This window comes from Colius striatus, chromosome 7, assembly GCF_028858725.1.
Source record: "Colius striatus isolate bColStr4 chromosome 7, bColStr4.1.hap1, whole genome shotgun sequence".
Classification (NCBI taxonomy): domain Eukaryota; kingdom Metazoa; phylum Chordata; class Aves; order Coliiformes; family Coliidae; genus Colius; species Colius striatus.
In genome coordinates this window covers 30,796,115-31,016,135 of record NC_084765.1, presented here as the reverse complement: position 1 = coordinate 31,016,135, position 220,021 = coordinate 30,796,115, and the positions used below count along the sequence as shown (strand labels likewise).

General features: G+C 46.3%; 3 protein-coding genes and 1 long non-coding RNA gene across 4 annotated transcripts; 2 read left to right on the top strand and 2 right to left on the bottom strand.

Annotated features, from left to right (window-relative positions):
- Nucleotides 1-1,520: 1,520 nt before the first annotated feature.
- On the bottom strand, nucleotides 1,521-43,617 carry LOC133625716 (uncharacterized). Its single transcript, XR_009819030.1, has 3 exons — nucleotides 43,521-43,617; nucleotides 2,309-2,426; nucleotides 1,521-1,695 (listed from the first exon to the last, which is right to left on the bottom strand). It is a non-coding gene; the product is annotated as an uncharacterized LOC133625716 (long non-coding RNA).
- Nucleotides 7,680-44,036, top strand: ALDH1A3 (aldehyde dehydrogenase 1 family member A3). The gene is made up of 13 exons (XM_061999298.1): nucleotides 7,680-7,781; nucleotides 11,369-11,473; nucleotides 17,511-17,651; nucleotides 19,817-19,946; nucleotides 21,212-21,273; nucleotides 23,992-24,120; nucleotides 26,519-26,632; nucleotides 29,762-29,864; nucleotides 30,841-31,025; nucleotides 36,097-36,261; nucleotides 38,444-38,601; nucleotides 39,736-39,810; nucleotides 41,503-44,036. Exons 1-13 carry the CDS (start codon nucleotides 7,680-7,682, stop codon nucleotides 41,573-41,575), a joined length of 1,542 nt encoding a protein of 513 aa, XP_061855282.1. The 3' UTR covers nucleotides 41,576-44,036.
- Nucleotides 44,037-46,595: 2,559 nt separating this feature from the next.
- LRRK1 (leucine rich repeat kinase 1) lies at nucleotides 46,596-128,778 on the top strand. The gene is made up of 34 exons (XM_062000178.1): nucleotides 46,596-46,697; nucleotides 49,954-50,172; nucleotides 69,034-69,197; nucleotides 70,043-70,214; nucleotides 72,468-72,650; nucleotides 73,274-73,422; nucleotides 81,830-82,056; nucleotides 82,566-82,693; nucleotides 82,935-83,098; nucleotides 83,799-83,936; nucleotides 87,636-87,748; nucleotides 88,807-88,883; nucleotides 92,145-92,274; nucleotides 92,809-92,921; nucleotides 93,799-94,013; nucleotides 96,043-96,207; nucleotides 98,244-98,416; nucleotides 100,243-100,363; nucleotides 100,629-100,788; nucleotides 101,440-101,716; nucleotides 104,701-104,872; nucleotides 106,285-106,448; nucleotides 107,462-107,601; nucleotides 109,290-109,539; nucleotides 110,934-111,100; nucleotides 112,156-112,353; nucleotides 113,031-113,308; nucleotides 114,161-114,355; nucleotides 115,102-115,253; nucleotides 116,796-116,913; nucleotides 118,173-118,289; nucleotides 123,519-124,354; nucleotides 124,852-124,953; nucleotides 127,334-128,778. Exons 2-34 carry the CDS (start codon nucleotides 50,106-50,108, stop codon nucleotides 127,509-127,511), a joined length of 6,003 nt encoding a protein of 2,000 aa, XP_061856162.1. The 5' UTR covers nucleotides 46,596-46,697; nucleotides 49,954-50,105; the 3' UTR covers nucleotides 127,512-128,778.
- Nucleotides 128,779-136,911: 8,133 nt separating this feature from the next.
- Nucleotides 136,912-213,151, bottom strand: CHSY1 (chondroitin sulfate synthase 1). The gene is made up of 3 exons (XM_061999580.1): nucleotides 212,889-213,151; nucleotides 203,810-204,305; nucleotides 136,912-140,358 (listed from the first exon to the last, which is right to left on the bottom strand). The coding sequence occupies exons 1-3, from the start codon at nucleotides 213,149-213,151 to the stop codon at nucleotides 138,766-138,768; spliced, it is 2,352 nt and encodes a 783-aa protein (XP_061855564.1). The 3' UTR covers nucleotides 136,912-138,765.
- Nucleotides 213,152-220,021: the final 6,870 nt, after the last annotated feature.

The window sequence follows — 220,021 nt, the reverse complement described above, 5'->3', positions numbered from 1 at the left end:
GGGGTGTTGCACGCCGAGGGCCCCTAATGAGGGCCCGGCGCTGGCTCTTCATTAACGGGCCTGCCATGCATGCTTGCAAACCTGGGTGGGTTTTTTTCTGTGCCCCCAGATTTGTCTGTCCCCCTGCCTCGCTGCTAGAGGAAGCGGAAGGGACACAATGTCACCTATTGTGCTGCTCACTCCTTTACTAAGGGGACAGGGATGGGACCCCACAGCCCGGGGTCGTGGGTGCTGACCTGGTGTGAAAGAGCCCAGCGGACATGTGCCATGAATTGGTTTGTTCCGCTGTGGTCGAGGTATGTTGAAACCTTGTGAAGTCAGTACCTCCAAAGTTAGGAGAGCAGTTTTCCAACTCCATGTTCAAACAGCTGAATTGGACTCAAAAGGTGCAAAAGAGAGGGATTGTGCAAAGACTAAACACACACAAAGAAAAAGCACCTTGTACAGGTAAAGCCTATAAAAACAACCTCACCACAGTGTTCACATTTCATATGGCTGGCACAATGCTTTGTCCAAGATAAAGTATTTATGTTCTGTTGCAACAAGTCCACATCACTTTATCCCCACTGGGTCTGCCTGGGATCTGCCCCACGGCTATTTTAAAACGTGCTGTGAATAACAGTTCCTTACCCTTGATAGAACTGGGAGACTTGCCTTTTTGTTGTTGTTGGGGTGGGGTTTTTTTGTGCAAGTAGACATAAAGGCTCTGATCTGGCAAATGCTCTGTGCTGAAGTCATCTGTGAGGAGCTCTGTGAAGTCATCTGGGACTGCTCATGTTAAGCCCGTGTGAGTTTGCAGGATTAAGGCCCAAGAAGGCATCTTCCTTAAGAATATTTGTTTACCTGCTCTGTTCTATGTTTTCTAGATCCACAACTGTGCCCTGCAAAACCATTTCTCTGGGAAGACCTGAAGTGGCTGGTGTCAGCTGGGCACAGCTCACAAGTGGTGTTACAAAGCCAACCGATTCTTCCCATAAACAGAAATTGTTTGTGAGGGTTTGATTCGGGAAGACGTTACAGCATCAGGCCCTTTGCACTGCAAACTGCTCAGCTGTGCAGGCTGGTGTGTACTGAGGCGTTAATGCAGAATTGTTGGGCATTGGGCCCAGAACAGATGTGATGATGAGTGAGAGAGGGAGAGAAGGAGCAGAAGAAGAAAGCACATTTTAGGGTCCTCAATTCCTGAGTAGGACTCCCAAAGCCTGGGCACTGGCCCCAAATGCCTCTTATCAAGAGAAAGTAGGAAGCAACATGATCTGCTGAGACAACAAACATATTTGGTTTGGGTTTTTTTTTCATTAGCCAATCCTGCAAACAATAGCTGTTTGTAGGCAAATAACCCTCAGGTCTGCCTGGCCAGATCAAGGCAGGGAGGGGTTCCCATCAGCTCCGCCGCGCCAGACGCGCTGCATGGTTTGGAGTGAAACAGGTCCTTGAACTTCTTCACAGCATAGCCACTATCTCAGCAGGTTATCGTGCACTTGTCTCTGTTCCTGCTCCCACTCTCCTGTCTTCCAGTGCTAGATCTGGTGGGAAGAAGTGAAGGCAAGAGGAAACAGAAGTTGTTTTCATCCAGGAGGCTTCAAAAGTGTTCAGCTGTTTGTTATTTCCTCACCATTAACTTTTCCAACTGAGTTTTGGAGCCCTGCAAGCCAAAGGGAAGGCCAGTCCTTGAGCACATTCACAGACTAATACCTGTGATAAGCATGAGAAAATTAATTAGACTGAGGATTTTGCTTCACTACGTAATTACAGTGCAAAGTATGAAAAGGCTGTGCTTTGTCTGGAGCCACTACAGTCCTGGTTTGCATGGTGAGGTCATGTTTAGAATTAGAAATGCTTACACCTTGCAGTGTCTCATGTTGCTTCTCTTTACCTTTACTGGCAGATTTTGTAGAGGTGGAGAGGAACAGGAGAAGAAACGCTTCTTCAGTCCCAGGTGTGACAAAGTGGGGCTTTAACCTACAGGGCATGTGAAGAGTGATGCAAATACTGGGAGAGGGCTGAGATCATGGGATGAGACTGCTTCAAACTCCTCTCTCTCTATATATATATGTATATCTCAAACTCCAAGATATATCCAATTCTCCACTAATACCGTTCAGCAGAGCCCAAGTAAGGTTGGATTAACTGAAACAAGCCCTAAATAATACCCACGATTTCCAAAGAGCCTTTAGCACAGTCTGATCTTTAAGCTTGGTTTTTAAAGGCATCTCTCTGGATCCCAATCCTTCTGAAATCACGTGTGAATACTTTGATAAACTGAGTAGAAATTGTCTTGGTATGAAATAGCAGACTTTTACATTACCTTTGTGTCATTTGCAATGCCTTTTCCAGCTGAAGGCAGCAGTTTGATTATCACCATTTCTCTTGTTCTGTAGGGTAGCTGATCAGGTTTGTCTTCAATGAACTCACCAAAAACCTGTCTAAAAGCCAAACTTTTAAGCAGCTGTAATTACCATGAGATAGCTACATCATTGTCTAGACATGCAAATAACCAAATAGGTTCTTTAGATACTAAATAGTTTCTTCCAATGGGTACCTAAGGGACAGTTTGTCCACCTTTGTATTCTCTGTGCCTGGAATAAAGCTGCCAGCCTGGTATGAGTGGATCAGGCTGAGGGAGCTCACTAGACCCCGTTTGTTTCTGGGATCTGGAATAGATCTTGGGATCTTTCAGCCAGAAAATAGTTGGAAAAAACAAACCAAAACCAACACCCGCAGGCAAAGCACCACCTCCCTGCTTTCAAACAGCCAGCCCATGTTAATTAAACAGTCCACTGCTGCTACTAGGGAGCCTGTAAAAGGCCAATCATGTCATAGTTCAAAACAACCCATCTTTCTGCTAACCCATATCGTGGCCAATTGATCAAGACTGATCAAATGAAGGATTTCTTAAGATTTCTTAGAGAACTGAACACAAACCATAGAAAACTACACCCTGGAAACAAAGTTACAGGAACAGTAAGTTCGCAGTCTGACACCCACAGAACAATAAGAAGATTCCCAGAGAGCAATGCTTTATCTGGGAGTTTAGGTGGGACATCTTCAGATCCAGCCTGTTGGACAATTACTGCTGTAGCTGAGGTCGTGGGAGCTGAGCTCCCAACTCCTCTCATCTAAAGTCCTCAGGCTGTAAGTGACTCACATTGGGAATCCAAAATTGTGAAGACTCTTTACTGAATTCATTGCTGCCTGCCTTCCTCCCTCACTGATAATACAGGGTCAGCATCCTCTCAGAATTCCTGGAAAAGGAGCTGCCTCCTGTGAAACACTCATGGAAAAACCACACAGAAATGAATAATTCTGTGCCCAAAGCACAGTTTGAATAACAGGCAGTAAAAAGCCCCATCACTGCACGTTAAACAAGAGGAGAATAAATCACGAGGGGAGCTGCCGTCTCAGGAGCAGTGACCATTGCCAGTGCAGAGCGAGGGCGGTGCCTGGAGGAAAAGGGAATGGATAACTCAGTTACAGCTCATCAGGATGCACAAAACAGGGTGAATTCTGATCATTCTGAGCTGTTGAATGCTGGAGTGTACAGCCCCAGTAGCTTTACAGAGTATGTTGTTTCACACACATATTTATGTTTGCATGTGCTTCAGGGTGTATGCCAAATAATCAGAATAAGCTTTGGCTTTGTGCCATGTTAACTGCTCTACGCAGCTACGGGACTTCTGGTCGGTTCAAGGCAGAGGTTGAGGTCTAGATGCAAAACATTATTGAAATATCAACTGGCCAACTTGTATAGTAGCTCACAATGGCTGTGCTACTGCTGGCTGGGCAAACCATGGTCCTGGAGGTGAACATGTGCCCCACTGGCAAATCTGTCTTCATCCCTTGGGAAGGATGCCAAAGTTGTCCAGAGCTGTCATGCTCTCAGGTGACCAGGAGATGTTTTCACTCATCCTTTGGATACAGCCTCCTGTACTCCCAGTGTGGAGCCAAGATGTACAACATGTATCCAGGAGCAGAGTGTATTTGGAGGAGGAGTTACCACCAGCAATAGTCTTTTCATTATCATTAAATGAGATGAGTAAGTCAGAGAGATTAATTCCTTGGCAGATTGGGAGACAGCTACGTCATAGCATTTACACATCCTGTGACTGCTCTGGGCACAGACAGACTGGCACAGAAAAGTGTGGCCAGGTCCAATTCATGGTGGCAGATTTCAGAGTGTACGTGTCTGACCCAACAGAGGAAAGGCAATCTTTGTGCTGGCAGGGAAGAGCTGATGTACTCCCAGTCTAGCAACTTGCTGTGAGATATGGCTCTGCAGAGAAGCCCAGCACCAGGGAACTCACAGGGAACTCAGCGCAGCAGGTTGAGGATACATATTGCAGACATCTCTGCAGACACTGCTGCAGCAGTAGAATGTAACAGAATGACTCAGTAGTAATGTGACCTCTCATTAGCAGATGCTTTTTCTCTTGCTTCTGTTTCTGACACATTTATCAACTGTTACAAACTTAGGTAAATCCCTTTTTTTTTCATGGAGGCGTGGCCCTCCTGGAGCATGGGAGTGTGATGAAACTTGTTCTCTCACTTGTTCTGATCAGAGCTCTGCTGTAGCTTCTAGGGCATCTCCCACTGAGCCCATCATTCAGCAGTCTGGAGGAGCGAGAGTTTCCACCTCTGTGGGTCTGACACAAGCACCCAGGAGAGAGGACATATCTCCTGAGGCTGATGGGGTTGTTCCCATTTAAGGTAGGACTGAGTTTGCCCAACAAGAGACTGATCAGTTTCTGCAAAACTCTGGTGGAACATTTTGTTACTGTTCTCGTGACGTTACATGGGGAAACATTGCATACAGCCTTGGATATTGGTTAATTGTTTCAGCTCATTCATATGTCACTGACTCACAATTCATTCGATTCATACGGCCCATCTTCTACATCCCCAAACCCTGTACGTGGAACTTTTGCCTGACATGTATCTCGCTTCACACCAACATCAACTCAAAGAAGCAATAATGCCTAACATAATTTTCCAAGGAATGTCTTGTAAGAAATCTTCCTCATGAGAGATAAGAGACGAGGTCATTCCATACAAGACAACTCATTGGAATGACTCTTTAGATGCTGCTTGTTCTGGAACTTCTTATTCATCTTTCTCCTTGTCCAGATATGTTGTCCTCTAATTACAAGAGCACTTTCCACTTCAGCTGAATGTTTCTGTGGGCAAAATACAGATAGAAATGGATAAAGTCTAGGAACACCCTGTCACCTCTGTAACTATTTCCTCCTTGCTCCCTGATACTTAAAGCATCAAATTCCTGCCCATAGCATGCCACAATGGTACATATTGGTAAAACCAGAAACAGCAAATCACTAGAGGTGTAAAATGGATCAGTGGCCGTGTCCTTCCAAAAAAAACCAGACAGAAATGTCTGACTCAGACTAGGAATATGTTGGGATTTGGTTTGGAGATTCTTACAGCTTTGATGCTTTTGTAGCTTTTGTGGGAAATACCAACGGAACAGTTAAATATGCATTGCTTTATTTCTTTGATGCTGACGTTGCATGCAAGGATACTGCCATAAATCATGTATTAGTGAAGCACCTTCCTATCTGAAGAGATGTTTCATCTTGCAACTGCCAGGTATGTTGAGTCCTTTAGTATTGACAATTCAATATAAATCAGTTAAGTGCTTTGTGTGGCCAAGATCTGTAGGTTGTGAGGTGGGGGGGGAAATCTTCCTTTGTGTTATCCACAGCTCTCAGGAACCAAGCACCATCAGACAGGTTTTTACCTGGACAAAGGACTTCCAAAAACATCCTTCAAGGAAGTGGGAGCTGATTCATCAATGATACTTTCTCTTCTGAGTCAGCACTAGCTCATATGCCGCTATGATATCACAGGCTATCTGCCTTTGGAAGTGACGAGTATTTTTAAGCCTTCTAACAGCAAAGTGCTGACTATTGCTGGGGATTACAGATTCTGTGAAACATTTTGTAAGATAACTTCTGGCATCTTTCCATTTGTTATATGAAAAATATGTTGTATTATCGTCCGTGTGGGGGTGGGTGTCAGGGTGCTCTTAGTGTCCTGGCCCCCAGCCTGCAAAGACTTACACATATTTTATTCAGCATGAAGTTAAGCAATACATAATGAACTTGTTCAGGCACAGAGCCCAAATCTGTCACTTTAGACATGTTCCATATCCTTTAGGACTTCTTGAAAGACAGCCTCTTTCTCGATGCTCATAATACGCTACTAAGAACAAGGTGCTGGAGGTTGACTTTGTGTGAACACAAGTATATTGGTTATCACTATAGAAAGTTTCAGCTGGTCCTGCCTCCATAGGCTAAAGTCCTTTGACTTGGACAAACAAACTGAGGTTGTCAAACTAGTCCCAGACTCATGTATGCACACGAGATGAAGAGGAGCTGCAGTCAGCCACACAGCAGACATTGAATGTAACGCTTCTTCCCTCTCTTCCTGAACAGCTCTGAGAGGTTCTGCAGAGGCACGGAGCGAATGACAAGAGGTAGCAGGTTGGGGTAAGGAAGTCAGGGCATCAAGAATAGCAGAAACATGCCATTGTAGCTGGAGGTAGAAGGTGTAACATGACAAGGGAGACAAGGGCCTTCCAGACAGTCCACTGACTGAAGACCATGCATAGAGAGAATGAGAGTGTTCCTGTGGAGACCCCTGCAAGCCCTCCCTTGTGACTGACTTCTGGGTAGGTGCTGGTGGAATGCAGAGGTGGAAGAGAGCAGAGGGCACATCCTCCCACACCTCTCCCTTTGGGAGAGGCCAGGGTGGCTGCTCTGCTCCCTAAAACCCAGATGGCTACAAGGTCCCCTCCTTCCCTCTCCTTTGCCAGGAGAGAGTCCACAACCCAGTCACTTCTGAACTCTGAGGAGAGCTGTGTGTGGAGCCCATGGAGAGCCCTGTGGGTGGCCTTGAGTGGAGCCCTGAGATAAGTTGTGTGAGGAGTCCTGCAGAGAGCCTTGAAGGTGACCCTGAGGGTAGAGCTGGGGGGAGCCTGGTGGGGAGCCATGCAGTGCGCTCCATGAGGACTCCTGAGGATGGCTCTGAGTGGAGCCCTATGGAGAGCCGTGTAGGGAGCCCCATGAGGACCCCTGAGGGTGTTGCTGAGGATGTCACTGAGGGGAGCCCAGTGGGGAGCCCTGTGGGTGGCCCTGAGGGGAACTGTATATGGAGCTCGGTGAGGAGCCATGAGGGTGTTGCTGAGGGTGTCACTGCAAGTGTCGCTGAGGAGAGCTCAGTGGGGAGCCCTGTGGGTGGCCCTGAGGGGAACTGTGTATGGAGCTCGGTGAGGAGCCATGAGGGTGTTGCTGAGGGTGTCGCTGCGAGTGGCGCTGAGGAGAGCTCAGTGGGAAGCCCTGTGGGTAGCTCTGAGGGGAATCGTGTAGGAAGCTCGGGAGGAGCCGTGAGGGTGTCGCTGAGGGAGCCGCCGAGGGCAGCCGCCCGGCGCAGCCCGCTGGCGCCCCCGCGACGGGCCGGCGGCTGCCGCGCGTCGGCAGGGCAGCGCCGCCCGTTACCTGCGGGCCGCGGCCGCGCGACGGGGCGGGGCGGGGGCGGGGCGCGAGGCGGGGCGGGGCGGGGCGGCGGCCAATGAGGGCGGGCGGCGGCGGCCGGCGCGCGCCGCTCTTAAGGCGGCCCGGCGCGCTGTCAGCGGCAGAGGGCGGCGCGGGCTCGACGGCGCGGCTATGGCCGCTCTCAATGGCTCTGTGGAGAACGGGCAGCCCGACAGGAAAGTGCCGCCGCCGATGCCGCGGCCCCTGCGGAGCCTGGAGGTGAAGTACACCAAGGTGAGCTGGCGAGGGGATGCGGGCAGCGGGTTTCACTGTGGCGTTGTTGGGGCTTGGTGGAGCCCGGCTGTTGGTGAGGTGGTGGCTTTTTGGGATAAGGTTTTCTCCCTCACTGTCGTTTTTCTCTTTATTTCTTTTTTTTCCTCCTGCTTTAGTCAGTAAGCTTATAGGGATGTAAGTGTGGTTGAGTGGCCGGAGCAAGCAGGTGGTTGGAACATTTCTAGGGGAGCTGCTGTTGTCCCAGTTCCTCAAATCCAAGAAACCAACTTTTTTTTTTTAGGGGAAAAAAGGCCACCAAGCCACTGGCCTATTTGCCCCTGGGCACCTCTCCCTGGCTGTGTGGCAGGCCCTGGTGCTGATCAGTGGCAGGCCTGTGGTGTGAGGGCTGCGGTGCCACACTGGCCTGTCCTCTCCCTGTCACCCTGATGGCCCTCTTCCCAAGCAGCTATCACAAACCCACTCAGTAAATGCTTTTGGCATCACGTTAGCACTCAGCGAAATCGGATTTGTGTGGGGTGAACCCAGGCAGAGGTGAGAAGGCATTTATCCCTGAGAAAGACATTTGCTTGTGTTGCATTCAACTGTCCTTGACCTGGTGTGAAGCTCCGGTGTGGTGGGATGGGACCCTGCTGGGAGTGAGGTTCAGTGCCAGGGGTCAGCTTGGGTCCTGCTGAATACAGAGAATGTGGAGGGGAGATGGAGTCATGCAGGACTTGTGAAAGGGTTCAGTGATGGGACTGGGACTACCCTGCAGCTCCCAAAGAGGAGCAGGGGTTGTGCACATCTTGTTGGTGGCTCGTTGTCCCATCAGGGCTCCTCCATGGCTTCCCCATGGGATGAAGAGTCAGGCCCGTGCAAACTCACACCTCTGCAGACTCCATCCATCTTCCCTTTAAACAACAATCCTTCCTAGCCTTTCGGGTATTATCAAAGAGCTTGATAACTCTGTCCCTCAGAGGTGAAGCTGGTGTTGGTGTGGAGCTGAGCACTGCTGCAGGAATCCCTGCTCCCTAACACAGCCATAGCTCTGCGATAGCCGAGTCGCTTTGTGTTCCACAACAGCCTGACCCGCTGTCTTGCGCAGTGGGGGGAAAGTATCCTGGCTGGTTATGCTGCCAGACAGCCTTGAATGCCATAATTTGAACTATGTGACTGAAATAAAAGAGCTGGAGGGGCTGAACGAGCATATTAATTACTGTTACATTTCTTATTAAGTATTTTTTTAAAGAGTAAAAAACAGAACTTGCTGTTCCCTCCCTCGCAGGGAGAGGAGTAAACAGCAATAGCTTGTCCAGAGAGGTGTTGATTTGAGTTATGCATCCAAAGTACTGAAACAGATTAGCAATTAGTGGTAATCACTGGACTAGATTAACTTTTAGCATCCCGAATTTATCTACTTTTTCTTTATAAGATAAACTTGTCACTTAGCAGCAGATTGGATCTGCAGCTGCTGATTGCAGAATGGCGTAAGGCTGCACAAACAGCGCTTTCCCGCATCCAAAATGGACACGGCCATTAGAGCTCTTCTTAAACATCCAAATGTTCTGGTTTTTGTTACTTTTATTGTTGTGAACACTTTTAAATACTCCTTGGGGATCTGATCTTGCAGCCATGTATGTTTTAAATACACCCGGATTTTATCCTCCAGAGTTTTGCTGGAGACTCTGTGCACTGAAGGTATCAAGGTAGTCTCTTAAAAGTGGAAACTAGTGTTAATTAAAAGCGTGAATTCAGCATTTGATCTGATGCTCCTGGTGCATCTAAAGAAATAATGAGCAGTAGTTAGTTTTCATAAAACTGTGAGGGGTTTTCTGCAAGCTCTGAGTTTCACCAGATGTTTACAGCTGACAGCACGCTTTGCTTAGCAGAGTCTTTTCTTTTCAGTTCTACCAGTTATGAGTCTGGGGGAGAGGAAGAATGCTCAACAAAGATCTTACTTATAGAGCAGCTTAATGCTTGTCATGGATGTGAGATGGAAGCGATCTGTCCACAATTCCATGTTTCAAATCCTGGGCATGAAGCATGAAGGGTTTATACGCTGTTCTGTTCAATTTCAAGTCCTGGCACCAAAGACTCAGGCTGTGTGGTGTGATTCCCAGAATGATGCCAGCATATATGTTACATTTAAAGCAGACTGATTTTGTCACTCTTGTGTTTTACTACTTATATGAACATTACTTTCCCTTCCCAGCCTGTTCACATAGAATTAATGTTGAATGTGGAGGGGAAAAAAAACCCTGTATCCTTCCCCAAACCTTAGTTTGTGAGCTGATGCAGTAACTTCACAATTCCTGTCATATCTCCCACACTTATGAGGTGACTCTTTCCTTAGTGAAACAAAGGAATACTTAAGTTAAAATGTATAAATACTGAATTGCAGCACTTGGATATTAGAGGTAGCTTGGGAGCATTGGTGTGAAGTCACTTAATATTTCTCTCATTGTATTTTTTGCTTGTGACTTCACGTGACAGCTTGTCAAAACCACCCTGTTCTCTGCCTGTCTGAAACAGGTGGCTCCAAAAGTGCAGCTTCTCTGCAAGTTACTTCTCAGGTGCTTCCTGCAGAAATAGTCAAGGGGAAACTCCTGTAGGAAGAAATAAAAGTAGCCCAGGGAAAGAAAACCATGACCCAAAGCAGTGGGAATTCCAAATGTAAGGGATGCAACGTTAATCTCCTGGTGGTGTGTAGAGACTCATAAACAAGATTGCAAATGTGGACAACTTCCAAGTAAAAGTACTAGCTTGCAGCCATTAACAGGCTACTAATAAAGATTACTTCATCTAATCTTACTTAAAGGATATTTATAAAATACAACACTGCCAAGTTAGATCACAGTGTGATTAAGATGCATGTTGAATCAATTAATTGTATATAGGTATCCATGGTCTGTTTACAGTGAGTAACAACACTCTAGTATTTAATGCATTTTCAGTTACGCAACGCAGGGACTGTTTGTTCTTGCTCTGGAAATTCAATGTTTTGAAACACTTAAATCTTGTCACAGATGACTCCAAGTGACGTGGGAGGCTTGATCTAGCCTGTGACAAGGCATGGTGGGGTAGGACTGAGCCTTTCGACGCTGTCTCCTTTGGACAGCGCTGTGCAAGGGTGGAGGGCACGTCATGGAAGTAGCCCAGGGCAGGATACAAACAACCAAGTAACATTGTACGCTGGCATTTCATTTGTGGAGTGTAACAAGGGGCTCCTTTTGCTTCAACCATGTGCATTTCTCTTGGTGTCTGCTGGCTGTTCCCATGGAGATGTATTTCAAAAACTGTCTGTTTCTCATTGCCAGATGATGGTGCTATACTGTGTGGGCCCTATCCTCTGTCTTCCTCTTGCTCAAAACTGATGGGGTGTGTGATGGGTTTTTTTGTCTGTTCTCTGGCTCAGGTTTTAGATTGGATAAATGCTGTCTGTATCACAAACAGTCTCTCAGAGAGACTGAACGTGCTTGGCTCTGCCATCAATGGAAATTGAAGAGCCTCAGGACCTTTGAGGAGTACTTGTGGATTTATTTTGTATTGCCTACATTAGGGGTTTTTTCTTTCTCCTCTCCATCCCACTCCCCTTGCTCTCTCTTCAGATATTTATTAACAATGAATGGCACGAGTCTACCAGTGGAAAGAAGTTTCCCACCTACAACCCTTCAACCCTGGAGAAAATTTGTGATATTGAGGAAGGAGACAAGGTAAGTGTTACTGGAAAAGCAATGCAAGAGACAGTTTCCAAGGGACTCCCTTTTGTAGGGAAGCACACAGAGGAAAAGCTGGGTTTTAATGTACATCTGGACAGAGAGTGAACTGGAGGCTTGGGACACTAGATGTGCAGCTCAAGAATTACACAGGATGGGTGGGATCAAGCCTGTCCAACTTGGCAGAGTTACTTTCCCTAGTAGGAACTGCCTGCTGAACAGAGGAATGAGACTCAACATCATTCTTGTGTTATAGACTGGAAGAAAAAGCCAACCTGAGGAAACAGCAGTGAGGTGTATGCACATCCCTGGCAGAACTAAGGCCTTGTGTTGGGAGTGGTTCATACTCAAGCTGCTTGGCAGCCCATTGGAGACACTGAACTGAAGCTCGACCTTTTAAACACAATCAACAAATAATCTGAGTGCTCAGGGAAATTTAAGCTCAGTCATGCACTTTCTTCTAGAGATGTAGTGCTGCTTTTCCAACTGATATCATGGGTTCTGGCCTCCTGCACAAGGGTGGCGAATCTCAGTTAAAACTAAACCAGTATCACTAAACTTCCTTAGTAGTCCCTGGCCCCGGTGTGCTGTGCAGTAGCCTGGAACACAGTTGCTTGAGTTTGGTAACAGTCTGAGGTGAGGAACAATCAGATGTGATGTTTGTTGGCCAGAACAGCCCATTTGTGATGAGCTAACTGGCCTGATCTATGGGAAAGAGCTGGCCCAAGAGCTGGGTTTTTGCAGTGTGTCACAAGGAAGTGATTCACAACTGCCCTGTTCTACCAGGGCTTTGGCTGCTTGTTGCTGTGGGCAGCAAGTGATGGGCAGGGTAGGCATTTTTGCCCATACTAAGGTGTCTTTTGCTTAAATACTAAGCTTGTCCAGCACTTGAGGCCAAATGCCTGGTTTACAGCTGGGTAGCTGCTTTGGATGTCTCTTGCTAGTAGGAGTGATACTAATTGAGTTGGGGCAATATGACCTCTGATATTATACTATGTACAGAGCCTGACCCTTCTAGAGATGGGAGCAAACTTGCTTGGCCAGCCTCCAGCCTGCAAGAAAACCGTGTAAGGTAGCTGTTCTCTTTAGATGGCACTAATACAGCCTCAGAGACAGATTGCCATAGGGGATCTGTGCCTCCATGAGGCAATTACAGACTGAGGCAGAACCAGACATGTAACTTCCTTATTCTGACTGGGTAGGACACAACTATGTTTAATTGCAGTGGCATGTAAACAGTGGAGTTGAAGTTAACTCTGATGCAACTGTATTTTGCTAGGCAGAATCCATGATGTTGTTATTGTTCCCTGAGCTAAGTGTCTCCTCAAGCAGTTACAGAGCATTACATGAGTGTTTCAAGCCTGCTTCTTATAACTTGGTTAAAATTATTCTGCAGAGCTAAAAGGCCAGTTTTGCAGCTTGCCGCCTTGAGACTTGTCCCTGCCTGAATTCAAGGGTAACTGATTAGCTGAAAGGCTTCTAGCTTGCAGGAGAGTTACTGTAAACCCTTCCTTGGGGTCAGTCAGTGGAGCCCATTGCCTGTAGATGTTCAGCATAGGTGGCTGACTCCTTCCTTGGTACATAGAGTAGGCAAGAATGTGAGCTGCACCTTGGGTGCTGAAAGCCTCTTCTTTCACTGCTTTGCATCACAATCACACTTTAAAAACAATTTCTTTTTCTCCAGTGAAGTTTTTGTGAGGATTAGACCTGCATCTGGATTAGTTAGAAGGCAGAGTCATGGGTGAGAGGCATCTCAGCTGTTTGGCTACTTGTGACACTTGACCAAGTCTCTGGCAAACTGAATCCCCTGGAGACTTCCTTTGCTGTGGTTGAACATCATCTCCTAGGTTTGTAACTCTGCTTTGTTGGAGTTACTACAGAGCAGTGGTGAGTTGTGTTTGGTGGTGCTTTCCATTGCCTTGTGCCCATGTGTCACCATACTTTGCCGTGCTGGTCAGTACCACTGCAGGAGTGGTAGTTCCTGGTACTGTCTCTGCCTTCAGCTTCACTGTGCCAGGCCTGGATCTTCCTTCAGAGCAAGCTGGGAGCAAGACTCTGCATCCTGAGCCCCGAACCTGCCCCTCCCTTGCTGTCCAGAGTGTGTTTTCCTTAGGCTGCACATGAGGGGTGGGAATTTGGCAGCTGATACCTCAGCGATGACAGTTTAGTCTGGTGCTGAAACTTGGCCAATGCTTTATGAGGCTAGGAGCAAAGGTTTTGTTTGTTCTTCAGTGACAGAATTGAAGATAGAATTGCCCTTGATGGCATATTTGGGGAATAAAGGAAAGTCTTATGTGGGGAAAAAAGCAGTAGGAATAAAATGGCAAATACTTCTACTAGATGTTTGGAGGTTTTGTGCCTCCCAAATAATGACTTGGTGTCCAACTGTTTGCCAAGTTGATAATGGAAAAGGAATAGTCTTCTTTATTAGACTTCTGCTCTCTGCAAAAAGTACAGCCACACAGAACTTCTACCCTGTCTTGGTGTTACCATTTGAAGGCAAAAATACTTGTTCCATTGTCATTTCTGTGGTGCTGTCAATAACATCTGAAGAAAGGCTTTCTTCTAGAAGCTTGCTCACATCTATGTAAGGCAGGGGGAAGATGCTCCTTCCTCAAAGGAGGGACCAGCTCAGCTGGCTGCCACAGACCATGGGCAGCAGGTCTCCAACTGTGACTTGAGCAGACTTGATGCTGTGGAGCATCTGTCATGATCACTTCTAAGCAGTTCACTTTCCCATGTGGATCTCTGAAGGACTGTAAGAAGGTTTTTGTCTGCAGTCATCCTGCCCTCCTAGGATTGCAGTGGCAGGCTGAGGTGAGAGGCTGCAGGAATATTGTTCACCACAGCAGACTTGTGATGTCCTCAATAAGTTTCAGACACTTTGGGCTGTTAAGATGCTGTTCTGTAGCTATTTTGAACTTGGGCTCAGAAGTTAGAGCAATGCATAGACCTTTTGCAGGGGAGCAGGCGTGGGAACCTCCTCTAATTGAGAAACTGTCACGTGCTCATGCCCTGTGCCGTTCCAAAGATGCCGCTCAAATCTCACCTGCATGAGTTCCTGTGTGCCCTACTCTAGGAGGTCCTGCTCTGGCAGGTGGGTTGCACTGGATGAGCTTTCGAGGTCCCTTCCAACCCTTAAGATTGTGTGATATTTTTTTTTTTTGTGATCTTTGGAGGCATTTTTAAGAAGTTAGTAACTGAGTTGAAGAAAGATGGTCTCCACTGGTGTGCACCATCCCTGACACGTCTGTTTACTGGCCAAACCAAAGCAGTGTTGTGAACACTGAGCCTGAAGCAGAGCAAGATGTTTTTTGCAAGTGTTCTGCACACTCACAGAGCCAGTGGGGTGATGGTCTCTGCTCTGCAGCCTGCTGCTGAGGCAGGAGAGAGGAAAAAGGAGCAGGATAGAAATGGAGCAGCAACAAGCAACACTTGAAGTAGAGGAGGAGGGTGAAGGAGACAGTTCAGAGCAAAGAATGGTGTGAGTTTGTTCAGGGGAAAATGGCATGTGATTGTGTAACTTGGGGTTGTATCATAATGCAAACATCTGAGGTGGGTATGGAGGTTTGCAGGCACTTCCCAATGCTGCAATGCTTTACTTTGCAATCTTAATATCCTTTTAGTGGTGCTTTTTATGTAGTAGTAAATCAGTTTAGATCAGAACTGAGCACTAGGATGCACCAACCCCCTCCTTTGTGGTTTCGTGTACCACAGCCTGTCCCTGGCACCTTGACAGGTACGAGTCTGTCACGCATTGTGCCTACCTATTGCAACATGCCTGCAATGAACATGCCATTCAGACTCCCTTAATGCCTAGTCATAACAGGATGGATTAAGAATGGCATTTCAGCCTTCCTGAAGAATTTCCTTGTTTTTGCTGGTCTCTCAGGCCTATTGAGGCTGTGCAGGCTCACAAGATCTCACTTGGTGGTGCTACCCCTGAGGGTGTTTTGGGAAAGGTTCTTTGCTTGTTCTTTGCTGTGGCTGCAGTCTCCAAGCTGCTGTGTATACCCAGCATGTCTGAGAAGAGAATAGAGTGAAGACAACTAGTACATGCAGGAGCTGCAGCAGGAACCAGGTGCTCCCACGTTTAGAGGATGGGGAAGATCTGGGCATCCTCTGAAGTCCTCTGCTCACACAGCCACCACATCCCTGTTCCTGTGGGTGACACAGTGGTGGGAAGTCCTTCAGTACCAAGGGCATGCTATGTTGTGGCCTGTGCCACTGTAGACCCAATGCTCTGCACATCAGTGCTCCCAGCCTGGTCACAGAAGCTAATTAATTGCTGCTAAGGGAAGACTTGTTCAAACCTGACACACTTCTCATGTTTCTTTGTCTGTTCTGTCACATAAAACATTACTTTCTTTCAGCTCAAGTTTTCATTCCAGCAGGCAGGATGGGGAGAATACCTAAGCATGCAGTGGCTGGTGGTGCCTTCTGGCTCTTGTGTTGTGCCAGTTTGAGTCCAGATCAGCTCAAGTGAAGCAAACCATTGTGAAGGCCCCTTCTGCCTGTGGGTGCTGGGCCCCAGGCAGGACGTGCCTGCGCACAGCAACTGCTTCCTACCTCTGCCTCGCCAGCACCCTCGCTTGACCAGAGCCATTCTTTACAGTGGCTTCCCCATCCATGCCCTTCCAAAAGGGTGGGCTTCTTTTCCTGGCAGTGTGGGTCAGGCTGTTTAAAAGCTGAGTAATCTTTTCTATAAAGAGGAGCCAAATGTAGCATAAGGTGCCATTTCAGTGGATGATGACTTGCTGTTTTCTCCATGAACTCTTGCTGTAAGAAGTCAACACATCTCCCCATAACATTTTTCTTGGTTGAGCACCACAGATTTCCCCTGGAGGGAGGAACAGCCAGACCTTGTTGGATCAGTGCAGATGTTTACTTCATAATTGTATCCAGACAAGACTTGAGATAAGATATAAATGAGAGCAACTGGTGAAGTGCTATGAGGGATGATCAAGGCCTGAAACCCTCCCTCCTCTCCCACCCCCTTGAGCCACATATTGTGGTGAGGTGCAAATTCTTCATCAGCTGAAGTGAGGCCTGGGCTGTGCCAGACATTACGTAGAGCAGGATTCTGTCCAAAGCCAGGGTGAGGTATGTTTTATGTATGCTTGGGGTACAGTGGATGCTGATGGCAGTGTTCCCATTGACTTCAGTGGGTCAGGAGGTTGCCCTTTGCTTTACTCTTTTCTTTTTTTTTTTTTTTTTTTTTATCAATCTATGTGGGAAGGAGAAAGGAGATCAGGGCATACTGTGACCAGAGCAAATACTTGAAGTTTCTCTTGTTGAGGGGAATGGTGTGAGGAGAGAGGGAATTCACTGCCTGCCTGAGTAGTAACTTAGGTAAACATTGTTCCAGAGCATGGTAAATCAACTGGGAGATGGAGAGAGTGGCATAAGTCTGTGTAGGTGGAATGGCTTTGTCATAGCCCTGAACAACAAAGCCCTTCTAACTTGGTAGAAGCGTTCTGGAAGATCTAGGATCTAAGGGAGCTTTTTTTTAGTGTGATAACTGCTACTTGTGTGGGTTCCAGTGGGACTGAGTGGTGGGATCTGAACTGGGATTGTTCTCATGGGTAAAACCATGATCTTTGTCATGAAGGACTTTCCTTCCTGTGCTTGTTCAGAGGAGGATGATTCATGCAGGCCAATGGCCTGCCACACTTAGGGAAGCTGTAAGGGGAAGAGAATTGGTATTTTACTTCTTCATTCAGTGTCATTTAAATCCTATATCAGCAGAAACGTGATTCTGGATTATTGTACAAACAAATGAGTTGCATAAGGTTACCTCTGAAAGACCCTATTGGTACTCTGAGCTCAAGGTTGTTTATGAGCTCAGGACAAACCCAAGACTTATTGCAGATTTGAGTCCAAATCCAGAAGATGAAGTGATTTTTTTTTTTCTGAGACAACTTGGTTTTAGCCACCACAGCATCATCTAGGAAGCAGCCTGATGGGGTTTCTGTGTCATTGTCCAAATCCTTCCTTGTAACCTAATAGTTCCTTGTGTATGTGCCTGTTCTAGCCTGACGTGGACAATGCTGTGGAAGCAGCAAAGGCAGCATTCCAGAGAGGGTCTCCATGGAGACAGATGGATGCCCTCAGCAGAGGACAACTCCTGCACAAGCTGGCTGATCTTCTTGAGCGAGACAGAGTCATCCTAGCAGTAAGTACTGCAAGCAAGCAGTGATGAACCAGCAACAGTTGGCTGCTAACTCAGCTCCAACCCTCTGTTTTTGCTGTATCCGTATCTGCCTAATGTTTTTCTTATCTCTCCCTTTATAAGGGGCAGAAGTAGCCATGTGGGAGTCATGGCTTATCTTCCTCATTCTGCAGGATGATTTCAAAGGTCTTAGAAGAAGCCTGTTAGTTCTTTTATTTGACTCCTCCAAAACTTTAGCTAGTTATTGAAGTTATTAGAGATATTCATATTTAATTTTTCAAAGCAATAAACATTTTTTTTCTTATTGTCTCCCAGTTGTTACCTTAAAACCCAACAACACAAAACCACAAAAAGCCCAAAACAACCAACTAAAAAAAATCCCCCACAAACCCAAATCATGACAACTGACTGTGCCCTTCTTCATTATAAAAATGCAAGGCCAGTTTGACTTCTTAGCACGTTGCTTCCCCCTAAAATCTGGAAAGAGAATCTTGCTGGATGTCATCCAAAGTTTAAAGTGTGAGTGGAAACTGCTTCTTTCCCTGCTGAATGTACTGGCTCAGAAAAATCCCTCTATAGCTGTGAAGCTGTGTTAACTTGGACTTCTGCACTGAAGAACTAATAATTGTCTAACCTGTCCTGGTGCAGAACAAGGGAAGCAGGACCCAAGTTAAAATGTGCTTTAGATTCTATGGGCATTGGATATCTTTCCCAATTGCACCCACAGATCCTAGCATCTCTCAGCTGAGAGCTGCTGTCAGTCCACATCTAAGATCTTGGACCTGAGCATTTACCCATTCATTGCTGCACTTTGGCTCCCCTTACCTTCAGAGGAAGGGCGTTTATGATGTTCAGTGCTCTTAGATGTGTTTAAGTTCCTGAGCTGATGTTCCACAGAGGTCAGTAGGAGTTAACATACATGGGATGTGCTTAGGAGCCTATACATGAATGACTATTTTCAACTAGTTCTCTTTCTCCAACACTATGTCTCAAACACATGACAGCTTCCAGTTGCAAGAGGACAAAACCAAAAAATCCAGGTCTGCAGGCAGCCTGGACAGCAACCAAAAGGAGGAAAAAAAAAGGTGTATTATGTTAATATGTCTTGTTTGTTTTCTTCTCCCTTTTTAGTGTGACTTCAGATGACCTTCCTTTTGCCATAAACAAGGACCCTCACTCTAAGCTTTCTCTTGTCTTTCTGATCTGGGAGAGCTTGTCTGGTGTTGTTTTCACTGCAGAAAACCAGCCATAGCTGCCTTGGCTGCATGCTCAGTCATGACTTGGAAGAATCAGTTGTTTTAGCAGACATTAGGAGTCGATAACAGTCCTAGTCATTCCAAGGGGAATGTCTGTTTGAGCACTGTTTGGACCCTAATATCTGTGGAAGATGACAGGGTATGACTTCATATGTAAACAAAGATGTTTCAATCTACCAAGGGAGAGTCCTTCCTTTATGCATGTGCTGGCTGTTTGCACCAATATCCCATTTAATGACCTGAGTACAGAACAAAGCACTCACTGAGGTAATGTCCACAACAGTGAGAAGGACACAGGCTGAGATTGGACTTCATTTAGAGCCACTCAGCATCAGTGCAGCTTTAATAGAGCAACTTCTTTCAGCCTTAGTCTCAGCACAGAGCTGGGACCAAAGGTTACTTTACCAGAACCTCTGTAAGAAAGGTGGTTTCTGTCATCCTGTGGACAAAAAGAGGCTTTTCAGAGGTCAGGCTTAGGGCTGTAAAGTAGAAGTTTACAGAAGTTAAAGGAAAGTGTGGCTGACTGATTTCAGTGACACCATCTGGAATCCAGAATATCTGTGTTGAAGGGTCAGTCAGGGTGCATTTGTGACACTGACCAGTTTCTGAGCAGTGCCCCAGACCATAGCCCTGTATCTCACCCACAGCCACCTTCAGAGGGCTTCCAGAAGATGTGCTTTCATTGCAGTCTCAGAACAAAGCAGCTGCTGTACACACCAGGGTTATTAGCTCTAGTCTCCCTTCTACCTTATTTGTATTAACAAGCTCATTCCTTAAATACAAAGGGAAAAAAAGAAACCCTGTGTGTGTAGCACAAGGCAAAATAAAGTCAAGAAAGAGCTCCTCTAAAAGCTTTTCTTAAGTAAAACCCCTTCATTTGTCTGACAAGGTGTGTAATTTGGTTTTTTCCAGACCCTGGAAACAATGGACACAGGAAAACCTTTTCTGCAGGCTTATTTCATTGACCTGGAAGGCTGTATAAAAACACTCCGATATTATGCTGGATGGGCTGATAAAATTCAGGGCAGAACCATCCCAGTGGGTAAGTTCCTTCAGAGCTGGGATGGGATCAGGCTTGAGGAGATGGGAGGAAGGTAAGGCTGATGGGAGGGAGATTCATGGAAAGGCTGGCTTCTGAAAACCTGCAAAAATAGCCTGTATTTCCTTTCTGTCTTAGGATGTGTTTTAGGTAGGTGTGTTTCAGGATTTAAACTAATGGGAGAACAATGGGAATGCCTGGATGGATCTCTGAAAAATAAGGGATGGGCTCTATTGTTGCTTTTTTAACAGGGAAACCTTTTTGGGTTTAAATTCAGATAAATTCTTGGAGAAAAATACCCCACACCTAATGAATGAAATTCCCTACAGTATGTCACTGAAATGAATGGAATCAGTTAAGGACAGAAGTTTCTAGGGACAATTATATGAAGGCAGCAAAGCTTGTGCTGTCCTAGATGCTACAGGGAGAACAAGTTAAGATAATAGATGTCCCTGTGGTATGATGAGCTGCATGGTATATTTTCCAAATCAGCCTGTTTTGTCCCTGCACACGGGTGGTTGCTGAGGCTGTATGAAGGACAGGCACTGCAGACAAGAATCAGTCACCAGAGGAAGGGCTCTCATGGGCTGAACTAGTGCAGTCTGTTCAGGCAGCAAAGGGAGCAATGTCAGTCATATAAACCGAGATCTGTGACCCTCATTCAGGGTAATGTGGAGCTTGTCCTGATTTGAGATCACTTCCAAAAGCTATAATGAGAAATGTTCGTGTCCCATGTTAGATCTTCCCAAAGAAACTAGGTCTTCAGCCAGAATGAATTTGTAAGGCAAATATCCTTCCTGCTTTCTCTTATTTTAAGATGAATGGTATAACTTTAGTCCCAGAGTTTCATCTTTTTGTGATTTCTTCCCAGAAGTGCAATTCCCATTACAGTGAATATGATCCTGTACGAAATAGCTTTAAAAACTCTTCCCCTCAGGGGCACAAGTGCTTTGCTTCTTTCAGTGAGACACAATCTGAATGAAATTTGTGCTTACTCTTCGGTGTGGTAGGGAGTTATCTTCCCCTTTGCTTCAACACTGGGAGTTTGCAGAAGGAATTGAACCCCTTTTGAGCTGACACAAGACCTAGTCTTAAATAGATCTTCATCTGCCCTGTTCCAGAGCCATGAGTTAAGATGAACAGATACAGAGTTCTTTGTCTAATATGGTTTTAGTTCTGTCTCCAAGCTGTTAGTGTGCAGTTGTCTTAGATTCCTTCTGAAGAAGCAAGGATTTTGACTCTTGTCTGCTGTTATTCTTGCCTTGCAGATGAAAATTTTGTGTGTTTCACCAGGCATGAACCAATGGGTGTCTGTGGAGCTATAACCCCAGTAAGTAGCAGTGATGGTGCCCTGCATCTCCCTTAGAACTGGAAGAAGTACACATGCACTCCCCATTTTTTACTGCAGCCATTTGCTTCCTAGTGATGTCCAGCTGTTCTGCAGTGAACTCCCATGGCAGTTGCCTGATGTAGTTTCTTGGTTTACCCCCATGCCAATTGCTCTTGGCAACACAGTCTGCTGCAGTGGAAGGGTGGATCTCCTAATCAGATGCTCTGTTCCTCTCTAAGGCTGACACCAGTCACCAGAGACCAGTCAGAGCTCTCTGACTCTTGCATTGCTGGGACAACCATCTTGTCATTACACATGTTAGCTTTTTGCTGCCTAGTGCTGGTGCATAGTTTTGAGTTTTAAATCATATCCATTATTAATAACTCCTGGCTGTTCTCTGAGCTTTCTGTGATTAAATCTCACTGAGCAGCATTTTCTTTTCCTTGAGATCTCATTCTCTGCTGAGGGGACAGCCTGGCTAGTTCTTGGAATACCTCCAGTGTTAGTGTGTGCTATTTGCTCTGTTTAAACAGACAGACAGGAAGACTTTACAGCAACATGGGAGACATAATTTGTTCCTGTCTGGTTGTAAAATGCTTTGAATTCGGTGTCCTACAAGCCAAGAGGCAAATGGTGGTGTGCCAAGATTCCCACTTTGAATACTTGGGTCAATAAGAATCCATGGAAGACTTTGACCTTTGGGATAAGGTTGTGGGAGAGACTGAAAGAAGAACATGTTGGGTACTAGATTTGCTCGACCCTGGGAATACCAGGTCTGGACCAGCTCCCAAAGATATTGGTGAAGCTTTGCTTTTCCCTTCAGCAGAACTGAGCTTTCATCCCCAGTGATAAGGTGATATGGTCTTTTTAGCAATGTCAGAGTGAGGCAAAGTGGGAGATGGTCTTTACTAGTCGTGACATTTAGCTTGATGACTTCTGCACAGCTTTTCTGGCTGACCAAGCAGTGTGACTGCTTGTGTGCAACTACAGTTTATGATTTGAGATCAAAACATCAGGTTCCTCACACTGTCCACCAATTAAAAGGCACTTCCCTGTCACGCTCAGTCACCTTTGACACTCAACAATGTTTTGGAAACTATCCCTTTAAAAGCCTATATGTAGGATGCTCTGAAGGCATAAGGAGATACAGTGGGACTTCTAATATTTCAGATTGACCCTACATCAGCAATAAATACAGCAGAAATCAAAACAAACCAAATTCGACTCAAGTTCAACACTGTGTTTGTAAAAAGGATGACTGGGGTCCACAAAACCACATCTGTCTTTGGTTTACTTAGAACAAATCCCCTTCATTATTTTTCTCCCCAGTTTGATCTCTAACACCATCAATCTGTGGGTTTGTGTATTCTTACTTGATCTGAAGAGATTCTGTCCCTGTTCTGCATATGTCTCCGTAGGCCAATTAACAGTCCTTTCTTTTTTCTGTGTCTTGAGTCTATTTAAACCACAGTTCTTAGAAACTGCAGCATATGACTGAGCTTTATCCTAAGGTGATGTCATGAGGCAGCCCTGGAGCCCTTATACTGTTACTTTCACCAGCCCTGCTGCAGCAGAAAGCTCCTGATGGAGTTATGTCACTCTCTGGAAGTGTAGAAAAGTAGTGGATGGATGGCTCAAGGTGCAAAGTCAGGCCTTCAAGAAGGCTTAGGAGAAAAAGACAAATGGGCAAGTCATGGGATGTGGCTATTGGAGAAAAGCACTGAAACAAAACGGGTCTGGGAAAGAGCGAGAGGCAAGTTGAAGAACAGCACAACTAAATTCTGCTTTGTCTTGGGGCTGCTGAGTTATAGTGGAACTCATCTCTTAAAAGCTACACTACTAATTGATTTGTAAGTGTGAAGTTGTGGATTCCTGACATATTTGGCTTCTTTGTTGACAGCTAAAGGCCCTTGGCTTGAGTCTTGACAAGAAGTCCCCTTACTGTTGGCCTGCTTCCACCTTCCCTAAAGCAGCATTAATTATTTTTAATGAAGAAATCCTTTCTGCTGCCAAATGACCTTTCTGCGATTCAGTGTGAGCTAGATTTTCCACTTCTTGCTTAGTCTCCAAGATCTGCAAATACACATGACCATGAAAGAGATTAGCTCAGAGGAAACTGATGTGGACTGCTTCCTAATTCCAAAGAAGAAAACTAATTGGAAAGGAGCAATTTACAATTTGAAGGGAGTATAAGGCCTCCCCTGGATTTCTGTGACTGAACAACCCACTGCAGTTTCCTAGTTATAAACCTGGACTTGAATGGTCTTGTCCAACTCCTAACTACTCAGCCAATACCTAACAAAGAAGAGTGAGGTTTTTTAAACAGGCAGTTGCACCCTGTAATTCCCCCATGCAAGGACCCTGTACAAAAGTGGTGTATCAGGACACTGCCTCCAACACAATTTCTGTGAGCAGCCAAAATCCTGTCCAAAGTATGATCAAACTCTTGTAAAGAATGAGTTCACATCATGCAGAAGTTTGTCCAACAGACGTGATTAGCTTGAGGACTGCCAGCAATGTTTGGTATCTCAGGGGGAAATCAAGGAAGTTATACTCAGTAGTCCAAGCAAACACAGTATTACAAGCAGCCACTTCTCTGTGTGGCTGTCCTCCCAGTTGCTTCTTTCTCCCTGGGCTGTGTGAAGGTGGGGGAAGTGCTGTATGGAAGTGAGTAGGTGGCTGTGCCACTCTGATCTGACCAGCTTTGTGTTCTTGCAGTGGAACTTCCCATTGTTAATGCTGGTTTGGAAGATGGCACCAGCACTGTGCTGTGGAAACACTTTGGTTATTAAGCCAGCTGAACAAACCCCTCTCACGTCGCTGTACATTGGCTCACTGGTCAAGGAGGTAAGGAAACGTGAACTAGGTGCTGCTCTTTAACATCATGAACAAGACTGCATTTTGAATTGTCTATGGAGATTTGAAGGTTTGAAATAAGTATAAACCTCACAGAGGAAAGTGAGAACAACCTCTGTCTTCAGTCTTTTCTTACAAAAGCCTTCATGACTGGCAGTGGCTGTGTGGCAGGTAGCAAAGATCACAAAACCTACCCGTTTTTCTCTTTTCTCAGGAAGAAACAGAAACCAAAAAAATGGTGCTTTTATTCCTCAGCCATGTCTTCCTGCCTCCCAAATGAGGGAAAAGCTACAGCTCAGTTTTGTTAGACAATGAGACAGAAATGAGTGTAATTAGACAACAGTGTTGCGCATGTACCATCCTGAAGTGGGATAATTCAACCAAGGCAGAGTGCCATGGCAAAGAATTCTTCATCATTTCTGTGGTTCATACAACACATTAGCTGTGTCTGGCCTGTTAAGCTAACTCAGTGCTGACATAAAGGGGAGATCATGGGTTGGGACTTCAAAAGGATGGTTCAGGGCTTGTCAGATAGGAGCTCAGTTGCCTTCAGATCTATTTTTCATACAGAGGTGGTGAGAGGTACACAGGACCTTCCAGCACTGCTCACTATGGCAGCTTCCTGTGTCTACATACGTGATTAATTGTGAGGTAAACTAAAAGTGTTGCAAATACACTTTTGCCTTTCAGTCTGTTAGACTCAGTCAAATGATAACTCTGATTTTGCCTGTTCTTGGGAGAAAATAGATGGATGTGTTAATAACTGACACTTGGGGCTTCCCATTAGCAAAAGCTGTGGCAAAAATACCACCAGTCAAGTACTTCCTGCAGTGAATTGACTGAAGATTACACAAGATGAGCGAGCACAGGGTGTAGTTTGCATGACTTCCAGTTAGCCCTGCCACAGCACTGCTTTTTTTCTCTCTGCCATACAGCTCCCTAAACACAAACATTGCATTGTGCCCCCTAAAAAACCCCCATTCAATTCTGGTGAAATTAACTTTCTGAGCTAAAACTCTAAGCTGCCCATGTCTCACAGTTGTCCTTCAGGGCAGAAGTGTAATTAGAGCAGAATAATTTTATTTGAGGATGCTCTTTTTCTCCCCCCCCCAAATCACCTACATTCTTTGCAGTCTTTTAGAAGAATAAAACTCCTCTTAGTCTTCAAAAGGCAGCAGAAGATGTTCACACGCAAGCAAAGCTATGTGTTATGTTCAATGAAATAATTTGGGGCTGACCAAAACAGTTTGGCTTTCATTTTTGCTGAAAAATAGAAAAAAAAAAACCCAAACATTTTGGCTCAGGGTGACCTAAACCAGTTTTTTTTTGCTTCCTTGTGGCTTTGCTGCTGAACTCCAAACACCATTATTTGCACAGTTTGACGCAGTTCTTCTTAACCTCATTAGCCAAGATGCAGACTCTATTAAACTCACTTTTACAATGGGCACATCCATATAAACCAGACTGCCCTTCCAATTTATGAAAAGAAAAAACAAGGGGAAAAAGAAGTCTGAAGAAGAGAACTTATGGCAAGATACCACATCAGGAATTACTTCCTCTTTTTTCTTTTGCTGCATTAGGAAAGAGCTACTGCATTCATTGAGATTTTATATTAGAAAGCTGCCAGAAATGAAATGAGCATTTAATATCCTGCAATTCTGCTGTTAGATAATGCAGGGAAAAGAGCCTTGTGCAGCCAGTAGTGAAGGGAGGGCTAGCCTAGAAGACCATAATCCTTGAAACTCTAGTTTCAGGTAGTAAAAGGAGGCCACTAAGTGCCACACTTCTCACTAGGATTTCACCTGAAGTTTTACCATTTGTCTCTTTTGTCAAAATTACTGGTTGGCTAATCTAGGCTGTAAATGTGGTGGAAACTGGCATAAGTCTGTTACCATCTGCTTTTGTATTCCTGTTTTATTAGCCCCATCATCTAGTGAGGTTTTACTGACTTCTTAATCCCTCTGGCCCCTGAAGAACCACAAATGTCAACCTTTGTTCAAAACAAACTTTCATTCAGTTACCCCTTGGCTCCAGCTGCACAGCAGTAGCTGGGGGCCAAGTTTGGCCAAAAGACTCACTTTCTTTTGACTTGAAACTGGGACTCCTCCAAGAATTCTTACTGAAACTTGGCATTTCCTAAGGATGGCTGTTACTTTCACCCACGTCTCCTCCAGCTGGTAGCATGCAGCCATGTTACTGCAAAACCTGCAAAGCTGTGAGGTCTCTGCTATGGGCTCCTTGTCTGCAACTCACAATTTTTAATTGCAAGGTATATAGTACAACTAATTCGGGCTTCCTGAGAACTGAAGTGCAGCTCTCAGGAGTGCAAGATCAGCTCCAGAGTGCTCAAAATCTTTCTCTACAGAGCTATATTTAACCTCTGTTTTAGGTGGGCTTCCCTCCAGGTGTGGTGAACATTGTGCCAGGCTATGGCCCCACAGCTGGAGCTGCTATTTCTACCCATCACAGCATTGACAAAATTGCCTTTACTGGATCAACAAAGGTAGGTGATGGATTTATCATAAAACACCTGGTGCTGCTCTTTGCATTCTCTCCGAAACTGCCACCCATGTATGACTGGACCAAGCAAATGTCAATGATTTGTTTATCACCAACACCATCACATTCCATGTGACAGGTTTTCTCAGAACTCTGTGGGATTTGTCTAATTCAGGTCTTTGTGCTTGTGATAATCTCAGATCTCTGTAAGCTGAGTTTTGCCAAACTGCCACATTTCTGTAAGAACTGTAAGTAAGAGATGCTCTGACACCAGGTAAGACACTACAGCAGAGGCTGGCAGTGACTTTACATTGTGTCATTGACCTGCTGGAGCTTCTGGGCATGTTTGCCTGCCAGTCCTGCCCTGCAACTGGAAAACATGTCAGTCAGAGCCCTGAACAATTCTTCCTCAGCTTTAGTTACCTCTGAGGAAACAGGACTTAAATAAAAACATGGCCCTGTGCCCAAGGCTTCCTCTGCTGACGTGGATGGGATTAACATTTGAGCTTCTTTTGAGACCTGCACAGTAAAACACCTTCTATTTGGTTTTTTTTTCCTGTAAATAGCTACACTGCTTTGCTTGAAAGACTTCTGCACTATCAGACACCTACAGCCATCTTCTTCTGTACCTATGTGGGGGAAGGAGCACGTGGCTTGGCCTAACCCCTGGAATTGAGCACAACTATGACACACAAACATATTTGTCTCCAGTAATCACTGCTGAAAATTCTCAAACAAAAGCTTGCTTAGAAATCTGGAATTTTTTCCACTTACTGCTCCACATTTTTCTTGCAATATATACACAGCCCCTGAAGAGAGGCACTGTCCCGAAAAGGGAAATGCTGACCACTGATGGCTGCAGCTGAGGCACATGCAGTCTCTTTTATTTCTTGGAGTAACGTTATTCTTTTTTGAGCATTCGCCAAATTCATCCCTTCTTAAGTCTGTCCTCATAGTTACAGAGTGTGAGCTAAATGTATAACGCCGACAAATTACCTTGAATGGTCTTTTTTTGGTCGGTAAAGGCAACTCACTGAACACGGACAAGCTGCTGAATTTAACAACACTACCATCTAGTGGCTGCGTGTACGTGCTGACTGCTCCCCTTATCCCACAGGAGAAGGTGTGTTAAGCCTCTGTTTCTGCGTAGGGATGATGGGAACAAACACAAAGGCAGTAAAGTAAAAGCTCACAACGACTTTTTACTCTCTGGACAGTTGGTCTAATCTAGGAGTTTACTCAGTTATGTGCTTTTCTCCAAATCTGAGATCAGAAGCTTTTAGCCCAGCTGAGACTCTGACTGTGTGAAAACAAGAGGGCTTACAGACTCATCCAGCCCACATGGATCTGTTTGGGTTTTTAATGAAAAAGGAGTATCCAATGGATTAGGGGCAGAAGGAAAATCTCAGCTGCTGGAGCCTGTAGGCAAAAAAGCTCCTATAGATGCTTGTCTTCCTAATCCATGGGTGCACAGGACACACCGAGGGAGACAGATCCTTTGCTAATGCATGTGTAATTTAGAAGTGTTTTCTTCCCCCTCCACCCATCTGTGAGTTCAGCTGCATCTCTGCAGTATTTGCAACATAATACTACTGTTTCTGAGCCAGGAAGTAAAGCTAATTCAAAATACATTTTGACTTGGTTGTTAATCTCCAGCTTGGGCTTAGTGCCAGCCTGAACATACTGACCTTAAACTCCACAAGAATTTCCCCCTCAGTTTACTAATTGACTCCTCTCTGGACAGCTAGCTTGTAGTAATGCTTCTTAAGAAGCTATGTGTATCTGCAGCATGATGCATTCCAAACCCACCTAGATGAGTTCCTGTGTGACCTACTCTAAGTGGTCCTGCTCTGGCAAAGGGGTTGCACTGGATGATCTTTCGAGGTCCCTTCCCACCGTTAAGATTCTGTGATGCATCACTTATTTCTGCTGTCTCTAGGACTAGGCTGCTGAGTGACAGGAGATGATTGTACTGCTAGGAATCTTGATGGAGTTACAAAGGCAAAGCATGAGAAATGCAGACCTATAACTGTCTTCCAGCTGCCCCACACTTTCCTTGCTCACTATTCCATTCCAGGCTAACAGTGTTTTTAGGCAGAAATGAAACTGAGATTGCCACATGCAAAGGCAAAACACAAGAAAACCAGTTACAAACAGAGGAAATTCAAATGTAAGGTCACACTTTATAAAAATAACCTGACTTAACAATTGAAGCTCCCAAGCAGGGAGCTTTAACCCACAGTGTTGCTAACAAAATCAGATCACTAAATGGTTCTGGTGCTTCATTTATGCTCTGCTTGTGTGGAATTCCTTTTTTTTAAATGGAAAGGTAAATTGCTGTTTTAGTGCTACCAGTGTAAAAAAGAAATAGCACAGTCAGGCAGAACTCAGGGGAAAACATTTGGTATGAAATAATTTTTCACGGGGGGGAAAGAAAACCCACCTTGGTTTGACATTGGTTAAATTCTGGAAGCAGAGTAAATCCTTCCCTTCAGGAGAAGGTGGCCAGATAAATGACACCAGATGGTTAGAGCAGGTTCCTGGGCAGAAAGTGTCACAGCAGAGTTGACCAGAGATTGTGTGTTGACATCCTTAGAAGGAACATCTCAGCTACTCTTGCACAGGGAGCAGCCCAGCTTAAACTGTCAGGAAGAAGTAGCTTTCTCCTCAGTGTCAAAATCTTTCCATGGTTTTCTGGTCTGGAAGTGGTGACGGATAGGAACAGTGACTTTTTATTTCCTCAGCAAGATCTGCTCTAAAGAGTTGAATTCCCAGGTTTAAAAGTAAAACCAACAAACCTTGGAGCCCTGCTGATTGCTCACAAGTTTGCACTGGGTGAGAAATGCCTTGTTCTGCAGCTCTGGCTGGCAGATAACTGCAGGAGACAGTTCCTGTAGCTCTCACACGGCCCACCCTTTCAGATCTGCCTACACTGAACATGAACTCTTGGGCTGGTTTTGACCCAGTGCATCACAGCAGTAGGAAGCCCAAACCATTCAAGAGTGCTATCCCTGACTTCTACCTGCTTCAGCCACCCACCAGGCTCTTCTACCCTTATCATCGCGCTTGACACACCCAGTTAAGACTTTCAGGGGAAACAGCTCATGTCTGTCCTTGTGTCTCAATGCTCCAGGTTGGAAAACTGATCAAGGAAGCTGCTTCTAAAAGCAATCTCAAAAGAGTGACATTAGAGCTTGGAGGGAAAAACCCCTGCATTGTGTGTGCAGATGCAGACTGTAAGTATTGGCTGCCGTGTTTATTTGGAGCGTGGTGCTTTTTGTCTGTCTCTGCCATCCTTTGGCAGATAGCAGAGCTGGTGTTTGCCCCCATATCCACCCCAAAGGCTGGAGGGAGACCCTGCCCAAGAGCAGGATGCAGTTCTGCTGCTCTGGAGCTCTTGCCCAGCACAGTGACCATTCCTACAGTGAATGAGCAGACCATTGTTCTGTTGCTTTCCCTGGGGATGGCTGCAGTTACAGAGAAATCTTTCATTTCTGCGTTCCTGCTGTTGTGGTGCTTTCTTTTCAGTTGGCACTATTGCAGAGCCTGAGCCAAGCAGTGGGGAAAGCAGTTTTCTAAAATGCAGCCCCTCTACAGGCATTCCAGTGACAGTGGAGTTTTCTAGGACTTAATCTAATCCACTTTCCACCCCTGTCCTGGGAGTCTGCAGGGCTCGTTTTGCATGTTTTGCTGTGACTTAGGTGCGTTAGTGAGAGCACTGGGAGGAACATGTAACCTGTGACCACCAAAGGGGTTGGAAAATCCTATTTGGCTTGAGGAAAATATTCTCCAAGCTTCTGCACAGCAGAGGTTGAAAGCTGGAAGTATTTGAGCCATCTGCTTATAGGGAGCATTGCAAAGAAGGGCATGCTGCTTTCTAACCAAGCACTAACGAAACTAGGCATCTAGGAATCCACTTCTGAATTCTCACGGCAAAGAAAAACTGGTTACTGCCTTCAGTGAGTCTTTGTGGAAGAAAATTTCAGGAGCTATGGCAAACTAGACCTTGAGACCAAAGGCAGGAAGCAGAGTGGAAAGAATAAGAGATCTGCTTTGGGGGCAATCTGAGGCATTCCGAGTGCCTTCCGTGGGTGTGGGCCATTGTCAGCGTTTTTATGGAGGCTTTTGAAAGAGAAAGGACAAAAACCCCAAGTCTGGAAACACTGAAAGACTGAATGTGGTAACCCTTTTCCTTCCTGGGCCACGTTGCAGTGGACTTGGCAGTGGAATGTGCCCATCAAGGCGTGTTCTTCAACCAAGGGCAGTGCTGCACGGCAGCCTCGCGCGTGTTTGTGGAGGAGCAGATATACCCCGAGTTCGTCAGGCGCAGCGTGGAGTACGCCAAGAAGAGGCTCGTCGGGGACCCCTTTGATGCCAGGACTGAACAAGGGCCCCAGGTAACTGTGTGCATGAGAACAGTTGTTGTTTGGCTTTTGGTTATACTTCTTTTGGTTGGATTTTTCCTTGTGTAAATATTATCCTTCTGAGCACGGTCCCAGCAGAAGTGCCGAGGGGTGAGTCATGGACCAGGGCTGCACTTTTCTCTCTATTTTAAATATCAATTAATCACAACTGTTGAAATGTTATGTTGTAATGTGTTGGGGTTTTTTTTAAGCACAAATGTATTTAATTCACTTGTTATACAACTTTGTGGAAGGGGCTGTCTCCCTGCTACAGTAATATAAAGCATGTTGCAGTGAGCAATAGCGATGCACAGAAGAGTGCAGCTGTGGGAATGGCCATTCAGCTACTTGACTGTGTTGGTGACGACAAGTAGTTAGAGCCCAGGCACTCCTGAGTCCTCACTTTCCTGCTACTTCTCCCTTTCTGATCCTTTGGAGAAGTTTCAGCTGAATTAGGAGGAAGCACCATGCTAAGCCATATGTGTCAATGCCCTTCCAGACCCTTTCCAGACCCTTCCTCCTATATTTTAGTCTGAGCTGTGGTGGAGAGCTCTGGCAGAAAATGAACCTTGGGTCAGATCTTCTCACAGGACTGTAGTTTGCTACCGAAAATAGAGAGGGAATCCCAGAAGTCTATAGCCTAGGCCTCCTGTTTTCAGTACCGCACTGTGAGTTTTTCTTCTTTGCTCCTATATAGGATCCCTCAGAGAAAGGATGGCTGTGAGGACAGCCTTCTCTTATCTGGATCTAGGGCCATTTACACATGATTTATGCAAGACAAAACTCCATTGCATGTCCTCATGCATGGGGAATAAGATGATATACATTCCCTCTTCCCACTGGGGCTACATCTATCTCTGTAACTTGCCTAGAATGAGATTTCAAACTGCTCATCAATCTGAGGAAAACAATCCCATGCTGGAACTTTCTTCAAGAGAGATAAGCTGACCCTCAAAGGGCTTTTTTCAAAAAGGGCTGCTGTTTCAAGGGCTGCTGTTACCTTTCGTTAAGGGCTGTCAGCTTTTCAGGTTTGTTTGTTGTTTGGTTTAGTTTTGGGTTGTTTTTAATATAACATCATCCTAAATTTTATCCAGCAGTAGCAGTAAATGACCTACATTTATAGCTAGTCCCTCCAGACCATCTTCACCTGGCTGCTCTGACAGAGACCATTAATTTCATGAGAACAACTCCCTGAAATCACAGGGAGTAGTTGTGAAATTTAAAGGGTGAAACACTGCAGTGAGCTGAACATGTAGAACTGGGCTGTTTATTTCAGTTCCTCCATGCTCTCAGCTCTTGCCAGCCTGTCAGAGCTCTTGCCAGCCTGTTAGAGCACTTCCCAGTGAGCACTATGGCAGAGCTCCTCTAGTGTCTCTGGCTTAAGGGACACTCTTTGCATACTGAGCTGTAATTAGGGGTGACAGTCAGAATAGCCATGTCTGGCCACTTTTTAAGTATGGCACATCTGTCCTCTCTCTCTGTTCTGGCTTACCTGTTCCACTTACAGACAGCAGAGACAGCACACCTGGACTTCTGTGCATGCAACTGTCAAGCCCAAGATGGGAAGGTGTTGAGAGAGTGGGAGGAAACTGTTAGTCCCAAAGCTTTCATGTGGCTACTGGTTCAAAGGAACAACCACTTCCCCTGCAGCTATGGTTGCTTGCTCTCTGGAGCCTGTGCTGTTAGATGCAACACACTTCAAGCAGAAGAGAGAAATGATGCAGTGTCACAAAGGCTTTAAATACCTCCAAAAGAGGCAAAGATTCACACCTGCCCACAAGTTACTGTTCAAACATGAAGCTTCCAGATCAAATTTTTCCTCTGTTCCTGAAGTAACATACTCTGCTGTGAGGGATTTTTTTTTTAGCTTGGACTGATGGATTAGGGAAGAAACACAAGGAAAAATAACCTGTCTTCCTCCTCTTAGTCAATCTGAGTAGCTGCTGAGACAACCTGGAGCATGACAGCATGGGGTGACAGACAATACTGTTCCACAAGAACTCAAAGTTGATATAAGCTAGCCCTGGAAAAGTGGTCCTGTGTGCAGCTGTTTGTCCCTAGATTGCACTGCACTTGTGAACTAGATTGGGGAACTGGCTGACAAAGGTCTAATCCAGCATTTTTGGAAGTGAGGGAGAGAGGTTTTACTCAGGTCAGTTCCCTGATGTGTATTACTGTGCACTGGCATGGATGCTTGTGGCATGGATGTGGGAAAAAAGGACCGTGTCAGCTGCAGTATTGGGTTGTGCTGATATAAACTGCACTGCTCTCATCAAAATTAGGTCAAATTTAGACAGAAATGTGGCATGCTTCTGATGAGACTCCTCCAAAACTCACAAATGTCTGACTGTTGGCTGGCTGGAATTCAAAGGCCACCACAAGAAACCTGAGGGGTGATGAGGACTGTTTGAGTGCCAACCTCAGATGCAAACCAGGGGCATTTTTAAACTTTGGATTCCTCTGAGCTGTATCACAGGAAGGAATAAAACAAATCTGCACAGATGGCAAACTGGTTAACCAGTGCATTATACAGCTGTGAACAGCAGACTGGTTAGATGAGACTAATGTCCTGGAGGACTGGTATAGGGATTAGATTAGAACAAAACTAGAGTAGTTTTGTTATCATAGGACCCCAGATACTGGGATTTGAGGGCTGTAAGACCCCGGTCTAGAGGATTAAAGTAAGAACTAAGGCTGCCTCATGGCACTTCACAGCCAGTAGCTATTCAGCTCAAAACCTATTGTTTGATTGTTAAGGTGGTGAATATTTTCCTTAGACTTTAGGTGTTTGTATACTGAAGTGTAAAAGTAAAGTATGTGAGTAGAAAGAGTCTGTGTCCAACAGTCTCTGGGGTTATTCTGTAGCATTGCAAATGCTACCTTTGGAAAAGGAAGAACTGCTCCTTGCACTCTTGACTTAAATGAAGCAAGATAGGAAGATTTGGGGGCTCTTAGATTTCCAGCACTGCACTAATCCTTGGAAGCCTTCTTCTCCTTTGAATTAACTGGACAAATAACACAATTTGCTCAGATCATGTGTTTTTAATAGAAGCTAATGCTTGAACCATAAATAATGGTGGAGTAGGGGGCAGAATTTAAACAAGCCTTGCAAGCTCTAGTTACAATGACAAACAGTTCCACCCTTGCATGTCATTATTTTACAAATGTTTTCTTTCCCCAGTGTCTTTTCATCTAACTGTAGTTTGCTTTGCAACAAGTTACAGCTGTATAAATATCCTTGTTTTGTTTTCTGTGATGTGAAGTGGCTTAACTGGATTGGTCTGGATCACAGACGTGCCAGGATGGAAAACCCTTGCAGTTATTTTCAACTTATTTACATTTGGCAACTAAGCAACCAGATAAACAGACAATATAGATGACACCTGCCAAACTTGGTGGGTGACACTCTGGATCCTCTATGAGGGCACACATTTCCTTGTGTAGTAGCATGTGTCAGGTGTTTTCTTGGGTAGCATCTTAACACATGAGAGAACATGAGCACTTAGTACAAGCTGTCCACAGTGCATCTGATATGCACATCTGTGGGGCAGGAGATGTGCTGGTCTCTCTTTTTGCTGTGCACCAGAAGTACCCCAAGGACACCCTCCTGAAGCTTTGATATTTGTCTAAAAGCATGAAAATTTGGATTGTGTGTGGCCAGGATTAACTAGGGACAGGATACAGTCTGTAATCTGGAAGAGTCCAGTGTGGAACACTCCATGTAAACAGCCCCACTGGCAAGTGGCCCTGCTGAAGTAAAACCAGATGCCTAGGGGAAGGGTATTGAAACCAGTGCAAGCATCTGGAGCTATCTGGCATTCAGAATAGGCTGCCAGGACACCTTGAACCACTGAGTGGAGACCCTTATTTAATCACCTCAGTGACTTTGTCAAGTTTGTGTTAGTTAGTTTGACTTTTTAAAAGCATCTCCATAAGTCTTTTGCCATCTGCAGTGTGCTATAATGAGGGGTTTCATCACTTAATTAGGCACCATGCAAATAGCCACATCTGTGTGTTTGAAACCTGACAGGACCCACAGTCCACTGCTGCATGTGGAGCTCAAAAGGATCGGTGCTGACCAGAAGTGCTGTGAGCTTCTGCATCTCTTCCCGGCACATGACCCGCTGTGCTTGTGGAGGATGTGATGTCTTCCCCAAGTCCTGGTGCAGGGCTTCACAACTGTGTGACTTCAGTGCCCTGAAACTGGACTGGCCTTTTCCCCACCTCTACCTAAACCCTGTGTTTAAAGGCTAATAACACAACAGCACTCAGTGCTTGTGATTACTGTGTGTTTAGGTGTAGGGGGGGAGGAGCTGGACAAGGTTGGTAGTTAAAAGTGAAGATATGGCTCCCAGTCCAGAGAACCAAAAATGCTGGGATGGTTCTGGTGTCTCAGATCTGTGAAAGATGACTCTGACTGTGTGGCTTCAGTGCAGTAGTTGTTCTGAAGTCACCCCGCTAACAGAGCATATGTTTGAGGCTGCTCATGTAGCATGTGTGTGGGGAAGGGGACAGAGGCAAAGCTTGCTGCATTCTTCCAGCTGGGGACAGGTAGCTGAGGCTGAACTGCACGTCACAGCAAAGTCAATTGCTGAATGTCCCTCCTTTGCACTGACACTGTTGCTGGCCAGAACTCTTGCCCAGATGATTGAGGTTGCCAGCCCAGCAAAACCCATCTCAGGCTGTCCTCATGGTGCTCCTGAGAGAAGTGAGTGCACAGAGAAGTCCCAGAACTGCAGTGAAGTGAGCTGTGGGAGTGTGTATATCCAGGACACAGAGGAAAGGAACATAGGGAGACCCCCTCCATGTGGCAGCAAGCTATTAGATCGCATGAAACTGTCACAGGTAACTTCACCTTCTGTTTTCTGTGGCTGAGCGTTATCTCTGCATCCTGACTTCCAGCCTGCTTATTGCCTGACTGCCATATCACAGAATGAGATGTAAACTTGCCTGGTCTGATAGCGCCCTGCAAATGTACCCCTGGGCCACATACCGTGACTTTGGTCTCCAAAACAGCGATAATAAAGGTGCTGCTGTCTGTTTCTTTGCTTTTTGTGTCTGACAGATTGACCAAAAACAGTTTGATAAAATCCTGGAGCTGATAGAAAGTGGGAAGAAAGAAGGGGCTAAGCTGGAGTGTGGGGGCCTTGCCATTGAAGACAGAGGCCTGTTCATAAAGCCCACTGTGTTTTCAGAGGTCACTGACAACATGCGTATCGCCAAAGAGGAGGTACAGTACAAGTCACCTGAACCTTTACATGCATTTGCCACTGCCAATGGAAAAGAGGTATGGTTCTGGTTTCAAGTGAAAGCCTGAGAGGAGAAGTTTTCCTTATTTTACTTAATTCAGGGTCCTAACAACTGCCTAATGGTGAAACCCATTCTACTAGGGAAGTATCAGCAAGGTGAGCTTCAATCTAGAGTGTATGTTCATGTGAGGGAATGGTGAGAGGAGAAGGGAGAGAGCAGAACAGGGAAAAAAATCTGCCAAAATGTTTTGTGCAATTAATGGGTGTCTGTCTGACAGCCCTTTCTAATGCCTTGCTGCTTTCCCCCATTTTGTTTGCTTCTCCTAAAGGGAAGCAGCTGTGTGAGTGTACTCACTGGGCAATGACAAGTCTAGATAAAAGGAGAGTAGATAAAGCTACCCTAAAGCTTTTGGGTCTCATTTCAGAGGAACTTCATATAATGCCAAAGGCAAACATATGCCTTACCTAGGTTCAGCTCCTATAAATGCTGCTTCTGAATAAGATATAGTGGTGATGGAGGGCTTTCTCCCTGAATCCTTGATTTTAAACATAAATAACTGAACAAAACCAACTGAAACCATGGCAAGCTGGAGCAATTCTGTACACTTTTTGCCCTGAAGTTTGAAGGTTTTCTGAAGACAAAGTTAAGCTCTCCCACTCTACATAGAAGGATGGTTGTGTGTACTCTTAGGCACCTCTTGCTGAGTGGACTTGAAATTGCTCAGCTGTGGTACATGCTGATTCAAGTGACAGAGGACAGTACAATGTGTGTTCTTGCTCCATTACTTTGTAAAAAAAAGAGTTGCTTTACTGCAGAAAGGTGGGACAAGAACTCTGGCACCTGAAGCTGGTGAGGAGGGAAGAAATGGCTGTGCTATACTGCCACTGAAGAACTTTTCTCACGTAGCCTTAGTGTCTGAAATAATCCCAGATTCTGTTCTCATGGTGAAATCCCCTGAAGCTGACCATTTCTTTCCTACATAAAAGCATGGCCAAAGCCAGCAAAGTGCAGATCTAATCCTCTGGCTTTCATTATTCATATGCAGAAAAACTGAACAAGCTGCATGTGATTAGATCCTGTGATAGTCCTTTGAAATGGAAGTTAATTTACTTTTCATCATGTTCCCCAGTGGAAAAGAAGTAGTTGCCAAAGTCTAACTGGCACTTGTGTTTTATAATTTAGATGAGTCCTTTTTATGGGGCTGTGTGCTGTTCACTCCTGGCAAAATGTTTAGATGTCTCAGATCTGCCACAGAATCTCTAAGGAACCTGGGAAAGATATCAGTCAGTCTAAGCATGAGTTACCTTCTAAAAATAGAGGGAATAAGAGCTGAAAATCCCATGACGGGCCTTTTTTTTTCACGGACTGACTCCAGATCCCAAGTCATGATTCACAAAGCTTATCCAGTTTCATTCATTTGCAGTTTTGTTCATCCTTTGCCTAGGATCAAGGCTGCAGTTAAGTACCTGGAACCACTAAACCAAAGAAATTCAGAAACACATGAGCTTATAGGCCAGGCAAACTGCTTAGCCTGGCCCTAAAGATGGCACAAGTGAGACTGTATCTCACCTTCAGTGGGGATTTATTGTACTGCAAGACCATGCAGGCCAGAGAAGGGCCCCACCTTTGATACTGTACTTAATGAAAGATGCCACCTCAGAAGTTGGGAAGTATTGTGTATGCTGGCTGCCTTTATACTGGCAACCTGGGCAGCCAAGTTTGTGGTCAGGTAAATGCAGTGCATGCAAATAAACTGGCTACAAGGGCAAAATCAGAGTTAAAACCAAGGGAGAAAACTTGCAATGCTTGAAATATATTAATTATTGAGTATACTCAACTTCTGAGTTCAAAGGGGAACAGTAAATGGGGTAAGGATGAATCATCTGAAACTTCTCCAGATCTGACTCTGCTTGTTTGGACTGTTACAGTTGATCTGTTAGTTGTTGGGTCTGAGTATATATTAACTCTTGTAGCACATCATTTTACTTCCTTTGGAGTCAGTTTCATTAGCAGTTTTTAAGAGACTCTATCAATGACTTCTAGTAGACTAGGATATAACACTGTAAATGTAACACCCTAACAAAGGATCTGATTCTGATTACTGCAAAATTACCATGATTAGCAAAGGCTTTCCTGTACTAATGCTTCATTGACATGTGCAGATTTTTGGGCCAGTTCAGCCAATTATGAAATTCAAGAGTATAGAAGAGGTCATAAGAAGAGCCAACAGTACTGAGTATGGGCTCACAGCTGCAGTGTTCACAAAGAATCTGGACAGAGCTTTTACGTTGGCTTCTGCCCTGCAATCAGGAACTGTCTGGTAAGCAGTGTGGGACCAGGGGATGGGCTGGGGTTTTGTTTGCTGGGAGGGCAGAGGGATGTACGATTTGGAATCACCTATAAGTGCTGGAGGTAAGATGTATTAGTAGTCTGCATAAATTCTAGATATTCCTCTCAGGAGCAACCTCCATTCATCAAAATAAAGTGGTGAGGACCAGACAGTCTAGCAAGAATTGGACTGTTTGTTTGTTCATTCAATCGATCTGGAAAACTCTGACCATGTAGAGGTTGTAGGAAGTTCCACCAAACATGATGCCTTTCTGAGTCCTGTACGTAGAGAAAAAAGCAGTGCCCGTGATCATCGGGTAGCATCAAGTGGGGTCTTGGGTGCGCAAATCGGTGTGGGCAGTAGATGGCAGCACAGCACTGGCACAAACAGAAGCACCGAGTTTTGCTTATGAAATTTTTTTTCTATCAGAATAATTTTAAAGCTGGAATCCTCTTTTTTTTCCCCCCCACTCAAGATGGTAACTTCATCTGGTGTCTGATTTGGATGCAGACAGAGTATTGATTTCAAAAGCTGATGCCAGAAGAATCTGCCTCTGATTATGTAACATTTACATCAAAATGGGATGTTGGGCTTTGAGGGATACATGAAGGTGCAGTCAGTCCTACAGCACCGAACCATCAGTCATTTGATCTTACTGACATGCTGAGGAAGCATCTGCATTAGCCTTTTCTACCTATTGTCTATAGAAATGGGGGTAGCACTTCCATTTTACTGCAATGCAATTGTCTAATGCAGTCCAACTGTTTTCTACACCTGGAAGTGGATGGTAGGCGCTTGTGAATGTTTAGACAGCTTTCTGTGTAAACATTTTTCCTTCAGAGTGTGCTCCATTAAACTGAGGAATAGGATGGACTATTTATTTCAAGTGCAGCATAAAGTCCAGCTCAGGCATGATTGCCTTAGCTATTAGAGACTATTGAGTCAGACTGAGTGCCATTCTCATGTTTTCTGTTTCTGCAGTAAAATAACATTCTATTCTTACATCTGATTTCTTAAGTGAATGAACTGTATAAAGAGAAAAGAGATTTCAGCATTTTTTTTTGTCATCATCTTGCTTCTCCTTGGCACTGAATTGTCTTTTTACAATTGTTGTTTCTCTTGTAGGATCAACTGTTACAATGCTCTCTATGCACAGGCTCCTTTTGGTGGCTTTAAAATGTCAGGCAATGGCAGAGAACTGTAAGTTTTGCTCAATATTTTGGTTATATGTGTCAGTGAATGCAACAACAGTTGTGTCTTGGTGAAAATACTGTTGTATTTGCTTGAAAAACTATCAGGTTTTGCAAGGCCCATGAAGATGATAGAGTGCAGCATCTGCCTTGTGATGAAAGGCTGAGGGAGCTGGGGCTCTTGAGCTTGGAGAAGTGGAGACTGAGGGGTGACTTTATGAATGTTTACAAATCCAGAAAGGGTGGATGTGAGGAGGCTGGAGCCAGGCTGTGCTCAGTGATGGCCAATGACAGGACAAGGGGCAACAGGGACAAGCTGGAACAGAAGAGGTTCCAAAGAAACACAAGGCAAAACTTGTTCCCTGTTGAGGTGAGGGAGCACTGGAAGGGGCTGCCCAGATGGGCTGTGGAGTCTCCTTCTCTGGAGACGTTCAAACCCAGCTGGATGAGTTCCTGTGTGACCTACTCTAGGTGGTCCTGCTCTGGCAGAGGGGTTGCACTGGATGAGCTTTTGAGGTCCCTTCCAACCCTTAACATTCTGTGATCCTGTGCTTCTGTAAGCCAGTACAGCATGGATGTAAAAGCACAGATGTGAAAACATGGCTGGTGCCTTCAGAAGTACTTTCATCTGTTTTATAAGCTCCTAGTAACTCCAGTTCAGTCAATTCCACTTAAAAGCATTTTTCCTTACTAGTTACATTCTTAGATCAAGGGAGAATAAGTATGGCCCCTTTGCTGGGGACACTGGCATCCACCCCTAACCTCCTCCATCTTTACATGGTGGTATCTGGGCCTCCCTTGACTGCTGGATCATTGCTGGACCTCTTTCCACCTCTAACTTTCTGATGTTGGAGCTAGAACAACAAAGAATGATCTCCAAGATCATTCTATTTCACATCTTCCAAGTTTGCTACTAAATTACAGAAAGACCCCCTGTCCCCAGCCTGAGCTGTTGCAGCGTGGCTACCAGGGATCCCAGGTCTAATTAGTTACAAACACAGACATTTTAGACCAAGGTTATCCTGTAAGTTAGAGGTAGAGCTGAGTAATTGACTTAAATCTTCATTTTCCTCTTGTATAGAAGAGGGATCTGTATATTGAGACCTTATGGTTTACTTTGCCTGACTGCCTGGCTAAATAAAGGCTATCAGGGGTTTATCCCTTGGGTAAGGCATGGGAATAGAGCCAGTTTCCACCAACCAAGACATAATGCAGTTGTAGGGTCCATCATCAGTATGGGTTTCTAGAGCAACTGTGCTCTCTTGATTATATGTTATCTTGTTGACAGCAGCTCCCTTTCAGTGAGAAAGAGACTTTGATTGCTGTCTAAGCACTGATAACTATGTTTATGTGGACATTTCTTCTATGGGTTCTCACAATAGCACTCAGTTTTCACTACACAGAGTCACAAGGTGTCATCTTGGGATGGATTACCATGACCAGAAGCATCCCATGTTTCTTTTACCACAAGGTGTGGTTGTGTGTACTTATGTGCATGTTCTTAGCAATTAATAGAAGTGGTGGGCCAGACTGATAGCTGGTGTAAGCTAGTTCACACCTCATTCTAATGGCCTGATGTCATCTACAGCAGCTGCCTATCAGTGGTTAAAATGCACTCATGTAGAAATCCCTTATCTTAGGGAAGGACACACTAACATGCTACAATTGTTTGTCCCTTTCCCTCCTCTCTCTTCTTTTCCAGTGGTGAATATGCTTTGGCAGAATATACTGAAGTGAAAACAGTCACCATTAAACTCTCCCAGAAGAGTCCATGAGAACAGAAGGCCTAAAATGCTGACACTCTGAATGTGACACGTGGGGAATGTGTTCAGAGCAAGGGGGAGGGGAGGGGTAGAAGGAAAATGGAACCACCTAACTTTATTCCTCTAGAAACACTGAATCTACTGGACTTCTTTTTGTCAACTGGCTCTTCAAAAACAGAGTGAACTGATCCTGCTGGCAGCACAGCACACACTTGTACTGTACAAGTCCCTGGCTGTACTTCTGTCTGCTACCTGTGACTAAAATGCTGCTTGGTCACAGTGTCTGCAGGACATCTGCTTTCAAACCATACCCCTGAAGAACACGGACATCAGTGGCACGTTAGAGAGACTTCTGGTGCCATCAGCATGGACTGTTAAACACCTTCAGAGACATCAGGGTTTCACTTCCCATAAATGGACTTGAGTGGGAGGGTTGCTCCAACTTGGCTGAAGTTGGCAGAGGTTGTGTGTAGCCTGCAGCTGGAGTTTGGAATGGGAGTGCTTTCAGGCTTTCATGGAAGGGTGTGTAAAGAAATTCTCTTTGAAAGAGCTGTCTTGATCTCTCTAAAGATTTGCATTCCCATCTTGGTGATATTCTAGCCCTGAGTGAGATCTGTGGGAGTTTCCTAGAGGCCTCCTTTGGGGCCAGTATTTCACTTGACAGAGCAAGACTTTAAAATGTCCTTGGAACCTGGTGTTTTGGTGTGCATATATTACACATGCTGCAAACACAAGTTACTGGCTTGCTAACCCTTCTGGCTCCAAATGAGTCACAATTGTGTCTCAAACCTTCACTGTAGCACTTTCCACAAGAGGATTTTGCACTGTACTTACCATAATGACACCAAGTTGAATGCTAAGCATGTAGCATGGAGATATCCCCCAGAAAACATCCCACACCAGTCCTCCCAATCCAGGGGAGGGAGCAGAAGAGCTGCAAGAAGCTGTCCTGCTCTCTCTTTGTAACTTTCAGGCTTTGTGATCATCTCTTCATATTTTTTTTGAGCCAGAGCTACAATTTTGAGAGTAAACCTTAGAAGCTCTTCTCATTGCTTCTTCATCCCATATGAATGTAGCTGAAACATAAATCTCTGGAAGTACAGTATGAAAAAGCAGGTGCTCCCAAGCACACACTGAGTACTAAAGATGTGGGTGTAGTGACTAGTTGCCATGGAATAAGCTACAGCTGGACTTAAATGTGTCAGCAGCTTTGCAGTAATTTCCTCCTGACTGCTGTCATCTTGTGGCAAGCACAGAGTCGCTGATCCTTCACTGAGAAACGAACTGCCTTGAATTGTCCCTTGCTTACAACTGTTTAAGCATGCAGGTAGATGAATAGCATCCATGGAGTGGCCATCACACCAAGTTCATGCCTTAGTAACTACAGTAACTTCTTTCCCAGACTTAGCTATGAGATTATCAAGAAGACAGTTCAGTTCTATCTTCAGTTCCTGGGTTCGCTACTTTCCCTCCTCCTCCTCCTGATTCTGTACTGGAGAACCACTGGCAAGCATATGAAACGTTCCCCATCTGCAGGAGCTGTGAGTACGTAGGGGTTAGTGGTGTCAGCTTGTTAGGAAGCTGAGCTGATCTCACTGGGCTTGTCCTCTGAGGGCAAACGGATCGAGGTTCCTACAGCATATCAACAGATCTCTGTGGAGCACCGGTAAAGATTGCTGCCTGGAGTTTTCCAGATGCCAGGACATGAACCAGAAATGCAGGTCTAACCTCTATTCTCTGCTGCAAGCAAGGATTTGACCAGTACCTTCCTTTGCTCAGACATATACCCAGTTGGTAACAAGTTCTGTTGCCTGAGTGGACTTTTTTTCAGAGGAGGAAGGAAGGTGGGTGGCGATAAGTAAGGAAAAAGTTTGCATGAGCCTAAACTTCCTTATTAGTTAGTTAGCAAAGGTTGAAACTGCACTTCAACACTGCTTAACTTCTTAAAATGACATACCTCCAACAGCTGTGTGTAACTAGGTGCCTGTCCTCCCATGGATACGTGAGACAGGTGAATCTCCCCGTCCAGTGAAGAAAATGTCCTCCCTTCCCCATGAAAGGACAAATGGGAACGTTGTAAATAACTTTCTGTTTCTGTAAACACTTCAGAGCACAAACATCCTCTCAGACAAACATTTTACTTTTGCCTAGTGGGTGGTTTGCTAGGCTGCAGTCAGTAGGGAGGTCAGGCAAACAGTAAAAGGCTGGTTATCTTGACATATCTCTATATTTTTATCAACAGTGGTTGAAACAAATCATCTGAGATTCTTAAAATCCTAGTATTGTGGCTTTACATGTATGATATCTATTTCACCTCTCTTTCCCCCCATTATCAAGTTTTTTAAAGGTCAAATGTATCTCTTATTGTATAAATCAGGGTTTGACTCTACACACTGAATTTTCTAAGTTATGTAACATTAGACACTAACTTTGAAAGAACCCCTTAGAGGGTATATATCCTTTCATTGCACAGTAAGGCTTTCATATGAAATACTACTTTTTTTTTTTAAAGGAAAACCCAAACAAAAAAGAACTATATTTATAATTTAGGAGACAGTTAAGCTAATGTATTTTTATAGCTAAAGGTACATGAAAATGCTATGTTTAAACATCATGTATATATATTTAGACTATGGGTATCTCTCTTTTTTTGTCATAGTTCTTGTTCCTAATAAATGTTTAACTTTGTGAAATGGTTTCTAAATGCTATGTACTGATATTGCTCAGAAAGGAAGGTGGGGGAAGCAGGAAATATCTATTGACTTCACTCATTTTCACAGAGGAGTAACCTTTCAATTTGCACTGACTAGTGCTTTAAGATAATTCCAGCCCCTCTAATGCACATGGTAAGACCCTTTCCATCAGTAAGCAGCTTCCACTTAACTCAGTCCCGTCACTGCTTTTTATTTCACTCTGAATTGGGCCTGTTGTGTCAATAAAAATAAACACTGGAAAGGGTTATGGTTTCACACTTCTAAACTGAAATGGCCCTATACTGCTGTAGTTACAGAGACCTCTTCTTCCAACAGCATTCTGTCTCTTCCCCTTGCTTCAGTGGTAGTCCCCAAACAGAAACATGCACTGGGGTCACCAGTGACAACATGATTTCCTTTGCCACCTTGCAGAAGGGAGGGCAGAGTGTGCGTTTGCTTGTGTGTTTCTGGGGTTTCAGTATCTCACAGGGGGACTGGGAAGAAATCTGAACTTGGATTCATCTCTGCAATTTGTGAAGAATTGGCCTGTTTTGAAAAAGTGCCAAAGTGTGGTCAGGGCTCTCCACATAAAAGCTGGAGTGTGTATCTGATGTAAGTTGTGCCATTTACAGTATGTGGAGGGAGGAGGAGAGCAGGGGCAAACACAGCTGCTTCTAGTTCAATGTCCAATGGATCTTTTAAGGTCTTCTGAGGTGAGCCTCAAAATGGAGAACTTGAAGGGACTGGCCAGATGAGGCTTCCTGCCTTTGTCTGGTTGCTCCTTCAACAAACCCATTTAAGACATGTCCATCACTAGTCTGACTGATAGATGCATTCCCATCCCTTGTCTATTAACTCTCTTTCCATCCCATACAAGTGTGAGAAATACCTGTCATCTCCCTACACAGGCCAAGCCAAAATCCATGAATTTGCTACTTGCTAACAGCATCGCTCAGAAGCTTTGGGACTTAACAGGGGGAAGGCTGGAGATACAAAGGAATTACTGTGAGTGGCATAGGCAAGGGAGACAATAAGCCAGGAAGAGTGGGATGAGGTTTGAGGGAAAAGAAGAAAGCTAAATAATTTAGCTTGAATGTGTGGAGAAATTCTTGCCAGAGGAAGTTAAAGTCTCTATCAAAATAAAGGAGGGGGAAAAAAGAGTTGTTTTAGTGGAATTCAAAATGATTGAGCTAAAAAAAACTGTAAAAGGTCTGGCTAAGAGCCAGGCTGTGAGGCATAAAAGACAGCAGGCTGGTAAGAGGTGGAAAGGATGTTAAACCAGGTAACACTACTATGGTTACAGCTAAAAGCAGATTAATGGGAACCTGAACACAGGTAAAAGCACCAGTAAAGATCCATCCTCTCTGTGTCTCCATAATCACATCAAAGCAGCACTCTAGGCAAATGGCTTTTTCCATCCTTGAGATCCATTTCATCGTACGGACCAGGGAAGAAAAAATACTATCTGTATGTAATTTACCGAATCGTTACTAATAACAAAGCAAAAAGCACACAGAAATGGCCTTTTCTTGGTAAGTCCAATGGGTGGGAAAAATAAAGCAGTACCAGGCTTTTGAGAGGTTTGTGGTACCTGGAGATGAAGAGGTACAGGGAAAAGATGTGGACAATGCCAACGTGCCAGCTGGAGCACAGCCTGTTAACACCTTTGGAAGAAAGGGGGCAACCTTGCCTTGCCTTTCCCAAGAGGAGTAAAACACGGCTTCCATCCGGGGGAAGGAGCAACTTTCAAAGAAGGAACTCTTGGATGGGCTCTGTTGTTGGTAAAGCCAGGCCTCTGTTGAGAAGTGATGCTGAGATGGGCACCGTGCCACGGGCCTCGGCCAGCCTGGTGCCCAAGCCTGAGGAGCTACATGGCGAAGGGCCCTGAGGGTAAGGCCATCCAGACAGCCCGCTGTAGCCGAGAGGCTCCTGCAAGCCCCAAAACTCCCACTGTCTGGTTTTTCCTAAAACACTAATAAAGTCAAAGAGTGTAAGGCCACGGAGGGGCTGTCTGGGGAGCAGGCGGATGCTGCCGGACGAGTTGGGAGGCAGCCCAGGAAAGGAGCTGCCCTGTCCCTCACGGCTCTCCCTCACGTCCCCCTCAGCGGGACGGGCTCCATGGACTGCCCCAGGGAGGACGGCGAGGGGCCGTGCGAAGCCTGCGGCCAGCGGCCCGTCACCTTCAGCCGTCCCCGGCACGACGCAGCCGCTGCCCGTGGCCAGAGCCCGGCGGGGGCCCCGCGAGGCGCCGGGCGGGCCTTCAGCGGCCGCCGGGCCCGGTGGCGGAGGAGGCGTCGCGCCGTTGCCCCGCTCCTTTTCCTTCCTCCCTCCGCCTCCCGCCCAGCAGAGCGAGGCAGGCGGGCAGCCGGCGCCGGAGGAGGAGGAGAAGGAGGCGGCGGCAGCGCGGCCGCACGGACCCCGCCAGCCCCGGGACGCAGGAGGTACCGTGGCTTTGCTGCCGCTTCGGCCTGGCCGCCCCGCGGGCACCTGCCCCGCCGTGAGGGCAGGCGGCCGGGTGGGGTCTGCTGGGGCACGGCGCGGTTTTCATGTGGAGAACGCGGGTGAAGAAAGGTGTTTTTTTTAAGTAAAAATAAAAGTTGGGAGGGAAGTTTGTGTGGCAGCGGGCTCGGCGGGTGCTGCTTGCCCCGGCCCGGGCAGGCGGGAGAGCGGCTGCCCCAGCCCAGCTGCCCCAGAAAACACTCGAGACTCGCCCTAAGGAAAAACTCGTTTTTATGTAAGCGGGGCCGCGGGCCGGGCTGGGAGCGCTTCCCTCCGGGCTCCCCGGCCCCGACCCTGGCTGCGGGTGGCTGCCCCGGCCCCAGCGGGGTTCCTGGCACGGCCGCAGCCCATTGCCTGCACTGACAGACAAGCGGCAACCGAAAAGTGGCTGGACAGGATTATGAGACTCCTTGAATCGGCGTGAAATGCCTCGTTTCTCCTCATCCGGCGGCTGTAGTGCAGGGAAAAGGGGTCTGTTTCGCTGCTTTCCACGCGGGGCTCAGAAAAGGACGGAGGATGCGTCTGCCGCCGAGCAGGGCTGTCCCAGGGCGGGCCGCTTCGCTTCCAGCGCAGCCTTCGCCTTGTGCGATGGCAGATGAGCCCGCAGCACAGCCCCAGCCCGACGGCGTCGTGGGCCTCTCTAGACTCGTGGTAATACCCATTACAGCACCAAGCCCCAGGTGGGCTTCTCAGAAACAGGTGGTTTTGAGGAAAGAACCGAAGTTTTGGCAGGTTTCTGGTGAATTGGGAAGCAGTCTCGGGCAAACTATGGTGTTTCTGGGTGCTTTGCTGCATTTAGGCATGATGCACAGACTGGATGGGCTGGCAAAGTGGGAAGGAAACGCTCAGGATGATACAGGCACAGTCAGATGTGCTGGGATGCTGTCAGTGGCAGGTCTCAGGAGGGAAACCGGGAGTGTGTGCACACAGGTGTACATGGTCCTCCTCCTCCTGAGATTCTGCAGAGCCTGTAGGCTCCCTGTTCCTAAAACAAGTTAAGATACATTTGCACATGTTACAGTTGAGTGTATTTTGCTTAAGGTGAAAGCGCTGTAGGGGGTATTATGTACACAAATATCCTGAGATATGGAAACACTGCTTCCATGAGTGCTGTGTGGCAATAACACACATGGCTACAGCTTTTAGCATCTTGCTTGAAGTTAAAGGGAACTGATTCTCAAAACCACATTATTATTATTTTTCCTGAAAGTTTTTTCTTTTTGGTATGTATCAGGAGAGTTTCAGCCTAGGATATAAGCTGAGTAGAAAGCTAAAAGTCAGGAGTGGGATGGTTTTCAAGCTGCTGTGGTCCACGCTGACCCTCATTCGGTGTTTCTTGTGCAGTTGCTGAGTGCACACGATGTAACCCCATCACACAGCAAGGAAATGCCTCGGAAGCCGGCATCTGATAAAAAGAAATAGGCTGTTGGTTTTTACATGGGGAAGTATTCTTGCTGTAGCTGCTCAGTGCATTTTTAGCAAGGGTGCAGGGGAAGCAGCTGCTGGAAGCATCACATCCCCTCCATTTTCAGAGTTAACAGTCTGGACAGCTTTTGAGAGCCCTGAGAGCCTCCCTGACAGCTCTCCGTGGGGTATCACATCCACTACGTGACAGAGGTCCCAGCACAGCAGCCGTGCCTGCCAGCACGGCCGAGGGAAGCTTGGCTCCTGGCTGACTGCTGGGAGCCCAGCATGTTCCACTGCAGAATCCAGTCCTCTACCAGCATGGGTGGTTCACAGGTTTCTGGGCTTAGGGACCCTCTCCATCTCAGTCTTTTGCAGCAGCCCACAGCCTCCCTTCCTTGTATGAGTGAAAGCTGCCAAACTCAGCTTCTTCCAGGTGCCCAGCTGCTGCTGCTTTGGGGTGTGAGAGCTGCCAGGGCCTGACCTGGTAGACGAGCTGCTGCTGTGGTCTGTGGTGTGGGAGGGAGGGATGCTCTGTAGCTCAGGCATCTGCATCCATCTGGAGTTGCAGCCATCCTGTTGGCAAGGGAGATGTTTAGCTGTGGCTTGTGTGTGAAAGTGCTTGCATGGAGCCTGGCCTAGATCTCTCAGTCCATGTCATTATTTCCAGTGTGGCACCCAGATTATTTTTCATGCATGATATTGCATGCAGTGATTTTTAAGGTTGTCAGCCAATGGTTAAAACCCTATGTAACGAGGGAAGGGCAGAAAGCTTCCTGGAGAGTGGTGATAAATCAGTGTGGTTTTCTCTCTCCTTGGCCTTTGATCGCAGCTCAGGAAGCCAACTCTGGCTTGGGACAGTTTGACCGAAGCGGGAGATGGGTTGTGTACTTTGCTGAATTAGAGCCTCTAATCAAAACTTAAGCATCAAGAACCAGACATGAGAAAAACTAGTAATAGTCAAAGGTGGGGGGAGGCACGTCGTTACATCTGAGAGGCATTTACTGACTGAAACTGAAAGCAGAAAATGAAGGAGTGCTGAAGTTGTTTGGGCACAAGCTGCAAATTCACCTGTTGTTTTAACCACTGCAGAAGATGCATTAAAAGGGAAAGTTACAGGTGTGCAGCTTTGAAGAGAGAAGGAATTGAAAATGCCTTGGGAGACTGAGCTGTGCAGTTTTCTGCTGGCTGGTGTGCAAGACAGTTCTGAAAAGGCCGAGTTTTAAGAGCTACTAAGGGCCTGATTTGCCTCCCTGAACATGTTTGAAGCAGCTAGGATAGAAGAGTTCTCTGAAAGGAATGGGAAAAGGACAACGGAGCAGGTGTGTTTCTCTCTGCCCTCTGTTCTGCAGAGGGTTGTCCCAGTAACCACATCAGTCTGTTTCAGTTTCTCACAGTGGAGTTTTAAAAGAGCTGCGGTCTCCTTTGTGGATGGGGACAGTTTGGAGGTTGCATTTAGGATTTTTCCAGATGGTTTCAGTGCTCTGCCTTTACACCAGCTTGTGAGAATCTGAAACTGCAGCTGTGACCCCTGCTTACTCCCCACACCCTCCGCCCAAAGACTGAGCAGAGAAAAACCGTGAACGTTACCTTTCTGTAGGGCAGACATTGTTGGATTCCTCTGCTAATTCACATTTTACTCTTACCAAAGCTATGGTGAATATAATTGTATTTACAGCATGATAAGTGCATTTCTGCAGAGTAGATTTAGACAGCTGTGTTAGGAGAGGAATAAGCATCTTGCATTTTCTGTGCTAGAGTGATTAATTTGCTTTGCTGTTTCTTTTTAAACAGAGTACCTGATGTTTCTTTGGGATGGTGCTTACTAGCAGCCGCTCTGCTCCTGCGTGTGCTCGACGGGGATCATTCAGCTTCCACAACACTATTCCATTTTAAGTGCTGCTGCAGAAAGTTTGTCTGTTGGATCTTCACAGCTGCAACCCAGAATGTACTGGTGTGTGGGAACAGAGGGATCCGCTGTTTGCAGAGAGAGCAACATGGATCCACAGGATGGTAAATAGGAGGATCTCTTTCCTTTCCCGTTCAGATGGGGAGCAAAAAGTTTTAAGAGAACTCTGTGGCCAGCTGCCATCGAGTTCCAAGGCAATTTAAGTACATGAAAGTTCTTTGAGTGATTTGAGCCCTGATCTTTGCAGATTTGCGGTATAGAACAAGGAATTCTGCTGCCAAGGAGAATGATGTTAACTATTCAGGTGATAAGAATAGCATTCCTCTGATTCTCCCCACAGGCCTACAGAATTAGTCAATATATGTTTCATGTCTCACCAGCTCCTAAATATGTTTTACAAGATCTGTGCTTTCTCCGTGTGTGAATGCAAATATATTCCCAGCCACTGATGCAGTATGTGTTCAGGCTATGAAAGCTGCTAAAATCAGACATCATTTCTCAGGCTGAACAGATATTAACCTGCTCCAGTTTCACTGTCAGCTTTGATTTGGAGGCTTGCAGTAATTTATTTTGGGGCTAGATTAGAAAGTCAGTGTTTGTGTGAGGTAATGAATCCATGGGTGGCAATTTCCCTTTCAGAAGGGACATATGCTTCAGGTTGCTTCCTGTTAATTTCTTTTTCTGAGCAGCCAAATGATTTTTGGATGATTTTCATTGCTGAAACCCTCAGCTCCTAGGCACTGCTGCATTTCCCTGAGTCAAAACCCAGTTATGTTTCTGCCATCGAGAAATAGCCTTCTGGTTCTTGTATAACGGTGTTCCCCCCTTGCAACAAGCGCTTCATTAGGAGGCAGCATCTGCGTTCTAAGTGTGGGATGAAGGTGTGTTTGACGCCTTGTAGTGAGTAAGCAGGCTTCATAGAAGCTAATGTTTTTGCAACCTTATTTTGGGTTTTATCAGCAACTATGAAGCATAAGCTGATAGTTTATTCAGAGGCTGCCTTATCTTGTCTGAAGACGTTTCTCACCAGCGTCACTGGGAGATCTGGGAACTCTTTCCTTTCTCTGTACGTATTCTGCTTGTTTTGTGGTACTGATTTTACTGCTTGTTTTTGCTGTTGTTAATTAGTGTTGTATCAATTCTATAATTATCAGGAGCATTTGGTTATTGAACAGAATGTTTAAATTCTGTCTTCTGAGTTTCTCTCTGGAAGGAATTACCTTCCCTTGAATACTAAGCTACAAACCATGAGAAGAATTTTAATCTGTGTTAGTGATTCCCAGTGTTAAGAATTGCTACATTTTTGTTTTGTAGTAGTGATTTGATAAGTTTTTCTCATTGTTTAAAGATGCAGTAGATAAATACATTAATTTATGAGTGAATAATGACTGAAAAGTGAAAAAGGTATGTTTTCTATATTGTGAGTTCGGATTTTCTTCTGAGAACTTCATTACATGTTTCTGTTATGTAAATATATTCAGTTAAACTGATTAACTGAAAGCATGCTGGTTTAACTCTTCTGTACTTACGTGTCTGGGTTATTTTCTTTGATAAACAGCACTGAAAGACTGGCAAAGGGATCCTAGGAAGGCTTAAGATCCAGGGCTGCCCTAGTGGATTTGCTCTTTCTAATCGTTCAGTACCTCTACGAACTCAGTTTTATTTTGGGATTGTTTGAGTCCTGTCAGGAATAATTGTCATTAGCTAGCTGGTCCACTCCCTGAGTTAGCTGGTCCTTGTTCTGCATTTGGATCCTATTACAGGGCACAAAGGCAAGAATGCAGTGACTCATTCAGCCTCCACGTTTGAACCTATTGTGTACACGCATTTATTAGCGATCTAGCTGCATCCTCCCGCCTCCGTCCAACAGGAACCACTGGGAAGGGGACTGACATCACTGATCATTTCTTTAATGCAGACAACCTCCTTTTTTGAGGCAGGAGGGAGAGATGTGTGGCTGTGAGGGGTTTGACAATCAGTGCCGCGGTGCTCACGGCTCCAGGATGGGTCAGTGGCATCAGTGCGGCTGGTGCAGTGCTGGAGGCGCTTGCAGCGGGTACCACATGCACTCAGTGCCTCCATCACTTCCTTAACATTTGTAGGGCTTTTTATTTTCCTGACAGCTATACCCTTGGTGAGGTCTTCACGTGGAGAATAGGTTCACAGCATCAGTGACACTGGTTAGCAAATGTAACATGCGATGCAGGGGCTCACCTCACTCTTCATGTCTCCTCTGCTATTCCTCCTGGCTGTGGCAATGATGTTGCCTGGATCTCAGCAGAATGCTCGCTTACCCTGAGAGCAGGCGATATGTGTTGCAGAACTGGACCCTGTGTACCCTCAGGGGATGGTGCTGGGCTTGACTTTATGGTGCTGGCCGAGTACTCCCTGGTCCACAGAGAAGATTTGTCACTGAAGTACAGAACCGTGCTCTGTTTTGGGTGCAGTCAGCATCTCCTTTGCCTCCTCAAACACTGCTTCCCCTCTCCTAGATTTGTTCATCCCATCCTAATTAGAAGCAGCAGCGCAGAGCTACGGGGGTGGCTGCAGTCTCTTAGGAAGCACGGGTTCTGAGGGTTTTTTAAACTTGGTTAAAGAGCTCTACATAATGTAATGGAGGTGACATAATATGAACCTTGTAGGAAATACAATGGAAGCCCGAATATATCACGAGTGCCTGGAACACAATGGAGATTCATCTCCTTTCTACAGACTGCTTGTTTTCTTTGCATCTCGTGATATTTTACAGACAGAATTTAATTCTTAGATGAATTTCTAGGAGCTGGTTCAGAAAAGATGTAGAAAAGCAATCACTGTCTTCTGAACTGTAAGGGTACTTGTGTTAACGAGCTTATCACGCTCTTATTGAGGATTTTATTCCAAGTCCCAGAGCGTTCAAGATGCCACTTGCGTGTGTCTCGGAGGTGGAATTGGATTATCCTTCAAACATAGCAGAGGGTGTCTCTTCTCTCCTGCTAAATCTAGAAATGAGCACTGAAAAGGGGTGTTATGTTGTAATGTATATAATATTGCATAATTAGGAGCAATGATGCCAGTAAGAGCTGTTTGAAATGTTATAGGAGCTTTACAGATATTAACTAAATGGAGCTGCTTAACTTCTTTTGAGGCAAATCTGTTTTAAGCTGGTGACTTTCAGCCATCCAAGATGCACAGACAGATGTATGCAGTACACCTGGAAAAGAGACCTAAATAATAAAATGAGGGAGCAAACAACTAACCGGAATATAATGACCTGAGTTGGCATTTGGAGCGGCCCAGAGGCTCTTAAAGCTGTTCTTCAGAAGTGCCATGGTAACCCTGCAGCTCACAGGGCTTTATATTTTATCAGAAAGAAGCTACCCACAATGGTAAGGACCTTTCCAACCCTGTCTGAGCTCAGTACTGACTCAGAGGGAAAGCTGCTGCATGCACTGCCGCTTCCTGAGTGGTAGAAAAGTCTCCAGAGCAAGTAAGAACAGTGTAACTGGAAGAGTTAGAGACATTTTTAACAAGAAGGACTACTCAGGAGCTAGTGCAACTTTATATGGAAAGTTTCACAACGGATTCACTGGTGACAGCTTGAGGTTAGCTAATAGCAACCGAGGGAGTTTATTCTCCTCGGGCAGCACTATGCATCCATCATCGCTGCCCCCTTTGCATGAGGGCAGCACGTTTGTAAATGTGGCTGAGGCCTTCGTTGTAGGGCAGCAGTCTGAGGAGGAAAAGGGATGGAAACTCTCACAGACTCTGCCCTTGCTTTGCGTTTTGTACTGACTGGATAACCCAAGCCTTCCAGGCTGTTGGTCTGGCAGTGTGAAATCCACTTAATACAAGCCTACAGGAAAAACCCAATTTCTATCTAGCAATAAAAGCAGGCAGAGCTCACCTGCTGCTGGATGTGGATGTACGTGGCCTCCAGGTGAGATCTTTGCTGACCTTTGCTCATAGCTCTGCACAGTTGATTTTATTGCCTTCAAGGTGAAGGGCAGGAACTTGCAGTTGGTAGCGTGAAGATCTTTGCTTATAAATCCTTCCTGCTGAATAGAGGAGGAAGGGAAAGCCAGTGTTGGTAGCACCACTGATATCAACTTTGTTCCTCATGAATTCATCATGTAAACTTTAAAATCTTTACATCAGCTGTGCCATGGGGCTAGGGCCAGCAGCTAGGTCTTGGGGCCCATTGACTTAGCCCTGCCTGTGGCACATTGTGCTGTGTAATGGGGACAGAGAGTACTCGTACTCTCTCCTGCCTTTTCCATCCACACATTACCCTGTAGTAACATTACCCTGAGCCTGCTACGAGCAGCATGGCAGCGAGAAGGACAAGGAGAGCATCTGGGAGGTGATCTGAGAGTGCTAGAGTGCTCTCAAATGTGTTGGTTGCTTGAAGTTCTGTATAATCAGACTAAATGAGCTTTGAAGGTTTTCTGGTTTTCTTCCTGCTTATTAAGCTATGAGTTAATTTGAGTCCAAACAGCAAATTGAAAGTATTCCTACAAGCAAAAGAGAAAAAATAAAGGCAAAATATAAACCAGGTGTCTTTTATGAGTTAGGCTTACTGCATAATGCCCTGCAGAAGGAGAAGTAGGAAATGCTGGGCAGGAATAGGAAGTACACTAGTAAAGCAGCAATAGGCTTGTATTTTTAAACATATTTAAATACACACTTCATACAGAAGTGGTGCAATCTCACATGGGACCAAAAGCTACTGCGGAAGGCTGGTCTGCAGCAGAGCTGCATGTGGTTAAGCTGACTCTCCTGTGCAGGCTGTGGCATTGCAGCATCTCACCAAACCCAGCCTGAAGTTCTGAAAAGGGCAATGAATGGCAGAGTGTTCACAATTAGGTGCACGATTTAAAACACTCTGAACTGATTTTCAGTCTGGATACTGAGTGCTTCTCTTCAGACTTGTCCTTAGAAGGTGTCTCTTGTGTTTTGAAACAGAGGCATCCAGAAGAACTATTTGCTTCTAAAATCACCTTCTTGTGTCTGTGCAAAATAAGAGGTTGGTTTGTGGGTGCTGCATCCCTCTGGAATCAAGGAGATACAAAGGAGCACTTAGACCTTAGGAATGGCAGGACCACCTTTTTCTTGATAAACATCATCGAAGACAGACTGCTTTTGAACTTGAGGGCTGCAGCAAGGAGGACAGAGCTGCTGGTAGTGCCAGCGATATGGTGCAGACCTTGTGCAGCTAATTGAGCAGAGTCAGCCTGACAGGCAGCTTGATTTACAGACAGGAGTAAAACATGGCTCTTTATCTGAGCTGGGCCTGGCATTATCTGCTGCTATACAGCTTTATTTTTCCACCTACAAGTTAAAATGTTTGTATTTGTGGTGTATTAAAATGTAACTTATGATAGCTCTATCAAGAAGCCTAGAAGAAAAGCAAAGATAAGGTGATAAAGTAGTAAAGAAAATCCTTTGCCCTTAGAACCTGTACACAGGGACTTTTTAACAACATTACTAGTGTGTGATGATAAGGTAGCTCTCAGGTGAGGGCTGACACTGTGGGCATAGAAAACCCTTGTCATCTGTTTCAGTGGGAAAAAGCAATTGATAGTGTTCACACCAACTCAGCCCATAATTGATTTATTGTTTTGTCAGCAATGTTGCAGGTAATTTTATGCTTGCATTATAGAAAGTGCTATGAATTTATTTTCTTTTTATCCTCTCCAAAGCCTATGGGGGCCTTATCCAAAACCCATTAGTCTTTGCACTGACATAACAGCCTTGGGATCAGATCTTCAGGGATCCTTACAGCATTAAGGCTGCAGTTTGTTTGGTTTTCATTTCTCAGATCAATAAACGGGCTGCCAGGGCTCTGCTTGGTAGAATGCAGCAAACTAGGAGAAAATGTTTGCATTGCAGATGAGAGTGTGGGGGATGGATTTTATACAGTTCAGCTCCTAGTCTGCTGTATAGGTGAAGTCAGTCTCTTAATAGGTTGTTTCAGATTTTACATCAAGTGAGGCTGTTACTTAATTCCTTTCCTTAAACCAAGTCTATGTGCTCATTAGTGGGTCAGCAATTGCTGATTTGCATGATTATGTATCACCACAGCAGCAGTCCTTTTATGTAAGCTGCTGATAGTTGCACAACAGAAGTGTGTCCATGTTTTGAATTTGTGCCTTGCTCTTCCTTAGAGGGGGGGGACTTAACAAAAGAAGTTAAGTATTAGGAAAGGCCCTTGACCTACAGAAAGACCTCCTACAGTCAGAGAGGCTCTGGGGGTTGGCAGTTTCAGGTTTAAAAACAACAACAAAGTGTGCTTTCAGAAATTACAGCCAGCCCTTAAAATATGTACAGCTACATGCTGTCAAACTCAGTGAGACTGAGTGTCTCAAACAGGGTCAGCAAAGACATATTCAGACTTCACTGAAATATGACAGTTGAAAAAGATTCCTGTTGGACATGAGAAGAGCTCATGCAGTAAAATCTGAGGAGTTAAGACTGCAGTGTTTGCAGTCCCTCCTAGTATAAGAATTAGTCACCCTGTGCATGCTAGAAGAGAGGGTGAAAGCCAGTCCCAGATGGGTTGTGGAGTCTCCTTCTCTGGAGACATTCCAACCCACCTGGATGGTTCCTGTGTGACCTACTCTAGGTGGCCCTGCTCTGGCAGAGGGGTTGTACTGGATGAGCTTTTGAGGTCTTTTCCAACCCTTAAGATTCTATGATTCTGTGTTTTTTGCAGGGCCACCTGTAGGTGCTGGTGAAGCTTTCCTGAGCCCGAGCTCAGGATCCCACCACAGCTACTTGTGGGATGTGTTGCTCCAGGCAGGCAGGGCTTGGGCTCTGCCAGGAAATTGCACAGAGCACTGGGAAATCTGGTGCAGGTCCTCTCTTTTTTTTGATTCTCCCTCTCTGGTTGAGGATGGTGTCAGAGCTATGGTGAGCTTCAGGAACTTGTCAGTCACAAACGCTGTGTTGTATCACCCAGGGGTGAGGGAGAGGGTCAGTCTGCTACAGGAAGGACAGGATGAAGGCGAAGGGTGAAAGGGGCCGGGACCTGGGCTTGGGAGCTGGGAGAGCAGCCTAATTTCATTTCAAATAACCAATACGTGCCTCTAAAGCAATGGCATTTCAGATACTGCTGTGAAAAGCTCAATCCCAGGCCATCCACAAGTCCTTTTCTGTGCATAGTTGAAAATCATGGAAAAATAACGAACCAAAGCAGTGATTCAAACAAAAAGTCTGGATAAATTTAGCTCAAGTATTCTTGGTATGTTTGTGGTCGCTGTGGAAATTACATCACTGCTTGTTTTAACAATCAGAATGTCTCTTGGAAAATGGGCATGGCTACTCAAGAAGAGCTCAAAAAACTCTTTTAAAAGCATGTATGCCTTTGGAATTGCTTCACCTGTAGTTAGTTGGTTTCGAGTTTATTTGTTTTATTCCCATCTTGGCTAAGGAGTATTTTGACTAGAGGTTATTGCTGCTTAATTGAAAAGCCACGAAGTTTAGAGCTGATACACTCTGCAGTTTGATTATCTACTTCACATAAAAGTTCTGTCTGGGGAGTAAGGTTCAAAAAGAGTGGTGGTAATTGCTGAAGACAAGACCTCCTCCAGAATATGCCTGCATGTCTTTCTGTCTTGCACATCAAAGAGCCTTTGAAAATGCTTTTATTTTTGCATCAAACAAGAAGGGTTTTTTTTTTTGGAAACACTAATAGACAAGATCCTTTTTCAGATCTCAAATGTAGCTTGAAAAACAAAAAAAGTCTAGGTCCTTAAGTAGGCTTCTAATCATGGTCACCATTCCCTGATGTTTTGCACCTTGAACCTTTTACATGATGGCAAGGTGGGAGTAAAAGCTATCAAATCAAAGTCACTTGCATGGATTGTGCCAGCTTCTCAAATGCAGTGGATCAGAGTTCATTATAGGTGATGGGAAGGGGATGAAATGTGCCTTGCCTGGTTTTGCTGTCTCTACCATGGAACAACCACCAATGCTGTGGGCTGCAGTGAGTTCACAGCGTGTACCTTTGTTGGAACCAAGCATCCTGCCAGGCAGAGTCCTTGCCCTCTCTTCTCTGAAATGAATCCTGATATTCCCAGGCATCGGGAAGGCAAAAGGGAAATACCTCCCCATTCTCCCTCTCTGAAAATGCAGGCACATCTGCTGCCTGTAGGTTTTACAACAACTGAGGGAAGGTTTGATGCTTTTTTGGTAGTCCCCATTAAAGTTTTGGCAGCACATCACTGTGCAGCCTGATTCAAGACCAACGCTATCTTGGCCAACAGCAGAGGTTCTCTTCTTCTCCAGACACAGCTGTTAAGGTAATCATCCCTCTGAGATACCGTGTCCCAGAAAGCAACATGTTGGAGGATCTGCTCCTGCTCCTGTGGAAGCTGGTGGAAGTGCTCACGTTAAGTTCAGCAGACGCTGGAGTGGAGCCTCACTTTCTCCACTGGTTTGATTTGTTTTCTTTTCCAGACTATCATATTCATCTCTTTCCTCTGATGCTCTTCTGCTGTTGCCAAATAGACCATTCAGCTCTCTCGATGCCAACCATATCCAATGTCTTGATTGCATTTTCTTCTCCACTGCATGCAACACTTTTATCTAAACTAGAATTGTTGTTGTCTTGGTGATAAATGAGAAGTGAGGTTAGCAAAGAATAAGGTATTTTATTAGATTAGCAGATGCAGTTAAAGAAGCACATTGAACTGTGGCTAACATTTACTGAGCTTGAGTTTTGCTGCATGGAGCATTTACCCCCTCAAACCTTCTGAGAGGCTTCATCTCTTACATGAGTCTACTTTCTTCTAGTTCTATCAGTTTGTTTAATGAAAGATATTCTCTCTTTCTACAGATTTCCCTCCAGGTAGCCTGTGAAGGTATTGTCTTCTCAGTTGTAATGACTGTTAGTGCTTGATAGCCGGGTTAACTTGTGCACACGTGTAGCATGGGAATGTAGGCTGTAGGACTGGAGTATGTGGATCAGTGTCCTGGTGTCACACTCCCAAACCTCATGCAAGGCCTGTTTCAAACTAATTGTCTTGTGGGTTGCTTCTGTTTGTTCTAGAAGATTGCTCCAAAGCCTCATTTCTCCAACATTTTTAACTTTCTTCTAATTGGCAGCCAAAATGTATTCATACCCTGTACATAAATAGCTCTTCTTTCCCCACGTCTCTCTCTGGATGTATTTATAGACAATACTCCCATCCCCATACAGCTTTCATTTTTCCAGGCTCCACAAGCCAAGCTCTTTTCATCTGTAGTCTTGTAATTAGATTCTCCCTCTCTTCGATTCGTCTTCTCCACCTCTTCCAGATTCTGTTAATCTTCCTTGAAGATGATAAATGGGAGTCATGAAAGGTATTTTATGCATCTTTTTAATGTTGCTTTCCCTTTTTTACCTCGTCTCTGGCCAGTCTTTCCAAGGTCTTCTTATGTCCAGGATCTGTAAGAGACCTGTTGTGCTCCTTGGGGAAGAGCAAAGGGGCACCAGTGGCCATGCAGGTGACAGCAGCTACCCAGGGCTCCAGCCATGTGATGGAGGGATGGAGAGTTGGGCTTGTTGCTGTGTCCCAGGGGGACCCAATGGAGCAGCTATGAGCTTCATCCTTCTCTTTCATCAGCTTTCTTTGAAAGCCCCATTGAGGCTTCTCTTCTTCAGTAGCAGCTGTGGAGTTTCCTGGGGCTGGAGAGACAGATGTTGGCTGCTGCTTTGCTGTTATTTTTGACCAGCAGTTGGAGCATTGTAAGTGCGTTTTCCATTTAGGAGCCTGTTTACATATGTTATTAAAGTGAAACATGAGCTTAGGAGCTGCTTTTCTCAGTTCAGACCTTTGATGGAGCCAGTGTTGGACTCAGAAGAGACGTGTGCAGAGACCTTGGGCCTGTCCACTCCTCACACGCAGGGGGAGATTCTCCTTGCACTCTTCCCAATGTAGTCTCTCATAGCTGAGGCTAAAAGGCTTTGCTTCTTTCAGAAGACACTTTATGTGTAAGTTGGAGCTAGCAGAAGGGAACTGGCCATGACTTGGTGCATCCCTAATTTGCTCTAGAAGAGTGTAGAGCAAATTGTTTCTTTGAAAGAGAAGAAACATTGAGGCATGGAGTTTTCCCCCTCTGATGAAAGCTCAAGCATTAGGGGAAAAGGAAAAGTTTCAAAAGAAACCAAAGTTATCCATGAAGTTTTTCTTTTATGGAGTTTCAGATGAAATCCAATCTTGGTTTGGTTTTGTAGCTATAATGTTTGATTCAGTTGGACAAGGATGGTCTCACTAGAGACACCTTTCATCATTTAATAGGCCTCTCTTTCCAGTCGTGCCTGGAAATGAACATGAAGAAAATCCAAAAGCAGAGTCATACTTCTGCAGGCTTGATGTATATCTTCCAATTTAAAATTTGGAAAGCAAGAGTGGCAGAGCTGGCCTTGCATGCAAAAGCATATTTCTGAATGATTCAAGCTGTAGGACTGGAACCAAATCACTGAGGCCAAAACACAAAAATAGAAACTTTCACTTAGAGCTGAGTCATTTGTATTTTCAATACAGCAATTGGCTCTTGGGCCATTTGGAACTCTCATGGATCTCAGTCTCTTTCCTTTGGTGGATGTTGCACTTAGGGAAATGGTCTAGTGGTTGATCCTTTGCACCCCGAAGAGGGGAAGGATGCAGAGTGTCCCCATCTATGTGAGAGCCAGCCTTTGCCCAGTGCTTCCCAGAGCTCATCCTTACCCCATTCCTGCCCTGCCCAAAGGCTAGTACTGTGTCTGCCAGGGATGATGGTGCCTTCCTGAGGCAATATGACCACTGAGAAATGATGCTCTGAGTGCTCCTAGAGTTTGAAAGAGATAACTATGTGCCCATGAAGCTGCTCAGGCCCAACTCAGGGGAGAGAGTAAAACCATCATAGATCTGGAGGAGAGAAACAGGAGGAGGCAGCAGTCTTGTGTTTGCTGTCAGCTGCTGCCATTTGTTCAAGATGTGGAGATTGTCGTGGTGTTACCCATTGCAGCTAAGGAAGCTTTATAAGCAGAGAGGGTGAAAGTAAAGGTGGATGTGAAGCACTGAGAGCCTTCTGTGCCAGTATGCATGACTGGGCAGGGATTTGTGCATGGTTTATCATGACACAAGAGGCTGTCTGCAGCCCCTGGAGTCCAGGTGGGAGGAAGGGGTACTCAGCATGGTGCCGATGGCTGCCTCTGCTCTGACTCTGCTGAGAATCATGATCCTGCTGCCCGTCTTCCATCAGGTATAGCCCAGGGCAGTGGAAGTGGTGTGTGCACTTAGAAAACATCCAGTGGGGAGCATCATGTCTAAGGCAGAGCTTTTCTTTTGCAGAGTGCAAGTGAAGAGCCACGTCCCAGGCAGTCACATGCAGTAGCCCATGTTCCTTTTCTGTGGATAGCTACAGGTATCATCAGTGACCCTGAAGCTATCTCATGCTTTCCAGTGTGATTTGCACACTGACATGATGGGTTTGCTCCGACAGCCATATTCCAGTGTGTAATTCTCTGTGCTCCCTCTGACCTTGCCTTGTAATGGCTTTATGTAGGCTCTTTTGTCCTTCAGCAAAGAATAACCAGCTAGGTTTCATCTTAGCTTCTTGGCCAATACAAATAATTTCCAGAATCCCAGAGATCTGGGAGGCACACACACAAATGCATGAGCCTGCTCAGCACTGGCAGAGCTTCTCAGCACTAACTCAGTGCTGGCTCTGGCAGGCAGACAGACAGCTTCACACAGCCATTCAGGCATCTGTGATACTGCCCACTGATGACTGCTGAGTATCAGTGTTAATGGTATTTGAAGCTTTTCTGTCCCCTTTCCCCCTATTATCCTGGATGATGGAGAAAGCATTGTGTAAGTGTGGAGCTAAAGCCTTTGGAGGCATCTGGTTTTTGTAACTCAGTTCTGGAGCCCGTTAAAAAGGCAGCAGCCCAGTGTGTTTTTCCATCCAAGACTTAATATTTTCCTTTCAAGTTTGCATTAGCAAATGCTTTTCTTTTTCCCCTTGCAGGTTAAGAATGCTTCTAAATAGAACATTTCCAATGGCTCTGGTGATAATTGGTCACTTTGCACAGCTGTACCTAAAATTGTCAGCATGTCCTTTCCAAGGTGCTGTATGCTTGCTGGAAAATGTTGAATGCAGATCAGCACTTTGCATGCATGGTACTGGCACATCAACAAGTTAAACATCATTCCAGATTATGTAATAATAGTGAAAAAGGTCCCCTCAATACAGGATTTTTGTCTTTGGAGCATTCTTCTGTGTTTCAGGTCTGGTCTTTTGTAGAGTTACAATGAGCATTGATTATAAGCTGTATTATAAATGTTGGTGTCTTTTGTACTCAATACATCATCTTTTCCACTGCCTTGGCAGGCAGATTTTAGTGTAGAGCTGCTCCTTTCATTAACTAAAATAATGGATGTTTGGGTGAAATGCAACCACAAAAAAAAACAGGCAGAAAAGTGTGTGGAGGGTTCCCAGTGTCCTGAGAAGCTGGCACGTCTCACTTGTTGTAAAGAGATACTAATCAGGGTCAGAGGGACATGGCCCAGTTCTGGCGTGGTCCTTCCAGTGAGGATGCTGAATCTGCCAGATAAACTATCCTCTTATCTCTTGGTGGATTTCACAGAATCCCAGAATGGTGGGGGTGTGAAGGGCCCTGCAGAGCTCCTCCAGCCCAGCCCCCTGCTAAAGCAGGTTCCCCTCGCTCAGGGGGCACAGGAACTTGTCCAGGTGGGTTTGGAAACCTCCCGAGAAGGAGCCTCCACACTCTCCCTGTGCAGCCTGGGCCAGGCCTCCCTCACCTCAGCACCAAAGGAATTTCTCCTTGTTGTTGCAGTGGAACTTTTTGTGTTCCTGTGACCCCTCGTCCTGTCACTGGGCACCAGATCAAAAAGGAAAACGTTATTTGCCATAACTTTCCATCCTTGTTACCTCACAGTGGAGTTTCTAAGTGATTCTGTCCAGTTTTGAGTCTTGCTGGAGACAGTTTTGTAGCAGAATGGCTTGAGCCGTATGTATTTTGCCTAAATCTGAGCACAAGGTGCAATAGATCCCAGGGTTCTTGCTGCAGGACCTTCCTTTGAGTGATACTGGGCCAAGTCCTGGCTGTGGGGCCATATGGACTGAAGGCACGTGGGCAGATGGAGGGAACAACCTCCCTCCTGGGGACAGACCGTGGTCCCTGACTATTGTTTAAGAAATGAATGAATGAAATGAATAATATAAATCTTTTAACTTTTTTAACAAATGAAACCCTGTTTTGAAGTGTCAGCTAATTAGAGGAGTACCAAAGGTATCTTTGTTTCATGAATCATTTTGACTGACTTGGGCTGACAGTTAAATTTATTTATTTTTTAATTAAAGAACCCACACTTTTGGATTTTTCCTCCTGGGTTGGGGTGGGAATTATTCTTCAATATGTCAGGGATTTCTATAGGATTGAAAATGTTTTCTTCCCCATCCAAGTGGAGAGTGCAATGCAGGACAAATCCATCATCCTTAGAAATCACCAGAGGCCTCCTGTTGGCTGCTGTTGAGTTTATTAATCTGAAGTTTTTCAAAGCAACAGAAGACACATGAGTGTGTTACAGAGGCTCAGAAATAACGTGGCTTGCTGTTCTTTTTGCAAACCAAGCTCTGCCAGAGCTTCTGTGGAGTAGTATTGAAAAATGTTCAGCGACGCTCGTGAGCTTTCAGGTGTTTGAGGGGATTGGCTTTAAATATTCAGCATAATTTAACCCTCATCTCCATCCCATATTTTTTGTTTGCTCTGTGGCAGCACTCAGAAGTCAAAATGGCACAGATCAAGCTGGTAAAGGTTAGCTGTAGCCATCTGGTGCTGTTGAGGAATTAATGTCTGAGCTGAGCCCACAGAAGCAGCCTCCCTGCCCACCCCCCATCCTCAGATCCTCTCTGAACCAGAGGCTTGGATTTCACTGTAATGGGACATGGAGATGAAAATCACTGTCAAGGCTAAAATGTAGTAGTTAATTCAGACAAAGAAGCAGCCAGCCAGCCAAAAGACATTACATCCAGTGGCTGCCATACGAGCTGCTCGTGCTGAAGCAGAGGTGGCCGGCTCACAGACCAAGGAATTAATGACTTAATTGAGCATCGCTGGATGGGATGGTGTGTTAAAGTCATCACCTTGGTTTGCTCCTGTCTCTGGAAATACCTACACACATTATGACAAGGTCAGTAGCAGTTTTAAAGTGTTATTATAGTCCTGGTTTGGAGTAAGTTAGCTTCTTGCCCTGTTTTATCCTATTGTAAGCATCTCATTTATGTCTTTCTCTGCTAAATAAAGATATCCTAGTTAGCTGCCTGAGAACTCCTTGCTTTGTCAAAGGGACTCATGTAGTACTTAAACATTCAGTGAGATTATGTGTCAGAGACAGGAATGCAGTGATTTGGGATAGAAAGATAATAGTGAGATTATGTGTCAGAGACAGGAATGCAGTGATTTGGGATAGAAAGATAATAATTATACGGTGTCCTGTTTGGTTATGCAGCCATTTGCTGATTCACAGCATTGACCTACAGACCCTCAGCTTTTTGCTAAAATGCCATACTGTCTGTTTAGAAATGTCAGATATTTTTCCTACTTGCTGTTAACAAGGCCTGAGACTGGCACTAACTATATGTATCTCTGAAATACTCATCGTACTCCTTATTATTAATAAGACTTATTTGTGGTTTGTGTCTTTGAGCTGGGGCAGCAATCTGTTGCACTTTAAAATTTGTACTTGTGTAACCTTTGAATGGCAATAAAATATCACTGCTATTTTTATTGATAATTGCTGTTTCCTTTGGAATAAAATTAGTCTCGCCCTTAGCTTTTGTAAAAGGCTGTTACTGCACAGGGAAGCTTAAAGGCTGCTTCCAAACTATAAATCCTTGAAATCAAAAGTGGGACATATTTCTAAAGTTAGTAGTTTGACACAGGCTGGTGTGTGAGGAATGGATAAAGGATGCATTTTCAACATCAGCAGATGCCTCCTGTTTTCCTTTTACAAGCAGCTATTGGTTTGCTCACAGTCCTTGATTAGAAATCAAGTCAAGAAAAGAAGCCATAGATAAGTTAAACTACTAAGATGCAGAGATAGGGGGCTGAATGATAGGGAGTAAACCCCATGGCCTGATTTTCATTGGCATTCAGACATGAGAGAGAAATGAACCCACAGGACATCACCTCAGGTCAAACAGACTTCATTTATCTGCAAGCTCAGAAGAGAGGTGCTGATTTGCAACAGTGGTTTTAGAGGAGTCTGTGAATGGGTGTCTGAGAGCTGCTGGAGTTTATAGTACTGTTTTGTTAGAGGAATATCCAACAAGTACTGCTAGAATATCTTAACTTGCTGTGCTGTATTGCACATAGCAGTGTGCATTGTCAAACAGTAATGCAGATTCTGTTGTGCAAGGTGCAGAAGCCAGTTCCTAAATCTGTGCAATCTAAGAATTAAAAGCACTTTCTTAGATCCAGGCTTAAACCCTCAAGCATGTTGCAAGAACAAGTCCAAAAATAGAGATCCAACATTATTCAGCTCCAGTATTACTCTCCCATCACGTTGTTCAAGGCTCGATGCAAGTGAGGTGACCCTATTTTGAAAGCCACAAAGAGCTCAAGTAAAGAGTATGAGATTTGTAAGGCTAAAACCATAGGCAGAATTTCTTTGGATTTCAGCCCAGATTTTTGCTACAAATGACTGCTGCATGTATTGGCAAAGCTTTATTCCCAGCCTACATGAATGCCAGGGCTGATGATAGTTCAGTCATGCATCTATCTTGTCTTTAGGCAGTAGAATGTAATTTTCCTCTTTTTTTTCCCCTACTGGTGAGTATAAATTAAGCTTATAAAAGCTTCTTATTTTCTATTTTATTTTAGAAGTCAATCTCCAATTTCTTAAGTCAACAGGAAGCCTTCTGTGAATCGGGTAATTTGGCTGGCAAGATGCTTAGCTTTGCAACTGCTGGGCTTCTGTGGTGTTTTTGGGAACTTAGGATTAGATGGCTCACCTTCTCTCATTTAACCTTTGAAAGCTCAAGTTAACTTTGACAGAATCATGTGAGAACAGCTATAGGTTGAGAGCAAGCTTTTTTATCCCTCGGTATCTCACCAGTTTTGCTCTTTTCAGGCCCGTAATTAGTTCAGTTTCAGCAGCTTTTTTCCTCCAGCGTTAGGCAAGAGGTCAGTTTACTCTGTAGAACACAATCACAGAAGTTTTAATGACAAGTCACATAAGAAACTTGGGTAATGAGCAGCATTATCTGTCTACCAAGAGTATTTAAATATATTATTGGTTTCAAACAGCAGAACTGCCCAGATTTCTTATGTTCAATGAGATTTTCATTGTTTTCTACTCAGGGGATGTTCAACTGTTCAAAAATGGGCAGTTTTGGTTAGATCAATAAAAATTTGCCTAAGACAAGACTGAAATTGAGTTTAAGGACCAAAGTTAATATCTGGAAGACTCTGATTAAACAGTCAGCTAACTCTAGGAACACGTAAATTCCATGAAGCCACACATTTCTGACTTTCCCATTCCAGGAGAGGCCAGAAGTCTTGTCACACGTGAGCAGATTGCAATGGTTGGTGGCCAGCTCACGTCTCCAAACAGTGGGGATGGTAGCAGTGGTTCTAACTAAACCATTACACTTCAAAGGGCTTAAGAAATTTTGAGGGGGCCAAAAATGTAAGAGGAAGCATGACACATTAGCCAAGTAGTTTTGTGAAGTAGTCGTTTGGTAAAACGCAGAAGCGGTCTGGGGATGAAGGTCTAGCTTGTGGAGTTCCTCCTTCCCTCAGTTACAACATTGTGGTCCTCCTATGCTCCCTGGCCAACTGATTTGGTAGTCCTCACTGCACAGGGGTGTAATACCAGTAGGAGAGGTGAAAAATGGTCCTGTGAGGAGAGCTCTGGTGTGCAAGGTTCATGAGAGGCTGACTGTAGACCTCTCTAATCGATAGGGAATTGACACTAGGAGCTGCCAGATCCCGAATGAATTCTCTGACCTGAGATACTCATCCCTTTGCCTTCCCTGGCCATGATTTAAGAAGAAAGAAAGAAGACCCTGCTCAGTACTTTGATAGAAAGGATGTGACTTTACATGTTGTATGGCTGCAGATGTGGGTCTTGAATGATAGTCCCTAAAATCAGGATTGAGGCTGGAAGGAAGTAAAATTTGTCCCTCCTTTCAGTGTTGTTTTAGGAACCAGATTAAAGTTGCTGTGCTCTATCTGCCCCAATTTGCAGCACTTCCTGCACAGCTTTCCAGCTGTTTTGTATCTCCAATGTGAGACATTTTTTCCTCCAAGGGGAATTTCAGTGCTTCTCTCTAGGTTCAGGATTTCATCACAGGGCACCGAGTGTGGGAAGCTGCATGTTCCAGTAACTGCAGTGTTTGCTTGAATCTCTACTTCTTGATTTTTCTTACACTAGTTCTGAATTTGTGAGACTGGAGAACTATTTTGCTTTGAAGTTCTCTCTTCTAGCAACCTTTAAACAGTTACTTGCCTAAGAATCATTTGCATTCCTACCTTTGGTGTCAATTAAAAAGAGAATTAAATCATATGCAGTATTCTTAGAGATCCCTTATAGGTGTGTGGTCTGCTCTAAAAGACTGGACAAAATACTGGTTTGATTATTTTCCCATGTACCTCCTAAAAATACAGAATTATGAAGGCACTGCACTTAGCAAGAACTCAGAGATGCTGTTTCTTATGCAGTAATTTAACACCATGTTCATCTGCTTTGATTTCTGCTGCTTGTCCTTCACGTGTTCTGCATCATCTGAGAAAGGTTATTGTTGTGAGCTCAGTTTTAGTGGCACGAATCTCTGGAGCCATCTCCAATGTCTGAGTGATTTGAGCTTCATTTAAATAATTGATGAGAAGTGTTGGTGAGACTCTACTGGTGATTCAGACTGCTTTATTCAAAGATATTTATCGACAGCTGCAGATTGGTCCAAAATAACTCTTTTTTTCAGGCTCTGCTAGACAAGACTCTGCATGACGTGTCTATTTCAAAGGAAATCCTTCTTAACATAGGTGAAAATCTGTGTGTTTAAGGGCTTTATTCAATAAGTTGCAAATAAGCAATAATAATCAATGATGATTAGCAGGGGGAAAAAAAATATGAAACAGCTTCTTTTCAAGTGAAAAGTGCTTCTTTTCTCTGTCTTGCATGTTGTTCAGGAGTGGACCTGAGCATCTTAGTCCTAATTCAGTGGCTTTCCTGCAGCTTTCCCAGTCATGGTAGATGGGGGCATGTGAGACTTCATGGCTGCCTCTTTGTTAGCCACTCACCACAAGCCTCTTCTCTTAATGCCTTGCAGTTTTTAATCTTTGACATGTAAAAGCTCTTCTGGCTCCTAAGGGTATTTTAAAACAAAGGAGATTCTCCAAGATTGATCAGGGTAACACTGGGCATCCTGCATATCTTTTTACACTTATTTCACACAGTAAAAATATTCCCATTTTCTTTTACATTCATTGAAGTGTATAAAGCTTTGGTTGAAGGTGCTGGAGAAGTACAGTTAGGCTGCTGTCGGGAGGTGAAGTGTGGCTAAAGCAAGGCTAATAATCCCAGAACTGCTTTGCAGGTCATGCAGACTCTTTGCATCTCCAGAAGTACCACAAGTGCCAGTGTAGTGTAAGTCCGTGTGTTCCCTGGCTGCTGGCACAGGAGGTCGTGTGGCAGGTTTGTGCAGAGCTGAGCTCCCACACTGTCCTGTGGAAACCACCTCTGGGACCAATTGGGGAACTCACTGTCCCTTTTAGTTTCATGTCCCTGTTTGAAAGGACTTCAACATGTTATCACTTTATCAGGCAACTGGGTGTTCAGTTCTCTGCCTCTTCTTTTAATTGTGTACAGTAAATATTCCACTGAACATAATTCACCTCCTTTTTTTGGTGTCAGGCTGCACTGACATTGCAGCTGTCCATTTGTCATGAACAGGTTCTTCTTCCTGACCCCTCTTCTCTAATTTTGCTGCAGGAACTGTGGACATGGGTGGCAAACAGTCCACAGCTGGTGAAGTTTCCATAATTCAGACACCTGTGACGGAAAGCATTCAGGATGCTTACAAAGCTGGAGACACTAGTAAGGCCCAAGAGTTGATTAAGTTGTCGTGTGAGGAGACTGCACTGCAAGTGGAAAAGGTAGGATTAGGTTACTGCTCTCTCTCAAATTTTATTTGGAGAGAAACCAAAAATGCCAAGCTGTTGTCTTCCATCATTTCTCATGCAGAAAATACATTCAGTTCTGGATACATTCTACTGGTGCTGAAGTGTCCCAGACATCAGTGGTTGTGTGGGGCACTTCAGAAACACAGAAGCAATATTCAGTAGTGATATTTGCCCTTGAAAATGCTGATCAGAAAGAAAACCAGCATATGTAGGAACAGGAGGCTTCGTGAGCAGGGGTGCTGGTGCTGTGGTCACTAAAACAGGGAAATACATCTTTCCCCATTAAAAGGAAGCAGTTTATAGACTTAGCAAAAAATGTATTCCCCCATTAGTGCAAAGATGGTTAATGGTCCCCTGGGAAGATTTTGCTGCTTGTGTTTGGAAATAGATCCTTTGCACCAGCCTCTGCCTTTAAAGCCCTCATTCTGAGCCTGCTTTTTGCACAGAGTTTATCTTGGTGTTTGGGAAAGTACCTTTGTGCCAAGTCCAGGCATATTGACCATCTCCAAAACAGGAGATACTACATCTCATAGCAGAGCTTTGTAAGTGCCTTTTCTCTTGGCCCATGAAAAATGTGTTTGCACTCACCATTCCATGCCTTGGTAAAGCCATAAAAAAAGCCTTTAAAACAAAAAAGGAACAAACTAGGATAATTAATGATTATAATGGCTAGTAGTCTTTATGGCAGTCTCAGTTAACCACCATAACAGTGAGTATGCATTTGCTTGGACAGAAAGTAATAGGTAGCTCTGGAAGTGCTCTCCTTCTCTACCCACTCCCTTTACAGAGAGTTTCTTTTGCTGTATTTTCTTTACCAGTGTCAGCTTTTAGGTATTGCAGCAGCATATGGAGATCTGCAGGCAGTGAGGTATTTACTGAAGGAAGCCTTAGTGGTGTTACCAACAGAACCTAACGATGACAACGCAGCTGTGGTGGCTGCCTATTTTGGACATAAGGATGTTGTGAAAGAGCTGCTGGATTCCTTGCATGGTAAGCCTGTTGGATTGCCTTTGCCTTTCCTCAAGCTTTTTGGTAGCTACATGCTGGCATTTTATTACTATGTTTTTTACATTCCCTGAAAAGGGAGGGACTTGGTCTTGGGAAAGTGCATGGAGGGATCTAATCTGTGCTGTGTTTGAAGAAAACTTCTCCCATGGGGGGAAAACACATACACAAAAAGATTCCATCTTTGCAGATTGGCAGTGAAGGAACATGCCATTTAAACAATTCATTCCCATCAGCCCTCACAGCCTGGTAATGTCTCAGACCCTACAGAGAAATTAGGGGATTTTCAGGAAGCAGCATCATCCCACTCTGCTGATCCAGCAGACACAGGAGTGCTGCGTGCCTGTCCAGCGAGTCGTAGCTTGGGTGCACAGCTGGCAACATCATCTGTGCTCTCTTGCTGGGTTGACTTTGAGGCAGGTTCCTTCTTTAGAATCATCATTATATTTTAGTTACAGTTTATTTTTTAAAAAGTATTTTATAGCAGAACAGAGACTTTTTTAGACCCAGACACAGTTCTTAGAGCAGCTGTGGGGGCAGGAAGAAGAGCATTATCCTGAGTCAAGGACCAGGAACTGTGTATGTGGATCCCCTGTTGCTCTCTTAGTGCACTGCAGACATGGCAGCTGCTTCTTAAGAGGACCCTCTATGGTTTCAGCATCCTGTGGTCATGCATTGCAGCCTCAGACACTACAGATAAGCCTCTGTAGTATTTGACCTGAATATAGCTCTAGTTCTTCACTGTAGCAAAGCACTTGCCAGGGACCTCAGTAAGACTAGGAACAGCCTGTTGGGAGACCTCTTTATTTGATGTTCTTGAAGTGTTAGAGCACTAATAAGCAGAAGAAACATTCCCATTTGTGGGATGAAATTAAGTGCAGTGTTCCCTTCAGCCAGAAAAGAAGCTGACAATGCTGGGTCTGTAACCTAGGAGCAAAAATTATATTCATGTAACACTCTCAGTAAAGTGACTTAAGTAGTTTCTGGAAGCTTAGCTCACTCTTTAGAGCTGACCAAATTCCCTTAAACCTTGGCTTCAGGGGGATCAGGGAAGGTGCTCTGTACAAACAGCAGCTTTCTGAAGTTTTTATGCAGGACTTTCCATTTGTTTCTCTGGGAAGTTACACAGAAACCAGTCACAGGGTTTAGGGATAAATGGCATGAATTTGCAATTTGGCTAATGCACTGCAGTGATTCTCTGAGGCTCGGTGGGAGCTTCTTGTGGCTTACAGATGAAGGGGAGGCAGTGTTGTGCAGCATGAGGGTGAGCCATTTAGTCAAGTTGTTATTGCAAAGAGCAATGCAATTTCCACGTGGAGAAACTACAAAAGAAGGGCTGACATGTTGTAAACTTGGGCTTGTGGATGTTTCTGTAAGAATTTCGAGGGGGATGTGAATTTGTAAAGTAAATGGAGTCGATACTGTGAGTCAGGGAAGTTTTGAGGACTGCTTCTTGTTAGCAGAAATAATCCTGTCGTGGTCATTTAGTTACATGTGCAGAATTATGCACACCTAAAGGAAAGGTGTTAATTCACTAAACTGTTAATTCACAAAAAAAAACCAGTCTGGGGATGACTAAAACATTAGCAAATTGATGCAAAAATCAGTTTTTAGCCTTTAAGTTACATTTATCTAACTTTACCTTGAATTCATAGTAAAGAATTCACCCCAAATGAAATATTTCAAGGGGAAATGGAAGTCTTGTGAGAGACTTAACTTTGCATTGAAAACTAAACTGTTATTTTGCATTGTCTGGAATGTTTACTTTTGTTTTGTTCATCCAGTGTCACAAAACCATCTGGTTTTCCCCATTCTTTTTATCCCCTCTCATGAGCTTGGAAGAAGTGGCCTATCTCGGATGTTTGGATCTAATGTCTGTTGGATCAAGCCTGTTGTCTGAGAATACAAAGACAGTCCTGGTCACCCCTTGCCACTTCTGTTTGGGCTTAGATGGTTGATTTTTCTGCTGGTAGCCTAGTAGGGATCCTCAGAACTGTTGCTAGCTTATGTGTGTTTAGATCAGGGGCAGAGAAGTTTACTCATTAGCTGGGCAGATAATTAAGAACAGATAAGCAAAACTAAAAGCTTTGTGCCTGACCAGCTTAGAGCTCTTCTCTAATAGACTCTTGCTCCTTTATCCTCAGAAGCTTCACCTTATACTCTTTGCATAACCCTTATTCGTGACTTTCACATCACAGCGCAGTGGTATCAACTGAGTCAAATGCTGTATCTTTTCAGTAAGTCCTAGTACTTGCCAACAACTCCTGAACTGGATGCTGGCCATAGCCTGCCAGCAGGGACATCTGGACATAGTAAAACTCCTAATTCGTGCATACAATGCTGACCCAGAGAGCTGTGCAGTCAGGAAGAATGAGTTCCCAGTTCTTATACGGTTGCCTCTGTATGCTGCTATAAAGGCAGGTATGTATTTGCATGCTTCAGAACTGCACCCCTTTTCTGCAATGTCTTTTAAAGAGTGAGCTGAGTTGTTCACATCTAGGAAAGTATCAGTGTGGACTGGCTTGCCTGGAATTGTCCTGGATTTCCAGTGGGATACATTAAAATAAAGTTGGCTCTGAATCTTTTAACTTAGCCAAATTTAAGTCCAGGCCTTCTTAGGTTAGATTGCTGTACTTGCTGAGAGGATGAACTTTCCTCTATAAACTCCTAGGGAAAAAGACCCTTCAAAAAGAGAAACCTTGTGAGTAAATCTTCATTGTTACAGCCACTCTTGCACACATGCTTGATTGAGGATAAATTATTTACACTTCAAAGCAAAGCTGTGCTCATTGTTTAGTAAGAGGGGGGAAGAGGAGAAAAAAGAAAGAGCCTGGGCCAGTGCTTTTACACAGTGTCTTTGCTGTCTCAGTGTGACCAAACTAAGTCCTGTCACTGTAGGAAACAGTCTTTGTGCAGTTCAGTTTCCTTTTTGATCACCTCCGTGGGTTTTGTCAGAAGTGGTTATTTCCCAGGATTTCTGTTCACCTCCTTGTTGGTTCATTTACATGAGAAGAGGAGAACAAACCATCTGCTTTTCTCTGAAGGGAATGAAGATGTAGCTGTGTTTTTGTTACGGAATGGAGCTTTCTTTTGTTCCTACATCCTGATGGACAGTCCTGAATCCAGCAAACACCTTCTGAGGAAATATTTCATTGAGACGAGCCCACTACCAGGCAATGCTCCAGCAAAAACGGTAAGTGGACATTTATCTGACTGAAGAGATGTTCTTTTAAAGGAGCACCATGTTAATTTTGGACATCCATCTTTGTGTGCCATTGTGGCTGGTGATTCTTGTTCCCAACTAAAGCCTTATTTGCTACCTATTTAGAAAACAAGCTGGGAGAATGTTTTTCATGGTAGTGCTGAATTGCAAGGTGTAAAACATTAGGCCCTTCAATGGCATCATTATGCAAGGTGCTGTGTATGACAGCTTCTGCTTGGCAGTTTGAACATCATGTGAACTGGACGTATGTTATGGAAACAAAATGTTGTCTTGGTGCTCAAAGTCTTCCAGATAAATAAGCCCTACCACAGGCTTCCTCTGTGTCCCCAGGATAGGTGCTTCATTTAGGTTTCTGTTGTGCATTCTGGTTGCAAGGTAATGCCACAAGCTCTGTGCTGTCCCACAGTCTGTTAGCACGGCACAGAGCTGAGCGTGTAAACACTTCTCTTACCCTGTGCCTGACAGCTCTGATACAGCACGTATGGATAGGCTCCTGTGGCTTTTTGTGAACATGGAGCATGAGTAGAAGAAGCTCATCTGTTCAAAATCCCTTCCCTACTTCAAATGCTCATTAGTAAGCAGTGACTGATAGCCCTTACTGTCACTTGCTCAGGACAGATCTGGCTCTCTGGAGCAGAGTGGAGGGTATTGTGTGTGATTGGGTCATATTATAGAGCTGTGGTTGTCCCACAGAAATGGCTTTTGATGGGACACAGGCCAACAAAAAGCAATTGAAGCCTTTTTAGATTGGTGAGACTTCTGTTCAATGCTTAGCCACTTAAAACCTTTTGGCAATTTTGGTAATTCAGTTGCATCTCTGTTTCTTCCACTGTGAAAAGGGGAGGTTTAAACTCCTCACATCTCAGCTGTTGGAAGGCTTGGAGTGGCATTGCTTTCATGCAGGATTTTACTACATTTCATAATTCTCACATATCTTTGTAAAACTAGGCTATATTCTTCATTCTCTTAATCTCTGTTATTCAAGTCTCCTTTATTCAGGACTGAGAACTGTCTCACAGCACACCCTGTTACTGCTTTGTTGGCAAACACCATATTCTGTGTTACTCCTACCCTTATCCAGAAATTTGGTTATCAGGCTTTTTTCCCTTCTCCCCTCAGTATGTAGATTAACCAGCACTAAACAGAGCCATCAGAGCCCTGAGCTTTCAGTGGCTACAATTTTCACCATGACGTAATAATTTTTGCAGTAAAAAATGATGAGGGAACTGTTTTGATCAGGGCTCTGCCTGCATGAAGCATGTTGCCAGCCGAGTGTCATTTTGTTCAGCTTGTAAGATTTTGGGGTGTTGATTCTGCATTGGTGTTAAGTAAAACTGAGCAGAGACATTGTTATTGTTATACAAACTTCTCCATTCTCTCTTTGCCTGCCAAAACTCTGTCTTGATGCATTCCTGATGATACTCTGAAATCAGGGACTTCATTAGGTTCAGTCAGCAGAATTAGAGGCCCTCGCTGTGGGATTCTTACTTTTGTTGACAGGTAAACAAAAGGAAGTTAAATCCTAGATGTTTCTGGATAAGAACTGATAAAGCTAGATGCCTTTTAGAAGGAAAACAAAAGATATCCAACTAACTGGATAATACAGCTTGGAACAAACATTTGAATCACAGGGAAGAGGTCTGTTTTCCATGTGAACTTGCTGGCAATATTTAACTTAGCTGCTGTAAAAATGACTCAGCTTTGCTGTTGTCACACCCTGAGTGAAGAAGAGAACAGTCTTAAAGCATCAGCTAATTGCCAGAAAGGCCTGGTTTAAAAAAAAAAAACATAAAAAATAAAAAGCAAGAAAAAACAGACCCAGAAAGTTGACCTGGATTCTTCTAGTAGCCGTTTATTTTTAATATGTTTGCTTATTTAATGCTTTCTGTTTGAATTCATTTTGACAAACTGGGCCAAATCCAGGAAGATTTGTCCCAGTTTGTCAGCAGAGCTCAGATCTCTGGGAAGTGATAGTCACACAGCCTGATAAGTTTTTAAGACATAACTTCATGGCAGCTGCAAACAAGCTACCTCAGTGCTTGCTTCATATCCCATAAGGTTCCTGAATGTAAGTCTTCTTGTGTAAGTGCTGTGATACACTTTGCTCTGGGAGGAAGCAAAAAAAGGATTGTGCAGAGACTTTGATGTGTGTGGCAGCCAACTGGATGTCAAAAAGTCTCTTCTCTTGGAAAGGACAAGCACTGAGCAGGGATCATTTCAGAAAGAGCCCAGAACTTCAAAAGGGTTTGTCCCATCTGTGCTCTCTTTAAGTGAAAACACTGCACAGTTGACCTCCAATTGATTTCACAGTAGTGAACACTACCAGCTATGCATGAAATGTGGTTGGAGAGCTTGGGTGAGCTGCTGTGCCTTCCAGGCAGCCATTGTTCTGTGCAGTGCTGCCCTTCCTGAGACAAGAGGAGTTACATCTCATTTTTCTAATATCTGTTTCTCCTTCTTGGCATAAACAGCAAACCACACTCTTGCTAAAGAGAGGAAGTGCTTCATTTCTACAGGAACAGGTAATGAGTGCCAAACAGACCCCCTGTGGTAAAGTGGCTGGGCAGCAATTCCAGATGTGGATAGGTGTAGTCAGCATGCAGATACATGCACACTTTCCAAGGTGTGCAGTGTGGGACATGCTCACTTTTCCCAGTAGAGACCAGAAAAGAGCTTAAACTGCTGCATCTTCCCTAGGAAATGTTTTGCCAATGATTTTATACACAAGCATACAAATCTATGTGTATGTGTGTGATCCTCTTCCAATTTCTTTATCCACTGCCTGGTTATTCCCAGCTACATGACCACCAGTAAAGAAATCTGCAGCAGTTCCTCTCAAGATTCACAGCAGCATTGTTGATGAAGAAATTAGATCACTGGCCTCAGAATATCCCATCTATGTCAAGAGTGAGGTTCTGTTCGTGTCACATCATTTAGGAGAAATGATAAATGCACACAGCCTGTTTTAATCCCTTTACCAAACTGTCTCAAATCCAAGTAAATTTTTTTTGGTATTTATAATCCATTGTTTGTCCACGAGCAGCAGGGTTTCTTGCTTCTGCACAATTTCCAGTCCCTTGTCTTCCTCAGGGCATCTCCTGACATCACTGAGGTTTTCTGTGCCCTTCTGAAGAGCAGTAAGCCACTCAGAGTCAAGGAGCTAACAGCCTCTGAACACTGCCCCTCTCATGGAGCACAGAGCTCATCAGCCAGTGCCAAGGGGAGGAAGGGTGAGCTGATGGCTGGCTCTGTGAGTTCAGCGTCACAGGCCTTTGGCATCAAAGAAAAGGGCTTTTCTGGGAAGACAGTGGAGATGATTAAGTATGAGCTGGAGAGGAAATCCCCTTACTTTGTGGCATTGCTGTAAGGTTTTCTTTCACTTAACTGCATTTTCACTGCAGAGTGCCGAGCCAAGTAAATCCTTAAGGTAACTCCACTGATGTGGGGTTACTAGCACCAAGGTGAATTTGGTGCACTGCCCATAAGTCAGATGAAGGGATTTTGCTGATCCTCCAGTTCCCAGCTCTTGAGTAGAGGAGGCAGTGTCAGTCCTGTGCTCTGGATGAGGAGGAGAACTGAGTGCAAGGAGATTCTAAAAGCAGCCTACAAGATGGGGACACCTACCCTGCAGCATTCATAGCAGGTTTTGGATTTCACAATCTGGTCTGTGCTTTTAGAAGTCACTATCTGAATTCTATCACATTAAATACCCTGAGGCCACTGCTCTGCATTTTTGAGGTGAATGATACACAGCAATCTAAATGCAAAATAGAGATGAGTATCAGTCTGAAATGAGAAGCAGCAGAGACACATGGTCTTGCTTGAGCCTGCTAAAAGCAGACTGTAGATATTATTACCATGTACTCACAAGTACTTTTTTGTACTTGAATAGGAGCCTGGGTCCACTGTAAAGAGCCTCACCTTGAACCAAAACAGAAACTGGGAGAGGGGATAAGCACCATCAGTTCTTTTTTTCTGTGTTTTTTAATAGCAGCTTTGTTGGGAGCAGTTTAATTAAGCAGGAAGAGAAAAGAGGGAGTTGAAGTCTCAGTGCTTTTTTACTTCTGGTTCCCTTGAGAGAAGGGGAAATGTTACTGTCCCTTCATACGGGCTGGCAAACAGAGGCTGGGTAGCCTGAGATGGTGACTGGTGTCATGCAAGAAATACAGGACTCTGGAGTCTGAATACAGGTTCTCAACCACAAGAGCCTGCTTTCTTCTGTGAGGAGGGAAAAAACCAAGCAAGCCAGCTCTCCAGGCCTTCCTTCCTATCAGTGCCCAGGTTTCCAAGCCCACTATGGTTCTGTGCATCCTCTGTGTGACTGATGGATCTGTGGATAGGGGTTTTTTTGCATGGAATGTTTGCCCTGGATTTTGATTTGATTATTAATTCTTTAGTTTCTGTTTGTTCAGGTAAAATAAGTGAAGAGTTCAAGGGGTTTGATACTTTCCTCGTGGTTGGTTATCTTAGGAAAGGTGCTACAGAGCATCCCACTTTAGATGCTAAAAGGTGTTTGAAAAAAAGTCAGGAATTCCTTGCCTGTTTTCTTTTTGGGCCATGGTGTGGATCCTATGCATCCACAGCCACTGTGGCAATGCCATTACCAAAGGACAAAGGGCCAGGATGGCACCATTGCTATCTTGGTGTACTGTTGAAAGTTGTCCTGGACTTCCAGGGTAATTTTCCTCTCAACAGCATCTGTGCTACGTGTCCTGGTCTTGGGCGACGATAACTTACGTGGGACAGTAGCTAACAGCTTGCAAAGTTAGTGCTGAGGCCACCTTTGGATGTAATTTCACTGTAGTTTTTCCTTGTTGCAGGGTGAAAAGTTGCTTTAGTCTCACAGCCAGATCTTTATCACAGATTGATCTAGTATCATGGGGTTGGTAACAGGCTGCTTCAGGCACTGCCTGAGATCTTTGTCAAGGGTGTTGTTCCCCTCTGTTGGCAGATAGCAAACTGAGGAATGAGCATGGCTTATCTCCATGGCCTAGCTTTTGAGGTTTAGACTCCGTCTAAGCAGAGCCTCCATGATGAGAGTTGATGGGTCTGATAGGCTGAGACAAATCCATCTTTTTGTAACCCTCAGTGCTGTGTCAGCAGTTCCACAGCCCATGATATGGGTAAATGGGAAGCCCCTTCCTTACTAGCACTTAATTTTTATGACCATAGACATGTTGGCTGGAACTGCTGCCTAAGAGCTTCGATTTTCCCCAATTCATTCTGATCTAACCCCTTTGCCCCCATTTTGGCTCTCAGCATAGCTTTTGAAAACATTAGGCATTGCTGGGAAGAAGGGATCAGGATGGAGAGTGCATTGCCAGCCAAGGTTAGTTGATAAAGAGACCAATTCCCTGTTAGAACATTTCTCACATATCTAGGCAGACTGTATTATACTATCAGCAGCTGGATCTTTGTACACCTTTCTCTTCTAGCCTGAAGAGGCCATTCCTATGAAAAAATCCAAGTGAAGCCCTTGTAGCTCAGGATCACTCTTTCCTAAGCCAGGGGGGTTGTGGTGATACGTGATTTTGCTAATGCAGAGCGTGTGGTTTTATACAGCACTGTTAGGTAAGAGGGTGATGGATTTCTCTTCTGTATGAGCAGAAGTCATGGTGTAGATATGTAATTGTCCTGGCATCAAAAAAAAAAGGCTTGCTGACATCACTATAAACCACGAAACAAACTCAGTAAAAGAGTATCATTGATGATTAAGCTGGATTTCTGTTAGGGACAAATTTAGCCAATTCTAGGATGGAACTACAGTGATGCTGCCTTCCTCCTCTCTCCATCCACGTCCTCTTCCCACCTCTTACATGAGTAGCATTGTGAGCTGGTGTTTGGTGACCTCCCCTGGAAGCTAAAACATGACAATTCTCTCTTTAAAATAAAGAATAATAATATTAAGACCCTGAAGCTGCATATAAGTAGCCAGACAGATACCAATACTGCAGCATTTCATTTGTAGTGTAGAACTGGTTTCCTGCATTACCTGGGTGTAGGGGTCTGGCTACTGGGATGGCCTCTTGGGGCAATTCAAGGAACCAGAAAAAACAGTTGTCTCAACAGAAATGTACTCTTCCCCATTGAGGTTTCCCCATGCTAGAAGACCTTCCAGTGGCTTAGGATCAGTACCACAGTACTACATCTGTCCTGTAGAGATGGAAAAAAGGAATCTGACCTGGGAGTTTATACTCTCTGTTACCATAAAGCACAACCGAGTGCTGTCCAGTGATATAAACAAGCTCAGTCTTGGGCTGTTACAGGTGAAATGAAAGTTACAGAGAACTACATACATAATTGAACACAAGAGTTTGTAAACAGGAAGCTGTTAAATAGACAGACTTGCAAGATCTAACCATAAAGCAGAATACATTTAGTGTCAATGTGGAAGCTTTGCAGTGTAACTCCCATTTGGTGCTGTGTATTTGCCAGTAGCAGTGGATACTCTGTTCAACTGGAGTTCTTGTTGCTGCGGGCTTGCTGTGTTTTATGTGCATGCCTTGTGACACAGCAGTGAAAATAGCTTTAAACAAATAGCTTGTGCTCTCTTCCTTGGGCTCCCCAGTGATACAATGGGCATAGTATTTCCATTCGTATTTTCAGGACTGTCCTGTGATTTCTCTAGTGATCTTTCCCAAAGCACTATGTCTACACTAAGTACTACTACTGTCAGGTTTTATACCCTTTATTCCATTCTCCTAGACATTTGAACTGTGTGGTCCTCATTACTTGGAGTTCTGAGTCCCAAATAAATGTTGGAGATAGACCTTTGTTTCCCTTTCTTTTCTCTCTTCCCAAAATACTTTTCATTTTAAATTTGAGGTTAAAAATCTTCAGTGCTAAATACTGGGAAGTAGAAAGCAAATTAAACTTGCTGTGTCAGGTCCTTGCTGCCTCCTGGTGGAGAATCCACAAGCACTTCATTGAGACTGTCTTTGGGATGAGTTATTGCAAAAATACTAAGCTTAGGAAAACATCTTGGGAGTATCATTTTACAAGTGTGTGTTTTGGAACATAGATCTCATTGGAACACGATGAGGAGATCTTGGAAATGAAGCCTTGGGTTGTTTGCTTGCATTGATGACCATTATATATTCACATTTTCTTCTGTCTAAGCTGAAGCCTGAAATAAGTAGTTAAGGCCATTCTCAACAGGTTCTGGTTTGGGTTTTGTTCCAGAAAAGGATCAAATGATTTCCTGATCTTGCTGTCAAAAGCAGCAGAGCATTATCTAGAAAGGAGGCAACTGCCAAAATCACATCTCTCAGAAACTAAAATATCTTTCTAAATGATACTGAGCAAATTTCTGGTGTTTGGAAGGGCTTTGCAAGAGGGTGTTTGCCTTTCCTTGCCTTTCTCAGATGTTCCTTTGTAAAACATAAACCTTCCCCAGAACAATTTGGCTGCTTGTTGTTGAAAGGTTTAAGATGGAAGAGCAGTGCCTGGGAATATATCAGTTAATTCCAGCAACAGACATCCTCCTAAGAAGATATTACCATGCTTAGCAGATGTGTCCTTGTACAGATCACAGAATGGTAGGGGTTGGAAGGGACCTCTAGAAATCATCCAGTCCAACTCCCTGCTAAAGCAGGCCCATGATGCATAAGCGTTTCAGAGGCTGTCTGCTCCACAGGGGTTCCTCAGGACCTGCCTCCTCTGTGTTGGTGTTCAGGCTCCCCTGGACATGTGAGCAACAATGCATAGAATTATAGAATGGTAGGGGTTGGAAGGACCTTTAGAGATCATCTAGTCCAATCCCCCTCCAGAAGCAGGTTCACCTAGATCAGGTGGCATAGGAACATGTCCAGGTGGGTCTTGAAGACCTCCAAGGAAGGAGCCTCCACAACCCCTCTGGGCAGACCTCGTCCAAGAGACAGAGTGGAGCTTGGACTGCACAGTCTGGGTTTAAGATGGTTTCCATGATCTGTCCATATCACGCTGCTAGTGTGAGGTGTGAACGTGTCTTGGGAGGCAGGAACCCAGCCCCATGGAAACTCACCACACGTTGTTGGGTGAACAAATCCTTAGCCTGTCCAGCTCTTGGATGAGAGTGCTGGTTCTGGGCAAGGGCAGCTTATACTTTGTGGGGCCCACGGGAGCTGGTGTTTGGACTGGTGAAGAAGTCCAGGTTCCCTGCTCACACTTGTTCGTGGTCTTTGGGGTGAGGTCATGGAGCAGCTATCTGGTGCAGGCTGCTGATGTCCAGGCATGATTTCATCTCTGAGTCAGTTTAATTGCTAGAAGCAGATTGGAAAATGAGCAAAATGTTTATGGTCTGTGCTCTGATCTGCCAGATTCCCAGCATTGTAACACAGGCTGAGAGCAACTAGGATTTTACTAACGTGGTTTTCTCTTCTTTCTTTGCCATTTGCAGGCATTGTGTGTGAACTGGTCAAAGCTCAAACTGCCCTGGGTGGATCTGGACTGGCTGATTGATATCTCCTGTCAGATAACTGAGCTTGATCTCTCTGCTAACTGCCTGGTCTCTCTTCCATCCGTGATCCCATGGGGCCTGATACACCTCAGGAAGCTCAGCCTGGCTGACAATCAGCTGACAGAGTTACCCAGTGTGCAGTCATCCGATGAAATTATATGTACAAGGTGTGTGCACTGGATGCCTACAGCAAACTGAACCCCTACGGAGAGCAGGTGCAAATGAGTCAGTTGTGCTTGTCATAAGTGAAGAGCATATGCAGGAGCTTCTTGGTTTGTTTTCTGTCTGCTGCAAGGTTTGACTGAAGATTTGCCCTTTTGCATTCTCATTGTTTCCAGGTCAGTTGTCAGGACAATTGTAGGGACTTCTATTCCTGTATTCTCTCACATCGTCTCTGCTTTTCTCCAGTTCTGATCCTCTGAGTCTAAGCCGTGAGCTGACTCAGGTTGACATTTACTGGCTGGTGTCAGTGATGTGCTGTCTATCTGGACTGCATCTGTGTGCTCCCTGGAGGGTTAATTTTCTAAACAGGGCTTTTTTGCTTTGCCTTGTGAGAGCACATTCCAGCTGCTTTCATCCTGACCTAAAGCTGTCCTGGTAAAACAGATGTCTATGGCAACAGGAGTGTTTGCTAGCATTTTTTTGATGCCTGACTGAGTATCTTCTGTACTCACAGGTTACTTGAGGTCGACATATCCAGCAACAGGCTGTCTACTCTCCCTTCTGGATTCCTACATCTTAAAAACCTTAAAAAGCTCATCGCTTCCAAAAACTATATGGAGAAGTTGTTTGATGAGGAAAACAGTACGTACAGTCCAGTGTTGTGCTTACATTTCACGGCTTTATCTGTAAGGGAAAACTCCAAACTGCTCTAATAATGACTTAGAGGCAGTATTAGCTAAAGATGCTTAGCATCTCTCAGTCCTTTGTCCAAAGAGCATGAAAAGCATGGTTATTTTTTAGCACTCATGAAATCCTTTGGCATCTTGCTGGATCAGATTACTGTCAAGCTTACACCAGGTCTGCAATGTTTCCTGTTTTCTAGCAACTAATTGGATTGGTTTAAGGAAGCTGCAGGAGTTTGACGTCTCTGACAACAGGTTGGTGGAACTTCCAACGGTTTTTCTATACTGCTTCAAGTCCCTAAACATACTGAATGTTTCCAGAAATCAGCTGAAAGTGTTTCCTGATCCCTGGGCCTGCCCCTTGGTAAGTCAAACTGCTCTGACAGACTCAGAGGCTGAAAAAGCTGTTGAAACAATGCAAAAAATATACTCTCGTGCTTAAAAGGCTGTCAGATGTCTTAGGCTAAAAGGCTGTTCTGTTGCTGTATCCCTGCCTGATTCAGCTTATGGGTCTCAGGTTGAGTCTTTCTGAGGTTCTGCCTTGTTCTTACCATGTTGGTGGCATTGATGGAGAATTGCTAGAAACATGTCTTGCATGGATGTTTTCATTTTCTCTGAGTTTCATTCAATCAGCAGTATTGTTAGGATCATTTTCCAGAACACTCAGCCTCCATTCAGTATTAACTTTGCCCAACCCCATGGCTAAGCAGAACATCTATATCCACCCATCCCTGCAACCATTTTCTCATTATTACAGAGACATCATGAGAACAGTATACTTGGGTGAAGTGGGATTTATGGTTGAAAAGCACATGGGGATCAAAACAGCTGTTGAAATACTTTTTGCCCACTAAAGAATTTCCTTGTCAATTAAGTGAGTGCATCATCAGCAAATCCTATGTGCCTGCATGGACAATAATTTATCTAGATCAAAATAGCTATAAGAGATCACCTAGGATTAATTCATTAATTCCTTAAACGTGTGACAGCTGATCTCCCCTGTTGTTTTAAGAGCTGCTTACTACTCTGTGGGTGCGTTTTTTTTCTGCTTTTATCCTTTCCAGAAATGTTGTAAAGCATCTAGAAACTCACTGGAGTTCCTACCTGATGCATGGACCGTTTTCTGGAAAAATCACCTCAGAGAAGTGGATTTTTCTGAGAACTCATTAAAAGAAGTTCCACCAGGACTCTTCCAGCTTGAAGTAAGTGTCATTTTTTCTTCCTGCTTCACAATACTTAGTACCTACTCAGACCTCAAAAGTACAGCAGTGGTTGCCTGATTCAGACAGGAGACTACCTGCTGTTGGGAGCTGATAAACACAGCAATTGCACAGATCCTCTGAGCAGCCTGTGACCCTGACTGCATCCAGACCTTTGTCTAGTGTGATACAGGACCTAACTTTTCCCCCCGGTCCTCTGAGAACTCTTTGGATATCTGTAGTTTCAGATTTTGGGAGCAGAGTTTGGAAGACAATCAACTGCATTGGAACTGCAAGCTCCAACCACTGAGATACAGATGTACTCAAATGTGCTCACAAGTAGTTGTGCTTTTTCTTAATCTGTCCCACCAGTGCTGTGTGATTAAGGATTAAGTCTTTCTAGGCTGAATATCACATGTTTGAATGCCCTAAACAATGACAGATGGCATCTCTCTTGCCTTTAACATCATAGATTAAATAATTAAATTGTCTTTTGAAATGTGCTTCAAAAATCTTCAGAATTTGTGGTTTCACTGGTTCTGACATGAAACCAAGCAAACTTGGGGGTTCCTCCAAGCTTCCCTTATAGTTTATGAAACTCAGGGTCATGGGGATAGAAACTTCCTCTGTGGGAAGGATGTGGAAGTGGTTGTCCCTATCCATGTCCATTTTGGATCTTGGGAGTCTTCTCCAAAGGTTTGTCTTGCTCCTGTCTGGAGGAGGAGGGTCCTTTGCTCCCTCAGTTAGTTTTAATGATCCCTGCAGATTTGGCTTTGTTTTCTGGTAATTGTTGGTTTTCTGTTGGTATTTCCCCTGAAATAGTATTAATCCTATGGACTTGGAAACTTGGGGTTTTTTTCTGAATGCATTAAAGTAAACGCCGTAAGAGGTACCATGGCAGATGTTGAACACTAGATGGTGCTTCAAGGGCACGTTTCTTTGGGTGCTGCTGCTCAGGCACCAGTACAAGGCATCAGAGAAAACCTCAGTGCAATCTCAGCTGATGGTCTGTCGTCATCAGACTTTAGCTGCCTTAAACAGTGCCAGTTCTTATCCATATCTCTTCAGTCTTACTTTCATAAAAGAAATAAACATTAGTCCCTCAAGGGCTAGAGTGTGGTGGTGTGTAGAATGTGAGTGCCCATGCCTGCATCAGCCCTGGGCTGCTCTTCAGTTGCACTGTTTGTGTTGATGAATAGGGCTGCACTCACATTCCAGCCCTCCCCAGAAGCAGATGTGGGAAGGGGATGAAATAGCAAGTAACCTATTCCTACACATTCAAGTGGGCTGATCTTTAAAGATCCCTTCCAACCCAAACTATTCTATGATTTGATCCTATGATTCTATGTATTGTATGAAACATTATATGTTCCAGCATTATTACTTAGGAACATTAGTGATCTGTTTTCTCCCTAGGAAAAGCTGAAAGCAGAGGAGGCATGTCTCTGACCTAGACTGAGGCTTGAAGGCATGTCTCTGACTTAGACTGATGGACATGTAGTTTATCACTAGTCTTTGCTTGATTTGTGGAGAGGTTCTAAGACTAGGGCCAGCTCACGGTTGCTGATATGATGTATATACTAGAAATGTCGTGTTAAGAGCAGCAGAGGCCCTCTCAGCTTTCATGTCTGCTGTCATGTAAAGGCACCAACCGTAATGCTCCAAAACATCTCTTAGTTGTCTAGACTAGTTTGCTGCTTTTGCAGAGACCTGAACCTGTCTGGGTGGCCGTATTAGGTAAGATTAGTCAGCTTTTCCACACCAGGAGCTGACCAAGGCAGCCTAACCTGGATGCTGCAGTTCCTTCCCTCTGGTATAAGCTGATGCACAGAGCCCTTTTTGCCTGCTGCTGCAGTAGGTTTGAAGGCAGTTGCCTGCTGCTGCCATTGTCTCAGCTTTGGAGGCACCCAGTTCTCTTCCTGAAAGGCAGCAAGAGTGGAGAAATCAGAGATGAGAGAGAAGAAGTAACTGCAAAACAAGGACTAGTGATCTCCAGAATTAGTCATGAAGAGCTTTGAAAGTGGAAAGTCACTAATGTTCCCCCTCTGGAGCAGGCACACAAGTGTTGTATATGATCTCCCCAGGATGTCAGCTCCCTGGAGAGTGATGTCAGTGTTTGTCAGGGACATGCAGCATGGATGCATGCAATTGACTGAAAAGGAAGCACTCCAGCTAGACCACACAGAACAGAATTTGTGCTAATTCTGGAACGTGTACCCTTCCTTTCCTCCCACCCCCTGCCCAAGGATATTTTGGAGGAGAAGTTTGAAGCATTGTCGTTGAGCAGCCTCACGCTGATACTTGGAGAAGAGCTCGTGCCCAGGCTCCAGGGGAGGACTGGGTCTTCCTTCCAACAGGAGGTTGGAGCCAATGAAAGATTAATGATAATAAAGGCATTGGCTGTCGAGGCTGGAGTGGCAGGGAGGGTTTCACAGTGTGCAGTTTTCCAGCTCTCTCTTCTAGGGGCTCACTCTGCTATTCTGCATTTTTGTGGTTTTCACCTTCCCCAAGGTCCACCAAGCGCGGTGCTGCCCGTCTCCTGTCACTAGAGGGAGCGTTTTGCATGGTAATTGCCATTCCAGCAGCTTTTGGTTGTCCCTCGCATCTGACACATGGACACCTCATATTTTTGCAGTCTGAGAAAAGGGGAGGAAGGCCAACAGGCTGGCTTCATGAGACATTGTTAATCCAGCTTGATGAAAAGGGGCATAAACTTTTTACTTTATGTGGAGCACAGGAAACGTTTAAAACACTTGAAGCTGAAATCTCTGCTGGTAAAACCTGATTTCCATGGGTTGTAAGTCATTAATACTGCCATGTACTTGTGGCACAAGGTATTCAGATGGCATTCTGCTTATCTCAGCTTTCATAGAGGGGACTTGCAGAATAAACCTGACTGGAAACTCGACATAGAAGAGTGTTTGTCAGTGAGAAATTAGGTTTTCAACCAAGTGGAAATAGTCATTTGAACCTCATCGTTATTTTAAGGGCAGATGGAAGAGCAGAAATGTTACAAATCTGAATGGCAGCTACTCTTTTTGGTAATATTTCAGTTAAATTTAAAGGAAAGCTTGGGTTTAACCTTATTCATGGTATTTGCAGCTGAGTCCTATTGGTATGGTGTTAATTAATCAGCTTCACTTGTTTTTAAAACTTCTGCCTCTGGGGTGAGGGGAAAAAATGTAGATAGATAACTTGTATAAATCTTGAAAGGTTAATATAAATCCTTTCCTTTTTAATGTAATCACAAAGCAATTTAAAGTTTCCCTTGTGTGAAATGGTTCCTATTTTGCATGTTGTTTTTATACGTGCACAGGTGTAAGCCCACCCTGGCACGTCTCCCACGTGTGTACCAGCTACACATCCCCGTGTGGCATTCTGTGTAGTTAAACCATACTATTCTTTTCCATTTGGAAAGGCTTCCTCACTAAAAGTAAAGTGTTCTCTTCTATGGGTTGTTTCCAATTGCATCTGTCAGCAGGTAGACTAATAATCTCCCAGAACTAATAGTGGTGTTGCTTGGTGCAGAAAATATAACTTGCTGGAGAAGAAAGAAATGTTTGCATGCTGGGCAGCAGGGACAGGATGTTCTGATGAATGTACTTTCTTCATGTTCCTGTTACTTAATAGCCATGCTAAAAAAACCTCTTTCTGTGTATTTCATTGACTCTGTCTTTTAACTCTAGGCTATTCCTCTTGTAGGCTTTGGTGTCCCTGAAGCTGCCAGGAAATCAGTTAGTTGCCTTACCTTCACAAGATAAGTGGAATTGCAAACAACTTAAATCCCTGGATCTTTCAAAAAACCAACTTGGGAAGTAAGTGTTTCTTTCACATTTTATCTAAGAAAACAAAAGCTGAAGAAATAATAGCAAACCTGATCCTTCTTATAGCACAAAGGGTGTCAGTAGTGAATTAATTACCTGCATAGAAAGCATTGATATCCACATACCATGTCTCTAAGTATATTGTGTGCCTGTGACAGTGATGAATTATCCTTTAGTGATTCCTTGGGTATTTAGCACACTGTATCATTTATTAAGTGGATAGATTACTGATAATAACAGTTTAATTTTGGAGCATGTAGAAAATTCTTTAACCCTGTGTGTGGCTCCTCACTGGAAGCACTATTGGGGAGCAAATCCTAACCAGAAACCATCTGGCCGGGTTGCAGTTTATAGTTAGTGTGGGAGTATTGTTTTGGAAAAAATGAAGAATCTTTAGGTTTTCTGTGGAAGTGTAACCAGCTGCAAGTTCAATATTTTCTGTTTAGATATTACAACAAGGATGTTTAACAGAGTTAAAGGTCTCCTATCTTCTGCAGAACTGCGCTGAATTGTGTCATACTTCTATCTTCTCATTTGAGTACTTGTCCAGCAAATGTTCTGGAGTACTCGTGTTTTTCTTTGTCAGCTGTAAAAGACCAGTGGCTGTTTTTTTGAATGTCTCAGTACATTTCCAGAGTCATTTTGTTGGGCCATCTTGTCAGAGACTCTGGTAAGAGCAGGGAATGGCAGCAGGTTGGTTCTCCAGCACTTCTCGTGAAACTCGTTCAATTTGCTGTTCGACAGCACTACTTAACCTTGACACCCATAAAGCCCAGGGGTCAAGTGCTCTCACACTGGGAGCTGAAAGTACTGCCTTGTGGAGCTCTGTTCATTTGCCAGAAGAAAACCATTGGGCCTGGGTGAGTGTTGGTGAAGTCTAGCTCTGTGATTGCACAGCAGGTTTCAACCTCGGCTCTCAAAAGCAAACAGGAACTCAGAAGAGCTGTGTTGTGAATCCTTGGGCCTTGCCACTGCCAAGTGGCCTGGGTATAGAGCTGCACTAGTCCAAGCTCTTTTCTCCACATGTCAGTACTTTGTTTGGCCCACAGGAGCGACGAGGGATATAAAACCAAACGTATTCCGTTTTTCACCACGAAGAGCAGGGTGCGCTGCGGCCCGGAGGCAGGTACGGTACCGAGCGCGGGGAAGCGAGTGCTGAGAGTGCCAGGTGAGAGCTGGGGAGGAGCAGGAATCTGTGGAGTTGGGCTGGAGGGTAATCGGTGCCAATTCATCTGCAATTTCAATTGCAAGAGCATTTAAATTAGGAAGAAATAATATTGAGATTAACTGTTTCTAAAGAAATGGTGCAGCTGGTTGATGCCGTCAATGCAGAAAGATGAAGGAAGAGTGAAACCTCTTTCTTTCACTGAGCTTTTATCCTTTTCCTGAAGGTTATTGTTTTTATCCAGAACACTAACTGGTATATTGAAGGGAAATGAACCCACAGTTAATCTAGTTGCTCTTAGGATTGTTTTTGTTGCTGGATTTTCAAGTGACACATTTTTCCCTGTGTCTCAGATTTGCACTGTCTGAGTAGAGACGTTCTGGATTAGTGAAATCCCTTACAGAACAAAGGGGTATCTGAAGATACTTGCACTGCTTCCTGCTCTCTGTGGGATTCATCTGCATTTTTTTTTGTTGGTTTGTTTTATTTTAAAGCACTTGGAGAGCTTTCTCCTTCTCTGCTGCCTGAAGAATGGCTCGTTCTAAAGCATTCTGTGCCAATCGCTGAGTGGAGCAGAGCTGGCGTTTTGGTGACGCACATTTGAGCAGCCCTCAGCTGCTGGCGGGAGGGAGAGGCCCTCCTGCAGTAAATGCTTTCCTGAAAAGCACAGTTGTCAGTTCCCCTGAAAGTTGTGCATGCTCTCAGGTCAACGTGGACAGGTAAAATGGGTAAATACTCCAAGAGCAGCCATAGCTGTGGGTCAGGATCTCCAGTCTGCTCGCCTGGGAGGCAGAGGCTCTACCTGGACCTCAAAGCAAGACCTCACTTTTCTGTTTGTGGAAGGAGAGGCTACTGTGCAGCCAGCCCCTGTATGTGTGTTCAAGGGAGGAGAAATGATTGGGCTGCACTCTTTTGCAAGTAGAAAATGGAACCAGAAATGCTGTGATGTTGGTGAAATCCTGAACACAGAGGAGCTGGAGAATGAGCCTGAATCTTGTAAATCTCTGGAGTCTGACATAACCTCAGAGCTTCTCTGTGAGGTTCTACAGCAGCATTTCCCCCCCTGGGGCAAAGGCAGCTAAAACCAGCTGTAAAAGGGATTTGCTGTCCTAATATAAATTTCTACGTGCTGCCAACCCAGCAGAACCCCTCTGCAGAAGGGAGGAGAGGATGGACTCTTGCATTTGAAAAGCCTTGGCACATAATACCCTGGTGCAACTTCAAGCTGCCTGAGGTTGCCTTAGATTGTAGGAAGGTGGGGAGTAGCCCACCTGGCTGGTGCCACGGTTGAATAGCCACAGAGACAGAGCAAAACCCAGCTCATCTTTTTCTCTCTATTCCTCTGCCAAGTGTAGCTTGGTGAGGCTGGAGGATGTGGCCAAGAATTTAAAGAACAGCAAGAGAAAACAGAAGCTGAAGTACGTCAGCTCCTCCCAGAAGTCTCCTAGCGAGGTGGGGGGCAGGTTTTCATATGATGTTACCAACAAAGCTCTTTACTTAAGTCTAGATTATTTAAGGAGAATAATTTATGGATGCTTACTAGACTTGATTGATAAATCTCAGAATAACTTCTTGCACATGTGTGTGGTGGCCTTTGCTCATCCAAAAATATCTTTTCAAGATGGGATTTGTTTTAATTTTTCTGCAGTTCTGTAAAAGAAAATTTGAGCTCAAGCCAGAGAAATCATAACTAGCTCATGAATAAATAATTACAATTCATAAACACCTCGAGCTTGCTTCCAATATAGTCCACTCCTTTCCGCCTGGGACTCTGGTGAATTGAGAGTATTGCTACTGTTTTAGGTGTTTGCTCCTACGTGTCCAAGACTAAATCTGTCTGTACCTCGGTACGTGTTGAAGAGGAACAATGAAAAGTTTAAGTCCAGCGATGGGCCAGCAAGGAAGTGAAGTGAATCCATGAATAAGCCTGCTGTTCTCCTAAAATAATCACAGAGATGATTTTTTATTTGGAAACTCAAAGGCAGACTGTGACACCCTGCCCACAGCAGACAGTCCTGTCACGTATATAAAACACCCCTGCAGACAGTGAGACTCTATCTTACCCCTTTTCTAATCGAAGCTCAGAAAAGAACTTGAAATGCTGTTCATGTTGGAACTGGGGAACTTTCTTCTGTGAGAACCTCTTCCATTTTCTTTTTTGTTGTGTTTTTGTTCTCTTTTTCACCTAAGTCTAGTTAGAGTTCCTCAGATCTTCTCTATAAGGGAAGAAGATCTTGATATGAGTGCGAATGACCTGTCCTTAAGGCAGAGTGTTTGTCTCACATCTCAGGCAGTTGCTTTGATGGACCGTGGAGGCAGCAGATGGTGCTGGTTATACTTTGCTGATCAGAGGCTCAGAATCTGCTTGTCCCTGTGTGGCCTAGTTTCCCTTGACTTCAGGAGGCTTCTTGGTAGATACATGTGACACTCTTAAGACAGCAACACAATTCATGGCAGCTTTTCATGCTGCTATCCCGGGAGTAATTTGTGGAGTGAAACGATGCTCTTTGGAACCAGCTGAATTTCCCTTTGTTTGAACCTCTCCAGCAGCAACAACTCAGCCATGCAGTTGTTGCTTGGGTTGCTCCCAAAATACTGCTGCTCAGACATGTAGGAAGTCCGAAGTGCCCTGAGACCTCGCAGTCTGAACTAGAACAGAGGGGCAGATGCGAGCAGTGCTTTAGGGGTTAGCAGTCTGTCACCTGCAGTTTGCCTTTTCTTGTTTGTTGTTATTGACTTTGATCCACTCTAAATTGCTCCGGGATGCAACATGGGAACCTGAACATAAATTCCAACCAGCTTCTGGCTTTTCTCAGGCAAACATGTTGAGAACCCCTTGTGCCCTTGGTGTGCTCTTTCACTGCCGGCCTTGGGCTGCAATAGGGGCAGGTCACAAGGTATTAACAGCTATTTGACAGCAAGAAATGCAACTTCACTCATCGTCTTGGCAGGCCTAGAGTTCCTCCATCAGCACCCAGGAAGTCCTGGAGACTGTTACCTTCAAACACACACATCACTATGTTATATAAAACATGGAGATGTGAGCGTTGGTATTTCATCACCATGGAAGGCAGTTTGCTTTTCTGCTCTTGCTTCGTGGTGGTTCCTGCCAAGGAACATGACCTCATGTCCTGCCTACAAAGTTTAGGTGAAGGCTCTTGGTTCAGAGCCTTGGTGCCTGTTCTGTTTTAAAGGTGCAACTTGTTTCCTGTCTCATTCCAGGTCCTTTTTTGGAGTTTCCAGCATTTCTGAGTGATTCTCTGGAAGTCCTTTATCTGAACGACAATCAACTGGACTCTGTCCCGCCCTCCGTTTGCCTTCTGAAGGGTTTAACAGAACTTTATTTAGGAAAGTAAGTCTGTGTCCTGGAAAAGCTGTGCAGCATTATTTCCATGTTGTTTCAGTGACCAGTCTTCTGTGGAGCCCCACCCCAGATGTCTAGTACTTGTGAAGTCAAAAAGCTGGAAGTAGTCAGCCCCTTACTAGAACTGTGCCCATCGTTTGCTTTAGATAAGGAGGAAGCTGGCCTTTTGAATTAGGGAAGATGATCTAATGCTTTGAACACAGGCCTGGGAATCTAATGTGCCTCCAGTTCTTTCTGGCTCTTTGCTGTCAGCTTCTATAGTGTTAGAGTCAATAACTCATAATTTTTGCCTTTATTTTCTCAGCTATCCAGTAAAGATGATTACACTTGTCTGCCTCAGAGGATAAATTGAGGTTATACATCACTTTTAGGATGGAAATTACTATTAAAGTGCTGAGTAGTCTTATTAAAATGTTAATGGAAGATTTCTGCAAGGAGAGAATAGTGTAATGTGAGAGTCTGTGAGAGCAGCTACTTACACACAAAGCCTGGTTGTTGGTAGATTTATTTGTTTTTGTACAGTAACCCTGGTATCCGAGAGCTTCCTCCAGAACTCGGACAGCTGGCTAATCTCTGGCAGCTGGATATCGAGGAACTACACATCAGTAACGTTCCTGCAGAGATCAGAAAAGAGGGTAAGGCTGATCCTGTGTATTCTTTTATGAAACTGACTGGACATATAATGCAAATCGCTCCCTTTTGATGGTCCTGAGCAGGAACAGACAGCGTGCGCCCCAGCGCTCGTGGCGATTGGCTGGGTTTGCACGGGGAAGCCTGCTACACCCCTTTGCAAATTTGACAATGAGTGCTAAGCTCTGGCTATATGATCAATTTAAGCTAGATCCCACGTTCAAATGATGACTTCTAAGCGCAGTGTTTCATTTGCAGCGTGTGTGCTGGATAAATTCCATGGCTTGCTTCCTGAATGTTGTGTATACTTTAGAGTCTTTAGACAATGTTGCTAAAGACTGAGGTCTTTAGAATGAGCAATCACAGACAAATTGAAGTGACTTTATTGTAAGCTGCTAGGTTTTTGGATCTATTATAATACTGTCTTCTTTTTTGTGTGTTTTAATAAGAAAATCCCGTGGGAAGAAAGTTATTAGGAATTATTCCTTCTCCAGCACACTGTTGAAGCCTAAATCTAATTTTAACTGGAAACATAAAAGTAGAAGGAAAAACTGAGTATTTTCCAATACTAAATTAGTATTTTATGTTTCCTTTGAGCTTCTGAAGCATAAGAGCCACAGCATTTGTTTCTTCTTACAGTGCTCCATTGTAGAGTCTCAGAGCAGTGACCTTTCTCTGGGGTCTCTGTCTCAGGTTTGTCTACCAGAGGTTTCTTTGTTTATTCTCTGGGTTGTCTCAGCCCATAGAGAAACTGCAGGGGAAATATTAATTCAGCTGATGTGTCTGAAGCAGTAGGTTCTGTGTAGTCCTGCTGTACATATGGATGTTTGTAGCCACTAACTACAGCTAAAGCCTGTTCACTTCTCCCCCACACCTCCCCAGGCCCTAAAACAGTGCTGGCGTACTTACGAGCACAGCTGCGCAAAGCAGAGAAGTGTAAGTTGATGAAGATGATCATCATCGGTCCTCCACGCCAGGGAAAGTCCACGCTGATTGAGATCCTACAGACAGGAAAAGTCCCTCAGATGATGCACAGCGATGCCACCATACGTACAACAAAGTGGGAGCTCCCCAAGCCAGTGGGACACAAGGCAAAGGTGAAAAACAATCGAAGATTCTCAGCCCCAGTGGGATGTTTGAGGCCCACAGTGTCCCTTTTAGGCTGAAATTGCCTGTGCTTTTACAAAGAGTAGTTTCTGTAAGCCAAACCTTGCAAGTGATGTGTATTTAGAGTCATCACAGTTCCTCAGTTTCATTTCCAGTTGGTACTAGAGGACAGTTCTGTGTTTCTGAGCACTCAGCTTTGTATTCTGCAGTGAGCCATGTGTAAACTGCCTAAATTCTGTCTCTCCCAGCTTGGGTGGGTTTTGGACGCTGACTCTGAGAGGATGTTTTAAATCAGTATCTCTAAAGCAAATTGTCCTTTGATCTGAGGCCAGAAAATGGGACATCAGTACCTAAAACTGAACTCCCTTGATATCAGAACTGTCCTAGGTGGGGAAGGTAGGTGGAAGGTAGGATGTCTGACCTTTGCTGTGATCCAGGGATGTCTTAAGACATACCTTAAACACCCAAATCTCAGATGGCTCATTCAGGAGTGTGGCAACCCATACTGAACTGATTTGGACAGCACTAAATTGATTCAGGCATTTCTACGTGGTTCTGTCCACTGCCTGCATGGTAACACAGGAGTCAGAGCATGCAGAATTGGACCTGAGACAGAGCTGAGGGTGTGCAAACGCATGGCTCTGCCTTCCCAGCTGAGAGCCATGACCACCAGACTGGTTTGGAAGGGGTGGAGGAGCCTGCTGAGTTCAGCTATTTTAAAGCAGAGAGTGCCAGGCCAGAGACAGAAGGAAAAAGAGCAAGCACAGTCTGACTCTCTGCAGAGAAGACTTTGATGGGAGAAGGGATTTATGCATTTTATGTTGAAGAGCAATTGAATAAAATAAAAACCTAGGCAGCATCAGACCTCTGGACTGGGATCAAGATGCTGAGCATTCTCTGAGTCTCTGTCTCTCCATACAAGCACCCACAGCTGAAGGTCTTTTGGATGAACAAAGCAGTGCTGGTGCTAGTTAGGGCTTGGTTTAGACAATATGGAAGTTCTTCCAGCTGTTTCTGGGAGAATTCAAGCTGGGACTGTGCTGGGAGATCAGAGCCCTGTGGAGATACTTAGGTCCTTGCTGAAATCTCTTAGGGTAACTTGTCATGTAGGGCCAGTCAATACTTGGATCTAGGCTAGTAAATGGAGCCCGCTCGGTGTTACATGGTGCTCTGAGGATGGTGGCTGGAGCAAGGTTTGGTTTTCTGCTCAAGTCACAGGCTTCTTGCCTCCCCAGGGGCCAAGTGATTTAGGGACAGAGCCTCCAAGGTATGTAAGTGCTTCCTACTGCAACTGGGAGCCTGAGTACTGTTTCAGCAGAGAGCCATGCTCCCTCTTAGTGCAGTTCTGAGGCTGCATGGAGGAATGGATGCTGAGGTACTTGGAAGAGAGACAGAGGCAGAGAGGCCTCTTTTACACGTTCCCCCAAAAATCAGTGAGTCTAATTTACAGTAGCTGTAATTCTGGCCCATCTCTGGTGTGACACACAAGTCAGAAGCCTCTGAGCAACGTGCAGGAGGCGTTTATGAAAGGCTTGAGAAGTTTCCCATCTCCTGAGCATCTATATTCTGTTTGGCTCAGTTAGGGCTGAGCTCAGTGGAAGTGATTTCAGCAGGGGGTTTCCTGTTCCCCATAGCAGTGGCAGATAAGTAGCTTCAACGGTCCTGTCAAGCATGGCACAGACAAGGATGAAACAGTTTCTGTTCCAGATGCAGTGAAATACAGGGCTCAGAATGAGACCCTTGTTTGTACTGGAGAATCCACAGCACTAACTGGAGATTTACCAGCATCAAGGGCACCTCTATCATTTTAGCAGCAAGTAATTAGTCTTGATTTCCTGTGGGGAAGTGGTAGCCATGCTTAACAATTGCTTGTTGATTTATCTTTCCTGGAGGCACAATTAGGACATTGAAACCCTTCTTGTGTCATACATTATGCAGGCGTAGGTTTATACTTCAGCTATTATCTCCCAGTGATTTACTGCAACCGTTTGATTTGAACACTTCTCTTTGTCTAAGTAGGTTGATTCAGTGGAGTTCAATGTCTGGGATATCGGAGGCCCAGCGAGCATGTCTACAGTCAATCAGTGTTTCTTCACAGACAAAGCATTGTACGTAGTGGTATGGAACTTGGCACTGGGGGAAGAAGCTGTGGCAAACTTACAGTTCTGGTTACTGAACATTGAGGTAAGAAGTCGCTGGTGGACTCTGGGGTGTGCGTTTATCAAGCAGCGGCTCGGCACGCAGATATGTGATATTACAGATTCCTTTTGGTCTGCTTTTAAAATCTCTGCCAGCTATGAATTTTGCATAGCTTTTGGAATTAGTTTCCCATTACGCTGCAGGCATATCGTTAGATTTAATGGTTTGAACTTATCATTTGCTTTGTTCTCCCTCACACACAGCAGAGAAGGAAACAAAAGCTGATTTATGAACCCTTGCTAAGTAAGGCTGAACATACTTATTTTGGAATTAGTGTTTGACCACACTGTGCACCGAGGGGGGTTTGAAGCATTTTCTTTCTTGTGTGGGTTAGACACACATTAGTCTTGAGGTTTCTTTTTTAACACTTTAGATTCAGGTGAGCTAGAGAGTATCTCCCAGGCAGCTCTCAGACTCAGAGCTCCAGTGAATTCATTGGTGTTGATTGATGGGATTTTTTTAATACTGTGTTCATAATTTTTTGTACATGTTTGTTACATGATATCTGTCTTAACAAACACAGAAAATGATCTCTAAGGTAGTGCCTCTCAAAAAAGAACCCTCTTGGACATTACAAAGTATTGGCTTAACGGCCATCAACAATCAGAAACCCGAACTAGATAAACAAAGGCAAAAGCCTGATTGTATTTCAAAAACATATGTTGTGCCTGTGTACTTAATACACCCCAGCAGGCACATAGCATCAGAAAAGATACACAGACACATGACCATGATGGTTAATAGCATGGAAAAGTTTCTGTGTGCACAGCAACTACCTAGATTAGGCCTCTTCAGCTTGGGAAAGAGGGCTTGGGTAAGGGAGAAAACACAAGGCAGTCTTTGTTCATCACCTTTTACAGTAGAAGAATTAGGAGAGATGAAATGAAATAATGAGATGGAAGCTTTAAAACAAACAGTAGGAAGTGCCCTAAACAAAACAGATGTTTAGGACACAGCTGTGAAGTTTATTGGAACTACAGTGAGCTGTGGGTGTCAGAAGTTGAGAAAGCAGACTGGTGGAATTGAAGTCTGTCAGGCGCTATTAACTCAGAGATCCTGTCTCCTGCTCAGGGAGTTGGTGAAGCTGCAGACTGCTGGATACTGGGAGAACACACCACGGCAAATCTCTAGATGCTTACCCAGTGTGTCCTCTTCTCCTGGCAGAATATTGGGCCAAGTGAGCCCTTTGGTTTGACTTGGGACAGCATCCCTCCCGTACCTGCAGCGTTCAGTTTGGTGTTACTCAGAGCAGGAGATTTAGGTGGGCATCGTAAGAGAGACATGGATTGGCTCCAAGTAAATGTATTTCTGCATCTGGATATTCTGTGGTCAGAGTCATTGGGATCAGCAGGCTGATCCCTGCTTAAGCCTGTGCAATCCCATTGTATTTGGCAGCCTGTTCCCTGAAATCTGGGTATGTTCCAGTGCTGTAATAGAACCACAGAGAGGTTGGAAGGAACCAAGAGATCATCTAATCCATTCCTTTGCACTGATTCAGGATTAAGTAGATTGAGACTTTTCTAGCAGTTTATCTCACCTCTCCTTACCCCTCTAGTGAAAACGTTTGTATAACTTACCCAGGTATCCATTCCAGAGTGTACCCAGCGTTTTTCAAGTTACCAGAGTTAGATCTTCTGGCTGCAGGTTAAGCCAACTCCTTTTTGTTTGTCTGGGCTGACACAGTTCCCATCATTTAGCTGACTCGGAACCATTTAATACCTCACAGCAACTCCCTTTATTTCAGGCCCTGATGTAATAAACCCAAACTGACAAGTTTCCTGCTCTGCAGTAGCAGCAGATGATTCAGCCATATTCTGCAGGAGAACTCCTGTAATATGCAGACCACTTATTGCTGTTGTCAAACTGCCATAGCAGGTCACCTCAGATTTATATATATGTATATATTCTGTTTTATTAATGTATGTCACTGCCTCCTCTTAAATCTTACACTTCTCACATGTCCTCACCGAATTTACCACGAGTAACCTGGATGAGATCACTGTCAGTGTTTTCTCTTACAGGCCAAAGCTCCAAATTCCGTGGTGTTAGTGGTAGGAACACACCTTGATTTGATTGAAACCAAGTTTCGCGTCGAGAGGATTGCGACTCTGAGGGCATACGTCCTGGCTCTCTGTCGCTCTCCCTCTGGATCCAGAGCAACTGGCTTCCCAGATATCACCTTCAAGCACCTGCAGTAAGTACTTGTGCCTTTATGAAGCTCAGTCACTCTGTTTTGTGTCACTTTGAACAATTTTGTGGCACTTGATCTCCTTGGCAACAGAACTGATTTAAAGACTCGTCGGCATTGCGTTTTGTCTTATTTTTTTGACTGAGATAATGTGGTCTGATCATGGCTGGCTTGGCCAGCTTGTTCTAGTGCTCGTGCTCCACTCAGGTGATACAGTTTATTAGTCAGAAGGAGGGAAGGTACAGATTGAGTAATGCTGCAAAGCTAGAGAGCATGACTCGTAGAGAGTGGGTGCCACGGCGTTCACTAAGGGGAGGCTGTGGGGGAACCTCATGCTTCCTGACGTGAGAACACAGCTCACGTGGCAGTGTTGGCAGAGCTTGGAGTGGGTCATCTCCCTGAGCCCCTGGCAGCCCAAACCTGTGCCATCCAGGTTCTCCAGGTGTGATAGCAGAGAGGTGGTGCTGTCAGGAAGGTCGGTGTCAGTCAGGCTGTCCAGTCTGCCACAGCTCCCTCTCTTTGGCTGATGGAGAAGCCCTTGGGGAGAAGAGGCTTCCTGGGAAGCATGGATGCAGCAGGCTGGCACCAAGCACCGTGAAACTGCTAATGCCTGGGGCAGGAGCAGGTGGTGACTGGCAAGTAAAGGGCACAGCAGTGTCCTCAGTGCATTGCATCTGCTGCATGGCAGTCATCAGACCTCCCACGCTCTGTTCTGCAGATGGGAGCGCTGCCTCAGGTGTCCTAGATGGCTCTTCCCTGTTAGGAGGGGTACCAGGGATCAAGGCACACAGACTCCCTCAGCAAGAGAAAGCTTTGCAGTTCAGTCTCCCCAGATCTCTTTTCCCATCACCACAGAGCATCCTAACATGGCCTCAGTCATTCTTTCTCGGGAGGATTCTCTCTCACCCTGCCCCACATCCCCCACATTCCCCTTCTTCACTCCTCCATTTCCTCTCAGTTGGAGTTGTGCTTGATTTCATGCTGCCTCCCCCCATATCTGTCCTTCACAGCCCATGGTCCACCCCGATGGGGCTTCTCTGAGCAGCACTCAGCCCCAGGAATGTGTGTGGTGAAAGTGTTGTGTGGGTGAGCCCGGAGTGCTTTTATCAGTGCTAGTCCTTCAGCATGCCAAGGAGTGCACACTTCCCAGTGCCACTGATGGCTGAGGTTTAAGATAAAACATATTGCTTTAGAAAAGCCACAGGAACATGTGTAGGATCAGTTAGAAAGACCCTTTGTTGAGAAAAGTGGAAGAAAACCTTTCTTATCCAACCCACTAAAAGGACAAAAATAGCAGGAGCTGGAGAGAGCAGGTTTTTAGCTGTTAAAGAGATGATGAAGGCCAGCTTTTAGGATCTAAGCATCAATTCCCAGATCACAGGATCCAGCTGAGCAAGGGCCAGAGTGAGGGTGGGAAAAGGTGTCTGGTAGTCATCATCGTGCCTCTTTGATCTGAGAAGTGGACTCATCTCCAGGGATTGCTGGAGCACCGTGCTTTCCTCCTTCCTGCAGTCCCTTCCAGGATGTGTGCAGCTCTGAAGGGAAAGAGGGTGATGACTTTGGTCAGTGTGCCAGGGAAGTCTTCAGTGACTACAGTGCACAGGGGACAGAAGAGCAGTGCACAGTGGATGAAGCAGGCAGAGCAGAGGTTGGTCTAATATATCGTTTCCAGGCATCGTTGTGTTTTTCTCCAAAGCTAAAAATGCTCCCTGACAGCCTTCCTCCCATTCATCTGACACAGGAAATTTAAAGTCACTGATAAGGTGAGCCTAAAAAGGAAGGCAGTGTGCTGATAAGGTTTGATAATCTTCACACTTGCATGACTTTTACAGTGAGCTCTCCTGTAAGACCCTGGAAGGCCTCGATGGACTCCGACAGCTGATTTTTCACGTCACTTGCAACATGAAGGACGTCGGCAGCTCCATTTGCTCCCAGAAACTTGCAGGAAGATTGGTGAGAGCTGTGCTTTCTCCTGGTGATAATTACCAAAGGAGGGCTTTTCTTTCTGTTGTGCTTGGTTTTGAACTGGGAGGTGAACCTTAGGAGTTACTGTTGATGCAGGAGGCATGTGAAGTATGTAAGATGGATGTCTGGCTTTGGGAAAAGAGCACTGTAAGATCCCTGGGAAGGGCAGATGGCTTAGCCAGTTCATCTCCAGCAGACCGATTGCTGTCTGATACTGATCCTGCTACTTGGTTTTCTTTCATGTGGCCTGCAGATACCAAGAAGTTACCTTAGTCTTCAAGAAGCTGTCCTTGCAGAACAGCATAGAAGAAGTCAGAATGATGATGTACAGTATTTAACAGACAGACAAATAGAACTGATCATTGAGCAAACCCCTGGGAATGATATCAAAGACTATGAAGACCTGCAAACTGGTAGGTCAGAGCAGACCAGTAATTTCTTGGAAATCAGTATGTGTGACCAATTAAAACATTCCATGAGTAATAAAATGAGGAGGGTACACAAGCCCACCAGACAATTGCCCTGCAAAAGACTAGTTACAGAGTTCTCTACACCTGCCTAGAAGTGACTTTGGAGATTGCTGAGATGTAAAATTAGTAATGGAGCTCTGAGGAGAGGGCTGGGAAGTTGCTGTGATGGTCTGAGGCTACTGAGCCATTTTCACAAGCTTTGTCTGATTTTATTTCTGCTCTGTGAAGAATGAGGGTTGCCATAGTTTCAAAACTGTTTTCTCTGTAGGGCTCCAGTCCTGTGATCTTTATGAAGGCCTTGCTCTGCAGGAGATGGGGAGAGCCCTTCTCTGTGAGGATGGTGGGAGGAGGGTAAAGGGGAGGTGTGATGGGGACAGAAATACTGAGTGTAAAGTGGTGAGATGTGGGTTTTACAAGTGGAGTGCCAGACAGCAGCACTCCTCAGATAAATGTTCTTTTGGCTTGGCTGCATGCTGGCTATGTGTGGTATGGATAAAACTGTTCAGGCTGCCTAACAAGCTTACTCACCTGCACTGTGGTTTCCTCATGGTGGTCTGTTGATAAACTCCAATTCTTTGTTTCTGTTTTTTGCAGCAATTAATTTTCTCATAGAAACTGGTACACTGCTGCACTTCCCAGACACCAGCCATGGCCTGAGAAACCTCTACTTCCTTGACCCAGTCTGGCTTTCGGAATGTCTACAGAGGATTTTCAACATCAAGAGCTCCAAGTCTGTAGCTAAGAATGGAGTCATCAGAGCAGAGGATCTCAGGATGCTGCTGGTTGGGACGGGCTTCACTGAGCAAACCGAAGAGCAGTACTTCCAGTTCTTGGCCAAGTTTGAAATTGCACTGCCCGTGGCCAATAACAGGTATGTTGGTAATTAGAGATGCTTAGCCAGGCTGGAGAAAAATGGCCATTTAATCAGTGGATATCAACAGGCTTTGTCACTAGAAGTGGTTGTCTTGACAAAGATCTTGCTGTGAGAAAATATTTGAGTGCCTTCAACGGCATAACGGAAGGCACCCATCCGTTTGGGCTCTATTTCCTGGCCTGAGCATCCTTTTGTTTCAAACAAGCTAGTCTGAAAACTTCCCAAAGCAGGTCTTTGTGCCCTTGGGTGCATTGAGGCTGGTGACAGGCTCGGTGGGGCCGTGACACGGGCAGGGATGTGGCCATGAGCAGGTGGGAGCTGGAAGCGCTCAGCCTGCACAGCTGCACCTGAGAGAGGCTCTGAGGCTTGTGGCTGCCAGGCCTGAAATAGAGATGGACTGGAGTCATCTGTTTCCAGGGAGAGATCCTCACAGAAAACTTTGGGGAATCTATAATTATGTCAGCCCTGAAAGTAGCAGCATTTTCCTTCTGGTGAAATCAGGGGAGTGTGGCTGATGAAATCAGAGGAGTGTAGCTTCTGTAGCAATGTGGGGGCCTGAATTTTTAGCCTCAAAAGCTGTTGATCAATAGTGTTCCTAGAAAGGGTCCAGGAAACCTCATTCTCTTTAAATGTTAATGAGTCCTCCTCCCCTCTGCCCCTCCATCTCTTTTCCTCTGGGCAGACTTCCCTGCTATTTTTCTCTCTGCCATCTGCTTGGCGACAGCCTGTTGTTGCATGAAGGCTGAAGCCGTAGCTGGATTGCACTTTGGATGTGGCATTTGCATTTCACTTCCCTGCCCTTCCAGGACAGCAGGGCTGCATCACCCTCAGCCTCTGGGGAGCTCTCAATGCCAGCACAAGTGCAGCATTCTCTCTGCTGTCATTATGCCTGTCACTTACCCAGTCCCGGATGCCAACAAATTTTCTCAGGCTTAACACAGATAAAGCAGCAATGTTTCTGCTTAGTCCAAAATGCCTTTTGGACTCCTTGTCACTCTCTGCCATTTTTCTCCAAGGCAATTACATTGTCTGTGCCTGGGGAACAAGGAAACTGCTTTTTCATGGCCTGCCCAATCTTTTTTAGAGCGATCCAAGCCACATGAGCAGAATATTCTTCCCACTGATGGACTGTAGTTGTAGCAGGTTGGATTAATTTAATGTACTAGCCAGACACAGAGCAGTTATTTGTTACTGTGCTTCTGCAATTATTGTCTAGATTGCCAGATAGAGTTTCTGTGCAGTCAGGAGAGAAGGCAGCTGCCAGTTTCTGTTCTGAAAGGGTGGATGGGGGCACGTTTCACATACTTTCAAAATTTGCATTGGCTGTTGTTCAAGAGCATCGAATCACCATCTGTATTATAACCCACTGTATAGTTGTGCTGCAGAAGGGCCTCTCTGGCCTTCTTATACTCCAAGACCTTTCTTGGATGTGCTGAGGAAACTGTATTGCTTGTCATACAGTGCATCCACTACCTTTATAGAGCAAGAACTTTTAGTTTGATGCACTCCACTTTTCTCCCTGTAATTTAGACTCATTCTGCTTGTTAAAATGAGGCTGAAGGGATGACCATTCATACTGTAATTCGTAAGCAAAGACCACACGTTGTCATTTTTACATTCTGAAGATGTTTCATGGAACAGAGAATTCAATCATATAAAATGTCATCAGATGTTGTGGACTGTGACATATGGAGAGAGCCGTTGGCTAGCAATGGCTGGTTTTTCTGTGCTGATATTTCAGGGTTTACAGAATGCTGCAGCTGCTAGAGAGAAAATGTGATAGGCTTAAAGCATTGGATTTGGACCCAGCATTACTTCTAGTTATGTGACTGCTCCCTGCCAGTGTTATTTTGGTCAAGTCCCTTGGCCATTTGCCCCATTGCTGTCGTTGTGCCCATCAGTGATGAGCCCCAGATGCCGACACATTTTCTCAGGCTCAACACTGATAAAGCAGCAGTGTTCCTGCTTATAAGCAAGTAAGAGTTTTGATCATACAGGCAGCTTGGAATTTATTTGGTACAGAAGAGTATCACTGTCAAGAGTTTATTGGCAGGTGTCAAAAGCCATAAGCTCATAGTTTTCAAAACGGTTCTAGTCTTCCAAAAGGTTTTTACTTCCTAAATATAAATGAATATTCTGTGCTCACTGGGAGATCTGAAAAGAATTGGAAAACTTTGTGGTCCTCTGCACCAGTGTAGCTCTGCTACCTCTGACTGGGCAGCCTCAGCAACGGGGCTCCTCCACGCTTGGGCAAAGAACCTAATAACTTGATTGCAGGAGGAGGCTGAGCAAAACAAGTGATCTCTCTGCTGGCATCAGTCTGGCAAAGTGAGCTCTTGCTCTAGGAGTTTCAGGGATGTGGTGAGGAGTCCATCAGCTGCAGCAGGGTGCAGCAGGAAAGCCTGTCATGTTGACCCATGAGATGCTTTCATCCTGACACTGGGATGAGAGCCAGAGCAGTCCAGTCCCTGCAGCCTCTAAGTGCCTCATTGCCACCTCCCACAACACCTCCTTTCCCCACCTTTTGAGCTTACTGAAGCTGAGATGCCATAGGTTGCTGTTGCATTTATTTTCTGTCCCACATAGGAGCACAGCTGTAATTTGCTGCTTACTACCAAGGCAGATTAGTAAAGATACAAAAAAGAGAGTCCAAACATCAGAGCTGTTCTAATGACTCTTGTATTTTAATGCATTTAATTTGTGATTACACAAATGTCCTGCTTATTACATCAATTTTAGCCCTATCCAATAGCCCTGACTGAATTATGTAATGTCTGTTTTGCCTCTGCTTGCTTCCATAGTGTAAATGAATTTCTCCATGTATTGCTGCAGTGCCTTTAGTCTAAAAGCTTTTTTATATGCAGTAGGCTGTGCCATTAAAAATCTCTTTGGAGACTGAATCGCCTTATTATCCAGTAACAATGCACTCACTGTTACAAGCTGTAGCTAAAATCTGAGCTCTTGAATTTGATGTGTTTCAGCTACCTCCTCCCTCATCTGCTTCCTACCAAGCCAGCATTAGATATCCACGGGCTCTGCCACCAGACTGCAAACACAGTTCAAAGGGTCTTCAAGATGAGTTTCGTCCCAGTTGGCTTTTGGCAAAGATTCATAGCCCGAATGTTAATTAGCCTGGCAGAGATGGACCTCCAGGTAGGTTACTGTATCTCTCTGCAAGCAAAAGAAAACAGCTAAAGTTGTTGTTTGATATAAATGTAAGTGGGTGTCTCTTAACATCCAGCTTGCTTCAGTCACAGACTTCGGTAACATTATTTCAGTAAATAGGGGAAGACGAGACTCTGCAATCAAAACCTGATTCTGTTTTCGCAGTAGGTGTCATTTAGAACAACAGATTGGCACTAAGGAAGAAAGCCTGAATTCTTCACAGCCTCTTTATAACATGATCCCCTGGAAGGTCTCAGTACCTCCAGCATCTTCCAATTACAAGTAATTGGAGTTCTCTGCCTGCAGCTCTTGTCCATGACCGTTCCACTGGGCCAGACTCTGCTCACGTCGTGTGCCAGGGGAGGTCTGGAACAGCTCCACCAGAGTCAGCTATCTGAATCTATATGGTTTTAAATTAGAAGAAAATTACAGGACTCTTGCCTTAATGGGGTAATGAGTACAAGCAGACACCCTATTAGTGCAAGTGGTGTGCGTGTCATTAAAGTGGTGGTGTCTGTGAGGTCCTGAAAGCTAAGTGAGTTTTGGTGGTGTCACAGACCTGGTTTTGCAGCAGCTTGTATCTGAGAACACAGCCCTGCTGGAAACTGTAATAAATACCTGCAGAGTATTTTTAGTACTACTGTGGTATCTTCTTAACAGCTATCCATTTAAACTGCACTCTGTCATCGATGTACAGAACATGGAACACAGGATACGTGTTTTTGGAAGGTCCTCTGTGTCCCAGGCTTCTCAAACCATGCAATACCTTTACCTGTTTTAACAGGCTGTCTTGGCAGCCCCTTGGCTTGCATCCTCATGGGCACTACCTAACCCCTCCTGAGCACTTTACTAGGGACCTCATCCAGGCCTCGCTGAAGCGCAGGAAAAGGACCCAGACGTCAGACCAGTCTGCAGAAAAATAAGCATTAGAGCTGGGAGTACAGCAGAGTCCTGCAGATTGAGTCTTTGAGTTTAAAACAAAAATACTTTCTGCTGTAAGTGCTGGTTTGAAGCATCTTGGAGAAAAGCCATCTTCCTCCCACTGAAACAGGTGGAAAAGTTAACTCTCTGCATGCAGGGCAGACTTAAATCAGTCATTAGGACATTTAGCTCTTCTTCAGCTTTGTAAGACTTTTGCAAATGCAGAATTCCTAGAACAAAGGTCACAGCTGTAGAATTCACTTTGTTCACTGATGTGAAATTGTTCCTTTTTGAGGGGCATGAAAAACATTTCCATTGCTGCAAAACCGGTTTCTATTGTGTGTATTTTCGTTCTGTCACAGTCTTTATTCATGAGCACGAGTCACTCCTTAGAAATCACTTCATTTCTCAATTAAAACATCATCCTCCCAAGGAATTTCAGTGATTTAATCATTTTCCTGCTTTTCTGCTTGTTCCAGCTTTTTGAAAACAAGAAGAACACCAAGACAAGAAACAAAAAGGTGACCATCTACAGCTTCACAGGCACCCAAAGGAACCGCTGCAGCACGTTCCGAGTCAAAAGGACTCACACTGTTTACTGGCAGGAAGGTCTGTTCGTTACCTTTGATGGAGGCTATCTTAGGTAATTTGTGTTCATAATGCAGCATGCACGACAGGGGACTAATAGAGTGTGTGGAACACATCACCTGAATGGAGATGAATGGGCCTGACTCATGCTATAAGCTCACTCATCAGTAGAAGAGGAGGCTCTTCTAATAGACATAAGGCATCTGGTAACAATTGGTGACAAAAGTGATGAATAACTGATTGTTTGGCAGCTTTGAATATATCAACTTCACGTGTTATTACAGCCACAAATATAAAGAGGCCTGAGAACAGAAAGGGATATTCAGAGCAGAACTTGTAGTATGTGCAGATGCGTTTGTTCTTCCAGTCCCTGGCAAGATAGGGAGGAACCATGAGTGCTGTGCAAGGCTGGAGACCAGAAGGGCACAGTGACTTTCCTGAGTTCATCTAATCAGTCTGCAGCTGAGCAGAGATCTGGACCCAGCCTCTGCAAAACACCGGCTGGAGTCCTTCATTCTGGGACCATGGCAGTGGGCAGACTCTCATCTCCTCATGTGCTTCAGGGAGTTACAGAACTTAACTCTTTGTATTGAAGCTTTTCTTTCTTCTTTTCTTGTGGGAATTGCACAAAAGTTGTGTCCACATTATTGTTGTTGTTGTTAGTGTGCCACTGCATTTATTATCAATAACTGTCAATTATTTACCAATAATTACTTATTCCTGATTTTTAAAGCTCCTAACCCTCCACCATTCTGTGTGGGGTGTTTCTGTTACAACTCTCCATCATACTCAGTTCACTTAGGGCAGAGTTCTCTCTGGGTCTGACCTAATGTAGCATTTTCCTACCCATTATGAGTAACTGGTAATCCTGTGCAAGAATTCCCGTCTGAAAGTCATTTGCAGAGCAGACTAAATTGAAAATGGCCCTCAAAGCTGGATTGCTTTTACTTTGGTTCTTCATGAATTCTGTGTAATTACAGAACTCAGGTTTCCTGCGAGAAGGAGGGTTTGTTGATGCTGACACTTCACAAAAGCTTCACGTGGCTGTCTCTTGGCTTTCTTACACAGTGTTGAGTCTTCTGATGTGAACTGGAAAAAGAAGAAAAGTGGTGGAATTAAAATCATTTGCCAGTCAGACGTGAGAGACTTTTCAGCGATGGCGTTCATCACAGATCACGTCAACTCTTTGATAGACCAGTGGTTTCCTGGTAAGAGAACTGCTCTAATTTCTGTTACATAAATACTACTGTGCAGTATTATGTCTTTTTAACAGAAGGTTCTTTGACAGAGCTCTCCAGGTGCACAATGTTGTGTGTAAATTGAAGGCCCATCAGGCTCTGATAACCTCAAACCAATAAAGTTTGAGCAGTGCTGATAACTTGCAGATAGATGATCTCTAAAGGTCCCTTCCAACCCTACCATTCTATGATTCCGTGACTTGCCAACACACCTTGTTCTAGATATTGAGTCTTTCAATCCATCAGTCACAGCAAACACAAGCGAAACATTACACTACAAAGGGGACCTACTTCCACAGGAGTTCAAGAGACTCTTGCAGTGCTCAGAGGATTTGGCCCAAACCACGTAGCACTGTACTTTGATGGCAGAACACGTTTTGGCATCAACTGGGATCAGCACTTGCCTACCATTTCTAACACTCTATAATGTATAAAACTGTGATGTGAGGAGCATGAGCAAATACGATCCCAAGGACTCTGTGCCAAGGTAACTTCCTTGAGTCTTGCAGTTGCTTTTCCTCTGATCAGCACAGATCCTGCTGTTACCCAGCAGGCTGTTTGCAACCACAGTATGCAGAGCTTAAAACCAAAACAAAGTCTGAAGTGTTCTTTGTTGTCCCACACTGATCTAGAAAGCAGTGCCAGAGTTTCTTAATTGGAGACTCTGTGGGGGGAATAGTTGAACACTCTCACATCTTTGTGTTCTGCATGTTATGAAGATAAAAATAAGATTCTGGTTGCCTTTGGATTAAAATAATGATAACTGAAGCTTGAGAAGAGTCAGGACTTCAAAGACTATGGCCTACATTCACCCTGCCTGATTTGCTGGAGCCTGTCACCACAAACTGTCTGTAGCCAGTGGGAGAGGTGTGAACCTCCTGAAAGTTTAATCATAGAATCATAGAATGGCAGGGGTTGGAAGGGACCTTTAGAGTTCATCTAGTCCAACCCCCCTGCAGAAGCAGGTTCACCTAGATCAGGTCACATAGGAACATGTCCAGGCGGGTCTTGAAGACCTCCAAGGAAGAAGACTTCACAACTTTTCCCTGGAGGGGTTGAAAACATTGCCAGTGAGGGAGCCCACAGTGACAGGGTTCCCATGTTTGGTGCTGCAGGTGAGTGCTTCCTCCTAACCTGCACCTGCAACACTTGGCATGCTGTGCCTCCCAGGCCTATTCCCGTGCCTGTTCTGTCTGGCAGCTCAAAGCAGACATGGGTGACACTCCTGAACAGACTCACAGCCACCATCCTTCTGCTGCCCAGTCAACGCTCTGGAGCAGTCACAGTGATCCCTGTGTGCAGTTCACACAGAGACACCCAGCAAGCAGGAGCTTCTATCCAATACTTTATTCATGTCATTCTCATTTCAGCTAGTCCTGAATATATTTTCTTTGCAAGCCTGTGCATTACCTGTGACCAAAGCAGAGTAGCTTTTGAGTTATAACAACAGTCCTGTCTCCTCAGTGCTGTCCCTGCTATCCCTGTAAACTTTGCAAAAAGCTGGTTTCCAGTCAAGAAACTGCTGCTTTCATGACTGTGACTGTTTTCAGCCAGTGTATGCAGGTAGTGACTGTAGACATCTGAAAGCACTAGAAGCTGTTGTTCCTCCTCAGTGTGTGTGGGTTATGTTGTTCTCTGTGTGTTTGCTTGCTTTGAAGCACTCACAGCCACGGAGAGCGACGGCACGTTGCTGATGGAGCAGTATGTGCCCTGCCACATCTGCGCAGCGGCCAAGCCGGAGGAGAGCGAGTGCGGTGAGAAGGCAGAGGATGTGCAGTACTTCAACATGGAGGACTGTGTTCTGACTGCCATTGAACTGGACTACATCACGTGTCCTAACCACCCTGACATCCCTGTCTCGCTCCAAGAGCTGGTCCCAGAGCTTTTCATGACCGATTTTCCTGCCAGGTACTGTTCTTGGATAGCTTTTGGTTAAGTTTCAGTGTACCTATGTAGTTCAGTCTAAATCATCTCTACTAGACGAACATACTGACCACAGGGAACCAACTCATCTCCTTTTAATCCCTCCTCTGGCAGTTGATCCTAAATCCACTTCTGGTGCTCAGCATACTTGCTTAGACAATTGTTATGTGCTGACCCAAGTAATCACCTGGGGGGTGTTTTGAGATGGCTGGGGTGCAATGGGAATGTTCTTTATAGCCATAGCTCTCATTGCTCGATACTCTGCCAGAGCTTTCTGTAGTTGGAGTCTTTCTGGAGTCCCAGAGGGAGATTTTAATGTGGAAAAACCAAGAGGAAGTGGTGCTGCATCACACAACTGGCACCGAAATTGCCTTTAGTTTTGAGGAGCCTGTAGGTAGGTGAATTCATGTAGACACTGCTACAGAACTCACGTGGAGCCGGGGCCCCCACTCGCCTGAGGGCTCTTAGACGTGTTGTAGTAGTGTGGCAGTCCTGAACAGCTGCAACAGCTCTTCCCTACCCATAGCAGCACTGCCAAATCTTTAAGCTGCTTAACTGCATTCCCAGATGGGTTCAGTCTTATACCTCTTATTACTTCAATGTGTAGAGCAAGAGACCTCCTGACAGCAGGCAGGACAGCAGACCAATGTCTCTCTGGGTTCGTGCTCTTTCAGACCTCCCTGTGCCCGATGCAGAGCCGTGAGACCTCTAGATCAAACTGTGTCCTGTTTTCTGCTGTCAGAGCTTTCCCACTGGCCCCTATTCCTTTCTGGGGGTCATTTTACTGGGCAAGCACCCATCAGCTCATCGTGACAGCCCTCCTCGCAGTGCTATCTCCTAGAGATTTATTTGACGGCTGCGAGGCGAGTGGAGATGTTTGAAGTGTGAACAGCTGTAAAAGTAGTCTCTGGAAGAGTGGGGAAATGATGAATTGTAGCCTGGGAACAGTAAGCTGATTTGAATAATCAGGTTTCAGAGTGTGGGGCTGTTCGTAAACATCCTGTCCTGCCTCAGTGGAGAAAAGAGGAACAGGAGGTAAATGAGGCAAAACAACAGTGTTAATACAGATAAATGGTACAAGTATCTGCTCCTCTGTCATCTTCTTGGAAGAGGAGCTTATGTGCTTTCCAGAGCTGTTTGATTCTTGGGGGATAACTTAATTTAAACCCTTTTTTTGCTTGTTTGCCCAAATTCCTGTTTTCTGTGAGAGATGTGTTGTACAGTATGAGCCAGCCTAGGTGAGCAAAGTGATCCAGTCCTCTCAGTAGGTAAGACAAGATTAGGGGTTTGTGAACATGGAAATCACATTAAAAACATGAATTTATGGTGTCTTTGAAATGTTTAATTAAAAAGCCCCCCTCCCAATGTCTTTCTGGCAGACTGTTTCTGGAAAATAGCAAACTGGAATGCAATGAAAATGAAAACAACGTTCTTGGCCAGGGTGGAAGTGGGACTGTTATATACCGGGCACGATACCAAGGAAAACCAGTGGCTCTGAAGAGATTTCAGATTAAGAAGTGCAAAGGTTCTCCCACTTCAGCTGCAGGTACGGTACACAGAGTTGGTGTTGGGGATCACTCTGGCAGCCTGCAATCCCAAGTTAAGACTACAGAGCCTTCGCTCTCCGAAGTGCTGGCAGCACCTGTTTAAATACAGCTTTGAAATCACAAACTTGATGGTTTTCTATGGAGGAGGAGGAGGATGCAACTTGAAGAGTCCTTCACTAAAGCTCTTGCCGTGCTGAAGGTCATTGGCACTGCAGGAAGCTTCTCTCTGGCAGGTCAATGGGTGGCAGAGCCCTTGATTGGGATGGGAGGCAGGATTTCATCTCCCGTGCCCAAGCTGTTTGGCAGTGAGAAGTGTGGATTTGCACGGGTTTGCAATAAGGATTTGTGGGTCTCCATCTCTGAGTAAGTCTCGTGCTTCGTCTGTGCCAGGAGCTACAGAAAGCAAACTCTAAATCCTGCTCAGCCTGCCAGCTTCCCCAGGCAGGGACAGACTCTTGTACTGCACATGCTGTCTGTCAAGCCCAGGTTTCCAGATCATGAGCAGGGGAGAGGGAAAAGTGCCTCACGTTCCTCTTTTTTGTCAGGGAAGGGTGCAGTGAGCCCCTGAGCTGTGGAGGAAGCCAGCTGCTGTCCCAGTGACAGGTAACCTTTGGAAAGATCAGGCCTGCCTGAGGAGCCTGCGGTGTCTCATGGCAGAAGGACAATTACTGTGAAGGGAAAGGGTAGGGAAGATTCCTCCCACCAAAGGGTTCACAATGTGCCACCCACACTCAGAGAGTCTCTGCTTTACAAAGCACAGCACGAGTTTTCCATAATCATCCAGGTGATGCATGAGAACAGTGTGTGCCAGACATACTGGAGGTAGGTGTTAAAGGACCAAGGGAGCACATGCTTCCTGGGGCAGCTGTGTGTATCCTGCTTACAGCCAAGATCTGTCAGTGGCTCATGCATCAACGTGAGGATGCAACTTAAAGCCTTGCTGTCAGCATGATCCCACAGACTGCCTTCCTCCTGCAGCATTTGCTCAGCGACTAGGGGCTTCCAAAACTTGCTTTCTGAGCTGGGGAGTGAGAAGGGGTTTGTGTCTTGCCAGATACCATGCTGAAACACCTGAGAGCCATGGATGCCATGAAGAACTTCTCAGAGTTTCGCCAGGAAGCCAGCATGCTCCACTCTCTGCAACACCCCTGCATCGTCTCTCTCATCGGCATCAGCATCCATCCCCTCTGCTTTGCCCTGGAGCTGGCCCCTCTGGGCAGCCTCACCACTGTGTTGTCTGAGCACTCCAAAGGTAAAAACACAGTCTCTCTCCTGGAAGAGCTCACTCTCTGACTCATGGTACTGACAAATGGTCAACAGCATTCAAATTACCGCTTGATTTACTGAAGGGTTGGGTTTTTTTCCAGACCAGGGGAAGTGGGAGGGATGGAATTGCTCTTCAACTGTACCTTTGGGAACCTGGTAAAAAATGGTGCTCAGGGTTTTCAACACTAATTTGGAGACCTGGATTTTCAATTCCTCTGCAGATGAATAGGAGGTGCATCTCTCTTCAGTGCTGCATGGGTAGTGCTGTGTTCTTGCCTCTGCACCTGGGTGTCTGGCGCTCTGAATTCTCTCATAATGATCCGTATTTCTGTCACTGTCAAATGAACAATGCTAATGCCAAGGTAGGCTGAGGCCAGCTGACCAACTTGGCTTTGTGTCAGCTTTCAGTCAAACAGTCATTTTCACCAGAAGATTTCAGGGTCTAAAAGTGAAAGGGATGGGAAAAAAAAGGAATCTAACAGAACTGTCAGGCATGTGGAGTACCACGAACAGTGTCATTTCCAATTGCGGCACTGAGTGACGGTTTAAAAGGTTGTTAGTGATCGCTCTGGAGCTGAAAAGAGAAGGGAGAATGAATTAAAACAACAAAAAGGCAGTTATTGCAATTACAGGAGCTGAAGACAGGCTGTTCCTTTGTGCCAGGGTCTTCCTTTGTGCCTCTGGGACACATGCTGACACACAAAATAGCCTATCAGATTGTAACGGGCCTCGCCTACCTGCACAAGAAGAACATCATCTTCTGCGACCTGAAGTCAGACAACATCCTGGTGTGGTCCCTGGATGTCAAAGAGCACGTCAACATCAAGCTGTCAGACTACGGGATCTCGCGGCAGTCGTTCCACGAGGGCGCGCTGGGCGTGGAGGGCACCCCGGGCTACCAGGCCCCCGAGATCAGGCCTCGCATAGTCTACGACGAGAAGGTAGCTGTGGTGTATGTGTGGTGCAGCCTCTGCAGGGGGCTGAATTCCCTCATGCAGGCACACTCTGCAGCACTGGCTGCTGAGTGCTGCCCTTCGGCCACACCAGCCCCAAGCACTGCTCCAGGCTGGGGCAGAGGGGCTGGAATCTGCTGGAGGGAGAGGCCCTGGGGATGTTGATTGACAGCGGCTGAACAGGATCCAGCAGCGTGCCCAGGTGGGCAAGGCCAAGGGCATCCTGGCCTGTATCAGAAGTAGTGTAGCCAGCAGGAACAGGGCAGGGATTGTCCCCCTGTAGTTGATGCTGGCAAGGCTTGAATCCTATGTTCAGTTTTGGACCCCTCACTCACTGCCAGAGGGACACTGGGGGGCTGCAGCACAAGGGTGCTGGGGAGGGACTGAGGGAATGGGAGTGTTGAGCCTGGAGAAGAGGAGGCTGAGGGGAGACAGCAGCACTCTCTGACACTCCCTGACAGGAGGCTGCAGGGAGCTGGGGATTGGTCTCTCCGGTAATGAATGATAAGACAAGAGGAAATGTGCTCAAGTGACCCCACGGGAGGTTGAAGTTGGAGCTGAGGCAGAACTGTTTCCCTGAGAGGGTTGTCAGCCCCTGTGCCAGGCTGCCCAGGGAGCTGGGGAGTGCCCAGCCCTGGAGGGATCTCAAAGCCGTGGAGCTGAGGTGCTGAGGGCCGTGGGTTAGTGCTGGGCTGGGCAGGGTGAGGGCAGGGCTGGGACTGCAGCAGCTTCAAGGTTTTTCCAACTGTAACAGTTCTGTGATTCTGTGGCATTCCCTGCTCTCCTCTCCACCCACCAAGAGAGGTTTGCCATGGGGGTTTTTTGTGTTTCTGGCTCCAGGTCGACATGTTCTCATATGGGATGGTTCTGTATGAGCTGCTGTCTGGTCAGCGGCCTGTGCTGGGACAACACCAGCTCCAGATTGCAAAGAAGCTGTCTAAAGGGATCCGGCCTGTTCTGGGGCAGCCAGAGGAGGTGCAGCTCTATCGGATGCAGGCACTCATGATGGAGTGTTGGGACACTAAGCCAGAAAAGGTACAAGATGACCCTGATGGCCAATGTTTTCTGATCATGTAGCTACAGGGATCTGGCAGCCCTCTTCACACAGGCTAAGCTCACTCTCAGTGCATCAGAGCAGCTCAGTTGCCCATTTATGTCTCCTGCTGATATGGCCCAGAACTTCTCTTGACTTACATGAGTTTTATGAATGGCAGATTGATGACATGAGAGGTGCCTTGATATCAGGAGCAGTGAAGCTATTGGTTTCACCAAGGCAAGACTTTACCCCTAATTTTCTAGAAACAGCCAGTATTGTGCTGGGAGTGTAACTACAAAGACTTCAAAACCCCCATGATTATAAAAAGCAGTATGAAGAGCTAAAGAGCTCCAAGTACAAGGAAAGGATTATGCTGCATTATGTTTTCCATCGATTTCAGGTTGGCATTTCAGAGCTGCTGTCCTTCAGACGAAGGTTAACTTGACTCACAAGCAGCTAGATGCTGTCATGGCAGTGGGTCAGCTTCCAAAATGCATAAACCTGAGGAAACTGATCAATAAATTGTGTAAGAGAAACACAGACCAAACCAGAAGAGGGTTGTCTTCATTGTGTGAGCTGTGGAGGATGCTAAGAACCAGGCAGGTGGGGTTTGTGAGGAGAATTTGGTGTTGATTAGAGAAGCAGCAGAAGCATTTACCAGAGAATTCACACTTCTTGGCTCTCTAGTTTTAATCAATAATGTTATTCATGTGACTTAGGTCTTTGTCTTTTCCTCTCCCCACAGCGTCCACTGGCCATTTCTGTGGTAGGACAGATGAAAGATCCCACCTTTGCAACTTTTATGTACCTGTTACCCTGTGGGAAGCAGTCTTCCTTCTTCTGCTCCCAAGGACAGGAGTACACTGTGGTGTTCTGGGATGGGAAGGAAGACACCAGGTGAGACAGGGCTCATATTAGTCATTTCTTTATTCTTGTTGCCTAAAAATCCTTCAGCGTCTTCCCGTGGGCCTCTGGGAAGGAGGTAAGGAAGGTGAAAGTGAATTTGGGTGAATGCCAAGGATACGGTGAACACTGTTTTCCCAAACTTTTTTAATTGGGAACAGTGGTTGCTTTATAAAGGATATTTAATGAGCTTAACTCTGCTTCAGTTAATATGAGGAGAAGATTAGGGCAACGTAATGATTCACACACAGAGGATGAAGCATTTGCACATGAGAACAGACGTGTTCTGCCTTTCCTAATGAGGCCATTTAACACTAAACCTCTCCTAATTGAGACTGCAGTTTCAGCTCTCTTCTGCAAAGCAATTAAGCACATGCTTAAATCCTATTGAAGTCGTCAGGAGTTAACCACATGCCTGAAGCTGTGTGTGCATCCAAGTGTGTGCTGCCAGTAAAATGTGTGCCCTACTGAAAGAGCCATGTGCTTCAAATGTTGTTATGAAATTGTGACCGAGACGATGGCATTTTGCTCAGCCACATGTGACCCGTGGCTAGTTAGGTTTATTTTTATGGATGTTAGTGATTTGGAGACATCCACACGCTGATCTGAGGTTTGTATTAATGTGTTCATTATCTGTAGCCATTAAGCTAATGGGAAAGGGATGTGCTTTGCTCATGAACAATTTGCTTTGCTATTTGTGACGCCTGGTCAGTTGTTCAGGGCAGGCAGCATAACTATTCCTGCTAAAACTGGTGAAGCACATGAGACTCACAGCTGTATTTTGAATACATGGACGTTGTCCAAATATTCACAGCAATATATCTCAGTGAATCTGCTTCCTGACTGGACAATCCACTTGCTGGAGACAGCTGAATAACAAATTAGTTCTGTGGGACAGATCTCAGGATGTGTAATTGCTTGTGCCACAGTTGGTAAAACATCTGGGGCTCGCAGATGTGGTTGTGAATATCTAGTTATTGTTCCAACACCCAAACCCAATAAACTTTTCCAAACCCCAAACAAACAGAATCCTTTTAGTTACAAACATATAAATTGCTCATATTTATAAGTGATTTTATCAGGTTGCAGATCCCTGCTGTGATTCGGAAGAGTCACACTCTGCTGTTTATGTACTAGAATAAGTAATGAGGCAAGGTAATACTGAGGCAGTGAACTTGCAGAACCTAATGGGCAAGATGGGCTAAGACCTCCCTGCTATTAATTACTGCTCTTCAGCTGGAGCTCTTCATCTCACAGCTGAATTAGAGCAATAGACCACGTAAATTCTCCCAGTCTGTTTCCTTGCAAAGTCAGATAGCTGGGTTTAAATCTTCACAGAGGCAATTGTGTATCTGCCCCCTGAGGAAGAGCCATGGCACATCTGTATTCCTCTTCCTTTCCCAACACCATTTGGAGGGGTGGGGAGCCTGGCAGAATCACTCACACCCGCACAGTCGCGGTGCAGCTTGGCCAGAAGCGTGTGGCAGTGTGCAGGCTGAATGTTGGCAACAGCAAATTGTTCTTTGCTCCTTTCAGAAACTACACAGTGGTGAATCCAGAGAAAGGAGTCATAGAAGTGGAGAGGATGAGCTGCCCAGGAATGAAGCTGTGCTGCCAACTCAAATTTCAGAACACCCTCTGGGCTGCCACTGAGGTGAGCGCTGCCTGTGCTTCAGTCCCCACTCGGGAGGGGCCTCCTTAGAAGGGACACAAATCAAGAGAAAGAGCCTATTAAATTAGTAAAGCTGAGAATGTTGGAGACAATGGGCACCTCAGCTGAACAGCATGGCTGTGCATCTGCTGTCTCCAGGCCACGTACCTGATACCTCGATCAAGATCGTGCCTCCGAGCGCTAGGAGCGATCGTGGGAACCTCAGCTTCCCGAGGTGAAACTCTCCAGACTGTAGCATATCTGTACCCAGGGTTTCATCTGGGGAATGGCCTTATCTGGGAGTGATAAAGGGAAGCAGTGAAAGAAACCATGCATTTAAGGGTGGGGTTTTGAGAGAGGCCTGAGGGATTGGAAAGTTGGTGGGAAATGGATCCCCAAGTTCTGTGTTCGCTATGGAAAAAACAATGAGAGTGGCTGATTTATCCCTCAGAGCCTCTGCCTGCTGGTCCAAAAGGACCATGTTAAGTGTCAGAGGGTTCTGACACAACTGTTTGACACAAACCAAACAAAAAATAGCTGAAACAAATGGAAATGTTCCTGAAGTTCAGTGTTTCAGAGAGGAGAAAAGAAGGCCATGCTCGCTGAATGAATAGTTTAACACACCGTGCCCTAGCAGGGATGCTGGAACTGAGTCAAAGGATACCTGCAGGAAAAGAAGTTATTTTAACTTTTTCTGTTCCCAAATTGAGACAGAGTTCAATTATGACTACTTTTGCATAGCCAGAAATACAGGAAACCTACAATTCAGAAATCTTTCAGCTTTTAATATCCATCTTTTCTTTAATCAAGATGAAACTTGTGGCTATTCCCCAAACTGGGGGCTCTGTGAGTAGGTTTATGAGGTGTAGAGCAGGTGTCATTCCACATTAAATGGAATGCTAGCTTTCCTTCCGTTGCCAGATGAATGCAAAACAGCAAGCAACATGTTTCAGTTGTCCTGACGCATTTGGGATTCCCGCAGAGTCAGAGTTGTCAAATGCTGCTTTGAGGTGTGGTGCTAAAAGACCTATAGTGGTGATTTTGGTGGCTTCTGGATAGTGCACCTACTGCCCACAGCTCATTCTGGGGAAGGCAGTACCTGCTTTTTACCCACAGAGAGATCGAATGCTTTCCAGGGAAAACAAACACAAAACACAAGTGAAGCCTGGGTTTGGAACCAACTTGTTCAGCTATCAAAATATGAGAAGCCTGGGAAATGATTGAAATGGATAGTATTTAGTGTTTCATGTGCTCTTTCACAGGACCAGAAGATTTCTGTGTATGGATTGCAGGGCATGTGTCCTCTAAAGACTCCACAGAAGGCTTTAGACACTCCTGCTACTGTGAGCTGCTTTCTAGTAATGCCTGTTGTCAGAAAGGTAAGGAGGAACCTGAAGGAAAAGAGGCATTAGTGAGACTAAGGCACCTGCTGCTGGGCCAAGCTGTCGGAGCTCGCGTGGCTTGTCACTGGCTAGTGTTACAGGGCTTTGCAATGCCCAGGAACGTTTTGGCAGTGCAAGGATAAGGTTTTCAGGTCTCTGTGCCTCTGCCAGAAGACAGAGGTGTGGGCAAGAACCTGAGTCAGGGGACTAAAGCTGGCACTTTCAAGTCTGCTGGGAAAAGAGTCAAAATAGATCAAATTCCCCTGCAAGGAGGTTTTCCAGCTGTGTTTCCAGATCACTGGAAGACAGGGTTTAGGCTGATCAAGCAAAGGAGAGGAGACATGAAACAATAATTAGAGATTTGTTAACTGCTAATGCAGGGCTTGGCTGTATCCTGGCTCTTGTAGCCTCTGTTTCCTGGTGTGTGTGCATGCTGTCACTCGTGTGCACGACACCTGTAAGTATTATCTGGGCTCAGCCATGCTTCTGTTTTACTGTTGAATGAGAACACTCAGATAACACAGATCTGATGGGTAATACCCTTATGGGTAATATGGACAATTATGGGTAATAACAAGTTCCATACCATCTGTCTGGCTCTGGAATTGCTAACATCCAGTTCCTGGCAAGAGCAATCTGACACGACTGCCTGTTGCGGGCAAGGCTTGGGAGATGTATAAGAACTGCTTTTGAGTTAAATTACCTCCGGTTTGCTTACAGCCACCTCCAGTGAAAACATGTCATTATGTTCCGACATTATTGGTAGCTGTGTAGTTTTTGCAAATGCCAGCAGACTGCTATGTGTCTAAAAGCTCCACATGGAGCAGCCCTCGCAGCAGAGCTGTTTCCTGCCCCGTGCCCCTGGTCGCTCAGGCTGCTGCACGCTGAGCCTGAAGCAGATGGGCAGCGTGAGGTGTTACTGCTGCCCTTCCAAACACCCTGAAGTAGGACTAAAGTAGGGCACAGATCTAAAGCTGCCAGAGGAGTAAACTTCACCCTCTGGGAGGCTGTGTCTGCTGCCTGCTCTGGCTCCCAGACCTGCAGCATTTCTCCACCATGGAGCTGCATTTCTGCTGGGGAGGGCAGATTTCTTTTTCATGCTGCCTGAGGTTTTGTCCAGGACAGTCGAACGAGTCTTTTCACTTTCAGCTTTTCCACTGTCACACAGCTTGCAAAGCCATTCCTCGGGGATTACAAGTGGCTTTATGTCTCCTGGATTCTATTTTCAGTTTGTGGCTTGCCTAGAAAATGTCATAAATAATGCCAGGCCCTACAATAGTAATACTGAGTCTAGACACCTCCCTTCCTCCCCCGACCCTACCCAACCTTCCAGAAATCCACATCCCTTCGGTGCTCTCCTTGCTTTACTGGACTTACTTTTTCCTCTCTCCTTTCTATGAATGAGTTTGGCAGCGAAAGAGCCAGAGCAGCAGCCATAGGGATGTGCAGAGCAGGTTGGCAAGAAACCCAAACGGTTTTTCGAAGCAGCCAGTCCTTCCAGCAGAGCTCAATGGAAAGCTTGCACTTGTCAAACCTCACTGAATGGCACAGAGAGCTGTGTCACAGACACCACACCATCCTTGTTGTCCGGCCCAGAAGACAATTGCCCCCATTTGCCTGGGAAGAAAGCTTTTAAGTGATGTTAAAGACGTGAGGTAACTTGCAGTCAGAGGGAATGTTGCTGGGAAGGGGAATTCTTTACGACTGCCTTGGGAAGACTGATCCAAAAGAAATAGTTTCCAAAACTTAGTTTCTCATCCAAAGGAAGCATCATGGAAATTTCAAAGCAGCAGTAGAGGGGCCCAGAGTCCAAAACTCACCCGCCAAGGAAAAGTCTTGTACAATTGGAGCTTTTTTTTCGCTTGCATGCTTTCTGTCACCAGTGGCATTGTTTTTGGCAAACAATGAAATGCTCGCTAAATTTCCCCCCAGAAAAGCAAAACAAATAAGCAAACAAACAGGTTAGAAGGGGCAAAACCAGGCACTTTCTGAACTGCTTCACAGCGTTCTTACAAGGAGATATTGAGGGAGGGAGAAATGGGAATGGCTGCAAGCCTCTGGCCTCCTGCAAAAACCTGGAACCCACGAAAACAAAAGCTGCATTTAAAGGCCGCGGCGTCCGCCGCCAGCGCTGCCAGACCCCGCAGGGAGCAGAGGAGGAGGAGGTGACCAAGGCTCTGGTGCCGGGGGGCTCTGTTTGTCTTTTTGAACCTGCTCCCAGCAGCCGTGCTGATGGCTCAGAGCCTTGTGCCATCCGGAGCTGCGAGGACAGGACGTCTGGAAGCAGCCGAGGCCCTGCCCATCGCGCTGAGGCCTTCCTCGCTGGCACGGCGGGGCTGCTGGCAGCACGCAGCCTTCAACTGCACTTCTGTTGCTGTTGTGTTTTTGTTGGCTCTTTGAGGAGCCCAAATGTTGAAAATGAATTCTGAGAAAGTTACTTAAGGTTTCTGGAGGCTGCTGCCCTGCCTGCTTTGGTCACTGTTGTAACAAGCCTGGTGTGGAGGGCTTTTGCCTCGTTGCCCAGCTGCACCAGCACCTAATGCAGCCTGGAGAGTCGGTGGCACCCGTGGGTGGGTGGCCTTGGTGTGGTCTGCGAAATGAGTCACTCCTTCCTCTCAGTCAGGAGAGAGATGGCAGGTTGAAGGTATTTCCCAGCATTTCCTCCTGCTCAGGCTTAACCAGAGAGATAACAACAGTGGCTGGATGCAAGCAGGTCCCAGTAGCCAAGGCCATGAGTAGTAAGTGCCCCAAAGCATAAAATACCTTCCACATCTGCTTCCACCTTTGTGCTGCTACAGACAGGCCAGAAGCTGACAGTGTTACCAGTAAAGCTGAGTGGGGATCACTGGTGCAGTGCTGCCCTGATATGGTGCCAGTGGCTCAGGGATGGGGAAGTGTGGCCTATGGAACCCAAAAAGGGAGTCTGGATTCTGTTCTGCAGTAGCTGACACTGAGCTAACACTCAACTGACACTGAAATCAAGGTGGTTTGGTTTTTTTTACTGAAGTCTATTCTTAGATAACTCAGCATTTTCAAGTCAAATGAGACAAAATTAGAACAGAGATCTCTGAAGGCTTTAGTAGTGTCCTGTGTCACACTTGGAGCAGTTTACATACCCACATCAGGTTTTATTTCAGACATTTTCATTTCTACTTGAATTTCCCATTTTTAGAAGAAACACCTATTGTGCAGGATCCTCTGGGCTGGAAAAGTTGGACTGTTCTCACTAAAGAAATGTGGGCTGCTCTACTTTGATTTGTTCTGTTATAAATAACCAAACTCCTTTCCAAAGAAAAAGCAACCCAGACCCCAGCTCGTGCAAAGCATCGTGCCATGTTCCAGCCTATTGATGCAACTCCCCAACACAGCCAAAGCCAGGAGCCTTTGCAGCAGCTCCACTCAGCAGCAGGGACATGGCACCAAACACTGAAAAGGCCATTTGGATTTCTTTTAATTAGTGGTTAGAGCATTGGGACTGGCCTGAACTAAAGTCCAAGTCCCATTTCACAACTTTCCACTTGCTTCTCTGTTTTTTCCCATTACAGTAAAATTCTGCCGTGATTTGGATTAGTCATGTGGGCTCAGCACACTCATGTCTTTGCTCATGCTTTGTGTGCAGAGTCTTCTGGTCCAAGACTCTTTAACGAGCCTTACAAGCAGTGTTATCAATTAAACCAATACTTAACCCCTGTGCTATCTGCCCCTTGATATCTAAGAGCAGTTCAAGATGCTGATTTTGGCCTCTGTGGGCTTAAACAGCCTGGGAGCTCTCTTCCAGGGTGGCTACAGCCAAGATCCCTGGAAAGGCACAGGCTTTCACAGAATCCCAGAGTGCTGGGGGTAGGAAGGGCCCTGCCGAGCTCACCCAGCCCAAGCCTCTGCTAAAGCAGGTTCCCCTCGCTCAGGGGGCACAAGAACATGTCCAGGTGGGTTTGGAAACCTCCCGAGAAGGAGCCTCCACACCCTCCCTGGGCAGCCTGGGCCAGGGCTCCCTCACCTCAGCACCAAACAAGTTTTTTCTCACGTTCCAGTGGAACTTTTTCTGTTCCAGCTTGTGTCCATCACCCCTTGTCCTGTCACTGTGCACTACAGAAAAAAAGTGTCACCCCATCCTCCTGACACCCACCCTTAGGTACTTGTACGTGTTGATGAGGCCCCCCCTCAGGCTGAACAGCCCCAGGCCTCACAGCCTTTCCTCATAAGAGAGATGTTCCAGACCCCTCAGCATCGCTGTAGCGCTGAATTTGTGAGCAGTGAGGGCTGAGGCCAAGCCCCTGTCCCCTCTCACAGAGGGCAGCGGGGCTGCGGCCTCAGGGGCGAGGGGGTGTTGGTTCAGCAAACGTGCTTCTGCCTTCTGTTGGTTTTGCTTTGCTTCAGCCCAGCCAGATTGTAACAAGAGCAGAGAAGCCCTGGGCAAAGGGTCTGTCTTTTTCTTCAGAGTTTATTGTTCCACAGGGAGGAAATAGCCTTTGAGGTAGATACTGTTTTATCTGCTTCACAGATGGGAGAGTTTCTGGTACAGACCCAAGGTCAGGGGGAGTTTTGTTCCCAAGAAGTCTATTTCCCAGTCTGTTTAACAGCATTTAGCACTGCTGTGATGAGCTGGAGGAGTGGGAGAGCTGTCGAGCCGTGGGCTTGCCCCCAGCCTCCACCCATGGGACGTGTCAGTGCCTGATGCACCGCAGCGTGGCTGCCCCGGCCAGCACAGCTGCACGTTAGGGGCAGGTTTTTAGCTACCTGCAGAATCCTTTGTGCCACTTGGCAGCTTCTGTGCCCTTTGCTGAGCTGCCTCTGAGCTGCCACAGAGATCAGACCCCGAGCACGTCCCTGGGAGGAGCAGTGCGGCCAGAGCAGCAGCCATCACATGCAGAGCCATCGCTGTGCTCTCCTTTGTGAGGACTGCCACCTCCTCTTGCCATTTCTCCTGCATTTCTTCCATTCCTCTCCTACCTACAATGATAGCTTTGCTCCTTTTTGTAAAGGAGCCGGGTTTCTACAGCTGGATTCCGAGGATCCCGATGGCTGTGTCTGAACGTACTCCAGGCTGAGTGTGCTAACCTTCGGGGCAGGCCGCCAGCTCGCTCTGTCCTCCCTTGCCAATAGAGAGGGAACACTGGGTGAGAATTACCAGTGTACATGCAGGCTTGTGAGAGCCTCTGGGATTGATGGCTCTCTGTTGCAGGGCAGTGAGGGGTCTGGGGAGCCAACCCGCTGTCTTTCTTGCAGAACTCCTACGTGGTGCTGGCCGGCTTGTCGGACGGACTCGTGGCCGTGTTTTCGGTGTCCCACGGCCTGCCAGGGGACAGCTGCTCCTACCTGTGCTCCCACACAGCAAACAGGTCCAAATTCAACATTCCAGACGAGGACCCCCGTCAGAACCCGTACCCAGTGAGGGCCATGGAGATCACCAACAGCGGGGCCGAGGTGTGGTACAGCAACGGGCCCGGCATCCTGGTCATCGACTGCGCCGCCATGGAGATCAGCCGGCGGCTGGAGCCCTTCGGCCCGCCCTCCCTCATCACCTCGCTGGCCTCCAACTCCGAGTGTCACGGCGAGGAGGTGCTCTGGTGCCTGGATGATCAAAGCAACTTCCTGGTGATGTATCACGTCAGCACTTACCAGCTCTGCGCCCGCTACTTCTGCGGGGACTGCAGCCCCCTCAGAGACATGTTCACCATCCAGCAGCCCGCGGCTGCCATCCCGGCCACGGCTCCCCCCGGCCACGGAGAGACGGAGAGCGGCCCGCTGCAGGACATGAGCATCATCTACAGCCCAGAGCTCGGCACCCAGATACTGAACCACCAGGACTCTCTCACAGATTATTGCTCTGTGTCCTCCTACTCGTCGTCGCCTCCCGGCAGGATAACCCGCTGCCCCTCCAGCCTCCCCAGCTCGCCCACCAGCTCCTCCAGCGCCCTGCTCTCCGCAGAGTTTGAGGAGTCTGACAGGTTTCAGGAGCTGAAGCCTGCCCTGGATCACGATGCTGGGCCTGTGGGTGACAACACGCAGCATCTCCAAGCCGTCAAGATTCTGCCAGTGAAGGACCTCATCTGGATCCCCAGGTAGGTGGGTCACTTACCAAAGCAGCTTCCTCACCATCCTTCCTGGGCTGAACCTGAGACTAGCTCAGGCTAATTCTGGAGCTTTTGCATTCCCAGTGTTATTCACCTGGCCAGAAAGTCAACTTATCTTTAAGAAGGTTTGTTCCCAGCACAGTGATACATTGATTTCCCACCCCTCTCAGAGACCCCTGCTGCTGAGCAGAACGGCCACGTCTGCGGTCCTGTGGATTGATTTCAGTGGGTGGTAAGGCTGGAAGCCCTGTTTTGCCAGCCACTGAGGAAACAAAGGGCAGCAGGCAGCTTGCTCACTCAGACACAACCCTGGCAAATCCTGTTGAGCTGCTGGAAACCACTGGGAACCAGATTTTGCCTGTCAGGGGGCCCTGGAGCTGCGGAGCGGACCGCAGCAGAGGATGGGTACCCAGCGTGGATCCTCCTCAGCTGCCAGCAGCCCCCATGGCTGGCTGCCTGTGCCATCTCCCTTGTTTCTCTTCCAGGAGAGGAGGGGATATCATCGTCATCGGGCTGGAGAAGGAATCGGGCACGCAGCGGGGCAGAGTGATCGCGGTGCTGAAGGCCGGGGAGCTGGCTCCCTACGGGTGAGGCACTGGGCAGCACCCACAACACCAGCTCCGGGGGGCAGAACGGGACTGGGGGGTTTGGGGGCTCTCAGGAGCTTCCTTTTGGCTTCTAGCAGCACCTGAGAAGGTCCTGGGGTTGTTGGTTGCACGTGTGTATGCTCCTGTGAGGGGAAGGCACTGCCACCACCCTGGCTCCACACTGCCCAGGGAACCAGCACAGGCAGGCTGCAGAGCTGGGTGGGAAGAGATCTGGTGAGATCCAGCAAGGGCAAGCGTGGAGTCTTGAATCTGGGAAAGAACAACCCCATGTACCAGCACAGGCTGGGGAGTGAACAGTTAGAGAGGAGGACAGGGGAAGGGGACCTGGGGGTCCTGGTGGACAGCAGGATGAGCATGAGCCAGCAATGTGCCCTCGTGAGCAAGAAGGCCAATGGCATCCTGGGGTGGATTAGAAGGGCTGTGGGCAGTAGGTGGAGAGAGGTTCTGCTTCCCTTCTGCTCTGCCCTTGTGAGACCACATCTGGAATATTGTGTCCAGTTCTGGGCCCCTCAGTTCCAGAAGGACAGGGAGCTGCTGAAGAGAGTTTATTGCAGGGCCACACAGATGATGGAGTGGAGCATCTCCCTTGTGATGAAAGGCTGAGGGAGCTGGGGCTCTGCAGCTTGGAGAAGAGGAGACTGAGGGGTGGCTTTATGAATGTTTACAAATCCATAAAGGGTGTGTGTGAGGAGGCTGGAGCCAGGCTGTGCTCAGTGATGGCTAATGATAGGACAAGGCAACGGGTAGAAGCTGGAACAGAAGAGGTTCAAAAGGCCAAGGAAGAACTTCCCTGTTGAGGTGAGGGAGCACTGGCAGGGGCTGCCCAGATGGGCTGTGGAGTCTCCTTCTCTGGAGACATTCAAACCCAGTTGGACGAGTTCCTGTGTGACCTACTCTAGGTGGTCCTGCTCTGGCAGGGGGGTTGCACTGGATGAGCTTTGGAGGTCCCTTCCAGCCCCTGAGATCCTGTGCTGCTGTGACTGAGTGGCACAATGGCTACACCTCGTTCTGTTCCAGGCTGGTGCTGGCTCCCCCTGCTCCCCGGGCACCTGGCAGAGCATTGGCGGGGGCTTGGCAGGCTCAGGCCCTGCCTGCAGAACAAGGGGTGCATTTATGTGTGTGTCTGTGGCTGCATTCACGTGGGGCAGGGTGACGTCCTGCCTCTAAATGAGCACCTTTGTGCTGTCAGGCTGGGGCAAAGCTCCTGCAGCACAGGGGAGAGCAGTTCTATACATTCACATGAAATGTTTCACACAGGGAATGAGAGTCCAAGTAAATAAATAGCTGCTAGAGAGATGGGGGGTGTTCCTGCTGATCACTTAAACACCAGGCAGGGATTGTACTATTTCTGTCCAAACAAATGGAGGTTAAGCAGTGCTGAGGGTTATAAATGATCATTTATTGCCATTAGACAAACACAAGAAGGGATCAAAGTGTCCCTGCCATTCCCTCTACTCATGAACCCCTCTACTCGTGAGACTTGATCAGTTGGTTGGGAGTGGAGTGTTCTATTTATTGTCCATAGGTCCCGTCAGGTTGATGTTGCCTCCCTCAAGCCAAGCACTGAGCCACAGCTTTGCCTGCCTTGCAGCCTGGCTGGCTCAGGCCTGATGGCCATGGCTTGCCCTGTTTTGCCAGCAGGATAAAGACCAGCTGCCGGTGCCTGCCTCCTCTGAGCCCCTCCATGTTCAGAGCAGGGGAAGGGAGGGGGTGAGGGGGCTTCTTAGGGGCAGTTTGTGATAAAAGCCAGCTGCCAAGGACGCTCTTGTTGCCAGTGCTCCCCATCTGGGGGCCTTGCTGGGGAAATGGTTTGGAGCTGGTCTGTGTCAGCTGTGTCAGCTCCTGGCCCTGAGCCCTGCCAGGGCAGAAGTGTCCCCGTGTGCCCAGCCACCTCCCTCCCAGGTCAGCTGCAGACACTATTTGATCAGGTAACAGGCTCAGGGACCACCAAGGGAAGCCCATCAACCTGATGCTGTCCTGCAGGACTCCTCCTGCACGGGCGCTGCGGGTCCCAGGCCAGGGTGCAGAGGTGCCCACTGCTGCAGGCAGAGATGGGCTCCATCCCAGTGCAAAATGGGGAGATTAACAATGACTTCAAGCTGTGATGGCAGACTGAAGCACTCACCTGTGTCTTTAGGCACCTGAATCCCTCCCAGAATCTCTTCCCATGTCACTGAGCCGCTCCTTTTTGCAGTGACAAGGTTTCTGATCCCTCTCTATGTCGCGTTCTCCCGTCTCAAGGCTTTGCAGCTTGTGCAAAGAGCTTCGGTAGCTGGAAGGGGGAGGTTGTGAGTCGGTGCTGCCCAGCCTGAGCCGTGCCCCTCTAACACCCTTGTCTGCCTGCTTCTTCCCTTCCCAGGACGCTGGTGGATGCTGCTCTGGTTGCAAAGGACACAGTTGTGTGCTGCTTTGAGAATGAAAACATGGAGTGGTGCCTGGCTGTCTGGAGGGGCTGGGGCGCCAGAGACTTTGACATTTTCTACCAAGCCTACGAAGAGCTGGGAAGGCTTGAAACCTGCATGAGGAAGAGAAGGTAGTGCCGGCAGAGCCGGGGCTGCGGGGGCAGGCACAGCCCGGCCCGGCTCCGGGGACAGGCACAGCCCGGCCCTGCACCACACAGCAGCCGCCAAGGGAAGGGACAGCCCGGCTCGGCTCGGGGCAGCCCCTGCTCTGCTGCTGCTGAGCACGGAGGGTTCCCAGGGCTGCAGGGCTGGTGTGAGCTGGCCAGGGCTGAGCCCGGGAGCTGAGAGGTTGCTCTGTGCCCCTGCTGGGTCGGTGCCCTGCAGCAGTCAGAAGCAGAGGCTGGAGGTGGCTGCAGTTCTGCCTCTGTTTCCAGTTTGTTCTGCCCTGGTTTATTTCCGTCCCCACCTCCAGCGTGCCCTGACTGCTGCTGCTGCTGCTGCTTGGGTCTGGGCAGCCAGGAGAGCTCCCTCACCCTCTGTGGGCTCTTTCCTGGGAGCCTGAGCACTTTCCAGCCCCCACTGCACATTGGGTCCCTGCAGGCCAGGTCCCTCACCTCTGGGCCAGTTCCCCTTCTCCCAGGGGACACAGGGGCCAATTCCCCCTCTTCCCAGGGACCCACGTTGGCTGGAGGATCTGTGCCGTGGGGCCACTTCCCACACCCCCTGAGTTCCTTAGAGGCTACTTCAGGTGTAGCCCCTGTTGTGGCTGCTGTGTAGAGACCCCCAGGTGTAAGAACCAGCAACAGGCTTTGGCTGGCCACTGCCTTTCTGGTTCCTAAAAGCTCTTGTGGTACAGTGTTAGCCTAAAACAATGTGCCAGTTCCACTGCACAGCCTCAGTGCATGAACAAGCTGTTATAACTGCCCCATGCAAAGTCAACTGTAAATAGAGCTGATAGCAAAGCCACTTCCTGGGCTGAGGGACTGGAGCCCTGTCACTGGGAAGGTTTGTAAACTGTCTCCTCTTCCTCTTGCTCAGTGCACTGCAGAGTATGGGGAAGGCAGAAGCTTTGCTTTGCCCTTGTACCTGTGCAGCTTCCGCTCGCCACAGCTTTGGTCATTTGGTCATTAGCAGCACTTAGTTATCCCAAAGCATGTACAGCAGTGTAAAAAGCGTGCCTGGCTAAGCACCCTGTAAAAACAAGGAGTGTACAGTTTGGATTTGGGACCTTTGTTTTTTTAACTGTTATTATTGTTATGAACCCAAGGAACTCGTGTGAGCATCGGCAAGGCTGGCCAAGGCCGAGCCAGGGGGCAGGTTCACCCTCTGCTTCACAGCTCTGTTGCAGGCTGCTGAAATGTCTCTTCTTCAGAAACGAGAGTGTGTCTTCCAGTAAAGAGATTCCTCCTCAAATAAAGAGATTCCTCCCCCTGAGGACACAGCGTTGGTGGCACTTTGGGTGGCAGCGTGTCCTGCAGCCTCCGTCCCTCTGTGTGCCTGTGGCCTCAGGCACGTGCCAGGCCCCTTTTACACCCACAGACTCTGCCTTCACCCCCATGCCAGGGGCTATAAACCAACCTGTGCTTTCAGTCTGGCAGGTTGGCTCTAAGGAAACACCGTTTGGAACAGCAGCAGCGGTTCCTTGTCACCCCGCTCGTGCAGAGCTTCTTGAGCATCTGCTGCCAGAGCTGGTGTGGGGCTGTGCCCCCCCCCCAGCTCCCCAGTGCCCATGGGGTCAGCCAGAGCCTCTCCTGAACCTTTGGTGGGCACCAAGGAGGCCCTGCCACAACAGGGGTGCTCTGATATTGCATTCAGCCATCACAGCCCCCCTCCCCCAGCACCCTGCTGCCACCCTCACCAGTGAGGGGGAAGGGCCAGGGAAGGGGGCAGGGGAGAAGCAGATATTGGTGTGGTGGCATGAGAGGGCCCTGGTACAGGGATGAGAACATGTCCCAACACCTCCTGGGAAGAGGGTCCCAGTTCCCAAAAGTGACTGAGAGCCTGAGTGCTGCTGCCCTGGGGTTGGGGCAACCCCCCTGTCAGCAAACCTGAGGCCTCCAGCACAAGGCTCCCTCAGGTAAGAAACGCACATGGTGTGGGAATGAATCCCCAGGGGCAGAAATGAACACCACTGAGAAACAAAAACCCCAAACCCAGCATTCAAACAGTTGATGATTTCAAAGCTGCTTGTCTCCCACAGCAAAGCCTGTTCTGCTCCCAGCATCATCCACCCCTGGGCATGGGACGGGGTCCTGGCCAAAGGCAGGAGCCCCAGAGCCTGGGGACAGGAGTCCCCATTGCTGGCACTTGCTGTGTCTGTCCTGGGCCTCACTTTCAGCTTCTAAAATTGAGCCTGAGCAGAGGCTGGGGGGAGTTGTGGGGTGTGTTATTCCTTCAGCTGACCAAGGAGAGAAGGGAGAACAGTTCATTTTTATTTTAGCCAGGTGCCCCCAGCCCATCCCAGGAAGGGCTCTGCTCTGCTCTGAGAGGGAAAAGGATGCTCTCAAATGAGATTGACCCTGGCAGCAGCAGCAGGGGCTGGGGGGTGCTGGGGCCAGGCAGCTGCTGGCTGGAGCCCAAATACCCCACCTTGGAGCCCAAATACCCCACCTTGGAGCCCAAATACCTGGCTTGGATCCCAAACACCCTACCTTGGAGTCCAAATACCTGCCTTGGAGCCCAAACACCCCATCATGGAGCCTGAATACCCTGTTTTGGAGCCCAAACACCCCACTTTGGAGCCCAAATACCTCACCTTGGACCCCAAATACCTCACCTCGGAGTCCAAATACCTGGCTTGGATCCCAAATACCCTACCTTGGAGTCCAAATACCTGCCTTGGAGCCCAAACACCCCATCATGGAGCCCGAATACCCTGTTTTGGAGCCCAAACACCCCACCTTGGAGCCCAAATACCCTGTCCTGGAGCTGTGCTCTGGCTGCCCTGGGAGCTGCAAGTACCCCTGCTAGGCTGGTCCCTGCAGAGCTCAGCTCTCCTTCACCCACCTGGAGTGAACCCAGCCCAGTGACCCGCTGGCACTGCCAGCTCATGGCAGGTTTGGCCATTCTCTGCCAGCATCGCTGGAGTGAGCAGGTGCAGGCTGGGCCCTGGGATGGGGAACCAGTGCCCAGTACCCAGGGAAACGGGGCAGCATTAAAGCCCATTCTACTGGGAAATGAAGGAAAGGCTGGTTCTTTGGTATTTTGCCCTGGGCAGCAGTGCAGGATTGGGCCCAAACGCCTGTGACAGCTCCCAGAGCAGCCCAGCACCCTGGTCCTGTCCCACTGCACTCATCCTGCCCCCCAGCCCCGGCAGCTCCGGTGCTTCTGAGCCTTAACAACTCCTTTTCCAGCTGCATTTTCTGACAGCTGGGAGACTCAAATGTCTTTTCCCTTCTCTGTTACCTTCAACATCCAGGGGAAAATAAACCAACCCAAACGTCAGTATGTCAGAGCAACGTCCCCTCTGGTGCCCAGGGACAAGGGTGGGTGGGAGGGTGTTTTCCATCACATGCCCCATCCCTCACGGCACCGAGGCGGTTTGTAAGGGACGTGGGGAAGGGGCAGCCCCGGCTGCTTTGTATTCTGCTGCTGAGAGGACAGAGGAAATTAGTTTTCTTTAAGCAAACTTTAAAGGACAGGAAATATTGTGGCTGTCTGGGGCTGCCAGCGTGTCCTCAGCACACCCCGGGCCCAGGGCAGCGCCGGGGCCTGGACACACGGTGGCGGGGGCAGGAGGAGGGGCTGCTCTGCCAGGGCAGGGGCTGCTCTCTGCCACCGAGGCCCAAGAAAGTGACACCAAGATTGAAGATCAAACCCACAAAAATCTCAAGGAAAGCCCCTTTCTCCAAGAGCTCAGCTGAGTTTACACCCCTCACTGCAGCTGCAGGGCTGTGCTCAGTGCTGGGCCCCTCACTCACTGCCACAGGGACACTGAGGGGCTGCAGCGTGGCCAGAGCCGGGCACAGAGCTGGGGAAGGGGCTGGAGCACAAGGGGCTGGGGAGGGGCTGAGGGAATGGGGGTGTTGAGCCTGGAGAAGAGGAGGCTGAGGGGAGACAGGAGCACTCTCTGACACTCCCTGACAGGAGGCTGCAGGGAGCTGGGGGTCGGTCTCTGCTGCCTTCTCCCCAGTAATGAATGACAGGACAAGAGGAAAGTGGCTCAGGTTGCCCCAGGGGAGGCTGAGATTGGAGCTGAGGCAGAACTGTTTCCCTGAGAGGGGTGTCAGCCCCTGTGCCAGGCTGCCCAGGGAGCTGGGGGAGTGCCCAGCCCTGGAGGGATCCCAAAGCCATGGAGCTGAGGTGCTGAGGGCTGTGGGTTAGTGCTGGGCTGGGCAGGGTGAGGGCAGGGCTGGGACTCCAGCAGCTTCAAGGGCTTCTCCAATCAAGCTGATTCTGTGATTCTCCTTCCCAGCCTGGGCTGGTGTCCCCAGGAAGATGCTTCTCTCCACCCATGCTGAGCCTACCCCTGATTTTTCCCTCATCCCTTGTTTGTGCTTTTGTGCCTACAGCTGCACCTCATCAGGCTCCTCCCAGCTTCAGGTCCTACTAATTTCTCCTTCATGCCAAGCTGTGACTCTCCTGCCCCTCTCCTGCCCCTCAAAATAATCTCAAACCCCAGAGGTCCTGATGCACAGCAGCTGGAGCAGGCCCTGCCTGACACAGCCCACAGCTGCTTGGAGGAAAAACAAGCACAAACATTCAGGTTTTCTTTTAAAACAAAGCCCTTCCCCACCCTGAGGCTCCCACTGCAAACCATCACCTGTGTTTGGGCATTCATTATCTTTGTCAGGTGGGGAGGCTGCAGCCTGGGCAGGGGCTGATGGGGATGAGGAGGATGATGAGGTCAGTGATGGGAACGGGGATTGGGATGAGGATGAGGTCAGGGATGGGCTTGGAGCTGAGGAGGAGGATGGGGCCGGGAATGGAGTTGGGGATGAGGAGGAGGAGACCAGGAATAGGGTTGGAGTTGAGGAGGAGGATGGGGATTAGGGTGAAGAGGAAGATTGGAATTGTGATGATGAGGAGGAGGAGAATGGGGCCAGGGATGGGGTTGGGGATAAGGAGGAGGATGGGGCCAGAAATGGGGTTGGGGATAAGGAGGATGGGGCCAGGAATGGGGTTGGGGACGAGGAGGAGGATGGGAATTGGAATGAGGAGGAAGATGGGGCCAGGGATGCAGTTGGGGTTGGGGATAGGGCAGGTGCTCAGCACCCAGGGAATCACAGAGAATGATTTGGGCAGGGAGTAGCTGCCCAGGGGGCTGCAATTCAGGGTTGCTGGGGCCATGGGTCCTGCCTCACCCCACAGAACTACCCCAGCTCCCCTTGTTCCAAAGCCAAGCCGCCGGCAGAGCCAACAGCGCCCATTTGCTTCAGAAGCTTGTTTGACTGCAGCGTGACGTTGTGCCCTCTGGGTGAGCCCTCTTACTGAACTATCAACAAAACACAAAGGTATCTCTATTTTTTTTTTTGTTTTCCTTTTCCAAAGCAGTGGGTGAGAGGCTTAGCAGGACCCAGGCAAGGCCCCCCCAGCACCCACCCCCCTTCCCGAGGCACCCGAGCTCTGCAGCCTGGAAACGTTGGAGCTGAGTCAGGTCAATTAAAGTTGAAGTTTTTATTGAATTAAAGTGTGAAAGTAAATACAGCCAGCCCAGGATTCAGGCTGCTAGGGCTTGGGGTTTTTATGTTAATTCAGTTTCCCCCCCCCCCCATACTCATAAATGTGATTTAAAAGGTGGTTGAGATTGCTGGGCTGGAGGAGAGCTGGGAGATGAGGTTTGGAGCTTGGAAAGGATGCAGACGGGTTTCTTGCACCTGGGAAAGCATCAGCAGCACTTTGGACGTGAGGAATAAAAGAGCTTCTGGCAGCAGTGGCCAGGTGACATCCAGTAAAGGAGTTGGGGAAGGAAACCTCAGGGGATGCAGCTGCACCACAGCTCGATGTGCCTTGGCTGGGGGAGACGAGGAGGCATCTCCCCATGCCCTGGGAGGAGACAGCCTCTGAGCTCAACTGGGACCAAAAACCCCTTAATTTCATAGAATCACACACTGGTTTGGGTTGGAAGGGGCCTTAAAGCTCATCTTGTTCCAACCCCTTGCCATGGGAAGGGATCCCTTCCACTAGCCCAAGTTGCTCCCAGCCCCATCCAACCTGCCCTTGGACAACTTCCAGGGATGGGGCAGCCACAGCCTCTGTGGGCAGCCTGTGCCAGGGCCTCAGCACCCTCACAGGGAAGAACTTCTTCCTTAGAGCTCATTAAATCTCCCCTCTGTCAGTTTGAAGCCATTTCCCCTTACCCGAGTCAGTGCAGTAACTTGCCTTGAGAGAGTCCAGTGGAGGAGGAGCCTGGTAGGACCTGGCAGCATCTGCCCCAGGCACAGCATGAACCTGCACCCCATTTTTAATGCCTCTGGAAGATTTTTCTTTCCAAAAGGCTCTCGAGCCAGGCTGGCTGTGCAAGAGGAGTATTTTTAGCAAGTATTCATGTGAAACAACTCAAGCTAATAATTTGCAATGTAAAGTTAGAGCTTCAGCAAAAGCTCAGACGAAGCAGATTTGGGGTCAGCGGGACTTTCTTGCTGGTTTTTGCTGACAGGAGCAGCACTGCCAGGTCCTGGGGAGCTGCACTGAGTCTGGAGCCCAGAACTGAGTCTTCAGGGCAATAAACCCCCTCCTCCATGCCTAAAGAATCAAATCTGGAAACACTTCCACGGTTACAGAGAAATATTGACCCTGTGAAGAGTCCCAGGGAGCATGACAGTCACTGAAGGTGCTGTGCTGCCCTTCCCAGACCTGTGCTTTCCCCATCTCCTTTGCCTCTTTCACCATACCCCAGCTCGTGGCTCCCAGAGAACTCTGGCCATTCCCCACAAGACACGACAACCAGGCTCCCCAACCCACCCCACAAATGGCCCTGCCAGAAGGAAGGATCAAAACAGGCTTTAGGCTCCTTTGTGGGCCTCCTCACGTTCACCTCAGCCCCTCCTTTCCCTTCAGCTCTATCTTCTGCAGGTCATCACCCCTCGAAGCCAGAGGACAAGCCCTGGGCATGGTCAGTGCCAGAGATCCAACCCTGGGGAGCACCAGGGAGGGGACATCCAGCCCTCAAGAAGCAAAGATGGCCTGAAAGGTGAGGATGGAGATGGGTCACCCCATCTGTGCTTCGGAACGTGGTCCCTCTGCAGTCAGTGGTGGGTGATGGCTGCTCCTGCGGCTCAGCAGACACAACCCCACAGCCCTCCAGAGCCAAGGGGGCTGAGAAAGCCCCTGAGGGACCCCACCACGAGCCCTGAGGGGAATGGCACCACGGTTCCCAGCTTTGTCTCATGAGGTGAGAGAGAGGTGGGAGGTTTAAAGCCAAGGGCTGAAGGGGTGCAAAGCTCCTCGAACTGGGAGTGTTTGTTTACTGCTGTGAGTGTGCCCACAAGCAGCACACCCTGGGTTACAAATGCTGCAGGGAGCAGGGGAAGGTGTCTCACATCTGTAATTGTTTTAATGAAGGGGAGAAGCCTGTGAATATCCAGCAGACCTCTGCTAATGCCTCTGGGACACCCTGCTCCCGTTTCAGGATGACACCATCTCGTTTTCTCACACCTTGTCTGAGTTAAGGGACCAGAGGCAAATCCAGCACCAACTGCCTTCTGAGCATGAAGCAGACTCCTCCCTGCACTGAACCACTGGAGTAAACTGTAAGTGAAGCATTCAGCCCCAGAAACACAGAATCAGGGGATCTTAAGGGTTGGAAGGAACCTCCAAAGCTCATCCAGTGCCACCCCCCTGCCAGAGCAGCACCACCTAGAGCAGGTCACACAGGAACTCGTCCGGGTGGGTTTGGATGTCTCTAGAGGAGACTCCACAGCCCATCTGGGCAGCCCCTTCCAGTGCTCCCTCATCTCAACAGTGAGGAAATTCTTCCTTGTGTTTCTTTGGAAGCTCTTGTGTTCCAGTTTATACCCACTGACCTTTGTCAGAGGACTTTGGCACAGGGCAGCTGGTGACTTCCACTCTCCAGCTCCTCACAACTCGGGCAGCAAATGGCTCTTACTTCAGTACAGAAGGGGGTTCATACAGTTAGACTTTATCACAGATGCTTTTAATTCACAATGTCACTTGAAAATGGGTTGGTTTTAAGCTGTGGGTCTGTAAGATACGTGGAGAGTTAGGACATGAGGCCTGGAGAGTGGTTCACTGTCGATGCTGCTTGGCTGGATTTGGTACCTGGATCAGAACTGCAGGCACTGAGCAAAAAAACACCCCAGTGCCACATGGTGCCTTTCATTAATTGCTTTTCCCATTTACATGCATTCTGGGTTTATGGGCTAAAAAAAGGCTGACATCACCATAAATGTTACTAAATACTGTATTAAGTACAGGCCTTCCCCTACTCTCCAGTCTCCTGGTACAGTTGTGTAGGGTTCATGTTCCTCAGGCTCTTTTCTGCAGCCACAAATACCAGTTACCTTTTCTTTCCCCCCTTCCCTTGTGTGAAGAAACATTTCTGGAATCCCCAAGATTCTTGCTTGGGGACTTTTCACACAACCACAGCCTCATGCTGATACTGAAGGGCTGTGATAGAACTGGCAGAGATGTTAAAAGTAAGTGCTCCACACAATAACTACTTTTCCTGTGTTTCAGATACGCAAAACACTACGAAATGATTCAGCCTTGTCACGGACTGCATCGTAAACATACAGTTATGGATGGCTTCAGACAGAAAAGCATTTGAATCTTAACATGGAAACAGTTTGGTGAGAAAAGCCCTTGAAGCTCCTGCAGTCCCAGCCCTGCCCTCACCCTGCCCAGCCCAGCACTAACCCACGGCCCTCAGCACCTCAGCTCCACGGCTTTGGGATCCCTCCAGGGCTGGGCACTCCCCCAGCTCCCTGGGCAGCCTGGCACAGGGGCTGACACCCCTCTCAGGGAAACAGTTCTGCCTCAGCTCCAGCCTCAGCCTCCCCTGGGGCAACCTGAGCCACTTTCCTCTTGTCCTGTCATTCATTACTGGGGAGAAGGCAGCAGAGACCAACCCCCAGCTCCCTGCAGCCTCCTGTCAGGGAGTGTCAGAGAGTGCTCCTGTCTCCCCTCAGCCTCCTCTTCTCCAGGCTCAACACCCCCATTCCCTCAGCCCCTCCCCAGCACTCTTGTGCTCCAGCTCTGTGCCCGGCTCTGGCCACGCTGCAGCCCCTCAGTGTCCCTGTGGCAGTGAGTGAGGGGCCCAGCACTGAGCACAGCCCTGGAGCTGCAGCCTCCCCAGGGCCCAGCACAGCAGGAGCAGTGGCAGTGCTCACCAGTCTGATGGAGGGACACGTTTTCCCTCTCCCCAGAGCTGAGGTATGGGGTGTTACATTTGTTCTGGGCCAAACGACCACATAAGGGTCAAACCCTCGTGTGAGAGGAGGATCCTTTGACCGAGTTTTCCTTCCCCACAGGGTTTCCCTGCCCAGCTGTGGCTGCGCTGTGTGGGAAGGACACGGACAGAGGCAGACACCATCAGGAGCTCCAGTTGCAAATAAAAAAATCTTTATTGCATCTTAGAAGCAAGTCTTTAAAAAAAAACAACAGGAAGAAAGAAAAAAAGAAAGAAAAAAGATTTTCCATGCACTGAATCCATCCAAGTACCTACAACCTGGGACTGGCACCGAGTACCAGCAACGTTATCAGACGTCGACTCTACGTTAGCTGCAGTTCACGTTCCACAGGCGTGGAAGCAACGGGCATTTCCTCTCCTGGAACAGCAATTGCTCCCCCAGATCCCTTCAGACACAACAACCTACATGGGGTTCATCTCTGTTCCTTCACTGGCCTCCACCTCCCACAGAGCTCAGCCGAGAGGAACTGGGAGCGATGGGACGAAACGGTGCTGGAGGACACGGTAGAAAAATAGATTGTTGGCTGTTTTTTGTTGTTCTGTTTCTGCTGAGCGAGATATTTACAGGTAGGCAGGTCCCAACAGGTCAGCTGCTTCAACCACAACGGCCACTCCCTGTCTCAAGTCTCAATGTCAAGGGTTCCCTTTCTGGCTTTAAGGCACTTTGTGTATTTTTCTCTTACCTTGCTAGGTGTTCACTCACAGGGGTCAACTCTTGCCACGTATCCGGCCTCCCCCATCCCCAGCTCCTCTTAGAACACCAAAGGAATTCCTAAGCTTCCTGAAGTCATTCCAAAAATGTGAGAGAACTTTGCGGGGGGGGAGGGGATGATAAAACAAAAAAGGAAACCACAAAGAAAGTTCATCCAAAAAAGAGAAAAAGTGTTTTAGAGAGTAATCTTTGGAGATCATTTACTGCAGGGATGATGTACACTACCTTACCAGGGAGAAGATGCAATACATTCCTAATATATATATATATATTTACACACACATATATATATATATAAAATATTAAAATGACTAACAGATATTCAAGGAAAGGTCAAGAACCTAAACCAATGGATATTAAATAAATTAATGGTCTAGCAGATACAGGAAAAAAAAACCAAAACAAAACCCCAAAAGAATCCCAAAACAAAACTAGGAATCCAATGTACTAATTGTTCCCATTAAACATCAGGGCACCGACTGGAGCTTGCAAAGTTCTCCTGGGGGGCTGCGAAGGGTTCGCTGTGCTGCGAGGGACTCGGGGTTCCCCTCCTCCTCCCTTCCCTCTTTGGGCACGTGGCACCAGCTCCAGGCAGATAAAGAACCCACCATGGGTTCCTCAAGTTGACATCCAGGTGTGGACCAAAGAGAAAAGAACAAGAGTTTTGACAAGGACTCGTCAGGGAGTGGGTTGTGCTTAATTTTCTTGCCTCCCTTGGAGTCTCCTGGCCGTGGCGAGTGGAAGTGTGTTTTGGAACTGAAATAAATCATCATTTGCAAAGTAAAAAACGAAATCAAAAGATTACCCTCCCCCTCAGCATTGCCACACAACTGGAAAACAAGGGCCATCCTCAAGCAAAGCAGCAGGACCTTTGCAGGGCAAGCAGTCCCCACGCCACACCGCTCCCATCCCTGCTCACGCCATCCCAGCAACGCGGGAAGGGAGGAAACAACCTGTTCTTTTTTGTTCATAAGGAAATCCTAATTCAAGTCAGGCTTCCTCCGATGGGGCAGAGAACTCTGAAACCTTGGTTTGTTCATTTGAAGGCAAAGATGGATCACAGTTTTGTTCAACACCAAACCCCACCCCGCCCCCACCCCCACCGAACGCCCCGAGGGCTTTTGTTCCTCCGCAAGCGAGCGCTGCGTTACGCCAAAACAACGGCTGAACCAGATCCTTGTGGTGGTCTTTTAAAAGTGAATTATCACAAAAAAACATTTTCCCCCAAAAATAAATTAGATAATTAAAAAAAAAAAAAAACAACCATCCCAAACCCTCCCCCAGTCTTTTCCAGCATAGCTGGACATTTAGGCTGTCCTCACCGAGCCGTTAGTATTGCTGCCTTTCCCAAAACTGGGGTCGTTCTTTTCGAACCAGATTTCAGCCAGCTGCTGTGTGGACCCATACGTTGAAGCTTTGGACCCCAAGCACATTTTGTACTGTTTTGGATCAAGGTTAGGGTCGCAGAAAACGGGGTGATGCACGTGGACTACTCCGATCTCTTGGCTTCGGAATGTTTTTAAGCCGGCTTGAATGACTTTGTTGAAGAGGTCGACGTCTTCCAGGCCCCAGCCTTGGATGGAGACGTCAAAGCCACCCGCTCGAAGAAGATCACCTTTGTAAATACAGGTAATACCAAAGCCATAGTTCCTCCAGAAACCTGTTTTCTGGGTGAAGGCAAAATGATTGTCACTAGGAACTTTTCCACTATAAACAATCTTTGGATCATACTGGCTAAAAATGATGGGGAAGTATACCTGCTGACCCAAAACTGTGTTGGCTCGACAGCGCTGGAGGAAGTCGGTGGTAAACACCAAGTCAACGTCACAGAAGAAAAGTAAAGACTCGTTCTGGAACTGAGAGGATCCGACTTCCAGAGCCAGCGCCCTGGAGAACTCCCCCGACACCGGCAGCACCTGCATGTCAGCCTTGGGGTACTTGGAGTGGTAATCTCTCATCAGCTCGATCTGCTTCGCTTTGTCGGGGTTGGAGTTGGAGTTGAAAAGCAGCACCACCAGCTTGACGTTCTGGTTTGGGATGAGGCACGTCTTCTCAAAGTTGCCCATGAACCTGGCAAACATGTCGAAACGGCCGGAGAGGGGGATCAGGATGTTGATCTTCTTGTCTTTGAGTTCCTTCCTCTCTACTTTCGATCTGCTGAGCTGGAAGGGAACGAACATCTTGAGCGAGTTGGAGAGGAAAGACAAGGATCCAGAATCCTGGTTGATCTTGCTGGCCAGCTCCTTGGCGTCCATCTCCTCGTGCTCCATGAACTGGATCTTGCTGAAGGTCTGCTGCAGGTACGCGTGTCTCCTGACGGGAACCGTCATCTTCTTCCCCTTGTGCTTCTTGTACAGCAGCAGCAAGTCCAGAACGTACTCTGCCCCGTACATGGGGTTCACCCTGCGATAGCCATACTGTATTTCCTTGAAATCTATGATCCTCCCCCGGGTCTTGGCGTTGGCGTTGATCATCTCCATCACCTGCATCACGATGTCGTCCAGCGCCTCCCGCTGAGACGAGTCCATTCCCCTGCGCGGGGGCTGCCCGTCGGCCCCCGAATACAGGTACTTCCCCGTAAGAAACTCCCACTCCAAGATTTCTTCCCGGTGGCGGGGCTGGAACCTCATGAAGGAAGGAGGCATCCCCAGCTGCAGGTCGTCTTTGTGGATTTCCGTGTTGCTGTACTTGCTCATGAGGACGATCTCGCGGTGCAGCTGCACGGTGCGGTGCCGCAGCTCCGCGATCTTGCGGCTCAGCATGTAGCTGTGAAGCCGGTACTGGTACGGGGGGTTCTTGTTGGGGTGCAGAGTTATGGCTCTGTGGATTTTGCTGTTCCTCAGGTCTCGGATGTAGCCTTTTTTGTTCTGCTCATAGTTTTCATAGAACAGCTGCTGCATCTAGAAGAGAGAGAAAGGAGAAGTCAGCGTCTTGGCAGGGCTCCCCTCGGGAAAGTGAGCCCCCGCAGCCCCCGCTGAGAGAGAATTCCTCCCCGCTCGCAGGGGAGGCTGGAGGCTTTCTGAGTAAGCTGTTCTTGGGTTTAGGCACAGGTTGTAGCCACACCAGCTGCTATTCAAGGGAATTAAGAGGATTACTCGTTGTAAACTGGCGAAAGAAACATCAACCACGGATTTGGGATTACTACAGCCCGTTCTAGAGATACCACCGTTGGCCAAGCACCAGAGCAGCAGGCTGCAAGCTCGGTTTTTTCACACAAGACAGCATCACCAGGAAAAAAAGAAAAGCTCCACGAAGTGCCCACTATAAAACTCTGACTATTCATCTGCTTGCCACAGGCTTTCAGAACAAGAAGAAAGAGCAATTAAAAAGGGTGCCACGTGCATGATGACACCTTTGCCATCACACCCAAATGCTCCTTCACACCCAAATGCTCCTTTAGGCACTGGAACTCCAGCTTGCTGAAAGTTTGCATTCAAGATGCCAAATGTGTTATCTGCAGTGCTGCAAAGCAAAGCTACAGTTCCCCTCTCCTTTTAAACTGTAAAAGTCAACTGCACCCGAGATTCCCAGCAGTAGTTCCAGAAGGCAGGTAATACAGAAGCGTGTCTGCACCAGGATAAAAGCATCCTTCAAGTGGAAACTGCTATTTCAAAACAAGGAGATAGCGAGCTAAGATTAGATTCACAAGCCTCAGGGAAAAGCCACAACTTGAGGAAAACAGACAAACCAGCTTTACAGTTCTCAGTAGCTCAGGCAGTAGCTGATGTAACGAAAAGACATCTGCAAGCCAGGATGATAACGTGGAAAATAAGCTGGGACATAAAAAACAAACCAAGAAGGGAAAAAAAGCAACCCCCAAGGCCAAAGTTATCTGCCAGCTAAGACCACGGACACTGAAAAAAATCAAGGGCTGATTCAATGTCACGACACAAACGTCATGGACCTGCCAGAGGAGCTGACACGACGGCTTCACGCGCTACAGGATCCGATCCACGTCACCGGCAGCAGGATGTGCTGGAGTTAATGCAGTCAATAAAGCCCTCATACAAAGGCTGTGAAGATTAGCAAAGGGCTGAAGCCCACAAACCAAACAGAAGAGAGAATGACTCAAGTCTGATGGCAATTACCAGGGCACAAAAAGGGAAATCACAGGCTCAGGAACGTCCCTTTAACTGATGCCTCTCCCAGCTGCTCAGCCCCAGCAGCAGCCCCTCTTTTATTAGGCCTCCGGCCACATTGTTCCCATTACTGTGGACAGGGGTTAATGTGAGGGATAAATCCACACCTGGATTTCATCTCCACTATCTTCACAAACCAGCTGCCAGCGGGAACCCAACGGCACCGGGGTGAGCGGCCTCGGCTCAGGGCGGCTCGTGTGGGCTCTCAGCTGAATACACCTAATCCCGTTCAAAGCAGGCAGGGAGGGAGGGATTTCAGCTGGGCTGAGAAGGGAAGGACGTTGCTTTTTCACGGGTCATTCACCTTTTTTGCCCACTCTCCAAGTGATTCCTGCTGCTCTCGTGCTGCTGTGAGCACTCGAGGCCAAGGGCTGCCTCTTATTAGATAGATCCCACAGGGCAACGTGGCCAAAGGAGAACATCTTGGTGATGGCCTCTTGGCAAGCCAGGGATGAGCTGCCTGTCAAGACGTGTTTCCCTTCAGAAGCCAGGTACAATTTAAGACAGCTCTATGGGCTGAGTTTAGTTGGTCTGTGTTCAGCTGAGCGTTATCCACACTGAGGGACCCTCTTTCTTTCCCAAGATCCGTGTTTCTCCACTCGCCCAAAGACTGATCTTCATTTGTACCTCTATATTGTTTCCTCTACCCATGACACTTTATTTTTGGCCACTTTGACCCTTGTTGCTTCTGTCAAGGGCTCTAGGAGACCTCGAATCACTCCCACAGAGTAGCACCACTGATTGCAATGGAGAGCTCACTCAGCAAGAACAAGACCAGCCCAACGCTGCAGGACCCACACGTGTGTTTTTACTGACTCCACTATCTGTTCTCTCTAACATTACACATACATGGAAGTCCTAAACACACACAGTAACAGACTTCACTGCCATTTTAACTATAGGCACAGGCTTTCCCAGGAGCACTGTGACGTTAGATAAAAATCCTTCAATCGTGTCACTAGGCAACTGTTCCTTAAAGGAAAACGGACAATACGACTTCATTTCAAATCTTGCTTTGAATTTCTAAGAAGCAAAATCAAGACCATGCAGCCTGAATGCATTTACTCCCAAATTGCCATCTAGGGCATTCTGAATTAGCTGCAAGAGGAAACCATGAGAAGCAGAAAAGCTTTTAGATTACACAACAAAGTTTTAATAGGATACCGATGGGTAGGAAAATGTTATGAAACTTCCCAGTGGAAGTAAAAACCTGAGCCCCTAACAAACGGCCACGAATGAAAGGAACAAGCCTGTTTTAAAGCTCTGGCATGCCCTGTGGGAGGGACTAACGTCTTAGCTTAACTTCTGGACTTGCAATACTGCTTCTTGCATCTTCCAAAGGCTGGCCAACTTTGGAAACCAAATTGGAAATCAACTGTTAACTCAGCAGGACTCTACTGGTGACACAAAGCAATTTACAACTGAAACGTCCCTTAAGGGTCACCTTGCTCCAGTCAAAAAAGTGACAACTGTAAGAAGCCCTGAGATGCAACTAATGAGAAGCACCACAGCAGCCAGGCTTTTCTGTAATCCTGTTGTTCACAATTTCATCTGTTTTCTCTACGAGGTCTCCCCCTCTCTGACTCCAAAGTCCCCGCTGTCTCCTTGCTCAGCACCCTGCAGCCCCGATCCCCCAGCCAGGGAGCGAGGTACCCCCCATAGCTGCAGGAAGCACAAGGAAGGGGTGAAGCAGTTCCCTACAAAGGGTATAATGACTTCCAAACCATTTTTTGCACAGTGGCATGAAATGCTGTAAAAGAAGCCCAAGTAGTCAGCCGCCAATTTAAGCCCTCCCTGGGCCCGGGCACCCGCGGACACTGGCTCAATGCTGCAGAAGTGCTGCGACGCCCATGGGCTTTCCTGCACAAGGAGTCTCATGGGGACTGAGGTTTCTCACCTACATTTACCAATCTGGAAAGAAATGAGCACTTCCCTCCATAGGCTTCAACAGCTCCACCAACATTAATTTACCCAAGTCACTAAGGCAGTGCTAGTCCTCAGCAGTGGGTATCCTCACTAAGTGCTAATAGAGCTACTACCTCGGTTGAGTCCCAACCCCTACATTACGTGTTAGCACACCTGGGCTTTTGTCTTCACACAATACTGGAAAGCTGTAAGGCAGCCAAAAAAAAAAAAAGCATAATTAACCCTTGTGTACCTCATTAATAGGTCAGTGGGTGGGTGAAGACAACAGAGGAAGCAATAAGCTGTGATTTGTGTGCTCCTCCCAGGCCGCAGCCGTTAAACGCACACGTGGGGAGCGACACCAGCACGTCTCCAACGGACGTTATGTGCAGACTTCCCCGTGCCTCTTACCAGGCTCTTGAGAGTTGGGACTCTTGCAAACTCTTCTTTCAGTGAAGCAGGTTTCTCTATGATTCTTTTTTGTTGTTTAAAAAGAGGACCTTTCATGGATATTAATTTTGCAACGATTATATTCTGAGCGTGCTTTATCCTAGCGCACAGCTCTGAGAGCAAAGGGGTACAAAGAAGAGCTACTCTTTATTGACCACCATTTACTCTAGACCTGTTGAAGCCTTAAAAACCCTAATGTTCCCCAAACCATTAGAGACTGAATGTTTAAACTGTGGTACAGCTGTTGTGGGCATTACTGGCTCGTGTCCAAGAGAGCAACTGAAAGGAGAGAGTGTTGGGTTCTTCGTTTTAAATGAAGAAGTCTTTTGCAGGCCAAAAAAAAGTGTACTGGAGAAAATGGACTTTAAAAATAAGACCAGTTTATGCAGAGACTGGCCTGCAGCCATGGATTAGCCCCTGGGGGCTTTCTCTCACAGCTCCAGATTGTACTACCACAGTCCAGAAAACGCAACCCCACAAGTCTCACGGAAAGCAGTCGTGGACAAGACATGTTGTACAGCAGGCTTGGAAAGGCCCAAGATGTGCTTTAGGTGCAAAGCCAAACCAATTAAATGCTCGAAAGATGTCTCATGTCACCCAGCACATGAGCACCTCAGCTGGCAGGAGATGAGGATGCAGGTCCCTCTGCACAGCTGGTGCAGAGCTGCTCTCCCACTCACAGGAGTAACGTGGGTCCTGTGTGACCTACTCTAGGCGATTCTGCTCTGGCATGGGGGGTTGACCTTCCCTTCCAACCCTCTCTGCTGCCAGAACTGTGCAGGATGCTCAGCCCCATCTCCTCCTGCCAGAGGTGCGGCTGTAGGAGTGCAAGGGGGCTGTTCCTGGTTGGTTGGAAGGGAAATGAAAGATGTTTTGCACCCACATCCCAAGTCACTGTATGAAATAATCATAGCTGTGCTCACACAGCTTTTCCACTTAGCAGTGATAAATCAAACAGATCACTTCTGCTCTTTAAATCACTCTGTAGCTAAAGTCACTAAAATATTTTGCAGGTAGACCCAATCAAAAGGAGCTGCCATTCAGTGGGATCTCAGCTGGCTTGAGAGTTGAGCACAGAGGAGCCTCATGAGGTTCAGCAAGGGCAAGTGCAGAGTCCTGCTCCTGGGAAGGAGCAACCCCATGCACCAGGACAGGCTGGGGGTGACCTGCTGGAGAGCACCTCCAGGAGAGGGACCTGGGAGTGCTGGTTGAGAACAAACGAAACACAAGCAGCAACGTGCCCTCATGGTCAAGAAGCCAATGGCATCCTGGGGGACATCAAGAATAGTGTGGGCAGCATGCTGAGGGAGGTTCTGCTCCCCCTCTGCTCTGCCCTGGTGAGGCCTCATCTGGAGTCTCATGTCCAGTTCTGGGCTCCCTAGCTCAAGAGGGACAGGGCTGAGGAGCAAAGGCCCAAGCTCTGAGATGTGACCCCACTGCCCAGTTACTTCTCACACAAATTTCATCACGTACCAAATTTGTTTCATAAATTAAAGGAGGCAAAAAAGTAATCAGCTGGCCATCCCCAACAGCTGGCACTCAACATTTCCACAGCAGCCTCCTGTGCTAGAGAAGCAGAGCCAGCTGTGCTGTCCTGCAGCCTCTGAGGGCAGTCACTCCAGGCATGCTCTGAAGCAAGAAGTTCACTTAGTACAACACAACCTCCCTGTTCTTACACGCTGCCTCATGCCGGGGCCTCGCAGAGCCTTCTGCACTGCTCTCCAAAGTATTCCAGAGAGGAAGCCAAGTATCTAAGGCAAGCTTCAAGCACAGCAAACTCAAGGTCACTGAATTCCCAAGGAATCTGTGAATTCAGAGTTGCTGCTGGAGTTCAATCTTGTGTTAACAATACCGAGTAGCTGTTTAATTAAACAACTGTCCTTCTCCCAAGCCTTTCTTGTTTAAGCAAGTAGAAGAGCTTAAAAACTACTTATTCATTTACAGTTTCTCAAACTGAGAGGCCTTGAAAGTATTCCCAGCTTGGCAGCAGAACGAAGCAAACCTGCAGAAATGAATGTGTCTTGAAGAGTGGCATCGTGTACCTCACCCCCCAACCCCGAGCTTGACAATCTCATTACCCAAAAGCTGCACAGCCCATGGGTCTTGGGAACTGAGATCCTCCAGCTAGGAAGCAGAGGAGAACTCCCCTTCTCCTGGCCCTGCATCAAATTGAGCTTCATCCTCCTGGTCTAAACAGGGACAAGGGAGCCTGATCTCTGAGTCATGCAGTGAGGATTCTTTCCTCTGGCTGCCTCTATTTTAGATAAGCAGGACAAACTGAATCAGACCTGCTGTGTAAAGAAAAGACTTTTGTAATGGCATAACACTCAAAAGAGGAGTGTCAAAGAAGATACTTGCTGATTTAGTGACGCTTCTTTTCCCTTGTATCTGACACAGGAACTACACAGATGCCATAGTGCAGCCCATAAAGCCTGGAATTGCTTCTCTAGAGGCACAGATTTCAGTTTTCAAAGCATAAACCAGAATATAACCTGAAAGCATTTTGTACCTCAGGAGTAATCAGATAAAACAGAATGTGCCTTTAACTGTGCAAACCTCAGGAAAGCTGGATACAACTGCAAGGCTTTCTTCCAGAGAGGTTCTGACTTAACAGAACCAAAACCAAGTAAAACACCACTAAATATTAACAAATGTTCTATGCTACAGCTACTAAAGGAGCAGAACATCATAGGTGCTAATGATTAACAACCATTGCTCTTGCTGGAGAAAGTGTGCTCGAAACTTGTTTCTAGCATGATTTCCAAATTGGTGCAAACTGCTGTTCTGCACATGGCTGTGCCTCGCTCAAGGGAAGGCTTTGACCCACAGGGCAAATGATTCAGCTCTCTCTCTCTCCAGCAGAGAGGGACTGCCTCTGTCCCACATCCAAACCAAACCAGGAGCGCAGTCCCCTGCTGCTGATTTGCTCACTGAAAGGCCAGACCCAGGGATGACGCCAAACAACTTGCCCACCGAATATACTGCATCTGGGGATTTATCTGCCTTGTTGTCAACTCCACACTTCCAGACTCTGCAGTAGAAGCAGGGTACGTGAAAAACTTGGTTTTCATTATGAATTTCAACAGGCCCATGAAAGAGTGAGCCACAGCCTTGGAGCCTGTGTCTGCTCTTTCTCATGCAGAGTGTTACGGTTGCAGAGGAGCACCCGTGACCCTGGGAGGGTAGTTTCTCAGAGATGATGAGCAGGAAGCTTCTGATACCTTGGCAAATATGTTTTTGGATGCTGGGAACAGTTAGAGGGATGCAATCTCCTCTGAGCAGAGATTACAGAAGACAAGACCTCTCCTGGCCAGCTGTATGATTTTCCACCGTGTGTTTTCAAGAGGCAGTAATGGAATCATTTGGAAATACTTTTGCCCGTGCAATTCGAAGATTCCTATCTGGGAGCTGCTTTCCACATCCAGTGGTTCTGCAGGAGTTGTGAGCCATGATGGATGATGAGCCTTCTTGGTCCCAAGATAGCTTAGCAAAAGCTAATCACAAGTTTGTCACAAGCTCCTGCTCACATGGGGGTGGAGAAGACAGCCTCTGCTTGGAGAAACTTCAGTTGCAGCCTGGACATCCACACATCACCTCAACAGCAGTCCAACACGAGAAACAAGGCTGGAGCAGCTCAGCACCTCTGCCAGACTGGCTGGGGACAGCAGTGATTTGTAGCACACGCCAGACCAGATCTCCAGTTCTCTACCAACACCAGATTCTGCAAAAACCCTGGGAGAAGAACAGGGCATCTTGCAGCAGGATTAGCCTTGCACACTTTGCTTTGGATCCTAAAGGCATTTAGAAATGTGCCTGCTTTATGCTCTGTTAATAGCTGACAGTAAAACCATTTCACTGCCAGCAGCACCAGTATTGGCTAATGAAAACTGTCAAAAAACTGGGAATATATTAGACTACTGATTTCTCTCCTAGTGACCCCTCCTCCCAGCTGCCACAACAGCCCTTCTATGGGTGCTGCAGCCAGAAAAAGGGATGCAGCACAAAAGCCAAGGTGATGGCTGAATTGCTGTTGTGCTAGCTGGATGGCACTGCCTCTCTCCTTCAGGCTTGGATTTTAATGAGTGCTCTGATATAGTTCTCACTAACCAACACTTTTTCCCGGGTCATGTTAAGACACCCAATACTTGAGGTGATTTAATGCTCACGGCCCTTTAGCAAGAAGGGCATGCAGCAGCTCTGAGTCTGCAGGTGATGGGGAGCTCCATGGGAATTCCACTGACTTCCTTCAGATGAACAGTGCTCCCATCTGACAGCCAGCTCTGTGAACCATTTCAGCACAGCCTGAAGGCACTGGCTATCCCAGGTGTCGCTGACATCCCTCTAGCTCCTCAAGCTTAGCAACAGCCACTGCGGCTGAGCAAAAGGCACATGGAGCTGTGAGTATCTATATATCAGCCTCCCAAAAGCAGAAAGCCTCCCACTAAGGACCAGGATCTCCTTCTGCTCTTGCAGCAAGGCTGCCTGCCTTTGTTGGCCCTGTTGAAGGCTGCACCAAACAGGAAGAGAGCCTGAAGCACGAGGCAGCACTGGGTTTCGTGCCTAGGACCAGTGTCAGCAGGACACCCCCCCAAGGCATCCAGCAATAAAGCACCAACTCACTCTGAGATCCTCTGACTGCTTCTCGTAAGTGAAGCTGGATTTAAAAGAACATCTCCTTTTATTTCTATTGGTGGAAACCAAGACCAAGCTATGGAGTTCCTTACAAGCTCCCACAGCACCAGTGCCCAACACACACGTCATGTTTGTGACACACGCAGATGGTTTCCCTGCAGCCTGAGAGCTCGGATCGGTTCTTCATCTTCAGTCTGGGTTTTCAGCCAGAGCCACCAGTTCTGGAGCTGGTTTGAAGATTGTCTGCAAGGGCCTGGACTCAATCACCAGCTTCTTTCACACGGGGAGCCGTGCAGGATGACAGCTTCCAGGGTTTACTAGAGCTGCACAGCATTGTTCTGAAGTGTGCGCTCTAAACGCGGGCACATTTTTTTTATTCACCAAAAGAATTGCTTAAAAAACTGCTCAGAGGAGGGAAATAAAGCCGCAAACCCTTGCTTTATGTGGAGAAGCACCATGTTTCAGTCAGCCCATGAGGATCCTACAGCTGAGCCCTAGCCCTGGGATAACACAGGCTGCGATGATAAAGAGCATCATGTGGTAACAGACAGAGTTTCCACAGCGAGATGCCATGATTGCGAAAGCATTTCTCTTGCACTTGTATCATTACCAAGCAGCACTTAAAGCCTGCCCACTATTCTGTGCTGAGGGTAAAAGCAAAATCTGCTCTTTGTCTCATCGCTGGAAAACAAATGTACAGCATCCAGTGCAGATGTGGCACTGCCAAAACCATACAAGGACAGGGTCTCTGCCTGAAAGAGCTCTGCCATCTAAAATGAGCGCAACACACAGTATAGTCTGGTTATAAAGGTACAGCTCCTTCATCAGCAGAGGAGGTTTGCTCATTCAGAGGGTTGATGAGCTCTCAAGACTTTGACTCTCATGCACCGTACATCAAAAGCCCCATAAATTGTGCATTAATAGCTCTAACTACAAAGGTCACCTATTTTGATGGCTTGCTTCACTGCAGCACAAAGCAGAATGCATTTAAAACAAGGCATGTTTGAGGAGAAAGGAGCGATTCCCTAATGCAAACTGAAGCCTCATTTTGATAGGGTTCAAGGGTTCAGTGCAGATTCAACACTCTGGAAAGTGGTGAAAGAAGGGAAAAGAGGTAACAGAAGGGAAAAGCACAGCTGCACGTGCCCAGGCTTGAGACCAGCCCATGCCTCTGCAGTTACATGTATGCTCTGAACTAGAAGAAAGGCAATGTCTCTCTACGCAGTCGCAGCTTTTATTGTCCTCTTGTCAGTGGAACAACTTTCTCATTATTAAAACGAGCTGTCAGGCAGACTGGCATTTCCCTTCTCGCCGTGTCCAAGGCAGCCCGTTCGTTCAAATATGGTTAAAGACTTCACATAGTGTTGCTGGCCAACTGTATATGGTCTGAGGTTTTTCTGGAAGTTTGCTGTCTGGCACAGTTTGGAAGAGCAAGGAGCAGCGTTAGTCTGCAGTGCTCTGTAACCAAGTGCCTCTTGCATTACACACGCTCTGTCAAACCAAGGGGCTCACCTCTGAGCGGGTGTGCTTAAGCTTTGCTGACGTACGCCATCCATCATCTGGCTTTGGGAGAAAAGGATATTCAACCACTGCTTTAGAATGCCTCAAAGTAAAAGGAAGAGATGTGGATACTGATAAATGCAATTATGCTGAATGGAAAGGCATTAGCCAACATTTAGAAGTGGAAAGGGGAAAAAGAAATGAGACACTGCCTCAAATATTCCCAGGCTTGGTGTGGGATTTGCTGTTCACACAACACACTGAAGCAGCTTTTGAACGCCAGCCATACAGACACAAAGAGCTTTCTGGTCCCTTCGTACAGTTTTCTTTGCTTCTCTGCTTCCAGTATGGAGGACACCTCATTCTATTGGTTGTGACCAAGCTGCTGCAAGTGCAGTTTTGGGAGAGCAGACTTGGTTCCACTGTTACCTGCAGCCACCGCTGCTCGGTCCCTCCATCCCTCTGGCAGTCAAGCTGCAGCCTGCAAATCTCCACTCGCACTCAAGCTCGTGTTTTCTTTCCCTCTCCCTTCAACAGTGCAGCCCTTCTAGATTTGGGAACCAGGCAGCTTGGAGGAATTTCAGTATTTTCATTCCTGACTGTCCCTTACCCCATCTGGGTAACTCATCTGGGAGATGGGCAATGGGAGGAGCAGGGAACCACGGAGATCTGGGTGGGTTTGCCCACTGGGTCGAAGTCCTGTTGCTTCAGGAGACCTTGAGGGTGCTTGACACTGCTGAATGGAATGGAGAAAGGCAGGGAGGAAGGAAAGCCATTGCTGAGGAAGCAGAAGCCCCTTTAGCAAACAGATAGAGAAGGCTGGTGGAATTAGCAGCTTCATTTGCCAGACAGCGAGGCCTTGTCTCCTTACAGCCCATTTTTAGCTACTGATTGAGGACACTTCAGGGATTTGACTCATGAATAGCAAGTGACTTATGCTGGGTTTGCCAAGAAGCCTTCTCCTTGCTGCAGGAAGGCTGGGAGGCTTTGAAGTAGCTCCTGGACTAAGACAATTTACAGCCTGACAGCTTAAAGCTGCATTGAGCAGGGACTCTTTTCCTTGGGGTGTTATAAATCATGGTGACTCAAGCACAGGCAGCCCATGGGTCCAGGAGGGCAGGGTGCATGGATGGGGACTGTGTTCTTCTGCTGTCCCTCAAAGGCATGTCCACAAGGGAGCCAGAGCCCTTCAATGGGGCTTTCAAAGGGACACACAGAACTACTCTCTGCTTCATGTTCCTTAGCACTCTTCTGAGATCTACTTGTATCACCTGAACTGCAGGTTGTTCGGAGTTCAGCGTGGTTTTGAGCTGGAGCTAATAAGGGCTGTGACCTGAACCCAATGAGCAAACAGTGCTCACAACTCAGAGCAGACAGGCTCAGCTGGAGGCAGAGGGACATGATCCCCACTGCTGACTCAGCCCTGGGGTAGCAGCACCTTGTGTCAGAAAGCAAAGTAGGCACTGACACGTCTTAAAATAGCAGTGCTGTTCAACACAGCTCACCCAGCAGCGCCCGGAGGCACCCAGAGAGCTCAGGGATGGAGGAAGGCTCTCATTCTGCTCAAGGACATCTGTTAAGGACATACTCTGCAACAACAGCCTGATATGGGATGCCAAATCCAGTGTTTTACTTTGGGATATCTGTTAAGGACATACTCTGCAGCAACAGCCTGATTTGGGATGTCAAATCCAGTGTTATCTGTTTTTCTCTAAAGGCTACAGTAAGAGCTATGCCATGTTCCCCAGGATTCTCACCCCTCATCTCACAGCTGTTTGGGTGCTTTTTAAATCAAAGAGCTGACGGGCCAGCGTGCAGGGTGCCGGACCATGTTTTTTCATCAGGCTCTGCCTCTGCTGCCTTTGCCTTGCCTTGATGTAAACACCAAAGCCAAATACCATCCTCTCACCCAAACCAGATGTTAGAAACTTCTCTCTGTCTTCAACTATCCTCTGAGGCCTGGCCCCTGTTAAATGCCTGAGGGGATGGGTTTTCTTTCTTTATTTTTAAGGCAATGATAATATGTTCAAAGGCTTTTTCCTGTTTGGAGAAGGCAAATCTGGCCAAACCAGGTCTAAAGCCAGGTCCAGAACTGCTTCCATTCATACTAGCAAATGATAACACTTGTCTCTGAGGGAAGTTTGACCTCTTGGCTTGCAAAACAGTTGTGATCTACCTTCACAGAAATGTTAACAGCTAATTCAGTAGTGTCACAGGAACACAGATGACAAACCAAGCCCCATCTATTCCATGTGCCATCTTTTTATTCAGCAAACTGTCAAAGAGAACTTTTCTCCTCTGTTTCTATAAGTCTTTAAGCCTGAAGAATGCAGAGATGATCTGAGCATTTTGCTCTCCATGGAAGGAAACATGGAAAGGGAGAGGGGGAGAGCGGAATGGAGAAGGCACAAGAGCAGATCAGAAGAGGCAAGCTTGCAGCACCACTGTGTTGCCTTACAGTGTTGCCTTACAGTACTTTTTAAGTAAGATGCTCATTTTGGCTATTTTATGTCCTAAAAAAACCCCAAAACGTAACAGCAGCCTGTGTTGCGCAAAGATGAAAGATGGAAAGCATTAAGCTGACTTTAAAATGTAGCTCGGGGGCCTGGTGCATCACAGACTGTTCAGTATTATCCAGAAAAGCACTGGAAAACGCATTGCAGGATATTGAAGAAATCTATATCCGGATATTAAAACGAGTATTCAGTAAACTGCTCAGAGTGGCTATCACAATATGGTCAGACCACAAGCTTAATGAAGCCTAGGAAATAAGCACCATGACTAATTTGAAGCACATTAAAAGCAATCACGTACAAACTCCCCTAAATCCATCAGCTAGGAAAGGACACTGCTTTGCTTTGCTTCGGATGGGTGAGGAGACAGACACATGTGGTTTACACAACACACTGCATTGCTCGTGGCTTTCTGTTGATTTTCAACAAAAGTACTGTCTGTTCTTGAGGTCTGTGGCATTTCACACTCAGAGGGTTTCTAAGAGAAGGAGTTTTATGGCTGGAACTGAAGTGACACGGCCCGAACCCACAGACCAAACACTCAGCGTCTGCCTACTGCTGCCTTCCTGTCACTGTCCTCTGGCAGCAAGGAAGAGTGTCCATGCTTTGGGAACTACTAGCAGAGTAACAGTGTCATCTGAGCAGATGTGGTGTGTTGCTTGAAACAAGTCAAGAAGTAGGTCAAAGCAAGGCTTCCTGGCCCTCCAAACCCAGCTTTCTCATAGGCTGGGTTTTTCTATGATGTAGACCTCCTGTGCACCTTGAATGAGAAAGAAACCACCTAACTCGCTAAATGTCAGCTTCTCCATTGTGTCAAGGGGCTAAAATACTTTGGGAAAGTAAAACAACCCCACAACATCAAAAAACAACCCTATCCCAAACACCCTTCTCGTGCTCATCCTTCAGATAACTCCCACTCGGTACTAATTGAGACTGGAAACTCTCCTGGAGGGACATTTACCTGATCTGCTCTGCTCTGGTTTTGCTTTATGTTCCATAGAAGAGCAACTGGATAGGCATCCGATTGCTCACAGGCATGAGAAACTGTGCAGTAACAACAGAAGATGACTTGCTCAAGGTGGCAGTTGGAGCTTTAGGAGCTGCAGGGGATCATACAGCAGTTCTACACAGATACTACGTCAGATAAGAAATCATCTGATAAACAGCAGCCTAGAAATTTCCTTACAGGAAAAGTGATATACTGAAGACTTGAAAAGAGCATAAGATAGTCAAGGGTTGTAGTTTATGAAAGTAGTTGGAACTACTGCTAATAATTTGTGCCCCAGAGTGCTGCAAAATGCCAGGAAGAACAAACTATGTGAACTCACCAAGATGTGGGTTTGCAATTTGCACGCCGGTTCAGGTCAGTGCTGAATGATGTCAAAGCCAAATGTCAAATCCACTCCACTGGTGAGTAAGCTGGCTCTATATTAGGTTTCTTTCTTTACTTGCAAGTTACAGAAACCATTACCCTGCCATGGTGGTTTGGGTTTTAATAGCATGAATCTTTTGGTCATAACCATGAAGAAAAAACATAAAAACAAAGCTAAATCTGTAAGCCTCAGTGGCAAACAAAAGAATGGAATCTTGGTTCTCTTGCCCACTAAATAATTATGCTTACATCATGCTAAAGTAAAAGCCTAAGCTGTGCTTTCTGATATTAAAAATACAAGGAAGACATCAAACTGCTCATATGTAGGGAATTATAAATCCAAGCCGTACAGAACCCAGACCAAAGTATGTAATCAGGACACAACCAACGGACTTTGATACTCAGAGGAAACCACAGCTCTGGAAGGCATTTAAAGGAATATTTCCATTTTCCTAGGTACTATATGAGGTTCTTGGCCAGACATTTTTGATTGCACTGTACTAAAAATACAGTCCTAGTTCGAGAAGGCAAAAAATTTTAGAAGCATGACGAAATGTGAAAGGTAATTGCAAGGCACCGCTGAGCTATTTTATTACATTATCTAACATCTTTAAAGAGTCGATTAGCTCACAGAGCAAACATTCTGGTTTCCCTGATGTTTAAGTCCTGGCAGCGACACAAGCAGCAGAAACAACTGTGCCTGAATCTGGGGGAGTGGTGCTAGAGAGCTTCTGGAGCAGGTTTCCTGGGCAGAACGAGCAACGCTCTCCATCCAAGAACTACGTGGAAGAGCTACGGCCCCCGCTTTGTAAACGCAGTCTGGGAGAGGTGTCTGAACACTTGCCAAGCCCTCCTCAGCAAAACTGAGAGTCAAACAGTTATCAGCATCATGTGGGTCCTACTACAGACATAAAATCAGGGGGAGCTGACAGGAAGAGCCGTCAGAGGGAATTCAGGAGCCCACAGCCCCACTTGTAAGTGGTCGAGAACTGCCTCTGCCCTTATCTCACTTCATTTAATCCTCATTTCTTCCAAAAGAAGGAACAGAGGGCACAATATTAATATGATAATATTTTATGAACTATGGTTGCCCCAAACTACAGATATTTAACTCTTAAGGTTAAAAGCACAATTAGAAACAGCAACTGTGGATATGACAGGAGGGACTCCCTATACCTGCAAGAAATAACACACTTCACTGGATGAGATTTGCACCACAGAAATCCCTGTTTAGCTAGGAAAACTGTATTTACAATGCCTGAGGTTATGTTTTCCTTCTGCTCTCTTTGCCCTCCCACCTGTTAAAAGAAAGTGGTGGGAGCCTTCTTGCAGCCACTCTGTTAGTCACAGCCACCTCCCCTTCCTCTTCACTCTCTGGCTTGCTAGTCCAAGAGATGGATGTAGTTATTAGACAAACAAACCCAGAGAGACAGGCATTGGTCTGTGTTTCTCGAGGGGAAAAAAAAAATTACTAAACAAATTTCTGTTTCCTTTGAACGGCCAGGCTCAAAAATGAAACAACTGCTCCCCTCCTGAAGCAGAGAGTAAAGCTCTAGTGAAGGTGGGTCCAGCATGGCATGGGAGGCAGGGAATAAGCAAACGCTTCTCAAGAAAGGAAAATGGAGGGGAAACACCAAGGTCTTTAGCTAAAAGCACACAGTAGCTATGTGTTGCTCCCATCTAGGATATGACACTGCAGCTTATTGCCCTATGAAAGTCAGTTTTCATTCTGCAGGCTGTCTTCAGGCAGCAATTTAAACGTAGGGTTTCAGACGTGATGATATTGCAGAGATGAAGGCTCATTTTACACAAAACTGAATGAATTTTACTTTGAATGTTATTTATCTAAAAATGCAGCCTGCCATAAAAACCTGCCAGAGAAACTACATTCAGAGTACAAGGTGTCAATGGTCAAGCAGACCCTCATTAGAGGGTGGCCAAGTAACACTTTAAATAACATGTTATGTACTATGAATAAAACATTTATTTTGTATCACCCAGTAAAATATGTGAATCTCCTTTTGGCAGCTGTGCAAATTCTACTTTGACTGCACTGATGAGTGACTGTACTTCCTTTGACTCTCATACAGCCTCTCTTCTCGTTTTAAAGAGAAAAACCTAGAAATGGAGAACGTCAAAAACACCAGTATTCTTGTATCAGCCCATGGTACCCAAAAGGAGGATGAATGAAGATCACTCCTCATACCATCATATTTAATATGGTCACAGGTAGAATTACAGCATGATAACTAAAGCCTCTGAAGACCTGGCAACCTCGTCCTTTAACAGTGACTCTTCTAATCTGAGAAAACAGACTTCCCACTCCTGGATCAGTGGCTTAAACAGAGACCATATTAAAAATAACCTTGGAGATCTGACCATTGTTCCTTTTGCCCCTAAGGAGAGAAGGAGCCTCACAGATTTTGGACAGATATTCCCCACAGATCCTCCTGGCCAAGATAGCTAAAGCTAGAGATGGCAGCCTGCTATTAATATTTACCAAGTCTGAGAAGTGTTTTGGCACGGTTTTAACAGGATTGCAAGATTTATTCCATTTCAAATGCTCTTTGGACCATAAAGCAGAGCAGTGCTGCTGTGTGTCACTGTTTTGTTGAATCAGCAGTAGAAACATGCCACTTTTTCCACCTCAAAACAGGCCTGGAAGGCAGAATTAGCCTCTGTTACCCAAGAGACCACGGTGGCAGATGACAGACTAGTCAATACAAGAACTCTTAACAAGGAGAAGCTGAAATTGGAGCTGTTGACACCTACTACTCTTGGGCAAAGCAAATTCAAAAAGCACGTTTTGACAGATCAACTTCACTTCAGTGCCTGGTGCACAAAAGAATTGTCACCACATGTACTGCTCCTTGTAGGGGTGGTTAATGGTGAAGCTGGAGTAATGGGGTGAGATGTTCTTAAAAAGCACAGGAAAGGATTGCAAGCAAGATGGCTAGGATTTGCTTCATTTTTCTTCAATCAAATGGGCATTAGCTTAAGAAGAAAACACATCTGTAAAGGCCATGCCACAATGTGGACCCTAGGTGTGGGTAGTTAATATCTGACAATATGGAAACAGGGTTTCATTTTTGATTTAAAGGTTTAACAAGATCCAAGAGCTGAAAACACGGGCAACAGTGTCAAAAGTGGCTAAACTTTTCAACAGCTTCACCAAACAGAGAATGTGGGCAAGATAAAAAGCCACTGCCCAGCTACTCAGGCTTGAAAATTCTATTAAACCCCTTAAAAAAGAAAAAAACCAAACAAAAACATGTAGTTAAAATAAAATTTCTGGGAGTTGTTGTAGAGTCTTTGTGCACAGAGCATCCCAGCTGCTTAGATGAGACCATGGTGTCTGGAATGGAAGCTGAAAATTCTCTGTATAGCTCACTACTTTACACAACTGCTTTTATCTTGCCCATCTTGTTCCTACCACTCAGAGCCCCGTGTTAATAAACCTTTATTACTAGATCTGGTGTTTTGGAGCTTCAGCAATAGACTGGCAGGATAAGGGAAGGTTTGGAGTCACTGAATGTGTGATAGCAAAAGATGGCAATGGAGGAGATCAGAGGAGCAGGGGTGAGTCTCTCTGAAGAGCTGCTGAGCATCTCACTGCAGACCAAGTCCGATGTAAAATACCCTTCCCTAAGAGGTTTGGCTAGGTAGCCATGCTGAAGTCACTGCTGGTCACTACAGCTGGTGTCAGGAATAATTCCTATCCCAAGACAGATGGGAAACTAAATCCCTTTCTCAGAGTGCTTTCCTACTGCAACAGGGGATATGCCTCTTTTAGGACTACTTAAGAGGAGCTCTCACCTAGTCAATCATCTGCCTGGGCAGAACATTAGGAATTAACCCCCCTCTTATCTCTCCTGAGCAAAACTGGATTTGGCTGAAACTCTTGAGTTAATACAGACATCCCAGGGTGAAACTTAACAGACTGTGACACTCACAAGACCGAGTGAGCAAAGTCCAGGAGGGGACAACAATGTGCCCTCGTGGGCAAGAAGCCAGTGGCATTCTGGGGGGCATCAAGAAGAATGTGGTCAGCAGGTCAAAGTAGGTTCTCTCCCCCCTCTACTCTGCCCTGGTGAGGCCTCATCTGGAGTACTGTGTCCAGTTCTGGGCTTCTCAGCTCAAGAGGGGCAGGGAACTGCTGGAGAGAGTCCAGCACAGGGCCACCAAGATGATCATGGGACTAGAACATCTTCCTTATGAAGAAAAGCTGCAGGACCTGGGGCTGTTTAGTCTGGAGAAGCAGAGATTGAGGAAGGATCTCATTAATATTTACAAATATCTAAATGGTGGGTGTCAGGAGGCTGGGGCAGCACTGATCTAGCTGCATCTGCTTTGGCAGGGGGGTTGGACTAGATGATCTCTAAAGGTCCCTTCCAAGCCCCACCATTCTGTGACTCTGTGACACGATTAAGTGCTCTACAAACCACAACTGTAAGCACAAGCACTGCCCGCATCTCCAGTTGCACATGGCAAAGTGGATTTAGAGTTGTGGCTCCAGGGCTGCAGCGTGGTGGATCTGTATCAGGAGCAGTACCGCTCTGCCTCCCTCCCTGTCACAGGGAGCACAGCGTGGCAGTGCCAACCACAAGCATCCAGTTTCATAACGAGCAACAGCATGACGGCAGCCAGCTCCGGGCACTGCCGTAGGCCGCACCTCGTGGAAAAACCATTGTCAAACACTGTGCAAAGCCAGTCAGTGAAAGGCTGCCAAGAGTCAGCTGAAAGCAGTCACAGGCTTCCCATCAACGTGGACAGGAGACTCCCCTGAACCTGCAAGGACACGATATTCCTCCAGACACCGGCCAGTCCAGTTGCGCATTTTATGCTGCTTCGGTAATGACACTGGGTCTGAAACGATCCAAACCTCAGCCCCAAAGGATAAGTATTTGAGAGCAGGAACTCCAAGTTAAACTATGGGCACAAAAAGTGACTGGGGATTAAGTAGCATTTTGCTTTGCTTAAACTATTACCCTGGGTGGAGCACAGCAGCCGGCCCAGATATCCCCGAGAGGCACTTTGCTGTGCAGTACAGCTGTATCCTCCGAGTTCTGTCAGTGCTGGAGACCAAGAAAATCCTGGTTTGATTTTGAAAGAGCAGTGGATAGGGAATGCTGACTCAGGATTTTAGCTTCCCCCCCTCACACCCCACCATATTCCAGTAGTGCTAGAAAGCTGCTGTGTTCCCACACCTAAAACAGGGGGATAAGCAAAAAAACCAATTCCTTGGGCTCTTCCAACAGACAGGACAAGACACTCAGTGAGAATGTGTATCAGTGCAATGCACCAAAACTCAGCAATCTGTCATTAAAATACAGCCTGGTTTGCATCCAGAGGGAAAACAGCATTCTCTACAATTTCTTTTCCCCCTGCAAGACCTGACAGCAGCACACGAGCTTCGGCTGCCCTGCAATGTGAGGGAGCGGGGTGAGCCTCAATAAACGAGTAGTAGAGGGTTCAGAGCAGGGGAGAGGGGAAGGGATGGGAGAAAGAAGCAGATTACTGGCTGTGGCCGAGGATATACTCATTATATAGAAAGGAGATGAAAGGCTTTGCTTAAAGTGCCAACGTCAGTTCAATGTATTTATAAGGATTCAAACAAGTCCCACCGGTGCAGAACAGCCCGAAGGAGCTTTGCGTTTGTGTAATTTAATGGCTCTTTGTTCACTGAAGTCAAAAAGCAGTGGTGAATTTGAGGGAGTCCCCAGCCAGGCCCTGTGAGGCTTCCAGGACTGAAACAGCCATCACCGGACAGGGCACTGAACTGTGGTGAGGCAGCCTCAATTAAACGGTTGCTGTAAAATAAATCCTCTGATAAGAGCAATTAATGCTATCCTATTTATACCTTTTCCCATAGTCACTCCTACTCTTGCTGGCTGCTGACCTGTGCAGCCACAAAGGCACTCCTCCCAGGCAAAAACCAGAACTACAAGCGAGGCAGGGACTTTAAAAATACCCTTTTGCCAATTTCTCTGCAATCCAACACATTGAATACAAGATATAAAAAACCCCTCTGCAGCCTTTTGTTCTACGGTGTATTTTTATTACTGGCAAAACCATTAAGCTTGAGGTTTTCTTATTTTATCTCTGCATTTGGGTTGGGGTGGGGTGTTTTTTTTTTGGTAATCAAAATGGCAATAGTTTATTATATGCTTTGAGGTTTCCTGCACACAAAAAGGAGTGTGTGTGGGGGGGAAGGCTATGCTGCTATTCCTGTCTCTAATTCATCCCTTTCGCTTGCTCTGCTGTGGGCAAGGCATCAAATCATAACCAGCAATTTCATCTGCCTCCTAGTTACCAAAAATTACTGCTGCACCCACTGGTGATTCACAGCCTGATCGTGACACCCATGCACACACGTTTGGTACCAGGACGTCCATCTGAACTAGCAGATCCTAGTAGCTATGTCTTTCCTGCATTAAAAGATGAAAGCAAGCCAGTCTAAAAAGTCTCCCAGATAAACAGGTACTTTCAAAGTGGGGTTAGACTGGTTAGCTGGAATAATATTTTCAAGGCTAGAGGATGATGCAGGAGTATTATACATCCTTGAGGTATGTTATCTGAAACATACCATTCTCTGTCAAAACGGATCTGTCCAAAGGCAAAACTCAAAGCACTTCTAAGTGAAATGTATCTGCTAGAATATCTGGTTATTTCTAAGACAGCTAAGAGAGAAACCCTTTCAGCATCAGTGTATTTAAACAAAACCAGATCCAGACAGCCAGGATGTCCCTCAACCTGTCTGGAAGATGAATCCTGCAGTGAGGCTGGCTCAGCATCACCCTCAAACACACCGGGAAGCTCTGCCTAACGCCCAACTGCATCACACCATCTTCCATCCAGTGTTTGCAGAAGAACATGCTCATTTGCATCCCCAGAACAATGGAGAAATTAAGGGAGATGGCTGCAATTCATACAGTCTTGTGTCTGCAGCAGTGGAAAGGTCAAGCAAATTAAGGTTCTGAATTCTGGGCAGGGATTTCAAGCTGGCTCTCTACCGTTTGCAACACAAGGGAATCATTAGAAAACATCCATCAGCTTCATTTCCGCTGGTGATGAGCTGTCCTCTGCATAGCTAGATCTGCTGTCAGATTATGGTCAATTATTTCTCCTCAACTATTTTAACTTGCAAACACAGACTTTACCTCCTTGGGCTCTCAGATCTCAGACACTCTGACCACACACAATAACCCTCGCAGGAGGGGCATCAAGACCCTGCAGAACCAGTGGACAGGCTGAGCCCTTGCAGAAAACCACCTCAGCTCACAGGGACATCAAGAAAGGGAAAATGGTCCCTGCATTAAAAAAGTCTCTAGGTACTTTAAATAAAAAAACAAAACCAAACACAGGATTTTCACAGTGAACACAGAAAACTCCCTCCTCATAGCTGTGAAGTCTTATTCAAACATTCAGTCCTCTTTTACAAGAAAGCATCCTGCTGAGCCCATAGGATGTTTTTAGATCAGGGGACAGGAGAAACACAGGAGGCTGCAGCTTAAAAAGCACATTTTCTATGAGCTGTTCCACGTGAGAGCTTGCACACCCAGATGTTTCACTGCGCCAGGGAGCTGGCACAACCTTACTTTTAAGAGACCAAACCAACCTGTCCCCCCTGGGACACAGAGGGCTGCCCAGAAGACATCTCCTGTTTTGGCACTGCCTTGAGACTTCAGGTTTTAGTATCTCACAGCTGAGAAGGAGACTGACAGTTTCTGGAAATCTGGGGAGGAATCCATAAACCTGAGCAATGTCTCCAACTATGCTGCGAGGAAGGTGCCAGGAAAGAGTCAACACAGGAGTCTCAACAGAGTGACCGCAAGGAGACAAAATCCCTTGCCAGCCATCCTGGCAAGAAGAAAAACACCATCTGAAGAGATGATTTAATACCAAAGCTTCTTCTGTCCCAGGAGAGCTCCTGGAGAGTAATCACACAGAGGGAAAAGAGACAGGAGGAGCCTAAATGACTTCTTCACTGGGCTGCTGCCATGCAGGCAGTGACAGGATACGTGTACCTGCTCATTACACAGCTGCTCTGGGAGAGGAAGGGAGCTGCTTTCTGCAGGGTCTCTGTTGATCGTGAGCTTGCACTCAACTTGCATCTCCTGCAATGTCACTTATTCCCCCATGTACTAAACTTTTTTTCCAGCTCTCAACAGACACCGGGATCAGCAGCATTTCCCTTCCCTGTCAGCTCCTCGAGTCCCACCTGGAGCATCCAGTAGCAGTCAGGTCCATATCTCTTTGGATTCAGGATTCCCAAGAATGGGCACTTCCATTCAGTGTCATCCCTACGCTGAAAGAGTCACTCTCAAACCCACTTGCTCATTAACTTATTCCCTGACACAGGAAAGCTCACAACTAAAGCACATTTTTTTGTTGTAGCATGGCTGCTAAGGCTAATACTGATACCTGGCCATAATCTTTCCTAAGCCCATGAGGGGCTTTGGCAGATCAGCTCGTTGCAGCAGCAAGGTTTAGGGGTCAATGGGTTTAGGACAAGCATACACTCACAAGTTTTAAACTGTGTTTCTTCTCAAACATGATGACAGTGGCTCCCACTGTGCCCTTTGCATGTCACTCAGTTGCAACACCACCCTTCTCACACTTCCCCAGTTTGAATCTGCATCCCCTGTCCCCCAGTTTTCTTCTTTTACTTCATTTAAAATGTAACTGCTGGGTTAACTGAAGCTTCATTACCTAGAAATGGCACCAAAAGAAAAAACTCAACCAAAAACAACAGACTTTTCTGCATTTGGAAATAAAAGTGTTTTGACTGCCAAAGAAAAGAGAGAGTTACACCCATGTAAAGCTTTCACTTAGGAAGAATTAATACAGCTAACTGGGTTTGGATGGACTGGCAGCTGACTCTAGCGTATTAAATAAAAAGAAATAAGAAGAGATGAGGCCCAAGCCCTGTCCTCTCCCATTAGACTCACTCCAGCTCCTAGCTTCTACAGGGTTCCTGTTCAGTGGGAAATCCTCTGTCACCTCAGTCTAGGCTACTCACCTGATTTGCTGCTGAAAGAAGTAAAACTTACATTCTGAAGAAGCTGAGATACAGCTTCCAGGACCATAATCTTTTCACAGTACCCATGCTAAAACACATTTACAAGCTGTATTTTAGATACATGTCTGTGGCATCAACTCAAGTGAAATTCCCTGTTGTGCCATCAATTCAAATATTCCCCCATCCCCAAAACGCTTCAGAAAATGCCCCTTTGAAATAGTCAGAAGTTGCATGTGCAATTCCTAGCATGAACTACTCTACATGCTATGGGATTCTAGCTTGATCCCAGACATCTCCCACAGAGCCAGATAAGCTAAAGATCTGTCCAGAAGGACATGTATTTCTTTACAGACCCTATGAATGCCTCTCCTTTAACTTCTCTGATAATTATTAGCAACAATTAAGCAATGATGATGCAGAAGACAGAAGAGGTTAATCAGAAGGGAGTGACTTTAATACTTTTCAAACAAGTCATACTCATGAGCTGATACTTCCAGCAAAAACACAAGACAAGGGAAAAAAAAACCTGTAGGAATCAGACTTTGTTGTCCCCCTTGGCTTTAATGCCGAGCAGCCATGCTGAGTGCACATCCCATTAGCTTGCTTTAGCCTGTGCTACCTAAGAACCTGCTCCAACACCTCTCCTGATGCTGACTCGCAGCACAACGGGGACACTGCTTTTTGCCTTGATGTAAATGACTTGCATTACAACACGGTGCTGGACAGGCTGTCAGAGGGGCTGCCAGGGGATGGGATTCATCACACCTCTCATGTCCTCATCTTCCTGCTACACTGAGCATCCCTTGCCCCAACATTGCAAAGGATCTCGCTGGTGCTCTCTCTGTGCTTTATGCTCTCTGCCTGCTCCCCAGAAAGAGAGCTATGGGATTTTAACATAAAGTGAATCAGCTGTCCAACTCCTTTTACTGGAAAAAGTGGTAGAGATAAAAAGGATTCTCTGTATCAGACATAATTGTCTTTAGCAAAACGAGCTGAAGGAATCACATTAAAATGCATCACTTGCAATTAAAAGTAGGCTGAGTAGGATTTTTCCACTTAAAAGATAATTAAAAAAAATTATCAGCTCCTGAGTACGTTTCCTTTCCTTCCTCCCTTGATTTGGAAGTTTCAATTTCTGAGTAATCATTATTCTGAATAACTTGCCCACAGGCACAGCCCTGAAATTCCTCACAAACTGGGACACCTCAACTAGACTCAAAACTCCGGAGTGCTGCTCTAACTTGCTGATTAAGAAGGTGAAGGAGATGATCAGTCTATGTACTAGTGGCTCGAGTATCACACACTGTTGCTCAATTTTGTCCTGGTTCTTTTTTTTTTTCCTCTGGTTTCCTTCAAAAAAAACCCCAACAAGACAAAAGGACAAGCAGCTGTTCCAGCAGACAGACAGCTCCCGGATTTCCCTCCATGTGCGTCACTGGTGGGATGCTACTTCTCAAGCTGGCGGCCATCCTTCAGACAGAAGGAAGTAAGACTCGTGGTCATATCTAAGCTACTGAAAATCTTGAACATAATCTGTAAAGTAAGCCAGACAAGACAGCTTTCTGAGCTTGTGCTTTCTAAAAATGAATCACAAAAAGCCACAACAGTAGATAGAACAGCTTTAAGCCAACCAGTCAAAAGTATAGCCAAAGCAGAGCAGCACTGCCAAGGTTGCTCCACTGTCATTTCACATTCAGGAAAGGTCTTACAAGTGTTTTCAGAGTCTTCAATTAAGTCATCAATACCAAACTGGACAGTGTGTAGACATTCAGCAACACTGCTCAGTGAAGTAGCCTGGCGAGCCTCTAAGCTTTGTCCTCCTACAGCCATTTGCTCCTTAGCACCTTTTAATAGTGTATTTTCAAGCACAGTTTCACCTTTTAATTAATGCAAGCTGTACCAACTGCACAATAACTCTGCATCCTCTTCCCTCTCCCAAAAACACTCGGCCTGAAGGTCAGCTTATCGGTTTCATATTGAAACCCCAAGACACAGCCAAGAGCCCAAGACACAGCCAAGATTCCCTCAGCCGTGTGGGAATTAATTGGGCTGGTCAGCCAGGCAATGGCACGGCTGCGGCCACAGCGAGCACTGGAAATGCTATAAACCAGACTTACACATCTTTGCTGGAAAACCTCAAGAGAGGCAGTATCTGTTCTGGGCTCACTTCTTCCCACAGAGTATGACAAAACTCACGCTGAAGTCAAGACAAATTTGTCATATCCTGTGAGGGAAGAATTTACTTACCCCATGAGAAGGGGAGAGGCAGCTGTCAGTCTGCCCTGACGAGGTGCAGCCGACCCAGGAAAGAAGCCAGACCCCATATATCCTGACATCAGCTGATATACCCTCAATGAAATTATTTTGCCCTAAGCAATACTCTGACAGTCAAACCCACGTGCTTAGCAGGCACTTTCTTTATCATATGTATTTGCTGGTGTGCTCAGCAACATGCAGGTGTGTTATCCTAAAAACCTGTTAGGTGTCAACCTGCCACACACGAGAGTTTGTGCCCAGTAGTAGTATAGAGGGTAAAATTAAATACCACTCACAAGACACAATTTTTTGCCAGAACTGCAATAGAGTATCTACATTGCATGTGAAAGCAAGATCTGTTTCATTTCCCTGCCACCTCCTGCCTAAAAATTCAACCCAGACAACAACATCTTAAAGCTGCCCTGACTGCAGGTAAACCCAGAGAACGTGTTTCACTTCAGTCCCTTGGCACAGGTTCCTGCCTGACATTCCCTCAGATCAGGATTAAAAAAAACTCCCCCCTACCACCAGAAGGCTCACCACAATTTAGATTTTAATAAAGTGCAACATTAAAACCACTGCAACCAGTCACATGAAGTAGGTACAAGGGGCCAAACAGAAAGCCAAAGTTTGTAGGCGATTTGGCCGTGCAGTGACAACCCAGCTATTCCCCCTCCGTGCGTCCCTCCCACCTCCTCACAGCATTAGTCACTCTGAAGACATCAGAACAAAGCCACATTCAGCCTCACCAGATCAGGTTTTGTTTGCTTCAAGACCACAGCAGTAGACAGCTGTTGCACATTTTACCCTGAAGCCGGAGTGAGCTCTTCACACAACTACAGAAGCTTTGATTACGAAGGACTTGTGAAGGCCTCTAGCCCAACCTCCTGCCTGAAGCACGGCTACTGGCACAGCTTGGAACCCTATGACCTTCAGCATGTGGCCATTGCTCTTTGTATCACTAGGCATTACCAAAGGATTTGGTTCCACCATCTTCACATCCACCCTTTAGATAGCTGCAGATGGCCGTTAGAGGATGCCCTGGCTTCTTCACCAGAGGAAACAAGTCCAGCTACCTTAGCTCCTCCTTGGAGGACATCTATGACTCACGGGTCTCTGGCCATCTCTGGCCTCTGCAGTTTTTCCATGATCTTTTTGAGAGGAGGTGATGGTATTTTAGATGTATTTCACCAGCATCAAGCAGGTGGGTTAAGACCTTCCCTCATCCTGCCAGCCATGCTTCTAATGTAGATAAAAATCACTTTGCTTTATTTATTTGCACTCGAGGCTTGTACTCAACCTCATGCCCATCATGACCCCAGAGCCCTTTTCAGCTAGTACTGACGCAGGCATTATTCCACTTGAAGTGCATAACTTTACATTTTCTCCTCCTAAACCCCACAACATTTCTGTCCTGAGCTGACTGAAGTCCCCACACAACCTCCAAGTAAAATGAGAACAGTTTGCTCCAAATGATGTTTTTTGTATGATTCCCCCTCTACCTTTCTTTGGCCTGAAAAGATCATGCTAAATCCCCCAGCAGTATCAGACACCAGAGTGAGTGTTCCTCCTCTGCCATACACTTTCCCTATATAAAGAGAGATAAAGACACATGCACCAATACATACCTAAAAATCTGCCTTGAAGGTGCAGGTCATGCTAAGTTTGTTGGTAGGCAGCCATAGATGTAAGAGTTAGATGATAAAGAGTTAGATGATAATATTAACATATGTGCCCTTCCCCTGAGGCAGCTGCTGTTTCCCGTTTAAGACAAACTATTAAACATATTTGAAGCATAAGGGTTATAAATAGTTAAATTTGGAACAATTTTACTTTTAGACTATATAAAAAATCATCCTTTATGTAATCAGAGACAGAACCCGAGCGGCTTAATCCGTAATGGTTTTATCTCCCCTCTAAATAGGCACTTCATCAACAGAAGACAAAACATGGCATCTTGGAAAACCACTTTAAATAATCAAGAAGCCCTGGTCTACCTTACATTCTCCACTGCTTGAGGAAAAGAAAGAAAGGAGCATTGGATCCCTTTTGAGAACATCTGTTCACCTTAGAGGGGATGCAAAGAGCAGCTGCTGTTCTGCATCACACCCTCTTTTGTTCAGGACTTTGCACCCAGCAGCACAGCCAGGACACGGGTTACACTTCGGCCCCTTTGCTCTCCTGGGCTGCTTCATCTGCTGAGGAAGGAGGGGTAAACTCTGGAAGCTAAACTAGGGAGGGTTGTGAGCTGCCTCTACATCTCTCCCTGTAGCTACAACCGTATGTCACATCCTGCATTTTTCAGCTTAACGCTGAATTAACAACCTACAAAGTGCCATTGATCAGCTCCCCGAAGAACCAGGGGAGCCCACAGCTGGACAGGAAAGGTTACAGAAGGGATGAAGGTGGGGAGGACACATCTTCTTCCATCTTCCACTGTGCAGATACGTCTGTGTGCTTTTCTCTGCAGCTTCTCCTATGCTCTTCAAAGCAGGCTCATTTCTGAATGGTACAGACTGTGCAGAGAGCTGCAGGCTGGAAGCTGGTGGCCCTTGAGGTCTGCAGCCCTCTTGCTCTAGCATACATCCTGCCTTCCAGGGAGCAAACACCAGGCTGGGGAGGCTCAAACACCACCAGCCCCAGGGCAGGAACGCTTCCCCAGGCAGCACAGGACACGTGGTGCTGGATGTGTGCCCCAAAAGGACATGTTCTGACTCCAAGCTCATCCCAGTGCCCTCAGGATGTCACCTCTGAGGGCTCTCATGCACTGGGGCCAGGCACTAAGGGCTGTGAGTGCTTTGTTGGGGTTTATGGCCTCTTGGACTGACAGCTGTTTAAAAGTTCTTTCCCCCCCTTTCTCTTTTTTCTAAAAAAGAAGATGCTGACACTGCAAGTGACCACCCAGGCTTTCAAAGTACTCCAGGAGGCCAAAAAGGAAAGTCACCCATTAAGCTGCTTGTTATCCTGATGTGTCTTTACATGAAAGGCAGTTCCCACAATTGGTCCTATTTACCACAGGCTGTAATTTTGCCTGGAGGGCAGGATGAACTCCTTGGGTACTGCTCCAGCTGCCTATGAATGCTTTTGAGGCAATATTTAGAATTAATTAAGACAAGTTTTGGGTTTCCTCCCTGCAAATGTTTAATGTCCATGTGCCGACTATCAGTTTCAGTGGATTTCCATGATGCTTGTTGGTGCAGAAGGCACAAATATCTATCCCAATGGGCAAAGATTGTGTGTGCAATGGTACTAAATGAGGGATAGCCCTGCAATTTTAACATCTCAGCCTCTATCTCAAATGCAATTTTATTTGGCATTGGCAGGGATGACTGAGCAAGATGACACATGCAAGGAAGCCAAAGGTTTCAATCTCTTGTGAAAATCTCTGCCATAGTAAACCAATGACAGGGAACATATGGCTCACAGCCATATTATTTGTTTTAGTTTATTCTGCATAGCACAGTACACACAGTAACAAGTGTGTGTCACGATGTGGCCTGTCAAATGTGTTGAAAACATTTACTGAGCTGTTAGCAATGAAAAGGTTCCCTGCCCTTGTATTACATAGATAGAGGTTTACCGCATGCGACCCAAATTTGAATGCATTGCCCAACTTGCAGCCAACAGCCCCAAGTGTCAAATGTTTTATGAGCAAGCAGCTTGGACTCCTTCTCCAAGATCCATGTGAGCAATTTCAATTGGAGTTGCGTTCTCGCATCCAAGTGCCGATTGCAAAAGGATTGCAGAAGGGTTGCATTTCCCAGTGGTTTACCAAATGGTAAACTCCAGTTGAAAGGCCATTTCAGAAGCTTCAGTAACTGTCACAGAAGGAATGAGGCCAGGAGGGAAAATCTAGAGATTGTAATCTAGTCTAGACCCACCATTCTGCCCAAAGGAGGGCACCTTAAACAGGTTGCTTGGGATCTTGCTCAGTTGGGTGTTGACCGTCTCCAAGGACCGAGATGCCACAGCCTCTCTGGGCAGCCAGTTCCTGTGTCTGACCACCCTTACAAAGTCTTATGTTTAAAGGCAACTTTCTCATATGACAGTTTGGACCCACTGCCTCTCATCCAGTCTCTCAGCACCACTGGGAAGAGGCTGGCACCACCTTCCTTACCACCCCACCAGGTATTTATACATGTTGATGAGATTCCTCTTGAGCCTCTTTTCTCCAGGCTGAACAGCCCCAGCTCTCTCCACCCCTCCCTGTACACCAGTTGCTCCAGTCCTCACTCCCACATGACTGTGTCTCGCTTGTACTGGGGAGCCCAGCACTGGACCCAGCACTCCAGATGTGCCTCATCAGAGAGGAGGGGGAGGACTACTTTCCTCAGACCTGCTGGCAGTGCTCTGTCCAGTACACCCCAGGATGTTGTTGGCCATCTTTGCCTTCTCATATGCAACCCATTGCCCATGTGGAACTTGTGTCCCTTCTCTGCAGTGCTGCTTGCCAGCCAGTCCTCAAACCATTACCTGTATAAACTCAGTATGGGACTAGACTTCTTTCAAAGATCAACCCTCCCCACCCTGGTCCCTATTGAGGTCACATTGCCAGAAAGTCCAAATGCAAACAGCTGACTCAAATACACGTGGCAAAACCCCAGGTCTGCCCAGAGCCTCACCCATTGCACTGAGTTGTTGGTGAAGGCCACCAGAGCACAAACCTGAAAGGTCTTTTGCTTGGTATGAGGAACATAAAAAGTTCAGATCAGATATGGATCAGAAAAAAATCAGCCTAACGTTGTAATCAGTGTAATTAAATGGCCTTTGAACCTCTGAAGGAAGAACACATGAGGAAATAACACTGTAAAGCAACACGTAATAACAGTGTTAACACAGCAATTAACTGTCTTCAGACTTAAAAGGAAACAGCAAGGTAACAAAAGAGCAGATCAGCCAAATCAAAGCTTGAGACAGCATATCAAAAACACTCTCAAACAACATAATTTGCCTCACTTCAAATTTGCATTCTCTCTCCCCCCAAGATGATGAGCACAAGCTTCTGATCTCAACAAGCAAGAGAAATTACATTATTGTGATTAAAAATTCAGGTCTATCCATTGCACCAGTGAGCAGGACACACATGGAATGTCACACTTTGCTAGTCCCTGTTACAGAGGTACTGGAGATCCAAAAGTACAGCAGCATTTCTTCCCTGGGATATCTGAGTTTCTGGATACAAAAGAGTTAAAGTCATAAGCTGCGAAGACTTAAGGGATGCCCAGTTCCCTCACTCAGAGCACCACGCTGACCAATATAGGAAAGCTAGAAGCAGCTCTCCCAGAGGTGAAATTGAATTGCATGTGCTCATTATTTGATTTCAAGCTGCATGTGTAACAAAATTAAAAGGGGAGGGGAAAGGGAATTAAGTTAATTTAACCAAAACCTAATTGGGAAGGGAAGCCAAACTACCACATCTCTCCTTTTCCTTTCATTAAAAGCTCCCTCTGTCAAAGCCTTAACATCTTGTAAGTGCACGCCAGCAAATCCATTTAAAGCTCAAACACAGAAATTTATTCTTCTTTGCCTGCAGAGCAAAAGAGATCATTCTGCCTTTGTTGTGCTGGAAGGATTCGGGCTTAAAACTGGCAAGAACCAAATTTTAAAGCTGGGTCACTACTTCTCCCCTCCTTTTCATCCTGGTAGGGTCTCGGTAGCAACCTTCAGTTTCAGTCAAAGGAAATTAAGGAGAGATTCAGGAGCAGCACATTGAGAAAACCAGAAGTGGTACCTTTAATAATTACCAAGAAAGACTTTCATGGTGTTACCATAGGAATTAATCCTTATATTAATATTTAAAGCATGAACAAAGCAAGGACTCTGGAAGAAACTATGGGGGGAAAAGTGCAGTTTGCCACTGCAATGTACTAATGGTAACTTAAAAAGAAACAAAAGAAAAGGAAAAAGATTGAGACCCCACCCCTAAGGAAATTGGGCTGTCTGGATGACAGGGTGAGCTCAAAACAAGAGACATTTTCTTCCCTTAGAGCTCTTGGAGTGAGTGGCAAAGCCTGCCTCGATTTTTACAAGTCTCCAGAACTGTACTCTCTTCTATACAGCTTGTTGGAAATACATGCCAAAAAAAAGAGAGAGCGCTCTTAAGCAAACCATATGAATTATGAGGCAATGAGATGCAAAGAAAAGAGATCCTTTCCAAATTCTGCAGGGTTGTTCTGTGTAGAGACAAAGTTTGGCACCATCCCAAGTCCTAAAAAAAACCAGGAAGGTGTCAGAACAAATTTTAAACTGTATTTTAAAAAGATTAGAAATATCAGCCACCCTTTTCAGATCGTTGCTTCAGAGCAAGTCTGAACAGTACCTTCTAAAATGAAGTTGGGTAAGCCTCAAACAGCCACAGAAGCCAGACCTTAAAGGGACACTGTTCCCTCTGCAGCAGGGATGACGAAACACAGCCCGGCGTGCGTGCAGAAAGAGCTGTACCACTGCTGCAGAGGGCTGCGTACACATGGTTTCAGTCAGCTCTCTATTTCACTCAGCTCTCTTTCAAACCAAGAGGCAGGCAAAAAGCAAGCAAGAGATTTTGCATGGAGCGGGTGTTAAGTGAACCTGACTGCTCTCAACAGAACAAAATCCTCCATGAGTGCTGTGACATGACGAGTGTGTTAAAAACACGGGTCATCCAGCCATCAGAAAGGTGAGGGTCTAGAGTAAGTCCCCCTTTAAAACCCCTTATTTCAAGAGAGCTTGCAGATTTCAACACCACTCCATGCAGGAACTGTGATCTTCAGGCTCCTTTTTCCCTGCCAATTTTCCTCAGCCTTTTGTGGTGGTTTTTTTCTTTAAAAAAGAAAACTGAACACCAAATGCTGCATTTCTAAACACTGCACATTTCTTCCCTGCTCTACCAGTCTCTTATAAGGCTTCTTCTAGATTAATTCTCAAACCACTTTAAACATTTGGAATACCTCCCATGTGGGGGAAGAGCACAGAGCTCCTGGTCCCTTCACAAACAGCTCACAAGAAGAAAAAAAACCACTCCCTTTAGGCAGCCATTTGGATGTTAAAGAACAGGCCAGGGAGCAGAACATCTTATTCCCTTCAACTCAGAACAGAAGGTGAATGTTTGGTTTTTCCTGGCATCTTTGGAACAATCTGAATTCTAGAGTTTGCATGGTGGCTTTGAGATGGGAAAGCAGCTTGCTCAAGGAAAGAGTAAGATTTTTAGCTCTTACAGAGGTAGAGTGCATTTAAATCAGTTAAAGTGAGTAACCAAATGTTTCAAAATGTCATGTTAGCAGAACACTACTAAGAAGTTTGGGGGAGCATGCAAGGGAAGGACAGGAGGGCTAATAGGAGAGCTCTCCAGTCTCAATTTCCTAAAGCTGATGCCCCAAGTACTGCTATGACAGCAAAAATAACAAGTCCCTTTTTTTTCTTTTTGCCCTTTCCCTGTTAGCAACAGCTATAAATGTCATCAACAGCACCAGCAGGAAACCTCCACAGAGGGTAGGATGTGAAAAAATAAGACGGTTGCTTGTTTTAGAAACCATTAAATTTGCCATTTCCACTGAACTCCTACAGTCATTTCTTCCTGAGAAGTTCAGGGACTCACAACATAAAAAAATCCCTATCCTAGCAGAAAGAGAAACTGCCTCTGCAGCAGAGGAGTGAGTGGTGATGGTCCTACTCACCTCCTATGGAGCCTTCCAAGTCTGATGGGATCGTGACTGCCACTGCGGGCACTGGAAGAGGCCAAATTCCTCTGGGTCAGAAGGTTCAGAAACTGAATACTAAGCCCTCTGTCCTCACAAAAAAAAAAGAATACAAGATGGTTTCAAGGGAAAGACCTCACAGTGCAAAGGACCCTGCTCTCAAATTGCCATGGAAAATGTCCCTACTCTGTGTAGATGCCTATGGGCAAAGAGCATCGTTTTGAAAATCTGTTACTTCAAGCAGATATTCAGCACCACTGAATTGAGCCTGCTGACTTTCTGTTTTTCTCAGAGATACTAGATAAAGTTTACAAAACTCTTTCTATTTAACTTGCAAGCTTGTGTGGAACTGGAAGCCAATGGGGCATAGAAGGCAAGCAACAGAAGTGCCTGTGATAGTCTGAAATGTCCTTCTTTAAGGTTTGGAGACTGAACAAATCACATTAGTACAGCAGAAGTACAATTAAAACCAATTCTAGCAAATGCCTTTTCAAGGCCAAACCTACTGCACTCCAAAGAGGCCTGTAAAAGCAGCATGGGAAAAATCAGATGCTTCCAGCTTCTTCAAATACAACCCCTTTTATACTGCAACTTGCTACAGTGCTGTGGTGTGTTTTCTTGATGGAGAGTCTATGCCACACAGCACAAGCAGGGATATTTACAGCCTAACACAGCAACACCCAGAAAGACTTGAACTGCCTTATCTCAGGGGAGAAAGCTTACTGCAAATGTATGCAACCGCCACAGCTCATTTGGTTCACATCCCTTCCTTCTCAGGGCCCCGTTTTGATGCCTGCACTCAGGTGCACCCACAGGAGCCATTATTTGTAAGCCTTTAATGACCAACGTTTTGACAAAAACCCCATCAGATCTGTCAATAGGCTGCCTAAGTATCAATATAACTTTCAAAGCTACTGAAAAGCAGAGTATTGAGTGCTTGAAAGGCAGATCTTCACAAATGCCAGGTAGCCAGATCCTGCTAATGTATGCTTTCCTTCAGCAGGTTAAAAAATAAAAGAGCATCTGAGCTGGCTCATACACCAGATTCACATATTCTGTCACTTTGACAAAGGCTGCTTGTTGATATAAAAAAAGCAGCACAGAAAGAGCAAGAACCAGCTCCTTGAGGGTGTTTCATTCTCCTACAACTCATTTATGGAAGGGAACAAAGCCAGAGCTGCTCTGACCTTTCTATGTTCTTTCCCTGCACTTTGCAAATATGACCAAATGCATTTTGTTTCATAGGTCAGAATTTGTCATGAGAATGTTAATAGCTTCACCATCCTTAAAGCAGCACTTCTAGGCTCACCTGCAGAAAGTGTTTGAGAAACAGTGGCTAAGAATGTGATATCTCAGCAACCCAATAGCCAGGAACTTGAGTATTTTACAGTATCTGTCTGCTTGGAAGGAGGGGACACCCTCTTCAGCAGAGCCTTTCTCCTCATCAAAAACAGAGCCAAGGCAGCTCCATGCCTGGTGCAAGCTGGGCTCACATCCCTTGCAACATGTCCGTGGTATTTGAGGAGCTATTTTATTGATGTGACTGTTCCAGAGGGATTACCAAGTCTGCAGGCAGCAAATGCTAATCAGGGCACAAGATATCTTAAAACAACGTTGAGTAACTGGTGCTATGTTACATCAGGAGCTGCTAAGACCATACACACACACACACACAGAATCTTAAGGGTTGGAAGGGGCCTTGAAAGATCATCCAGTCCAACTCCCCTGCCAGAGCAGAGCCACCTAGAGTAAGTCACACAGGAACTCATCCAGCTGGGTTTGAATGTCTCCAGAGAAGGAGTTTCATGTTTCAGTGCTTCCAAGAGACAGGAAGGTACAGATATCTATTGGAAAATAAAAGTTTAGGGGGGTTGGTGGATAACAGCACTAAATAAAAGCAAAAAAATCTAGAGAAATGCAAAACACGAGCTGCAGGTAACACTAGATAATGATGATGCAGCAGAAGCTCCAGTAACCAAAAAGCCTAGTTGCATTAAAAGGGAGAAAAGCACGGCAAGTATCTGGTGCAGGACTGGTGTTTAAAGAGATGCTACCGAGACTTCAAAACGAGAGAAGTTTTCAATAACTGAAACATTAAAGGTCCCTGTGTTGTCCATACTACTTTAACATTCACTTAAAAAAAAAAACCCAGCTGGATAGCATTTCCAAATCCATCTTGATGATTTAAAGGCCGTTCAGGAGTGTTATGGAAACCTGCCTAATGCGCCTAGACAGTTCTGACAAATCCAAACCAGTGTGTTTAAATGTTTAGTGAGGAAACATTTTTCAGCAGATGTAATACCTTTTATTAGACCAACAGATACAAACAACGAGCCTGGAGGGGCTGGGAGGCAGAAGAGACCAACAAGCTTTCAGCATCTAAGTCTTCCTTTCCAGTGTGAGGAAGGGCTGTTGGCCTGAAAAACTTTCTGCTCAGACTAAATAATGTTGTTTTAAAAAAATCAGATAACTTGGCTTCTCTAAACCTCACTTTACTTGCATGCCTAAACTGACAAGGCTGTAATGTTACTTTGTTGAATGAGGAACACACCTTTGGACAGTGTATTTAAATATAAAAAGGGTTTGAAAATCCTTTCGTTATACAATGAGAAAATTTAAATCCACACATGTGAAGTGTTATCTCTCACCAAGCTTTGCTTCCTTGTCCCACAACATCATGTCAGCCCTAATGTCCTCCACCAGCATATTAGACAAGAGGTGTCCCAAACTTCAAGCTGATAACAGACTGGACTGTAAATACAGTGAAGATGTATATTTTTTCTCTTTGAAGGCTTCACAGAAAGAGTCCTTCTTTATTGCCTTGTAGCTAGGCTGGGGAGCAGCAGAGCTCAAAAAAGCTGGTCCCCACACACACAACATACTGGGACATGTTGCTCTCCCCAGAAAGGATGAAAGGGGGAATGCACTACAAGTAATTTTGAAGATGTGTTGGGAGAAACATCCAAGGTACCTCTGGAATTTCCTTGCTGCACCTGGGGACTGCAGCGTGAGGGAGCTGACACCAGCCACGTGCCTTTCCCACAGCAAGCACTGCATGATCAGGCAGTGAACATCTCAGCTGGGCAGCTGGCTTTCTGAATGAGCCATTCTTTACACATTGCACAACCTTTTAAAGGAGATAGCTGTGTTATTACAGGAGACATCTGAGTTGCTGTAATCTAATCACCACCAAGGACAACTAGTGGGTGTTTCACTAGGTGAAACTAAGCACTGTGTTGTCCTCAGGATATTGCTAGATAGGAGAGGCTCACAAGGATCTTCATCAAAGGTCACTTTCAATGGCTTGATACACTCTGGGAGGGTTTCACATTACAGCCACCATCACCAGAGACATGCTTTACTGGAAGGAATACAGATACACCCTCCTGGCCAGTCACTCCTAGAATGTGGCCACTTTACCCAAGGAAAGCAAATTACAGTACTGTCAGAGCTGCTCTCCAACAATTAGGCATGGCTGGACGGCTCAAGCAGCAAGGAGGGAAAACAACATCAGCCCTGTGACAACTGACTTCTGCAATTTCTCACACGAAGAAGCAGAGACCACAGCAAGGGGCAGAGAAGGAAACCCAGAACTGTGCCCATCCTTGTGTCTGGTCTCACACCCATGCAGTTCTCAGAAGAGAGTTTGATGTCCCTGCCAAGCAGCCGCTTGTGCTTCCAAGGCCGGAGGCAGAGAGGCTGCCCAGTGTTACGCGGCTGGTCAGGCACTCAGCCTGACTGTGTGCCACAGAGCCAGCGAGCGGGACGGCCACAGAGCCAGCGAGGATGGCAGCCACAGAGCCAGCGAGGCGGATGACAGTGCCCCAGGCCTCACAACAAAGCAAAGCCACAGCAGGCATTACCCTAAGAAACACCCCTGAGGATCCTTACCAGTATATTTACATGTACTCTTCAGAAGGGCCTAAAGAGTGAGAGCTAGTGACACTGTGCCAGGTAAAGACAACCTGCAGCAAGACTTAACACTGTTAAATGCTTGGAAGACAACTATGAGTACAAGAAACTGAGATATTTTAAACAGCAGCTTCCCCCTACTCCTCCCTTCAAAAATGTGAACCAAAACCAAGTCTAAATGTGAAAGTGTAAAAGCTAGAGGTGAATCTAGTACCTTAAATGAGGGGTCAATTTGCATTTGACTAGTGTTTTAATACTATTAAACTACACTGTATATAGTTTTTGCTGTACCCCTTAGTAAAAAAAGCCTTAATTAGATGCCTGAGGTCTTCTGGGCTGTTATTAACAGCAGAGACAAGAGTCTTTGAAAGACACACCCTACAGGGATCTCTGCACACGTGTCCATTGCTATTTCCAAAGCTTTTTCCTGATAAGTGTCTGGAATAATCTGCAATTTCTGCAGCATGCAAAACTGCTGGAACAAGTTTGAATGAGCATTTCCTGCATTTCATGAACCATCCCTTATAAAGAAGAAAACTAAAAGACAAGGTCCATTGTTCCAAAACAGGTTCTAGGCAAGGTTTTGCCATAAAATTCTTGTATGACTTTTGGGAAATGTCCATTCCATAGAATGGAAATTGGACAGGTATAAGAAACTGCTCTCTCAAGCATCTAATAAACCAGATGAAAGACTAAGCGGTATTGCAGATGGGGCAGAGCTGTCTCTAACCAGGCATGCTCCCCCTGCCCATAGGACAGCAGGAGATTTGGGGAGCAGTCAGAAGCAGCCACTGTCAGAAAGAAAAGGCCTATTTTACTGTCATGTAGGCAGGGCCTGAGATCATGGGCTGGATCTAAAGAAGAATAATAGAAATAATTTTTAAAAGAAAAAGAACTTGTCAAAAGAGACTTTATTAACACAGATTCTTAGCCAACTGTACAAGGATTTGCAGGAAGCAGACAGCTCTGCCAGACAGCTGTGAGAACTTCACAGTCAGACAACCAACCTCAGCTCCAATCACCATATCCAGTGGTTCTCCAAGTCAGATTTGCTCAAAATCTGCAAGTTAAAGACAATTCTGTTCATAATTTATAGTCTCAGGATGACCAAAGGCTTTCTCTTCCCAGATGAGAACTCATCAAGTCTGGTTACAATATGAAAAGGGAAAAAGAAAACCCAAAACTCAAACACAAAAAAGGGGGGAAAAATCCCCACAAACTCTTTCTGACCTCTGAACTTCACAAAGCAAAACTAAGGTGACACACAACATGCAAGTACAGGTAGAACAGAGAGAACAAGGCAAAATGTGAGGTAACACCTCAGCATCACAGGGCAGTGGTGTCAATAAACCTAACACATACACCTGGAAAAGACATACAGAAGAAATAGGGGCTGAAGATTGATAATAAACAGATGTAATCTAATCAAGGAAATACAGATCCTTCCATCATACTCAGTGCTGCAGACTGATTACGTTAAGTACACACTGCTGTTCACAAATTTGAGCTCCAAATAAACAAGTGATTTTCCCATGCTTGGCCCTACAGAGACAGAATATCACACATTATTGCCCCAAGCTTTGCATTTCTGCTGTGGCAAAAATTAAGGACAGAGGAAAGACATCACCTCAAGTGAGTGTACATTCTTAGTGAGTTTTTGTATGCTGAGAGTTTAGGAATCCTGCCTTTTTTATCACAGCTGTGGGGAAAGATAATGTATTTGTCCATTATGGCTTACAACTGGGAAATATTTAAGGAATGAGCAACATGTTAGCATTTCTTTATTTCCAGCAGTTAAATGAGGCTTCTGAGAGTCCTCCCTAATGTTGTGGACATTTGTTTCATTGCATAAGACTTCGTGCTCCAGTTTAGGATTAAACTGTCATAGGGGGATTTACTGATTTAACTGAATACTTGCTTTCTGAGAGAGAAATTCCAGTTGTCTGCTTCTCAGCTCTACCTAGCCATCAATACAAGCCAATTTCAATTTCAGGTTTCCTGAATGCCTGGATTAAAAGGAGGTGAAAATAAAAATCCATTTTTTTAAAATGAAAGGGAAAAAAATCAACCAACAACAACAAAGCCAACAAAATAATGAATGACATTAAAAAAAGCACAAAGGTCTTCCTAAAGATATCGAGAAGTCTCTTCTGCTCAGCCTTCATTATTTCCAGGTTCCTCCAACACACAAACTTGTCAAAGTCTGACATGCAGAAGGGACTATTGCTAGCCTGACTTTTGTCTGCTGTCTAAACTTGTTTGATCCTCTGAGTAGCTGCAGAATGGAAATGAGGTAGAAGCTTTAGTAGCCTTTGCTGCCCCAGGCAGATGAACACCCATAAAGCACAGGAAGGCAAGCTCTATCTCAATAGAGCTAAATCAGATCAACAATTACTTTCCATAGTATCATCATGTTCAAGCATAAACATGCTTATCTTTGTGCTTAAGATACAGAAAAGGCAAAGCAGTGCTGTGAAAATCCCTTTTTCATGTCTGATTCTGTTGTGGGAGCCATAATCCTGAATAGAAAGTAAGAATTAAGAACAAGGAGGAACTTCATTCTGTCCTTAAAACTCCAGCATCCTGACAAGTGTATGGGATTGCACACCCGAGTAAAATTTGGGGTGTTCTTTGCTGTTTACCTTTTCCTAAGGCAAGGTAATATTTATTTTAAAGGTTGCAGGGAAAGAACAATATGATCAAGACAATCCTACAAGAATATTACATTCCAACTGCAAAAATCATTATTAACATCCATTTGTTAGGAAACAACTCCTCAGCTGTTCACTTTGTCTTCCATTTAAATAGTCACTTCTGTGACACCAATTTAACAGATATGATAAACTACCAAATCCTCCCCTTATTTCACATGAGAAACAGAAGAAATCCCCCAAGACAAACAGAATGAGAGTTGGAATGAACATCAGTCTAACTCTCTCAGAAATGCCTACAGCCTTAAAGCCAAGGTAAGATGACTTGAATGGCAATAGAGGTGGAAAAGCCTCCACCAAAGATATAGTCCTCATCTTCTGAAATAAATGACATCCAAGTGTCTACAAGGTTCTTGGAAGATGAATTAACTACTACAGGAATGCTCAAATGATAAAAGCCTTTGCCTCTGTGAAAAGGCTAATTAAATTTACAGATTCATACCAAAGAAATCACTTTCTGAACAAATGAGAAGTTGAGGGAACGAGGATGAAAGCATCTTACCTTCCCAGCTATGAGAGCACTTGAGGGGTTTTTAATAAGCCACCATTTCAAGTTCAGCAGATCAGGTCCATCACTGCTTTGGGGTAGGTGCAGCAGTTGGAAAATGCCACTCAGGCAGGTTCAGGAGCAGTATGAGGCTATTCAAGATGCAGTTGATGGGCTAGAGGAGGCCCATCTTCCTTCATGTGTGCACTGGCACATGAAGCTGTGGGACCAGACAGCTTGGAGACCTCATCTAGCTGAAAACTTACACTTGGTATGATAACTCTGAGACACTAGATATTTGTTGAATTCCTCACATGTGTTTGCTATTTCAGAAGTGCCTTGATCTGTAAACATTATCCTTAAACAAAAGGGAAGCTAGTTTGTATACAAGTGGGCTTCCAAGGGGTGACTGGAAGGAGAAGGTGGTTCTTCTCCTGGCAGGGCGACACCTGTGAGTGGGAAGTGCCGTCCTCCTACACTCACCTCACCTGTGCTGAAACCAGCTGGGGTTTTCCAACTAACTGCAAGGGTCAATAACCAGCACTGCAGGTTAGGCACAATGTAACCACCATTCAAACCACGGAAAGGCTTCCTACAGGAGGGAGAAGAGTCAGAAACCCTGATTCATCACTGTCATTGATCACCAGAAAAATGAATGACCCAGGCATCATTCCCAAACCATGAGACATCAGTAGAAAAAGAGATGTGTCTGACTTTCCCACCTGCACACATCTAGCCTCAGGCCAAATTTAAGAAAGGATATTAACCCAGATTTGAAAAGCTCTTTGTGTCACATTGCACTGCTCAGGTGTTCCCTTTCTGCCACAGTCTCCTTTGCTGTAAAAGACAGGGCAGGTTTAAAGTGAGGGAAGAAGAGAGAAACAAGACAAGGCATTCTAATTAAAAGACACCCGGCCCCATCTATAAATTGAAAGTTCAACTGACAGCAAGATTCAACATTGCAGTCTAGTCAAGGAAGTTTTCCACCAAACACTTCATGTTCCCAGCACACAGAGGAGGGCAGGAAAGTGCAACATCTGATGGTGAAAACCAAGAGAGCACAAACACAAACAACTTGGTACTGGGTGTGGGCAATCATGAGGAATATTGCTTGTAAAACCTGCTCACTGGACTTTAGCAGACAGGAACTGAAGGCACTGACTTGGCAGTTCTTTGTATTTCCTAACATAGGAGAGTCCCTTTGGGCTATTGTCTCCAAGTAATCTTTTCTCTCGGAGCAAGGGAAAGACAAAACCACCAATGCCTCAGAAGTGCCTGCACAAGCTTAAGATTGATATTGTTGGAATACACACACTCAGATGCCCATTTGTTTTCCTAATACCAAAACCAATCCCATAACATGAAGCTTCACTAACCACTACCTTCAAATACAAGCACTAACCTTTATTAAGGTGCTTTCAGGTACAAGCAGGAAGAGCAACACTTTAACCTGCATTAAGCAAGGGGAAAGGAAACACTACAGATAAAACTCTCCCCCACCAGCAACTAAAGAGGCTCTTCATGGAAAAGCTGCCCTTCACAGTGTTTGCCCTACTTAGCACTATCTCTCAATTAGTCAGAAGCAATGCTCCAGAGGATGGTATCAACCCAAAGAAAATTATTAACAGGTAGAGTAGAGGTTGAAGACTGTTAAATGACCTCACAAGATCCTCTGGGTGGTAATAAGAGGAGGAAAATGGGTTAAAGTGAACTGAACACCACTTCTCAGGGCAAAGCAGGGAGGTAAAGCAGCGTAAATGCAGTACAACCAAAAATAAAGCATCACACAAGCCATTTGGTTGCAGAGAAAGATTGAAGAGCACCAGAAATGAACCTGTGGAACAATGGGTACACGGGACAAGATGACCCCAGCATGCAGACTGACAGTACAGTTTTTAAAGAGCAATGCTCTTTAACACACCATCGCAAAAGGTTTTAACAGCAGCAGTGACACAAACCCATCTAGTGGAGGGAAAGCTCTGGAGAGGGGCCTGTCACTTAGATATGGAGGAAAAAGCCAAAAGGTGACACCAAGCTGGTAAAAAGCCTTTCCTCACATTTCTGATGAAACAGAGGAGTTCATGTTGCTGGAAAAAAAAGGGTAAAAAGAAAATCAGTTAATGCATTTCATCTTGTTTCATCCCAGTGACGCAGTGAAACCAGATGACATGCATCCAGAGTTTACAAGCCAGCTGGCCAACAAGTTGGACAACTCAGTAAGACAGAGGCAGTACCAGAAGGAACTGAAGGATATAAACATGTAGCAGCCACACTGGACCAGATTAAAGGCCCACTGGTCAATGTCCTGTCTGATGGGGCAGTGGAGAATTCCTCCAGGAAGCATCCAAGTGGCAGGACAAGATGGTCTTTGCCCTCCAGCTGCTTTCCAGCTTGCAGCAGACAGCAGTTGAAGGGTTTCCTCAGCTGGACATTGCATTTGGTACCATGAGGTTTGATGGCCCTTAGACCCTTCCCACAAAAGGAGAGGTACAGTGGTTTTACATCTTATTGTGTAAGCTAGAAAGCAATTTAACCACCAGTGCTTGGAGATGTATTAATGGTATCTCCATGTTCAAGGCACATTTACTCCATTACTTGCACCTCCTAAAGATGTTCCTGACAGAAAGATGGATGTAAAACTAGAAGAGTTAGTAAGAAACCCTGCGCAGCAACAAGGTACACGAGCATATGGCAGACCAGGGACAAAGGAAAGAGTAACGTCAACACTTTGAAAGGAGCCAAGGTTTCAGCTACTAAAATGTTTACAAATATTTATACAGCAATAATCTACATCTGAAGGGACTGGTTAGCAGGGTAAATGAGCTATTTTCTGATCCCAAGACAAGACATTATCTGGTTGTTTGGAAAAAACAGATCTCCCAAGTGATTGTTGAAAAAGTGGTAGAGATGCACAGAAATGTCTAGAACACGGCACTTACAGGACTAGCAGAAGGAAGTCTTGGAGTCTCCCTTGGGATTTCCAGGGTGGGGAAAAGTAAAGCTTACAGACATCATCTCAAGTCCCGTTATTTTTTTCTCTTACAAATACACCTTGCCCCATTCCATGTAGGAAATTTCCATTTTAGCCCATAATTCCTTTTTCCTGTTAACATTTCCCATCTGTAGGTCAAAGCCCACATCAGGCACCCAAGGCTCACCCACCACTTCAGCAGGATGGTGTGCATACAATTAATGCATATTTACAACTCAGGCACTTTAGATCTCAATTTAGGTGACAATGTGCACAAGGTAACTGTTAATTTCTTCTCTTGTGTGAATACACAACCAGTCAGTTGTAGAGAAGGACAGCATGAGCCACAGCCATGTTTTCATTTACACTTGCCTTAGGACAGCTAATAGACTTAAATGACAATGCTCAAACCCAGTTAGATTTATACTGGCTCTGCTCAATTGCTATATAAATAATGGAGAAATGATCAATGGAGTGCAGTTCTCAGGCTATTGACATTGACTGAAAAATAAATGCAAAAACAACTGAGTAGAACTGGAAGATTTGTAGTTGGAGCTGGTTAAATCAGGAAAAAAGGTTTTTCAAAGGATAGATCCCTCTTCAATACAACACTGATACCTACCGGGTTGCTTGTTCTTCAGAAAAATACTTCCTGCATGAGAGAAATAAGGTTCTTCAGTCATAATTTGCATGTCTGAATTAAACCATGGCAAATGATGCAGAAAAATTCTGCAGTCTTTACCTGGGGGTTACAATAAAGTAGTTCCTCAAATTATAGTCATCTTGGAGACTTCAATGTTGTATGTGCATTTTCTAACACATGTCATTTATTAATGTATGGAATGACTTCAGATGTTTTAATTATGTAAGAACATTCTTCACATCCATAGTTTCTCATTTCTTTGCCCCACCTAATTTAACCTCCAAACATCAAGTCTGATACCCTAATACTGTCACAACAGCACTAATCTCTCCCTCTGCCTATGGAGCCAGCAGGCAAAACAGATAATGATCCAGAATAAAATTGCTTCTCCTGCCTCCCCAAACACAAAATTTCCTCACTAAGTTCACATTTTCTCCCAGGTGACAGTGAATGCAAGACCTCATTGACATCTCTTATCAACAGCAGGTCTTCCACAGTTAATAAAAATCAGGTGTTTTACAGCTTGATGCCCACGTCACCATATTGATTTCAAAGGGAGAGTCCCAGCTAGATAACAGAAGAGTCATTACTGGAATCTGGTCCTGCAAAAGCCCAAGATACTAAGCTTTAATGTCACGTCAACTTCATGTACAAACCAGCTATTTTGGGTAATTACAGAAGTTATAATAAGGCCTTTGGAGTCTCATGAAGGTGAGCTCACCCTAAGACACCTAGGCTTGCAGGCAGAAGCTTTTTCAAAAGGGATTCGTTTTAGGAAAATACTAACCAAAACCACTCTTCAGACCTTATTGATTTCATGCAGTACTTGCACGTAGTCACATACAAGATTTCTAAGCCTAATCTTTAGCTGATGTAAATCAGCATAACCTGGCTATCTGATCAAGTTACACCTATTTACATCAGAGGAAAATTCAGCCTTATGCCAGGTCTCATTTAGAAGCAGCTCTTGTAACTCATTTGTATGTCATTTTCAGTATAATTTTTTTAAAACAACCATCTTAAATGTTATCTGATACAGCACTTGCTCCTTTGAACTGAGCTCTTTATTACACCAGAGTTAATTTCCTATTATGTATACATTAAAGACAGCTCAATCCAAATTGATCCAGACGTGTCTGTAGAAAGTTCAAGAGAGACATTTAAAAGCATGAGGCTGGTTTTGCACAAGGACTCAAGAGTGCAAAGACAGCACAGGTGAAGGATGAAGGCATCAGTGTGAGCACCAAGGCTACAAGAAGTAGAGCAGAGCTTTGCCTCCTGCTCGTTTAATGTACCAGCTCACAGAATAATTCTTACCTCTCCAAACCTACAGAGAGGTTGTGGCCCACATTTTTAGCTTCTGAAAAGCAGCACAAGGACACCCACACCTCTGCCTGTGGGTGTCCCTGTGTGTGTATGTTGTGCTGGCATGTGAATTTCCAGACGTTCACTCAAAAGCCCTGAGACTTCACCCTTAGAGACAGTACCCTTCAGAGATGAGAAGACTGCCGTCTTCTTGGGAAGAAACAGTCTGTTCTTCAAGCAGGCAAAAAGCAGTGAAAGCCAACAAAAGCCATCCAAAAAAAAATGTATGAAAAAATACTAAAAGCTTGTTAGTTACCGTGCACCTTGGTTTGCACTCTTGTCTTTAGTGCAGCCTCCATGTTTTCAAGTCCCTTCTGTTAAGCAGGCATGATTAATTAATTCCCCTTCAGTTTTCCAAGCCTGCTTCTACTCAGAAGCCAATTTAGCAATTAAATTAATCGCTAAATATTTCTTGCCAGAGAACAAAAATGGAGTTTCACCTCGCCTGGGCAGAGCACAATTCCCAAAGGATCTGAGAAGTTAATGAGCAGAACAGTTACCAAAAAATGTAAAAACTGGCAAATCAGACAGCCAAGAGAGACAGGAAGTGACAGATTTAAGAAAATACCTCTAAAGTAGAGGAAATGAGTTGTCCTTTAAGTAGAAATCATACATATAAAGCACATAAAACAGAGTATTCTTTGTAGACTTGACTGAAGGAGGAAAGGAAACAAAGATTAACATCCTGAATAGCACTAAAAGGGAGACAGTTTCAATGGTTAGCCTCATCTAGTTAAGATGGAAATTTGAACAATTTTAAAAGCAGTGGCCAAAATCTATCTGTAAGAGCCAAAAAAGGAGGAGAAAAAAAAAGCAACTAAGTACTAAGCAACTAAACAACTAAGTGACTCAAAGCAGTGAGTGGACACACAGCTGCTCGTGTTCTGCACAGGCAGCATCACTGTGCTGTGCCTGCTCCGTGCACTGTAGGTGAAATCCTAAAGATGGTAGTCCTAAAGGGATAAAAGGCTGGGATTTTTTAAACACAATATGCACAAGCTCCTCCTGGGAGAGATGTGCTGAGAAAAGCCTCGTGTTGAGTTTCTACTCAGATGAAGTTCCCCTCAACAGAGATGCTTCTTCAGCAAGTTACAAACTAGAGGCCTTTGTTGCAGCAAAGGGGTTTGGATGCACAGTTTGGGGAGTACATAAAGATACACCTTTACCACAGGCATTCCCCAAACTCTCAACAGCAAGAATTGCAGGGTTGTACCCACTGACCTCACTGATACCCCACACACTAGATCTGGGAAGGGCTGCCAGCAATGCTGAGGAAGGCGTTAATGGCTTTGTTTAGTGACGTTGACATCTTTAAAAGGGAGCTCAAGTGCAGCCTTGCTTATGTAAAGTTTTAAAGCTAGTTGCTATAATGCCGGAAATGTTATGTATAAAAGAGCTTTATCTGAGAGAGATAAGAGTGCAAACACCTTATGGAGCAAGTTTAACCTCTGAGATTGTGTGCTTGTTCCTTCAAAAGAACATTCATTGTCCAGACAACGTTCAGCATTGTCTGTTCAGCAAAGTTTGGCAAGGGGGTGGGGGGCAGAATGTAAGAGGAAAAAACCCTACATCTTCATTTTACAACTGCAAAAGGCATTTCTAAGACATTCCTGTACATCTACAATGTTCTTATTCGTTATACTGTTATCTCATTAAATAGAAATTTCCCCAGACCTGCTTCTTTACTTTTGGAATTAAGACATCTTTGACTAAGTAGAGAAATTAGACTCATTAATAAACGTGAAAGCCTTCTGCCACAAGGATTTCCCCTGAAAAGGCTTTAACACCAAATTTAGCAGTAAACTGCTTCAAGCAAGCTCACCACCTGGTTTTCTCTGGCTGTAAAGGCAGCAGCAGCTACACTGAGTAACAAGCCTGCTACTATAGTGCATCACCCATCACAGCCTAACTGGCATGGTAAAGTGTTTGCTATGCAGCCAGTCCAAACAAAGACCACTTCATCTTGCATTTCCTAGAAATCTCTCTTTTCTTTGTTGTTTCTAAAGAAAAAAAAAAAAAGCTCACATCCTGAGCTCTGCCTATGGAAAGCACTGGGAAGCCTGAGCCACTCCCCAGCTTTCATTCTTCCTCCACAAAGCAGGGAGCTGCCTGCCTGCCCTCTCATATAAATAACCACTGTTGCACCTATCCCCTGTGCATTTCATTCAGTTATAAATGAAATAATACCATAATCACCTGGAGTTTATGACTGTTACCTGGACACTTTGCCAGCAGTTTCTTCCAGCACCTTACTGAGTGTATGAGATTTGCAGCAAACATCAATCAATAAAGCCAGCAAGGTCACCTTTATGGCAGTACAAGAAGTAAAGCCCTGGATGAGTCTCACATAGTATTTCACCCCTTTGCTCTCCTCATTTTCCTGCTTTTCCTAATGGCTTCAGTTTCCAAGAGCTCCCAGTGAGAAGATGCAGGAGAACCACTGGGAAAGCATCTCCCCAGCACCAACTGCAGTGTGCCTTCTTCCTTCAGGAAGCAGGGGTGCATAGAGATATCTCACATGCAACTATGCAAATCCATAATTCCTCCAGCACTTCTTCACAAATAGAAAGGAGAGAAACAAATAAAGTGATCTATCATCACTCCAAACTGTGATTCTGTTAAATTTGCTGTGGTTTATGCTGGACCCACCAGATGAAGCCTTGAGCAGTGGTAGTTTGAAGTGTAAAATCCACAGATGAGCATGCCCCAGCACTCTCTGAAGGCCCTTATGTTCCTTCACATCTTAGAAGTTTCCTGCTTCCACTGACATTACATGGCAGTAAGTTTCCCAGGCTATCCTGGCATGAAAAGCAGACCTCTTGGCCTTGGCCTTCAAGCAAAGTGGCAGGGACAGAAGGGGAGTTACATCTGGCCACCCAACACAGATCCTTCCTCTTGCCCTTTTGGGAGGCTGATATGACAACTGTCATACCTTACATCTGGGTGTTTGCCCTCCCACCCTGGTTAACCACCACATTTCAGTCCTCATTCTCAAAAATTAAAGGACAACTGGGAAAAGCTGTCGACTCACAGCAAAGGTATAGGATGAAAGGTGACAGCCCTCCCAATGCCATATGCCTTATTCAGATATTTTCCTACGTCCAAGAGCCACAGGATAGCTTGTCTCTGATCTCCGAGAGCCTGCTGGCCCTGTCTCCCTTTGTGGCTGAGGCCTCCAGTGAGATGGGACTTACCCCCAGCAGAGCTCCTACAGGGAATTCACCCTTGATCCCACAGGACAAGCAAGGTGGCCACTCCATGGCAGCACACATGGGAGGTGACCAGGCAATCAGGGCAGATGAGAGCTAAGAGGGATCCAAAGCAGCCAGCTTGACCGAGAGGGCAGTCAGGACACTCTCCTAAAGCACTGACAAGAAGTTCTCTCTTTACCAAGTTGCTTGCCTCAATTGAATTGGGTTTAACTCAAAACATCGTTAAAATTACCTGTAGCTATTCTTGCTCATTTATTGCTGCCCATGGTACTAGTGTCCTGTCATGTTCTGTGCCTGTCTTAAATTTCTTGGTACATGAGCCTTCCAAGGCAAAGACTGCAGCACACAGGTCTCTACTCCCCGTGTAACACACAGGCTCCCAGCAGGGACACGGCAGCCTTTACGGGATTACAGACTCCACGTCACAGCAGATCAAACACAGAAGGATCTTTCTCCACACTGCAAGTCACCTTCAGCCCAAGACCACTCTGAGGGAATGAAAAACTACCCAAATTGGATCAGACATATAACCAACATGGATAGTGCTCCAACAGGATATGGTGCCAGCAACTTCTCCAGCAGGATGGGCTCAAATCCACTGGGACACGGGACCTAAGAAGAAGGGACAATCCCATGGTTTGTTTGAAGTGTTATAGAAGACACAGGTTGAATGTTAATCAGAAAGTAAAAAGTGCTGATCATCAACATATCAATGGGCTCAGTTTAGCTTTCAGTGCTCATTACTCTCTGTGTGAGGTGTAGGACTGAATCTGTGCAGCAAAGTTATAGCTGTGGCTTTATTCCCAAAAGCTGGTGTAGGAAGGACAGCAGCAACTGTACAACACAACTGAGGAGTTAAAACACATTTCAAAAGAACAGCAATAGCGTTATCCAAGTGATGATGCTCAGGAAGAGGGTCTGGAATGTTTTACAGTGATTCTGTTATATTCCAGCACACATAGGGATGTTAACATTAACTTTATCTAACCAGAGTGCACGAGCACACACACTGGCATTCCAATGTGTGGCAATTGAGAGAGCTGAACGAGAATATTCAGAGACAGATATATTTTACCATTATTTACCATCAAGAACCACCGCATCTCCTTTCTTCTGTACATAATCATCATATTGGTAAAGCTGGCACCAATCCCAAATGGGACATGGCTTTTTTGTCCCACCACACAAAGAGAGACAGAGACACAAAGACAACCAGTGACGTTATATTAGCTACCAAAGAAAACAAAATCCAAGCCACTGTTCTTCACTGCACACTCTCTGCTTGGACAGGAAGGAAACATACTCTAAGAGGTCACTTTCAAACTTAGATTTTGGATAAAGAGTTGACTGTTTTGCATGGGAACTAGGCATGAAATTACACCAGCTACAATGCAGGCTGCTCAGTGTTTCTTCTGTGTGGCCATCAGGCAGGTGCATGAGTGCTCCCATTTAGATTTAAGTCGGATGCCATGCCAGAACACATCCCATCAGCATCACGCTTGTCACTAGTGGAAGATGGTTTTGCTGGCATGCCAAAGCAGCTGAGTCTCAGAGTGCATTTCTTGGCAGGTATTGCACCTTGCCTAAGGCAGACATAGGGGAGTTCCACGTGTAGAAAAAATAAGATTATTGTAGCCCATCAGATATGATTTCCAGCTTTAAGGATTAGAGCTGTGTCACTGTGAGAGCCAGGGAAAACAGCAGGTTGTTCCTTAGGTTGCACCTTGTAACATTTTACTGTTTACTTAGACCAATTTCCTTTTTGAAAGCCTATCTCAGGCCTTCTCTGCCTACCTCCATCACATGCCCAGCTCCCACACTCTCACTAGAGAAAGCACCTGTAACTAAGGTTAAGCACCTTTATTTAAGGTTCACACTATCCTCACACTCCTCAGTGAGACAGTTTCTTCAGCAACTGCAAGTGACTGCTTCTCCTCCACTCTCAGCACTTCTGGCCTCAACTTATATTACTGTGTTGACCCTTTGCAAAGGTGAAGGCCTGTAAAACAGCTCCCTCATTTACACAGGCAGCTTGGGCTCTCCCTTAAGGCCAGAAACTAGTTCCCTTTGAGCAGCGGTTACAAAAGGAGTAACATCTCCACAACGGCTCAGCAGAGTGTTGCACAAGAGCAGTTGCTTTATCCAGCCTGACATTGCAAATGCCAAAGGAATTTGGTTCCCCTCTATCTCTACTCACGGGACCTCTGTTTAGAATATTTGAAATTACTTGGCCTCCACCACACTAAGATGACCCCCCTGGGCTTCACTCAGCCTCTCTTGCTTTCGCCACCTTTCACCTTCAGGAGGTTCTTTCCCCATTCCTCCACGTAGCTCCTTGGTGTTGGCAGAGTCTCAGCTGCCCCCAGTTTGTTAAGAACTCAGCTTCAATGAGTGCTCTAGGCCATAGCCCAGGAAGGCTGATGGTGAACCCCAGGTTTGTCCCTGCAAGGTTCTTCACTTCCAGCTCAATTCATTCACTCTTTGATGCCTCCTGGGAACTGAAGCAGACAATGCTGGTTATTTTTGTGCCTTCTAACTGCACCTAACTGGTGGGGAAGGGACATTTCCTGAGCTCACTCTGGGAAAAGGCCCATTCCAGCAGAAAATTCAGTTCTCCCTCCTGAAAACAAGTCTGCTCCTGCCTCACCTCACTTCAGCCCTGACAGTGGAATTTTAATTGAAGTGACTCTGAAAAAGGGGAGGGAAGGTGTGGTTTGGCTGCAGGACAGAGTCAGGACCTCTTACACTCTACACCTTGCCCTGACAGTACCTCCTCCTGTGCCCTGGGGATAACCTCATGCCATGCAGGGAGAGCTGTCGCTGCTCAGGGTGGAAGGAGCATGGGAAAGGTTTGCAAAGCACTTTGATGCTGAAGCACAAAATTCTAGACCCGAGGTAACAGTTTCCAGTTCAATGTACTGGGAAATCAGATTCCTCCAAGTTTCCCTGCAAGCAAGGTCAAAACCACACTTTTTTAAGCTTGCTCGAGAATGACAGCTTGTCTAAAATTAAGCTGGAAAGTAACTTCCCACCCTCTTGTGAAAGAGGCCACAAAAAGCCTAAATGCATCTTCAAAGCCCAAACAGATCTTCAATGAGAAATACTCCCCAGAGAGCAAGTACAGGCACATGCTCACAAGCCACAGCTGGGTGCTGACACCAGGGCCTGGGCAGGGCAGAGCTGCTGCTCTTGAGGGACGGGGACACAGTGGTGGAACATACCATGGACTTGCCCCAAGTCACCTTTTGCCACATTCAGCTACCAGATTTCAATATTCATCCACACTGCCAGAGCAGAAGAGAACAGAGCACAAGAGCTTAACATGAAAAGGGGCACATGCCTCTTGTGCTCTTTCTTTATCCCACGAGACCTATCTCCTGGTAATTTGATGAAAAGTTGTTTTTCCACCCAAGCTCTAATTTGAGTCAAGAAGCCAACAGTGACAGCATCAGAATGCTATTTGGGAGTAGAACTGAAGAGCTGTCAGATAGCTTTGTGGGGTTAAAAAAACCCCAGGCAATCTAGAAAATCAAACTCAAGAGCCAGATGGCACACCTTAAGATGTCTGAAAGCCAAAGAAGACAAATATCAGAGATTCAGGACTCACCGAGACTTTGTCAGCTCACAGAACCTCCTCTCACTCCCTCCCCTACATTTCAGGAGATGAGTGTGCCTTTTCTGGGCAGGACTGGTTTCAGCAAAGTCTCTTTGTGAAATGAGCATAAGGACATGTGCAGGGGAAAAATTATCAGGGGAAGGGGGAAGAAGATGAGGAAATTAATCCAGAGGCTGTAATAAAGTTCAAACACTTCAGAAAGTCAGAGTTTTTTCCAGTTGCTAAGGGCTCTGTGAAGGACAGGGGTCCCTCTGCACTGATGTACACACTGTCTTTCAAGCCAGGTCTGTCTCCAGAGCAGAAATTCAACACACTTTTCCCCAGAGAAAGTTCTATTGTCCTGCAGTCACATTGCCAAATTCAGACATTTAATTCAAAGTGTGAAACAGAAGGATTCCAGCCCTGCTTTTAAAAGGAAAATCTCCAGGCTACCACTCCATCGCATAACTAACACCAGCTTTGTTCAGGGCAGGACACAGCACAGCTCCCTGTCCTCAAAAGGAAAGGGAGGCAACATATAAACAACATATCACTGTACATCACAGCCTCAGAGCCTGCATACCTCAAACAGTAACCAGTGCTAACAGTCTGAGGCACCTCAACAGATGTATAGCCAAGCAGCTATAAAAGAGCCTTTGTGCTGCCTGAACAGAAACAAGGCATTTTCTGTAAGAGAGAGAGCCCTGACCACCTAGCAGAATAAACGGGGTTACACATTTCACACTTCCTCTGCACCAGGAGCTGTGAGGGCAGATGGCACAAAGCAAACGCCGCGGGCTGAAGAAACGACCCATTCGCTGCCCTGCAGTTCCAGCAGGGCTCTGGAAGAGCCACCTTACAAACAGAAGGAAAATGACATTGCCCTCACCTCCCATCCTCCTTGTTTGCAGTTACTGTATCAGGACTGCACTGCTTGATTTAAATTTGAGCAGAGCTGCCATTCAGCAGAGACTTGCCCCTGCAGTAGAGTCCGTGCAAAAAGATCATCGCAAGTACTTTCTGTTTACCATCCAGAGCCCCAGATAAAAGCTTTTCAGCCTAATGCTTAGACACCTAGCTCCTGTTTTATACATTCTGAAATATCCTTTTCGTCTTTACCCTAGTTTCCAGTTCTGAAATTAGGCTAATTCTTTAAGGCTGCAGGAGCTATGGTGTTGTTTCTGGCCTAGAAAACATAAGAAGCCATGTGGATGGCTTCTCTTCAGTACAAGCACACACAGCAGCGATGCTACCGTCAGCAAACATCAGCACTCGGCCAAACATATCACTCCATAGGATCACAGGTGGCTTCCAGTTGGGCCCTGTAAAACACAGCAAGACAAAGTGCAACTGCAAAAGGCTCTTGCAGTGACTACAGTGCACAACTCAACCCCGAGGAGTTGCAGGAGGGGGGGAAATATTATTTAGAATCATTTTGGTTGGAAAAAGTCTTTCAGATGATCAAGTCCCAGCCCTGTCCTCACCCTGCCAAGCTCATCACTAACCCATGGGCCTCAGCAGCTCAGCTACACAGCTTTGGGATCCCTCCAGGGCTGGGGCTCCCCCACCTCCCTGGGCAGCCTGGGATAGTGTCTAACATTTGAAAAAAACCTGTTCAAATCTGCTCTGTCCCAAACCTTGAGAAGCCACAGCTCACAAACATTCCCAGAGCAGCAAAGCAAAAGTCCTGCTGCTTTATGAAGATTAAATCTGCTATTGTCTCTCAGTTGTTGGTTGTTACCTGTTTTTTAACTCAAGTTCCCTTTGGCCAAAAACATTAGGAAGTGTCTTCAATAGAAGGAGGATATAAAACCAAGTATGTCAGTGAAGTAACCTGTGATAAGGTTAAACAAACACAGTAAAGTAAGGTAAGCATAAGGTTTCTTGACAAATCATCTGTGATAAGGTTAAGCAAATTTCCCTTTTGCCAGGACAGCAGAGATACACATGCAAGGGAACAGTGTTTTTGCTGACCCGGACAAAGAACGTGAGGAGGGTATGATCTGGAGCCACTCTGGTCAGACAAGATTGGTTTTAGCGAAGCATCTGGTCTGAAGGTTGAACGAAACCATTACAAAAAGTGAGGCATTTAACCCACTCTGCACCCATACACCTTGGGATGACTGTAGGGAAAAAGACTTATGAACACTTAAAATAGAGTCAGTTTCCCATTGAGCCTTTATGCAGAATTACATGTAATATTCTCAACACCTACTTACTAAGAACTTTCTTAGTCCTTACTGAAGACAAAGAACACTGCCCTTGTGCTGAGGAGTGAACTCTGCTGTCCTTTGGGCAAATGTTTGCTCTCTAAGACAGTAACATATTAAAAAGTATGGTTACAAAGGATTAAGGCAGCTCAGTTACTGCAAACTAGCACTGTCTCCTGCATTCCTCACTAATACAGTGGTGACATAACCAGCCAAAACATGTAGCTTTAATTCAAATAAGGCTTAAAGAAGTTACTGCCAAGTAATTACACCCATTGAAGGTCTACAAGCAGAGGAACTTTCATTAATACTCTGCTGCTATTCTCAGGGCACTGTACTAACCAGTTGCACCAAAATCTGAAGTGGCAACCATGAACAAGAGCAGGCAGTAAGTTTTCATGAACAAACTTGTGCTTGCCTTTCAGAACACACACCAAGACAAGGTCTGAGCACAGTCAGAAGGACAGTAGGCAGGGAAGCAGCATCCAAACGTTGGCTGCCTACTCAGAGAGGCTGGGGCAAGCTGAAGGCAGGAGGAAGGTGACAGCAGCATTTCTGGAACTGCAAGCAGATTTCTACTACCCTTTTTTGCTTTTTAATGAACTGCAAGCTGAGTCCAAACTATGGGTTCCCGTTTATTTCATTGCTAATCCTAGCCTCTAAGGACCTGTGCTTAATCCACAAAGAGTACCGGATGCTTCTGAAGACTGCTTCCAAGAACAAAAATACAGCACTCAGCTGGAGCTCCCTAAAGCCATTCAGTAGGAAGGATTAAACCCAGAGACTTGGATGGAGCTTAGATCCAGTGGGCATGACCCTACCTGTGTTCTCTTCATTACACAAGAGCATGTTATGCCTTCTCCTAAACCCCTTTCTAAGCTAATGACTCTAAAGCACTGGCTCTAGGAGCCCCATCTCACAGCTCTGCATAAATATTTAGGACTCCCATCCTGTACAGACTTGTACTCTCACCTATAAACCAGAAGAGATGCTAAATGAAGCAGTTTGCTCTACCCTTGCAATGCTCCCAGGACGTCAGATCACTAAGCACTGGAGCTGTGCTGCAGCCCTGGCAGCAGGTCAGTGCCAGCAGCATGGGTGAAACAGCACTACATAGACTGCAAAGCAGAAAAGCTGCTGGACTGCTTGTTTGGAAGAGAGCTCACTGTCATGGCTTTCCTCTTATGAGCAATACTTAACATCAGGGTACAGTGTGGACAAAGTATAAACAGAGATTTCCTATTCAAAGAGTCCTAAAAAACCATTTGGGGTCCCTAATAGCAATTTAAGTTATACTCTTATACTGAAGTCATTATTATCACACAAGCTGCTAGTAACTGCCATGATGTCCAACTGGTTCTCAAGAATCCCCCTGATAAAACAAAGTCACAACTTTTAGTTTTGCTTCATTATTTTAACAGTACTTTTAACCTGCTCAAAACACATCTGAAAGAACCACTGGCAACTAACTTGCTTTCACTGATGATGCCAGTAGAAATTCACTTTTATGTTAAGAAACTAACCAGAAATGCTAGAACTCAACTTTCAGTTCTCCAAGGACTCTCAAAGACATTTTCAGCTGAAACACCAGGATTTTGGAAAACAAAACCAGTCAGTTGCCCAAACTCTCCCAATTATGTTCCTAATTTCTTTGTGACACATAAAGGTCACTTTGGTCTAGGCATGCAAGAACATAATCCCCACTCTTCAGGCAATCAGGATTTCTGGCCAGATTTTAAGAGGTCTCCAGCTGATAACCATGAAAGTTCACAACACCAGGAGTCCAGATAATCTTTTAACACAGGAAACTAGTGCTAAAATGCTTTAAGTGTTTTAAGGATCAATTAAAGACGGTGCAACCACTCAGCAAAGTAAAACTAAGTTCTCTGCTCCAAATCAAACAGGTTTAGAACACAAAACAGCAGCAGCAGTTCTTCAGCCAAGAGATGTCTACAGGAAATGAGGTTAGACAAATCCTGGACAATTAATCCTCTGTGCGGTCAGATTACATGCTCACATCACTCATTGAGCCATCACACAACAGCACAGAGCACCAAGTGAAACTGCTACCTGCCTGCTTCAAGGACTGGGCGATGGAGGATGTCATCTTGCATCTTCCCTCTTCATCCGTGAACCAATGGTTCTCCCACCACAGCCTAAAATGCCAAGCTCCTTATTGACATGTGGGAAGTACACTTGGGTTCTATGTACAGGAAGACTCAAGATACACAGTTCTCACTAGTAACTGTGCCTGCAAGCTCTGAAAACACAGCAGCACATGGAAAGCCATCTTTTGCCTTCTCAATGCCAGTGAAGGGGACCAGGGAAGATAGTGACTTTACGAATAGGCAACTGGAAGCAAAAGAGGAACTGGCAGTTCCCAGGCTGGGGTGAGAAGTCACCTGGTGTTAAAAGGCTCTTTCCAATACATTTCCCAGCACCAGCAGCAGATCAGTGGCTGCAAACACAGTGATCTGGCAAAACACAATTGTGCAGATGACAAATGCATCCCCAGGGACTAACCCAGCACGCTGTCAGCCCAGAGGGCACAGGGACATGTGCCATGCAGTGTCCAGGCAGAGTTAGCCTGCTAGCTGCTATTTTCTCCAAAAGCATTAAGAGAAAAGCCTTCAGGGCAGGTTAGTGCTACACAGATACAGCTGACTACAAACACTGCCTAATGCAGCTCTGGGTAACCATCTGTGTTTATTCACTCCCAAGTTCAAAATAAAATGAAGTTTTACATGAAACTGTTTTTATTAAACTAACAAATAGATATTACATCAAACCTCACCATAGCTGTCCATTCAAAAGATCCATCTTTTGTTTCTTCTCTCTATTAATTCAATTGTGTTACTGAAAAACACAAATATTTCTCAAAACACCAGACTCCAAGGGTAACACAGCTACCACTGAAAGCATCTGAGCTGAGTGTATTTCTGCATCCCTTCAGTGACCTCAGCTAGTTTATATTAAGCCCCTTCCCCACATCAGCACTTAATTCCCATTTCCCATCACCAAATAAGTCTGTTTTTTCTCTCCCGTGCTTACAGACTCTGACACCTATGTGCTGTTGGTGCTTTAAGCTGCTCATGGAACTCAGTTTTAACAGACTGAGGAGAGAAAAGCAAATAATCTCTCCAAATTTACACAATTAATGTCCCCCTCAAACATCCAGGTCAGTTACCCTCTACATATAGATCAGCTAAAAACTTCAACATTGAAAGCCTCAGCTGAAAACACTTCATGTCCACTTGAGCTGAGAAAGACCTTCCCCCCATCCCCCAATACTGTCTAGCCACGTGGAACATCTCACAGAGATTCTGTTTATACAGATGTGGCCATGAAGTGGTTTACTCTCCCACTCTCATCTCTTATACACAGAAATAAGAACTAAATGAAATAGAAAAGGAAATTTGCCATCTCGAAGTTTGGTCAGACATAATTGACTCATGGGACACAACTGACTACACAGGTACTGCTGGGTTTTATATTGATTAGGTTTGGAAGTTAACTGTGTCCTTCCCAAGGTCTCCAGTCAGGTGGGATACACCTACACGAGGCAGTGCAGTATCGATCACAGCATGTCATTTCCCCCATGTATTGAGCCTCACAGCTCCAGTAAGCTGAAAAGCAACAATCTACCCTGCAAAAGAGAAATGGCTTTCCCATCAGTTCAGAAAAGAGAAATATATCAGAAAGCTTCTGGCCTCAGGCTGACCTCCCTCTGTGTACCCCCACTGCTGCTCAACAAACTCAAATCCTCAAGTGCCTTCTGCGTGCCTTAATTAAGAAACCAGGATGCTGAGCTATTTTATTAAGAGTTCTTTGTCCTGTCATGCAACGAAAGATTAGCCCTTCCTGACTTGTCCTCAAGATAACAAGTAATACTGATGGCTCCCTACACTCAAGAGGCTGCACAGATCCTCACCTCTAACCAAACACTACACTTCAAGAAGACAGTAACAGGGGAAAAAGCGATACTTGTGTTTGCTGGATTCATGGTTAAAGCTTTCTTAGAGCCCGCATTTCCTCAAAGTCCTCATTTCAGCAACCCTCAGCTTAGGCATTAGATCAAGTCATTCAGCTAACTAGGGACAGATTAACCATGTGCTCACAAAAACTAGGTCACTCTCCAGTAGTCTCTATAGCCTGGAAAGAGACATATGTGTTAGCACAAATCACACAGCCTTCCTCTTCTAAAACGTAAAGTCAGTGAGATCCAGACTCAATAACTTTGGTACAACACTTAGCACTATATACAAAGTGGTTCTTGATTTTCTGAAACAAACAAGAACACTTTACCAACCTGAGTTCAGGAGTCACTAAGAAATGACTTAGTGACATTGGAATATTTGGTTCTCAAGTACTTAATCATTTCCTGCAGTGAAAGAGCTAGGACAGGACTCAGGGACAGATCTCAGATCTATTCCAAACCCTCCAAGCCCACACTTCCATTTCACAAACCCAAACTGTAGCCTTTACTGTCTCCTTTGACCTCTCTGCCCTCCTAATTTGCTACTAAAATTAGACCATAGTGGTCATACCCCACCGCTTCAGACTCCCTGTCACATCAGTCATGTACTTCAGCCTCACACTGAGCACCATGCATCACCTTCCGTGCCCAGATAATGCTCTTCACTAGTCTTAACCTGTCTGTTCTCTGACAAAATGCCATTCCTCGTTACCTTCAAGAAGCTCAATCTCCATCCATCCCCGGAACAGATAACCACCCACTTCCAACTTCCTCTGAAGCCAAAAAGACATCTCTGAAGTGTTTCAAAGAAAAAAGCTGGTGTTTAAGAAAAGATGATTTGTAAACATCTACCCTAAGCCGTAGTGCATGCTTGCACCCTCCCTCTCACAGGCACACACACTTTGTACTGTACATTTCTTGAATGAAGAGATGCAAAGGGCTCCACACACAGTGAGATAAGGGATCTGGTGCTGTTGTGGTTTGCCAAGATCTTATGCTCTGACTTTAAAAAAAGTGTACAAGCTCTGAAGTTGAGACAATAGGTATGTAATTACAGCATCTGATTTCAGAAGTGCTGCTGGATGCTCTCACCACAAAGAGTCGTCTCACATTTGCTGCCTGGAGTCAAAGGCAAGGGTTGACAGAGCAAGAGGGTTCGAACATCACAGTCCAACCCCACTGCCCCACACAGAGTGCAGTGAGCTGAGGTGCATCAGAGCACCCTGTCCAAAACACCTCCTCACAAATCCTATCCTGCCCTACTCTGAGAGGCATAGCTCTTGCTGCTGAGGTCACTGTGCACTATGTGCCATATGTTAAGCCAGGCACAAACAGGCAGAACCTCTTTCTTTGTTAATAAAGGAAGACTCTTTTTTTCCTCAGAGGATAAAGCAAGGGAACTGAAGATCAGCAGTTAACAGTTGCATCTATCCCAGTCTTTAGTTCTGATCAACCAATGCAACACTTTTTTACTTCCATCTTACAAAACCCCACAAACTTCAGTTCTGCCCATGGGAGAGTCCAACATATGTTCTGGTACTGCCAATGTACTTGGCAGACACAATGTGCACTTTAAAGGCTTTCCTAACTTCAGTGAATTTCAGAGCAGCAATTATCTGCAATTACTCCAGATGAAAAGACCACAAAAAACATTAATTCAAAGCCCTCTTCCCCCAGAAGCCCCCTGCTATCCCTAGTCACCACTGCCCTACTTTTTCCCTCACCAACATCCAAAAGGTTGGGCCCACCCTTCCTCAATGCTCACATCACCTGATGTGATTGTTGCCTTTGTCATAGCTTTTTCATGTATATGATAAAAATCTTGTCTCCCTTTGGGATATTGCAGAGTACTTGTTGCTAGTTTGGAGAAAAGAACCACCACTTCACATGTCCTTCCTATGTAATTTCTCCTACTACCCCAATCAGAACAGAAGGAAAAGCAGACAAAACGTCTGGGTGCTTGGACCCGTGGTTAAACATATTCAGCTGTCTTGATTCTGCTATAGGACATGCAGCAGTACCACCTGAAAGCAACATGTGTCAGAAGGGGTTTATTACTGAAGGAATGACTCGGATAGACCTCAGCACCGCCTTGATATTTAGCAGCTACAAAGAGCTTGCATTAAAGTTACCAGTGAGGATATTAAACACACATTAGAACAATCCTCAGCAACGGTTACAAGGCAAGGCTGAAACGGCAGTAAGCTACAGGGTGATGGCTTCCTAATACAGATGCAGCATTTAAAGGAAAGGTTAGACTCAAAATGAAAACTGAGATCAACAATAGGTTGGGATCGTTTAAATCACAAATGAGACAGCCTGGCATCAAAGCTGAAACCTGTTCTCAGGCTGAATAGCCAAGGTCACACGTGGCAGTGCATGAGAAAACAAAACTAACACATCTCTGTGATCCACTCCAGACATGCTGTAAGAACTACTGGTGAGAGGCAATGGCAGAATGAAGGGGGCTCAAGTATGTACACTTTTTCTGAGAAAAACAGCCAGCAGTGTGACAGAAGTCCAAAATACCAATATTCACTAGAAATGCAGAGTCAATTCCTAGTAAAGTTCAGTACAAGCCTTTTGTGTGCAGAGGAAGAATTGCACTCCATATGACTTCATAACCAGTCAAGCTACCCTCCATAAGCTTCAGTGATTTCACAGCTCCAGTTTCCTGCAGAAAATCCATAGCTTTGGCTGCTCCACCCTACAGAAGGCTTAGTTTTACATCTGTTTCATCAAATAGCAGTAAGCCTCAGTTTTGTTTTTACAATGAAGATAATCCTTGGCATAAAGAACTTACATTTTAAGAGGCATGTCTTAACTGTGACTCACTCAACCTGTGTGAAGTAAGGCAACAGCTATAAACCTGGTCACAGGACCTTAAAATCCATCATGGGCTGCAAACAGCTCCTGAAGCAGCAGCCTGGATGCCTCAGACGAAGCTCCCTAGAGCCCTGGGAGCTTCAGTTCTCCTTAAGCACGCAGATACTGTTGCTGACTCTTTTCTGGGGTAGGGTGAAACAGGAAGTGCAAAGAATCCTGGTGTCAATTCCTTCACTGTATTTGCTGAAAAGCTCCTGATGGCAGGAAGAGCATGAACAAATCTTTACAAGTCTTGAAACGGGCAATAACCAGTTCCACTAATGAAGTGGTCTAAGAGGCACCACAGAGAGCAGCGAAGTGACAGCAACACAGGAAGGGTGGGGGAGGGAAGGGTTTTGAGACAGACTGCTGAGAGCAGAAAGAAAAGCACACAGCCAGGCCTGGAGATGCATTTGGGCACACCACCAGAGCCAGGGAAAGATGAGCAGCACAGTAAAGACATTGTGAGATCCTAAAAATCAGAGAAAGGGGGCAGTGACAGTTCTGGAGATGAGTAAAATGACTCTGGGCATAGAGCCCACTGCAAGAACAGTGCAGGGGAAAAAAACCACCCGCACTGAGGTCCAGCAGGGCATTCCATACCCGAGATGCTAACAACAAAAACCAACGAGCTGGGGTGTGAGTGCACAGACCTGAGCTCCTCATCTGTGCTGCCACTCGAGGCTCTCCAGAATAGGAAGTGCAGAAAGTGAAGAAGTCTGAGGTTTGGGTTTTCTCAGGCCAAGGCCGTTTTGTTTGCCGAGCCTCGTGCTGCCGTTGCTTTGCTTTCAGCAGGTATTGTGAAAAATGTGGTGGCTGTATGCCAGCAGAGCAGGCATAGATAAACCTTTTGCTCCATCAGAAGCTCACTGAAATATAACACTTTGCAATTCACTTATAGGGGGCTGTTACTTGATGTTCATGAACACACAAGACATGGAAAATGTCGCTTTTACACCAAGCTTTCCTAACACAGCTGTTAACAACAGCTGTGTTATTTCACACAGATATTGCTTTATCTTAAATGAAATACCAGGCACGTTTAATCTAGTTGTCTGAGCAATGAGAGGACTAGATCAAAATAAAAAAAGGAAAAGATGACAGGGTTTTTAAACTGAAAAGCCTCAACTAAATTGAGATTGGACCAGTTCCTTGCAGAAGCAGTGTGCTTTCATCACCAAAACTCTTCTCTCTCTCCAAAACAGCTGAGCCTTAACATCTCACACTCACAGGTTACTTCTGAACATCTTAGTTTATAGACTTCACACAAACCAATTCAAGTAATTTATGGCACTTGGGAGAAACCAGCAGCGTGGACAATTTAACAGAAGCTGATCAAACAAAACTGATTTTGAGAGAAGCCCAAACTAATTTTGTCACACAGCATTCCTAGGGCAGTTGTGTGCTGTAGCTATTTCAAGCCAAATTTGATCGTATCGAATTTAGGAGGTGTTTGCCAGTTTCAGTAAGTTACTAAATGCCACATGGTACAGGCATTCCCACCAGAAGCTATTTCCATTCAGAGTGTCTAGGGTAAAAAACTTACGCTGCTAAAAAACTGTGGAAAAAGTTCCTGACTCCTTACGAATGGGTAACCACAATGCTGGCAATACATAAACTAGTTCCAGGTCTGTAAGCAGGGAATGTGAAAAGCCACTGTCAGAACAGAAAATCTTTATACACAAAAGATATGAATGAATTACTACAGCTGGAAACCTCCTCTGCTTCCCTCAGAGGCTCTCCCGTCACTGAACTGTGAACTGAAACGAAGCAACAGCTTTTAGGGGCAGAAATTCAGTGTCAAAAGTTTAATCCAACTCTTTGCTACCAAAAGAGCAGGTCAGCAGAAGCATCTGTCCTCATCTGTGACCATAAGCTCTGTGTCAAGTCAGCAGAAGAATCCCCCTCTTTACCACATCTCATAAAAGCACAAAGTGACAGTTGCGTACAAGTCCTAAATGTTGTGTAAAACCATTCACCTGCTCACAACTTCTCCCTTGCTTCTAACATAGACCCGCCAGCATTTTCCCTGGTCTTAGGCAAGAAACTGCAGCTCAAGTCCAGAAAGTGTTTTCAATCAGTCTATAAACATCCAGGACTCACTTCAAAGAGCCCAATGCTCCAGGCAGGAGAAGCCCTGCTCGCCCCAGGGAGGAACTGTCAGCTCCCAGCACCCAGCAGGAAATGCTGCCACAAGCAGGCTGAAGGCTCTCTCAGTTTTTCCCCCTCCACAAGATGCCAAATTTGTGGCCACATTGGTGTGGGCAGACCCTGAGTTTCAGTGTTAAGAGCAGTAGCTTGTCTCTGCTGACGTCAAGGACCCATCAAGTCGGATGGGGCTGCCAGCAAGGCCTCTGAGCAGCAGCAGACTCGGGCTGTGGGCAGGCTGGGAGGCAGCTCTGCACGCAGGGTGACAGTGCCAGCCACCATGAGACAACTCTGTCCTGGCTGTAGTTTGGGGAAAAAACTGTCACTATCAGGACAAACATCTGTCAGCCCTGCACATTTCAACTGCAGTAGTAACACAGTAACTGCATCATTTGTTTTCCACACAATACTACAACATATCCAGCTAGAGAAGATAGAAGACACTTCGACAGTCCAGGCTGCAGGGACTCATGGCCACTTTGATTCAGGATTATTCCCTTTCTGTCTAGACAAACGTAACTGTATGGATGATGAATGTGCCTTCCCCCACCTCAACGTGCCTAGAGCCAGGCTCCATTTCCCTCCTTACTGTTGCACTTCCTTTTTTGCGTAGGTCTTTCTCAAGGTGATACTTATAGGAAATAGTGTAGAAACTGTGCAGTTGAATGGTCAAGTTGCAAAGGGAGCTCTGGAGGAACTGCACAGCCATACAACAGCGATCCCCTGCTGCCAGCCACTCCTGCCCTCTCCCTCCTCCAAAACACAGCCCTCCTTCTCCGCGCCCTCGTCCTTACCTCGTAGGACCACACGCACTGCACTCCCGCGAACCTGCGCACGCATCTCCCCACCTCCACGTCCTCGTGGGTGGTGTACATCTCCCGCAGGCACTCGCCGATGTGGGGCACCATCCTCCGCAGCACTTCCCTGCTCATGATCACTCCTGGGCCTCCCATGCAGAAGTTCTCGCCCGGTTCCAGCGCCAGCTTCCCCATCTCCTCTGTGGTGCCGAGGCCAGTCTGCCCAAGGAACAAGGGCTCGCTGCTGTTCAGACTCCTGAGGAAGTTCTCCAGCTTGTCCCCTTTGATGTAAACGTCGTCATCGGCTCTCATAAACCATTCGTATTTGTCCAAGTAGTGGTCATGCATGTATTTGAGCATCATGAAAGATTTCTTCTGGGGTGGGTAAGAGTCATCTACACCTGGAAGCGGCACGATGGGGATGGGAATAGAGGTGTCCGAACCTTCACTGGAGAAAAATTCAACTTTGCCAGGAATGGTTTTGGACCACGTTCTAGATTGAAAAAGACAACAAAGACTAATTAAGTACGTACACCAAGTCAGGCAGAAGTTGCTACCACAGACCACCCAAAGGAGCTCATCTGCTTTATGATGTTTTTTTAAATGCTTTGAAGGATTGTTTTTTCCCATGTAAACAAAGATATTCACATGACACACAGAGGAATTGGTATACCACACAACAAATGGTTTGGGTTGGAAGGGACCTTCAATTCAAGCTCATCTCATTCCAAGCCCCTGCCACAGGTAGAGAGCCCTTCCACTGGAGTAGGTTGCTCCAAGTCCCATACAACCTGCCCTTTAACACTTCCAGGGATGAGGCAGCCACAGCCTCTCTTGGGCAACCTGTGTCAGGCCCTCATCATCCTCACAGGGAAGAACTTCTTCCCAATATCTCATTTAAATCTCCACTCTTTCAGTTTGGAGCCATTACCCGGTGTCTTGACATTACATGCCCCTGTAAAAAGTCCCTCTTCAGCTTTCCTGTCAGTTCCTTTAGGGACTGGAAGGCTGCTCTAAGGTCTCTCCTTCGCTAAGCTGAACAACCCCAACTCTCAGTCTGTCTGCATAGGAGAGGTGCTCCAGTCCTCAGACAACATTACAAAAGAGGAGCCTTTTCTGTGTGAAGCAGCACAGTGACAACATCTGCTCCACACCTTCTGTGCTGCTCTGCCAAATCCAACCCATCTGTGTGGGCAAACTGGGTCACTTATATTGCAGGAAGAGATGTGGGACGATTCCTCAAGGCAGACTGCAGAACACTTAACCTTCTCCAGGGAGGGTTTTCAATCATCTGTTACAGCCTTGCCTTAAAAATTATTAAGCTTTCAGTACTATTTCCTCAAATTCTACCTTGGAAAAAACAGAGTTCAAGTATCCTTTACAGAAACTGACAATGAAAACGATTTTCATTGGTAAACCAACAGGTTTTGCCCCTTTTTGTATGAGGGCAGAGTATATTCTAATTACGTTTGATGACTACTCTCAGAATATAACCTACATTCAAAGCTGAACGAGAAAACACTCTCAAGGTAAAGGACACAATATTCCCTCCACGCATCACTGTCACTTTTCCCAGACGTCTCTCAATGTGGGCTTCTTGCCAAAAGCAGAGCAGAGTTTGGGCAGTACAGACCATCTGAAATCTCCAGAATTAGCTACTCTACAAGGTCTGAAACGTAAAAATATTTCAGAAGAACCATCCCTTAAGTTCCCCAGGGAAATGCAAAGGTGGTTCATTAGTGCTAACTGAACATTAACTTTGACACCTTAACAGTTACACACGAATCCATCTTCGTGTAATGAATATCGCCCAATTACTTTAAAAGCTTTGTCTTCTGGATTTCTTACCGCCACGGGTAGGGTTTCACAGGAAAAGTTTAGATCCCAGCTTCCCAGAAGAGAACAGAGTAAAGCCAAGGGAAACATTCCTGTTGACTTCACCACAGAGGTGATGAGGCTTTTAATCATCGGTGATGCAATTAACACAGGGTACTACTGCTTCAAAAGTCACATCCTGTTCAAGCTTTGGAAACAGCTCCTTTCAAAATGAGGCATGCCCAGATCTCCAACTTTCACCAACTATTAAGGAAGTTCTGCTGTTTATTTTCTGACACCCACGCTTCACATCCAAATCATCTGGCCTTGGTCAATTGGCTCGTCCCATATCAACTCCCAACCTAAGTTTCACAGACTCCTTCCTTAAAGGTAATTGACACATTCAAACTTTTAACTCATTGAAAGAAAAAACAGAAGAAGCTACTGAGAAATGCAGCTCATCTCATCCACTGTGAGCAGTTCCCAATGCAGCTGTGAGTGGACCCAGGGCACTATCCAGACAGTCACCAAGTGAAGTTATAAGCTGAAGGCTGATGGATATTTCTGCTTATTGATTTTTTTTTATTCAAAAGTAGATGATAAATTTTCAGACTTGCTCTCAGTATCCTGAAAGATCTGTCTTTGTAATGATTACAAACTATGGACAACATAGGATGTCTTCTGTCACTGCAAGCTCTGTTTCCTTTCTGGACTCTGGAGGAGCAATCTTCAACTCTTTCTTTTCTTCCCACACCACCACCCATTCTGTTGGTTCCCAGTTTAAGTTTATTCCCTGCTCACCAAGCAGGCATCACACCTCAGAACCCTCCTGAGAAGAGCTCCCACTCAACAGAAAGGGAATAAAACGCATGAACATGTATAAACTGGCAAGGTTTGGTTCCCAATCCTCCTACTGCATTAAACCCTTCATCTTAAAGCCACTTTGACCTCATCTTTTCAAGGATTTGGGCCATATACTGAAAGGCTAAACCACAGACATACTCCTACATATATGGGGTACACAACACACACAGAAAGACCATGGCCAAGGATCAGTTTGTGACTTGGGTTGGCACCACAACTTTCCTTCAGCCTTGGGCCCTCAGATTGACTGTGCCCAGGCACAGCTTGACTCTGTCTTTCTTCATTTCCCACGACAACATAACTTCCAGGAGGAGACAACTCGCCGTGTTCTTTACGACTGTGGCTTTAAGCATTTGTTCCAACTGAGACAGACAAAATACGCTCCCACACCAAAAAACTGCCTGAGTGTCTGTGGCAAGGCAAGCCCTGCTTGGCAGAGGCTGAGACAATGGGAGCCACCATGTGCTGCTCCACATGTCTAAACCACAGCTCACTGCTCCATGTGGCCCTTTTTGGGGAGAGAATACACCAAGAACAGTTTGCTCAGGAAACACGTTGCTACACTGGGCCAAAGAAGCCAAACCACAGGTTGTGTGATGAACTGTAAGCACATTCTTCTGACCCCAGCTATCAGCAGGACTAAGGACTGGTAAATGTAGGGATGAATTCTCATCAAAGCTACTTTTAACTTCTTTATCTGATGTTGCAAAGAATCAGACCAGACTCAACCGCAAGGGATTCTGCAGATTAATGTCTTAACTGTCACATTTCTTGCCTGTCCTCCCACCTCCGGTCCAGTTCACTACGTCTGCTCTCAGGTTATAGGCAGCAACCTGACCCCTTCAGCTCCTTAGGCACAGGCTTGTTATCTCAACACCTTCCTACTTTTGTGGCCCTGCTGGCCCTCCCACCAGCTGAAATGACTTTCCTGGGTCAATGCTTCTCCTAAGGTAAGACCTGCAGGTTGTATCTGCAAATGGATTGTATGCTTGATAACAACAACAAAGGGAAATATTTTTAGTGAAACTTGCCACCCTCCTTCCCTTCACAAAGGCTCCCTGTCCCCCTCAGCTGTTCAAAGGAAATGAGGTCACAACACTTCTGCCACCAGATTCCTGTATCTACACCTGCAGAGACCACCTCCACTGCAGCTGGTGGCTTCAGACAGCTCAAGGCCTTTTCGACTCTGTCCAGAGAGAAAGATCAGGTTCTGAATAAAACCAATACGTGTATTGAAACTGGCCATTTAAAAAAAGCAGTAACTGAACTGCCCTGACAGAGCCCAACCTTATCTCCTCCGTGTAATCTGAATCTGCTCCGTTAGACAGCAGGATGTGCATGAATCAGGACAACAAGGCTCTCTGTTACCTTCCTCAGGAGCAGCGCTGAGCCTGGTTTCTCTCAGCACACACGGCACAGCACTCTAACAAACCAGAAGCTAGTGCTGACAAGGGAATTTAAATAAACATAAACACAGGAAAATTAGGTAACGCTTCTTTAGAAGAAACCTCTTAGCAGAGCACATTAGTACTGCTCCAGTACTGGTGGGCTACCATGTCAATTTTACCATCCCTTCACTGGTTTTGCACACTGGATAGCCTACGTGTACCCTAAACTGTCACAAGCAAACTGGGTGCAAAGATTTCTGTCACAGCATTCACGCAACACAGAAAACTCTGTGCACAGATAGAGTCATTAAAAACCCCAGTAGTTTCTAAAAAGTGACTAAATGTTGTCATAAGCCCTTTCTTCATTCAAAAAGAACTGTAAAAAGCATAGCTTGGAGCAGCAGGAGCACAGATCTGGAATGTTTTATCTTCAGTTTCCAGTGTTTATTATTTATTTGTATTACCTTGCTTTGTTATGAGCTCTGCAGACTCAGCAGAAGCAGTCAGCAGCCTTAAGCAGACAGTGCTTCCTTTGTAGAGAACCCAAACTGGAGACGACTACAAAAAAAAACCTACTTGGTTTTTGTCTGCAGCTTGGGAACTTCCCTTAGAGGAGATCAGAGAAGCCGTGTAAAGTTCTGAGAAATAGTCATCTTGTATAATTAACGCTGAAGAAAAATCATCAATTGTGAAGAACTCAACAAGATAATGGATCTCAAAGACTGTTTTCTTGAATACACAGTTATGATAAATTTCATGTTGAATTAGAGCTCGTTCTGTGTAACTGTTCTTCAAGGTCCCATCTTTCCAGCAACACTTGCTGCAGGGGAAGCAATGAGCAATTTGCAGTTCAGATTGGTATCCAGCTTTAGTTGCAACTTCAAGCGATGCAAGCTTTCTGTCCCTGGGTATCCATCCACCTTTCTTGTGGAAACAGGGACAGAAGCAGACCTATCACGTGGATATCCCTCACTGATACTCAGTGGGTCAGACTAAGATCAAAGCCCAAGTGTCCCAGAGGCTTGAGCTGTACGGTTATTTCCGGGCACGCAGCTGACTTCATTTCTCCTTATCCCCCACACATCTCTGGTGGTTGCTCTCACTCTATTTGCTTGATACTGTTAAACCTTCTTGCAGATTTTAGCAAACTAGTTGCTGCTTGGCAAACTCAAGAACTCTGTACTTCTGCTAGAGGATACAAGAGCAGAGCACACTGAGCTCTCCCCACGGCAATGCTGCAGGTAGGATAGATACCTTAAGCAAAACATGTATCCTGCTGCCAGGATGTTCAAAGTCTCTTCCCACCGCCTCCTCCAGAGAGGCAAGAGCACACACTCCACAACCTATCCTATTACCCTGCTAGCAACCAGAGAGGATCAAACCCAAATGCCACCCAACAGCCTCGACCCAGGTTCTGAATTTCAAACAAGCACAGAAATGTGTTTTGTATTACACTTCTGCAGCGGCTAGTGCGGGTTTAGACAGATAATACACACTCCTTTAGACCCCAAATCCTCCTGGCTGCCTTTCACTTCAGTTTTTCCAACCACTCAGGTATTTAGATTCCAGTGCAGTCTGTTTCCTATAAGCCACCAAGAAATGTGGCAGCAAGTTCAGTGTGGAGCCTCTCAAAGGGCATCCTTCTGCCTCAGGAGCAGGATGCTCAGCACCAGCGTCACAGATAGCAGGAAAGGGAAAGATTGGGAAAGACCCTTAAGATCACTGAGTCCAATCCTTATCTCAGCACTGCTGCAAACAGCACTAAACCAAGTGCTACATCTACACAGCTTTTAAATATCTCCAGGGATTGCGACTCTCATTCATATGGCCTTGTGACACTTTGGAGTACTTGTGGGGATTGTCCCAAACTGAGAAGCGCTGCAGCTCCTGCAAAGGTACTGCCAAAGCCCAACCTCTGACATCCCACCATTAACTGCATTCACACCAGTCTCCTGCCACGTTTCCCAGGAAATCTAGTTGCTATGCAAAAAAATACAAAAAAGAAAAGAGAGTTAACTGCCTGATATTTCTGTTCCTGAGACATTGGACTTAAATCTGCTGGGAAACTGCTAATTCCCATCTTCTCCTTTCTGCAGCTCTTCTAGGACAACTCTCCTCAACTGCAAAGCCATTAGCACACCAGTTGCACTTTCCCTGAACCCCAGCTGTTCTTTAACTCCTTCCTGCATTCCCCTTTCCTTATTTCTTGTCCTTTGATGTGACACCACAGTTTCTGCTGCTGCACTTCACCCGCCTCCTGGAAGGGAAGCTCTGCTAACCTGACTGTCAGATGCAATAACTGCTGAAGCTACAAATCTGCCCTTCGAAAACCTGTAGATCTAAAGCTTATTCTCTGCCTCACAGACTACAAAAGCACGACTGTTTCAAAGAGTTGGCGTCTCCTGAAAATCCAGCGGGCTGTTTTCCCTTGCACTGGTCATTTTGCTCATGATTGATGTTCAGGAAGTGGATTGCTTCCCCTCTTGTTAGACCCTATCTGGATTCACAGCAGCAAGGATCGCCCAATGCTTTCCGCTCCCATCCCTTTTAGCTGTGTCTGTAAACGGCCTTTGAGCAGCAGCAATTTGGAGGTATTCAGCCTCTGAATCCCTAATTCCTTTCAGCTCCCTGGCTAGCTTGGTATCAAGGCTCTGCACACGCTGCCACCCCGGGAATGCCTTGCTAGCAGCTTCCCATTTCACTCCCTGTGCCAGCGATTCAGCTCACCAGGATGCTTTGTCAATGTAGTAATCCCAGCAATTGTCTACTTGAGGACACACGGCAATCAAAACCCATTTAAGATTTCAGGTTTGTCTTCCTCCTTCCCCCTTCCTCACCTTCCCCCTAAGATGCCTTCCTGCCACTAAGACATTAGCTCCTTTCTTTTACAAATGGAGGTGAGAAAAATGCATTTAGCCTTAACCCAAAGCTGAGAGCTCTCTTTATTTGCTTCTTCCAAGAGCAGACATCATCTCTAGCGGTTAAACCAAAATAGCAGTTCCCAGGGTTGAAGGAACCCAATTCCATTAGTTGGATTTGCCAAGTTGTATCTTTAGTCTTTGTGTGTGTGTGAGAGCAGATGTTGCAGATCCAGTTCTGTAAACCCAGCTCTCCCACAGCACGGGACTGTGTTTGCCTGCACAAGCACAGGCGAAGCCAGGGACAGGAATCCTTCCCACAGCAGCAAAGTGAAACGCTCCACAACTAACACCCATCTCCGGACAATACTGGGATAAATTTTGCCTTCTCTCGAATTCTTGATGCAAAATCTGCTGGATGCCAGACAAACTATCCTGCCCTAAAACCTGTTAGGTGGTGCCTCAACACGACTCCAGTCTTTCTGTATGTAAATTACACGGCTTGTGAGATCTGCAAGCAAAAACGCTCCATCCCACACAGTGAAGAATACACAACCCTGAAGAAACAGATTCTTTCACCCATTTCGAAACATCAATCATGCGCTCTGTAACTTAATTACAGGTCTGCTGCTGAAAGAAGGAATTAAGCTGGAAGTAAAACAATCGCTGGTGGACAATATGCTTCAGAGTACCCAAATTAAGCAATTTCACTGCATTTCATGCTGATGTAAAGAGAGCTGCCCTTTCCCAAAATCAGAGCTGGGCAGAGGGAGGAGGAGGGGATGGTCCATCAAACATGGTTTTGCCACATACTGTTCTTACTGGCCAACAGGGTCAAGTACTTTTCAGCCTGGGAGGGCAGGAGATGGAGAAGGGTTTGTCCTAGTACAAGGCTAAAGTGGATGTTTTATTAGCGAAAGATCCACCTCAGAGCTCCAGGCTGCTGCTGCTCTGATGGCACTGGCTGTGCAGCTCTCAATTCCAGCCGGGCTATACCCAAAGCTGACATTTTAGCTCTTAACTCTTTCAGATTTCCCAAGCAGGCTTCCCACACAGCCTCCCAGCGCTGCCTCCTGGCACGGACACCGGAGCAATAAGCACATTTCAGCAGAGCAGAGCATTTCTCCAAAGCCGCAGACACATCTCTCACAGAAGGGATGATTATTCTGATGCTGTCGAGGCTTTGGACAGAAGTCCCGTTAGGACACAGCCCTCACGGCAATACCCAGCTACATCCACAGACCACGCTACGGGCCACAGCAAGCAGCACAAAGCACAAAAACTGTCCCTGCTCCAGAAAGAGGTGTCCTCAGGTAATAAACACAGGACTCACAGACCCCAGCTCCTGCGCTCGCCCCACCAGCCCGAAGCTGGGAGCGTTTCACCCAAGCTGACTTTCCCCATTGGAGCTGTTTTGCTGCCTGGCCCAGCCTTAGCGACAGGAGCCTGATTTTACTCTTTGTTCCCAGATGCATTTTCTGAGTCTCCTTGCTAAGCACACACTCTAGGCTCGGCGCAGTGATCTTTTCTTTTTCCTCCTCTCATCCTGAGGGTTATAGCAGTCTCCAAACTTTACTGTAATTATCAGCTGTCGGCTCTGTTCAGAAGCAGCAGCCAAGGACAGCGCAACGTGGCTGCGCCCAAGGCAGAAGCACCGAGGGAAGAAGCACCGCATCTCCCCCACTGACCGGCGCTGGATGCCCCCTCGCTATGGAGCGGCTGCCCGACCCTCTGCCGGGTACTGACCGTGAGAGAGAGTCAACACGACTCCATTCGACTCCCTCACCTCTCCACTGACCTGCCCGGGCAGCACATGAGAGCTCGGGGAACCTCTCTCCCCTCATCCCACACCCCCGCCCGGCTGCCCAGAGACGGCCCCAGCGCTGCCCATCCCGCGCCCAGGCTAGGGCGAGCAGAGATGGATCTGAGCGTGCCCTGAGGGCTCACGTTCTGCTCCCTCGCACCTGCCCTGGGGAAAGACAAGCGGTTCCCCAGCCGGCGCGGACATCCCGGCTGCGCGGGACACCTCCCGCCCGGGAGCTCCCAACTCAGCCGCTCCTCAGGGGTAAACCGCCCCGCCGAGACCCGAGCCCGGCCGAATAGACCCCAGCCACCCGAGCCGAGCCGAGCCGCCCTTCCCTCCCCGCTCACCGGTGGGCGGCCACGGCGCGGCTCCGCAGGTACTTCTGCGCCGTCATGACCCCCACGAAGAGGAAGCTCTGCGCCGGCGGGCCGGGGCGGCGCGGCGGGGCGGCGGCGGGCGGCTGGCGGCAGCCCTGCGGGCGGGCTCGGCGGGGCCGCGCCGCCGCCGCCAGCTCGGAGGCGCGGGGCAGGACGAGGCGCGAGGCGAGCACGAAGCCCAGCACCAGCCCCAGCAGGACGCTGAGCCAGGCGCGGCGGCCGCGGCCCGCCATGCCCGCCCGCCCGCCGCCGCGCCGCGCAGGCCCCGCGCGGCTCCTCACAGCGCCGCCGCCCCGCGCTGCGCCGCCGCCGCCGCCAGCCGCGCCGTGTCGCCCAGCGCCGCCATGGGGGAAGGGGGCAGGGACGGGAAGCGGAGGGGAAGGAGCGAGCGAGCGAGGGAGGGAGGGGAAGGGGGGCGACCGCCTCCCCGGCCCTGCCCCTCGGCACAGGCGCCGTGTGCGGCCCGCATCGCGCTCCGCTGCCCGCCGACGGTGGCCCCGCCCGGCCGCCCCGGAGCAGCCCCTGCCGCGGGCGCGGACCCCGCGCCGCCCCCGGCTCAGCCCCCTGCTCAGCCCCCCCCGCCTCGCCGGGGCACCGGCGGCGGACCCGCCCGGATGGAGGCCTGGGTCCCGGGGTGGGCGGGGGAGCCGGGATGGAGGAGCGGCTCCCCGAGCATCAGCCTGGAGCAGGACCATGAGGCAACCCCATGGGGGACAGGGATCCTGACCTAGCATCCCACACTGGCACCCCGGGACTCGGAGCCCAGAATTTCAGCCCAGCTGCCCCAGCCGAGAGTGTGGGTATGTGGATCCAGGGACGGGGAACCCCAGACATAACCCCAGGATAAGTACCCCAGCCCAGCACCCTGCACCAAGACCCGAGGACAGAGCCCCGGCTCAAATGTCAGCACTGAGACTCCAGCCCAGCCCCTCAGACCAGGATGGGAAGGCACTGGCATACTGGTACCCCAACTTGGGACAGGCACCAGGTGTCCATGACTGGTGGCAGAGTCCATCAGCCACCCCCACAGAGATCCAGCATGTCTCACACTGAGCTTGTGCAGTCAGAAGGGCACCATTCGCATTTCTGCGTGGTCAGGTCCCTGCTGCCAAAGCCGCAGAGCTCCCTGCCTTGGCCCATAGTGCATAGGCACAGCAGTGAAGAGCAGCCCTCCAGCTGCTGCTAGTGCATTCGTGCAACACGTGCTCTGGTGCCAGAGGGAAAGAAAGTACAGAAGCTCTCAGGTTTTTTTCCCACCTTGCTAATTAAACCACCCAGAAATAGGTCAGTCTAATTCCATCCAAAGCCTATAATGACTGCTCAACAAAGTGAAGACTTCTTTTTTCTCTGTCCACACTATCTCCATGTGTGTTTCACCTAGAGAGTGCTTCAGCTCCAAACACTGCAGCCCCAAACCCTGGACATTTTACAGGACAAAGACCCAAACCCTTGGGTCTTACAGAAGAAACACATCGAGTACAACTTGCTGAAACACATCAAGTACAACTTCATTGTGGTTTCTTCCATTTCCTCCCCATTTCTGCATCTCCAATTGCCAGCCTGTCCTGTTTTAAAATGTATTTCTACTGTGGTGTCACCCACAACGATCTGAGAAGAAGAAGGTCTCGGCGTGACAGCAGCCTGCTATTGAGCAAGAACCCTTGCAAAAAAAGGACACTGCACCAAATTAATACCGTACAGTGATGTCAGAGAGCCATCCATGACAGATGTTTATGCTGGTTGTACAGTGAGGGGCTGTAACACTTCTGGGAACTAGCAGGTAAGATCAATCCGCTTGCCTAATAAACTCAATGATGTGTCTTGGAAGAAATGCTTTTGTGTGGGTTTTATTGCTCTTGTGATGGTGCAATTCCCATAGAGAGGTCAGCACCAATGAACTCTTGTGATGTCAGGGGCAACAAACACCACAAGGAAAGTGTCACCATGATTTATTGTATGAAACAAAATTTAATCTAAACAGAAACTAGAGAAGAAATGGAAGCCAGGAACGAGAAAGAAGAGCAGGAGCTCTCCTTTCAGTTGACTACAGGCAGAACACTGAAGTATTTAGGTGGATGTTTGTGGGAAGGGGAAGAGAAGAATTAACGAAAGCGAAAGGAAGAAAAGTCCAAGGTGGGACACATGGGAGGTGGGTAAAGCCAGGGAAGGAAATAAGCACCGTGACCAGCATAAGAACTTGGCAAAAGCTGTCTGGAAAGTGGGGAGAACTTGTGAGGGTGAGGCTACATGCCTTGGAGAGCTGCAGAATGCCAGGCAAGGGCTACACATCCAGCACCAGCTCGGGTGCAGCTCATGTTAACAGTTTCCCTGTAGTGCTACCAGGCAGGGAAGAGGATGGAGATCCCCAAAGTGGCTCCTCAAAGGCTGACCCTGCGTGAGGAGTGGAGGTGTGTGTCCCCCCCAGGCAAGCACTGGGCAGACCCAGGGCTGGAAACCCCACAAAGCTGCCTTCCTCTGGGAAATGGGACCTATAATCCATCTCAATTCTTCCCAAGTTTTTCTCCCTCTCCCCACAAACCTAATCATCAGGTCCTGAAACACAGGACACAGATGTTCAAGGCCACTCCTTTCCAAGAGAGGGAGATGTGGTGAATCCATGAGCAAGAACAGGATTGCTCTCAGTGTGCTGCAAATCAGCAGTAAAAAACCCTCCTGATTCGAGGGAAAGCCACTGTGGCCTATGAATTACAGGAAAAGGCAGAGCTAGTATGGTTAAAATGCTATAAAAAAAGAGAAGGGTTGGGGCTGAGGAGCTGTCAGTTGGCTTCTTCCCATAAAGAAGTTAGTCATGAGAATTGAAAACTCTGTGCAACTTCAGCACACATGGAAACGATGAAGTGGAGCAGCACACTCCCCTCTCAGCTCTCCTCTGCCCCCAGTTCTCCTCTGGCATGTTCCCACCTCCCCGCACTTCCAGAGCAATGACTCTCCTGGGGTGAGCAGAGAGCTTGGGAAAGGGGCAGGGGAAGGAAGGAGTGCCCTCTTGGAGCCAGGGTTTAACCCAGAGAGGAGGCATGTTCAGAGTTGATACTGCTGCCCCATCACCAGCTGTAAGACTGAGGTATCCAGCTGTAAAGAGGGAGTAGGGCCTAGGGACGCTGTGGTGCTCCCCAGCCTCACTAAGCATATCTAACTGCCTCACCTTCTCCCATTTATTCCACCAAACCCACTTTCCAAAGTGTTGGGTGGGCAAATAATCCTTTTCCAGCTCCTGCCTCCTCCCCTGTTCTTGCATAAAGAAAACACTGTTTCCATTACAGGAAAAAAAAAAAGAAGCTGGTAAATTAGGGGGAAATCCTGAAGAGTGTGGTTTACATCTTCCATCTGAATTATAACCCTGCCATCACCTGCCTAGAGTATGTTCTGAATCTGGTTGGCAGAGAAAGGTCACACTGCATAATTGAAGTGCCTTTGTCTACTAATAAAGCTCTTATTCTCAATAAATAATCGACATGATGTGTAATAGCTACACCATATTAACAGACATGGCATTTTATTCTCATGTAACACTCTGTACAAGCATAAACACATTTTTAGGCAGCATGTTTTCTATTCTATGTGGGATTGTTTGTAGGAAATATCCTGAAGGCTCTCCAAGGTCTGAAGGGGCTGCATGTGGTGTGTGTTCCATCTCCGGGCTCCTATCCCACTCCCTCTGCTGAGATGAGGACCTGGACCATCCCAGCCAGAGCCCACTTCTCAGGCCCACACAGTTCAGATTCATAAGCAGATTAACAGAACAGAAATCCTCTTTTTAACCGATAGAAAAGCGCAAGCCCTTGAAGCAGTGAGCTTCAGAGTAGAGGTACAGAATAGATGTCATCCTTTTCACAGGATCACAGAATGTTAAGGGCTGCAAGAGACCTCAGAAGCTCATCTAGTGCAACCCCCGTGCCAGAGCAGCACCACCTAGAGTAGGGCACACAGGAACTCGTCCAGCTGGGTTTGAATGTCTCCAGAGAAGGAGACTCCACAGCCCATCTGGGCAGCCCCTTCCAGTGCTCCCTCACCTCAACAGGGAACAAGTTTTGCCTTGTGTTTCTTTGAAACCTCTTCTATTTCAGTTTGCACCCATTGCCCCTTGTCTTGTCATTGGCCATCACTGAGCACAGCCTGGCTCCAGCCTCCTCACACCCACCCTTGATGGATTTGTAAACATTCATAAAGTCACCTCTCAGCCTCCTCCAAGCTGCAGAGCCCCAGCTCCCTCAGCCTTTCATCACAAGGGAGATGCTCCACTCCATCATCTGTGTGGCCCTGCCCTGAACTCTCTCCAGCAGCTCCCTGTCCTTCTGGAACTGAGGGGCCCAGAACTGGACACAATATTCCAGATGTGGTCTCACAAGGGCAGAGCAGAGGGGGAGCAGAACCTCTCTCCACCTACTGCCCACAGCCCTTCTAATCCACCCTAGGATGCAATTGGCCTTCTTGCCCATGAGGGCATGATGGCAGCTCATGCTCACCCTGCTGCCCACCAGCACCCCCAGCTCCCTTTCCCCTGTGCTACTCTCTACGAGTTCATTCCCCAGCCTGTGCTGGTACATGGGGTTGTTCTTTCCCAGATTCGAGAGGAAGAAAGAAGCTTAATACCAAAAGTATAAAGTTTCTTCCACGTAGGAGACTCTGGCCTATAGAGGAAAGAGGGACTATCTTGAATTACAACCACTTCTCTTTTTTTCCATCAGTTTTGGTCTTCAATTTTTCCATGGTGATGAGTCCACCCTAATACTTACAGAATGTACCATCTACAATACATATCCTTTATTACAGTAATAGTTAAAGAAGTGAATTACTTCCCAAACGCTCCAGAAACTTTAATGATGAAAGTTCCAGTACTTAAACGGATACTTTAAAAACTACCCAGGCACTGGAAAATGAGAATACTTCATATATTCAAGGTAACAGACTCACGGTGGAAAAAATCTCACTGGGCAAGCAGCAGCATTTATCTCTGTCACAGTATTTCCAGCACCGTTGCATTTTCCCAAATGATGCAGAAACTCCTTCCGCAGCTCTTTGGGTTTGATTTCCTCGCCATTCTCTTCTGGTCCCAACCTTTCCTTTCGGCTGAATCACCTCGAAGATGCCCCCTTCAAGGGACAAAAGCAAAAGCCAAGTGTCGGGCGGCCGGGTGCCTGTCAGTCGGACCAACACCGCCATCCCCCGGCCCGGCCCCGCAGCGCAACCCCGCACCGCCCCGGGCTCGGGCCCCGGACGGAGGGCTTGGGAGAGGGCTGGAAGAGGGTGCAAGACGCCCCTCTTCTCCCCGCGCAGCTCCAGCCTTCAGTTCCCATCGGCCAGGGGGCATCGAGGCGTTCGAGCTTTGCATAGCTGAAGGGAAGGGGATGTATTTTGAAGTTGCTCCTGCCAGACCACAGACAGACAACAGACTGTGGAAACGATCTGGGATGTGTATTTAAAAAGTAAGTGTGAAGATGGGATATACCCCAGACGCAGAACCACTAAAGAGCTGGCAATGACATTACCTGAGAAGCTACAGGCCGAATTTGCAGGGAACATTATTGTATGCCAAGCTGGAGGGGGTAAAGATTTAGGTTTGGTGACCTTAAAGCTCATCAAGTCCAACTGTTAACCCATCACTGCCACAGTCACCACTAAACCATGTCCCTCAGCCACACAGCTTTGGAATACCTCTGAGGATAGTGTCTCCACCATTGCCCTGAGCAGCCTGTGCCAGGGCTTGACAACATTTTTAGGGAAAGAAATTTTCCCCAGTCTCCAATCTAAACCTCTCTTGGTTCAATTTGAGCCCTTTTCTTCATATCCTGTCAGTCGCTACTTGGGAGAAGAAACTGACCCCCAGCTCCCTGCAGCCTCCTGTCAGGGAGTGTCAGAGAGTGCTCCTGTCTCCCCTCAGCCTCCTCCAGGCTCAACGTCCCCATTCCCTCAGCCCCTCCCCAGCACCCTTGTGCTCCAGCCCCTTCCCCAGCTCCAGCCACACTCCAGCCCCTCAGCGTCTCTCTGTCAGTGAGTGAGGGGCCCAACACTGAACACAGCCCTGGAGCTGCAGCCTCACTAGGGCTCAGCACAGGGGGACAATCCCTGCCCTGGTCCCACTGGCCACACCATCTCTTGTAAGCCAGATCTTACAGGCAGCCTGACAATAACTCCCCATTTTAGCTCACATAGCAGAGCACTAGAACTAGTTTGAAGGGGCAGGTATCTCACTATTTCCATTTTCTTTCCATTCTCCTAAAAATTTCTACTTAAGGTTCTTTTCCTTGCCATCCCTCTAAAGCTGAGCTCAGTAAGCAGCACTCAGAAAGAACCTTGATTAGTAAACTATAGGAGACACAGAGGGAGGAATGAAATCATTCATTTATCAGTGGAAACCTTCCTCTCCACACTGAAAGTGATTTTTAGCAGGTTTGCACTTGGAAAAACAAATGATCCCAGAGCAGCAGCTGCATACCTGCCAGCCCCTCGCAATAGGAATCTGCAATGAGGAGACCTGTTGCCCTGTAGCCATTGGTTGCTTGGTCAAAACTGATGGAAGGTTTTTGAAGCTGCTGGCTGTGGCACTGGGAATATGGGCAGGGTGTGTGTGTGTCAGCCTTGGAAGCTCACACAAAACCAGCTACAACAGCACAAGCGGGCCAGGTCACCACCCAGCCAGCAGCCCTGTGCTTTTCCTTTGGGGTTGCAGAGCTGTTCCAAAAGCTAAGCTTTCATTCCAAAAAGAGGGAAAAAAAAGAAAAAAACCCAAGCAACACACCAAGTCTTCAGCCTATCCAAGTCTAGAGTGGGTTTTCAAACAGGTGGCAACGATATGGCTTCAGTGTTCAGTGATAGGATGGGCTGTGCCCCACCTTTGGTGAACCTGATCCCTGAAAAGGTGTCACTTTTTAGCCTATGTAAGGGCAAAAATGGTGCAAAGGCTGGATCTGACCTGATGTAGAGATGTATGTTGATGTGCAACCAGGCTTGAAAAAACACAGAGCTGGGAAGTGCCTCGTTGAGCACAGGAGGCAGACAGGACAGTGTGAAGACAGCCGCTGACCTGGTAACATGTGGGAGACTCTCACTCTGGACACCATCCTCACCCACACAGCTCTCTGGAT

Coding starts and splice junctions, on each gene's coding strand:
- ALDH1A3 (XM_061999298.1), top strand. CDS start 7,680: ATGGCCGCTCTCAATGGCTCTGTGGAGAACGGGCAGCCCGACAGGAAA. Junction 7,782..11,368: donor TGGAGGTGAAGTACACCAAG/GTGAGCTGGCGA, acceptor CTCTCTCTTCAG/ATATTTATTAACAATGAATG. Junction 21,274..23,991: donor TCTGTGGAGCTATAACCCCA/GTAAGTAGCAGT, acceptor GTGTTCTTGCAG/TGGAACTTCCCATTGTTAAT.
- CHSY1 (XM_061999580.1), bottom strand. CDS start 213,151: ATGGCGGGCCGCGGCCGCCGCGCCTGGCTCAGCGTCCTGCTGGGGCTG. Junction 204,306..212,888: donor CGCGCCGTGGCCGCCCACCG/GTGAGCGGGGAG, acceptor TTTTCAATCTAG/AACGTGGTCCAAAACCATTC. Junction 140,359..203,809: donor AGTGCGTGTGGTCCTACGAG/GTAAGGACGAGG, acceptor TCTCTCTTCTAG/ATGCAGCAGCTGTTCTATGA.
- LRRK1 (XM_062000178.1), top strand. CDS start 50,106: ATGTACTGGTGTGTGGGAACAGAGGGATCCGCTGTTTGCAGAGAGAGC. Junction 94,014..96,042: donor CAGTGGGACACAAGGCAAAG/GTGAAAAACAAT, acceptor TTGTCTAAGTAG/GTTGATTCAGTGGAGTTCAA. Junction 107,602..109,289: donor GATAGACCAGTGGTTTCCTG/GTAAGAGAACTG, acceptor CTTGCTTTGAAG/CACTCACAGCCACGGAGAGC.